This window comes from Pogoniulus pusillus, chromosome 37 (genome assembly GCF_015220805.1).
Source record: "Pogoniulus pusillus isolate bPogPus1 chromosome 37, bPogPus1.pri, whole genome shotgun sequence".
Classification (NCBI taxonomy): Eukaryota; Metazoa; Chordata; class Aves; order Piciformes; family Lybiidae; genus Pogoniulus; species Pogoniulus pusillus.
Genome location: NC_087300.1, coordinates 9,832,260 through 10,057,268, shown reverse-complemented (window position 1 = coordinate 10,057,268; position 225,009 = coordinate 9,832,260). Strand labels below are relative to the sequence as shown.

General features: G+C 47.3%; 3 protein-coding genes and 2 long non-coding RNA genes across 7 annotated transcripts; 3 read left to right on the top strand and 2 right to left on the bottom strand.

Moving 5' to 3' along the window:
• Window positions 1-61,306: 61,306 nt before the first annotated feature.
• On the bottom strand, window positions 61,307-74,164 carry LOC135190823 (uncharacterized). Its single transcript, XR_010308642.1, has 2 exons — window positions 73,951-74,164; window positions 61,307-61,902 (listed from the first exon to the last, which is right to left on the bottom strand). It is a non-coding gene; the product is annotated as an uncharacterized LOC135190823 (long non-coding RNA).
• A 63-nt stretch (window positions 74,165-74,227) lies between these two features.
• On the top strand, window positions 74,228-125,127 carry RLF (RLF zinc finger). Its single transcript, XM_064172486.1, has 8 exons — window positions 74,228-74,441; window positions 79,939-80,093; window positions 90,347-90,428; window positions 109,976-110,108; window positions 114,240-114,442; window positions 115,507-115,643; window positions 117,242-117,383; window positions 119,804-125,127. The coding sequence occupies exons 1-8, from the start codon at window positions 74,229-74,231 to the stop codon at window positions 124,547-124,549; spliced, it is 5,811 nt and encodes a 1,936-aa protein (XP_064028556.1). The 5' UTR covers window position 74,228; the 3' UTR covers window positions 124,550-125,127.
• A 1,918-nt stretch (window positions 125,128-127,045) lies between these two features.
• On the bottom strand, window positions 127,046-138,229 carry LOC135190882 (uncharacterized). Of its 2 annotated transcripts, none has more exons than XR_010308665.1 (3): window positions 137,443-138,229; window positions 135,591-135,685; window positions 127,046-127,135 (listed from the first exon to the last, which is right to left on the bottom strand). It is a non-coding gene; the product is annotated as an uncharacterized LOC135190882 (long non-coding RNA). The 2 variants fall into 2 exon arrangements; XR_010308664.1 differs by lacking the exon at window positions 127,046-127,135 and adding an exon at window positions 131,839-132,131.
• Window positions 138,230-138,374: 145 nt separating this feature from the next.
• ZMPSTE24 (zinc metallopeptidase STE24) lies at window positions 138,375-166,033 on the top strand. Its single transcript, XM_064172495.1, has 10 exons — window positions 138,375-138,531; window positions 140,163-140,309; window positions 146,040-146,126; window positions 146,730-146,846; window positions 148,925-149,077; window positions 151,360-151,501; window positions 160,565-160,725; window positions 162,010-162,114; window positions 163,973-164,116; window positions 164,423-166,033. Exons 1-10 carry the CDS (start codon window positions 138,415-138,417, stop codon window positions 164,645-164,647), a joined length of 1,398 nt encoding a protein of 465 aa, XP_064028565.1. The 5' UTR covers window positions 138,375-138,414; the 3' UTR covers window positions 164,648-166,033.
• A 3,401-nt stretch (window positions 166,034-169,434) lies between these two features.
• Window positions 169,435-215,365, top strand: KDM1A (lysine demethylase 1A). Of its 2 annotated transcripts, XM_064172527.1 has the most exons (20): window positions 169,435-169,760; window positions 172,224-172,389; window positions 177,783-177,842; window positions 181,312-181,445; window positions 183,352-183,430; window positions 184,253-184,345; window positions 185,442-185,548; window positions 187,422-187,503; window positions 189,998-190,092; window positions 196,768-196,910; window positions 197,381-197,471; window positions 201,083-201,217; window positions 202,242-202,315; window positions 202,933-203,044; window positions 205,740-205,872; window positions 208,879-209,066; window positions 209,468-209,582; window positions 211,877-212,004; window positions 213,016-213,162; window positions 214,217-215,365. In XM_064172527.1, the coding sequence occupies exons 1-20, from the start codon at window positions 169,476-169,478 to the stop codon at window positions 214,400-214,402; spliced, it is 2,553 nt and encodes an 850-aa protein (XP_064028597.1). In that variant the 5' UTR covers window positions 169,435-169,475; the 3' UTR covers window positions 214,403-215,365. The 2 variants fall into 2 exon arrangements, with proteins under 2 accessions (XP_064028597.1, XP_064028598.1); XM_064172528.1 differs by lacking the exon at window positions 177,783-177,842.
• The last annotated feature ends 9,644 nt before the right edge of the window (window positions 215,366-225,009 follow it).

Below are 225,009 nucleotides of genomic sequence, written 5' to 3'. Positions count from 1 at the left end.
TTTGGCTCACTTTGGCCCACTTTGACCCACTTTGGTCCACTTTGGCCCACTTTGACCGTCTTTGGCCCACATCAGCCCACATCGGCCCACTTCGGCCCACTTCGGACCATTCAGTCCAATTTGGCTCACTTTGGCCCACTTCGGCCCACTGTGGCCCACTTCATCCCACTTTGGCGCATTTTGGACCACTTTGGACCACTTTGGCCCACTTCTGCCCATTCGGCCCGGTTTGGCCCACGTCATCCCATTCGGCACTCTTTGGTCCACTTCAGCCCACTTTGGCCCACTTTTCCCCACTTTGGCCCATTCGGCCCACTTTTGCCCACCTCTGCCCTTTCAGCCCACTTTGGCCCACTTCCGCCCACTTCAGCCCACTTTGGCCTACTACGGCCCTCTACGGCAAACTTTGGCCCAGTTTGGCCCACTTTGGCCCATTTGGCCCACTTAGGCCACTTTGGCCCATTTCGGCCCACTATGGCCCACTTCGGCCCAATTTGGCCCACTTAGGCCACTTTGGCCCATTTAGCCAACTTCTGCCCATTCAGCCCACTACAGCCCCCTTTGGTCCACTTTGGCCCATTTGGCCAACTTCGGTCCACTTTGACTCACTTTGGCCCATTTGGCCCAGTTTGGCCAACTGCGGCCCATTCGGCCCACTTTGGACCACCTCGGCCCACATCAGCCCACTTCCACCCACTTCGGCCCACTTCCACTCACTTTGGCCCACTTTGGCCCACTTTGGTCCACTACGGCCCTCTTTGGCAAACATTGGCCCAGTTTGATCCACTTTGGCACACTTTGGCCCACTTCGGCCCATTCGGCCTAGTTTGGCCCACGTTGTCCCATTTGTCACTCTTTGGCTCACTTCAGTCCACTTTGGCCAACTTTTGCCCACTTCGGCCCATTCGACCCACTTTGGCCCACTTTGGTCCACTACGGCCCTCTTCGGCAAACATTGGCCCAGTTTGATCCACTTCGGCACACTTTGGCCCACTTCGGCCCATTCGGCCTAGTTTGGCCCACGTCGTCCCATTTGTCTCTCTTTGGCTCACTTCAGTCCACTTTGGCCAACTTTTGTCCACTTCGGCCCATTCGGCCCACTTTGGCCCACTATGGTCCGCTACGGCCCTCTTCAGCAAACATTGGCCCAGTTTGATCCACTTCGGCCCACTCTGGCCCACTTAGGCCTATTCGGCCCCGTTTGGCCCACTTTGGCCCACTTTGGCCCACTTTGGCCCAATTCGGCCCATTTGGCCCAGTTTAGCCCACGTTGGCCCACTTTGGCACACTTCGGACCATTCAGCCCACTTTGGCCCACTTTGGCGCACCTCAGCCCACTATGGCCCACTTTGGCCCATTCGGCCCAGTTTGGCTCACTTCGGCCGACTTCGTCCCACTTCGGCACACTTTGGCGCACTTTAGCTCACTTCGGCTCATTTTAGCCCACTTTGGCCCACTTAGGCCCATTCGGCCCAGTTTGTCTCACTTCAGCCCACTTTGGCACACTTCTGCCCACTTCGGTGCACTTTGGCATACTTTGGACCACTTTAGCCCACTTCTGCCCATTCGGCCCGGTTTGGCCCACATCATCCCATTCGGCCCTCTTTGGCCATTTCAGCCCATTTTATCTCACTTCAGTCCGTTTTGGCCCACATCGGCCCACTTTGGCCAATTTTGGCCCACTTTGGCCCGCTTTGGCCCACTTTGGCCAATTTTGGCCCACTTTGGCCCGCTTTGGCCCACTTCGGCCCACTTCAGCCCATTTTGGCCTGTTTTGGCCCACTTTTACCCACTTTGGTCCACTTTGGCCCTCTTTGGCCCACATCAGCCCACTTCGGCCCACTTCGGCCTACTTTGGCCCAATTTGGCTCACTTTGGCCCACTTTGGCCCACTTTGGCCCATGGTGGCCCACTTAGGCCTATTCGGCCCATTTTATCTCACTGCAGCCCGCTTTGGCCCGCTTTGGCCCACTTTGGCCCACTTCGGCCCATTTTGGCCCACTTCGACCCATTTGGCCCACTTTGTCCCACTACGGACCTCTTCACCCCACTTTGGCCCACTTTGGCCCAGTTTGGCCCACTTCGACCCATTTGGCCCAGTTTGGCCAGCTTCAGCCCACTTAATCGCATTTTGGCCCACTTAGGCCCATTCGGCCCAGTTTGGCTCACTTCCGCCCACTTTGGCCCACTTCATCCCACTTCGGCGCATTTTGGCCCACTTTGGCCCACTTTGGCACACTTTGGCCCACTTTGGCCCATTTGGCCCACTTTGGATCACTTTGGCGCACTTTGGCCCACCTCGGCCAAGTTTGGCCCACTTTGACCCTCTTTAGCCCACATTAGCCCACATCAGCCCACTTCGGCCCACTTTGGCCCACTTCGGCCCATTCAGCCCAATTTGGCTCCCTTTGGCCCACTTTGGCCCACTTCGGCCCACGTTGGCCCACTTAGGCCCATTCGGCCCATTTTATCTCACTGCAGCCCACTTCCGCCCACTTCCGCCCACTTTGGTCCATTCAGCCCAATTTATCATCATAGTATCATAGTATCATAGTATCATCAGGGTTGGAAGAGACCTCACAGATCATCAAGTCCAAACCTTTACCACAGAGCTCAAGGCTAGACCATGGCACCAAGTGCCACGTCCAACCTTGCCTTAAAGTGCCCCAGGGACAGCTCACTTCGGCCCACTTTGGCCCACTTCAGCCCACTTTGTCGTATTTTGGCCCACTTCGGACCACTTTGGCCCACTTAGGCCCATTCGGCCCAGTTTGGCTCACTTCTGCCCACTTTGGCCCACTTCGACCCACTTTGGCCCATTCGGCCCATTTTATCTCACTTCAGCCCGCTTTGGCCCACTTCGGCCAATTTTGGCCCATTTCGGCCCATTTGGCCCACTTTGGCCCACTTCGGCCCACTTCTGCCCACTTTGGACCACTTCGGCCCACTTCGGCCCAGTTTGGCACACTTCGGATCACTCAGCCTACTTTGGCACACTTTGGCCCATTCGGCCCAGTTTGGCTCACTTCCGCCCACTTTGGCCCACTTCAACCCACTTTGGCCCATTCGGCCCATTTCATCTCACTTCAGCCCGCTTTGGCCCACTTTGGCCAATTTTGGCCCATTTTGGCCCACTTTGGACCACTTTGGACCACTTTGACCCACTTTGGCCCACTTTGGCCCATTCGGTCCACTTTGGCCCACTTTGACCCACATTGGCCCACTTTGACCCTCTTTGGCCCACATCAGCCCACTTCAGCCCACTTCGGACCACTTTGGCCCACTTTGACCCACATTGGCCCACTTTGACCCTCTTTGGCCCACATCAGCCCACTTCGGCCCACTTTGGCCCATTCGGCCCAATTTGGCTCACTTTGGCCCACTTCGGCCCACTTCGGCCCACTGTGGCCCACTTAGGCCCATTCGGCCCAGTTTGGCTCACTTCCACCCACTTTGGCCCACTTCATCCCACTTCGGTGCATTTTGGCCCACTTCGGCACACTTTGGTCCACTTTGGCCCATTCGGCCCACTTTGGATCATTTTGGCGCACTTTGGCCCACCTCGGCCAAATTTGGCCCACTTTGACCCTCTTTGGCCCACATCAGCCCACATCAGCCCACTTTGGCCCACTTCGGCCCATTCAGCCCAATTTGGCTCCCTTTGGCTCACTTCAGCCGACTTCGGCCCACTTTGGCACACTTTGCACACTTCGGCCCACTTTGGCCCATTCAGTCCAGTTTGGCTCACTTCAGCCGACTTCGGCCCACTTTGGCACACTTTGCACACTTCGGCCCACTTTGGCCCATTCAGTCCAGTTTGGCTCACTTCAGCCCACTTTGGCCCACTTCAGTCCACTTTGGCCCACTTTGCCCCATTCAACCTACTTCGGCCCATTCAGACCAATTCAGCCCACTTTGGCCCACTTTGGCCCATTCGGCCCACTTCGGCCCAGTTTGGCCCACTTTGGCCCACTTCGGCCAATTCAGCCCAGTTTGGCCCACTTCAGCCCACTTTGGCCCACTTCTGCCCATTCGGCCTGCTTTGGCCCACTTCGGCCCACTTTGGCCCACTACAGCCCACTTTGGCCCACTTTGGCCCACTTCGGCCCATTTGGCCCAGTTTGGCACACTTCGGACCATTCGGCCCACTCTGGCCCACTTTGGCCATTTTAGCCAACTTCAGCCCTTTCAGCCCACTTCGGTCCACTTTGGCCCACTTTGGCTCACTTTGACCCACGTCAGCTGTGGGCAGCTAGGATCTGGCGTCCAGAAGATAACGGGATTTACGGAAAGACAGGGGCCCCTCTCCTTATCGCCATAACCCATAATATTGAGTGGTGATGTAAGCAGACGGAAATGATGTTTATCTTCTCACTATATAACCCAGCACTGTACACCAATAAACGCCATTTGTCTCCACCCTAGCGGTGTGTGTGAGCTGTGGTCACGAGTGGCCAGGAACAGGTCACCCTCTCGTTCCTGAACCAGGTTGCTGCTTGCCCCCACAAGGGCAACAAGTGGTGCTGAAACCCGAGAGAACACCTGTGCTCCAGGAACAGCTGTCGGAGCTGCAGGATCGGCTCAGCAGGCGGAGTTTGCAAAGAGGTGGGGATGCCCCCCAGGGACCCCGAGGACCGTGGAGGTTCTTGTGAAGGTCGTATCGAATTACGTAATCAGTGGCATATAAATTGTAAGGTTAGGGATTTTACTCTTGCTATTGCAAGACTTTTACAAATTGGGGTCATTGAGCAGCCAGTGGAGATTCTCCACCCAGAGGTGCGAGATAAATGCACCCGAGCACTAGCAGAGGAAACGAAGTCTGCTGGGTGTGCAAAACTTCTAAAGGCTTGGGGCAGAGTCAAGCAGGCTCTGAAAACAGCCATGCAGGAGAAAGAAACTTGGAAGGTGGCTAAGGAGTATCTGTTAGTCACTCCAAAAGCGGGAGTCGGGGGGGTCAAGCAGACTCCGGACCCCCCGGGGGAGAGCGGTCCCACCGAGGTAATAGATCAGGAGGGAAATGTCCCTCCAGAAACACCCCCAAAACCTCCGGACCCCCCGATTGAGGAGCAGGTACCAGTAAAATCCCCCTGGGGCGAGCTGATTCGAGAGGCGAGGAATGTGGCGGCGGGTTGGGGGGTTCGGAAGAGACCTGGACAAAGCCTCCACCTCCGTACTCGCATAAAGATGGCGCCGAGCGGCAAGATGAAGGGCGTGGCGAAGGTGCGCACGGCAGGGACAAAGGGGAGGCAGATGAGTCAGAATCAGACAATCAGAGAAGAGAAGCAGTGAGGAAAGAAGCCAAGAAACCAATCAAAGCACGTACGAATTGGCCCCTTCACCCCCGCGCTGGTGGAGCGAGCCGAGCAGGGGGGCGGCTCCCACTGGTAAGAAGGGGCGGAAACATATCCCGAGCAAGGGGCGGGGTGGGCGCAGGAGGAGGGAGCCGGCAGACAAAGAAAGGGGGCTGGGGCGGAGTTCAGCAAAATGCTGACGATGCTCGGAAGCAAGCAGTCAGTCAGCTTCCGGCTCGGAGTCAGCACCGAGGGAGAGGCGGTCCGGCTCGAGCTCAGAGGAGGAGATAGAAGCAAACAAACAGCAAGAGACTTTTAATAAAAATAAAAAGGGGTTGGTAGGGAAACAACTCTCTCTCACAAACTGGAGAGAAGTGAACGCGGCGTGTGCTGAGTGGGTCCCACCATCTAAATTAGCATACCCAGTACGAACAACGTGAGAGGTGACATCCATGCCGATCAACCCTAGGATAATGCAAGATACAGTGAAAGCAATTGTAGAGAAAGGACAATTTTGCCTATGGTGTCCACTCTCTTAGATAGTCTCTTTGGAAATGATAATTTGATACCATTTGACATCAGACAAATTTGTAAAATGATGCTTGATGGATCAGAGATGATTGTTTTTAAACAAGATTGGGAGGAAAACTGTGCCAATAAAATAGCTGAAATAACAGGGGCAGACCACCCACTACATGGCTCCAGTGTACTAAGGCTGATGAGCAAGGAGCCAGCAATGCCCTCTCCTGTACTACAAGCAGAAGGCATGGAGGCTCATGAAATCCTGTGGGTGCATTTGTAGGGGCTGTTGCTTTGCAATCAATATGTAAGCGACTTGAGCACAGCGGGTAAAACAACGGTCATCCCAAGGACGCTGTGTCCTCTTTGTGCTTTCTATGAAAAAAAGCAGAGTTAGCCTGAGGATGTTGTGTCCTTGTCGTGCAGCTGTGCGAAGTAAAATAAAGTAATAAATCAGTCATGAATATACCTTAGAATAAAGGAACTGCACATCTGGAAATGTAGGGTTTGATATATGAGGACACGTACTGCTTATTAAAATACTTTTGTATCTACTAATGATTATGCTTTAAACCACAAAAATGTGTAGCATGGACCAATTAGAAATCGACATGTAATCCTGTAACAGTATAAAAAGCCTTCTGATTTGTGTATTAAACGGCTGACATTTACCCTTCGTATTGGAGCCCGTAAGTCCATTTTTCCTCAATTTCGTCAGGCAGTATGCAAACAGCGACATCTAGCGACAAAATCCTAACAACAACTCGTGCAGCCAGGGTGGCGCTCCGCACAACCTTTGCAGCTGTCACAAAGCCACCACCATGGACCACCATAAAGCAAAGTGAAAATGAAAGCTTCAAAAAAATTTGTGGATCACCAGCAAACTGCAATCGATTCCTCAGCCCTAGATGAAGAAGCAAAAAATCAAACAATGACAGAATGCGCATGGCAACAATGTAATTCAGCAACTAGAGACATACTGCGAACCCTGCAAAGAGAAGCAAGCATTGCAGACATGATTAAGCATGTCATGAGAGAAGAACAAGAACTTCCAATCCAAGAGGTTGTCAGCACTGCAATGGCCAAAACACAAGAAACAGTGAATGCTATACACACTGCAGTAGCCAATACAATGGTGTGTATTGAATGTGGCCTGATGGGTCATCTAAAAGCAAACTGCCCTCAAAAAGGGGAAACACCAATAGCACCCCCCCCACTTAGTAGCTATTTTAGAGGGACATGCTGGGTCTGTGGAAAGAAAGGACACTTTGCAAAAGACTGTAGATCAAGGAACCCAGGAAACAAGGGAGGGAGAGGGCACCCAAGCCGCATCCAGACTTCTCCCAGTTGGAGTATGAGGTGGCCCAACTACACCTACCCAGCATGGGGCGAGACATATCCTAGCCCACCTATCACATACCCACTCCCTCAAGAAGCAACCAGTTTCACAGCTCAGCCAACAACCCAGCAGGTCTGCCCTCACACCAGAGGCAGCCAGAACCACAAACGGAGGGGAAGGATCCCAGGGTGGCATTGGTAATAAAATGTAATAATCGACCAGTGGTCTGGGGAATGTGTTCTCTTCACAATAGTCCGAACAGTATTACCATCAATGTCCCTTTCCTAATCGATACAGGAGCAGATGTCACAGTCATCTCAGAAGCAAATTGGCCACCAGATTGGAAATTAGTAGAGGCCCCCATGGTGGGAGGTGTATCAAAAGCTAGAAAGAGTGCGGGACTAATAGCAATAACACTTTACACTGAGGCAGGGCCAGAGAAAACTATCACCCTCTTTCCATATGTCATAGTTGGAACCCCACCTTTGCTGGGAAGAGATGCCCTAGTTCTGCTAAAAGCCAGGGTGAAAAATTTACCGTAAGGGCCACTGCCGCGTTATCACTCTCACCAATCAGGCTGACATGGAAATCTTCAGACCCAGTGTGGATCGAGCAGTGGCCCCTATCAAAGCCTCAAATGGATGCTCTTTTTGAACTAGTAGATCGAGAACTGCAAAGAGGCCATATAGCACCCTCTACCAGCCCATGGAACACGCCAGTTTTTGTAATACCAAAAAGGAGTGGTGAAGGATTTTGCCTTCTGCATGACTTGCGTGAGGTAAATAAAAGAATTCAGCCCATGGGACCTGTCCAAACAATGCTGCCTATGAACTCGATTATCCCAAAAGAACAACCCTATGCCATCCTTGACATCAAAGACTGGTTTTTCTCAGTACCTCTGCATGAAGAAGATAAAGAGCGATTTGCCTTTTCGGTCGTGTTTCCAAACAGCCAGTGTCCCAATATGCGCTTCCAATGGAAAGTACTGCCTCAAGGAATGATCAATTCGCCTACTATCTGCCAAATCACAGTGGATTGGGCACTGGCACCAGTTCAGCAAGACAACCCATGCCCTCATTGTCAAAAAACACCACTGTGGTCCAGTGGAGTCAACCCCAGAGGTCTTAAAGCCTCAGAAATATGGCAAACAGAGTACACTTTGCCAACTATTGAAGCCACGAGGGTGGCTGGCAGTAACTGTAGACACCTACAGCGGAATGATAATGGCCACACAACATCTCAAAGGTGACTCCAAAGCAACCATTCAACACTGGTTAACAGCCATGGCATGGCTCGGTATCCCCAATCAGATCAAAACAGACGATGGTCCAAATTTTGTCTCTAAGACAGTTCAAGCATTTGTTTCAAAATGGGATATCAGTTTAGTTCATGGGATTCCATACAATAGCACAGGACAGGCCATAGACGAGTGAGCAAATCAGACTCTAAAAACAAAATTAGAGGTATTAGCAAAATCAGAAGGGTTCAATGGTACCATTCCTTCAGGGGATCAAGCACGTCTGCTGACAACTGCTCTATTAGCATTAAATCAGTTCCCGAGAGGGGAGGAGATGAACAGCCCCTCCCAAAAACATTGGGCCACTCAGGCATTAGAAGAGGGCTCATCAGTGGTAGTTAGAAATGAGTTAGGAGAATGGAAATCAGGATGGAAATTAGCTTTAACAGGGCATGGATACGCTGCAGTCAGAAAAGATGGCAAGGTCAAGTGGTGTCCACTTAAATCTATTAAACCAGACCTCCAGAATAAAAGCTAAAGAAAACTGTGAGTTTTCATCCACAGGACCTCTTGATTGGACGCCCTCGTAACGCTTAATTCCTGGTGGCAGAGGAGGATGACAGCCCGAAAAGCACTTCACCACCACCCACGTCAGAATGTGTCACACCAGCAAGAGCCAAACAACAGCAAAGAGGCCCTCGAAAGGGAGGGTGGCGATGTCTCTGTGTGATTCTGATTTTGGGTATGGTAAGACCGTCCAATGCCTCGTATAGACACCAACCGGGGCAATGGATGCCGAATTCCTTGGTATCCCAACAAAAGGGCCTAACCCACCTACAGGCCTTCATCGATGAGGACCTGCAAAGACTAGAAAAGTCCATGACCTCCCTAGAAGAATCTCTCTCATCACTTTCAGAAGTGGTTTTACAGAACAGGCGAGGGTTAGACCTTCTGTTCATGCAGTCAGGAGGCCTTTGTGCAGCTTTGAAGGAGGAGTGTTGCTTTTACGCAGACCACACCGGAGTAGTTAGAGATTCGATGGCTAAATTAAGAGAGAGATTGGCCCAAAGAAAAAGGGTTAGGGAAGCCCAACAAGGATGGTTCGAATTATGGTATAACCGATCACCATGGATAACCACCCTGATATCCTCCCTGATGGGACCGATCGCGATGATCATGCTGACTTAAAGTTTTGGACCTTGTGTACTGAACACGTTTGTATCCTTTGTTAGACGTAGGTTGCACACTATAGATATCATGCTTGTAGAGCAGTAAGATTTACTCTAAGGTACCTTCAGTATTATTACTATTATCTTACACAAAGTAGCTTATATTTGCACCAGAGAATGTTATACTGTGAAGAAAATAGTTAAAGAAGATAGGGATAGTACAATATATGGCAACTGACTTAGAAACATATTAAGGGGAATTTTCACGTGTGATGGGTACGAGCACTTTGGGTGTTTACTAATGATAATGTGAAGAATGTTATCATCTCATACACTTTGGCCCAATTTGGCCCATTTGGCCCACTTTGGCCCACTTCGACCTACTTTGGCCCACTTAGGACCATTCAACCCTTTGGCCCACTTCGTCCCATTTTGGCCTACTTTGAACCACTTCAGCCAACTTTGTCCCACTCTGTCCCACTTTGGCCCATTAGGCCCACTTTGGCTCACTTTGGCCCATTCAGCCCAGTTTGGCCCACATCAGCCACCTCTGGCCCACTTCGGCCCACTTTGACCCACTTTGGCCCATTTGGCCCAGTTTGGCCCACTTCGGCCACCTCTGGCCCACTTCGGCCCACTTTGACCCACTTTGGCCCATTTGGCCCAGTTTGGCCCACTTCGGCCAATTCGGCCCACTTTGACCCATTTCAGCCAATTTTGCCCCACTTTGGCCCACAGGGGCGCACTTCGGCCCATTTTGACCCAATTCAGCCCATTCGGCCCAGTTTGGCCCACTTCAACCTACTTTGGCCCACTTGGGACCATACGACCCTTTGGCCCACTTCGGCCCATTTCGGCCTACTTTGAACCACTTCAGCCAAGTTTATCCCACTTTGGTCCACTTTATCCCATTAGGCCCACATTGGCCCAGTTTGGCCCACTTCAGCCACCTCTGGCCCACTTCGGCCCATTCGGCCCACTTTGTCCCACTACGGCTCTCTTCCACCCACTTTGACCAATTCGGCCCATTTTATCTCACTTCAGCCTGCTTTGGCCAAATTCGGCCCACTTCAACCCATTTTAGCCCACTTTGGCCCATTTTGGCCCAGTTTGGTCCACTTCAGCCCACTTTGGTCACCTTCTGCCCATTCGGCCCACTTTGGTCCATTCGGCACTCTTCAGCCTAATTTGGCCCACTTCGGCCCAGTTTGGCCCACTTTGAACCACGTTGGCCCACTTCGGCCAATACAGCCCACATCGGCCCACTTTGGCCCACTTCGGCCCACCTTGGCCTAATTAGGCCCATTCAGCCTACTATGGCCCAGTTTGGCCCACTTTGGCCCACTTCGGCCCATTCATCCTTGTTTGGCCCACTTTGGCCCACTTCACCCCACTTTGGCCCACTTAGGCCCACTCGGCCCACTTTGTCCCACTTTGTCCCACTTTGGCCCTTTTGGCCCACTTTGGCTCACTTTGGCTCACTTTGGCCCACTTAGGCCCACTTCGGCCCACTTTAACCCACTTTGACCCACTTTGGCCCAGTTTGGCCCACTTTGGCCCACTTTGACCTACTTTGGCCCACTTAGGACCATTTTGGCCTACTTTGAACCACTTCAGCCAACTTTGTCCCACTCTGTCCCACTTTGGCCCATTAGGCCCACTTTGGCTCACTTTTGCCCATTCAGCCCAGTTTGGCCCACTTCAGCCACCTCTGGCCCACTTCGGCCCACTTTGGCTCACTTTGGCCCATTCGGCCCAGTTTGGCCCACATCAGCCACCTCTGGCCCACTTCGGCCCACTTTGGCCCATTCGGCCCAGTTTGGCCCACATTGGCCACCTCTGGCCCGCTTCAGCCCACTTTGACCCACTTTGGCCCATTTGGCCCAGTTTGGCCCACTTCAGCCAATTTGGCCCACTTTGACCCATTTCGGCCAATTTTGCTCTGCTTTGGCCCACTTGGGCGCACTTCGGCCCATTTTGACCCAATTCAGCCCATTCGGCCCAGTTTGGCCCACTTTGGCCCACTTCAACCTACTATGGCCCACTTAGGACCATTCGACCCTTTGGCCCACTTCAGCCAAATTTATCCCACTTTGGCCAACTTTGGCCCACTTTGGCCCACTTTGACCCACTTGTCGTGGAACGCAGTTTCGCGGCAGAATTTATAGGGGAAACACGCGAGGCGTTGACTATTTTATCAGTGATTTATTGCAAAGAATGCGAATTCCCTCTTCCCGAAACTACACCACCACTGTGAATTCTTTTGATTGAGGTCAAAGTAACATTTCCGAAAGTGGCAAATTAAAGAGTCTACGATGTTTAAAGAGAGCTCTTTGAGTCTCTGGTTCGAGTTAATAGTTCGTCAGCTACTCACAGTCCGTAGCTTGGTAGGGAGTCCCTTTCTCCCGATGAGGGTCCAGGCATGCAGGCTTTAGCCTCTGCGTCTCGGAGTGTCTGCCCGAGGCGAGGCTATATCGGCGAGCAGTTTGTTGTTGTTAGAAGTCCGGGAAAAACCCAGAAGGGCAAGGCAAGGCAAGGGAAGAGCGCAAGGGCAAGGGCCTCGATCCTGGCCTGTCCACCATTTTTATAATGTTCCAAAATAGGACTAGCCCACAATTCAGACCACTTTTACGTTGTTCACATACATTGGCAAAAGACAGTAAGCAACTTATATAATTGGATAACATTACTCAAACAATATAAAGACCACTCCTCAGGCCAGCCCACCTGCAGGTGCTGGGCAGGCCTAAGAAAGTCGTTTCTACTTAACCAAAACAATACCCTGTTGTCTGGAAAGCAAGGCCAAGTGAAAAGGAAACATGGCCAGTGTTTACCTTTCACTTACCCTAGGGAGAAATCTTCCCATGGGACTGAAAGATTGTTTTGGTTTTTCGATGCTTCTGGCTTGAATGTGAGGCACTAAAAACTACACAATATAGCAAAAGCTTAGGGAGCCTTTGCTACTCTCCATGACACACTTTGGCCCACTTCAGTACTTTTCGGGCCATTCGGCCCAGTTTGGCCCACCTTGGCCCACTTCAGCGCATTCGGCCCACTTTGAAACAGTTTGGCCCATTCGGCCCAGTTTGGCTCTCTTCAGCCCGCTTTGGCCCACTTGGGCCCAGTCGGCCCACTTTGGCCCACTTCAGCCCACTTTGGCCCACTTTGGACCACTGCAGCCCCATTCTTCATACTTTGACCCACTTTGGCATACTTTGGCACACTTCTGCCCACTTTTGCCCACTTTGGTCCACTTTGGCCCAGTTTGGTGCACTTCGGCCCACTTCAGCCCACTTTGGCCCACTTTGGCCCATTTTGGCCCACTTCGGCCCATTTCGGCCCATTTAGCCCATTATAGCCCTCTTTGGCCCATTCGGCCCACTTCGGAACACTTTGGCCCACTTTGGCCCATTGAGGCCCACTTCGGCCCACTTTGGCCCACTTCAGCCCAGTTTGGCTCACTTTGGCACAGTTTGGTACACTTCGGCCCACTTCGGCCCACTTTGAACCACTTCTGAAATTTGGCCCACTTTGCCCCACTTTGGCCCACCTTGGCCCACTTAGGCCCATTTGGCCCAGTTTGGCTCTCTTCAGCCCGCTTTGGCCCGCTTTGGCCCACTTCACCCCACTTTGGCCCACTTCAGCCCACTTTGGCCCACTTTGGACCATTGCGGCCCGCTTCTTCATACTTTGACCCACTTTGGCATACTTTGGCACACTTCTGCCCACTTTTGCCCACTTTGGTCCACTTCAGACCACTTTGGCCCTGTTTGACACACTTTGACACACATTGGCCCACTTCGGCCCATTCGGCCTAGTTTGGCCCACATTGGCCCTCTGTGGAACAGTTTGGCCCACTTTGGTCCACTTTGGCCCACTTTGGCCCATTTCGGCTTACTTTGAACCACTTCAGCCAACTTTGTCCCACTCTGTCCCACTTTGGCCCATTAGGCCCACTTTGGCTCACTTTGGCCCATTCGGTCCAGTTTGGCCCACTTCAGCCACCTCTGGCCCACTTCGGCCCACTTTGGCCCACTTTGGCCCACTGAGCCAACGTCAGTCCATTCAGCCCACTTCAGCCCACTTTGGCCTATTAGGCCAACTTTGGCCCCGATTGGACCACTTCGACCCACTTTGGCCCAATTCAGCCCATTCAGCCCAGTTTGGCCCACATTGGCCCACTTTGATGTACTCTGGCCCACTTTGACGTACTTTGGCCCACTTAGGACCATTCGACCCTTTGGCCCACTTTGGCCCATTTCGGCCTACTTTGACCCACTTCAGCCGAATTTATCCCACTTTGTCCCATTCGGCCCACTTTGACACACTTCTGCCTACCTTGGCCCACTTCGGCCCACTTTGGCCCACTTTGGCCCACTTTGATGCACTTTGGTCCACTTCGGCCCACTTCAGCACTCTTCGGGCCATTCAGCCCAGTTTGGCCCACCTTGGCCCACTTCAGCCCATTCGGCCCACTTTGACCCAGTTTCGCCCATTCGGCCCAGTTTTGCACACTCTGGCCCACTTTGGCACACTTTGGCCCACTTTGGCACACTTTGGAACATTCAGCCCATTTCGCCCACTTTGGCCTATTCGGCCAACTTCAGCCCAGTTTGGCCCACTTCGGCCCACTTTGGCCTACTTTGGCCCATTCAGCCCAGTTTGGCCCACTTCAGCTACCTCTCGCACACTTCGGCCCACTTTGGCCCACTTTGGCCCACTTCAGTCCATTCGGCCCAGTTTGGCCCACTTTGGCCCATTTAGCGCACTTTGGCCCACTTTGGCCTACTTTGGACCATTCAACCCTTTGGCCCACTTTGGCTGACTTCAGCCCACTTTGGCCCTCTTTCGCCCAGTTTGGCCCACTTTGGCCCATTTGGCCCACTTTGGCCCACTTTGGCCAATTCGGCCCACTTTGGGCCTCTGTGGAACAGTTTGGCCCACTTCGGACCACTTCGTCCCAATTTGGCCCACTTTGACCCACTTTGGCCCACTTTGGCCCATTTTGGCCCACTTTAGCCCACTTCGGCCCACTTCAGCTCACTTTGGCCCACTTCAGCCCATTCGGCCCTCTTTGGCCCACTTCGGCCTATTGCAGCCTACTTCGGCCCACTTTGGCCCACTTCAGCCCATTGCAGCCAACTTTGGCCCACTTTGCCCACTTCAGGCCACTTTGGCCCACTTCAGCCCATTTTGGACCATTGCGGCCCCATTCTTCATACTTTGACCTACTTCGGCATACTTTGGCACACTTCTGCCCACTTTTGCCCACTTTGGCCCACTTCGGCCCATTCAGCCCAGTCCGGCTCCCTTCGGCCCACTTTGGCCCCGTTTGGCCCACTTCAGTCCGCTTTGGCCTACTTTGGCACACTTTGGCCCACTCGGCTCAGTTTGGCTCACTTCGGCCCACTTGGCTCACTTTGGCCCACTTTGACCCACTTCAGCCAACTTTGGCCTACTTCAGCCAACTTTGTCCCACTTTGGCCCAGTTTCACCAACTTTGGCCCTCTTTGGCCCAGTTTGGCCCAATTTGGCCCACTTTAGCCAATTCAGGCAACTTTGGCCCATTCGGCCAACTTTGGCCCACTTTGGCCCACTTCAGTACGCTTTGGCCCACTTTGGCCAACTTTGTCCCACTTTGACAAATTCGGCCAACTTTGGCCCACTTCGGTCCACTTCGGCCCCGTTTGGCCCACTTCAGTATGCTTTGGCCCACTTTGGCCCATTCAGGCTAACTTCAGCCCACTTTGGCTCACTTCGGCCCACTTCGGCCCACATTGGCCAATTCGGCCCTTTTTGCTCCGTTTTGGCCCATTCGGCCCAGTTTCGCCAACTTTGGCCCACTTCAGCCCACTTCGGCCCACTTTTGCCCACTTTGGCTCTCTTCAGCCCACTTTGGCCCGATTTGGCCCATTCAGCCCAGTTTGGCCCTCTTTGGCCCACTTCGCCCCACTTTGGCCTACTTTGGCCAGTTCGGCCACTTTGGGCAAATTAGGCCCATTCGGCCCACTTTGGCCCACTTTGGCCCATTATGCCATCTTTGGCCCACTTTGACTCACTTCAGCCAACTTTGTCCCACTTTGACCCTCTTTGGCCCACTTCGGCCCTCTTTGGCCCATTCAGCCCAGTTTGGCCCTCCTTGGACCATAAAGCTTTTCGGCCCATTCAGCCCACTTTGACCCATTCAGCCCACTTCGGCCCACTTTGGCCCGCTTTGGCCCACTTTGGCCCACTTTGGCCCATTAGGCCCAGTTTCACCAACTTTGGCCCTCTTTGGCCAAGTTTGGCCCAATTTGGCCCACTTTAGCCAATTCGGCCAACTTTGGCCCATTTGGCCAACTTTGCCTCACTTTGGCAAAGCCCATTCAGGCTAACTTCGGCCCACTCCGGTCCACATCGGCCCAGTTTGGCTCACTTCAGCCCACTTCAGTGCACTTTGGCCAATTCAGCCCTTTTTGCTCCGTTTCGGCCCATTCGGCCCAGTTTCGCCAACTTTGGCCCACTTCGGACCACTACGGCCCAGTTTGGCTCACTTCAGCTCACTTTGGCCAACTTAGGCCCAGTTTGGCTGACTTCGGCCCACTTTGTCCCATTCGGCCCACTTCGGCCAACTTTGGCCCAGTTTGGACCACATTGGCCCACTTTGGCCCATTTTGCCAACTTTGGCCCACTGTGGCCCATTCGGCCCACTTTGGCCCATTTCGGCCCGCTTTGGCCCACTTTGGCCCACTTCCGCTCATTATGCTCACTTCGGACTACTTTGGCCCACTTTGGCCCATTCGGCCCTGTTTGGTCCGCTCTGGCCCATTCGGCCCACTTTGGCCAACTTCGGTCCATTTTGGCTCCCATCGGCCCACTTCGGTCCATTTTGGCCCACTTTGGCCCATTCAGCCCAGTTTCGTCAACTTTGGCCCTCTTTGGCCCAATTTGGCCCAATTTGGCCCACTTTGGCCAATTCATCCCACTTTGGCCCATTTTGGCCACTTCAGCCCACTTCGCCACACTTTGGCCCACTTCGGCCCGCTTTGGCCCTGTTTGGCCCACTTCAGCCAACTTCGGTCCAGTTTGGCTCACTGCGGCCCACTTTGGCCCATTCAGCTCAGTTTGGCTCACTTCGGCTCACTAAGGCCCCCTTCGGCCCACTTTGGCCTATTTTGGCCCTTTCGGCCCAGTTTGGCTCACTTCAGCTCACTTCAGCCAACTTCGGCCCAAATTGGCCCACTTCAGCACAGTTTGGCCCATCAAGACCAGTTTTGGCAAATTAGGCCCACTTTGGCCCATTCGGCTCACTACGGCCCACTTTGGCCCACTTTGGCCAATTCAGCTCAGTTTGGCCCACTTCGGCCCACTACGGCCCACTTTGGCCCATTCAGCCCAGTTTGGCTCACTTTGGCCCACTTCTACCTACTTTGGCCTTCTTTGGCCAATTCGGCCCAGTTTGGGCAAATTAGGCCCAATCGGCCCGCTTTGGCCCACTTTGGCCCATTATGGCAACTTTGGCCAACTTTTGCCCACTTTGGCCGACTTTGGCCCATTCGGCCCATTTTGGCCCATTCGGCATACTTTGGACCACTTCGGCCCATTCGGCCCACTTTGGACCACTTCTGACCCAGTTTCGCCAACTTTGGCCCTCTTTGCCCAATTTGGACCACTTTGGCCCATTTTGGCCCTCTTTGGCCAATTCAGCCAACTTTGGCTCACTTCGGCCCACTCTGGCCAACTTTGGCCCATCCGGCCCAGTCTGGCTCACTTTGGCCCACTTCGGCCCATTATGCCAACATTGCCACACTTTGGCACACTTTGACACACTTTGGCCTATTCGGCTCAGTTTAGCCCACTTCAGCTCATTTTGGCCCACGTCGGCCCACTTTGCCCCATTCAGCCCTGTTTGGGCAAATTAGGCCCACTTTGGCCCACATCAGCCCACTCTGGCCTAATTTGGCCCTTTCGGCCCAGTTTGGCTCACTTTCGCTCACTTCAGCCAACTTCGACCCACTTTGGCCCACATCGGCCCACATGGGCCCACTTTGGCCCATTATGCCAACTTTGGCCCACTTTGGCCCATTCAGCCCAGTTTTGCCAACTTTGGCCCTCTTTGGCCCAGTTTGGCCCACTTTGGCCACTTCGGCCCACTTCGCCACACTTTGGCCCCCTTCAGCCCACTCTGGCCCACTTTGGCCAATTCAGCCCAGTCTGGCTCACTTCGGCCCACTTCAGTCCACTTTGGCCCCGTTTGGCCCACTTCAGTCCGCTTTGGCCCACTTTGGCCCATGCAGCCCAGTTAGGCTCACTTCGGCCCACTTTGGCCCACTTTGGCCCATTATGCCAACACTGGCCACCTTTGGACCACTTTGGCACACTTTGGCCCACTTTGGCCCATTCAGCTCAGTTTGACTCACTTCGGCCACTACGGCCAACTTCGGCCCAGTTTGGCCCACTTTGGCCTAATTTGGCCCTTTCGGCCCGGTTTGGCTCACTTCAGCTCACTTCGGCCAACTTCGCCCCAAATTGGCCCACTTCAGCACAGTTTGGCCCATCAAGACCAGTTTGGGCAAATTAGGCCCACTTTGGCCCATGTCGGCCCACTTTGGACCACTTCGGCCCATTTGGCCCACTTTGGACCACTTCTGACCACTTTGGACCACTTCAGCCCATTATGCCAACATTGGCACACTTTGGCCCTCTTTGGCACACTTTGGGACTCTTTGGCCCATTCGGCTCAGTTTAGCCCACTTCAGCCCTCATCGGCCCACTGTGGCCTAATTTGGCCCTTTCGGCCCAGTTTGGCTCACTTTGGCTCACTTCAGCCAACCTCGGCCCACTTTGGCCCACATCGGCCCACTTTGGCCCATTATGCCAACTTTGGCCCACTTTGGCCCACTTCGGCACGTTTTCACCCACATTGGCCCATTCGGCCCAGTTTCACCAACTTTGGCCCTCTTTATCCCAGTTTGGCCCAATTTGGCCCACTTCGGCCAATTCAGCCAACTTTGGCCCATTTGGCCCACTTCAGCCCACTTCGCGCCACTTTGGCCCACTTTGGCCCATTCGGCCCAGTCTGGCTCACTTCGGCCCACATCGGTCTACTTCACCCCACTTTGGCCCATTCAGCCCAGTTTGGCCCACTTCGGCCCATTATGCCATCATTGGCCAGCTTTGGCTCACTTTGGCCCATTCGACTCAGTTTAGCTCACTTTCGCCCACTACGGCCAACTTCGGCCCAGTTTGGCCCACTTTGGCCCATTCGGCCCAGTTTCACCAACTTTGGCCCGCTTTGGCCCAGTTTGGCCCAATTTGGCCCACTTGGGCCAATTCGGCCAACATTGGCCCATTTTGGCCAACTTCGGCCCACTTTGACCCACTTTGGCCCATTTGGCCCACTTTGGCCCACTTTGGCCCACTTTGGCCCATGTGGCCCAGTTTGGCTCATTTCATCCCACTTTGGCACATTATGCCATCATTGGCCACCTTTGGCCCACTTCGGCCCACTTTGGCCTACGTCAGCCCACTGTGGCCTAATTTGGCCCTTTCGGCCCAGTTTGGCCCACTTTGGCTCACTTCAGCCAACTTCAGCCCAGTTTGGCCCACGTCGGCCCACTTTGGCCTACTTTGGCCAGTTCGGCCCAGTTTGGTCCACTTTGGCCCATTCGCCCTGCTTTGACCCACGTTGGCCCATTATGCCAACTGTGGCCTACTTTTGCCCACTTTGGCCCACTTTGGCCCATTTGGCCAACTTTGGCCCTCTTTGGCCCAGTTTGTCCCACTTCGGCCAACATTGGCCCATTCGGCCCACTTTGATCCACTTCAGTCCACTTTGGCCCATTCCGCTCAGTTTGGCTCACTTCGTCCCACTGCGGCCCACTACGGCTCAGTTTGGCCCACGTCGGCCCATTGTGGCCTAATTTGGCCCATTCGGCCCAGTTTTGCTCACTTCGGCCAACTTCGGCCCAGTTTGGGCAACTCTAGGCCCACTTTGGCCTATTACGCCAACTTAGACCCATTTTGGCCCACTCAGCCCACTTTGGCCCACTTTGGCCCTCTTCAGCCCACTTCGGCCCATTATGCCAACTTTGGCCCACTTCGCCCCATTTTGGCCCATTCAGCCCAGTTTGGCTCACTTCGGCCATCTTTGGTCCACTTCGGCCCAATTTGGCCCACTTTGGCCAACTTTGGCCCATTCGACCAGTTTGGCTCACTTCTGCCACTTTGGCCCTCTTTGGCACACTTTGGCCCACTTTGGCCCACTGCAGCAAGGTTTGGTCCACTTTGGCTCATTCGGACCAGTTGAGCTCACTTCGGCACACTCAGCGCCCCAGCCAGGTTTGCCTTGGACACCTCCATGGCTGGCCACCTCACCACCTCCCTGGGCAACCCATTCCAATGCCAATCACTCTCTCTGACAACAACTTCCTCCTCACATCCAGCCTCAATCTGCCCTGGCACAGCTTCAGCCTGGGTCCCCTTCTTCTGGCCCTGGCTGCCTGGCAGCAGAGCCCAACCCCACCTGTCTACAGCCTCCCTTCAGGGAGCTGCAGACAGCAAGGAGCTCTGCCTCGAACCTCCACTTCTGCAGGTTGCACACCCCCAGCTCCCTCAGCCTCTCCTCATAGGCTTTATGTTCCAGGCCCCTCACCAGCTTCATCACCCTTTCTTTGGTGTTGTGGAGGGCCTGTAGCCCCAAAAGCAGACTCATTTATGCCTATTCTGCCTGGACATGTCTCTCTATCTGCACCAGGAGTAAACGAGCACAAAGGGGCACAACAGATCTGGGCCATGAAGTCAGTTGCCAAGGACACCTGATTGTGTAAGTCCCCATATGCCCAGCTCGTGTCTCCCTGGTGAGATCCATGTGATCCCCATATTTGGGATAGTCAGGCAAGTGCCTTTTGCCTAGTATGGTAAGGTTTGGTGACTGCCAACCTGATTGGTCATTGTAGTGACCAATGAGATCATTAAATCTCAGCCCACATTTAATAAATAGGGGTACACAGGCTCGTGTGCAGCCTTTCCCCACATTACTAGCGGCTCTGCCACACTGCTTGCTTGCCTGACTGTGTACTTCCTTGCAGATTTATGCCTGCCTTTATATGATTGCCTGGTGTGCGCCATTGCAACAAGTTGCCAGGAGAAGACCCTTGTCTGCATTCAATCTGCCTGAGTAGTCAGTGTTAGACCCGTGCTCAAACTGCACGGAATCCTGCCTCTGTACCTCATCCAGTCTTTTCCTGAACACCTCCAGGGATGGTGACTCAACCACCTCCCTGGGCAACCCATTCCAATGGAAAATCACTCTCTCTGGGAGGAACTTCTTCCTAACATCCAGACTAGACTTCCTCGAGCACAACTTGAGACTGTGTCCCCTTGTTCTATTGCTGGTTGCCTGGGAGAAGAGGCCACCCCCCACCTGGCTACAATATCCCTTCAGGTAGTTGTAGACAGCAATGAGGTCACCCCTGAGCCTTCCCTTCTCTAGGCTAAACAACCCCAGCTCCCTCAGTCTCTCCTCATAGGCTCTGTGTTCCAGGCCTCTCACCAGCTTTGTCGCCCTTCTCTGGACACCTTCCAGCATCTCAACATCTCTCTTGAATTGAGGAGCCCAGAACTGGACACAAGACTCAAGGTGTGGCCTGACCAGTGTTGAGTACAGGGCAAGAATAACCTCCCTCAGCCTACTGGCCACACTCTTCCTGATGCAGGCCAGGATGCCATTGGCTCTCTTGGCCACCTGGGCACACTGTTGGCTCAGCTTCAGCCTACTATCTATCAGTACCCCCAGGTCCCTTTCTTCCTGGCTGCTTTCCAGCCACTCTGTCCCCAGCCTGTATCTCTGCCTGGGGTTGTTGCGGCCAAAGTGCAGAACCCTGCACTTGGCCTTGTTCAGTCTCATCCCAGTGGCCTCTGCCCACCCATCCAGCCTGTCCACGTCCCTCAGTAGGGCTCTCCTGCCTTCCAACAGACCAACACCTGCTCCTAACTTGGTGGCATCTGCAAACGTACTGATGCTGGACTCAATCACCTCATCCAGATCATCAATAAAGATATCAAACAGGACTGGGCCTGGCACACATCCTCGAGGAACACCACCAGTGACAGCTGCCAACTGGATATGGCACCAATCACCACCACTCTCTGGACTCTGCCATCCAGCCAGTTCCTGACCCAGCACACAGTGAATCTCTCCAAGCCATGAGCTGCCAGCTTGGCCAGGAGCTTCCTGTGGCAGACAGTGTCAAAGGCTTTGCTCAAGTCCAGGTAGACTCCATCCACAGCCTACCCCACATTCACCAGGCGGGAACCTGATCATAAAAGAAGATCAGGTTGGTGAGGCAGGACCTGCCCTTCCTAAACCCATGCTGGCTGGGCCTGATCCCTTGGCCATCCTGTAGGTGCTTTGTGATGGCACTCAAGATGACCTGTCCCATCACCTTACCTGGCACTGAGGTAAGACTGACAGGCCTGTAGTTTTCTGCTTCCTCCTTTCAACCCTTCTTGGGGATGGGCATCACCTTGGCCAGCTTCCAGTCTTCGAGGACCTCTGCAGTGAGCCAGGACTGTTGATAAATGATGGAGAGTGGCTTGGCCAGCTCATCTACCAGCTGTCTCAGCACCCTAGGATGGATTCCTGTTGAAGAATGGCTTCAAGAAAGAGGACATGCTTCTAAGGAAGCATTGGACAACCCAGGCTTTGGGGGCAATCATGGTTCTATTGCTTTGCAGTAGGCTTTTGACAACAGAGAAGGCCTCAGTTGGCAAGGCTTCAGCGGGCATGGGTGCCCTGCACGTACACTGCATGCTGTAGCACAGTGTTTTGTGCAGGAGAAGGAACGAAGTGGACACAGCATCCAGTATGGATTATAAGCAGGTGACAACTTTATTGAGCTGTACACGTTCTTTTATAACAAGCAGTTAATGTATTCCATTGGCAGCAGCTCTAACAGTCACACTTGCATAGCACTCCTACTTGCGGTCGACTTGGGGTTAGCACAGGCAGCTAGCTTCCTTCTTGAACAGGCTATACATCCTCTTCCCTTGTTTACCACTTCGCTCAAGGACAGAGTGTCGTTGGGCAACTTGTCACATCAGCATGTTGCAATCTCTGGAGGCCTTACATCTACATAGCTCCCTTGATTTGAGTAGGCCCCATTCTGCTGTCCCACCAGCTCCATATAATCCCCATGTCCATTATCCCTTAGCCATTCCTCAACAGTTTTGCAAGCTCTCAAGGACACTTGCCCTTAAGAACTTGGGAAACAACTTTTGCAGAACTGAGATCTGGGTAGAATGAGGGAAGAACTGCTTGCTGAAACTGCAAGTAGATGGACCATGGAATCGTAACCTCTAGAGCCAATCATATTCTGACTAGTAGGCATAATTTACTGAGAGGGTATAAGAACCCTGAGCTGTTGGAATAAACTTGTACTTGCTTAACCACTCCTATTGAGTTGATCGTGTTTGTACTGATATGGGGATAGGAAGAACACAGGGGATAGCATAAAACCAAAAGTATATCTATACTAGGAACAAAGAAATAAAGAGAACTAACAAGAGGAAAAGATGGCTTTAACCATTAACAGAGGATGTATTCTCAAGTAGCAATATGAAAACATTCCAAGGCCAAAAAGCAAATACATCATAACGGTATTTTCTGAGTTGTGCTAAATTCCTGTGTAGTTCTTGTATGAATATTGTCTGAATGTGAAAAGTGTGATTGTAACTAAAGTATAGAGTGAGTAAGGAGTGATTGGGAGTGTAAAATGGGAAATGAAAAGAGTAAGCTTATTGAGAAATCGCCTTTAGGCTGTACATTGAAACACTGGAAGGATATTGTGGGACAGGGTGGTACTGAGGATAGAGAAAGGTTAATTAAGTATTGTAATCAGTGGTGGCCTTTATACAAATTAGATTATGGAACTAAATGGCCCCAGGAAGGAGGGACATTAGATTATAACACCCTCCTGCAACTGATGTTGTTTTTAAGGAGAGAAGGAAAGTATCGTATGCGGATATGTTTTTTGTCCTCTGGGACAAACCTGAATGGCAAAGGGAATGTGGACTAGTACCCCCACGAGATCCTATGGTATTAGCACTAGAAAAGGAAGAAAGGAGGGAACTTAAAGGAAAGTTAAAGAGGTGCTGCTCAGCCTGTAGCATCAGGCAAAGGTGTATAAAACTGAATGAGGACCAGGAGCCTGAACTTGATGATCTATTTAACCTACGTTACGAAGCAGCAAAACCAAGTTCAGTAGAAACTCCTACCTCATCCTCAGATAACCTGGAAACCCCCACCATGAACCCGAATAGCCCAGTGGCTTCACGCACTAAGCAGAAAGTTACCTTACAGGCACCCCTCCAGGAAGCTGGGACAGAGGGACAATGAAAGTAAAGATGCCATTACAGGATGGAAAGAAATTGCCCGGGGGTACCATAATGACCCAATAAACACGGTGAAACAGTTTAAATCTGTAATTAAGTAGCATAACCCTGACTGGAGTGACATACAATTGTTATTAGATTGCCTAACTGAAACTGAAAAACAACTAGTTATAAAAACCGCAGGGGACCTTGCTAAGGACCATTATGATATAAAAGGAGATAACCATAGAGAATGGTTTTCCCTGCTGGATCCTGAATGAGACCCAAATCATGCTGCTGAAATGGAGAGATTACAGGCATATCAAGAGTGGATATTCAGAGCGATGGAAAAGTCAATCCCTAGGACAATAAATTGGGCAGGGTCCCTCTGAAACCCCATCTGAATTACTAGATAGAATAAAAGATGTGATGTGCCGACATACCTCTTTAGATCCAAATTCTGAGGTAGGTGCACAGCAACAAATATCTCTCTTTTTAGGACAGTCACAAGGGACTATTAGGTGTAAGTTACAAAGATTAAGGCCCCCTGAAAACAGAGACCTAAAGAAATTACTAGAGGAGGCATGGAGAACATTCAGCGATCGAGAGGAAAGTTACAGGGGTGCCCAGAAAAAGATATTAGCAGTAACTAAGGAAAGTGAAGATAGGAGACCAAGAACTTGACCAAAAGGAGGATCAACACTCCTAGGCAGGAACCAGTGTGCAAAATGCAAAAAGATTGGAGATTGGAGGACTGAATGCCCTGAGCATCAATGGTGCAATAGTCGAGGGAAAACAGTAGCTCATGTAGAAGGGGAGGCATGACTAACCAACCCGATAGTGCTGATGGAACTGGGGGAAGGCCAAGAAAAAATGGAATTTTTAATTGATACAGGGGCAAGTTATTCAGTTTTAAACCAAGCTTTAATACCTTGGGGAAATGATTACATTATGGTAAGAGAGGCAGGCTCTGCCCCTCTGCCCAGGCTGAAAAGGCTTACTTTTGTAGACCCTTACAATACAAATTGGGAAAACAGGCAGGGATCCACAGGTTCCTATATATGCCATACTCCTCAAAAGCTCTCCTTGGGAGAGATTTATTAGAACAGTTGGAGGCTACAATTAAATTCAAACAAGGGGAAGCTACTCTGGAGGTAAACGATCAGTAGTATGTGCAGATTATGAGTCTGTCTCTGGTAAATGTCCCCACAGAAAGGGAAATTGATACAAAACTCATTGACCAAGTATACCCTGGAGTTTAGACAACTAACATACCAGGATGTGCTAAAAATGCAGCACCAGTGGAGGTGAGATTAAAAGAAGGACAGAGTGCAGTGAGGGTCAAACAATATCCACTGAAGAAGGAAGATATGAAAGGAATTTGCCCAATTATAGAACAATTTATAGAATTAGGATTACTAAAGGAATGTGATTAAGGGTTCAATACACCTATCCTTCCAGTTAGGAAATCAGATGGATCCTACAGAATAGTCCAGAATTTGAGAGCTATCAATAAGATAACAGAAGATTTATAGCCTGTGGTGGCTAACCCTTACACTTCACTAACCACATTGACCCCGGATTTGGCCTAGTTTACACTCTCAGATTTAAAAGATGCCTTCTTTTGCCTCCCTCTCCACAAGGCCAGCCAGAAAATCTTTGCTTTCAAATGGGAAAACCCAAAAAGCGGTTGAAAGACCCAGCTCACATGGATGGTGTTGCCGCAAGGATTTAAGAATAGCCCGACAATCTTTGGAAACCAGTTAGCACGGGACCTGGAATCATGGGAATCACCACCAGGAGAAGGGAAGGTACTACAATACGTAGATGATATCCTTATAGCAACCAAGACTGAGGAATCCTGCATTACCTGGACTGTAAGTCTGTTAAACTTCTTGGGACTGCAAGGGTACCAAGTATCTAAGAAAAAGGCACAGGTGGCACTACAACAGGTCACATACCTAGGGTACGAGATCAGCGCTGGACAACGGGTTCTGGGGCAGGCCCAAAAGGAAGCTTTGATGGTTTAGATGTACCCCATCCCCCCACACTTTTAGAAATACCCAGCTAGACTCAGTCGGGCTCTGGGAATATAAATGAAGCTATTTATTTACAGCTAGCGCAATATACAAGCAGCTATTTACAATATATACAGAAATATACAGAAATATACAAGGTAAAAGTAATACAGAAGCACAACTCCCCTTCCAGAAACCTGAGTCCCCAGGAGGGGCTCTCAACCACCCCTGTACCTTCCCCCTGCCCCTCTCAACCTTACCCCAGTCCTAAGGAAGAATAGAGGTTCAGCCAAGAGGTTAAGAAGCAAGGTTAGTGGCAGATGAGGTTAGGGAGATGCAGCTCAGCCAGAGCCCAGCCAGAGAGTGAAGAGAAAAAATGGCGAAAGTGTTATCTAATGTTTACATTCTTCTTCAGCAAGGCTCTAAGGGGAGGAGGTATCACAATTGTTTTCCTTTTCACAGCCTATGGTCTAGTTTTTCTTATCAAAACATTCTAGCTTGCTTCAAACTAGCACAGAAGCCATGTGCCAGACCCCCAGACCACAGACTGTAAAAGAACTTTGAACATTCTTGGGAATGACTGGGTGGTGCCAATTGTGGATATGTGATTATGGTTTGCTTGTTAAACCATTATACTTCCTGTGATATCAGCCAATCAAAAGGACACCGAATCAGACAGAGCTTTCCATCAGCTAAAGAGAGCTTTGATGTCAGCACCAGCACTGGGACTCCCTGACATAATCCGTTTTTCCTATTTTCCCATGAAAAACAGTGAATGGCACTGGGAGTATTGGCACAGGATTTAGGACCATATAGGCGGGTCATTGCATGCTTCTCCAAACAACTGGATGCTGCTGCAAAAGGGTGGCCTGGCTGCCTGAGGGCAGTGACAACTGTCATCCTAATTACCCAGGAGGCCTGAAAATTTACTCTAGGCCAGAAAATGACTGGGTTTGTATCTCACACTGTACGGACATTAAGGATGTTCCTATCGATGGAGCCGAACACTGGTTCACAGATGGAAGCAGCTATGTGCTGAACGGAAAAAGACATTCTGGGTTTGCCGTTACAACCTCTGAAAAGGTACTAGAATCTGGGCCACTACCTGCCGAAACCTCAGCACAAAAGGCTGAAATCATAGCCTTTATCTGAGCTTTGGAGAAAGATCAGGGCAAGGCTGTGAATATTTGAACGGATTCTAAGTATGCATTTGGAGTAGTGCATGGTCATGAAGCAATATGGAAGGAAAGAGGACTATCAAACATGCAGGAAAGACTATCAAACATGCAGAAGAAACTTTAAGACTCGTAAACACAGTCCAACTTCCTGGAAAGGTAGCAATCATGCATATCAAGGCACACCAAAAAGTGAGCACAGAGTTGGAAAGAGGAAATGAGCTGGTGGACAGAGAGGCAAAACAGGCAGCCAAAGAAACAATTAGGATAGAAGGTGCACTAACCCCTGATGGACAGATGTCTCTAGAAGGTAAGCCAGAATATACAAAAGAAGATTGTAAACTTGTTACTGACTTAGAGAGGTCATATAACAAGGAGAGGTGGGTTATAACTGAGAGTAGACAAATCATCATTCCCTCCTGTATGGTATGGTCACTAGTTTGAGAGGAGCATAGGAAAAGACATTGGGTGGCAGAAGTCCTATACAAAGATCTTATCAGAAATATAGTAGCCTGAAATTTGTATACCACAGTAAGACAAGTAACCCAACAATGTGATCTTTGTCTCCAGACTAACCCCATAATTACTAAAGGACCACAGTTAGGAAAAACTGGGAGAGGAAATAGTCCAGGGCAACATTGGCAAATTGACTTCTCAGAACTCCTTAGAAAAGGGGGGAATTTATATTTATTGGTGCTAACAGACACCTTTTCGGGCTGGCCAGAAGCTTACCCATGTAAGACAGCTAAGGCCCAGAAGGTAACTAAGATGTTGCTCCAAGAAATAATACCTAGATTTGGGGTCCCGGCGGTAATATCCTCAGATAGAAGATCACATTTTATATCTAAAGTAGTGCAACAGATCAGCCACCACCTAGGAATAGACTGGCAATTAAACACCCCATATTGACCTCAATCAAGTGGTCAGGTGGAAAAGATGAACCACCTGACCAAACAGCAAATTGTTAAATTAGGCCAGGAAACTAATCTGACTTGGCCTCAGGCCTTACCATTAGCCCTTCTACAAATTTGAACCAGGCCAAGAGCAAAAGAAGGGCTCAGTCCATCCGAAATCTTATATGGATGACCCTATGGAACACAGAAGGAGACATCTTCACAAACTGGTGAAGAATTAATGACTTCCTATTTGGGGGCACTGAACAAGCAGTTGAAAAAAATTGAGAAAAATGTAACTGGGACAGTCAGTAGGGGTCTAGATGGGCCTGTTCATGACATACAACCAGGAGACTATGTGTATGTTGAGTCTCCTACAGAAAAGACTCTGAAGCCACAGTGGACTGGACCCTTCCAAGTGCTTCTCACCACTTACACTGCAGTCAAGGTCAAAGAACAGAATCCCTGGATCCATCACACCTGAATTAAGAAAGCCCCTGCAGCCCTGTGGAAAACAACTCCAGGCGATGAGGGACTGAAGTTCAAATTCACGCGAGCCAAATAAGTATATTCCACTTGAGAATGCTTGATATGGTCTGCAAGGGACTGATTCTTTTAATAGCAATAGTGAGGATCCAGAGCCTAGACAATGTCTCTGGCCAGGAGAACTGTATTCTTGATGATAAAGGTAGTATACTTCATTTTAATTGTAAAACTTTACAGGCAGATTGTGGTTTACCTCAAGAGTACCGAAGTCACCTTGGTAGTAATATTTCACAGAGAACAAATTATTTTGAAAAGTTCAGGAAAATGTTGAATTGCAGAATATTAAACAAAACCAACACAAATTTGCCAGTAACAACCACAGAACCCCAGGCAACTACTATCTTCCCTGCCACTTCCATCCCTAACATACGAACTGAGACACTAAAAACTAGTAGTGGAGGAAGACGAGAAGCCAATCTTTACATACAAAATAAGGAACAGAGGGCAGCAACAGGTGCTGTTTAACCCAGAATGGTCCCTTAAGAGAGCAGAATTACAGATGCAAATTAATTTTTCGGACATACAACCATCCTGTTCCCCCTTCTTATGTACTTCATATGAAGGAAAAGAGGAAACATTTATCAGAACTGTGTAACAAGGGATATAACTGGAGTACTAGGGACAGGCCTCGGAGTATTAAATTCCATAGACTCTGAGGTAATAATGAACAAACTAGCAGCCACTACTGAGATTAATCAAAACTACAAACTAGCAGCCACTACTGAGATTAATCAAAACTACAGCAGCCGTTAAGGTCCTCCCTATTAGCATTAGGGGCACACCAATGGCTGATATTGAAGGTACTTCCAGAATGGGAACAAACAAATATGGAAGACCACCAACTCATTGCTGAAGCACTTGGGGGACTTCAGGATGATGTTGACTTAGCTTTAAGCTGTATCCAAGCTCCATTATGGGTACAATCCATAGCCGCATCTATAATAAGGGAAGGAGAGGAAGGCATTTTTCCCATGGAAATTTGAAAAATGGTATGGGATAGTGCCACCGAGGTAGAAAGGAAACTACAATCATGGTGGAATATGGTGAACTTCACCTACAACCCTGCTACACCAAACTAGGAGCAGGTGTTGATCTGTTGGAAGGTAGGAGAGCCCTGCAGAGGGATCTGGACAGGCTGGATGGGTGGGCAGAGGCAAACGGGATGACATTTAACAAGGCCAAGTGCAGGGTTCTGCACTTTGGCCACAACAAGGCTAAGCAGCACTACAGGCTGGGGACAGAGTGGCTGGAAAGCAGCCAGGAAGAAAGGGAGCTGGGGGTACTGCTAGATAGTAGGCTGAAGCTGAGCCAGCAGTGTGCTCTAGCTCTCTTGCCCCTCTCTTCCTCTGCACCCCCTACTTTGCGCTTCGATACCCTCTCAACCCTGCTGAAGGACACCCTGTCTGCACAGGCATCGCTCGCAGCATTAAGAGTTGCGGCCTGCTGGGCAGCGAACTGGCAATGCCCGATCCTCAGAGGCCAGGGCCTACCATGGCCTGATCCTGCGGAAGGCTCGGACAACACCCTGAACTTTATAAACACTTCGAAACTCTGCTGAACTGCTTTGAACAGTGAGTAACCAACGAACTTTTACTTAAAGACTGAGCAACTTATCAAGACTCAAAAGAACTCTCTTAAAACCACAGACTCTCTTTATTTTAGTCATTTCTGCATTTTAATCTGCGACCACGGACCAAAGAACTTACGTGGGATAGTTATAGATAAGTTTGGGGAAGGGGATTTTCCATATTTTAGCAATAAATCATTTAATCTTTTACAAATCAGCCTCACATGTTTTTCCCCATAAATTCCCCTAAACTGCATTCCGTAACAAAATGGCCAAGAGAGCCAATGGCATCCTGGCCTGCATCAGGAAGAGTGTGGCCAGTAGGACAAGGGAGGTTATTCTTCCCCTGTACTCAGCACTGGTCAGGCCACATCTTGAGTCTTGTGTCCAGTTCTGGGCCCCTCAATTCAAGAGAGATGTTGAGGTGCTGGAAGGTGTCCAGAGAAGGGTGACAAAGCTGGTGAGGGGCCTGGAACACAAAACCTATCAGGAGAGGCTGAGGGAGCTGGGGTTGTTTAGCCTAGAGAAGAGGAGGCTCAGGGGTGACCTCATTGCTGTCTACAACTACCTGAAGGGAGGCTGTAGCCAGGTGGGGGGTGGCCTCTTCTCCCAGGCAACCAGCAACAGAACAAGGGGACACAGTCTCAAGTTGTGCCAGGGGAAGTATAGGCTGGATGTTAGGAGGAAGTTCTTCACAGAGAGAGTGATTTTCCATTGGAATGGGCTGCCCAGGGAGGTGGTGGAGGCACCGTGCCTGGAGGTGTGCAAGAAAATACTGGGTGAGGCACTTAGTGCCATGGTCTGGTTGACTGGGTAGGGCTGGGAGATAGGTTGGACTGGATGATCTTGGAGGTCTCTTCCAACCTGGTTGATTCTATGATACACAAACAATCACAACTTTCATATTGACTATACATAATGCTCAAATAATTCCTATACATCCTATTGTAGCCCTTGGAATCAACCATAATGAAGCCCTAATATATCCCTTTGAACACAAGACATGGGCCAGGAAAGTGAATGGTAAATGGCAGACAGTAGATTTAGAATCATGTATTATAAAAGAACAACAAATATTTCTTTGTGAAATTAATACCCTAGTAGCTCAGGACACCTGCCGAGACACTGACCAGAAGGTGTGTCATTTTGAAGCCCGTCCAAATGCAGACTTAAAAACAGTAGTTATATACACAGGGAAGGGATGTGCAGGCTTGAGGACAAAATGCAGTATTATAACTGTGGATGAAAAAGTAAAGAGAACTGCACTATAGTCTAATTATTGTGTTTGTAACTTTACAGCCATCACAGGATGTGACTTTAATTATTCAGCTCAGATAGTCTCTCATCAACTCTTGAGGTCAGGCTTTACCCTATCGCAGATGGTGACCCCCACTCCCATAAGGCTAAACATAAGTAGTGTGAAGGAATTGCTAAGACACAAAGATTTACAACACATTCTGAAGGAAATCAAAGAAAAGGGGAAGGAAACTCTTCTCATGGTCCACCAGGATACAGAAGGGATTAAGAAAGTTCTAAAGAGAGTAGAACAGGAAGGGAATTACAATTGGTGGGATACGTTTTTTGGATGGTCACCTTCTGCTACAGGAATTTTTAATTTTATGATACATCCTCTTAAAGTTTTACTGATAAGTATGGGCATCTTAATAATAATGACCATACTGTTATATTTATTGGCCTTACGGATGTTCTAAAAATTAACCATTATCGATGATGCTCTGTATCACTCGGGAAACTTAGTTGTTGGGAATCACGTTCGGTGGAGCGCTATGGGAAGATGACTCTTTGTTCACCAATATGGTTAGATGGTCAAATCCACTTTATTTCCGTGATACAGTGACTTATATGCATTCTAACAAGAGGCGTGCTCAGCTTAAGATTGGTTACAGGTGATAATTGAAAGGTTACATGTAATGTGCACATAGGTTAACTTATCACAACATTCCAAGGGTCAACCTCCCAGACCACCCACTCCAGCCCCCTTGGTTATCTAGTCTCTGCCCACTGCAGCTGTGTGTGGGGTGCTCAGTTGTTTACATCTCGATTTCCTAGCCTCGCTGGGAACCAAGGACGTTCTCAGCGCCAGTTACCCATGTTTATGACTTTATGTCCTCGACTGGCGAGAAATTCTTCCACAATTCCCTCTTTTTCTTTTTGAGCAACCCACACCTGGCTAACTACCTTAGTTAAGCTCTTCTTAATGCAAGCAAAGACAATACAAGCGCATAGCAGAATTATTATGAAAATGACAAATAGCCGTAAGCCTTCTCCTAATAAGCTGCTTAACCACCCCGGGATTGTCCCAAACAGGTTCTGCCACCAGTCATCAAAAATCGATGTTTCCTTCTTGATCTTATCAATACGGCCTTTCTACCAGGTTATACTCTTGTGAATGGACTCACCATGATCTGATAAATTCAAACAACACATCCCTTCGAAGTCCTGGCAGCCATGTCCTTGGGCTAGCAAAAGAAAATCAACGGTTGCTCGATTTTGCAATAGGGCATGACGAAGGCTATTTTGATCAACCAATAGTTGTCCCAAAACCTTTGTGGTGACGTTGGCTTGTTTTGCTGACCACACGCGAGTCTCTCTAGCTGTACTAATGCTTTTCCAGCTGCTCCTCCTGGTAGAAATACAGCTAAGGCAACACGAGCAGCTGTGGATAACAGTTGAACGTTGTCATTGCAATTAGGACTCAATTTTAAAGATCACATAGATTGGTGTCGGGCTAGGTCCCTGAGCTGACTAAGATGAGGGGCAAACATTGTCAGTTTACCCAGATAACATGGACCTCCATAAACATTCTTTGGTATGCCTTGCCAGGCTCTATCACCACAAATAAGGAACACACCAGTGGGAAGTGCCTTGGTGGTTCTGTTGTTCCACAACAGATGACCTCGGCCCCTTCTTGATGCTTTAACACCATAACACCAATTGTTTACTCCAGAAGCACCTAAAGGTCTAACATGGGCCTTGTCACTGTCGTTTGAACCGCAGTGTCCACCCTCATTGCTAAGGAAGTTATCATAGGCTGTTTAACACAGGGGTGAATGGTGCAGCTACAAATCAACAGTGCTACAATCAAAAGGAATAAACCTGTTAGAGCTTTCATCAGTAGCATTAGTCTGGCAAGCTAACAACCCAAGCTTAGCTAACAATCCCAAAAGCTATTTCTGCAAGCGACAGTAAGTCATTCGTTCAGAAACCCAAAAGTGCAGACGAACATCACAGTCACAGGAGAGTGCAGGTGTGCCACGTCTGCGCTGGCTCTGTGTGGCAGTCGACGCTGCAGACTCGCAGATCACTCAGCTGTCGAGTATTCTTCTCAGACTCCCATAGTTCTGGATTCACTTGATGTTCTCATTACACTCCTTAGCTATGAGCTGTGTCTGACTATTGTGCTTAAGAACTACTAACCTCTAAATACAATACAAAGATATGCCCTAGATGTTACTATCAGTCTATTCTACTTAGGCCTTTTCCCACAGTTCTTCATCTGCTTTCAGAATTTAGGGCAGTGTCTTTTTATCTCTTGCAGGGCCCTTGCAAGAGAAAAAAGTCACATTGCCATCTTATGCCAATTTGAGTGGGCCTTGGCCTTTACAAAGCTGTTAAACTGAACCTATTCCATTAAACCACAATCACTGAAAACTCGTAAAAATACCCAAATTCATTAGCCATGGTCCAAACCTTAAAGATCCATACAAATACAATCATCATGTCAGTGCTTCTTTCAAGTCCTTTCACAGTTCTGCCATCTGAGCAAGACTTCTGCTCACTTTAGGGAAAAAACAGGTTGGTCATAATCAGGTTGGTCTTCATCAAGGCCTGTGAAAATAAATGGTCAAACACAAGCAGATACAAGAACAAATGCAGACACATCCATTGCCTAGGCTAGCAGATCCACTGGCCTAGTCTGTATGCTGTGATTAGAAAAATCTCGAGAAGGAAAAGATTTCTTCTGCTAACCTACTGTCCTCTAACCCATTTTCCCCTTTTCAATAATGCCTAAATATACCCAAGAAAAACATCCCATAACATCCTTATGTCCTAAATTCCCAAAACTACAAACCCTTAGTCTTAACTTATCTTACCCTAAGAATCTATCAGCTATAGGAACTTCAAGAAAAGCAAAGAAAATCCAAGAAGATAACAATACCATGGTATTCTCAGAAAAGGGAAAAGTCAGAATTGTCACAAGGCTCATTTCATTGCAATTAGCAGCTGTTCCAGTAAACTTCTATACTAGTCCTGTCTTTATCTGTTATTGGGGGAAGGAGCTGACTGGCATTAGCCTACAAGCTCTATCATTCCCTGTTCCTAGTCCAGAATCTGGTTAGTGACTTGCAATGTGGATCTCAGTGCCTACACCCTCGCTGTGAGAGGCAATGCATCTGAGTTCTAGTCTGTCCTGCTTGGTGCTTTCCTGTGTCTGTATAAGTTTCCACCCATGGTCAGTGGCACTGGCATCTCTGCTATGTCCTAGCAATCTCCCTCTTCTTCTTTTTGCCACTGAGCAGGGGGTGCAAAAGTCATTGCTGCGTAGTCTGTAGAAAGAATTAACCAGTAAGGCGATGGTAAATACCCCAGCCAGGAACTATCAGCTATCATTTCGAATGCAAACTGTTATCATCAGGTGACTAAAAAAATACACCTGTGCGTGTCCATGCCTGTAACAGGGGCAAAAATGGTCCTAAGTCATCCTCGTCATTCTTGCTATCATTTCCATAAACCTTCTGACATCTGTCTTCAGTAGCATAGTATCACAGTACCATCAGGGTTGGAAGAGACCTCATAGGTCATCAAGTCCAACCCTTCACCACGGGGCTCAAGGTCAGACCATGGCACCAAGCGCCACGTCCAACCTTGCCTTGAACAGCTCCAGGGCACCAGGGACGGCGACTCTACCACCTCCCCGGGGAGCCCATTCCAGTATCCAATCAGTCCCTCAGTGAAGAGCTCTCTCCTCGCATCTGGTGTTGTCTAAACAGCTTCGAGGCTTCGCTGCCTCCTAGCAAGGAAAAAAAAAAATCCGTAAAAGAAACAACGGGCGGGGGGGGGGGGAACGGGGCCCCGCGGGCCCTCCACAGGTGGCTAGAGGGGGGGGGAGGAGGAGGGGGAGGAGGAGGGGGAGGAGGCCAGCAGCCGCAGCGCCGCTTTTGTCCTCGGCCCTCCAGCTTGCCCAACCCCCAGCTGTTGGTCAGCCACCACTTGCTGTTTCCGTCCTTCTTTCCCCCTATTACCTATCCTTAGTACATAATACGAAATCTACTCTGAAAACTTCCAAACTGCCGTCCTCCCTCTCAGGCTCTTCAAGACAGACAGAGAAAAAAGGCAGAGGTGAAGCTGTGAGCTATCGAACTGCTAATCTCCCTGTAGCCATACAAACGCAAATTGACTAAACTCCGAAACGACCCAAGGAAACCCACAAATCCTTCCCACCCCACCGACCCCTCAGCATCCCCCTCAGTCCCCCAGCTGTTGAAGACTCGCGGGAGACCCCTCGGCTTTGGGATGCGGTCCGTCGGAGATGGGCGGGCGTGCGGCGGTGAAGGGGGCGGATCTGAAGACTGTTCCGCCGAGCCGCGGGAAAGGGAGGGTCCCGAGCCGTCCGGTGCGGTCGCGTCTGCCGTCGGTCCATTCTCTTTACCGTCCGTTCCTCTGTACCTTCAGTAACGTCTTTTACCGGCTGAAAACTAAAAGTCTGTGTCCCGTATCGCATGCAGTCATCCGCGGGGACGCGCGGGCTACAGCGGCAGATTCGACACAGTACACACAGCGGCAGGCAGCCGCCCTCCGCGCGGCAGGTCCAAAAACTTTTCCAAGCTGAGAAGCGATTGTAACTGGCTGCCGGCGGGTCGCTGCGGGCAGCCGCCATTATGGGTGTGTCAGTGAGTCGCTACGGGCAGCCGCCATCATGGGTGTGTCAGTGAGTCGCTACGGGCAGCCGCCATCATGGGTGCGTCAGCCGCAACTCAGTCCCAAGCGCATCTCTCCCAGCGCTCCAGTTAGACCGATCAAAAAGTCCTTAGCTTTCTACGTGCAGCCCACAGAGCTGAAGCAAGACGAGATGTCTCTCGGAGACTAAGACTCGTCAGCGGGGACAGAAAACAAAGTCATTCACATAGTGATAAACAATTGCACACGCCCAGTTCTTCTCGGGGGCTTGCAAATGCTTTGCAACGAACAATCAGCAGAGAGTTGGTGTGGTCTGCATGCCTCGCGGCAAAGTTGTGTACTCAGAGCGGCTCGCAGGCTCTGCTTCAGTCACAGATGGTACTATAAAGGCAAATCGCCGGCAACCTTGTTGCGAACCGCGTATCGCTCCCTGCCGTGGATACGTTCTAACATGTCTCTTGCCGATGTCCCTGTGGTCAACGTGACTACAATCGGGTTACCGGACACGGCTCCAGTAGGGAAGGAGGGCGGAGGCGGGCGCGCGGGGCGGGCGACATGGGTGCCCGCCGGGATCGTACGGCACGCTCATTTTCAACTCCGCCACAGAGCTGGCAACCTTCCCAGCCACGCCTTTAACAGAAGCAGCTCTGCCGAGACCGAAAAACCGAACCACGGAGCCTTCTATCGGGACGCTCGGGGCGGGAGTGGAGGAGAAACCTGGCGCCGCGCACGCGTCAGAGCTGTTCGTAGCGGCCGGCAGGAGAAGTAACAGGAAAGCCACCGCCGCCGTGTTTCTTTCGGCTGTCATCTTTAGTAACGCGCGGAGCACCTCCCGCCGGGCGGGACTTAGCTGGCGGGGCGACTCAAAGTCTGTGCCGTTGCTAAGAACCGCATCCCACAGTGCGTCTCCGACCTCCCGCTGCACTTTCGATCTTAAAATCATGGGAGGCTCTTTACTCGCATGACCCTGCGCACACGCCCGGGCCAGCAGCTCTCAGAGCTCAATGTCCGTCGAACTTCTCTCACGAGATAAATACGCCAGCAAACGCAGTGCCCCAGCAAATCCACTGTGGGCCTTACCTGCCTTACACACGGGCTGTTCACTCCGGAAATGAACGTCCAGACTACTGCCACCTCGGGGCAGCGCTACCCGGCCCAGCGGCACCGAATGACGCTTACTCTCTCCGATACGGAGAACGTCCCACAAGTTGATCGGACCCCTCTGTCTTCGGGCCAACCCTCCGGCCCCCAACGCAGTCTCACCTGCGGCCGGCTTGTGTCCTGACTCCTCTGTTCGAGCGCCAGATGTTGGGAATCACGTTCGGTGGAGCGCTATGGGAAGATGACTCTTTGTTCACCAATATGGTTAGATGGTCAAATCCACTTTATTTCCGTGATACAGTGACTTATATGCATTCTAACAAGAGGCGTGCTCAGCTTAAGATTGGTTACAGGTGATAATTGAAAGGTTACATGTAATGTGCACATAGGTTAACTTATCACAACATTCCAAGGGTCAACCTCCCAGACCACCCACTCCAGCCCCCTTGGTTATCTAGTCTCTGCCCACTGCAGCTGTGTGTGGGGTGCTCAGTTGTTTACATCTCGATTTCCTAGCCTCGCTGGGAACCAAGGACGTTCTCAGCGCCAGTTACCCATGTTTATGACTTTATGTCCTCGACTGGCGAGAAATTCTTCCACACTTAGTTAAGTAAAAGAATTTATGTAGTATGATAGAAAAGGGGGGATTGATATAGGGATAGGAAGAAAATAGGGGATAGCATAAAACCAAAAGTGTATTTATACTAGGAACAAAGAAACAAAGAGAACTAACAAGGGGGAAAGATAGCCTTAATCATTAACAGAGGATGTATTCTCAAGTAGCAATATGAAAACATTCCAAGGCTGTGCTAGTTTGAAGCAGGCGAGAATGTTTTGGTAAGAAAAAGTAGATAATTGGCTGTGAAAGGAAAACATTGGTGATGTCTCCTTCCCTCAGAGTCTCACTGAAGAAGAATGTAAACATTAGATAACTTTCTCGCCATTTTGTCTTCATCTCTCGGGCTGGGCTTCGACTGAGCTGCATCTCCCTAACATCTCCTGCCACTCACCTTTGCTTCTTAACCTCTTGGCTGAACCTCTATTCTTTCTTAGGACTGGGGTAAGGTTGAGAGGGGCAGGGGGAAGGTGCAGGGGGGGTTGAGAGCCCCCCCTGGGGACTCAGGTTTCTGGGAGGGGAGTTGTGCTTCTGTATTACTTTTCCTTTGTATATTTCTGTATATACTGTAAATAGCTGCTTGTATATTGTGCTAGCTGTAAATAAATAGCTTCATTTATATTCCCAGAGTCCGACTGAGTTAGCTGGGGTACCTTCTAAAGTGTAGGGGGGCGGATAACAGCCAAACCACCACAATGGCCAAAAAGCAAATACATCATAATGGTATCCGGGAGGAAGGAGCAGGACTCACCAGCACTCGCCATAAACCTGTCAGCCAGTATGCAGAAGGAGAAAGAGCAGAAGACACAGGCTGATAAGGACACTAGAGAGACTACACACCTGCATGATCATCACATTCCAGGCGAGGGGTGAAAAGTACATTGTGATGAAGACTCACAGCCTTCCTCCAACCGACCACTGCCCACATTTGAAAGACCCCTGCCCACAGTTTCTGAGAGGAGCTACGCAAGCGCAGAGGACTGAGAAGATAACACACGCAGCAGGAGCTGTCGGGTTTCAGTGAGAAGAATGGACAGGCATTTCAGGACTATGCATGGATTCAGTGTAGAAATGTGGGGGGGCTTGCTCCTTCGGGCTAGGCACAATTTTGGAGGAGATCTCCCCCGTGCATCTTGCACAATAAACATACCTACTTTCGAACTTTCCAGTTCTAGAGTCTCTTTCCATACGTCAGTACCAGATCCTTTCTCCGCAGACTCCATCCGGTCCAATGGACTTGTGAGGATCCAAGTAGCTCAGCAGGTCCATTACATCTTCCCCATGGATCACTCTGGTCTCTCCTCTTTTCAGGACTCTACTGGTCCCTGAAAGAGTCCAATGGGGGGGCGGGAGCAAGGTGCATGCCCGGCGTGCTTCGAGTACCCGATGGGAGGGGGGAGCGAGTCAAAGGGTGTCTGTGCAGTGGGAAAGTGACGGAAAGACCCGAAGAGGAGACAGAGAACTGAGACGAGCAGAAGGGCAGGTGAGTGATGGAAGGAGCCAAGGGGGGAGGGGGAAATCGACAGAAAAAGCCAAAGGGTGGGGGGCACAGAGACGAAGGGGTCTTAGGAGAGAGAGAGCCGAGGAGGACCAAATTCGGGGGCGGGGGGAAGGAGCCAAATGGGGGATGCAGAGAGCCGAAGGGAGAGGGGGAAGGGAAGGGACAGAAAGAGCCAAAGAGGAGGGGAAGGAGTCCAATGGCAGGGAGGAGGGCAAAGCGCATGCGCGGCACACTTTGAGTACCTTAAACCCTAATGGGTGACTAACCCTAAGTCCTTAACCCTAAACCTAACCCTAAACCCAACGGGTGACTAACCCTAAACTCAGCTTCTCCCAAGCACCCCTAAGGCCTTCTCAGGGCTGCTTTTTATCACCTCCACCCCCAGTCCACTTCAGACCAAGAGATTCCTGCAGATACTTCAGAGATGCCTGACAGAGCTCTAGAAACCACTTCAACCTTTCCAAGATGCCTGCAGACACCTGCAGGCCCACACAAAAACCTACAGACACCTACTGAATGCTACAGACACTTGCAGACCCCTCCAGTCTCTTAGAGACCTCTAGGGACCCCTCCAGGCCCCTACATGGCCCTCCACACCTTTAAAAGCTGCTTAGAGACCTCTGCAAACATCTAGAGACCTCTCCACGCATCTACACATCTCTAGCAGATGCCTACAGGTGCCTGAAGACCCCAACAGACCCCAACAGATCTTTAAGAGGCCCCTAGAGACCCACAAAGACCTTGCCAGACTTTTAGAGAACCCTGCAGAGCCCTAAAAACCTCTCCAGACCTCTATAGGCACCTCAAGACCTTTACAGACTTTTGAGACACCTGCAGCACCACAGACACCTCTAAAGACCCCTACAGAACTCCACATACTTCCAGAGAGCACTCCAAACCCCTAAGCATACCTACAGATGCCTCCAGACCCCTGCACACCTCTGCAGACTCAGAAAACCCTCCAGAGCTTTTAGAAGACCCCTGCAGACATCTGCAGACCTGGGCAGACTTCTACACATGCCTGCACACTCCTGCAGACACTGACAGACCTCTGGCAAACTCCTGGCCTGCAAGTTCACACCACATGCTCACACTCAGCTTCTCCCATGCACCCCCAGGGCTGCTCTTTATCACCTCTGCCCCCAGTGACAGGCAGGCTTGATCTCACCCAGCTGCATCACTCTCCACTTGCTCTTCTTGAGCCTCAGCATCTTCACCTGGGCCCAGCTCTCCTGCCTGCCCAGGTGTTTTCTGCATGCCGTCCTGTCCCTCTGCTTTCTCCACAGCACCACTGAGCTTGGGGCCATCCGCAAATCTAACCCAGACCTAAAACCTTACCCTAACCCAAAACCTAATCCCTAACCCTACCCTGACTCAGACTCTACCCTGACTCAGACCCTACCCCCAGACCTATCCCTAACCTGGACTCTAACCCTAACCCAGAACCTAAACTGAGAATCATGTAAGCACAAACTCAAGCAGGTTGGCAGAGAGCTCCAAGCTCCTGCAGCCCAACCTCTCTGCCAGCCCTGTCCAATCACCCAGACCCTGGCACTCAGTGCCCCATCCAGGCTTGCCTTGGACACCTCCAGGGCCGGCCACTGCACCTGCTCCCTGGGCAGCCCATTCCAGTGCCAATCTGGGCACAACTCCCTCCTGCCTCCCCAGGTGTTTTCTGCTGTTGTGGAGGGGTTTGAGTCTGAGTTTTGGGTGAGATATGAGGCTGATTTGAAGGTTATTAAATAATTTATTAACATGTACAAAGAGAATTTCCCCCAAACTTATGTACAGCTTACCAACACAAATTCTTTGCACATGGTTGGTGAAACTATTTTACAGAATGTCTATTTACAGCCGAATTATGCAACTTAGTAGAGGTTTTAGAAATGTCCTGGTCAGAGAGTGTTGTGGCATAAAGTGTCGCTGCAAGTTAGTAAAATTCCTTAGCAACTTGAATCAAGGGAGTTCAGATACTCACTAATTGGAAGTCTCAGTATCTGTGGTCCCAAAAAATATATAGCGAAAGCCACGCGGTTGATTTCACGTGGAGCTAGTAGTTCCATTCGAATTGGGGCACACTGTCTGAGAAGATTCCACGGACATGATCAGGCTGATGCGGTGGGCTGGAGCGGCGGCCAGCCAGGAACACCTTGTTCAATCATCCACTGGATCAGTGCAGTGTGCCATGGAACAAAGGGTCGTGTAAAGCGAACAAAGGTCATGGCCCCAGGCAGGCAGGGAGAGGTGAGCGGAGAGAGAGGCAAGAGCACCTTGTTTGCCTGAATTGCCCTATTTATCAGATGTGGGCCAAGACTGATGGTCCTTTGGCGACAATATTGTCCTATAGGCTTCTGGCAGTCAGCCAAAACACTCCAAATTAGGAAGGGTCCGCACGTCTAGTACCCCAAATATGGGAAGAGCATGGGGCCTACACCCGGTGGGCCATGAGCTAAGTGTGTGGGCTTATGCAACCGTGTTATACAACCTGAGCCTTGGGCAGGCCAGACTTCATGGCACCGAGCCTATTGTGCCCCTTTTGTCCGTTTAATGTGTTTACCTCTGATTTGGGCAGGAAAACATGTTTGGACAGGAAAACATTTCCAGGCAAGGCAAGGCATATGTAAGCCTATTTGGGCCTATGTGGACCTCCACTACATTACCACCCCCTGGCCAATGGGCCATTAATTGAGGGCAATTAATTATCCTCAGGGGACAAAGTGCCTAGAGTGGATTACATATACCCACCATGCAAGCAGCATACAACCGTATTACCTTAGGTAGATTGTTTCATGCTATACCAATACAATAACTATGCATGTAACCATCATGAACATTAGGTTATACAAACTGTACATGAAATATATATATATATATATATATATATATATATATATATAAAACACCATATTCTAAACAAAGGTGAGGTAGATCGGCTTCTGTGGCCACCCCCTGACAATAAAATGGCTTTATTGTACATTTCAAACATCTGCAGGGAAACAAATTTACTTTAATATGTGGAAGCAGTTTTAAACAGTCAGAAATCTGGAATTATCCATAGTGCACTTATGTGGTGTGTTTTCCCATTTACATCTGTGGCTTCCCATGCATATAACCCTCTCAGTTTAGCTAGGGTCGTAGGCACGACTCCAATTGAAGGTAAATTCACTAGTACTGGTTGACCCACCTGTAACTTGGTTAGTGAGTGCTGAGATTTCTGTTTGGGCCCACCTGGCATGCGGTTAGTATCCCCCACTGGTTCAGCAGCACAGAATGCCTTAATTTTTGGACTGCCATAGTTCCCCCACCTGTTGTTCACAGTGAAAACTGCATGAGGTAGACGTTTGTCCCAGTTGCCTTTTGAGATATTGGCATGTTTTTTGATCAGGCCATTTGTCCTCTCTACAATGCCATTAGCCTGGGGTAGCAGGGGGTATGAAATACCCATCTAACTCCCTCACCTGTAGTCCAGCCTTGCACTGATGATGCAGTGAAGCGTGATCCGTTGTCACTCTGGATACACTCAGGCATTGGCAAAATGCTGAACCACTGTCTCAGAGCCTCAATGGATTGAGCTCCTGTGGCAGTACTGGTGGCTGTAACCGTTACCAAACCTGAAACAACTTCTACCCCCACCAGTATGCACCTTTTTCCATGTCAGGGCCTAAGCAGACTGACATAATTAATTTGCCATGTGTTCCACAGTGTTTTATCTTCCCTGATATGTTGGGCTGGAGCTAGGTTAGGGTGATTTGCTTTAAGTCTAATTCGGCACTGCAGACAGGCTGAGATAATTGCCTCGCAAGCTGCTATAGACACTGGCCATCCTCTAGACCTGCATTCGTAATAGAGGTCTGACTTTCCTGAGTTGTGGGAAGCTTTCTCCTGCAACGAGGTATGGAATGTAAACATCAGGCCCTGTGATGGGAAGTGTCCTTGGGTCTTACTGATTTCCAGAGGCCTAGGCTGAGGACTGTGAGCAACCCACACACAGCTGTCAGGGGGTGGAATCTGCCAGCCCCTGGGGCGGACCCTGGCCAGCCCCCCTAGGTGGTACACTCATAGGTTGTTTACCACACGTAACCTATCTCTGCCTTACACATAACTTGGGGCCAATCTGTACTGTCCACTTGTGCCAGCCCCAGGCTGGCTGGAAACACCTCCTCTGAGCACTATATAAGACACTGCACTACCCTAATAAAATCGTACTGATGCACAGATGCCTAGAAGCTGCTGTCTCGAGTCATCAGTACCCCGATCTCACCTCTTGCCAGCCTCCGAACCCCAACAAATGGTGCTCGAACAGGCTAATTGGACCACCGTATCGCTGTGGCCAGGCACTGAGGCCAGCATTGTGACCACCGGCAGGCCTCCAGGCCACAAACGACAGAACTCTAAGCCGGCCCTTGAGCCACGGGGGCCCCGAGGAGGGGCCAAGACATCGCTTCACCTCCGTGCGTAAGGAGCTGGCAGAACCGTAAGAGATCGGACACTACTATACCCCCTGCTGGGGAAACGCGCTGTTTTTTGCCTCTTCTTTTTCCTCCTCCCTTTCGCTTAACCCGTCCCTACCCACGGGGGACAGTGTCTGCTGATATGGGCGCGCTATAGAGATAGGCGCTTATTGAAGAGTAAAACCGCTCATAGATATGGGGGTGCTTTAATACAGCAGCTGTCGTGACGACGCATGCGACCATACAGATGGGCATGTCCTGGGGGCGGTAATCATGCATAGTCAGGTCCCCTCCCCCGGAGCAGCTGCCGCCGGAAAGCAGAACACCCCCCACCCCCACCCCCCGCTTACGGAATCTTGCCGCTTAACGGAGCACCCTTCACCCCCCCTTACTTTCGGTGGAATAGCGACCGCGCGGCTGCCGGTAGCCGCTCCCACCACCCCGTGATGGCGATTGCCGATGGCCGTCCGGCGGCGGCAAACTGCGAAAGTTTCTCAGCCTGTAAAAGTTTTTCGGGACTGCCGTCCAAAGCGGCTGCTTCCAGCCGCCACTGCCGTGTCCAATCTGCCAGCCGCTACGGCACTTTCCATCTGCGTTCCATCATCAGGATGGCAGCTCCCCCACCACCGCGTCCCCGACACAGAAGGGACGAAAAGCAGAAAGAAAAAGTAGAAACGGCAGCAGCACCCACGCTAGAGAACTCAGAAACACACCCCCCCCCCCCCAGCCGCGGAGCTCAGCGGAGCCACGCCACGTCCCCCCCCGACAAACTGCGGAGCCCGGTGGAACCCAACCCCCCCCCCCGTTCCCCCCACTGATCGTGTGTACAGGACAAGAAAATGCCAAAGAGACAGACGGACGAACAGAAAGACTCTGGGGGACCGGGCTTGAAGACCAGCCTGCGGGGATCAGTGAGGAGTCGTCTCGAAGTCCGAGCTGCCCTCCCCTTCCCCCCCACCCCCCCCGCGCCCGGCGGCAGAATTCAGCAGGGTCCCTGTCCCGTTACCGGCTTGGAAAGTTTGAAATAGGCGACCACTCAGCTAATCGCCACCAGTCATCCTTTTCATCACTAACCAGATTTTTTTTCGCCAGGTAATTCACCTGTTCATTCCAGGTTGCTGCCAGGGTTTGCTTTTTGGAATGCCCTTTTACCCATCCCACTTTGGTTGCTTATTTCCAACAGCCTTTGCCAGTCAGTATCCCTCCACACTTCAGCATTTCAAACCCTCCACTGATTCATTTCCCACTGGCAAATCCACTTAGTGGCACCTTTGAACGTGCAGTAGGAATAATTGTATATGGTTTCTACTCCATTCTCTGCTGCCAGCATGACAGCACGTAGTTCTCTCACCTGCACACTACCATCACCCTCCTTAGTGACAGTTTTGCCTGTGCCAATCTCCAGGGCTGCGGCTTTATAATGCCATTTGGATCCTACCCTCTGGGAGGACGCATCGGTGAACCACACTCCTGTTTTGTCAGAGTCTGTGGTCATTTCAGGAGCTACCTGAATAGGAGATGGCTTCTAAGGCTGGCCTAGCAGTGACTTGTCAGGGTTTATGGGCTGCTGTAATTCGGATACTTTTGTAGGCCCTTCTCTCAATGGCATGAGCTGTACAATTCCCTCTAGATAGGCGTACCATTTTCTTATGGTGGCCTTCTGGGCAATTCCTTCTCAGGGAGGAGATCCTTTAAGGATCACTCTCAGCAGGGGGAAAGGACCTTGCACTACAGTATCTTGGGTAGTGCAAATTTCTTCTGCCTCTTTGACAGCTTGGGTTAGGTAAAGGAGTCCCTTTTCCCACTCAGAGTACCTCGCCTCAGTCTCTTTGAATGCCATGGAAGAAAATAGGAGGGCTCAACTAGGGCCGTTGGGTCCCCTTTGGAATACCCCACAGTATGAGGCATGTTCTGAAAAGCCCCATTCGGCCCTTAAGGCATCTTGTGGGTGCAAAGGCCCCAGTTTATGATAAGCCTTCAATTCATCTTTGAGGACTTTCAGGCTTTCAGTGTGTCATGGGGTCCAGTCCCAGACTTTGTGCTTTTTAAGCAGATCATAGAGGGGATGGGCAATTACAGAGAAGCCTGGAATATGATTCCTCCAGTAACCTAGGGTGCCCAGTAGCTGTTGTAGCTCCTTCTTGTTACTGGGTGTTTGGCCCTTTTCAATCTTTTCTAGAGCATCCCCCAGCACTGACACCGCACCTGCTATGCACCAGGATCCAAGGAATCTGACTTCCTGGCTTGGGCCCTGACATTTATCTTGTGGGATGGTTAGCCCCTGGTTGGTTAACAATTCCCAGATGGCCTTGGCTACTGAGCCTACCTGTTCCTTGTTATTTCCTCCCACCAAGATGTCATCAATGTAATGATAGATGCTGACATCTTCTGGTATCTGGATGGTGTTTAGCAGTGCCGCTAGTGTGTTGTGTGCTATGGTGGCACTATGTTTATATCCCTGTGGAAGGCTATTAAAGGTGTATTGAATACCTTGCCAGGTGAAGGTGAACTGTGCCTTGTCCTCCTCCCTCAGCAGTACCATGAAGAACATTTCTTTAACATCCATGGTGGCCATCCAGGTGTGAGATACTGCTTGAATTGCTGTCACTGTGGAGGTTAAACTTGGAACTGCAGCAGTGAGAGGAAGGGTATTACTCTTAAGTTTCCTGAAATCTATGATGAGCCTCCACCGTCCATCTGGCTTGTAGACTGGCCAGACAGGTGAATTGTATGGGGAGTGAGTTCTTGTGATAATTTGCCTTTTCTCCAGATCAGCAATCACCTCTGTAATGCCTTGCCTGGCTGCCGCTGGTAATGGGCATTGTGCAACACAGGTTATATTTGATTTTGGCAATGGGGGAGCAGTTTGCAAAGTGCAAATCTGAGCTAGTTTTACTCCCTTTGCCCTCACCCCATAAGAGCCAAAGCTCCATAGTGTGCCATCAGGAAGATGCCATCTCTTACCAGCCAAGACATCAAATCCCAGGATATTCTCTGGATAAGAGCTTAAGGCAACTTCTACTATGGTGCTCGGTTTGTCACCTGGTAGCCACAGCCTTGTTTTGGCCAGGTGGCAGGTGGCAGGCAGTCCTGTGACACCCATTGTCTTTACCTTTTTTCTTGATGGCAGGATTCTTAGGCACTTTGCTACTTGCACATTCAGCACAGTAATTTGTGCACCCATGTCTATGAGGAACTTTATGGCAGTCCTATCTGGTCCTGTGGGAATCATGATAAAAGGTTCTGGGTTATCAGACCATTGGCAGGCATAAACAAAGTGATGAATGAGGCCTGGAGCGCTCACCACTGTTTCTAGTTTTTTTACTTGCTCCCAGTACCCTGCTGGCCAGGAACAAAAGGATTGTCTGCTTTATTCGGGGAGGCAGCTCTAGGGCTCTTACTGCGGTCCCCTTTTGCCTCATTTCTATCATGGCTATTATTATCTTTGTTCATTAAGGCTTGTAACATGTATTTAAAGTCTTCCATTTGTTTTTCAAAGAGGTCTAATCTAGATGCCTCTTCATATCCTCCCCTTTTGGGCAGATCATAGGGTTTAATCCCATATTGTGTATTTTGCCTGCGGAAGAAATCCCTGGGTTTCCCCATGTGATGGTGGTTCAGCTCTGGGCTACCTTTCAGGCTACCTTTTGGGCTTGCAGAGGATGCGGTTGGGGACACTCTGGCATGGCGCACTTCCGGTTTCTTACCATCTAGGTCATTCCTGGCAAGAGTTATCAGCAGAATACCGGCTGCTTTATCTAATTATTTTTTTTCTGCTCCGAGAAGCAGCCGAAGGCAGCACGATGGTGTTTATAAGAAAATGAATATGACCTAGAAGCAAATGCCTTTTGCTTCTACTCCTACAGAGGAGTAGAATGGTGCATGCTATTCAGGCCTAGGCCATTCCTGGCAAGAGTTATCGGTGGAATGACCAGCTGCTTTACCTAACCCGTCTTTATGGTGCTCCGATCAGCAGCTGAAGGGAAGATGATGGTGTTTAAAGGAAACGAATATGACCTAGAAGCAAATGTCTTTTGCCAGTGTGTGAGGCTCCTAGAAAGAAGCAGTAGCAACCCACAGTTTTTCCCAGTAGATTCCTTTCACAGAGTACAGGAACTCCATCTCCCTCAACTGTGGGCAATAGGGCACACTGAGCAGGACCAGCTCTGTTGACTGATTCCCTGCTGCTCACCAGCCAGGTGGCTTCTGCTAGGTGTTTCTCCTAGTTTTTGAGAGTTCCACCTCCCATAGCTTTCAGGGTGGATTTCAGCAGGCCATTGTGACTCTCAATCTTTCCTGCAGCTTGTGGGTAGTATGGGATGTGGCAAACCCATTCTGTCCCATGCTCTTTTGCCCAGTTGCTTACGAGGTTGTTCTTGAAATGAGTCCCATTGTCTGAATCTATTCTCTCTGGGGTACCGTGTCTCCACAGGATGTGACTCTACAGACCCAGAATGGTGTTACAGGCAGTAGCATGAGGTACTGGGTAGGTTTCCAGCCACCCAGTGCTTCCCTCCACCATGGTTAACACATACTGTTTGCCACTGTGAGACTGAGGCAGAGTGATGTAATCGATCTGCCAGGCCTCCCCATACTTGTATTTTGACCACCATCCCCCGTACCACAAAGGCTTCATGTGCTTAGCTTGCTTTATGGCAGCACAGATGTCACAATCATGGATAACCTGAGCTATGGCATCCATGGGTATGTACACGGACCTGTCTCAGGCCCATTGGTATGGGCATCTCTTCCTTGGTGGCCAGAAGAGTCATGAGCCCACCGAGCTAGGAACAGTTCCCCTTTGTGTTTCCAGTCCAGGTCTATCTGGGAGATGTGGGCAGTCAAGTCAGCTTGGTGGTTGTGCTGTTGCTCTTCAGTGGCTCTGCTCTTGGGGATGTGAGCACTGATGGGTCTGATTTTAACTGGTAGTTTGTCCAGGTGCGCAGAAACGTCTTGCCAGAGGTCAGCAGCCCAAATAGGCTTCCCTTTTCTCTGCCAGTCATTTCGCATCCATTCCTTCAGCAACCCCCATAAGGCATTTGCTACCATCCATGAGTCAGTGTAGATGTATAGCATTGGCCACTGTTCTTGCTCTGCAGTGTCCAGGGCCAGCTGGATGGCTTTCACCTCAGCATACTGGCTGGATTCGCCTTCTCCGTCTTTTGCCTCTGCAACCCTGTGTGTAGGGTTCCAGACAGCAGCTTCCATCTCCGCTTGCTGCCTACCAGGTGGCAGGATCCATCTGTGAACAGAGCATGTGCCTTTTCCTCCTCAGGAAGGTCACTGTATGGGGGGGCTTCCTTGGCACGGGTCACTGCCTTCTCTTCTGCTGGCTTTCCAAAGTCAGTGCCCTCTGACCAGTTGGTGATGACCTCCACAATGCCTGGGCACTCAAGAGTCCCCATTCAAGCTCTCTGAGTTATCAGAGCCATCCACTTACTCCAAGTGGCATCTGTGGCATGGTGTGGAGTTGAACCCTTCCCTTTAAACATCCAAGTCAGGACTGGAAGCCTTGGAGCTAAAAGGAGTGGTGATTCCATCCCATTCACCTCAGAGGCAGCTCTAACTCACTCATAGGCAGCTGGGATTTCCTTCTCTGTGGGGGTATAATTGGCCTCTGAGCCTTTGTACGCCTTGCTCCAGAACCCGAGTGGGTGGCCTCGTGTCTCATCAGGAGTTTTCTGCCATAAGCTCCAGCTAGGACCATTCTCACTGGCTGCTGTGTAGAGAATGTTCTTAATCTCTGGGCCCATTCGAACTGGTCCCAAGGCCATGGCATGGACCACCTCTCGTTTGATCTGGTCAAATGCCACCTGCTGCTCAAGTCCCCACTCAAAGTTATTTCTCTTTCTTGTAACGTCAAAGAGGAGCTTCACAATTTGACTGTACCCCGGAATATGCATCTTCCAAAAGCCCACAAACCCCAGGAAGGATTGTGTCTGCTTCTGGTTTGTGGTTCCACCATAGTGGCCACTTTATTCACCACATCCATGGGGATGTGGCATCGGCCATCCTGCCAGCAAACTCCCAGGAACTGAATTTCTCTGGCAGGCCCTTTCACTTTGCTTCTCTTAATGGCAAAACCAGCATCTAACAGGATATTAATGATCTTCTCACCCTTCTCGAAAACCTCCTCTGCTGTCTCACCCCATACAATGATGTCATCGATGAATTGCAGGTGTTCAGGAGCTCCACCCTTCTCCAGTGCAGTCTGGATGATGCTGTGGCAGATTGTAGGGCTGTGCTTCCACCCTTGAGGCAGTCTGTTCCAGTGGTACTGGACTCCTCTCCAGGTGAAAGCAAACTGTGGCCTCCATTTCTCTGCAATGTGGATGGAGAAGAAAGCATTAGCAATGTCAATTGTGGCATACCACTTGGCCTACTTTGTTTCCAGTTCATACTGGAGCTCCAACATATCAGGCACGGCTGCACTGATTGGAGGAGTCACTTTGTTCAGGCCTCTGAAGTCCACAGTCAGTCTCCATTCCCTATTCTCCTTCCACACTGGCCATGCTGGGCTGTTGAAGGGTGAGTGGCTCTTGCTGGTGACAAGCTGCTGCTCCAGGCGGCAAATCAGCTGCTGGATGGGCAGCAGGGAGTCTCTGTTGGTGCGGTATTGCCTGTGGTGAACTACACGAGAAGCAATGGGTAACTTGACATCTTCCACCTTGCGGGTACCAACCACGGAAGGATCATCTGACAGGCCAGGCATGACAGACAGCTGCTCCTTGTCTGCAGTCTCTACAGCTGCTGTGCCAAATGCACACTTGTTCCCTTTGGGGTCTTTAAAATACCCTTCCCGGAGAAAGTGGATCCCCAGGGTGCAAGGTGCATCAGGGCCAGGCACTATGGTGTGCTTCTCCCACATATTCCCGGTGAGACTTATCTCAGCCTGCAGCACAGCCAACTCCTGAGACCCTCCTGTGACTCCTGAAATTGTAATAGTTTCTGTCCCCCTATGGCTGGAGGGTACCAGAGTGCACTGGGCACCGGTGTCTACTAAAGCTCAATACTTCTCGGCTTCAGAAGTGCCAGGCCATTTCACAAACACATCCCAATGTACTCTGTTATCCCTGGCTTCCGCCTGGCTGGAGACAGGGCACCTCTAATGCTGAGCAGTGTGACCGCATGAGGCACATGGACCCGAGTTACTGGCCTCACCACCCCTTGGACAAGAGGGATGCCTGCGGGACACTGGGGCAACCCCTCTTCTGGAGGAGTTATTCCCTGTGTTTGTCCCCTGCAGTTCCCTTACTCTGGCCCATAGAGCTGAGGTGGGCTGGCCATGCCATCTGTCCATGTTTTCCCCATGTTCACACAGTGTTCTCCAAAGTGAACCCCTGGGTGTCCCCTGTCTGCTCTGGGCTAGTCTCCTACGGGGAGGAGGAGGAGTACGGCGGTGTGTATTCCTGACAGCTGAGACCTGCACCCATTCAAGAGGTGAAGAGCAGTCATCCTCTGCCTTCTGCAGTTCAGAGACAGAGGCCTTCATCTCATTCATCTCCTGGGTGAGGGTTTCCACAGCTGCTATTAAGGTCCTCCTGGACAAACTATCTTCGTACTGTCTCAGGTCATTCATAAACTCTCTGATCGTGGGAAGGTTGTTGGGGTCTCTGCCCAGCAGCAGTGCTCCCAGTGTGGGGGCATATGTGGAAGGGGCACACTGGGTCAGTTTCTTTACTGGGGGCTGGCTTCATGCGGACATCATCGGGGCCCGAGGGCATCTAGCCATCTCCATAGATTATCTCCTGTATGGCCATTTGCCTCAGGTATGTGATCCCCTGTTCCATATTTGTCCACTTAAGGGGATGGAAAATCATGTCATTCTTGGAGAGGTATCTGTATCTCACAGCTATGAGAAGCCTGGCCCAAAGTGAGTGAGTGCCATCCAGCTTCCTCAACTCTTTATCTGCCCATCCCTCAACAAGGATCCCAACAGTTTAGCCTCCCTCTGATCTAGGTCCACAGTTTCTGCTCCTGCATCCCAACATCTCAAAAGCCAGGCTAAAAGGGACTGTCCATTTTCCCTTGCATATTCCTGCCTTGTGTGCCTGATTTCCTTTCTGGGCATGGAGCTGATAAAAATAACTCCATTATCAGATCCATTTCCAGCTGGTTGCTCTTGCTGGAGGGTACTGCTTGCCAACGAGGTTCCTTGCCCCAGGTCAGTGTTTGTAGAAGGGCTCGGGTCTAGCCTAACTTGCCGCATGGTTATGGGAGTGAGATGGACAGGACTGGGCTGTGGGGGCAGGGTCCAGGGGGCTGCTCTGGGTGGGACCAGGGGTGGAGTTTGGGGCGGAGCCTGGGGCAGAGCTGCACTAGGAGAGGTGGCTGCCTGGCCCGCCAGGCCGCTCTGACCAGTCGCCTGCCCCCCCTCCACCCCCCAACAGCTGCAGCCACAGCACCGTGGGCCATCCCTCCCCCTAAGCGTCTTAATGGCCATGGCCACACGAGGTACCCATGTGTTGTAGCTCAGAACTGCAATATATACTCCCCAAACCACATTTAAACACAGTGAAATAACTGCTATCCAGTACCATTTTTTCCCCAAAATTATCTGGAGCCTCTGTGTCCCAGCACACATACTCAGAGTGATTCCATGTTCCAGAAACATCTCTAAACACAGTTAGATTCCTAACAGAATTCAGCAAATAGGCACAGACCCGGACAGGCAAATGCTTAGAATATTCCCAGACCCTATCAGTGACTCTCCAGAAGACCTGGAAACTTACAAACTTCAGCATCCAAGACCAAAACAGCCATCCAAAAGCCTGAATTATTAACACTCTTAGAATATCCATTTTTTAACTTCCAAATCTTGTCTGAAATAATTCTTTCTACCAAGCTCCATGTTGAGATGCCAAATAAATTGTCTTGGGTTCTAATTCTAATTCCCAGAGACTCCCACAAATTTGATAGACCCAGTAACAATTTGTAAAGTGCCCTCCCCTCTTCCCCCCCCCCCCCCATTCCCAAAGGAAGGGATTAGATATAGGGAGAGAGAGAGATAAACACACCCAAATAAATCAATCTCACTCGATTTGGAAGTTAAAAGGAAAAGTTTAACAATAACTTAGAAAGGTACTGGAGGTAGGGAAGTTTACAAAGGATAGGGAAAGGGAAAATTGAAAAATACAACCCGAATTGTGTGCCTCGTGTCTGCCACGTGGTATGCAGGCAGAGATGTGTAGGGTGAAGTGTGTGGGGAGAGAGAGGAACACGAAGCACCCCCCCTCCTTTATAGGACAGGAAGTGGGGGGGAGTGGGCTAAACATCACCTGGTGGTGTGACCCACCCCTGGGGAGGGGTCAAGACCCCTAGGGTCAGGTTCAGGGTTACTCCCCCTGGAGTGTTAACCCTATACAACGACAGGTAAAACACCTTGAAAAAGAGACGTAAATGTTGTTTTTAAAGCCTCTTAGCTTTTTGCCTTAAAGTCAGACTGGGGAGAGTAGTGGAAGCTGCAGAGGTATCTCAGGAATTTCTTTGCCGCTGTCCAGAGACTGCTGTTTGTAACCGTTTGCTGATAAACCTAATCCCTGCTAAGTGATTCACTGTCAGCTCAAGTGTCTCAAAAGTCCGTTCCAGCTAACTTTTCTGAAGCTCGAGAGGAAAAGCGGAGACCAAGAAGTAGCGACCGAATTCCACTTCAGCGGACGCTTCATCCTCCTCTGGAGACCCACTCTTGCAATCTCCCACACTTCATAAATTCGCCCCAAGAAAGACGAAGCCCCGCAGGTGAAAGCGTCTGAAGGATCCTCCTGAGACGGCTGAGTATAAATCCACCTTTTGCTGACTGTGGTATCTGTGAAATGCTTCCGTCCAGCATTTCCTGTGGGGCGATGGGTTTGTTTTGGGGAGGTGCTGAGTCTCTGTCTGGGCTTCAGGGGGCTGGGCTGTTTGCATTCAAAAGGTTGATGGCTGATCGAGTTTTTTTTTCTTCTGCACCTTGGAACTTCTCGCTGCAGAGACGGAGCATGGGCGGCATCTCTTCGTCGGATTCGCCATCTGCACCCACACACACACCTTGGTCTCGGGCTCCGTCGTGGGGTTTGGGACTCGAGGGCTTTGGTGTGGCGGGAGATCGGGGCTGGTTCTCAGTTGTTTGTTTCATGTCCACATGCCCCCCTCCTCCCCCCGCACCTGGTGAAGCAACGCGCTCACCCCGCACCTTCCCCACCTGCAGGCTCACGGGCTGGCACTGGGTGTGCCACACCCCGCCGCCCCCGGCGCCGGCTCCGCGGGACTGGAGGCCCCCCCCGCCTCCCTCCCCTGGTGCGAGCGGTGAGCACGGCTCACCTACACCCCCCTCTCCCCGCACTTTCTCAGCGGGAGTCGGGCGGCTTGATTCTTAAAGTGACAGATTCGCATTTTTGTATCTTGCTACCTGTACGTTACTGATGTAACTCTTGATGATGTTTATGTCCTTCTGATTGTTCTGGATCTTAGAGGTTACTGGATAAGATGTTAAGTGCTTGTTAATTGTAATGGTATATTGGAGTAAGAATGTTAAGTTTACTAGGTAAAACTGATAGATTAACTTTTTTTTCCCTTTTGGGTTTGATTGACCTCAAGATTTCTTTTTTTTTTTTCCTACATGCCAGGGCTTCATAATTTTTTTTTTTTTTTTCTTTTAAAAGCCTCACTGTGCAGTGTAATATTCCTTTTTAAAATTTTTACTTTGGGTTTCTTAATTTTTTCTGTGTTTCCTTTATCAATTTTTAGCATTAATATAGTTTAGGATTATATAGTTATTATAGGTATATTTTAGAATAATTTTTCTTCTTAGGATTTTTCTTTTAAGGGTAAGAATCATGTGCAAACAGAACACAACAAAACAACACAGAGAGGTAACATGGTTATGATTTTGGCAAAGTTCCTATGGCAAAGAGTTTTGGATCCTGTTTCATGCCAGCTTAGGCACTGGCTTTCTGTGGCACTGGCTTGTGACAGGTCACTGCGATTGTACCATCACAGTTATGCAAGTTATATGCTCAGATATTGCACTTCACACCTGCTTATGCTGATTGCACACCGTGGTGCTCACAAAACATACACCAAAAAAAAGAAGGGGAAAAAGAGGGCAAATGCACCTGGATTTTTGGTTTGATGGATGTCAGCTTGTATGTTCAGTCTGTTTTCTTGGTGCTGAGCAAAGACTTTTGCTCAGATGACTGTGTATTGGAATGTATACTAAGATATGGTTATGATTTTGATCACGCTTAATGATTTAGGCTCCTGCTTCACAAGCTTCCAGCAAAGCTATTCTAATGAGTAGGCAATTGCACAAGTAGAGTTGTCAGCTCAACCCTCTGTTATTAGAGTGCAGAAGAACCTACGCATTGGACGAGATAAGGAGCAGCTACCTTTGTTAGCAGTGTTTTAGAGGTGCTGTGTTTTTTCATTTCTTTTGCACAGGGCCCTGCAAACTGGATGAGAAACGCTACTTCCATTTTTAAGAAGAAACAGAAAGGGGAGATGTGGGAATGCAGAATGCACAAGAGTTGTGGGGTGCAGGTGCAGGACTGCTGTGGGAACAGAGCGAAGAGAAGAGACAACAGGCAGGTCTTTGTAATAATAGACCTTGGTTCTCACATGCAGCTGGACACCTTATCTCAGAGGGGGTAGATAACAGACCTTTGTAAATGAGAATAACAAGGCATGTACTTATGCATATGTGGTGGGTCATCCCTGACTAATTATGCTAACATGTGCTCTACTGACTGAGTGTATAAATTTGGGCTGTCATGATCAATAAACAGCTTCAGCATAATTCATATTTGGATCTTTCTGAAGCTCAGGTGGCTCGCCCGAACCATATTGGTTTATGGGCATGTTTACTGATGGTGCCCGCAGGCAAGCAGTGTTAGCAGGCAACGCAGCCTGCAACAATGTGCTAGTCCGAAACAAAATCAAACCAGTCTACTTTTATACATACAGCATCACTCAGTATCTGCTCAAATGGATGTGACAGGATCTAATATCTCTCACTACAAACCTTTGTTTGTTTGTTTTTTAAAGTGACCAACAAAGGCAGAAAACAGGACTATTAAAACAGTTCTAGTTCCAAATGAATTTTTCAAGCATTTTATATAGGAAATGAATGAGTATTGCACAAACAGTGACAGCAAAATGCTCACCAAATAGCTCCAGTTCCAGGCGTCTGGGCAATACAGCTCCAGGTAGCTACACAAAGATGTACATTTAAAAGGGTGTGGTGGTCTCTGCAAATGGTAAGGTTGTGCAAACACTACATAGCAAAATCTGGCACAGGAATAACTAGAAGGGATAAAAGAAAATAAAATATAAAACTTAAGATTTGAAGAAAACCCGAGTACACAAGAAAAAAAACAACCTGGGAGCTGTGGCACAACACAAATGTTCTTGAGTAACTGTCTTCTGTGAGAGCTGAAAGCTTTTGTTGGTGCCAAAGCTACTGCAGGGAAAGTGCTAGGCAGGAATAGGGTGCAGCAACCTCATCCTTGCTAGGGTCCTCACACACTGGCAAAAGAATTGGTGTCTATGTGGTTTCCTTCCAAAACACCCTATTCTCAGTTTTCTTGCTTATTCATCCAAGCAAAAGAAGCCTGTTTCAGAAATGCACACAGGTCCGTGCAAGCTGCTGGAGGGAAAGTGCTAGGCAGGAATAGGGTGCAGCATCCTCACCCTTGCTAGGATCCTCACTCACAAAAGAAACTGTGCCTAGGTGGTATCCTTCAAAATGCCCCCTTCTGACTTTTCTAGCTTGTCTGAGCAAAAGAAGCCTGTTTCAGAAATGCACACATGTGCCTGCAACCTGCTGGAGGGAAAGTGCTAGGCAGGAATAGGGTACAACAACCTCACCCTTGCTAGGGTTCTCATATATTGGCAAAAGAAATTTGTGCCTAGGTACTTTCCTGGCATTTGGTCTTGTTGAAGCTTATGCCATTGACATTGGCCCAGTGATCTAATCTGTCTTTGTCTCTCTGTAAAGCCTCCCTACTCTCATGCAGATCAACACTGCCACCCCACCTGGTGGCATCTATAAACTTACTGCTCACACACTGTGTAATGGTTTGAGGGGTTCCAGGTTATTCCAGGTTTCCTGAGAAAACTATAGAGGCCAAGAACCATCTCGAGGGGATGGACCAGGCATCCCTTGTGTATCATAATTTTGTTGCAGAAACCCTAGTTCCTTTAATGCTTTTTTTGCTTCAATCTTTACATCTAAGGCTGAACTCTCCTATGTACTCCAGACCCTGGATGAAGGAGAGGAAGCCTGGAGGAGGGAACACTCCTCTGGTCAGTGCAGACTGGGTTAGGGATCAGTTACACACATTGAACATTCACAAGCCCATGGGCCCTGATGAGATGCACCCAAGGGTGCTGAGAGAACTGGCTGAGGTTATTACTCTGCCACTCTCCATCATCTTTGCCCAATCATGGCAGACAGAAGTGCCTGAGGGCTGGAACAGAGCCAATGTCACTCCAGTCTTCAAAAAGGGCAAGAAAGAGGTTCCAGGGAGCTCTCAACCAGTCAGCCTCACCTTCATCCCTGGACAAATGATGGAGCAGCTCCTTCTGGAGGGCATCTCAAGGCACTTGGAAGAGAAGAAGTTATCAGAAGTTGTCCACGTGGATTTACCAAGGGGCAGTCCTGCTTGGCTAACCTGATAGCATTCTGTGATGCCATAACTGAATGGGTAGATCCTGGGAAACCAGTGGATGTAGTCTACCTTGACCTTAGCAAGGCCTTTGGCACCATCTCCCATAACATCCTGGTTAGCCAGCTCAGGAAGTGTGAGATGGAAGAGCAGGCAGTGGAGGTGGATTAAGAACTGGTTACAAGACAGAGTTCAAAGAGTGGTGATCAGTGGTGCCAGGGCCAGCTGGAGAGCTGTGACCAGTGCAGTCCCCCAGGGATCAGTGCTGGGGCCAGGCCTGTTCAGCATCTTCATCAATGCCACTGCTGAGGGCACAGACAGACAGAGTCTGCTCAGCAAGTTTGCTGCTGACACCAAGCTGGGAGGCTTGGCTGAGACAGCTGCAGGCTGTGCTGCCATCCAGGGAGCCCTGGGCACAGAGCTGGACACAGAGGTTCCTGATGAGGTTCAAAAAGGACAAGTGCAGAGTCCTGCACCTGGGGAGGAATAATAAACTACACCAGGACAGGCTGGGAGGTGACTGCTGGAGAGTAGCCCTGGGGAGGGGGACCTGGGAGTGCTGGTGGAGAACAACCATGGCACAGCAGTGTGCTCTTGTGGCCAAGAAGGCCAATGGGATCCTAGGGTGTATTAGGAAGAGTGTGTCCAGCTGATCAAGGGAGGTTCTCCTCTCCCTCTGCTCTGCCCTGGTGAGACCTCATATTGAATACTGCCTTCAGTTTTGGGCTCCCCAGTTGAAGAGGGACAGGGATCTGCTGGAGAGAGTCCAGTGGAGGGCTACAAGCATGATGAGGGGACTGGAGCACTGCCTCATGAGGAGAGGTTGAGGGACCTGGAGATGCTTAGTCTGCAGAAGAGCGAGAGGGGATTTAATCAATGTTTATAAATGTCTAAGGGCTGGGGGTCAGGAGCAGCGGTACAGGTTCTGCTCACTGCTTCCTGGGATAGCACAAGGAGCAATGGATGGAAGCTGCAGCACAGGAGGTTCTACCTCAACACAGGGGAGAACTTCTTTACTGTAAGGGTCCCAGCGCACTGGCACAGGCTGCCCAGAGAGGTTGTGGAGTCTCCTTCTCTGGAGACTTTCAAGGCCTGTCTGGATGTGTTCCTGTGTGACCTGACCTAGATTGTGTGGTCCTGCTCTGGCAGGGGAGTTGGACTCAATGTTCCAACCCCTGACATCCTGTGAGCCTGTGATCCTTGTTATTCAATCCCATAATCCTGCCAACAGCTGATAAGTGGGCAGCAAAATCAGTTCGTTCTCTTCTCCCTTTTCAGCTCTCTGGAGGGATTGTTATCTAGGTAACTATGTAAGAGTACCCTGTGGCTGCAGCCTTCAAGGTTGCAACACACAGTGAATTTTAACCTGCTTGAGGCCTGATGGGAGACAATGGGGGTAGGGAGAAAACGAGCACTGGGGTTTTGGTGCTTTGGGGGAGCTTTGATGCTTGGGGAAGGTTTTTTTGGGAATTATTATGCATCCTGTATCTGTATTAGGTATTAAGGATTCATGCATGCTGAACATTTTAACCCACAACTTTTCTGTATTTCCAATTCAGCAAGAGCATTATTATTTTACTGCCCCTTTTCCTTAAAAAGTGTAAAGTAAAATAATCTAGTCTGTTGTGCTCTTAAACAAAAAACTACAACAAAAGTGGTCCCAGCACTGAGCCCTGGGGCACACCACTTGTGACCAGCTGCCAGCTGGATTTGAATCCATTGACCACTACTCTGGGCCCTTTTGTCAAGCAGTGCTTTACCCAGCAGAGTGTGCCCTTCATAAACCCCTGCTGATTGGGCCTGCTGCCCTGGTTGTTCTCTATATGCTGTGTAATGGGACTCGAGATGCCCTGCTCCATGGCCTTCCCTGGCACTGAGGGCACACTGATAGGTCTACAGTCTTCCAGATCCCCCTTTCTTTCTTTCTCATAGGCAGGTGTCACATTTGCTACCCTCCAGTCCATTGGCACCTCCCCTTAGCCAGGACTTCAGGTAAATCAGAGAGCAGCTTGACAAGAACATCTGCCAGCTCCTTCAGTATCCCTGGGTGCAGCTCATACCGCCCCATAGACTTAAGGGGTCTTATTGGTTTAGCAGATCCCTGACCACTGCCTCATTTATTGTGATGACCTCATTCTATTTCTCCTGACTCCTAGTTCCTAAGGCTGGTGTCCAGGGAGATGCTGGATGCAGTGCTAAAGACTGAGGCACAATAGGCACTGAGTAGCTCAGTCTCTCCTTCATCCTTAGTCACTGTTTCCCTCTGCATCCAATAAAGGACGGAGATTTCCCCAGTCCTCCTTTTGTTGTTGTTTTTCTTATCCTTAATGGCTGTAGGTAGTTTGAGCTCTGGCTGCGCTTTGGCTCTCCTAGTGTTCTCCCTGCATAGCTTCACTACAGTTTTATAGTCCTCATGAGAGGTCTGTCCCCTCTTCAAAAGACCACAGGCTCTCCTTTTGTTCTTGAGGTCCGGCCACAGGTCTCTACTCAGCCAGGTCAGACATCTGACGACTCGTTTTTCAGCACACAGGGACAGTCTGCTTCTCTACTTTTAAGACTTCTCTCTTGAAATATGTACAGCCTTCCTGGACCCCTATATCCTCCAGAGTGGCCTTTCAAGGGACTTTGTCTATTAGTTTCCTGAGCAGACCAAAGTTTGCCCTCCAGAAGTTCAAGCTGACAGTTTTACTAACCCCTCTCCTTGTTTCCCCAAGGATAGAGAACTTACTCATCTCAGAATCACTGAGCCCTAGATGGTCTCCAACCTCTACTTCCCTCAAGAGTTCTTCCTGTTCACAAGCAGGTCCAGGGGGGCCCCTTCCCTGGTTGGGTCCCTCACCAGTTGTGTGAGGAAGTTATCCTCCACACACTCCAGGAACCTCCATGACTGTTCTCTCCCTGCTGTGTTGTATCTCCAATCTCCAGCAGATATCCAGGAAGGTGAATTCTCCCACCGGAACAAAGGGGCACAATTGTGAGACCTCTCTCATCAGCTTACAAAAACTTTGATCAACTTCTACATCCTTGTTGGGTGGTATAGAACAGATTCTCACCACCATATCACTCTTGCTGGCCTTACTCCTGATTTTTACCCATAGGGACTCAACCGTATCATCATCTTCATTAATTTGTATAGTTTCATATGTGTCCTTAACATAGAGGGCCACTCCACCACCTCTTCTTCCTTGCTTATTCCTTCTGAAAAGTTGGTACCCCTTGATTGCAGCACTCCAGCTGTGGAAGCCATCCCACCAGGTTTCCATGATGGCTATAGCTCAACAGCCTCCAATGACTCCTGTTTATTACCCATGCTGCATGCATTGGTGTATAAACATTTTAGGGATGGGGTTGAGTGAATAGATTTCAGCCTTGAAGAGGGTTTATGTAAGATGCCAACACACTGCTCCACAAATGTTGGGCTACTACACGCAGGGTTCTCAGTGGCAAGGCCATCTACGTCTCTGTCCCCCATCAAGAGTAGTTTAAAGCCCAGCAAACTCATATGCAAGAATTGTTTTTCCCTTATGGGACAGATGAACTCCATTTGTCACCACTAGACCCAGTGCTGAGAAAACTTCCCTATGGTCAAAAAAATCAAAAGTTCTGTTGGTGACATCAACCTCTAAGCCATGTGTTAATCACATGGATTTTTCCCCCCTTCCTTCAAGATCTCTTCCTGTCACTAGAGGGATTGAGAACACCACTTGTGCTCCCAAGCCCTCAAGTAACCTCTCCAAAGCCCTGAAGTCTTTTTTAATTGTTTTTGTACTCCTGTCCATTGCCTCATCACTCCCAGTTGATATAACCAGTAGTAATACTGATGTTTGCACCAGACTGCGAAGTCTCTTACAAATGTCCCTAATCTGTGCCCCAGGCAAGCAGCAGACCTTCCTGTGGGATGGTGTTGTGGAGGGGGTTTCTCTATTCCTCCCTTATTAGGGGGAGGTGAGAAATTAATTTGAGGCGGTATTTTTATAAAAATTATTTATTAAAATTAATATTTACAAACTTTTGCCACCCCCAACCACTGAATAGTTCTTTTGTGCAAATTTATGAAAACAATTAGGATATATGTACAGGGATTTGATTATTAACTATCAAATTACCAACTATAGACAGAGAGAGATTTCCCTCAGGCTTAATGCCTCTTAACAACTATGCTGTTTGCCCAGCAGGGGCTGAAAGCAGTCTGCTCTAAGGCAGAGGTCACTTATATTACAAAGGAATTAAAGCTTGCTTAGATGTGTTGCCCTTAATTATTAATCACCCTCCCGAGATTGTGTCACAGCATATGCCCAGTGTTCGGATCTCTGTGAGGCTGGAATCTTCCCGGCTTGCGAGGGGAATGATAAGTGTTCCCAGTCTCTGGGTAAACAGGTTTTCTCTAACCTTTTCTCCTGGTGTGAGGTGGTCTCTGCCTCGAGGCTGCTGGATTTCTAGATGCTGCGTGTCCAGGGATGGTCAGCTGGCAGGATTCCAGGAACAGGAGAAGGATGTTGTGATGGTTTGGGGGTTACCCCGCCCCCCCACACTTTTGAAATTGCCCCAGCTAACTCAGACGGACCCTGGGAATATAGATGAAGCAATTTATTTACAGCTAGCAGAATTTACAAGCAGCTATTTACAATATATACAGTTATCACAGTATCACAGTATCACCAAGGTTGGAAGAGACCTCACAGATCATCAAGTCCAACCCTTTACCACAGTGCCCAAGGCTAGACCATGGCACCAAGCGCCACATCCAACCCTGCCTTGAACTGCCCCAGGGACGACGACTCCACCACCTCCCCAGGCAGCCCATTCCAGTGCCCAATGACTCTCTCAGTGAAGAACTTTCTCCTCACCTCGAGCCGAAATTTCCCCTGGCGCAGCCTGAGGCTGTGTCCTCTTGTTCTGGAGCTGGCCACCTGAGAGAAGAGAGCAACCTCCTCCTGGCCACAACCACCCCTCAGGTAGTTGTAGACAGTAATAAGGTCACCCCTGAGCCTCCTCTTCTCCAGGCTAAACAACCCCAGCTCCCTCAGCCTCACCTCGTAGGGCTTGTGCTCGAGGCCTCTCACCAGCCTCATCGCCCTTCTCTGGACACGCTCAAGCATCTCAGTGTCCTTCCTAAACTGGGGGGCCGTTATATACAATTATATACAGAAATATACAAAGGATAAACAATACAAAAGCACAACTCCCCTCCCAGAAACCTGAGTCCCCAGGAGGGGCTCTCAAACCACCCCAACACCTCCCCCGGCCCCTCTCAACCTTACCCCAGTTCTCAGGAAGAAGAGAGGTGCAGCCAAGAGGTTAGGGAGCAGGGTTAGTGGGAGCAGGGTTAATGAGATGTGACCAGGTCTAAGGCAAAAGCAAGAGTGAAAAACAAAATGGAGAAAAAGTCTTTCTTCTTCCCAGAGTTCTCAGCGAGACTGTGAGAGAAGTTGACATCAATTGTTTTCATTTCACTGCCCATTATCTAGTTCTGTTACCAAAACATTCTAGCTTGCTTCAAACTAGCACAGATGTTTGTCCATGCAGCTTCTAGCACATTCCTTTCACAGCTAGCAGGCTGTTTGTGGATTTGCAGACAATCTAGAAGGTCTGCCGTCCTAGTCCTGGCTCTCCAGGCTAAAGCAGGAGTCTGAGCTCCATAGATAAATGCAAAATAGCAGGCCAGTATGCATTGCTGGCTCTAGGCTTAGGGGACTATCAGCTCCCCATATGTATCAGGTGCAGGCTAGAATGTGCTCTGCTTCTAAAGGTACGCAGACAGGTTAACTGCGCCTTGAGATCAAAGAGGTCTAAAGCCTCTGTGCGCATCGGAGCAGTGCTTTGGCTTCCGAGCATATGGGTGTGAGCGACTGAGCACTTCAGGTGCAGGTCAGAGCTGCAATGAGGATCAGAGAGCTGAGCTGAGCTGCAGGCAGGGTCAGAGAGCTGAGTCTGAACAGATCTGACCGCTCTGAACCTCTGAACATGTGGTGCACCTTTGCACCCCTCTTTATAGACTGTGGGCTGAGATTCGTGGCCCTTTTGGCCATCTAAAGCGACCAATCAGGTTGGCAGTAAGCCAAACCTTACCCTAATAGGTAGGAGCTGTTTGCCTGGACCCTCCCAAATATGGGGATCACCTGGGCGGACCCCAGGGATACATGGACTGGGCGTGTGTGTGTTACACAACCTGTTTACTACCATGGGTCCTGGCAGAAAAACATGTCCAGGCATGCAGAGGCATAGGGAAGCCTCAGTTTTGGGGCTGCAGCCTCTCCACCACAGATGGATCTGGCCAGTAGATCAGGCCCTCAGTTCCCCTGAGAAGGTGTTGTGGAAGGTCAAAATAGGCCTAAACATGTCATGGCTTGTCCAGATATGTTCCCTGTTCCTCCCCACTTCTGCTGTTGGGGGAAGCAACCGCAGGAAATGAAGACAAAGGCCTGGCACCACGATGTCTCTTCTCTCTTGTAAGCAGTGTACCCCCATGTGTTTATATACTTGTTTGTGTTCTGTCCTAAAAGGGTAAAAGTAAGATGTGACTTCACCTAATATGGTTAAATTTGGCAAACTGCCATTCTGATGGGCTACTCTGTGGCTAAGGAGCCATTAGTCTCAGGCTGAACTACTAAAAGATGAGCAGGCAAACACAACATACTTCTGCTATTGCTTCTGCCTTATGCTTCTGCCTTATTGCTCTCTGATGTTGCACCCCACCATGCTCCACCTGCTACATAATAATAAGCCCTGATACTTTCGGTTTGTCTACCTGGAAACTTGCCCTACCTCAAGTTTCCCAGGGAATAGGCATCAAGTGTTTTCAAGCAATGGACTCACGTAGCCAGTGTCACATCATGCCACGACTGCACCTCTTCAAACTTCTGTGCCACGTCTGGAGCCAAAGAGACTCCAGGGATCAGGCCAAAGATCGTCTGCCTCTCTCCCAGCACCCTGTTAGAGCCTGGGAAGATCCAACAGTCTTAACAGCTACTGAGACACTGACAGAACTCCCTTCAAATGTTTGGGTACTGTCTGGAAACTGTAGTTAGCCACGGGAATCTGGAGATAATATTTTGTGAGTAAATATCTAAAGCCTCTCTCTAACTGAATCCAAGTGCCTTCTGCCTTAAGCAAAAAGGAGCCTCTCAAGTCTCTCTAGTGGATGAGCAGTATAGTTAACCGCAAGAACCTATTTTCCAGTTCAATTAAGTTTAATGTTAGTATTGTGCTAGTGATTTCTTAAGTGTTCTAGATTGCCCATGTGTTTTTCCACTGTGTAATGTTTTTGACAATTGTGCTAAGAACCTGATTAAAAATAATATGGCAGATTAAATATATTAATATAGAAAATAATAAACAATAGTATTTTTAAAAATAAATCCTGCCCACACAATCACAAAAGGGAATCACCTACTACTACCACCTTTCTTTTTTTCCTGCTTCCTAAGTTGTGGGACTGGCCGACAAGTCCTGGGTAGTCAAAGCAGAGAGAAACAGGAAGTTTCTCTGCTTTTATAGGGGTCCAAACAGGATGTGGGAGGGGGCTAACCACTGCATCTGGGATCAAGTTCAAGACCACCCCCAGGAGGAGTCAGGAGGACCTGGGGTCAAGCTCCTGACCACTCCCAGGAGGGGTTAACCTGTAACAGTCACCTATCCAGGGCACATCTACACCACCTACCTTGTCACGCCTACTGCTTTCCTGCCCCCTTCTAGGATTCCCCACACAGGACAGCTCATAAGAAGAAAATCTCAATAAAGTGTTGGTCCACCGGAGCTGGCCACAGTACTGCTCTCTTCCCAAATCTGAAGTCATTCCTCCGTATTGCAAGTAATGCTTGCTGTAAGTGATTCCAGCAGGTGTAAGAGATGCCCAAGTGATGTTGCATCAAATATTTTCTTCAGGAATTAGAGACAAGATATTGGAGAAAGATGGAGAATTGGCAAATTCTGATGGAAATAGACAGCCTTGGCCAGGCGCAGACCTGAACTGGGGTTATAATGCTGCTTGTGAAATAGCTGGCCATAACCTGGTCCTGGCAATGAAGCATGCTTATATGATGTCAGGCTGGAGACAGAAAAGAAAGAAGACAAAAGAATAAAGACAGAGGAAGTGATTATGTTGGCAGTAGCACTGATAGGAACTCTGGTGGCAAAAGGAATCAATATAATAAAATGGAGACAAGGAGGAGGGGATGTAGGAACAGCAGAAGTGGGAAGAGGGGAGCTAGGCACAAATAGTGCATACTGTAAGAAAAGGAAGTGGAAGACAGAATGGCTAGTTTGGCCACAAATGACCAGAAGATTTGGAAATCCCCTGTTCAGAAACTGTGCTAGTTTGAAGCAGGCTAGAATGTTTTGGTGAGAAAAAGTAGATAATTGGCTATGAAAGGAAAATATTGGTTGTGTCTCCTTCCCTCACAGTCTCGCTGAGAGGTATGGGAACAAGAAAGTAAACATTAGATAGCACATTCGCCATTTTTCTCACTCTGCTTCTGGGCTTTGACTGAACTGCATCTCCTTAACCTCACTGCCACTAACCTTGCTCCTTAACCTCTTGGCTGCACCTCTTTTCTTCCTGAGAACTGGGGTAAGGTTGAGAGGGGCAGGGGGAAGGTGATAGGGGTGGTTGAGAGCCCCTCCTGGGGACTCAGGTTTCTAGGGAGGGGAGTTGTGTTTCTGTATTACTTTTAAACTTGTATATTTCTGTATATAACTGTACATACTGTAAATATCTGCTTGTATATTGTGCTAGTTGTAAATAAATAGCTTCATTTATATTCCCAGGGCCCGTCTGAGTTAGCTGAGGCATTTCTAAAGTGTGGGGGAGCAGGTAACAGCCAAACCACCACAGAAACGAAAAATGCTGAGGAACTGACAGAATTCCCTCAGTCTGGTACTCAACAGTGACAAGGCATCACAATCCCTATCACTCACAAGCCTCTGGAAAGACTGATAAATACAATGGACTATTAAAGACTATGTTGAGACTATTGGGCAATGAGGCATGGAAGTACTGGGCCAGAAATTTAGCAGGTGCCACTTGGCTGCTGGTCAGAGGACCTGCTAAGCATTCTGGTCCCGCCCAGACTGGAGTGGACTGACCCATTGCCCCACTCCCTCTGCAGTGCACAATCACCCCAGACCTGTTACAGCTTCTGTGGCAAACTTACAGAAAAGGTAGCCAGTGAAGCTACATTTTACTTTCGTGTGTGTAATTTTCTTTCAACGAATGTTTAAAATTTACAGTTAATTCTATTAGCTCTCATTCTCAGAAAAATCCAACCAATGAAATCTCTTACACCTTTTAATGCATACATGTGTATGTAGCTGTATTACAAAAAGTGCATTTAAACAAAGTTTGGATTTCAGCTGGCAACCAGTGACAAGCTGTTAAATCCCAGGGACATAACATGGACTAAGGACAATGTCTTGGCCCAAAGAGTCTTTACAAGGGTGTGATGGGTTAGGAACTCTCCTTCCTCCCACTACTGGGATTTACCAGACTAGCTCAGATGGCTTGGAAGCAAGATGATTTACAGCATATTTACAACAGCATATTTACAAGCATAGATATACAATATATTTTCAAGTATTTACAAAGTAGAAATAATACAGAAATTCAAACTCCCTCATGTACAAAGAAACTGCCCAGAAGGGGTTCAAAGCTACCCCCTCTTTCTCCTTCTACTTTCCCAGACAAACAAAACAACCAGAAAAGGTTATGTTGTTTTTTGTTAGCCAAAAGCTGCTAGAGCAAAGTTAAGAGGAAGCAAATAGATCCAAGGACACAGACCAGAGCAAGTGAGATTAATTTTGCCTTTTTATACCTCTCAGCAAGCCACTGAATGATAGAGACTTCATCATTATTTTCTTTTCACAACCAATGATCTAATTTCTCCCATTAAAAATATTCCAATTAGCTTCAACCCAGCACACAGAGGCAAACAAAGGTTTATCTTCCAACTACTTCAATGGCTTTCATACATATTTGTAAGTATAAAAACGCTTTTTATCTATCCATATATATGTGTTTAGAATCATGGAATAGTTTAGGTTAGAAAAGGCCTTTGAGATCATTGAGGCAAACCATTTTTTTTATCTCTGCCAAGGCTGATCCCATGTCCCTCAGCACTCACTCAGGTCCCTCTGCCTCTCTGAAACAGCTCCAGGGAGGGGGATTCAGCCACCTTCCTGCACAGTCTATTCCTGTGTCTGAACCCTTCAGCAAAACAGGTTTTTACTAATATTCAACCTGAAACTCCCTGGTACAAGTTGAGGCCATTTCCTCTTGTCCTGTCACTTGTTACTAGGGAGAAAGGAATGACACCTACCTTGCTAAAACGTCCTTTCAGAGAGCTGTAGAAAGCAATGAGCTACAACCCCCCCTTAACCTTCTCTTCTTCAGACTAAACAACTCCACTTCCTTCAGCCACTCTTCACCAGCCCCATTTGCAAGACTCTTCATCAGCTTCATCACCCTTCTATGGTCTCACTCTGGGAATCAATGTCTTTATTGTAATGACAGGACCAAAACTGAACCCAGTAGCCAAGGCTTGGCCGCGACAGTGCCCAGTACAGGGGCACAATCAATTCCTTACTCCTGCTGGCCCTATTGCTGACTCAGGCTGGGATGCTCGTGGCCTTCATGACCACCAAAGCACACTGCTGGCTCATCTTCAGCAGCTGTCACCCAGTGTCATGGAGGGTAGCAGAAGCCCTTAGCAAGCCTCCCTGTTGTGAAAGTTATAGTGTCTCACATTAATGCCAGGAGCATCGCAAAACCAAAACAGCCTTTCAGTGCCATGAGAAAGTCTCTCCCTAGTTGAGATAAAAGGTAAACAATGGCCACTGTTTGGGCTAGGGGGAATGGCAGTTCTCATGCCCGCTCCACACCTGATGTGGGCCGAGCTTGGGGTGGTCTTAGAAATTGTTTTGGTAAAAGTTCTCCAATTGTATGGATTCATTATAACTTTGTGCCAATCTGTAAGAATAACGTAGAATAGCCTGGGCTGGAGGGTTACACCTCTTTTGAACATTATAAATGGTGTGCCTGCCTGGATCGGGAGCTTGCTGGTACCTGCTCCTACCTGCTCGCTCGCTAGCCTGCCTGTCTGCCTCGCTCCTGCCCCGGTGACCTCTCGTTCCTGATCGGCCCTGCCCGACGAGGGGCCCGCAGAGGCCTGAAGCTGCTTGGGCCCGATCCTGATGAACAAAGGGACACCGCCCAAACTTCGAATCCTGCTAATCTGAACCACTGAATCGTGAGTAAACCAAAGAAAGAACTCCTCACCTAAAGACTGAGTAACTTTAAAGACTCAAAAGAACTCTAAAGAAATCACAGACTCTCCTTTATCTGCTATTTTCTGCAATGTTATTCTACAACTTCAAACCTAAAAGAATTCACGTGGGGAATTTAGTTCGGGAGGGGATCTCCGTGTTTGAGCAGTAAATCACTTGAACTATACAAGTGAGCCATCGCGTATTTTCCCCACAACCTCCCAAACTACCTTCCGTGACAAATTGGCGACGAGGATGGGATTTGTAACCGTAGAATAACTACAGATTCATGGCAGAGGATTTCGTAATGGAGCAGCAACAGCAACAGCAACAGCCGCCGCTGCAGGCTACGGCAGCTGAAACAGAGTCTGTCATGGCGGAAGCCGCGCAGGCATGGGCGTTACAGACAGAGGCGTTACAGACACCAGTGGCAGCAGAAGCCCTGGAAGCAGTGGCTGCACAAGTGAATGATTTATTTTCCAAGCTGGCATCTGTGTTTGAGCCTGCCCACATACGGACAGTTATGAACACGCTTGCTAATGATACTATGGAACAAGTTGTTGAAAGGTCGTCAAATATGATTATCATGTTGTACATAGCTTTTAAAGATAGAGAGGGAATGGACATTGAAATTTTTGTTTTCTTGGCGGCATGTTTACTTAAGACTCAAGGCGAGTTTGATGATCTTGTTAATGAGAAAAGAAACTTGGAACAGCAAGGGGAGGTGTTGAAAAGGCAAAATGAGGCATTGCTAGCCGGTAAAAGGAGCTTATGTAGTAGAGTTGCTTGGCAGGGCATAGAATTAAATGCTGCAGATCAAGAAATAAAGCGGCTTCAGAACGAGAGAGATTAAGCTATTAGAGAGGTTGATATAGTGAAACGAAATGTACCCGCAGTAAGTGAGGAACTGATAAAGGCTCTAGAGGAGAGACTGGAGCAGGCAGTCCTGCGGGCGTTACAGCCGGGCCGAACCCAATCGCAGCGAACGCAGTCCCCACAGCAGCGCGCGAGCTTGGGGTCGGGGTCGTCACCGTCACCGTCACCGTCGCGAGCGGCGCTTCGCCGCGGGGAAGAGGCAGCCCCCCCCGGTGTGCCGGCGTTCTCTCCGATTCGAGAGTCAACCGCTTATCAGAGTTCGCCTGCCCCTTCGCCTTCGATCCACATACCGCATACGGTACCAATGCAGTCGCCGCCATTGTCCCGAGCGGGAACGCCGGCTTTCGGGCCATACGATTTGAGAATGTTTCAGGACACATCGCAGTCCGGTTCGTCCCAGTCGTCGCGCCCACCGAGCCAGCCGCGCCAGCTGCCGGCGCAATCCACGCCCGCTCCTTTGCCGCTTACTCCGGAGGTGATCGTTCTCGGCTCCGCTGCGAGCCAAGCTAAAGCTAACCGTCGGGACAAGCCGCCCCCGCGACCAGCCCCACCTCCGCAGCCGGCATTCTCCGACCCAGCGCCGTTTTCCCAGCAGCCGCGCCCCAAGCCGCTATCACGGAGCGGGGGCAGCCGCGGGCCTGCGCCGCCACGCCCCAAGTCTCCGCCCAAGGGTCCGGTGTCCGCGCGATCTCTCCGGAAAGAGGAAGGTCCCGCACCCGCGCAGCACCACCCCGAGGAGTCGCCCGGAAACGCCTCCACGAGCAGCGACACGGAAATAGAGGAGATACACGGGAGTTCAAAGAGAGTCCCCGCAAATCCTGCTTACAAGACAGAAACCTTGCAAGGAAAATGGGGAAAAAGCACCACAACTGAGAAAACTCGACCATACTCTGCACAGTAGAAGCGTGAGTTGAGAAGGAAATATTCCCGATTGCCTAAAGAGACTATAACTGATTACGTTTATAGAGTTATAGTGAATGGGGCAGATTCAGTAATTGTGTCCCTCGACGAGGTAAAGGGACATTGCTGGGGACCTAAAGTGTTTCTTGGGGATGGTCCTCCGGGTGAGCTCGCTTTAAGTTCTAGAATCCTTTGTTGGGATGGTTCTTATCATTTTTCAGATAGAGGTGAATTAACTGAATTTTGTGTTTCAGATGGTGATGATTTAATTGAGGTAATCACAAAGATGGCATGTATGCAGGCCATGGATCAGCGTGGAAAGTACCCGAATCCCATGGATGCCCCAATAAAACCAGACAGGCTTCATCCTTTAGTGAAAGGTTTACCTTAGGGAATATATGTGAGGTTAAGAGAGGATGTATTGAGAAAGAACTGCAAGAGAGTATAGGGACAGGAGATAGCTCATTAAGCCACATTATGTGGGGGGAACTCCTAGAGGAATTAGTTGCAAAGGGGCAAACTATAAGCTATGCTGACGATATGCCTTTGCAGCCTTCCTTCCCTACGAAGAAGATATTTGACAGCAAGAGCAAACCTCCAATTGCCTCACGTGGAAAGAAGCAAGAAGAGAGGCATGTTAAGGTATCAGGTAGCCCTGAAAGCCCGAAGGGGAGCCCACGGACAAGTCCACGGTCAAGCCCCAGGGGAAGCCCTGAGACTAGCCGTCGCTCTAGTTCGGGAATACTTTGGGGGCAGAGTCCCTACTATGGGCAAAACTTCTACCTAAAGGAGCACAAATATGGAGTGAAGGCTCGTGATTTATTCAAAGGAAATCCCAGTCATGAAGAACCTATGAAGGCTGAACTCAGTGCTGTGAGTAAGTCCATTGGTGAGTTGCGAGATGATATACATCAAGTGGTGAAAAAACTATTAGGCCACGATGGAGGTAAGGCAGGAAAGGACCGCAGAAGGGGTTCCAGAGCCGCCTCTCCTGATGAGTCAGACTAGTTTGATCAATAAGGGCTAAGGCAGGTTGCTGCAGTAGCTGAAGATTTTGAAATTGTTGACAGATCAAGGATTAGTTATTGCAAAGGAGAAGTGCTAAGACCTAAGCTTTGGTAACAGGTGCAATGTCTGTACCAAGGTGCCCTATTAGAAATTGAGAAGGGTTGAATACCGTAAAATAAAACTATGTTGTTTTTCCTCAACAGCATTCAAAGAGACTGAGACACGGTACTCAGAATGGGAAAAGGAACTCCTTTCCCTAACTCGGGTTGTCAAAGAAGCAGAGAAGCTTCACACTACACAAGGTATTGTAGGGCAAGGCCCATTTCACTGACGAAATCGATCCTCAAAAGGATCTCCTCCACCAGTTGGTGGAAAGTAACTGAATGGCTATGTATATTTAGAAGGAGTCATTCAGGAAAGGTAGATCTCTCCTACGAATGTAGATTCAGTGGAGACAAGAAATTATGGAACACGTGGCAAATTGACTGTGTGGGACCCTTTAAACCCTCACACGGGAAGAAATACATACTGGTGGGGGTGGAAGTGGTTTCAGGATTAGTCATGGCTACAGCAACTAGTGCTGCCACAGGAGCTCAGACTACTGAGGCTTTGAAGCAGTGGTTTAGTTTCTTGCCAATGCCAGAGTACATCCAAAGTGATAATGGATCTCACTTTACAGCGTCATCCGTACAAGACTGGGCTAAGGGTGAGGGAATTACATGGGTATTCCACACTCCCTATTATCCTCAAGCTAATGGAATTGTAGAGAGAACAAATGCTCTGATTAAGAAACATGCCATTGTATCCAAAGGTAACTGGGATAAACGTTTGCCATATGCAGTTTTCATTGTGAATAACCGATGGGGTAATTATGGTAGTCCTAAAATAAGAGCATTTTGTCCTAACAAGCCAGTGGAGAATGTCAACCATCCACCAGATAAGTCTCAACACCCTCAACAATCACTACACAGGTTACAGGTGGGACAACCAGTAATGGTAAACTTACCTTCAATTGGAGTTGTGCCTATGACCCTGTTAAAACCAAATGGGTTGTATGCATGGGAAGCAACTGACGTAAGTGGGAAAACTCATCGCATTAGTGTACGATGGATTCTCCCAGACTTCTGAACTGCTTTCGCATGTAACAGGTTTTCTTGCTTTGTAAATATTCAATAAAACTGTATGTTATTCGGGGGGTGGGCATGTAGGATTAATCTGTCTTAAGTTGATTTAGGTTATAGTTATGTTTATGGATTAGTATACTATTCATGTATGTATAATGGTTAAGAATACTTGTATTTTGTTTTGTTTTTCGATTTTTGGCTTAATGTGAGCCAGGGGGTGGAGTATGTCATGGAGGGTAGCAGAAGCCCTTAGCAAGCCTCCCTGTTGTGAAAGTTATAGTGTCTCACATTAATGCCAGGAGCATCGCAAAACCAAAACAGCCTTTCAGTGCCATGAGAAAGTCTCTCCCTAGTTGAGATAAAAGGTAAACAATGGCCACTGTTTGGGCTAGGGGGAATGGCAGTTCTCATGCCCGCTCCACACCTGATGTGGGCCGAGCTTGGGGTGGTCTTAGAAATTGTTTTGGTAAAAGTTCTCCAATTGTATGGATTCATTATAACTTTGTGCCAATCTGTAAGAATAACGTAGAATAGCCTGGGCTGGAGGGTTACACCTCTTTTGAACATTATAAATGGTGTGCCTGCCTGGATCGGGAGCTTGCTGGTACCTGCTCCTACCTGCTCGCTCGCTAGCCTGCCTGTCTGCCTCGCTCCTGCCCCGGTGACCTCTCGTTCCTGATCGGCCCTGCCCGACGAGGGGCCCGCAGAGGCCTGAAGCTGCTTGGGCCCGATCCTGACCAACAAAGGGACACCGCCCAAACTTCGAATCCTGCTAATCTGAACCACTGAATCGTGAGTAAACCAAAGAAAGAACTCCTCACCTAAAGACTGAGTAACTTTAAAGACTCAAAAGAACTCTAAAGAAATCACAGACTCTCCTTTATCTGCTATTTTCTGCAATGTTATTCTACAACTTCAAACCTAAAAGAACTCACGTGGGGAATTTAGTTCGGGAGGGGATCTCTGTGTTTGAGCAATAAATCACTTGAAATCCACAAGTGAGCCATCGCATATTTTCCCCACAACCTCCCAAACTACCTTCCGTGACACCCAGCACCCCCAGGTCTTTTTGTGACAGCAGCTTTCCAGCTACTGTACCCCAAGCCTTGCAGCATTCATAAGGTTGCTGTGACCCAAGTGCAGGACTCAGCACTTGGCCTGGTTGAACCTCATACAACTGACCATGGCCCTGGCCTGGCCAGGTCCCTCTGCAGAGCCTACCTACCTTCAGCAGATGCATGCTCCAACCCAATTCAATTTCGTCTGCAAACTCACTGAAGATGTGTGCTGGAAGGGCAAAAACAAGTCAAACCTGTTTTGCAACTATCCCCTCTTCTGCGTTAAAACAGAAGATTAAAACAAAGATTAAAACAAAGTCAAAGCACGTTAAAAACCTGACTCTGCTTTCAGGCATTTCCGCTCTGGGGTTACCTCTGCAGTACATACCAGTGCGATTTCTTGGACCAGCAGCGGGCTGAACATTCCCTGCCCTATTTGGCGACTTTGCTCCACAGAGCCGAAGGAGGGCCGCAACCAGCACGCATCGGCTCCTGCTCCGCGCTCTCCTGGCAGGCCCCCGCTGGCCGGGCCGGGCCTAAGGCGCACACAGCTCGCAGAGGCCACCGCAGCCTGCTCGCGCCGCGCACGTGATGTGCCCGAGCCTCGGTGCCCGCTGGCCGCGCGCACGCGACGCGCGACGCCTCACGTGATGCCGTCCCTGGACGATGAGGTCAGCGGCGGCGCGTCACGTGACCGTTGCCTACGCGCAGTGGGGCCGGGTGCAGATGGCGGACGCTGAGGCCAAGGCGGCTCCGCGGCCTGAGATGCAGCGGCTGGTGGCGGCGCTCCGAGCCCGCCTCTGGCAGCTACAGACGGAGCTGCGCGAGCAGGAGGTGTCAGAGGCTTCGTCCCGGGCTTACTGTCGGGGCTTCTGCCAGGTAGGGGCTGGGCAGAGGTGAGCCGCGGCCCGGGCCGCAGGCGGGTGCTAGGCGGCAGGGATGGGCCCAGGCAGGCGCGGGGCCTCCCCCGTGGCGGTGCGCGCCCAGCGCTGGTAGCGGCCAGGGGCTTCCGTTCCGGGGACTTCCCCACCTTTGACGATGCCACGGCGCGGGAATCGAGAGGACGTGCGCCGCTGCCGAGTGGGGTACGTTCGCGTCCTGCTGGAGCGGTGCTCTTGCGGGCGCTCCGCTGCCGGCCTGTGCCCGAGCTCTGTGTGCTAAGGGAGCCGCTCGCCTTTGGGAACTGGCAAGGGCCTCGGGCTCGGACAGCGGTTAAGGCATGGGGCCCACATCACGTTTTCTCTGAGATTTTGGTTCGTGTTTTAGGCCTCTGCTTTTCTGTTCTTTCTGGATCGGAGCTATGCATTCCACCTTTATTGGCATCTGCTGTGGAATAAGCAGAGCCTAGTTGTTCGTGGAGGCCTGCAGCTCACTTAAGTCACTGATTGAGTTTTGGCAGCCCAGTAATCTTGTCTGAATACTTGCTTAATGCAATTCAAGATAAGGATCATCAGTTTCTGAATTGAGCCACTAGCTTAAGAGCTGAAGTTGCTTGAAATTGCAGCGATGGACATAACTTATTCTTAAGTAAATTATTTCAGAGGTTAGTTAGTTTTTGCTTCCTCCACAGCATCATTTACTGTGAGCTATAAGATTGAGTAATGGATATTGGGTTGCTGAGTTGGACAGATGTCCTCACTGGATCTAACAATATTGTGGTTTCTAAAATAAAAAGTTTTTACAAGATAACTTAACCATATCTCAGCTGATACAGCCACTGTATTTGAATGGCAAACTGGATGCTAGATGAGGAAAAAAAATGCCTTCTAGATAAATGATACTGCTCCTCAGTCTTTCAGTTTACATACATAAATTTTGTATTTTGTTGCATCATTCTGGGAGGATGTTTAGCTAATGACTTACTGAAACAACACAAGGGCTTGCTGGGTTTCAGAACTCTTTCTCAAACTGCAGGATGCTGCTACTTCTGTATGTCCAAGTTAATCATGCTGTTAAGATCTGTGATGTTGTGTCCGGTGGCATTCATTGCATCAGGACATTGAAACAAATATTCAGCTAACACTTGATAGAGATTATCAAGATGACCAATATATGTAGACTTCTAGTTGCCCAGGTTAGTTTGGTATAAACTACTTTAGAGGTACTTAATCTATGGAGTTTGATGGAAGACACTTCTGTTAAGTAAAACAAACAAGAAAACTCAAATCCTATTCCACAGAAATGTAGACTTCTTTAGGTCTGTCTGCTGTTACTGAGTGGTGGTCTTGGTTTAGAACACTGATACATAGTCCGTTAAAAAATAGTCATCTGTCTTAGGCTGCTTTCAGTTGGGAACATTTCTGATTGTTATGACTGTACATCAAGAAATACAGTGGAAAACATGAAGTTGCTAGTCTATCATGCAGCATCTTCAGTGGATGCTGTGCAGACAAAGCACTGTGGTTATAATGTCATTTTACATCTTGGTTTCTTCTTCTGACTTGGGGGTGATAGTGAATGCAGCACAAAACTTGAGTGATAAAACTTGAAATTTACTTAAGGTCTGTCTGTCTCTAAGTGGAATTTAAGGGGCTCTGCTCAGTTTTATACTAATGACTTGAAATGTGCCACAGGTAAGTTGTCAAAAGCTTATTAAAATATAGCAGAACATGCCTAAGGAGAAGCTGAATTTAACTGAGCTTGAATATGATCTTGGGAAGTAGCTGCAGTGAAGGTAGCTGAAATGTTTTAGGGCAGACATAGATTTGCCATCCTCTGAATGCATCTGTGTTGCGTCTCTGAAAGGTGCTCTGTTGTGCTGTGGAGGTTACCAAATCTGTTGGGAGACAAGCAAACCAATAACCAAATCAGTAGTTTTTCTGTACTTTGAGCTGTCTGGATGCTGTGTTTTACCACATGTAAACTTGTGCAGCCATGTACAGCTTTCCAGTAGCTCTTCCTGGCAGTGATGCTGGATGGCATCATTTCCTTGAAGCGCAACATGAGCTGACAGCGTGCACATGTAGCCCAGACAGCCAACAGTGCCCTAGGTTGCATCAAGAGAAGTGTGGCCATCCGGGCAAGGGAGGTGATTCTCCCCCTTTCCTCTTGTCAGACCCCACCTGGAGTACTGTGTGCAGTTCTGGAGCCCCCCAACACAAGAAGGACACTGAACTGTTGGAGTGAGTCCAGAGAAGGGCCACGAAGACGATCAGAGGGACAGACCAGCTCTGCTATGAGGACAGGCTACAAGAGCTGGGGCACTTCAGCCTGGAGAAGGGTTTGAGGAGACCTGGGAGTGGCCTTGCACTATCTGAAGGGGGCTGCAGGAAGGCAGGGAGAGAGTGTTTGCAAGGCCTTATAATCATAGGATGAGGAGTAATGGGTTTAAACTAGCAGAGGGGAGATTCAAACTAGGTGTTAGGAAAGGGTTCTTTTACAGTGAGGGAGATGAGACACTGGAACAGGTTGCCCAGGGAGGTTGTGCATGCTCCCTCCCTGGAGGCGTTCAAGGACAGGTTGGATGAGGCCTTGAGCTACCTGTTCTAGTGGGAGATGTCCCTGCCTATGGCAAGGATTGGAACCAGATGGTCTTTGAGATCCCTTCCAACCTGAACCATTCTGTGATTCTATGATCCCTGGTTTTGAGCAAGGGAGAAAAATTCGTGTCCAGGATCACACAGCAAAGAAAAGTCAGGAAGCCTAAATGGTATTAACTCTGCAACTTACATTGTACAAGTCTTAATGCTTTGCACAACAACCTTAGGAGAAACATGTTTGTGGAAGAGTTAATGAGGTACCCAAACAGACAAGTGGATTGAACTGTGTGCGTGTCTGATGTGGTGCTATCATGAATATGAAGAATAGTTATCAGCGATGCCGAAGTTGCAGGACATCAGAGCGTCCCATCTACCAACACTCAGCATCTGTTTGCTTTCTGGAGTTATTAAAGGTGCCATAGTTGAGCACCGTCAATTGCAATCAGGTATGTTTCAGAACAGGCTGAGGTTTTTTAGACAGACTTCAAGCTATAAAAACATGTCACACAGCTTGAATATGTTTAAATTAGTTTTGAGAAGGAAATTGGTACTTAGAAAATGCAGCCAAGCAGGTATTCAGCATTGCAGCACATGAGGAGCCATGCAGCATTGAGGACCTAGGTTGGTCTGTAGATGACACAGGAGGTGAATGTGTGTGGCCTCTGCTTTTCTCACAGAACTCACCTATTGGATGTGTTACTGTAGTCAAAGGAAGAAGGGTAGGATAAAGTGGATGTGTGCTAACTTAAAATGTTTGAAAACTCTCTTGAATTAGGCTGGAAGGCAGTGCTTGTTTATAGCCTTGATACATTAAGTGTGGAGATTATATTTTACTGGCAAGTTAAAATTTGCCTAATCTTTTGTGTAGATTGCCGGGAAATGTCTATAGTGGACTGCTAGAACTTCTGCTTAGATTGCTTGTTAAGTAGCAGAAAAGCCTCTGTAATACAGTTAGTGCGTTTTGTATGTCAGAACAGGTTGGTTTGAATGGTTGTGTTCTTAGAGAAGCATAGAGATTTATGTTTGTTCTATTATTGTGTTCACTATAATGGTAGAGTTACTGCTGGATTTATTATTAAACAGATGACTTTATGATCATCAACTGAATGTCTCAAGGGATTACAGCTTGAGAGCCTTAGAATGTAATTCAATGCTTCTAATGCCACATATGATTTGAGTTACATTATCAAATCCTTTATTAATCTGTTAGGGAAACACTCAGACTGGTTAGTTACTAGCTGTGCATTGCTTCTGCTAATGACCTTTGTGCTATACTCAAGGATGATTGCTGTAAACTTTAGATCGTCGTATGGCTGTTTAACCACTGTGTGCTTTTTGAGAGTTTGTAACCTTCTTTCATCTACCAGTTACATTACTGAGTTCTAGTAGAGTAATCTGCCAAACAGACTTCATTTTTACTGATTTTAGGTGTTTTTTAAATAGATTTTTGTTTTCTTAAATATTGTATGAGTTTGCAGTCTAGTAGATGTTAATGGGTTTTGTTTGTTTGTTTGTTTTTACCCTAGGACTAGTATTGCATAGGTAGATTACTGACACAAGACCAGCCAGTCCACATGATAGTGTGCAGCTTGTCACTTCTTGCAGTGTTGGAATTAGGTTTTGTCATAGAAGTTTCTGATTGTTAAAATGACTGCACTTTGTTTTAGTAAGGTAATTGTAGGGTCCATTTTAGTAAGGAGGACTCCTTAGAAATCATCTGTTACGATCAGGTGTTTCAGGTGCTAAAATAAATTGGTCATGTCAGAATCCCAACCTGAAGTGAAGCATTTTGAAGCCCATATGGCCTGATCGTCCTTTTAAGCCTACTTGACTTGTATTGAATTATAGAGTGGGGAACTCTCATCTTTATTTCCCTGTGATCTCCACCTTAAGGACTCCACTAAGCACAACACTTTTCATTGTTTTTTGTTTTCTTCCCATCTGGCCTTAATCAAGATTGATACCATGTTTGGTCTAGAGAGGGTGCAACAGGTGCAACGTGAGAGGGGGCTTGTAACTGGTAAGAACACAAGTCTGGAGTTGTAGGAGAGCATGCAGATGGAGAAGGGATGTTACTTGTGAAACAAGCTGTCAGTAGAGCTGAGATGTCCTTAGCTCAGTGCCTTGCTTGTTCTCGATATTACTTTATAACTTGAAGGAAAAGAACGTGGTAGCATAGGAAACTTTCAAAATGATTGGGAGATGCTGCTATAGTTAGTCCCTGTGCTGAGTTTTGGAACTTGCTCTGATTTCTCGTAAATCTGGCTAGATTTTGCATTGCTTCTTCAGTACTGTCTCTGGATAATGTAGGATTTCTGTGGTCAAGTAGTGGAATCTAGGGTAATTTTGTATTTGAAAAATGAATACATCATGATCTGATCTGGGGTTTGTATCCCCTTCTAATGGCTTCAGGTTTACTGTGTGGATAATGCGTGTGTCTTTAATGTACTAGAGCTGGGATAATGTTCTTAATCTGAAGCATCTTGCCTGGTCTTCTGCATTCTCACGAGTAATAAAAACTCCAGTGGTATGTGTGTAGTTCTGTCTCTGGCAGTTGTACAAAAGCTGAGCAGAATTTCTCCCTGAACTTTCAAATTAACAGCTCACATTTCTGCTGATTGCATCTAGCTTGCTCCCCAGTAGAAATTCCAGTAGCTTTATCAAAGTAACAAAATAAATGAAAGTATGGAACTAGATGATCTTTGAGGTCACTTGCAATCTAAGCCATTCTATGATTCTAACTTTCGCTGAGCAGAGAAGCTACCACTTTAAGTCTCCTTGAGGGTGAAAAACTTCTCATTTCCAGAATTGTTCCACTGTGTATGCTTGATAATGATATTTGGTTTTAGACAAAACTGTGTTATGAGAGCTTCTAATGATAACTCACTTTCTTTCAGACACTGCTGCAGTATGCTGGCAGTCGGGGAGCATCGGAACATATTTTACCTTTTTTGGAAGTATATCGAATCTCCATCCAGAGCTTTGCGAATGCACGACCTTACCTGACTACAGAATGTGAAGATGTCCTTTTGGTACTTGGCAGGCTAGTGCTGTAAGTTTTAAGTTGGTACATTAATGTTTCAGAAAAACAACAAAACTATGTTTTATTTCTATAGGACAAGTTGTTGAAATAGTGTAATGCCTAATTTGACAACTGTATTTGTTATCTATTAAATGTTTTCAGTACTACTTTACTCATGCCACAAAATGTACTCAAGCACATTGTTAATTGAATATGAACCAGAGATAGTTTTGTTCTTGTTTATTTGGATAATCATGCAGGTATTAGGAGGGCTCTGTTCTTTCTTAAACATTCTGAAAATTATTATTTTCTGTAGAAAAAGCTTATTGTGGTGCTTCTTAAACAGTAGCTTTCAAATTAGACCTTCATGTATGGGTTAATATAACTGTCACTCGCACTGCAGTTGCTGCTTTCAGGTGTCTGGACACGGTAATGCAAGGTAGTTCTGGCAAGGATGCACTGAGAGTGTGGGTAGTGTCTACAGGGTAACAAACCAAGGTAGATAAGTGTCAGCTGACACGGCAGTTCTTAGAATAAAATCAAGAACTCTTTTAGTCCATCATCTAAGTTGCAGTAGGTAGTTCTTCAAGTCTGTTTTAAGTGCAAAGCAGCTATTCAAGAGTGGTAGCCTTAAGACCCTTGCACTGTAATCAGTTATTACCCCTAGATTGAGAAAGGTAACTTGATGCACTGCTCATCCCTTGCTAGTAAGCTTTCATTCAGGAGAGGAGGGTGAGGGTCTAGAACCTAGAGTATAAAGATCATCATAGAGTAAATGAATTCTATACGTTTTTCAATGTTTGTTTCTTTGTTATCAGTAGCTTGCTTGCTTTGGGGTCTGAACTCAAGTGTTCTTTTTGAGAAGTTTGCAGTGAACTCCTTGGTCAAATACTCCATTTTAAATGTACTAACTAGCAGTATAAGTCAACAGCTCAGAATGAGGTATCTCCATATGATGCCTTGAGTTTTAGGGGAATTGGGTTATAAGAAATGTGTGATCTAGAAGTGATTTTTTTTTTTTAGAGCCTGTCATGAAAGGAAACTAAGTGGAGCCAGGAGAAGTCTGTCCTAACTTCCTGATATGGAAACTCAGGTCTTAAACTCTAAATTGTTGACCTGGTACACAATACGTGTGTTTTGGACACAATATCTTACTTGCTATTGCAAGGTGTCCCTTTATGGATACGTTTTCATCTTCCCAGTATTATCATTAATAAGCTTTTGTATTCTGCTGTTTCTGGAGTACTTTATATATATTTTGCCACAGTTACATACTTTGGGGCAGAAATTCCCATTCTGTGTCAAAATTACATTTCTCCTGAGGAAAAAAAAATTCTACTTCTGCTAATATGATTTCTTCCCATCTTTTATTGCAAGGAGTTTGTTTGCTGTTATTTCTAGTGGAGAAGGACAGTAAAGAGGCTACCTTGCTGGAATCTCCCCATTGTTCTTCTGGTTACGTTAGAAAGGAATCTAAAGAATGAGACAGCAGTGAAGTGGGAGATAGGATCATAGAATGTCAGGGGCTGGAGGGGACCTCGAAGGATCATCTGGTCCAGCTGCCCTGCCAGAGCAGATCACACTGGAATGCACCCAGATGGGTCTTGAATATCTCCAGAGACGGAGACTTCACAACCCCCTGGGCAGCCTGTTCCAGTGCTCTGTCACCCTCACAGGGAAAAAAATACTCCTCAGGTTCACATGTTCCTATGCCTCAACTTCCACCCATTGCCCTTTGTCCTGTCACTGGGCATCAATGAAAAGAGGCTGGCTTCATTGTCCTGGCACTCACTCCTTATTTATAAACATGAATGAGATCACCCCTTGGCCATCTCCTTTCCAAGCTTCAGCTCCCTCAGGCTCTCCTCACAAGGAAGGTGTTCAACTTCCTTAATCATTTTTTGGCTCTCTGCTGGACTCTTTCAAGCGGCTCCCTGTCCTTCTTGAGCTGGGGGTCCAGAACTGGACACAGTACTCCAGATGAGGCCTTACCAGGTCAGAGTACAGGGGAAGGAAAACCTCCCTCGACCTATGAACCACACCCCTTCTAATACATCCCAGAATGGTGTTGGCCCTCCTGGCCACAAGAGCACACTGCTGGCTCATGACCATCCTTCCATCCACCAGAACTCCCAAGTCCTTCTCCCCTTCACTGCTCTCCAGCAGGTCAATTCCCAACCTATACTGATCCGTGGGATTGTTCTTTCCCAGGTGTGTGGCTCTGCACTTGTCTCTGTTGAACTTCATTAAATTTCTCCCTGCCCAATTCTCAGCCTAAGTCTCTTTGAATGGCAGCACAACTCTGGTGTCAGTCACTGCACTCAGCTTGGTGTCATCAGCACACTTGATGACGGTGCACTCTGTGCCCTGATCCAGGTCATTAATGAATACAACTAGTTACAGGCCTTCAGCTAGACTCTGGCCCATTGACCACAACTCTCTGACTTCTTTCAGTTCCCAATCTGCCTCACTACTCCGTCACTCAGATCACACCTCCTCAGTTTAGCTATGGGGATGCTGTGGGAGACACTCAGATGCTTTACTGAAATCAAGGTAAAGCACATCCATCATCTATCCACCTGGTTACATCCTCATAGAAGGTTATCAGGCTGGTCAAACATTATTTCCTCTTTGTAAAACCATGCTGAATACTCCCAGTGACCTTTTCTTTGATATGGCTAAGCACAACACTGAGGATAAGCTGTTCCATTATCTTTCCAGGGACGGAGGTGAGGCCGAGTTGTCTATAGTTACCTGGCTCCTCCTTACCCTTTTTGAAGATTGGAGTGATGTTTGCCCCCCTCCAATCCCTAGGCATCTCTCCCATCCACCATGACTTACCACAGGTGATGGAGAACGATCTGGTAATGACCTCTACCAGCTCCTTCAGCACTCGCGAGTGCATGCCATCAGGACTCATGGACTTATGGATGTTCGGTTTACTTAACTGTTCCCTAACTCAGTCCCCATCAACCAAGAAAGCCTCCTCCTTAACCTTGTCTTCCTCTGTGGCCTCAGGGGTGTGGGACTCCTGAGTATAGATGGAGAGAAAGGCAGGATTCAGCAACTCTGCCTTATCCGCAGCCTCCGTCACCAAGGAGTAGCCTATACTGCCTCTAGTGTGGGTTCTGCCTGCAGTATATTTGAAGAAGCCCTTTCTGTTGTCTTTGGCCTGCCTTGCAAGATTGAATTCCAAGGAGGCCTTAGCCTTCCTAGTAGCCCCCCTACATCCTCTGGCAGCCATCTTATACTCCTCTCAGGTGGCCAGTTCCTCCTTCCATGATCTGTGGACTTTGTTCTTCCACTTTATTTTTTTCAGCAGCTCCCAACTTAACCATGCAGGTCTCCTGACTCCCCTTCTTGATTTCCTGCTCACTGGAATACTCTGATCCTGAGCTTGGAAGAAGTATTTCTTGAATATCAATCAACTATCATGGGCCCCTTTGGCTTATAGTACTCTGTCCCATGCTATTTCCCCTAGTAATTGCTTGAAGAGGCCAAAGTTGGCCCTGCTGAAATCCAGAGTTGTGATCCTGATAGATGTTCTGTTCCTACCACTCAAGATCCTGAATTCCACCATCTCGTGATTACTGCAGCCAAGACTGCCCTCAACCTTCACTGCTTCAGCTACACCTTCCTCGTTGGTGAGTATCAGGTCCAGCAGTGCTCATCTCCTAGTTGGCTCCTCCACCATTTGCATCATGAAGTTATCATTGATGCACTGGAGGAACCTCCTGGACTGTAGCTGCCTTGCTGAGTGGGTCTTCCAGCAAATGTCTGGGTAATTAAAATCTCCCATGACGACCTGGGCCTGTGATTGAGAGGCAGCTGCCACCTGTCTGCAGAAGGTCTCATCAACTTGCTAATCCTTACCAGATGGCCTGTAATAAACACCCATAACTGTATCAGTTCTGCTAGCCTGCCCCTTGATTCATACCAACAAACTCTCTACCTTCTCCTTATCCTCCCTTAGGCAGACCTCAATACATTCTAGTTGCTCCTTCACATAGGGAGCAACTCCACCACCTCGCTTTGTTGACCTGTCTGTCCTAAACAGGACATAGCCATCCGTGATCACATTCCAGTCATGTGAGCTACCCCACCAGGTCTCTGTAATTGCCATTGTTCATAACTCAGATCTTATCCCGTAATTTATGGGATAAATGCATATCTAACTCAGCTCCCTCTCCTTTTTCTAAGGGAGGTAAATAGAAGTTAGAGCAGGGAATTAAAGATAGAAGTTCCACAATCCCAGTTAGGGATATGAAAGCATACTGTTCCCATGTATCTGTGATTGTGGAGGAGACAGCAGGGATATCCACAGCTTTTGAACACACTATGTTTTCAAACTTGAATCCTGATGAGAAATTAAATAAGCAGTCTTCCTGTTTTAAAGCAACAGTGCTTTCCTTGCTGTTGAAATCCTTCCCTTTCAACATCCCTCCTGGGGAAGAGCACAAGAATTACTTCTTCCTGACATCCTTCTCAGCAGCAAAACTTGGTACACTGTGGCTTTATTTTCCACCTGATCAAGTCAGTTGTGTGTTCACAGGACATCTGACAAGACGTGGAGACTGTGCTCCCAGAATAAACATAAAGCTGATGCAGTGTGACACCTTGTTGGTCCACTGTCTAACCTTAGGATATAATAGAAAAGCTTGGACTGGTTGCTCTTGTAGCTTATGAAATTGGTAAATGATTGTGGGGGGCCAGGAATGTGTTTCTTGGCTGTGGCTGTGAAGGGGCAACCTTTGGTGAAGTAGAACTCAGACTGCTTATTCACACAGCCCCGAAGGACAACGTACTCCTCCTACACTCCAATATTACTATACCAAGGATATTGTCTCTGTAGAAGAACTCGTAAAGAATTAGTGATATCAAAAGTGTCTTTAAGAGAGATTTGGTTATCTGTTCACTCAAGCTTCTGAGAGTGCTTTTCTTCTCAGGATACTGTGTGAGGAGGAAGACAAGGGTTATGGTACTATCAGCATGAAAATTTTGTTTCCATCTGAAAATAGTTTATATGGTCCTAAGATTAATAGATTAGTTTAAAAAGTAGGAAGAACTGTTTCTAGTTTGCACTGTGTTTGCTGGTAACTAATGTTTAACTGCTTTCTTTTTTTACCCCTGCTGGGATGTCAGAGGTTTGAAAGGCAGTTTAATATTTCTCCAACTTCTAGAAAAGTGTTTGTATATGTCTTCAGCTATTAGAAGAGAGAGGAAATCCAAACGTTATCTGGTCTGAGTAGCAAAACTGAATTGAACTGATGAGAGCAGCTGACCTCAAACTACCTGACCTGTATCTCACCTGCTGGCTGTACCTGTACAGTCTAACACATAGCTTCCAGGAAGAGTGTGCTTGATTTTTGCACCAACTCAGGGAGGAGGCACATGTGAAATGGGAGTGGTTTGCTGCTTTGTCTAATAAAGCGTTTCTTTGCCTAGTAGAATGATGTAATTTGATTCACTAACTTGCACTTAATAGTCTGCTGTTGGTCATCAAGGGCTAACTCAGCTCTAAAAATACAGGGTAACTTCTAGCTATTCCTGCTGATCTTCTGATAGATAATTAGTTACCTTTTTCATTCTAAGAAGCCTAGGATAGGAAAAGTCTCTAATGCAATCTAAGATTAAGACAATACTGAAAGCTCTTAAAATTGATGTCTGAAAAATTCTGTCTTAATAATGAGTGAGGTACTTACAGAACAATTGTATACAAACATGTTTATTTTTGCCTGAATTTCTTCTAAAAAAACCCACCTAATCTTCTCCCAGATCTCACCTAAAAAGTATTTTCAAGTGAAGTGTCTGAGATAAATGTTTTTAATGATGATGGAAGCATTCAAGGACCTGTTACAGTTCGTTTGCAAAAACTGTGATTAAGGTTTGGAACTGAGTTTTGTGTGGATAGGTATTGGTAGAGTAGTGTAGAAAGGTATGACTTTGTGAGCTGATCCTGGTATTTTGATTTGTAGTCTTGGCCATGATACCTAAATGCTGTTTAGTTCCATTACAGTAAAGGAGGAAATGGGCTTTCAGGAATGCAGTTGTGGTTTGAACTATTATATAATAAAGACAAAAAGGAAGAATTAAGCTAAACAGCTGTTTTTCCATCTTATCAGTGGGGAAGGCTGACTGGTGCTCATATGGCTGTGTTTGATGCAGTCCTTACAGCAAAAGCCTAGGTGATTGCTCCAAAGTTCCAGTTATTTTTCTGCCAAGGGAACTGTAATTAGACCATCCTGAATACTTGCAGTTGTGCTGTAAGTTGTTCTGTGTGGTGGATACAGACCCAGAGCTCCAGATTTCTCATGAAGTGGTTAATAAACTGGAGTGCTTGGTCTTGTGGTCCTGAGTAGGATGGTTTGGGAGTCACCTGCCCCTCCCCCCCAACATAATGAATTCACCCAGACTCGACTCAGCTGGCTAGGAGTTAAGGAATGAAGCTTTATATTCACAGCTTAGCACAATATACAAGCAGATATTTACAATATATTGCAGATATTTACAATATATTACAATTATTTACAGTTATATAAAGAACTATACAAGTTAAAAGCAATACAGAAACACGATACCCCTCCCAGAAATGAGTGCCCAGGAGACGCTCCCAACCACCCTTTCACCTTCTTTCCACCCCTGTCTCTTATCCCAGAATCTGCCTTACGTGCAAGAAGAGTTGGAAGAATCAGCGGGGGGGAGGTTGTCAGGGTTAGAAGCAGAATAATTAGTTGGGTCACACAGATCCAAGCAGAAGCAGTTAATATGGCAGAAGGCCAGGGAGAAACACAGACTCTAACTCCCTTATCTATGTTTGTGTCCTTGTTTTCAAGTGTCTTGGCAAATATATTCCTCAGTGATCAGTATTAGATAGTGTTGTCCTGCTCTGGCAGGGGGGTTGGGCTTGATGATCTCCTTGGGTCCCTTCCAACCCCTAATATCCTGTGATCCTGTGAAGCTGACATCACCACTGTCTTATTTTCATAGCCTGTAATCTAATTTTTCTCATTAAAATATTCCAGTTAGCTTCAAACTGGTACACTGAGGAAGACTTACAGACTTGCAACAAAAGAATTGCCAGTTCTTGGTTCAGCTGAGTCCTGTGCCACAACAGACAATAATCTCTTGAGGCATAAATTCAGCCCTCTTGTCTGCATTGATGTCTCACTCGTGTACACATAATGCGTTGAATATCTAATTTCAGATTATTGTTTTCACTGTCCAAGCAGCATGGCAAAGGTTAAACACAGAGAAATTATTTGCAAAATCTTGCCTTGCCATTTTGTTTAGACCTGATATTTTATATAAACTATACCACGTATGTGGAAAAAGGAATGTTCTAGAGAAAGTATTTCCAGGTATTGGAAGAGGATTGATTAAAGTTGGATTGGCTGAGATAGTGGGGCGTGCACTGGCAGACATTTCAAAAGCATCCTGACAGTGAAGTTTGCCAATGTTTTATTTGGCAGAAAAAGTTTTTGTATGGCACACAGAGAAATTTGGCACATTTTCAGTGTGTTCTGGGGTGTTTTCATGGTTTTTGATTTGGTTGCGTTGCTTTGTGGAGGTTTTGGGTGGGGGGGTGTTTTATATTTGGTTGTTTTTGGGTTTGTTTTGATTATATTAAAATATAGTTCAGCAGCTGTGAGACTTTGAAGTTGTTTTTGATAGTCTCGTATCAGTCGCCTTGGTCTAGACATCTGGACTGATGAATTAACTGTATTGCCAAGCTTTAGTACTAGGGAAGAGCAAGTGTCGATTGTTTTGTGAGCACCAAGACCTCAGCAGCTGGAGTATCTGGCAGTGCTGTTGCCCACTTTTTGTAGGCGTAGTGACATTTGATGCCTAGTACCCGATGCTGTGAATAATTACTGAGTGACAGTGATGAAGGCTGTCGTATTTTTTTTGCCTAATTTATCAAAAATCAGGAGGACAGGGGAAAAGAAAATGATCAGGTGGCTGGAGTACCTCTGCTACAAAGACAGGTTGAGGGAGCTGGAGAGAAGGAGACTCCAGTGAGACCTAATAGTGACCTAGTACTTGAAGGGGCTGTGAGAGTGAAGAGATGAGGTTTACAAAGGCTTGCATGGACAGGACAAGAGCAATGGCTTCAAACTAGAGCAAAGCAGATTTAGATCGGATGTGAGAAACAAGTTCTGCACCATGAAGGTGCTGGAACACTGCAAGGAATTGCCCAGGGAAGACGTTGAGGCCCTATCCCTGGAGATCATAGAATCAACCATGTTGGAAGAGACCTCTAAGATACCCAGTCCAACCTATCACCCAGAGATATTCAGGGTGAGGCTTGACAGGACTCCAGGCAACCTGATCTAGTTAAGAATGCCCCTGCTTACTGCAGGGGCAAGAGTTGGACTGGATGTCCTTTGGAGGTCCCTTCCAACTCAGACCATTCTGTGATTCTGTGAAATTACTCTTTTTGGATACTAAGCACTTTTGAAACCCAGGTTTGCTTTAAAAACACCATAAACCAAACCTAATGTTCAGAAGTGCTTAGTTCTCCTTCCTTGATGTCAGCTCTTCTGTCAGTGGCAAGACTGAATATGTTGTCCTGGAATATATTGTGCTGTCATTCTTCAATTTAATAATTGGGAGTGAAGAATTTGAAGGGAAAATACGAACTAACTAACAATGTAGGGACAACTTATAGCAATTATTCAGAGTGTTTGTGTGTGGAGTCCTAAGCCAGTTTTCTTGCCTTATGCTGTTGTGATTTCATGAGAACATTTTTGCTGTGTGTGAATGTTGGGAATCTCTAGACAGTGCACAGTTTAACACATTTAGTTTGATTTAATCAAATACTTCTGTACAGCAGTTAGGGTTTAGGTAACTCCTAAACTCCAAAGCTTTGATATGCTTTATTTGAGCACAGGCAATAGACTGGCTCTTGCTTTTGTCTTTCAGAAAATAGTGATTCTTGTTCTGGAAGGCTTTTCTCTCTGAGATAAATGTACTGAATACATGCAGTTGTTTCCTTTTTGTTCCTGAACAGCATTGACTGATGGTCCAAATGAAGGAATACCAAATGAGTCTTGATTTCCCCCTCCTTCTGGTTTTGGAATCTGATGTATGCAATATAGAGATACTAAGACTTTCTGAGCTTTCCTGAATTTTCATTTGGAAAGCCTGATACACAGACAGAGCTTTACATGCCACTGTGATGAGGCTGACTCATGAGCTCCTGAGCTTGTTGCAGTTCCAACCATAGATATTTGAATGCTCTTCTTCACAGAATCATAGACTGCATTGGATTGGAAGGGACCCTCAAAGGTCATTTTGTCCAACCCCCCCTGCACTCAGCAGGGACATCTCCAACTAGATCAGGCTGCTCAGAGTCATGTCAAGTCTGATCTTGAATCTCTCCAGGGTTGGGGTCTCAGTCACCTCTGTAGGAAGCCTGTATCACTGTGCAGAACTTCCACCCTTTTGTCCAACCTAAATCATTGCTGCTCGAATTTCAAACCATTACCCCTCCTCTTATCACCACAGACTCTTCTAAATAGTCCTTCTCCAGCCTTCCTGTAGTTCCCCTTCAGATACTGAAATGCAACTTTAAGGTCTCCATGGATCCTTCTCTCCAGGCTGAACAGCCCTGATTCTTTCAGCCTGTCTTCATAGGAGAGGTACTCCAGCCCTCTTGTCATCTTTTTCCTCCCCTATCCCTGCCATGATAACAAAGACTGGAGCTTTTAGGAATCTACTCTGTGGGTCCATATCTGTGCTGATGCAGCTCTTGGCATAGCTTATCAGTCTGTTGCTTTTAGAGTACAGTTAAGAATCTGTTTTCTAGGTCATTTTCTGTGCTGTTGCATGGGTCATCTTCTACCAAGCTCTCCTTTAGTTTTATTTTCTTACATATGTCAGCACTGAAACTTTAACTCTTTGATTCTCACTCCAGGCAAAGGGACTATGCTAGGGTCCAATGTTTTTTGTTCAGAATGAGTGTTAGGATTCCTTTATGAGAGGAAAGAGCAGAAATTCTGTAGTGCAGCATTCCTGAGCCATGTTGAACATTCTGTCTTAGGTTATGAGAGTAATTGTAGCCTTATCCTAGCAAGATGATTCATAGTGGAAGTGAACACCCTTTCCATTGGGTGTTGCCTGATTCTGGGTCCGTTTGTGGCCTTTAACTGGTTCATGAAAATGTGTTTCAATGTTACTGTTGTTTCTTACCTGAATGCTAAATAAAATGTTCCACAAATGCTATTTTGTGAAGGAACAGAATTTGTTCAGGTACCTTGCTTACTTACCTCTTACTTTTCCAGGAGTTGTTTTGAGCTACTGCTTTCAATTCCTGAAAGTGAATTGCCACCTGAGGTGTGGTTAGGATTCCATCAGTCCATACAGGTAAGTGTTCTGAATTTGTTTTCAAGATTTTCTTTTTTTCACTCACTTTGGTTGGTTGGCTTTTGGATTTTTGGTGGGTTTTCTTGCTAGTGTTCTCTGAGTTCCACCTGTCCTGCAGCAAGAGACTAACTGCAGTGAGAGTATCAATAGCCTTAGTCCCAACAGGAGATTCATAAGTGCACAATCAATGGCTGGCAACTGCAGCAAGAAACCCCACATGCAGTCTTGATCTAATGGTTTGTGTGAGAGACTGAATGTAACATCTCTGAAGTGTTGCTTTGAAGATGAGTAAAAAAACTTTTCTGAGAGGATTGAAAATAGTAGGATAGGTGGTTCCTGTAAGTGTTTTTTTCTAAGGTGGTGCTGAAACAGGCTTACAACTCCTACTGCTCCTATGCTCAAAGAAAGGTGGCTGGAGCAGACTGCATAGCAGGAAGTGATGGTTTCAAGGCTTTAGTCAGGAGGGTAGTCCCTGGCTCCCTGCAATGAATTGTGTTCCTCATGGAGCTGGAAGGCAAAGAGGGGTAGTCTTGTTGTGTTTCAAGGAACAGAGGCTGACCTCTTGCTGCTGTTTCCTGTCCTGGGTTTGTGGGGCTGATTCAGTTGGAAAGCACTCTCAGTTATGAGTTACTGAAGTGAAGACTTTGGTAGGAAGTAATTGGAAGGGAGTGAACTTAAACCCTCCTGCTGTACTCAGCAGACCTTATCACAAGGCCTTATATAAGCCCCTGTGACTGGGGATTTTCCTAATCCCTGGGATGCTACCACAAGTCTGAAGATGAAGGTGTAGAGGTTCTGCAGGAGCTTCTACTTCTGTTTACACCTGCAGTTTCCCTTACTTCAGGTGAGAAACTCTTCATTATATAAACCTGGCACTTTGAAATAGGAGAAACAGGCCAGTAGAGATTAGTAGTAGAAGAGACAGTGGTGGTCTGTGATCCACACTTTGGGTGTGGATTTGAAAGCTGTGTAGTGCTTTAGTGTTGTTAGGTTAATAGTTGGTGTTAGGTTAATAGTTCCAAACAAAACAATCCCATGATTCTATACTATTATCACATGCCTCAAGTTGATGTGAATATGCTTATTCTCTTCCTCACGAAAGTGGCAGGTGTGACAGATGAGGAATGCATCTCCAGATGCAACTGGTGGTTGCAGCAGATGTGGGACAGGAATTTCTTTCAGATTTGCCCGCAGTGATTGTTGCTCTGTAACAATCCACAGTGAAAGTCAGTAAAACTTCAAATCAATTTTCATCCCCAAAGTGAAAAGACACAGCTTTGCAGTTCAAAGGAGCAAGTTGTAGGGACTTCTCTAAAGTTGAAATTTGGGGCCGCAGGAAGCCAATGGAGGTGGGATCAGGTACTGACGAGTCGACTTAGTATCAGCTAGCTGCACGTAATACAGTACACCTGATTGAGGCAATACAGTGGCTTATATCCTACTTGGAAGAGGCGTGCACAATTAACTTAGTTCAAGATTGGTACATGTGGAAAGTACAGATTGGCTGAAGTTATGTGTGAGGTACAGATAGGTCACAGTTCTGCAGGATCAGCCCCTTATGGCTGGCCGACCCTGCCCCCTCACAGCTGGCACTCTACCTCCTGCAACTGCATGTGGGGGGTGCCACCCACTGCCTGGTATCTTAAGTCCAAGATGGACTCAAGGACACTTTGCAGCATGGGTTCTCTTGTTTATCAGCTCACGTCCTGTTAGCAAGAAAATCATCCCACAGAAATTGAAGTGTCATTGATATCCAGCCTATATACAAAATGCTGTCAAAAGCTTTACTTGATGTCCAAACCTGATTTTAGGCCCTGCAGGCCCCTGTGAGTCAAATTTTCCTTGTCTCTAAGCAGGGTGAGAGACACTTTATGTGAAATGAAAACGAAATGTGAGGTTGCATGGCAGGAGCCTCAGCACAGATTTTGTGTGTGAGGTGGCAAAAGGCTATAAAAGATGAATGTAAGGATTGAGGCAGAATTACAACAGTGCCCTTAAAATAGGTAAATTCCTATAATTTGGGCAAGAAACTTGGAGAAGAGTTCTGTGAGCATGGCTGTGATCCAATTGAGGAAGACAGAACACTGCATTCAGAGGTGATTTTAGTGGGCGCATAGGTGTGTCAATATGGGAGTTGAATGTGGGTTGTGGAAGAGAGTTGTATTCAAGCCTGAGAAAGAGCATGAGTTCTTTCTTTAGAAAAGCTGTGTATGCAGGCTGAGCGTAAGCCAAAAGCTTTTGAGACTCTGTAGTAGTTGCTGATTGCTTTAAATAACCAGGAGTGAAAATCGTAAAAAAAAAAAAAAAATCATCAAAATCAAGAAGGTTGGAAAAGACCTTGAAGGTCATCGAGTCCAACCATCACCTGGCTACCAGGAAGACTAAACTATATCCTGAAGTGCAATATCCACACGCTTCTTCAACTCCCCCAGGGATGGTGACTCCACCACCGCCTTGGACAATCTATTTCAAAACTTCACCACTCTCTTGCCCTTCTTCTACCCAAGCACACCCTTGTGTGCTCTCCAAACCCTCCATGGCCTCCCCAACCTCATCATGTTTACCTCAAAGCGGGGAAAGGAAAAAAAGAAGGGTACACATTCAGAAACCTTGCAAGAACTGTATTTTCTCTGACTTTAGCCACTTCCTATATTATGCTTTTCTGACTTTATCTGGAATGAAATGCTTCATGTCCCTCTCTTTAGGACTTGTTTATGGTGTTAGCCTAACTTAATGAGATCTACATAAATTTTGCATTAGAGTACTTCCAAGACTTTCAAAGTATTCATAGTAGATTTTCATAAATATTTACATGAATATTTGCTTTATATTCTTCAGTAGCTCCACTATGGAAAGGTACAGCTAATCATCTAGAATAGCAGTGGGAAATATCTTGGGGAACTTTATATTTGGCATGTCAGTGTTGATACCCTGGATCTCAAATACAGTGCTGATTCAGCAGATCAGTTGACTTGCTGAGTTAGTAGACTCACCTGAGGTTCTTTCAGCCATTAATGCAAATGTGCTGAGATGTGAGTGATTCTCATGACTGAACTGGCATTTGCTAGCTCTGTACTGCATGCTGCCCTCATATTGGGGAAGAGTTGCTGTTGGAAAGCAATGGATGCTATAATCTGAGGGACAACAGTCTTCAGTAGCAGTACCTCACCCTTATCCAAGTTGTATGATTTTTTTTTTTTTGTCGGCTGTGTCATTCCATCAGAGGCAGCAGAGAAATGGTCTGTTCTTTCTCTGAGGCAGTGGCTTCTGGCTCCTTAGAATATGCAGCTCAATAGCAGAGGCACTTGAGATAAATATCACTAAGAAACAAGGAATCTCAGCTAGCCTGAGGTGTCATTGTTAGCTCTGCTTGTGTGGTCTTTGGCACTTGATTTGCAAGTGCTTGCTGGTGCTGAGGTGAGTATAACCCTGTCCTGTCAACTGAGAGCCTGAGTTCCTATAACCAGGAAGTGGTTTTTCTCTCTCTTTGCCATTCAAAACTCTGTAAAGCTGAAAATCTTGTTCGAAGTTCACTCTCTGCTTATAAATATACTGGAATTGCTGGAACTGCTGCCTGGGTGACACTCTTGTGTTTGATATGTACTGAGAGTTCTTGGTGGCTTCCTAATGCTGTCTCTTACAGTGCTGATCATCTAAGCAAAGCACTGATGATTTGAGATGATGGGTGTTTTGTCTCATGTTTGTTAAACTGTTCTTCAGCAGTTAAGAGCTGGGTGTGTCTGAGCAATACACTTTTATTCAAATGATGCCAAGAAATGGTATAAATTCTCAAGATTTGCAGTAAAGCTGTAAAGTTTGTATTAATGTTTTGTTGAAGCTCGTTCTGAAGGATCTGAACATTTAAACAATGCTCCCAAAGGGTATTGTTTCCCTGAACAAGAACTCTTCTGATTCAGCAATTGTTTTTCTTGTTTGTCCTTTCTCCTCTTGCAAGTTGTGGCAGTGAGAGCTTTATTTGACATGGACTGACTGGAAAGTGCTGGCCAGTTCCACCTCTTCCCAAGGTACAGCAAGTGTTGAATGCCTTCACAGTACTGTAGATCAATAAAATTTGCTAAGTTCAGGCTTCCAGGTGAAATTCAAAATCATGGGTGTCATGGAGGGGTATTAATTAATGTGAGATGGGATTTTTTTCAAAATAAGTATTGTTTATTAATTTTGATATTCAGGACTTTCTTGCCACCTGCTCAGTAATTTTTAATAATAATTGATTCTGTGCAACAGTCATGAAAACATTATACAAAGGAATAACTGCATCTAGACCAAATAACTAGCAATAATGCAACATTAAACTCAATTGAACTGGAAGAGATGTTCTTGTGGTCAATATACTGTGTGACCACTAGATGGACTCAAGAGACTCCTTTCTATTCAGGACTGTGATTTAGTTGGGGCAATTAACAAGGCAGGAATTATAAAATGTATAGTTAATCTTACTTCCAGGAAGCCCTGCCTGCAACTCTATACTAATTAGTTAAATTTGGGGTCTAAATCGGTCAGGAAAATCTTCACAAGGATGCTTCTGGGCAATTCATTCATCTAGGGGAATGAGAAAATTTGGAAAAACTTAGCTACAAAATGGCTTTGCCTCACAAATAGGTAGCCTGGAGCCCTATAGCAAATCTCCTTTGTGGCAGTGTTGGAACTGCTCGGCCCTTGAGGGGCTTCTAGATCTTCCCAGGGTGCTGGAAAAGAGGCAGATATCTCTGACCTGATCCTGGTTCCTCTTGGCACGGAGGTTTGCAGAGGTGCAGGCAGTATCTCTTGCAGATGTGCAGAGAGCCCCATGGCAGTGGCACTTCTTGCCACGTCGTGAGGCAATTAAATGCCTTCTCCTGGGAAACTTGAGGCACTTCAGTTTCCAGGCAGTTCAAGCCCAAAATATCAGGACTAAGTTGGTCTGAAGCATGAGGCAGAGCAGAACATGTCCGAGAGCAGTGAGGCAGTGGCAGCACAACTGCTCGCAACTTAGGTCAATTAATATTTGCCCAAGTGTGATGGCTCCTTTGGCCACGGGCATTCACCAATCTAGATAGCATTTGCAAAACTGATCATATTAGGTCAAATCAGGGCTTGCTCACCCATGTTTGGATAAGACACCAACAAGTACCTAAACACCTGTGGGTACCTATTTATCACTTTGAGAAGGGACATAATGGCCCAAGCCTTTGTTTTCCTCCCTCCCTTTCTTCCCCCATCAGCAGAAGGGTGGGGCAAGACAGAACATCTAATAGGTCTATTAGCCTTCCAGGACAGATTGAAACATGATGGCTCTGCACTGTTCAGGAAGGATAGACCAGCGAGACAAGTTGGGGGAGTCGCTCTTTATTACGAGAGCAACTGAGGTGTGCTGAGTTCTATCCAAGGGGGGAGACAGAGCAGATTGAAAGCTTGTGGGTAGGAATTAAGGGATGTGGAAAAGGAGGTGAAATTACTGCAGGTGTCTAATATAGACCACCAAACCAAGAGGAAGATGCTGATGAGGCCTTCTACAAGCAATTGGAGGTAGCCTCTAGAGCTTACTCCTTGGTACTCGTGGGTGACTTCCATCACCCTGATGTTTGCTGGGAAGCTTGCCCAGACAGGCCAGGAGATTCTTGCAGTGTATCAATGATAACTTCTTGATGCAGATAGTGAAGGAAACAACAAGGACAGGTGCACTGCTGGACCTTGTATTAACTAATAAAGAGAGACTGGTGAGGACATTAAGGTTGGAAACAGCCTTGGAGACAGTGATCATAACATAATGGAGTTTAGTGTTATGAAGGGTAGAAGCAGACCAACAAGTAGAATTACAGCCCTGGACTTCTGCAGAGCTAACTTTGTGCTCTTCAGATACATGGTTGCAGAAGTTTCATGGGCTAAGGGTCCAGAAGGTAAAGAAGCCGAAGAAAGTTGGTTAGCTTTTAAAAACCACTTCCTCCAAGCCCAACCTAGGTGTGTTCCCCTGAGTAAAAACTCAGGTAGACATGTGTGCTAGTTTGAAGCAAGCTAGAATGTTTTGGTACAAGAACTAGATAATGGGCAGTGAAATGAAAACAATTGATGTCAACTTCTCTCACAGTCTCGCTGAGAGCTCTGGGAAGAAGAAGTAAACATTCTCCATTTTGTCTCTCACTCTTGCTTTTGCCTTAGACCTGGTCACATCTCATTAACCCTGCTCCTACTAACCTTGCTCCCTAACCTCTTGGCTGCACCTCTCTTCTTCCTGAGAACTGGGGTAAGGTTGAGAGGGCCGGGGGGAGGTGTTGGGGTGGTTTGAGAGCCCCTCCTGGGGACTCAGGTTTCTGGGAGGGGAATTGTGCTTTTGTATTGTTTATCCTTTGTATATTTTTGTATATAACTGTATATAACTGTATATATTGTAAATAGCTGCTTGTAAATTCTGCTAGCTGTAAATAAATTGCTTCATCTATATTCCCAGGGTCCGTCTGAGTTAGCTGGGGCAAATTCAAAAGTGTGGGGGGGCGGGGTAACCCCCAAACCATCACATTTTTTATTGGCGCCCAACAATACAAAAGCACAATTCCCCTCCCAGAAACCTGAGTCCCCAGGAGGGGCTCTCAAACCACCCCAACACCTCCCCCCGGCCCTCTCAACCTTACCCCAGTTCTCAGGAAGAAGAGAGGTGCAGCCAAGAGGTTAGGGAGCAAGGTTAGTAGGAGCAGGGTTAATGAGATGTGACCAGGTCTAAGGCAAAAGCAAGAGTGAGAGACAAAATGGAGAATGTTTTCTTCTTCTTCCCAGAGTTCTCAGCGTGACTGTGAGAGAAGTAGACACAATTGTTTTTCATTTCACTGCCCGTTATCTAGTTCTGTTACCAAAACATTCTAGTTTGCTTCAAACTAGCACAACATGCTAGGAGACCTGTATTGCTGAGCAAGGAACTCCTGAAGGAAAGCTCAGGAAAGAAGGAACCTTACAGTACATGGAAGAAGGGATTTGTCATTAGGGAGAACTATAGAGAAGTTGTCAGGGCTTGCAGGAATGCAACAAGGAAGGCCAAAGCCCTCCTGGAACTGAAACTGGCAAAGGAAGTAAAAGAGAACAAGAAAGACTTCTTCAAATCTCTTAGTAGGAAGAGGAAGCACAGTGAAGGTGTGGGGCAGTGCTGAATGAGGAGGCATAGTGAGAACTGAGGGTGCAGAGAAGTTGGAGCTGGTGAATGCCTTCTTTGCTTCAGTCTTTACACCTAAGACTGAAGTCCTCTATGTACTCCAGATCCTGGATGAAGGAGAGAAAGACTGAAGGAGGGAATGCTTCCCACTGGTCTATGCAGACTGGGTTAGGGATCAGTTACACAAATTGAGCATTCACAAGTCCATGGGCCCGGATGGGATGCACCCAAGGGTGCTGAGAGAACTGCCTGATCTTCCCAAGCCCTTAGCAGGGATGCTGGGAGAAAGCAGACAACCTCTGACCTGGTCCAAGTTCCTCTCAGCTCCAGACTCAGCAGGGAGGCTTGCAGAGGGGCATGCAGGATGTTTTGCTGATGTGCAGTCTTATCAGAAGACTTGCAGGTGTCAGGCAGGCTAAGCAAGCCTATCATGTGCAGGCATTTGGTGTCTGTGCCTAGTAAACTCAAGGCAGTTTCCAGACACACAAGCCCAAAGTATCAGGGTTGGTTTGTTTGTTTGTGTGCTACTTTGTGGCAGAGCTACCTTATAGTAAAGCATGGCAGGATGTAATGAGGCAGTGAGGCAGAACACTGCCAGAAGCAGAGAGCACTTTAGGCAGCCAACAATGGTGGCAGCAGCAAGCACACTGTCTCTACCTGCTCATCTCTTTTTATAGATGTAGCCTGAGTTTAATGGCCCTTTGGGCACAGATTAGCCAATCAGAATGCCATTTTGCCAAGCTTAACCACATTAGGTGAAGTCAGGGCTTACTTTTACCTTTTAGGGCAGAACACAAACAAGTGTATGAACATGTGTGGGTACCCTGTAAACAAGTTTGGACAGACATGGTGGCATCAGGCCATTTTGTCTTCCTTTCCTGCTGTTGCTTCCCTTAACAACAGAAGGAGTGACTGCAGAAAAATATGTCTGAACAATGCAGGACATGTTCAGGCCTATTTTGACCCTTTTTGGCCTTCCATGACAATGGGTTGTTAAATGCTGGTAAGTTTTTGAACTTAGTCTTTGAGCTGATCTACACTTGAAGCTTATCCAGGCTGAAGCTGTAATGCCAGTGTGTGGGAGGGGAATACACAAAGGATTCTCAGCCAAACTATTGTTTTGAACAGACTTAATGCATGGTGCCTTGTGGTTCAGAAATGTCAACAGCAGAGGCTGTCAAAATGGGCTTGTATTTATTCCATGAGTAAGACACAGTATCCCTTTTGCCTGTACACCTGTAATTGCTTTCTTAATCACCAAAGTTTGAGGGCAAAATAATGCAAAAAGAGTTCCTGTATGATCATAACTGTCACTTACAGAAACTCTGGCCTGTGCTTGCATAATTCACAGGTGAAGATTTCGATTATCTTGTTGTTTTCCCGTGGCAAGGGCTGTAACTTCAGCATCTTTATTAGCCACTCTGCCTTAAGTCTGTCATTCATTTCCCTCATTACAGACATCCTTTAGCTGCGTGTGAAGTAGGGAACTGATCATGCTTTAGTTTTTAAAACCAACCAAAAAAAAAAAGCCTATTCCTTCCCTGGAGCTCTTTCTGCTGAGTTTGGTTTCCTTATCCATCTGGCACAGGAAGGAAAATCTTGAGAGGAGAAATAGATGTGTGAGCATAAGAATTGTTTTAAGTAATATTTTCAAATGCTTAAATGCGACCTGAAACCTTTGTGTTTTGTAGCTCATGTATTAGTCTCTGTCAGTTAAGAGCAGTCTGAGCTCTGGTTTAAGTGCCTTGAGTCTTCAGGGTGCAGCTGTGACATAGCAAATTTATTTCATTTTCCTCTGACCTTGTGGGTCATGTTTCAAACTGAAGGCCAGAGTTCAGTCTTTGTAAGCATCACCTTGGTTGTCATCTGCAATTTAGTAACAGCTGATATCAAAACCTGATTTTGAGGTGATCTTACTAATAGCTTACTTGATGGTTCTACTGTTTTTATAGTAGTTTTTAAAAGTTGCTTAGTCTTTGATAATTAATTTTAGTTAACAAATGTGCTAAGGACCAAGAGCTGGAACACAGTTGCAATGGTTAACTGAAAATAAAATTATCACTGGGGCAATATTTACAGAAAATCTTGGGTGCTGCTAAGAATTGGTACTTAAAGTTATTGTAACTGCTCCATGTTTGCTTCCAGCTATGAGGCTTTTAACTTTGGTATTCCTTAGCTGGTGGAATTCCAGGCAATAGTTCTTCATTTGGACAGAACTCCTAATGTGTGCTTTTTTGCACACTCCTGTTGTTTGACTTCACTCTTGTAATCAGAAAAGAACTAAGGAGAGGAGAAGCACAGGCTCCCACTCACTGTGCTCTGTATAGTAAATGCATCGAGTATGCAGCCCTCTGAAGGTTTGTGTTGCCAAGAGTTCTGAGGCAGCTGGAGCTGCAGTGTAGATCGAATGATCTGATCTGCCTCTTCACTCAGAGTCAGGGCTACCTTGAATCAGGTTGCATAGTCTTGCTCCGCCAAGTTTTAAATGTCTCTGAGGATTGAGATTGTGCAAGCTTTGAGTAGCCCTTTCAAAGTGAAAGGATTTGAACGCTCATACACTTCACATACACGCTTCAAAGAATTTCCCTTTATCTGTCTCGTCTGTTGACTCACTCACTTAGGCAGACAAGAGTCCAGCTCCAGATACTTCCTGGGAAGTATAGCAAAGACAAAGACAGCTGTAAAATTTCACTATCTCTTCCTAAGCTAGTACAGACCTTTGCTGGAGAGAAGAGGTCTACAGGACTGGGTGTTTGTACCCCAGTGAAGGCTCAGAAGTACCAAAGAGAGGAGATAAAGCATGTCAGCAATCTCTTGCTATGTGTTTGAAACTATACAGCATAGTTTGCTTTGTTTGCAGTACAGACTCACAACTGACCTGCACTTAAATTACACACCCTAGGCCTGTTGGGCCAGGCTGGAATCTAGGCAGCTGGTGACTGGCCTTTGCTGATACTTGAGCTTTGGCTAGGAGCAGCACTTTGCATTTGCCTGTGTCGGACCTCAGTGGGTCCCTGTCAGCAGCATTCTGTGGCCTCTAGAATGTCTTCCTGTATGGCAACCCTGCCCTCCAGTATCAGCTGCGCTGAAGGTTTTGTGTGAGCTGTACTTTGTCCCAGCATTCAGACAGTGAAGATTTTAAGTGTCAGCTCAGTGTTGACCCCTGAGAAGTGCTTCTAGAAGACAGCCACCAATTTTGTCCAGTTGGTCACGGGCCTTCCAAGTCTGGGAGTTGAGATGATTTTTCCACCTGCATTATGGTGCACTTCTCTGTATTTTAATGATTTGGTTTTAAAGATGTCATGGAAGACTGTCAGAAGCTTTGCTATATCTGACTGCTTGGATGTTGCCTGTAGCCTGTTGCACAGAAACAAATCAGGTTGTTGCATGTGACCTTTACTTGGCCAATCTTAGCTGTTCCCAGTCACATTTTTGTTCTTCAGGTGCACAGATGTCATTGTCAGCAGAATGTGCACCACAGTCTTTCTGGGGACAGGTTATAGAGTCGTAGAGGCACAGAACTGTTTTATTTGGAAAAGATCTCTAAGACCGAGTCCAACACCACCTTGGCTGTTAAACCATATCCCACAGTGCCATGTCCACGCATTTCTTGAACACCTCCAGGGATGGGGACTCCCACCTCCCTGGGCAGCTTGTTTCAATCCCTGGCCACTCTTGCAGCAAAGAATTCTTTCCTCATCTCTAACCTAAACCTTTCCTGGCACAATTTGAGGCCATTTCCTCTCCTGTAAGTTGTTACTAGGAAGAAGAGACCAACCTCCCACCTCACTACCACCTCCTTTCAGGGAGCTGTAGAGAGCAATGAAGTCTCCTCTCAGCCTCCTCTTCTCCACACTAAACACCCCCAGGTCCCTCAGTTGCTCTTCCCCAGCCCTGTTCTCCAGACCCTTCCCCAGCTTTGTTGCCCTTCTCTGGACCTGCTCCAGCCCCTCAGTGTCCTTGGAGGAAGGGCCCAAAACTGACCTCAGTATTCAAGGTGTGGCCTCACCAGTGCCCAGTACAGTGGCACAAATTAATTCCCTATTCCTGCTGGCCACACCATTGCTGACCCAGGCCAGGATGCTGGTGGCTGCCTTGGCCACCTGGGCACACTGATGGTTCATCTTACCTGCTGTCACCCAGCATTCCTGCATCCCTCTTTTCTGACAGCAGCTTTCCAGCCACTCTGCCCGAGTGCAGAGCATTCATGGGGTGGTTGTGACTCAAGTGCAGCACTTGGCGTGGTTGAACCTCATACAACTGGCCTTGGCCCATGGATCCAGCCCAGCCAGGTCCCTCTGCAGAGTCTTCCTACCTTCAGCAGATCACGCAATTTGATGTCACTTGCAAACTTACTGAAGCTGCCTTAATCCCCTCACCCAGATTGTTGATAAAGGCATAAAAGAGAGCTGGCCCCAAAACTGAGCCCTGGGAAACACCACCTTTGCCTGGCTGCCAGCTGGAGTTAGTTCCATTCCCCAGCACTCTTTGTGCCCAAGCTATCAGACAGTTTTAAGCCAGTGAAAAGTCCACCCATTCAAATTTCTGCAGGAGGACGCTGTGGGAGACTATCAAAGGCTTTACTAAAGTCCAGGTAAACAGCACACACAACCTTTCCCTCATCCTCTTCAGTCTTCTGTTACTTATTGCCCCATTCTGTAGTGCTGTTCGCACTTTCCTTGACCTTCATTTTGTCTTCAGCCTTAGGTTTTCCTCAGTAAATTGAAGAAAAGCAGATAGATGCTCATACCCCTTTGGCTCCCACTGCCTTGTATTTACTCTGGCGTGCAAGTGTGATTGGTGTTGAGGTGTGTGAGCAGGAAGTGGTGATAGATTGACGGCAAACCTTGACAGTTTCTCTGCAATACCCTGGATCCACATCTCTGTCAAGCAGCAAGCCTTGCGGGCCATGAGGTCTGATGAGCAGCTGAAGGTGATGGATGCTTACCCAGGATTTAACAATGACAATTTGCTTTGTTTCATTTCTCATTTCCCATCTTTTATTTAAGGTGTGATAGCTGGAAGTGCTGTTAGGACATGATGTTACTTTGTTACAACTGGTATAGGAAGATTAGCTAGCTTGGAGTACAGCAATCCCAGTTTCTGGAATCAGGAAGACATTTTATGCTGTTTCTCAGCTTACATGGAGACCTACAAAATGCACCTTCTTTTTCCATAGCTTCCCTGGTAGTTCTTGTGGCCCACAGATACTGACCCTCTGCACTGCAAACACCACCTTATCTTGCTTGTCCTCTAAAATTTGATTTTGTGTGCTGTATGAGCAAGGCAGAAGGTGGTTGCTGTAAGGAGCATTCTAGGACTATCTGCAGCTTTCTTTTGGTCTCCCATGTGATTGCTGGAATCTTCACTTGGTCCTTGCTGGGAAGGGTGTTCTGAATTCTGAGTTCTCAAGTTTAGTGAAAGAATACCCTAAAGGCACCCAGATGCATGGAGTCCTTGAGGAGCCCCATAGGCTTAGGTTGATACCTGGAGACTGACCAAATACCCAGGGGATGGCTAGGTCCATGTAAACTTGACACTGGACTTAAGTGATAGCCTACAAGGATGCTGTGGTGTACTTGGAGCAGATACACATAACTGGGGAGCAAGCAGAACCCTGTATTAGCTACCCTTCAATTTGGGATTTACTCAGTAGCATGTCTGATAATGTGGTGTCATGGTTAATTTGGGAGGAGTCCTTTAAGAAACTGAGACTATTTTGACATCCATCAGTGTACATGAAACTTTGACTGCAAGAATGTAATTTTCTCCTGGGAAATCTTCTGCTGGGAATAAAGCTCCACTACTTAGTGAGTAGATGATTCACCCAAGAGTTAAATCCAAGTTCTCCTGTGCAGAGACTTCTGGAGTGCTGATTGCTGCAGTATTAGAAAGGAAATGGATAATTGTGTCAAAACATTGAAGTTAATCTGAAATTAGCATCTGATACCTGATCTTGAACATCAGCATCTAGTTAACTAAAGGGCATCTAATCATTAAATACCAAGATACCTTTTAATGGTTAATGGGAAAGTCTTGGGTATTTTCATTGCAGATTCACTTGGTTGTACAGGGTAACTCAGGAACTTGGAAAAACATATCTTGTGTGTTGCAGTGTAGAATGCTGTGTATTTTCCTTTTAACAGACCATGATACAAGGCTCTTTGCTTGTCTGGTGTCTTCAGTGATCATAGCATCAGCCCCATGCAGTTCTGCTAATTTAGAACATGGAGTGATTCTGGTAAATACCTTTGTACAGCAGAGGCTATCAAAATGAAAAGTGAGGTTAATGCTACTGTTTAAAAGTACTGCCCACTTAAGCCACAGCTCACTAGAACCAGGGAACATTGTTATGTATCAGACTAATTCTTAGACTTCAGCTGTGCTGTGGGTGTGAGAAGTGTTTCTACTGCACATGCAGCCACACATTGCCTGCAGGTGGCTTCAAATTTTCAGTGATAGGAAATTCTGCAGGGTGCGAGGCACCCTAGATCAAGTTTCCTGCTAGGATCATTAAGTGCTGGAATCAGTTTCCAGTTGCTTTCTTTTCCGCATTAAACTCCAGACTTCTTTCCATGTGTAAGTCTTTTGCTTCTCTCCTTTACTCCTCAGACTTTCATAATTAAAAGCCACAGGGCTTTGGTAATTCTGAGTTTTGTGTTGTGTATGCAGGTTTGGAGGGTGCCTGGGTCAGCTTCAACAGACTGTCAGGATAGAAAATCCCTGGATCTTCAAGTAAACTCACTACACATGCAATAGATGATAAGGAAATGGTGTGTCCAGTGGAAGGATGTTTCGAACTTGCTAAAGGAAATTATTCACAATCCAGCTTGGTCAGGATCATGTTTCTCAGCAGTCTCTATTGTGTATATTGTACTCTGCTTTCTCTTTTCTATGTCCACTGAGACTTCTTACATCTCTAACCACCAGGAAACCTGCGTCTGTGACCTGAGCCTCACTCTTTTGGTAAAGAAGAGTTTATTCTGAGCCTCTCCCATTGCTCTGTTTCTTGTGTAGGAAGGATGTCCTTGCCACAACCCGTTCCTCAGGCCAGTGAGTGACAGCTTCAGGAATTCTCAGACTGACTCATCATGGTGACACTCAGTGTGCCAGTTTGCACTCTCAGCATTTTGTTATTTGTTTTGAAAACTTTTTAGTCTATTTCCTGCCATTTAAGAAAGCAGAACAAAGTTTGACACCAAATAATCATTTCTCTTTTATAAACTTGTTTCTGTGGGTGTGTTTGTACACACCTGTGTACACTGAGAGAGGAAAAATGGCCCCAGGTTTACAACTGCAGAACAGGGGGTTTGAGTTCATCCATTTCTGTGGATTTTCCAGTACACTGAAATTGGAAAGGTCTGCTGTAGGACTAGAGAAGTGCAAAGAACTATACTGTTAAATCTCAGTGCAAAAATCCCAGGCCAAAACAGGAATGACTTCAAAGAGTGATGTAAAACTGTCAGAGTCAACTATGAATCATAGAATCAACCACGTTGGAAGAGACCTCCAAGATCATCCACTCCAACCTATCCCCCAGCCCTATCCAGTCAACCAGACCATGGCACTAAGTGCCTCATCCAGGCTTTTCTTGCACACTTCCAGGCACGGTGCCTCATCCACCTCCCTGGGCAGCCCATTCCAATGCCAATCACTCTCTCTGGCAAGAACTTTCTCCTGACATCCAGCCTAGACTTCCCCTGGCACAACTTGAGACTGTGTCCCCTTGTTCTATTGGTGGTTGCCTGGGAGAAGAGGCCACCCCCCACCTGGCTACAGCCTCCCTTCAGGTAGTTGTAGACAGCAATGAGGTCCTCCCTGAGCCTCCTCTTCTCCAGGCTAAACACCCCCAGCTCCCTCAGCCTCTCCTCATAGGGTTTGTGTTCCAGGCTCCTGACCAGCTTTGTCACCCTTCTCTGGACACTTTCCAGCACCTCAACATCTCTCTTGAATTGAGGTGCCCAGAAATGGACACAGGACTCAAGGTGTGGCCTGACCAGTGCTGAGCACAGGGGAAGAGTAACCTCCCTTGGCCTTCTGGCCACACTCTTCCTGATGCAGGCCAGGATGCCATTGGCTGTCTTGGCCACCTGGGCACACTGTTGGCTCAGCTTCAGCCTACTATCTATCAGTACCCCCAAGTCCCTCTCTGCCTGGCTGCTCTCAAGCTGCTCTGTCCCCAGCCTGTAGCGCTGCTTGGAGATGTTGTGGCCAAAGTGCAGAACCCTGCACTTGGGCTTCTGAAATCCCATCCTGTTGGCCTCTGCCCACCCATCCATCCTGGCTACGTCCCCCTGCAGGGCTCTCCTGCCTTCCAACAGACCAACACCTGCTCCTAGCTTGGTGTCATCTGCAAACTTACTGATGCTGGACTCAATCACCTCGTCCAGATCATCAATAAAGATATTGAACAGGACTGGGCCCAGCACTGATCCCTGGGGAACACCACCAGTGACAGCTGCCAACTGGATATGGCACCATTCACCACCACTCTCTGGGCTCTGCCATCCAGCCAGTTCCTGACCCAGCACACAGTGAATCTCTCCAAGCCATGAGCTGCCAGCTTGGCCAGGAGCTTCCTGTAGCAGACAGTGTCAAAGGCTTTGCTCAAGTCCAGGTAGACTCCATCCACAGCCTGCCCCACATTCACCAGGCGGGAACCTGATCATAAAAGGAGATCAGGTTGGTGAGACAGGACCTGCCCTTCCTAAACCCATGCTGGCTGGGCCTGATCCCTTGGCCACCCTGTAGGTGCTTTGTGATGGCACTCAAGATGACCTGTTCCATCACCTTGCCTGGCACTGAGGTCAGGCTGACAGGCCTGTAGTTTTCTGGCTCCTCCTTACAACCCTTCTTGGGGATGGGTATCACATTGGCCAGCTTCCAGTCTTCAGGGACCTCTGCAGTGAGCCAGGACTGCTGATAAATGATGGAGAGTGGCTTGGCCAGCTCAGCTGCCAGCTCTCTCAGCACCCTAGGGTGGATCCCATCCGGTCCCATGGAATTGTGCGGATCCAAGTGTCTCAGCAGGTCCCTTACTGCTTCCTCATGGATTAGAGGAGGACTATACTGGTCCCTGACTCCATCTGCCACTTCAGGAGTCCAGCTGTGCTGGAGACAACCTGTCCCACTAGTGAAGATTGAGGCAAAGAAGGTGTTAAGCACCTCTGCCTTTTCCTCATCCTTTGTCACTCTGTTCCCCTCTCTATCTAACAAGGACTGGAGCTTGTCCTTGGCCCTTCTCTGCCATTCAGATATTTATAGAAACATTTTTTATTCCCCTTACCAGCAGTGGCAGCCTAAGCTCCAGATGGCTTTTGCCTCTCTCATTTTTTCGTCTACAAGACCTAGCAACATCCTTGAACTCTTCTGGGACACCTCCCCTCTTTTCCAAAGGTGATACACTCTCTGTTTTGTCTTTAATTCCCTCAGCAGCTCCCTGCCCATCCAGTCTGGCTGCCTCCCTCCTTGGCTCGTCTGCCGGCTCAATGGCACAGCTGCTCCTGTGCCTTCAGGAGTTCTTTCTTGAAGCAGCTCCAACCTTCCTGGACCCCTTTGTTTTTAAGGGCTCTTTGCCACAGAACTGTCTGAGTTAGTTCCTTAAATAGGCTGAAGTCTGCCCTTGGGCAGTCCAGTGTGGAGGTTCTGTTGATGCCCCTCCTGGTTTCACTCTATCATTTCATGGTCACTGGACCCCAGGCAGCCTCCAACCACCACATCCCCTACCAGCCCCTTTCTATTTGTGAGCAGCAAGTCAAGCAGGGCTACCCCCCTGGTAGGCTCATGTAACAGCTGGGATAAGAAGTTGTCTTCCACACACTCTAGAAACCTTCTAGACTGCCTCTTCTCTGCAGTGTTTAAGTCCCAGCAGGTGTCTGGTAGGTTAAAGTCGCTCACCAGAACAAGGGCAGGTGATCTTGAGGCAGCCTCCAGTTGTTGAAAGAGTAATAAATCAACCTCTTCTTCCTGGTTGGGTGATCTATAACAGACTCCAACCAGGATATCAGCCTTGTTGGCCTTCCCCTTAATTCTCCCCCATAAAGACTCAACTTGATCATCCTTAATTTCTACCCCCATGACATCCAGAGCATCCCTAATATACAGAGCCACTCCTCCACCTCTTCCCCCTTGCCTGTCTCTCCTGAAGAGTCTGTAGCCATTGATCACAGCACTCCAATCATGTGAGCCATCCCACCACGTGTCTGTGGTGGCGACAACACCATCGTTTGCCTCCAGCACCATGGCTTCCAGCTCCTCTTGTTTGTGTCCCATACTGCGTGCATGCACTTCAGCTGGGCTGCTGCTTTTACCCCTAGCTCTGGCCTGCCAACCCTCAGTTTCCTTTGGTTTGTCTCTAGTGCTGTCATGTTTAACCCCCTCCCCCTTCCACTCTAAAGCCCTCTCAACAAGCCCAGCCAGCTCATGGGCCAGGGTCCTTCTCCCCCTCTGCGTCAGGTGTGCCTCATCTGTTGCTTACAGACCCGAGGCCATATAAAGTTCCCGAAGATCAAAGAATCTGAAGCGTTGTTGGAGGCAGCAGCCTCTGAGCCACTTGTTCATCAAATAGACTTTGCTATTCCTCTGCATTCCAACCTGTGACTAAGGGTACAGATGACAAGACTACCTGTGCCCCTGCTCTCTCGACTGCTTTTCCCAGTGCCTTGAAGTCCTTTTTGATAGCTTTTAGCCCTCTTAGCAACCTCCTCATCCCCTGCCTGTGTAACTAACAAGGGATAGTAATCAGAGGGCTGCACTACAGTAGGCAGCCTCCTGGTACCGTCCCTGACCCGGGCCCCAGGGAGGCAGCAGAGCTCCTGTGGAAGGGGTCTGGCCGGCATATGGGGCCCTCTGTTCCCTTCAGAAGGGAGTCACCAATAACAATTATCCTCCTCTTTTTCTTCTGGGTACTTGTTCTGATGCAAGGGGGCAACTGATTTGCTTCAGTTGCCCTCCCAGCCAGTGATGCTTCTGCCTGCTCCAAAACCACCTCACCCTCTACCTCTCGTGCCCTATATCTGTTGTGTAAGGGCAGCTGAGTATGGGAGGATGGCTGGAAGGGTTTTCCCTTGCCCCTTCTGGCAGGTACCTGCATCCATTCTCTCTTGTTACTTGGTTCATCTCCCTCTCTTAAGGGGGACTGCAGAGCATGGTGCTGTAGGTCCAGCTCTCTTTGACATTCCCTTTCAGCCTTAAGCCTTTCCACTTCGCCTTTGGTTAAGCAGACTATTCGCCACTAGGTCAAGCAGACTATTAATCTGCTCACACCTAATGCAGCCATTGCCTCTGTCTCCCTCGACTTCGAGTGCCAGGCTCCAGCTGTCCTCACAGCCTGAACACCTGCATGCCTCCGTGTAGGGTTCTGTTTGGGTGCCCACAGTTTTACAGTATTGTAATCCTTTGGCCGAGTTTGCACCATGTCTCGCTTTCTTCGAAGTCCGATGGAAGTTCGTTAGTAGTTAGTTTGGGTGTGAGGGGTTTGGGGGTTTCTGTCTTTCTGTCGTCTTTCTGTCGTCTTTCTGTCGTCTTTCTGTCGTCTTTCTGTCGTCTTTCTGTCGTCTTTCTGTCGTCTTTCTGTCGTCTTTCTGTCGTCTTTCTGTCGTCTTTCTGTCGTCTTTCTGTCGTCTTTCTGTCGTCTTTCTGTCGTCTTTCTGTCGTCTTTCTGTCGTCTTTCTGTCGTCTTTCTGTCGTCTTTCTGTCGTCTTTCTGTCGTCTTTCTGTCGTCTTTCTGTCGTCTTTCTGTCGTCTTTCTGTCGTCTTTCTGTCGTCTTTCTGTCGTCTTTCTGTCGTCTTTCTGTCGTCTTTCTGTCGTCTTTCTGTCGTCTTCCTGTCGTCTTCCTGTCGTCTTCCTGTCGTCTTCCTGTCGTCTTCCTGTCGTCTTCCTGTCGTCTTCCTGTCGTCTTCCTGTCGTCTTCCTGTCGTCTTCCTGTCGTCTTCCTGTCGTCTTCCTGTCGTCTTCCTGTCGTCTTTCTGTCGTCTTTCTGTCGTCTTCCTGTCGTCTTCCTGTCGTCTTCCTGTCGTCTTCCTGTCGTCTTCCTGTCGTCTTCCTGTCGTCTTCCTGTCGTCTTCCTGTCGTCTTCCTGTCGTCTTCCTGTCGTCTTCCTGTCGTCTTCCTGTCGTCTTCCTGTCGTCTTCCTGTCGTCTTCCTGTCGTCTTCCTGTCGTCTTCCTGTCTTTCCCCGGCGCGCTGCGGGCTGGGCTCAGCGGAGCGAGCCTCGGTGCTGCTCTCTTTCCGAGCCAGGCTGCGGCGTCGCCGCTGCCGCTCCTGTTTCAGTCGCCCGCTCGCCAGGCGCCGCCCCTGCCTCACCCTCGGGTGAGCACTTAGCGCCACGCAGCTGAGGACAGATGATGTAAATGACATTGGTTTGATTTTTAGGAAGTACTTCTAATGACATTTTTTGAACATTTTGTAGGACTCACATGATGCTTTGCTGGAATTTGGGAATAACAACCTCCAGGTATTGGTGGATATCACAAGGGAAGGAGTGTGGAAAAACCCAGTTCTTCTTAAAATTCTGTCCCAGCAACCAGTAGAGACTGAGGAAGGTAAGAATGCTGCTGGAGATGATGTGTGGTTATTAAGTTACTTGGTGCAATTTTGATGGGGAACCAATGACATGAAGTCAGAAGAGAGCTATATTTTAAATGGCATTGTGCAATAGTATTTATATGTTGCTGAACAATGCTTATGATGAAACAGTCTCACTGGTCCTCTGAATAATGTATCTTCCCACTGCATCTCTGCTTGAGTGATGCTATCCATTAATTTGAATATTTTGAAACTTCATTTTTAAAAATAACTTTTTTTTTAATTGAAAAAATACAGACATTTTACTCCTTGAGGTGGTTTGCCCTTCAGAACTGTGCTTTTAAATATTTTTTCTGGATACTTCCCAGGGAGGAGTTGTGTAAGTCCACACCATAAAAAATGAATGTGGAGGTTTCCTTTTATTAAGCTCTGGGCTGGGAAGCTTACTGTGTTTAGACTGTAGAAGTTAGATCTTGGATCAGAAAATGTGGAGGGTTTAGTGTCACTTCATATAATTTTTAATGTCATCTTTTGCTCACTGAAATCTTTTCACATCTATTAGTGGTACCATTAAGTACCTTCAGGTATTTCTTTTCCTGTTTTATTAAGAGTTTACCTCAGTGGTAATTTAAAGTTAAAAGAAGGGATTTTTAAAACAAGCTTTCTGTCCTTCGTTCTGGCTGTAAACAGCCTCTCTTTGGGTTAAGAGCAGGCCAAACTGCGTACACACTCACTGGAAGCCTACTGCAGGCTTCCACACGCCTTGTGGTGATGCTGGAAATTCACTGCCAGCCAAGGCAGAGAGAAAACCATCTCCCTCACAAACCCAAGTACAGCACATGCTCCTCCCAGGGCAGGGGAAGGAGAGAGAGAATTAGCTGTGCACTCTCTTCAGTAGAGATCTACAGGAAATTGGAGTAGAATAACAAATTATACTATCCTGAGCCAAGCTGCCCACCCCCCTTGAGATTTTCTTTAGTCTCTGGAAGACTTCCTTTATGGTTATACGAGTTAAGCCTTAATTGTGCTTAACCTACAACACTACAATAATGTTTGTCTTGCAGAAATCCTGCCTAGGTGGCTGAAATTGCTCTTTTGACCTTGTGAAGGACATGGCTGGAGCTAGAATTAAGCAGCTACCTCTAGAAGGTCTGCTGGATTAACTTAATCCTTTTGTACCTTCAGAATCATATCAAGTAATTGCTTATAGCTTTAATAGATCATAAGACACTGATTAAGTACAAGGTTTGTCTCCCCCCCTTCTTGTGTCACTTTGATCCATGGGATACTCTCTTGTGACTACCAGGCCCCATTTCATGGAAACAGCAAGAATCTAAGTGCACTTCCCGCAGGTCAGAGCAGAGATGGCAGTTCTGCTGCTAGACACATTGAGTAAGGGGCTGCAGAAAGAGCTCTAGCACCATGGGGTTTCAGCTGTTGTTTCACACCCTTCAGTACAACAGTTCACATAGCTGCTGAAGTGTTGATGTAAATGGATGGTATTTCAGTCATCTAAAACTTAGTCTCTTTGAACAGATTGGATTTCATGCATCTGGCTTTCTGTGGTGTGTGTCTGAAACACATCCTTAGTCTTTGCTATTGTAGGCCACTGGTAAGCCAGATCTGAGAGCAGTTCCATGTGCCCACTGGAGTTCTGTTTTGTGAACTGCTAGTACACGTTAAAGATCATCAGATGCTTACTGTAAATGTGACCTGTTCTTGTCTCTCTTGATTAGAGGTCTTTAATGTTAAAGTTACATTCTCTTTTTTATTACACTGCCCCTGAAGAGGAACAGGTATCAACTGTAAATGTGGCTCCCCAAATTTGTTCAGCAGAGGTTTCAAATCAGTGCAGGCTCTATCTGATGCTTCTGTGGCTGCTCATGAATTCAGCTGCCATGAGCTTGGGGTGGTTGTTGCAATTTTCTACTGACAGCTGGATCAAGATTTTTTGGGGGGCATGATTATTTGCTCAAGGAAAAGGCCTCAAAGTTATCACTGCAGCTTATGCCTTCTAGATGACTAAATAAGAGCATCCCCAAGTGAACATAATCAGTGCTGTTCATCAGTCTCCACCTCATATATTCTATGCCTAAGGGTCTTCAAGCTGCAGCTTCCATACTTCAGGATTTTTGATTGGTTGTTTTTTGTTGTTTATTTTCCTTCTGACTTCAACTTCAGTAGTATCATTCAGAAAGAGCCAACAGGTTACAGTGAGCTCGTTGCTGTGCCCAGCAGATGAATACCAATATCTTGGTGTGTCTGTATTGACATGAGTTGATTTGTAGGAAAACTGGGAAAACTCTCTACCACATTGCTGTTGTAAAACAGACCTTGATGTTGTTTGTACATGCTTAACATAGAATGGAGTAAAAAATGCACTGGGTTGGAAGGGACATCTAGAGGTCATCTAGACCAACCCTCCTGCAGTCAGCAGGGACATCCCCAACTAGATCAGGTTGCCCAAGGCCCCATTCTGCCAGCAGGACAACAGGAACTCCACACGATTCAATGTGAATCCCACCAGAGACCTTTACTGTTGGTTATGCCCCTGCTTATATAGTCTAGATCATAGTGTACACACCTGCACATTAACATAATCTAGGCGAGTACAGCCCAGTCTTTTACATACCCCTTGTTTTTCCCCTTAGCCAGATGTCCCACTGTCTTTCCTCCCCGTGGCAGGCATCCTGAAGCTGTGAGAACTAAGGTCAAATGCTTGTACACTGCTTGCTATTATTCCCTCTTACACTGCATTCCCACAATTCCTCCTTTTTGTTTTACATCGAAGGCAGCATTCATCATCTATTGCAGGGCCCTTGCAAAAAGATAACAAACATGGCACTTTAAACATTACAGTACAGAGGACCTGCAAAACAGCTGTTTCCTTCTTTGCCAATGAGTGCATCTAGTCCTTGAATTAATAACAAAGGTCAGTGGCTGGAGGGACTTTTGACAAGGGCAGGGAGCAACAGGACAAAAGACAATGGCTTTGAGCTGGAAGAGGGGAGATTGAGACTGGAGATGAGGAAGAAATTCTTGAGAGTGAGGATGGGGAGACACTGGCACAGGTTGCTCAGGGAGGTTGTGGCTGTCTCCTCCCTGGAGGTGCTGAAGGCCAGGTTGAATGGTGCTGGAAAGCCTCAAGGGCAAGACTGAAAAGGATCAGTCACTCAGCTTGTTCCGCTTGGAGAAGAGAAGGCTAAGGGATTACCTCATCGAAGTCTACAGCTTCCTCAAGGGGAGCAGCAGAGGGATGAACTCTCTGGTGACCTGTGGTAGGACATGAGGAATGGAATGAAGCTGTACTAGGGGAAGTTTAGAATTGGACGTTAGGTAAATGTTCTTCATTGAGAGTGTGGTCCCTGTCACAGGCTCCCCAGGAAAGTGGTCACAGCATCAGGGCTATCATCAAGCGCTCAAGATGTATCTGAACAATGTTCTTAGCCATTTGGCTCTTCCAACTTGAGATATTCTGGGAATGGAATCAAAATAAATCTGTGAGGTTTTTAACCAGATTATGCCAACTACTTACAAAAATCATCTGAAGTTGCATTTTCACTGTTGAATTAGTTTGTCTAGTCTTGTAATCATCGCTCGTGTTTGGTTGATGTAGAGCGTGAGCCTAGCAGGTCTTAAACGCAACTCTTCTGAAATACCGAAACACAACATTTTCACCCACAGCTTCATTTTGTCTATTTTAACATTCTGTGGGCTTTTAAAACCTTGGGTGGTAAATTCCCTTGTCACAAAGTGTGTAATGCTTTGGCTGAAATGTTTGTGCTCTGTGGAATATGAAGATACAATTAAAAGCTGAAGATTTTGAATTTCAGCTAAACTGCTGGGATTTTGTTCAGAACACTGTAACCAATAGCTAAGGTGGAGTCTGATCAGCATGGTTCAGCCACTGCTGTAGCAGATTTCCTTATGGAATCACCGGGTCCTGTATCTGCTTTCTGTATCCCAGCATTCTTTCCCTACATGCTGTTTGGGGAAAAATGTTTCATCTATTGCTGTAACTACTTCTTGTACCTGAAGTTTCTTGGGAAAGCTGACCATAATTACACTGCCTTGTGATAAAGTATTTATGAACTGAGACAGTTTCAGGTGTGTCAGCTCTAAATTCCGTGTTCTTTTTATTTTTCTAGCGAATAAACTGATCACACGAGAAGGACCTTCCTTTCTGCAGATGCGAATCAAGCATCTGATGAAGTCAAACTGCATCCCACAAGCTACTTTCTTGTCAAAGTTGTGTGTGGATTCTCCAGAAATTGCCAATGTTTCATCTTTTCGACAAGCCTACCTCACGTGCGTGTGCTCCATGCTGCCTAATGAAGACTCCATTAAGGAGGTTAGCAGCCATTGTTTCTTTTGCTGTATGCTTACCAAGCAATTGAAAATTTGTTTCTGCAATAAGAACTGAAGCTGAAGAGTGAAACTTGCAGCAGATTTCCAAAGCAGAAATGATGCATTGCAGACTGAAACAACCTTTGTTTTAGCTACTGATGTAGAGAAGTATGTCATTATGTGCTTGCATTTGAGGTTAGATGGGTTTGAAAGCTTACACTTTAACGTAGAAGCCAAATGCCATTGGAAAGCAGCCTTGTCCTTGGTCTTCTAGTCCCTCTGACCTAGTAAAGACAAAAAAGAAAAAAAAAGAATGCCCCTAAAGCAAAAAAAAAAACCCACACAAGAAACAAGCCCCAGCAACCAGCCCTCTTCAGAGTTGCTCCAGAGCCCTCAGCTTGTTTTCAGCAGTCTTCCTTTCCCAGTAGCTGTGGTAGGAATGGTTTGTGTCAGCCCGTTGCAGGCGTTGTACAGCCCTTGCCTCTTGATCTTGCAGGTGTTATTTTACTAATTTCACTGCTCTTGTTTGGTGTAATTTGAGACTTGAACATTTTGAGTAAGCCTCTGTGAAACTGGGGAAAGCTTCACCTGAGAAAAGAGTGTAACTCTGATGTCTGTATTGATTTATCTCTTCCCTAAACACTTGGTGCTGCAGAGTGTACTTATTCAGAATCAGCACTTGGCAGTCAAAGATGACAAAAGTCTGGCTGTGTCACATCCCTTAACATTTTTTGACCTGAGTTGTCATCTTCAAAAGGAAAACAGGGATGCCTGCAAGTGCAGAGAAGTAATGGGAAGCTTTTAGTTTAGACTGCTGCCTGTATGTAATCATTTTGCTAAGCTGCCCAAAATGAAAGATTGTCCCAAAGAAAACTAATCCCAAAGGAGATCAGAACTAATATTTGTGACCTTCTTAAGCCATTTCATAGCTGAAAGCCAGAGTATGAACTTTGAGTTCAGGAAACAGGGTTTTGTTCATGTGTGTGTGAGGCCATTTCCGTTGATGTAGTAAAGGTGCATTGCTTCTGTAAACGTGCTGAGAATAAAATGCCTTTTAACTCCTTTAAGATTGCAAAAGTGGATTGCAAAGAAGTACTGGACATCATATGTAACTTGGAATCTGAGGGACAAGAAAACACTGCATTTATCCTTTGTACAACATACCTTACTCATCAGCTTCAAACAGCAAATGTGTATTGCTCTTGGTAAGTATTAAGGATTACTGCTGTTCCTAACCGCTCCACACTGGGTATCAAGCCTCTAAGCTTTGTGAGTCCACTATACTGTGATTTGATTCTTCCTTCCCATGACAGTTTGCTGCCTTTTTTCATTCCTTCCACAGAGATGTAAGAAGTAGGAGAGTGCAGAGGCAGAATCCCTTAATTCCCCATGTGCTATTCACCTCCCTGCCCCTGGTAGAGCCAACACAGGGATGCAGTTTTCTGCAACTCACAGTGGGTTTGTAGGTTGGGCTTTCAGGGTGTGCCTAAAGAAGTGGTTTTCTCCTGGATGGAACATCACATCATCAGACACAGAACGGTTTAGGTCGGAAGGAACCTCAAAGCTCACCCAGTTTCAACCCTCAGCCATAGGCAGGGACACCTCCCACTAGAACAGGTCACTCCAGGCCTCATCCAACCTGGCCTTGGACACCTCCAGGGAGGGAGCATCAGCCTCCCTGGGCAACCTGTTCCAGTGTCTCACCTCCCTCACTGTAAAGAACCCTTTCCTAACATCTAGTTTGAATCTGCCCTCTGCCAGTTTAAACCAATTACCACTTGCCCTATCATTACAAGACCTTATCAGTAGTCTCTCTCCCTGGCTTCCTGTAGGCCCCCTTCAGGTAGTGGAAGGCCACTCCAAGGTCTCCTCGAAGCCTTCTCTAGGCTGAAGAGCCCTAGCTCTTGTAGCATGTCGTCATAGCAGAGGTGCTTCAGCCCTCTGATCAACTTCATGGCCCTCCTCTGGATCTCTGCTGGGTGGAGACTTAGCACCATGCCATCAGACAGATGCTGGAAGTTTGCTCCACTGAAGAAACAGAAGAAAAACATTGTTGAAGCTGTATAAAAGCTAAAGATCCTACCAGTCTGCTGCTTTTCAGCTTCTGTGGCACTCGTGGTGGTGTCAGAGCATCAGGACATGACCGATTGCGGCAGTCAGTGGCTGTGTTGCTTTGGTTCTAATTAATTGCTCTGCACTGAAATGATACAAGTGCATAACAGCTCCAAGACAGTAAACAAAGCACTCAGCTTACACTTCCCTTATGTAACATTTTACAAAGTGTGTTCCGCATCAGATTTTAAGATTGCTTGGGTTGGAAAGGATCCTCAAAGGTCATCTTGTCCAAACCACCCCTAGAGTTATCTTACAGCACTGTGACAGTTACATTATTTGCATGCAGGTCTCAACATCTAACTTGCTTGCCTACTGGAGAGAAATGGCTGCTTCACATTAGGGTTTAATTTCAATGTGTGAAGTTCAGGCTCTACAAGTGTGGTGGGAGGTTTTCCTGTCTGGAAAGGAAGTGTGCAGCTGCAGATGCCTTTATCAGGAGACAGAAATCCCATTGCCAGTGCCTTTCCCCATTAAATGGCAGGATCTACACTGGGTTCTGATCTGCTGCTCATTCAGGAGTAGGGCAGGATGCCAGTTTTCTTCAGCATCTTTTGGGGACGGAGACTTGAAGTATGTGCTGTGTTTCCTAAGAAATATTTGTGGCATCAGCTCTGCACTGGAACGTGCAGACTGTAGCCAATTGTGTGTATCTGCAACATCCTCACCGTTTGCTTTCGAATCTTTGCAGGGAGCTGACGCTTTTCTGGAGCAAGCTGCAGAGAAGAATAGATCCATCTTTAGATTCGTTTTTGGAAAGATGTCGTCAGTTTGGCATCATTGCCAAGACCCTACAGCATTTATTTTTCTTGATAAGAGTCATACAATCTGAAGTAAGTAAGCTGCAGTCCGGAGTCTTTGGATACAGCCAAAACTGTTTATATTACTTTATTGTTTTCTTAATGCTGATGAAATATAGCTTCTTTTGTTACCCATGCTTTCAGATCAAGTGCCTAATATCTTACTAATAAAATTCTCTGAAATATGGCTGCCATTGTAGTTTTGTGTCAGCTTGACACATGGAAGTCACCTTCAGTCAGTGTGGAATGATCCATTTGTTAGTCTGAAAATACAGTCTGGCAGGATTTTGTAAACAAAGTATAGTTATGTTTTGATCAGATGCCTTTTTAGAAGTGAGACAGCAACAATTTTCTGCAGCATCTCAAAGACACAGAGGCTTGGCTGAAATGTTTCCTGGTTTTGTATTCTGAGAACACCTCTTTATCTCAGAATGTGAGATACAGGCACATCTTGACTTCTGCCTTTGATGCCTATCATTATAAAATGTCCATCTTTACAAAATTGCAGAAAGGTTCAGGAGTGCTTAACAGCAACACTTAAAATCTGTTTGAGGAGTAATGGAAAGACTTTACTTGATCCACCTACCAAGGAGGCAAATCCAGCATGGTGTTCATAAGCAGAGCAGAAGGAGAAATAGCTGTTGTTAACCTGGGCAGTTGCTTGAGTATATTTCTGTCTTCTTTGGTGGCTACTCTGACTTTCAGAATTGATGAGACTGCAATTCCTTCTGTCTGGTCACAGTGTGAGAGCAGGACTTGTCAAGGCCAGTCATGAATGCAAATGAACCAGGCACACATTAACAGAGGAAAACCAAATGCTGGTAACAGGTATCTCAGCTGTTTCAGTGACAGTGTTACACAGATCATGGACCTTAGACATGGGGTTTTCTGTTGGGAATGGCAAAATTTCCAAAATATTTCAGATATTTCTTCCTGAAAATGAGCACAGTTTTGCACATGTAGCAGTATAATTTGCCTCATGAGCTTTATGAATGTTTCAATTCAACAGTATTCTCCTCAATTTGCTCATCCCTTTGCATTCTTATGTGGACATGAGTTAACTCAAATAGCATCATATGAATTATGAATAACACAGACAAGATGCCTTTAGTTTTCAATTACGTTTCTCTCTACCTTCAGATTTATTTGGGAGTATCTTTCACTGACTAGAGTTAATTCTGCAAATGAAATGACTCACCAAGCGTGATTTGGTAAAGAAAGCAAATGCCAAAGCTCTCATTTAGAGTCAAAGTAGCAATCAGAAAGGTGCCATGATTGTCCCTCTGGCAGACGATAGAGCTGGAACTCTAATCTGTCAAAGATGAATTTGGTAGTGCACACAGAAATGTATGTTCCTAGCTTCTTCAAAGTTGCCTTCTTCCTGCTTTTAAAACACATCTGTGTATGCACTTTGATAGATAAAGCCATCGCATTCTTAACTACACACTACTTTCTGTGTTTCCTGCTAAACAATATTTGCATTTCTCCTGGGGAAATAGCTGCTTTTATTTTTTTTTACTGCTGTCCAGCAAATTAATTCTGTTACTGAATTAAAGGAAAATTGCATGACTTCCAATGGGCCATGCACAGTAAGTACCAGAGTTTGCTAATTCTTTTAACTCCTCCTTAATCCTTTGGGATCTTTACCATGTGGATGTGGTGGTGTTAGCCACATCTTATCCCTCTACACTGTTCATAAATATCTCACCTGTTAGTTGGCTTTTATGAGAATGACTTAGGTAGTTACATCATGTGTCCAGAATCTTTTTGCTGAAAAGTATGCTTTTGAAATAAGGGAACTGTCAGTTTTGTCCACGCGCAGAGTGTGAGATAGATTGTTTTTTAAAATCAGCATTTGTAGATGTCTTCCTGATGCCACTGAGCAGCACCACAGAGTTACACAGATCACTCAGAACATGTTTGGAAGTAAAACACCAGTTACCTTCATCAGGAATCATTTCCATTACTGTTCTGATTGGTATTGAAGATTATTTTGTTTCAGGATGTGAATTTACACTAATTTCCTTATTGCACTGAGTAATACCCTCTGTGGATGCTGCGGAGGGATGCTCCTTTAAACATCTGAACTAGTTATGATTGGAAGTCAATCAGTGAAAAGAGGGAGAGGAGTTAGAAAGTTGTTTTGAACATCAAATGCCTAAACTAATTCATGTGACTCCTCCACAGAGTGCACTCAGTGAGAAGTGGCTCCCCTCACCTGAAAAGTGAAAGAGGTTCCTCACAAAACAGTTGGCAGCTCTTTAAAGTATGCTCAGTGACCTGGGCAGTTAACACTTGGAAGTTACATAATGAATACATTCTGGATGGGTTGTAGTCTCTTGGATGCTCTCATTGTTCATCTTCACTGAAAGTTATAGAGAGAATGTACTTACAAAGAGAAGTAACATTTGTTTTGTGGCTGTCTTCTGTGTTGTGTTGTTTTCCTTAAACAGGCAGAAGAAGCAGGACTTGCTGTGTCTGTTTTGTTGTGTGTGAGAGCCCTTCAGATCCGATCAAACGGAAGTGATGAAATGAAAACGTCAGTGTGCAAAACGATTGCTTGCCTGTTACCAGAAGACCTTGAAGTTAGGAGAGCTTGTCAGCTCACAGAATTTTTACTTGAGCCAACTCTGAGTGGATTTAGTGTGTTAGAAGAGCTCTATATGCAACCAGATCAAAAATTTGATGAAGAAAGTGCTCCTGTTCCAAATTCGCTCCGTTGTGAGCTGCTGTTAGCTTTAAAAGCATATTGGCCATTTGACCCTGAGTTTTGGGACTGGAAGACTTTAAAGCGACATTGCCTGAAACTTTTAGGGAAAGTAGCTTCTGATTCTGAGGATGATGCAAGCTGTAATATGTCCATCAATGAAACGGACATGCTAGAAAGTTTCTTTAGTGACTACGATGAGACAAAAGAACATAAATATTATGATGGCAAAGACACACTGAGTCACCCTAAAGAAAAAGCAAGAGTGAAAAAACCAATTGGTTCTTCAGAAAGGTACCAGAGATGGCTTCAGTACAAATTTTTCTGTGTGCTCTGCAAAAGGGAGTGCATAGAAGCTAGAATACTGCATCACTCCAAGATGCATATGGAAGATGGTGTTTATACATGCCCAGTGTGCACAAAAAAGTTCAAGAGAAAGGAGTTTTTTGTACCACATGTAATGGAACATGTTAAAATGCCACCTAGTAGAACACACAGACCTAAAAAGAAAATAATACTGAAAAAAGAGAGGTCCCCACAAAATACAGTAGCCTCTAGCAGCCCACCCTCTGCATTTCAGGAGAAATCACATCAACCACAGATGCCTGAAAACTTTGAAAATGACACAGAGGAGTATGTCACCTTCAGCCAGCTGGAGAACTGCCAGCTACAGGACAGAGACATCTATCCATGCCCTGGAACAGATTGCTCTAGAGTTTTCAAACAGTTTAAATACTTAAGTGTACATCTGAAAGCCGAACATCAAAACAACGATGAGAATGCGAAACACTACTTGGACATGAAGAACAGGAGGGAGAAGTGTGCCTTCTGTCGCCGGCACTTCATGACGTCCTTCCACCTGCGGGAGCATGAGCGTGTGCACTGCGGGCCTCAGCCATATATGTGTGTGTCCATGGATTGCTATGCCAGGTTTGGGTCTGTTAATGAGCTGCTCAACCACAAACAAACACATGATGACCTTCGCTACAAGTGTGAGCTAAATGGCTGTAACATTGTGTTCAGTGATTTGGGGCAACTTTACCACCATGAAGCACAGCACTTCAGAGATGCATCCTACACCTGCAATTTCTTTGGGTGTAAAAAGTTTTATTATTCAAAAACTGAATTTCAGAATCACCTTGCAGTGCATAACATTGAAGTGTCAAATGGTGAAGTGCAGCAGACACTGAAACTTGAAGAGTTGGTTTCAAAAGACAAATGCCGTTATCTTCCAGAGTCTCAGCTGCTTGAACAATCTGAAAACTCTAGTCTGAATGATAACTTGGATCCCTCTGGCTCTCAGGGAATTCCACAGATTAAGGAAGAATCTCTCTCTGACAGTGAAGATCTAGACAGTGAAAGTAATTGCAGCCTTCATTGTGGGGACCACAGCACAGATGCTGCAGTAGACCAAGGGCAGGTGTCTCCCCTGCTTGTTGGAACAATGGCTCACAATCAATCGATTTCAGGTTTTCTCATGTCCCAGGAAGGAGTTTTCCATCCAGCAGATGTGAAACAACAGTGTTCCAGTGTGGCAGTTTGCTTTGATGAAAAAAACCTTCCTTGTGGTTTTGAAGGCTACTGTTCTACACACAAAACTTCTAGAAGCATGCAAAAATATCTTCGCAGAGCTCATCCATATAACTTCAAAGGTAAAAAAGATACAGAGATTAAAACTAAAGACTTTCTTGATCTGTTGAGTGACATTCAGCACAGTAAATCCCTTACAGACAATAATACAGAGTTAGGTCATAATTCAGATACAAATGCTGACTCTCCAGAAAGCTTGTGTTGTGCTATAGATGCTAAAGGAAGCAATGGCCTGAAGGATGAAACTTGTCCTTCTTCCCCAGAAACATCTTTTTATGACAGCTCTAAAGAATCAAATATTGAAGATAATATGTTGGAACTAATGTTAGGCTTGAAACATCTAAGCTTAAAAAATTCTACCATTCAGAATTCTTCAAGACACAAGCCTTTTTTGGGCTCTTTGCAATCCTATTCATCTAGGGATGCAAAGTGCGCTGAATCAGTAAATAAAACTACCTCAAAATTTCAGCTTCAAGAGCAACAAGATGATTTGCCCAGCCAGTACCTTACCCAGCTGGCAGCTAAACCATTCTTCTGCGAACATCATGGGTGTACATGTGAGTTTGTGACCAGAGAGGCTCTCTTAATGCACTATGTTAAAAAGCATAACTACTCAAAGGAGATGGTTCTTCAGTTAAACATGTTCCAGCACCGGTACTCACCCTTTAAGTGTCACATTTGCCAAAGGTCATTTACAAGAAGAACACACCTTAGAATCCACTACAGAAACAAGCATCAGATTGGCTGCGTGAGGGCAGCTCACAAGGTGTGTTCAAACGAGAAACTTGATCATGCCGGTTTGTGTACAGATGACCTTCATCAAAACAGTGCTGTTCCAACACCTGTTTGTGCAACCAGCATTGAATTAGTTGAACATTCAGACCACTCTGAGCAGCTATGTCACCCTAAAAAGGAGGACTGTAGTTCTGAGACAGATTTGGAGTCCAGTGAGGAGCCAGACAACAATGTCACCAGAAAAGCACCTAACATAGCATCTCTGGACAGTCATAGGGAAGAACTGGAAGTGAGACAGGGAAGGGGAAGCAAAAGAACAGTTGCTAAAGGAAACTTATGTTATATATTGCATAAGTACCACAAACCATTTCATTGCATACATAAAAGTTGCAACTCAGCATTTACCAATCAGAAGGGTTTGATTCGCCATTACAGGACTGTTCACCAGTATAACAAGGAACATCTCTGCTTAGAGAAAGACAAAGCAAGAACAAAAAGGGAACTTGTCAAATGTAAAAAAATATTTGCATGCAAATACAAAGAGTGTGGTAAGAGGTTCTTTTGTTCTAAAGCTCTTGCAAAGCATTGCAGTGATTTCCACAATGAACTCTTAGAGGATCAAAAACTGATTTCTGAAGCTGAATCTGTGAGATTTGCTTGCAACCAAGCCCATTGCCCTGCTGTGTTTTATACCTTTGATAAGCTTAAGCAGCACCTGATAGATGAACATGCCAGTGAAGAGAAACTAAACAAAGATTTTGAAATCCATTGTGACCTTAACGGCTGTAATCGGATCTTCACAAACTACAGCCACTACTCTCAGCATGTCTACTTCAAGCACAGTGAGTACTATGACAGTCTCTTTAGGAACCGGAGAGAGGAAGAGGATGATCAAGAGAACAAACAGAGTTATTTGAAAGACACTTTCGACCTAAGTAGGCAGAATGGGAAGCAGCTAAAAGAAAAGCCGAAAAGAATAAGCAGACATAGAGAAAAGCATTTGCTGAATTTCAAAACAAAAGAGGAAGCCCTGCAGATGTGCAAGGAGAAGTCTAACCTGACACAGTACCCGTGCATGGTGCAGGGCTGCTCATCTGTAGTGAAGCTGGAGAGCAGCATCCTGCGGCACTACAAGCGAACACATCAAATGACCAACCTGTACATTGAGCAGCGGCTTCAGAAGCTCATTGTCTGTGTCAGGTGTGGTGTGATGGTTGAGAAACAGTCCTGCTCTGATGCAGATTTAGACTCAGATAAAATAGGTGTAGAAATTCAAGAGGATAAATCAGCTAATCCTGACACTGTGCAGGAAAGTGAAAAAGCTCCTGTTCCAATTTCTGACTGTGAGTCTCAAGATGTAAGCAGTGAAGACCAAACCAAACATCCATCAGGTAGCACGAGTTTGGATGCTGATGCCTTTGTGTATTCAGGCACTTTAAAATGTAACCACAGTTTGAAGAATGCCTGTTTCGAAGAGCATAACATCAGGGAGACAGGTGTGAGTAAAAATGAAGATGTTTCTGAAAACAACGAGAGAAAGAATAGCTCTTACTGCTCAGGGTTACAGTTAGAGCTACCGAGGGCTAAAGACCCAGAAGGATGTCAGCACAGTGTGGTTAATCAGAGTACAAAAAGAAAGGCGCTTTGTGTTATGAAAGACAAATTCCAGAAGCCTCCTGTGTCCAAACCATTTGATTTAAAGACATATAAACCAATGGGATTTGAGTCTTCATTTTTAAAATTTATTCAGGAAAGTGAGGGAAAAGAGGATGATGATGATGATGATGATGATGATTTTGATGAGATTTTAGAATGGGAGTCTTCTGAGCAGTTGACAGTAGATAAAGCCCTGCAAAAAGAGGAAGACAGTCAAGGGGATACACCAGCAACCAACCCTGTAGATGACAAAACTGTAATCATAGCCCCAAATAACCATGAGCAGCTAAGAGAAATACAGCCCTTGTTATCAGAATCTTCATCTGCCCCTTCTTTAGAAAATTTGAGGGCAATTTTGGACAAGGCACTAACGGACTGTGGAGACCTTGCCTTAAAACAGCTTCACTACTTAAGACCAGTAGTTGTTCTTGAAAGATCCAAGTTTTCCACACCCCTCATAGACCTATTTCCAACAAAAAAGGCAGATGAGCTTTGTGTAGGAAGTACGTAAGTAGTTTTGCTTAGAGCAGATCATCTCCACTACTTCTTTATGGGGAGAACTTCAAACTAGAACAGTAATTTTTGCAGTACACACTGTTTAGGTTAGTTTAGGTTGTTTAATTCCATGAATGTATAATATCTGTCAAAAGTATTGGCCAAGTTAATTTAGCTCCCCATTTTTTCAATGAACTATGCTGATTTTGGTGCTATTTAACACATCAGAATACTGGGGGCTTCCTCTTGAAGAGTAAATGTGCATGATTGTATATGGAACAAGTACTAGGGTACCAGGGTTTGGGGGGCAATGGAGTTACTTGACTTGAATGTGCACCCTAGGGTGCTTTGTGTAACATATTGTACACTACAGCATCTTATATTTTCTGAGTTATGAGTTTCAATAAATTACAGTTTTTCACCCATCTGTTTACTGTACAGTAAGTCTTTAATGTGGTTTACTTGTAACTGAATTTGGGACCATTCTGAGTGCATTGGATAATGTTGCTTCACTTTTTGCATTTGTAGATAATTTGTCTGACTGCTGAACCAGTGTAGATACAGAAAAGTAAAGTATTGCTTTTTATTTTATAATCCTCTCTGTGCTTTATTCAGATCTGAAAGCATTCTCATTAGTGCAGGCCGAAGACAGTTGCCACTTAAAGCTGAGACAGTTCTGGCCTCTTTTCCCTTATAAGGAAGGAGATTCCCTGGGCATGTATGGTACGGGTTAAGTGTGTGAAGAACATTGTCAGCCTTCTGAGGACATTGCACCACCTGAAAGTATATCTGCACATCTGGGGTTCCCTGGTTAGCTTTGTGCTGGAAGCTTCACCTGAAGAGGAATACAGTATTTTAAGATGTTTTTTCTTGTTCTGCAGTTCACCTCTTGCCATCCTTCTGGATACATCATGAGGCCTTGAGCCCTGGGAGTGGCATTTCCTCTGTGAGGATACTAATGAACAGACCTTTAAACACAGTCTTTTTGCTTTCCATTCCCCTTGAGTTAGCTGGCAATAGCTTGGCTAGCAGGTAGAAATTTAACTGGGTAATAGCTAGGTACAATAAAATGTATCAGAGAAAATTGCCTTTATTTTAGACTTCATAGATCATGCAGTAGGTCTGATGATGATGAACAGTTGAGGTTCTTGGAGAACAGAGACATGACTGGATTTAGAAATGTCATAGCACAGCTCCACTTGCTCCTCTGAGCTTCCCCTATTGCCTGTGCTGTATTTTGCACACATTGTAACCAGAAGCTGGCTGAGATTTCACTTCCTAATCACAGTTTCCTTTGCTTTCTTTTTACACTTGACTGATACCCACATTTGATTGTACTTAAGATTTTTTCAAGTTGTTTCTTTTTCCATTGTTGTCTCTGGGAGTCAGCACTGATATTTTTCTGCCCACTAGGAAGGTGTAATCACAGATTTCCTTTGAACAACCTTATAGAGCTTGTGAGTGAATTCTGTGGTCCCAGAATCTTTTTAATTACAAAAAATTGTTCAGAAAAGGAACAGAAGAGTTCCTGCCTGCCATGGCTGAAGCTTTTTCTGTGCAAAAGATCAAAACCTGACAGAAGTTTGCCTAAGATGGCTGGGTCAAATGCCACATGCAATGGAAGGGTTGAGTGAGGCTTTTGATACTGTCTACCCTACAGCCTCATAGGTAAACTCAGGAAAAGTGGGTTAGATGATGGGACCAAGAGGTGGAGTGGAAAGAGGCTCAACAACAGAGTTCAGAGCATTGTGATTAGTGGTGCGGAGTCCAGTTAGAAGCCTGTGGACAGTGATGGTTCCCAGTCATCAGCACTGCATCTGACTTTCTTCAATATCTTCATCAACAACCGGGATGAGGGGATTGAGTGGACCCTCAGCAAGTTTGCTGATGGTACAAAACTGCAGAGGTGTTAACATCCCCATCGAGTTCCTGTGTCACCTGCCCTCAATGATCCTGCTCTGCCAGGGGGGTTGGACTGGATGATCTCCAGAAGTCCCTTCCAACCCCCAGCATTCTGTCATCTTCAGAGTAACAACACAGCTGCTCTGACTGTAATGCTGGAATAGGCTCACTTAGGACTAGTGTCAAAAGCAGCAATTCAAAGTGCAGGTTCTTTGGAGGTACCGTAATGACCAGAACAGACTGGTGCAGCCTTGTCTCTCCCTTGACAGCAGTTCCCTCCTTCTTTCTTTCAGGCTATCAAATTTTGGATCACTTTAAAACTGTGAGTTGGAATGAGTTTTTATTTCTTGTATACTGTTCGTATAAAGTCTGCTGCAAACTTGCCACCAGAGAGAACTACAAAATAATTTTAAAAATACCTTTGTCCAATCCTGCTGTTTGAATAAACAGCTTTAAGTTCTCCAGTGTTCCTAGCTTTCCTGTTAAAACAATTCATCCTGCTACTTGGATAAATGAATTGGCACACTGAGCATGAGTTTTGTAGCAATTTAGTTCTGTAATCCCACAGGGCTCTCAAACTACCCCAACACCTTCCCTGTCCCCTCTCAACCTTACCCAAGTTCCCAGGAAGAATTGAGGTGCAGCCAAGAGGTTAAGAAGGAAGGTTAGTGGCAGTGGGGTTAAGGAGATGTGACTAGGTCTGAAGGCAAAGGCAGAATGAAAGACAAAATGGAGAATGTTATCAAATGTTTACTTGTTCTTCCCAGAGTTCTCAGCGAGACTATGAGAGAAGCTGACATCACAATTGTTCTCCTTTTCACAGCCTGTTATCTAGTTCTTTTACCAAAACATTCCAGCTTGCTTCAAACTAGCACAATCCACCCCTTGTCTTCTTCGCTCAGAGTATCGCTGAGAATTATCCGATCTAATCTAAACCAATATTTACAATAAAACAATATATACAAGTTCAGTTCACACTTCAATCAGATATAGGTGATTCAAAAGCTCAGAACAGGGACTCCCAGGTGACGTTGGGTTCATGCTCACGTACTATAGATTCTCTTGGAGTTTCTTCCTGTGTTGGGCGCCAATGGTACCCAGAACAGAAAACTCCTAACAGCTTATATTAGACACTCTGAATTTAAACTCTCTCAGCTAAGGTTAGATTTCTCTGTGGCACACACTGAATTTCACCATTCTCCTGCATTACCCAATATGTATGACCAGGACCTTCAGCAGAAACCACCCCTCGGACAGGTTTCCCTTCGCCCGAAGGAGAAAATACCCAAACGGTTTTCCCTAACAGATTCTTTTCACATACAACAGGAACTTTACCACCATCTACTGTTTGGACCAAATCTGATTGTGCAGGTCCTGCTCTGTTTACTGAACCTGTACTATTTACTAACCAGGTAGCTTGTGCTAAATGTTTGTCCCAGTTTTTCAGAGTTCCACCCCCCATGGCTTTTAGGGTGGTTTTCAGCAAACCGTTGTAGCGCTCAATCTTCCCTGAAGCTGGAGCACAGTAGGGTATGTGGTAGATCCACTCAACACCATGCTCTTTGGCCCAGTTGGTCACAAGATTGTTCTTGAAATGAGTGCCATTGTCTGACTCGATTCTCTCTGGAGTTCCATGTATCCACAAGATCTGTCTCTCCAAGCCAAGAATGGTGTTAGGTGCAGTAGCATGTGGAACTGGATAGGTTTCCAGCCATCCAGTGCTGGCCTCTACCATCGTCAGCATGTACTGCTTGCCAGAACAAGATCGAGGTAAAGTGATGTAGTCAATCTGCCAGGCTTCACCATACTTGTACTTTGACCATCTCTCACCATACCATAAGGGCTTGATTCGCTTAGCCTGCTTAATAGCAGCACAAATGTCACAGTCATAGATGACTTGGGTGAACGAGAGGACACAGCCTCAGGCTGCGCCAGGGGAAATTTCGGCTCGAGGTGAGGAGAAAGTTCTTCACTGAGAGAGTCATTGGGCACTGGAATGGGCTGCCTGGGGAGGTGGTGGAGTCGTCGTCCCTGGGGCAGTTCAAGGCAAGGTTGGATGTGGCACTTGGTGCCATGGTCTAGCCTTGGGCACTGTGGTAAAGGGTTGGACTTGATGATCTGTGAGGTCTCTTCCAACCTTGGTGATACTGTGATATTGTGATACTGTGATAGCGTCCATGGACAAGTCAATTGACCTATCACGAGCCCATCGGTATGTTCCATCTCTGCCTTGATGTCCAGATGAGTCATGGGCCCACCGAGCTAAAAACAGTTCACCTCAGTGTTTCCAATCAAGGTCGATGTCAAGATCAGAGTTGGTATCAACTTGAGCAATCTTAGCAGCTTGGTCTGCCTTCTGGTTATGTTGATGTTCCTCAGTAGCTCTGCTTTTAGGCATGTGTGCGTCTACGTGCCGCCATAGATCAGCACACCAAATAGGCTTTCCTTTCCTCTGCCAACCATTCTTCTTCCAGTCCTTCAGCCAACCCCATAGAGCATTGGCTACCATCCACGAGTCGGTGTAGAGGTAAAGGATAGGCCAATTTTCACGTTCAGCCACATCAAGAGCAAGTTGAACAGCTTTTACCTCAGCGAACTGACTGGATTCTCCTTCGCCATCTTTCTTTTCGGTAACTCTCCTGGTAGGACTCCAGATTGCTGACTTCCATCTTCGCTTGTTCCCAACAAGACGACAGGAACCATCTGTGAACAAAGCATAGTTCTTTTCCTGATCAGAGAGATCACCATAGGGAGGAGCTTCTTCAGCACGAGTTATTTTCTCCTCTGGAGGTTTGCTACAGTTTGAGCCTTCCGGCCAGTTGGTAATCACGTCCACCAGACCAGGTCGTCCAAGATTACCTATTTGTGCCCGTTGGGTTATCAAAGCCATCCATTTAGACCAGGTTGCATCTGTGGCATGATGCGGTGATGAACCTTTGCCTTTGAACATCCAGTTTAGAACTGGCAGTCTAGGAGCTAAGAGCAACTGTGACTCAGTTCCAATCACTTCAGAAGCTGCTTTCACTCCTTCATAGGCTGCTAGTATCTCTTTCTCTGTTGCGGTGTAATTTGTCTCTGAACCTTTGTAACAACGTCCCCAGAAACCAAGTGGACGTCCACGTGTCTCGTTTGGAGCTCTCTGCCAAAGGCTCCAAGTTGGACCATTGTCACTGGCAGCCGTGTACAGAATGTTCTTAATGTCCGGACCAGATCTCACAGGTCCCAAGCCCACTGCATGGACTACTTCTCGTTTAATTTGATCAAAGGCTGCTTGTTGTTCAAGTCCCCACTCGAAATTGTTTCTCTTACAAGTCACATCATGCAGAGGTTTGACAATCTGACTGAAACCAGGAATGTGTAGTCTCCAAAATCCCACTGCACCAAGAAAAGAAAGTGTGTCCTTCTTATTTGTGGGAACTGCCATGCTGGAGACTTTGTTGATCACATCCTGAGGAATGTAACGGCGACCATCCTGCCACCGCACTCCCAAAAACTGAATTTCTCTGGCAGGTCCTTTGACCTTGTCTCTCTTAATGGCAAAACCTGCTTGCAACAGAATGTCAATGATTTTGTTACCTTTCTCAAAGAGTTCCTCAGCAGTTTGGCCCCACACAATGATGTTGTCGATGAACTGTACGTGCTCTGGAGCTTTACCTTTCTCCAGTGCATTGTGGATGACTGAATGACAAATGGTTGAGCTGTGTTTCCACCCCTGAGGCAAACGGTTGAACAGGTACTGGATTCCTCTCCAGGTGAATGCAAACTGAGGCCTACACTTCTTTGCTATGGGAATAAAGAAGAAAGAATTAGCAATGTCTGTGGTTCCATACCATTTAGCCTCCTTCGATTCCAGCTCGTACTGGAGCTCCAGCATGTCTGGCACAGCTGCGCTCATGGGTGGAGACACCTCATTGAGGGCACGAAAATCAACTGTGAGTCTCCGGTTGCTGTTAGGCTTACGCACAGGCCAGATGGGACTGTTGAAAGGTGAATGAGCTTTCTCGATGACAGCCTGACTCTCCAGTTGACGAATCAGCTGATGAATGGGCAACAAAGAGTCACGGTTAGTTCTGTACTGCCTGTGGTGAACAGTTTGAGTTGCAATTGGCACTTCCAAATCCTCTATGTCATGATGTCCCACAACTGCAGATTCATCTGAAAGTTCAGGTCTAGTAGACAATTTCAATTTACCATCCTCAATCTCTACAGATGCTATTCCAAAAGCCCATTTGTGACCCTTAGGATCTTTGAAACAACCTTGTCTCAAAAATTCAATTCCCAACATGCAAGGCGCATCAGGACCAGTTACAGTAGTATGTGTCTTCCACTCTTTACCAGTTAAACTGATCTCAGCCTGTATCTTAGTTAACTCTTGAGATCCACCAGTGATTCCAAAAACAGTGATAGACTCTGTGCCTTTGCAATTTGATGGCAACAAAGTACACTGAGCACCTGTGTCAACTAAAGCCCTGTATTTCCTAACTTTTGAACTGCCAGGCCACCTAATGAATACATTCCAATAGATTCGGTTCTCTCCACTATCCCTTTCCTCTTCCTGGCTGGAGGCAGGGCACCCCTAATGTTGAACATGGCATGTGGGGTGTACACAGTGATTGGTGTTGTTGTGAGAGGAATTGCAACTGTTGGAACAATTGCAGTTGCTCTCGGGAGCTGAAGAAGTGACAGCTACTTTTCTGGCATTGCTGCCTCTGTTTCTGCCACTCTGCAGTTCCCTGACCCTCTTTGAAAGAGCTGAAGTAGGTTGACCATCCCACTTGTTCATGTTCTCCCCGTATGTGTCACGCAGAAGTATCCACAGTGATGCGCGTGATTGCTGATGTCTGGGTGGAATTTGTCTCCTCCTGGACTGGAATTGCCTTGCAGGAGGTGGGCGTCTGTTCCTGACTGCAGAAACATGCACCCATTCAGATGATGCAGGAATGGTATCCTTTACCAGATTGGAAATGGAGGTTTTAAGATCCTCCTTCAGTTCTCTCATGCTATCTTTAACGTCATTCCTTATCTCTTTCATCTCTGTAGTCATAGTCTTTATAGCAGAGACTATGGCAGAATGTGCCAAGCTGTCCTCTACCTGCCTGAGCTGGTCAGTGAACTCACCAACTGTAACAGACCTTCCATTATCACTCCTTCATAGAAACTTGCTGGCCAAGATGTTAGCATAGGATGAAGGAGCAAGCTTAATAAGCTTCTTCATGAGACCTGTTCCCAAAGGAATATCATCAGGCTCATGTGTGCCATGATCTCCATAAAGCACTTCTTTCACAGCAAACTCCTCCAGAAGCTTAATTTCCTGCTCAATAGTGCCCCACGTTGGGCGCCAATTAAAAATGTGATGGTTTGGGCTCTTACCCGCCCCCCCACACTTTTGTAATTGCCCCAGCTAACTCAGAAAGGATTCCAGGAGTATAAATGAAGCTATTTATTTTACAGCAGCAAATATACAAGCAGCTATTTACAATAGATACAGTTATATACAGAAATATACAAAGGATAAACAATACAGAAGCACAACTCCCCTCCCAGAAACCTGAGTCCCCAGGAGGGGCTCTCAAACTACCCCAACACCTTCCCTGTTCCCTGTCAACCTTACCCAAGTTCCCAGGAAGAATTGAGGTGCAGCCAAGAGGTTAAGAAGGAAGGTTAGTGGTAGTGGGGTTAAGGAGATGTGACTAGGTCTGAAGGCAAAGGCAGAATGAAAGACAAAATGGAGAATGTTATCAAATGTTTACTTGTTCTTCCCAGAGTTCTCAGCGAGACTATGAGAGAAGCTGACATCACAATTGTTTTCCTTTTCACAGCCCGTTATCTAGTTCTTTTACCGAAACATTCCAGCTTGCTTCAAACTAGCACAAGCAGTTGTGTGTGAAATTCCTCAAATTCCTCCAAGATGTTCTACTCTTACCAGGTCAGAGTGGGTTTTCCTCAGTGGGTGTACAGGAGCACCCTGGTGGCAGTTTTTTCCCTCTGGTGCTGTCCCCTCAAGTTGTGTTCTGTTGAAAGGCAGCAGTGCTGTGCTGCACTGTCAGCTGCTCTCTAGTTACAGCAGTAATGTCTAACACACTTCAGATGCTGACAGTGTTTTTCGGTCTTCAAACTCCTCTCACCTACACAATATGCAACCATCTCAGTGATGGCATGGATGAAAATTTCCACATTTATGACATAGATCTAAAAAGCTATAAATTATGAAATCTAGACACCATCAAAACTATCCAGGTTGAGTCCTGATTTCTTGGCAGGCAGTCCTCATTACTGCTTAGGACTGGTTTTGGGGAAGGAGGCCACAACAGGGTGAAGACCTGAAGCCAAGACATTCCCTGTTGATTTCCGTTTGTATGTAATCGAGTAGTCAGTGTTTTTCCTTCCAAGTGCTAATGGGAGTTGTGCCTCAGTGAAGATGTGGCATTCCCAGATGCTGGCTTTCCAACAGATGGGAGAAATCCTTAGTTCTGTAGTAAAGGAATACCATGACACTGACTTCCTAAAAAGGATTCTTGCTGTGAAGAGCAGATACCTGAAGAAATGTGGATGTGGTTCCACAGTCATTTTGGTTTGCTCTTGTTTTTAAAATTACTCGAGTCAGCTGTGTGGACTTTATAGGAAAACAACACATTTATCTGTGGTGCATGCCCAAATTCACCAAGGCTCCAGGATGCCCTGCCTGCTTATAAATACCACTACAGACACTGTCAAGACTGACTGCTGGCAGGGCTCTCAGCAGAGCTGCAGGGAATTATTTGAGGGAAATTCATTTTCCAAGTAAATCCTAGCACATTAGGTCTGGAACAACCCTCACTCGATACAGGCAGAGGGAAGTGACAGAAAGCAGCCCTGAGGAGAAAGACTTCAGAGTGTGGATGGACAAGAAGCTGGACATAAGCAGAGTGTGAGCTTGCAGCACAGAATGCCAATGGCAGCCTGGGCTGCATCCAAAGCAGCATGGACAGAGATGCAGAGAGAGGATCCTGCCTCTCTGCTCTGGGGAAACCTCACCTGCAGGGCTGTGTCCATCTGTGAGGCCCTCAGTACAGGAAGGACATGGACCTGATGGAGCAAGTTCAGAGGAGGCCACAAAAATGGTCAGGGGGCTGAAGCATCTCTGTTATGAGAACAGGCTGAGGAAGATGGAGGTGTTCAGCCTGGAGAAGTGAAGGCTCCAGGGAGACCTCAGAGCTGCCTTCCGGTACCTTCCACAAGAAGGTTGCAGAGGGACTGTTCCCAAATGCCTTCAGGGACAGGATGAGGGCAATGGTTTGAAATGAGAGCAGAGCAGATGGAGATTGGATGTGAGGAACAAATTCTGCACCGGGAGGCTGCTGGAACACTGCAGCTGTTTGCCCAGGTTGGTGGTTGAGGCCTATTCCTGGAGGTAGCCAAGGTAAGGCTGGACAGAGCTCTGGGCAATCTGATCTAGTGGAGGATGTCCCTGCTGAGTGCAGGGGGTTGGAATGGATGATTTTTAGAGGTCTCTTCCAACCTACGTGATTCTATGCCAAGAACCTGAGCATGGCAGGGAGCAAGGGAAGCTGAAAACCTTGCCTTTGGCCCTGTCAGGTGCTGAACCTGTTTTCTCCATTCTCATGAAGTTTACAGTTGGTGCCCTCAAGTCCTCTTCTCCTGACTCCCTACAGAAGTGTTGTCCCAGGGTTTTTTGCCTACAACATTTTAGAAGGGGTGAGACTGGGATAGGACTGGTGCTCTTCCTTGAACATGTCCTAAGCTTTTACCATTATAGGGAAGGAAGTAGGTAGAGGATTAGTCAGGGTGCAGTGCCATACCAGGGAGGCATCTGGCTTGGCCAGCCGGGATGAACTGCCAGAGATTTCTCTAGGGAAGCAGAGAAGTGCCAGCCAGTAACAGCTCAGCAAGAGGTGCACCACCCTGTCTGTGGTGGCAGTTGGCAGCCACAGTCTCTTGTGGTGAATATAACAGCTCACAGAAAAGGGAAAGCTGGGTTTTAATGTGTTTGACAGGTCACTCTGCTGAGTTCTTACCAATGGGAACCAGGAGAAATGAGAAAATTAAGTTGGCATCATTTTATTAGAAGCCCACTTAGAATGCAGAGAAGTTTTGGGTTGCATTAGAGTGAAGGAAAGAAGATGAGTGACTGGTACTAAAATACTGTCTCAGGAACTGGCTACAAAGGCCCATTCATTAACACCTCCCTTGCAGCATCTCTACCGAATGACACATTTGCTGCTCTGAGTGCTCTGTGAGCTCCTGCTGTGACAAGCTCCGTGGGTTTCAGCAGCACCCAGGCTGTCCTCAACTTTACAGACACTGGGTATGAGGGGATTGCCTTGACTCTACATGAATATTTGGTTCCTTGCAGTGCTCTAGAACTTTCTTTTCCAAAACATTTTCAGTTTATTCTGGCTCAGAAAGGAGTGGACATGCTTGCCTTAGCATTGAGTTAGGCAAAAGCCAAGGAAATAACAGCATGAAGAATTTAAACAGAGATTAATTCTTCTATCCTTATTCCAAAAGCAGGTGAATGTGTGAACACAAGAAATGAGAGGAGGGGGAGCACTGCTCTCCTTTTCATGGGAGGGGGAGGCCAAATATGCATGATTTGGGGTGTTCTGCTGCCTCCTGGAGCCCAGGCTGGTGATGTGAAGAGAAAGCTTTCCCTAGTGCCACCCTTAAAACACTTTCCACTGATGGTCTTTCAGGTAGGTAGTGATGAAATAAGGACAAGAAGTCTTAAGGGCAATTAAGGACCACCTGAGATCTGTCAGGCAGTAATTAGGACTTCTCCCTGCAGAAAGGTGGCAAGCCAGCTAGGGAAGATACCTGCTGGTTGTGAATAGAGAGCTGGTGGAGGATGTGATGGCTGGGGACCACCTTGGGGACAGCCATCACCAAATGCAGAGTTCTCAGGTGTGGGAGAGATGAAGATGGAGGCTCAGCAGAACTGCACCTGGCACCGCCAGCAGGCAGACTTTGGCCCATTTCAAATGCTGGTGGACAGAGACCATTGGGAGACAGCCCAAAGGAGTTCAGGAAGGCTGAGTGTTCTTTAGGAGGGCAGTCTGAAAAGCACAGCAACAGGTTAGCTACTTGTGCCCAAAGCCGAATCATCAGGGAAGAAGGGGCCTGGCTGAGCAGGTTCATGAAAATAGTATCAGACTTACAGCTTGTCCATTTGCTTCATAGAGCGGGCATTTTTGTTTGATCTTGGCCAGTTCCATGTTCACTTGTTTGCTGACCACAGCCATGGGATTTCCTCCTGGAAAACATTGTACATACTTAAAGCACCCAGCAAGCTCATCAGCAAATAAAGAAAACTTCCACAGGTAGACTAAATACAGCAACTCCAGTGCAAAATGCTTTCCAGTCAAGTAGCAGAACACTGCCAAAAAACTTCCCAGCAATTATTGCAATGAGGTCATGAAGAAGCCCCTACCCACCGACCCTGGAAGGACAGTACATAAAAAGTGCAGATTCCAAGGGTGGCTGCAACCTTACAGGGTTGAGACTTCACAGCTGTAAACATGTTCTAAATGCTTATGTGCATCTTATGTTCAGTGAGTCAAGGAGAACACCCACAGCTGCACCATGACTTCAGGGACTGTTAGAAGTGTTGTGCCACAGAGAAGGAACCTGAAGACTTCAGCCCAAACAAGCAACACCAGTGAATGCACTGTGTGAAGGTGAGCTGTGCCCGCCAGCTGCTCCTGGAAATGTGTGAGCAGGTCAGAAAACCATCTGGGAGACTTCACATAGAAACACGAGGAAGGCAGAAAGCATTGACCTGAAGCACCCAGAACCACCAAGGGTGGAAGCTTCTCTGAGCAGTTTTCACTCTCAAACCCAGAGCCCTAGTTCAAAGCAGAGGAGGAAGTTCAGACACACCAGGACCCTCTTGTCTTTAGAGAGGTGACTGAACAGTCAGAACAGTTCTGAAGCAGATCTAAATAAAGTCATGTTCCATGTTCAACCTACTAGAAGTGTTAGTTCTTCCAGAATTTACTGACAGCGTCAGAGAAGATCACATTAACTTCAGCCTTTGACCTTCCCAAAACCGCAAGCCCAGTTCCTTCAGTTCTCTTCCCTCCTCACATCTATCCCAGATTCTGTTACATGAAGAATGTGCTTCATCTCCTAACTCCAAAAATAATTCTCAGCCTGTGCTGCCTCAGTCTGCAAAGTGCAGCTTCACTGCTGAAGAGGGCAGTCTGAAAAGCACAGCAACAGGTTGGCTACTTGTGCCCAAAGCCAAATCGTCAGGGAGGAAGGGGCCTGGCTGAGCAGAGAGGTTTGCCTGCTGCCTGGGCAGAAAAGGAGCCTGCGGGCATCGAAAGAAGGGGCAGGATACTGCAAAGCTCTGTCATGGGCTGTGCAGGGAGAAAATGAGGAGGTCAAAAGCCCAAGCAGAAATTAATCTGGGTTCAGCTGTTCCAGAGAACAGGAAAAGCTTCTATGAAGAAATGAGCAACAGAAGGGAGGACTGAGGAGAATCTCTGTCCTCTGTCCAATGCAGGGAGAACAAAGCAGTGAGGAAAAGGCTGAGAGACTCAACACCTTTGCCCCAGTCTCTAGCAGTCACACCAGCTGTTCACTGGATACCCAGCCCCTGAGATGGAAGATAGAGCTGGGATCAGAGTGAGGCCTCCATAGACCAAGAGGAGAGGAGAGGGTCGGTGACCTGCTGCACCACTTTGACACACACAAGTCTATGGGGCCACCCAAGGCTGCTGAGGGAGCTGGAGGAAGGGCTCACCAAGCCACTTTCCATCATTTCCCAGCTGACAAGACTGGCAAACATCGACAGGAAGGGCCACCAGGAGGAGGACCCAGGGAACTACAGGCTTGTCAGTCTGGCCTTGGTGCCAGAGAAGGTCACAGAACAGGTCATCCTGGGTGCCACAAGGGGATCATGCCCAGTCAGCACTGGGTTCAGGAAGGGCAGGTCCTGCTTGACCAACCTGATCCCCTTCCACAACAAGGTGACTGCTGAGTGGGACAGACTGGGGTGTTGTTCACCTGGACTTTAGTAAAGCCTTCAACACAGCATCCTCCTGGAGAAACTGGCTGCTCATGGCTTGGATGGCTGGAAAGGTCAGAAGTGTACTGACCTAGCTGGTCAGATTTATGCAGGAACATGCTTGCCCTTGCCCAGTCAGTTCTGCTGTACTGCGGTCAGTCAAGTCCTCTGCCACTTCTGGAAGGCGAGGATGGGGTTGGTGCTCTGGGCGGGGCCTTTTGGCACACACTGTGTGTGTTTGCTCTGTGATTCGGGATACAGCAGACCCAAGGCATGCGCAGGTGCACCAAAAAATGTCTTCTCAGTGTCCTTTTCCACACTGGTCAGTCTCACGGTTGGAATCAGGCGGAATCAAACAAATTTAGCACTGTTAGGATGCAAGAGTTAGGGGAGGGAATTTCCCTAGGGATCAGTCCCTGTGTTTCTGCACCGCAGCAGCAGAAGAGGCCTCTGTGCAGGGTGGGCGCAGGTGGGCAGCTCCTTTCCTGCTGCCGATGACTGCCACCGCCACAAGCAGGTCCCGACAGCGATTCTCCACCTTGGCGGAGTGCTCGCCTGCGCCGCACGTCCAGGGGCTGTCCTGGGAGCCGCCTCGTCAGGCCGCCTCTCGCCCGCCGCCTTTCAGGAGCAGACTTGGCCCAGTTCTGCGAGCTCCTCATCCCCTCCCGCTGCCCTGCGGCGGAGGCCGCCCCAGCCGCCCTGCGCTGCTCTCTCTGCAGCAGGGCTCGGTGCGCCAGCGCCGCCCGAAGCGGCGGTACACCCCCGTGCCAGCCGGGGCCGCAGAACACAGCATTCCGGCAGCAAGTCGCCCCGGCCCCTCCCCCGGACTGCAGCCGCGGCTCCCCCATCGGCCCCGCCTCAGCCCTCACCGCCTTCCTCCGGGCCCAGGCTCGGCCCCGCCCGCTCCGCGGCTCCTCCGGGCGCCAGGCGGCGCCGCAGCGCGGGGCGGCAGGAAGCGCGGGAGCGGCGCCATGGTGCTGCCCGGTGCGGTGTGGGCAGAGCTGCCGGCCGAGAAGCGCATCTTCTGCTCCGTGCTGCTCTTCTCATGGGCCGTTTACCTCTGGGAGGCCTTCCTGGCACACCGGCAGGTCGGCGGGGGCAGGCGCCAGCGGGCTGGGGGCTGTGCTCGGCCCGGCCCGACTTCACATGGGGGCGGCGGGCGGCGTTCCGGGCGCGGAGCGGAGACCGGCTTAGTCCGGCCCCTGTCAGGGAAGAACTTGGGCCTGTCCCGGCTGAGGCAGCAGGGTTGAGGCGAGGTGTCAGCCCTGCGCGTCCGCGATCCGTCGGTGGAACCGGTTTGCCGCGGGCAGATTGCGAGAGCCATCGGGGAAAGGACCTCCGAGAAGGGGGAGGGACTCGCCGTGTCCGTCTGTGCTCCTCGTGTTCGGAGCCGAGTGGTGAAGCTCTCGGCAGCTCTGTCGAGCCGGGCTCCTGCCCCACTCTGCCTGTCCTGCTCACCCTGGCCCATCCCTGGGGCATGGCTGCGCTGCGGGCCGGCCATGGCTGCGCCTTGCTTTAGCGGGAGGTGGGGATACTTAGCGTCACCCCAGTGGGTTAGGTGAGTGCATGGAACCGTCTGACAAATGCAGGTGTGGTGGGGTAGCCAGCAGCCCAGCACTCACCCAACAGCTCAAGCCTCCTCCTAGCCAGGTGAGAGCAAGAGCAAAAACTCACGGGTCTAAGCAAAAAACGGTCGATAGGTGAAGGAAAGAGGGGAACGAAAGCCCCACGAGGTTTGTAAAGGCGGTTGATCACCATCTCCCACAAGCAGGCAGATGCCTGATCTGTCTCCAAGTAACAGCCACCTCGGAAAGTCAAACTCCCTCTCCCACTTTCTTCCTCTGCATCAGTTTTGGTTGCTGAATATAACATCACCCAGTGTGGAACACCCCTGTGGGCAGCTCAGGTCAGCTGTCCTGGCTGTGTTAGCTTGCAACCTCTTGCCCACTCTAATCCTTGATGTGGAAGAGAGAGAAATGGAAAGCCTTGGTCTTGCATCTGTTTAGCAGTGGCCAGAACAGGAGTGTCAGCAGCACTGCTCTGGTCGCAGATGGAAAGCAAACTTCTGTGCATGCCCCTCTGTGGGCTAAATCCTGTCACAGTCAGACTGGCACAACTGGGAGAGTGCTGCCAGGACTCAGTGGGCACACTTAGCCTTTTGAGGAGCTGCAGCCTGGAGGCTCAGAGGAAGAATGTGTTTTGAAATGACACAGGATAGGAGCTTTTGTCTTTGAAAAGGGATAAATATTGAAACCAGGAAGTGGATGGAATAAAGGCTTTTAGTCTCTAGAATATTGAGTGGTGAGTTCTCTACTGAAAATGGAATTGCACCTCATGTAGGTACAGCACAGGTACCTTTTCTGATGAAGTCGTGTGATTCGCATGGGAGGATCTGGTGTTTAGACTCTGCTTAGTCATTATTGTAATGCAGTAGACCAGATCCTGTGAAAAATGGTTTCATGTGATCTTTATGTAGTAACTGTTAGGAATACATTAAGTGGGTAACTCACTTTCTGGTTATAACGGAGTTATGCCTTAGCTTTGTATTTGGGCCTTGGCAGAAAACAGAAATCTATTTATAAACATTTTGTTATTTTGTTTTGGTTTCTTTTTTAATCTTTGAAGTGGTGGCCCATGTGATCATGTTATATGTTGCTTTTAAACTGTATTTCTTTAAAACCTTGAGTGTAGACTTTATGTTTCTTTTTCAATGTTTCAGAGGCGGGTGTACAGGACAACAACATGTGTGCCACAGGAGTTAGGGCAGATCATGGATCCAGAAACCTTTGAAAAGTCTCGTCTGTACCAGCTGGACAAAAGCACTTTCAGTTTTTGGTCAGGCCTGTACTCGGAGGTGGAGGGCACTGTAAGTACCTGAGCTTCCTGAGCATTCACAGGATACTAATTAACTGCAGTGCTTGGATTCCTGGTGCAGCTTCACTGTTGGCATCCTGGTATCTTAAGTCAAATGCTGACATTCAGTGGGTCTTGGGTTCTGTGTTCCTTGTCTGGTCCTGTGTTTGCCGTGTTAAAAGAGGGAATTCCTCAGCTAGTGCATCTTTTCTCCATGCAGTGCTGAGTCACACTGCGCAGCTACTAGCTGTAGTGCTCTGCTGGTTTAGTGACATAGCTGGGCTCTTACAATTTCCTCTGCCAAATAATGAAGCAGCATTAGAATTACTTAAAATTATTGCAAATACCTTTTCCTGTGGTTGAGGTAATGCAAGTTCTTTACCATGAAAATGGAGGAACAGTGGAACAGGTTGCCCAGGGAGATGGTTGAGGCCTCATCCCTGGAGATATTCAGGGTTGGGCTCAACAGGGCTCTGGGCAACCTGCTATAGTGGAAAATGTCCCTGCTGAGTGCAGGGCAGGTTGGACTGGATGAGCTTTGGAGGTTCCTTCCAGCCCAAACCATTCAGTGTTCTATGATTCTATGAACTGCTTTAATCTTTAGATAAAATTTAAGTAGAAGGTAAAAAGAAAAATCTGTGAGAAAAGGAGGAGTATTAGTGGATGCTTCTCAAGTGTAAGAGCAACTGCCCAGGGCAAGTGACATTTGTATATGTGAAAAAGTAGAGCCATTGAGGTAGAAGAAACTGTTACAGCTGTGGTACACAGGCTTAAGGGAAACTTCTGACTGCTGAAGTGCAGCACTGCTCATCAGCACAAATGGGTCAAAAAGGAATCCTGAAGTGCTTGGCATTGCAAAATAGAGCTGGAGTATGATCTACAACAGGATGAAATTAAGGAAGCAACTAGGTTAATTCTAAAACGTAATGGCAGCAGTATTGTGAAATAGTGCAAGTGATGGAATTGTGGTGGGAAACCAGTCTTGTAGAGCAGTGACTCCTCTTGATTTTAGCATATCCTTATCTCTTCCGTGTAGCCTGACCTGGACATTGTTTCATTTTCTGTGAACTTGTGAAAATATAGTTAGAGATCTGTCAGCACTTCTGGAACATTCCTCCCGTTGGGCTTTTTGGCTCACTGGAGAATTTCAGGCAATTTTTGTGTGAATGTGAAAGGTTTCCATGGTTCTGACCACCTTAAGAGGCAGCATTTGATTTGAAAATTGAAGTGAAATTGAAGTGGACACGGTGAGATGGTACGACCTGGCAAGTGCAACAAGTCAGAAGGTTCTGAAGTGTTCTTTTGGTTTAAGAGCTTTAGCCAAAGCAGCATCCCTTGCTGTTTCTGAGGAAAATGCACAACTGGAGTGAGCCTTTCTTGCCACTGGCTGTAATGCCCTGCTAAACAAAGAGCTGCATCAGCAGTCTGTGCTTACCTTCACCTGGGACTACCATTATTACAGTCCACCACAAATTTCTAGCTGCTAAATTGGAGAGGTACAGGTTTGACAGGTGGACTGTTTGGTGGATGAAGAGCTGGCTGGCTGGCAGTGTCCAAAGAGTTACAGCCAATGGCTCTAGAAACCAGTGGTGCCTTTCCAACAGTCCATACTTGGACAGTACCATTTCATACCTTAATCAACAACATCAGCTAGGCATTAGGAAGAAATTCTTTACAGTGAGGGTACTGAGATGCTGGAACAGGTTGCCTAAGAAGGTTGTGGATGCCTCTTCTCCGGCTGTGTTCAAGGCCAGATTGAATGAGGCCTTGAGCGACCTCGACTATTAGGAAGTATCCCTGCCCATGGCACAAGGGTGGAACTGGATCTTGCACCTGGCCTTATTGAACTTCATGAGGTTTGCACAGACCCACTCCTGGAGCCTGTCAGGGCTGCTGTGGGTAGCATCCCCTCCCCTTCCCCACTCTGTACCAAGTGCATCGCTGAGCTCAGTGTTGTCTGCAGCTTGCTAAGGGTGCAGTCAGCCCCACTCACTATGTTCACAGATTTACAGAATGGTTTGGGTTGGAAGCGACTTCAAATATTATTCTTCAAATATTATTCAGTTCCAACCCCCTGCCATGGGCAGAGACACCTCCCAGTAGCCCAGGTTGCTCAAGGCCTCATCCTGCCTGGCCTTAAACACCTTCAGGGAGGGACCATCCACAGATTCCATGGGCAACCTGTGCCAGTGTCTCCCCATTGTCGCTGTCAGGAATTTCTTCCTAATCTTCAGCCTCAATCTTCCCTCTTCCAGTTCTTCCATTGCCCCGCATCCTATCACTGCAAGCCCTTGTAGAACATCCCTCCCCAACTCTCCTATATCCCCTTCAGGTACTGGAAAGCTGCTTTGAGGTCTCCCTGGAGCCTTCTCCAGGCTGAACGTCTCCAGCTCTCTGTCCCCATAGGGGAGGTGCTTCAGCCCTCTGATCATTTTCATGGTCTCCTCTGGACCCTCCATCAGTTCCATATCCTTCTTGTGCTGCTGACACCCCCACTGGATGCAGTACTCCAGGTGGGGTCTCACCTTCTGAAAGATTTCTCAAGCACTGGAACAGGCTGTCCAGGGAGGTGATCACTGCTGGAGGTGCTGAAAAGGTGTATAGGCACAACACTTGGGGACATGGTTTAGTGGTGGACTTGCTGTTTTGTTGGACTCAATCTTAATGGTCATTTCCAACCTTAATGATCCTGTGATCCTGTTCTACCCTGACATCCCTTGTGTAGGGAGCCTGCAACTTCTTCTCTGCATGTGTGTGATGAGGAGTTACTGCTCCTTCGTGTGATGTTGATCTCTGGCCTCTACTCTCTGGGTTTGCCTCTCCCTTGGAGTGTAAACTGCATCCTTTATTGTCTTTGGGAAGTGCCTGAACTTGAAGGAAGTTGTCATGGCCAAAGCTGATGAAATTGGATGACAGCTTTGCAACATTTTCCTTTTAGTAGGCAGAAGGATGATTCACTTACCTGGCAACTGAATTGCAGGGAGATGCTGTGTTAGGGTTACTAGCACGCTGTCATTTATTTCAGCTGCTGGTTTCTTTAATAAGTAGTGCCAACGTGCTAACAGCTGCATTTGTTCAGGGATTGGTACTTCTTGGATTTCTGTCTACGAAACCTACTTTCAGCCTACAAAGGAGAAAACTTTGCTTTGGTCACGTGCATCTCCTGATGACAGTCAAAATGCACCCTGATAGTTAGGTTTTAAGAGTACACCTTTTAAAAATGTGAATAAAATCTGGTTCTTCCTACCCTGGGAGGCTGCCTGCTTCAAACTTGATTTTTGTGTATATAGGGACGGGTCACTTGCTGAGAAAGTAAATGTGGAACATTTGGAGTCAAGCTGTTGGATCCAGCAGTACCCTGGGCACCCACGCTTGTGAAGTAGGAGTCAGGGAGGGACATCAGAATGAGGACATCACAGTGAATGAGGAAGTGGTCACTGACCTGCTGCACCACTTAGACATACACAAGTCTGTGGGGCTGCATGGGCTGCACTCAAGGGTGCTGAGGGAGTTGGCAGACTGCTGGGCATTATTTACCAAAACTCCTGACTAGCTGGAGAGGTGCCAGTGGATTGGAGGGTAGCAAATATAACACCCATCTACAAGAAGGGCAGCAAGAAAGAACCATGAAACTACATACCTGTCAGTCTGACCTCAGTGGCAAGGAAGGTCATGGAGCAGGTAATCTCAAGTGCCATCCTGCATCATATAGTCAACAACCAGGGGATCAGGCCCAGTCAGCATGGGTTTATGAGGGGCAGGTCCTACCTGACCAACCTGATCTCCTATGCCAAGATAACCTGGCTGCTGGGTGAGGGGAAGACTGTGGATGCTGTGCTCCTAGACTGTGGAAAAGCTTTTGATACTGTTCCCTGCACAGTTCTTGTAGACAAACTGGCTACTTGTGGCTTGGCTGAGCGCAGTCTGCTGGATGGGAGGGCCCAGACAGTGGTGCTCAGTGGAATTTAATCCAATTGGCAGCTGGGAACTGGTGTTCCTCGGGGATCTGTGTTGGGACCACTTCTATTTAATGTCTTTATTGATGCCCTTGATTCAGGCACAGACAGTGTCAGCAGTGAGTCTGCAGATGACACCAAGTGAGGTGGCAGTGTTGATTTGAATGAGGGTAGAGAGGCTCTGCAGAGGAACTGGGATAGGCTTAGATCAATGGACCAGCATGAATGGGATGAGTTTCAGCAAGGCCAAATGCAGGTCCTGCACTTGGGCCACAACAACCCCAAGCAATGCTCCAGGCCTGGGGCTGTGTGGCTGGAGAGCTGCTGGTAGAAAGGGATCTGGAGGCTGTAATAGACAGGAGCTGAGTGTGAGCCAGCAGAGTGCCCAGGCAGCTGAGAGTGAGGCAGCAGTGCCCAGGCAGCTGAGTGTGAGCCAGCAGAGTGCCCAGGCAGCTGAGAGTGAGGCAGCAGTGCCCAGGCAGCTGAATGTGAGCCAGCAGAGTGCCCAGGCAGCTGAGTGTGGGCCAGCAGAGGCCTGCCAAGAGGAGGCCAAGAAGGCCAATGGCATCCTGGCTTGAATTAAAAATGCTGTGTGCAGCAGCAGCAGGGAGGGGATTGTCCCCTTGGGCTCAGCTCTGGTGAGGCCTCAGCTTGAGTGTTGTGTGCAGTTTTGGGCAGTGCAATACAGAAGAGCTGTGGAGGTGCTGGAGCAGGACCAGAGGAGGGCAAGGAAGCTGTGAAGGGCCTGGAGAATAAGTCTGATGAGGAGAGACTGAGGGAGCTGGGGATGGTTGGTATGAAACAGAGGAGGCTGAGGGCAGATCTCACTGCTGTCTGCAGCTACCTGAAGGGACATTGTGCAGAAACTGCTGCTGGGCTCTGCTCACAAGTAACTGCAGACAGAACAAGGGAGAATGGCCTCAGGTTGAGGCTGGGGAGGTTTAGATTGGACATCAGGAAAAAGTTTTTCATGGTCAGGGTGTTTAGGGACTGGAATGAGCTGCCCAGGGAGGTGGTGGAGTCACCCACCCTGGATGTGTTTAAAGGTCATTTGGATGTGGTGTTTGGGGAGATGGTTTAAGATGAATCTTGTAGAGTAGGGTTCTAGGTTGGAGTTGATGATCCTGAGGGGCTTTGCCAGCCTGCATGTTTCTGTGAAACACTCCTACCCCAGCCTTGAACCACAGGCAGTGCTTGCTGCAGTAGCTCTGGCTAAAGCATGTCTTTGATGATGGTGTGTCCTGAGTAGTCCATTCTCTGTTCCTTGGCAACCTGGGTGCAGGCAGCCAGAAGGAGGAGAGCATGAAGATTCCTTAAGATGTTTGAAGCAGCACTCCTACTGTAAGTGAAATCACAGCCTTCTTCTGAAGACCTTCCTTGGGGCATGGATGCAGGCAGGTCCCAGTGCAACCAAGTTGCTGAGTCTTGCACAGCCCTCCTAGGGAAGGTGTTTTACAGCCATAGACAAGTGAGTTTAAGGTCTTGTGAAGAGTTACCTTATGCCTGAGCCAGAGCAGCAGAGTGCACAGTAAGAGTGCAGCAGAGTGCATGGGCTTGGGAAAGTACCACAAAAAGACAAGCAAAAGCTTGACCTGATCTCTACTTCTCTAAACTACAGATGAACCATTGCCAAATAGTCCACGTTTTCTTTATGCGCTGCTGAGATCAGAGGGGAAAAATGCCTAATTCTAAAGCTTTTCTCATTCACCTTCAAAAGGTGCTGCAATGCCAGTAGAAGGTGATGGCAGTCTTGTCTCTTACGGCCTCTATGTGTTTTTATTCTCCAGATGATTCTTCTCTGTGGAGGAATTCCTCTTCTCTGGAATCTGTCTGGTCAGGTCTCTGGCCATGCTGGTTTTGGACCAGAATATGAGGTAAGTCATTTTATGCTTGTGTTGACTGAAAGCAGGACTCAGACAAAAACCAGCAGCTATGTTCTGGTGAGTGCAGGGATGGGCTGAGGCTGGGAGCTGATCACCAGGTGGGACTTTCATATTAGCTTACAAATTAAATAGCTTCACATGTTGGAAACGTGCAAATCTTAAAGCTACCTGATTCAAATGGGGGTAATGTGGGGGGCTGGAGGCTTTCCCTTTGGGTGTTGTCTTTTTACTAATCCTAGAAGTGATTTGGCACAGTAAAAGGGTCAGAAATTTGAGGCTGCTGCTGTCCTTGTGCTGTGGGTGAGGCAGACAGACAAAGTCTTGTCACAAATCCTCAGTTTTAATTTCAGTTTGTTTCAGCAGTGTACTACTTCATTTAACACAGTAAGATACTCCAGTGGTCAGCAATCTAATCGTCACAAACATGTTGTTTCTGTGACTTTATCTAGCTCCACTTTCTAACTGATTTCAGTAAACAGTGACATGAAATCCATTTTTAACACCTGGAGTAGCAGTGTAAGTGCAGCTCAGTCAATACCAGATGTTTTTTGTTGTTTTGGGTTTTTTTAGTAGTGTGTGTTTGTTTGGTTTTAGATTGCTCAGTCTTTGGTTTTTCTGCTGCTCGCAACACTCTTCAGTGCAGTGACAGGTCTGCCGTGGAGTCTGTACAACACATTTGTCATAGAAGAGAAACATGGCTTCAATCAGCAGGTACTGACCTGACACCTGGGATATACCCTTCCTAGACAAAGAGCAGTGTTACCACTTCTGGGGCGCAGAGACCACAGCCAATCCCCAGCCCGATCCCAGCGCGGGCACTGCATGGGCACCCCTCGTGCCGGAAGGGCTCCTTGCTCCCCCCCTGCATGCCTGCCAGGCCGGGGGGGGGAACAGATCTTTTTGTGCCTTTTCCTCTCCCATTCAAACCACAGAGGGAGAGGAATTTAGGGGTATACAGGACTCCAGGACACAGCTCCACTAGGAAACTTATAGTAGAGTGAAATTTGGATGGATAGCAGAAGTGGGATAAAGCTGTTTGGCACGTGGCCTTTTCTCTCTGTGTTTAACCCACATCTGTGGCTAACCTGCAGCAGTTGCTTTATCACTTGATGAGCCCTCCCCAGCAGAAAAGAGGACTTGGGAAAAGGAGAGAAGATCCCACACTTAAATGGAAGCAGGTTTAATGAAACCACAAAGCTAATGCCAATGCCAACATAAAGTGCACAAAGCTATGCTCAGCTCAGCCAAGGCACAGCAGTGCCAGGTGGTCCTTGGGAAGGCAGTGACAGGCTGTCCTTTGGAGCAGAAGGAGGAGCCTCAGCAAGTACAAAACCCAGGCAGGAAGCTCTTCTGTCCTCATCAAACTTCTCCCTTTATATGATGCTGATGGTCTGGGATACTCCTGCAGGGAGCTCTGGGCAGCTTCCCTGGCAGCCTCCACGCTGCTTGTGTCCTGCAGCCCATTGGTGCCCTGTGTTTCTGTCCCAGTGAAACCAGGACAGCTTTGTAAGGCTAAATTGTTGGGAATGATCTTATGCAACGAGCCACTCACTCCTGTGCCTTGCAGAACAGCTGTAAGCACTGTATTAACAGTTCCTAGAGCTAGTTAGCAGCCTAATCATGGTGCAGTCACTAGATCACATTCATTCAGGTAGACATTTCTATTCCTTCTATTACATTTAACCTAGTTTTAAAATGTGGGACAGCTACATGAGCAGTAACTGCATGGCAGTGGAAGTTTGGAGTAAAACAGCTTCTCTATAGCTAAAAGTCTTTCATTTATATATTTCCAGTTAGGACAATCAGTAGTACTTGAAGGTTAAGATGAGTGGAGGCAGTTGTTCAGAGACCATGTATTTTGCAGCAGCTGTGTTTTTTGAAGGTTCCTATTCTCTAAAAATCTTATCATGGCTAGGATATTGATTGATAAAGGAATTAGGAGAAATATAAACTGATTTTTTAAATTTGCTCCTTTAATGGTGTATACAGTAAGATTTTGGGTCTGCCCTTACTAAGAGCGAGTTCACCTCAGGGGAGAGAGATGAAAATCTTCTTCCATCTTTTCTTTACCAACTTTGATTTCACACAACGTTAGAGGTTGGAAGGGACCTCCAGAGATCATCCAGTCCAACCCCCACTGCCACAACAGGGTCACCCAGGGCAGGGCACACAGGAACACATCCAGGGGAGTCTGGAATCTCTGCAGAGAAGGAGAGTCCACAACCTCTCTGGGCAGCCTGCTCCAGGCTTCCAGCACCCTCACACAAAGTTTTCCCTCCTGTTCCCGTGGCACCTCCTCTGCTGCAGCTGGCACCCAGTGCCCCTTGTGCTGACTTTGACCATCCCTGTGCAGAGCCTGGCTGTGTCCTTCTGATACTGCCCTGCACATCTTTAGCACAGCACTGAGAGCAGTCCTCAGGCTGCTCTGCTGCCAGCTGCCAGCCCCAGCTCCCTCAGCCTAGCCTCACAGGAGCTGTTCACTGTCTGCAGCAGCCTGGGGGCTCTGGGCTGGACTCTCTCAAGCAGTTCTTTTGCAGTCCTTCTTGACCGGAGCAGGCCAGAGCAGGACACAATAATCTGGATGTGGTTTCACTAGGCAGAGAAGAGGGGAGGAGAACCTCTCTTAACCTACTAACCACAGCCCTTCTAATCTACCCCAGGATGCCCTTGGCCACAAGAGCACCTTGCTGGCTCAGTGCTGGTTGATGACTGTTTCTTTGCATCCACTGCAGGGGTCAGTTCCGTCAGCACCGTGGCACTGACCACATCTCTGGGTTCTTCCTTTGCAGACTCTGGGATTTTTTTTTAAGGATGCCCTCAAGAAGTTTGTGGTGACTCAGTGCATCCTGCTGCCAGTGACTGCCCTTCTGCTCTACATCATCAAAATAGGGGGAGACTACTTCTTCATCTACGCTTGGCTCTTCACATTAATTGTTTCCTTGGTGAGTACATGGCTGGGATTCTTCCAGAGGTTAGCTTCTTGTAGCTCAGTGTGCCAAGGTTGAAGTCTTAACAGTTGGTTTTATTTTCTTGCTCCATACTGCTCTGGAAGTGTTCTCCCTTGCTCTGACTGTGGGAAGGTCACTTTCTCTAGCTTTAGATTTTATTGGACTTTTTTCAACAGTGCTTGAAGGTCAAAAGACTTGTTTCAGCAGATAAAAACCTGTCAAAACAATTTTGAAGCTCATGTTGCTGACCGTTTGTCTCTTTTGTCCTATTCCTTTTTCACTAACCAGAATTTAAAGTTTTCTCCAGTCCATTTTTTTAAATTAATAAATAACTTTGTGAAGATACAGGGTGTAAAGGAAGGGAGTTCAGCTTTTCTTTCCATCACAGTGGTATTCCAGTCCTGCCTTTCTCACCTGGGCTGCATCTGCTGTCAGTTTCAGGAGATGCAGGTGCAATGCAATGAGTTTTGGAACATGGCTGTGGACCAGAGGCATCAAGCAGCTCCGCAGCCTTGCATACAACTAGGAGAAGGGCAAGAACAAAAGGGACTGATGAGCTGTTATTAATTATGATAAGGCAAATATTCATACAATTATTAACATTATTAATATAAAAACTTCCCCAGAACTTCTTTACAGTCACTCTATGCACAGATTTGGATATTAGGCTGGAACGCACTGGCTCTGCGGACCGTCTGCAGGCGTCACTGGAACGGTTTAAACAAATCAGAAAATTCAGAACCAGCAATCAGTTTGGAGCGAGGCCGCGGTGCAGTGAGCCCCTGCCCCCCGGGGGAGGGCGCTTGAACTGAAGCGGCAGGCACAGAACTCTTAAATACTTCACGGGAAAGAGTCAGTTCACTGACACAGTGTTTCGGAGGTGCAGTATTTATAATCCCAAGAACAGTTTGCGGCTGCGCAAAGTAAACAGAGATCGTTCCGGCCGCGTGGAGGCTGGTCCCCGCTGCGGGGTTCGGCTGCCTGTGGGCGGGAAACTCGCCGCGGTGCCTGGCGCTTTAACCTGGATGCCTTGTCCCCTGCGGCCGCGCGGGGGCGACTCTTTCCGTGGCTCGCAAGGTGGTCCCGGCCCGGCTTAGCCCCGGGGCGAGGCAGGACCCGGGCTCACGGCGCTGGAGCGGCCCGCAGGGTGCGCGCGGGGCTGGGCTCTGTTCTTCAGCAGTGGCCTCGAGTGCGACACAATGAGCCCAGGCTGCGGCTGGCCTCGACTGCAGGTTCGCTTGTAACCAGGCAGCGGTTACTGACCGCGTGGCACTTGGGCGGGCAGCTGCTTCCCGGAGCAGGGCAAGCAATCCCGGACCCTGGCTCGGTTCTTGAGGTGGACAGTGCCTCGTGTCTTCCATTCACGATCCATGGGCAAAAGCAGGCTTTCCAGCTCCACGGAGCATGGAGGTAAACCAGACAGAAGCAGCAGCTTGTTTACCAAAAATCATAATTTAAACATTTGTCAAAATAGCGTTGGTCCAGTAGTAATAGAGGAAAACACAACAATTATCCAGTAGTAGGTTATTTATACCAAAAATAGAAGATGCATGCTCTCAGCATTAGGCTGTCCACAGGTGAGTGGCCTGAGTCCTGCTTACCAGCACAAAGCAGGCTCCAAAACAAGTCTGAACATGGCATTGTTGTTCAGACCTGTGTCTGACAAGGTCTTTGCATTCTTTCCCACCTTGCCCAACCTGGGAAAGAGGGAAGCAGGGGGAAGGTGAGTTTGTTTGTGACACGTAGGGACATGTCCTGGATATGTATTTTGAACATGTTTTTGGACCGTCCACCACAGGGACATGAAGTTTCTTGCCTGCTTTAAACCATGCCTTTGCAAGCTAACAGGAATTTGAAGAACAAGACAATCTCTTGGTCCAGGCAGCTCAGCCTGAGGCACCTCAGAGCTTTCCAGTATTGGTGAAGTGGGTGAGAATGACAGCCTGTGACCAATCAGACTCCTGGCCCCTAGTCATAGTGGATTTGCAGTTTGATTTGTCCTCAGAACAAACCCACAGTTCACACTAGCTCTGCTGAGGACTGCAGATTGTAGCTGAACCTGCCCCCAGCCCATCTTGCCTTGTTAGCAGGCTAAGGAGCTGTGCCTGCAGGTGGGATGAGCCACAGAAGCCTTGCTGTGGTTCACACTTCATGCAGGATTCTGCTTTATCATGTGTGTTTTCTGACATTGTGCCTCCTCCTTGTACTTCTGCTCCATCTTTCATACTGACCACACATTTCTGTGCCTTGTTTTTAATTTCTGCCTGTGTTTGCAGGTGCTTGTCACAATCTATGCAGACTACATTGCACCTTTGTTTGACAAATTTATTCCGCTGCCCGAGGGGGAGCTCAAGCAACAAATTGAAATGATGGCAAAGGGCATTGACTTCCCCTTGACTAAAGTCTACGTTGTTGAAGGTGAGATTCTTTTGGTAAAAAAACGTTGTCATTTTGAACTCGTGGATTTTAGACTCAGTTGTGGGTGCTCTAGTAGGGTATTTGCTTATGGTCCTCAGCTGTTGGAATGCTGGTCAGTGTCTGTACCATTTTCCTTTTCCTTGCTTTAAGGTCAAAAAAGTGAAGGCAAATGTACAGCCTGAACTCAGCATCTCATTGGGATCATTATCCTGTCTCTGTGGAATGGAAATACACATCACAGTCCGAAATGGAAGCAGCAATCAAAAGTCCAATTCTAGAACTTTAACCGGAGGGGAAAGGCATTTTGGTCTTTTCTGGTCTCAGTTCAGTATTGACTGCCTGAATCCTCAGTGGAACAGTTGAAAAAGTTATAGAAGTTAAACCCACCTATTCCTTCTTAGGGTGTTCACATGAGTGGTTTCTCAGAGGGATAGGATGTCCTCCAGAGGGAGGTGGAGAAGCTGGAGATGTGGGCCCAGGTGAACTTCAAGTAGTTCAACAAGGTGAAGTGCTGCATCTGGACCTGGAAGCTAACAGGATCCTGCACCTGGATCAGGAAAATTGCCAATAATATCAGTTCAGACTGGGGGATTATGAGATTGAGAGCAGCCCTGTGGAATAGGCCTTGGGGGTGCTGGTGGATGAGAAGCTGGACATGAGCCAGCAATGGGCACTTGCAGCCCAGAAGTCCAATGGCAGCCTGGGCTGAATCCAAACAACTGAGAGGTGATACTGCCCTGTGCTCTGCTCTGGTGAATCACGGGATGTCTCAGGTTGGAAAGAACCTCAGAGGTTATCTCCTAACTGACAAAGATGTGGGACCAGTCTTGTTCAATATCTTTGTTGGTGCCATGGACAGTGGCACTGAGTGCACCCTCAGCAAGTTTGCTGACAACACCAAGCTGTGTGGTGCAGCAGACAGGCTGGAGGGTAGAGATCCATCCAGAGGGACCTGGACAGGCTGGAGAGGTGGGCACAAGCCAACCTCATGAGGTTCAACAAGACCAAGTGCAGTGTCCTGCATCTGGGCCAAGGCAATGCCAAGCACAAATCCAGGCTGGGCAGGGAGTGGCTGGAGAGCAGCCCTGAGAAGAGGGACCTGGGGGTGCTGCTGGACGAGAAGCTCAGCAGGAGCCAGCAGTGTGCACTTGCAGCCCAGAAGGCAAACCAGAGCCTGGGCTGCATCAGGAGAAGTGTGGCCAGCAGGGCAAGGGAGGTGATTCTCTCCCTCTACTCTGCTCTGGTGAGACTCCACCTGCAGTGCTGCATCCAGTTCTGGATCCCATACCTGAAAAGGACATACAGAAAAGCTGGGGAGGGACTGACAGAGCCTATTACAGATGGGTAATGGTTTGAAACTGGACCAGGACAGGTTTAGACATTAGGAAGATTATTTTACTATGAGTGTGGTGAAACACTGGAGGCATTCAAGGTTGTTTGGGACTCTGAGCAACCTGATCTAGTTAGGATATCCCTGCTGACTGCAGGACAGTTGGATTAGATGATAGGTCCTGTGATGGTTTGGGTGTTCCCCACCCCGCCACACTTTAGAAATCACCCAGACTAGACTCAGCCAGCTCTGGGAATATGAATGGAGCTATTTATTTACAGCTAGCACAATGCACAAGCAGATATTTACAGTGTATACAGTTATATACAAGGTAAAAGGTAATACAGAAACACAACTCCCCTCCCAGAAACCTGAGTCCCTGGGAGGGGCTCTTAAACACCCCTTCACCTTCCCCCTGCCCCTCTCAACCTTACCCCACTCCCAAGGAAGAATTGAGGTTCGGCCAGAGGTTAGGAAGCAAAGTGGGTTAGCCCCAAATGGAGGGTGAGGTTAGAGAGATGCAGTTCAGCTGACAGCCCGAGCGAGAGTGGTGCTGAGAGTGTTATCTCCTGGTTCTATTTCTTGTTCCTATACTTCTCAGCAAGACTGTGAGGGAAGTAGACATCACCATTGTTTTCTTTTTACAGCCTGTAATCTAGTTCTTCTCACCAAAACATTCTAGCCTGCTTCAAACTAGCACAATCCACCCCTGTCTCCTACACTCAGAGTATTTCTGAGAATTATCTGATCTAATCTAAACCAATATTTACACTAATGAATATCACAAGTTCAGTTCACACTTCACTCCAGCTGTCTCAAATGTAGGTGATTCAAAAGCTCAGAACAGTTTGTCTCCTCACAAGTGAGACGAGAACAGGGACTCCCAAGTGACGTTGGGTTCATGCTCATGTACTGTAGATTCTCTTGTAGATTCTTTCAGTGTTGGATGCCAATAGTACCTAGAACAGAAAACTCCTAACAGCTCGTATGATACACTCTGAATTTGAACTCTGTCAGCTAAGGTTAGATTTCTCTGTGGAATACACTGGATTTCACCATTCTCCTGCATTACCCAGTAGGTATGACCAGGACCTTCTGCAGACACCACCCCTTGGACAGGTTTCCCTTCCCCCGAAGGAGAAAATACCCAAACAGCTTTCCCTAACAGATTCTTTTCACCTACAACAGGAACTTTACCACCATCTATTGTTTGGACCAAGTCTGATTGTGCAGGTCCTGCTCTGTTTACTGAACCTCTACTATTTACCAAGCAGGTAGCTTGTGCTAAATGTTTGTCCCAGTTTTTCAGAGTTCCACCCCCCATGGCTTTTAGGGTGGTTTTCAGCAAACCGTTGTAGCGCTCAATCTTCCCTGAAGCTGGTGCATAGTAGGGTATGTGATAGATCCATTCAATACCGTACTCTTTGGCCCAGTTTTTCACAAGCTTGTTCTTGAAAGGAGTGCCATTGTCTGACTCGATTCTCTCTGGAGTTCCATGTCTCCACATGATCTGTCTCTCCAAGCCAAGAATGGTGTTAGGTGCAGTAGCATGTGGAACTGGATAGGTTTCCAGCCATCCGGTGCTGGCCTCTACCATCGTTAGCACATACTGCTTGCCAGAACAAGATCGAGGTAAAGTGATGTAGTCAATCTGCCAGGCTTCACCATACTTGTACTTTGACCATCTCTCACCATACCATAAGGGCTTGATGCACTTAGCCTGCTTAATAGCAGCACAAATGTCACAGTCATGGATGACTTGGGTGATAGTGTCCATGGACAAGTCAATTGACCTATCGTGAGCCCATCGGTATGCTGCATCTCTGCCTTGATGTCCAGATGAGTCATGGGCCCCCCGAGCTAAGAACAGTTCACCTCGGTGTTTCCAATCAAGGTCAAGATCAGAGTTGGTATCAACTTGAGCAATCTTAGCAGCTTGGTCTGCCTTCTGGTTATGTTGATGTTCCTCAGTGGCTCTGCCCTTAGGCATGTGTGCGTCTACGTGCCGCACCTTTACTGGAATTCTCTCCAGTCGTGCATCAATGTCCTGCCATAGATCAGCACACCAAATAGGCTTTCCTTTCCACTGCCAACCATTCTTCTTCCAGTCCTTCAGCCAACCCCATAGAGCATTGGCTACCATCCACGAGTCGGTGTAGAGGTAAAGGATAGGCCAATTTTCACGTTCAGCCACATCAAGAGCAAGTTGAACAGCTTTTACCTCAGCGAACTGACTGGATTCTCCTTCGCCATCTTTCTTTTCGGTAACTCTCCTGGTAGGACTCCAGACTGCTGACTTCCATCTTCGCTTGTTCCCAACAAGACGACAGGAACCATCTGTGAACAAAGCATAGTTCTTTTCCTGATCAGAGAGATCACCATAGGGAGGAGCTTCTTCAGCACGAGTTATTTTCTCCTCTGGAGGTTTGGTACAGTTTGAGCCTTCCGGCCAGTTGGTAATCACGTCCACCAGACCAGGTCGTCCAAGATTACCTATTTGTGCCCGTTGGGTTATCAAAGCCATCCATTTAGACCAGGTTGCATCTGTGGCATGATGCAGTGATGAACCTTTGCCTTTGAACATCCAGTTTAGAACTGGCAGTCTAGGAGCTAAGAGCAACTGTGACTCAGTTCCAATCACTTCAGAAGCTGCTTTCACTCCTTCATAGGCTGCTAGTATCTCTTTCTCTGTTGCGGTGTAATTTGTCTCTGAACCTCTGTAACAACATCCCCAGAAACCAAGTGGACGACCACGTGTCTCGTTTGGAGCTCTCTGCCAAAGGCTCCAAGTTGGACCATTGTCACTGGCAGCCGTGTACAGAATGTTCTTAATGTCCGGATCAGATCTCACAGGTCCCAAGCCCACTGCATGGACTATTTCTCGTTTAATTTGATCAAAGGCTGCTTGTTGTTCAAGTCCCCACTCGAAATTGTTTCTCTTACGAGTCACATCATGCAGAGGTTTGACAATCTGACTGAAACCAGGAATGTGCAGTCTCCAAAATCCCACTGCACCAAGAAAAGAAAGTGTGTCCTTCTTATTTGTGGGAACTGCCATGCTGGAGACTTTGTTGATCACATCCTGAGGAATGTAACGGCGACCATCCTGCCACCGCACTCCCAGAAACTGAATTTTTCTGGCAGGTCCTTTGACCTTGTCCCTCTTAATGGCAAAACCTGCTTGCAACAGAATGTCAATGATTTTGTTACCTTTCTCGAAGAGTTCCTCAGCAGTTTGGCCCCACACAATGATGACGTGGATGAATTGGATGTGCTCTGGAGCTTTACCTTTCTCCAGTGCATTGTGGATGACTGAGTGACAGATGGTTGAGCTGTGTTTCCACCCCTGAGGCAAACGGTTGAACTGGTACTGGATTCCTCTCCAGGTGAATGCAAACTGAGGCCTACACTTCTTTGCTATGGGAATAGAGAAGAAAGCATTAGCAATGTCTACGGTTCCATACCATTTAGCCTCCTTCGATTCCAGCTCGTACTGGAGCTCCAGCATGTCTGGCACAGCTGCGCTCATGGGTGGAGACACCTCATTGAGGGCACGAAAATCAACTGTGAGTCTCCGGTTGCTGTTAGGCTTACGCACAGGCCAGATGGGACTGTTGAAAGGTGAATGAGCTTTCTCGATGACCGCCTGACTCTCCAGTTGACGAATCAGCTGATGAATGGGCAACAAAGAGTCACGGTTAGTTCTGTACTGCCTGTGGTGAACAGTTTGAGTTGCAATTGGCACTTCCAAATCCTCTATGTCATGTTGTCCCACAACTGCAGATTCATCTGAAAGTTCAGGTCTAGTAGACAATTTCAATTTACCATCCTCAATCTCTACAGATGCTATTCCAAAAGCCCATTTGTGACCCTTAGGATCTTTGAAACAACCTTGTCTCAAAAATTCAATTCCCAACATGCAAGGCGCATCAGGACCAGTTACAGTAGTATGTGTCTTCCACTCTTTACCAGTTAAACTGATCTCAGCCTGTATCTTAGTTAACTCTTGAGATCCACCAGTGATTCCAAAAACAGTGATAGACTCTGTGCCTTTGCAATTTGATGGCAACAAAGTACACTGAGCACCTGTGTCAACTAAAGCCCTGTATTTCCTAACTTTTGAACTGCCAGGCCACCTAATGAATACATTCCAATAGATTCGGTTCTCTCCACTATCCCTTTCCTCTTCCTGGCTGGAGGCAGGGCACCCCTAATGTTGAACATGGCATGTGGGGTGTACACAGTGATTGGTGTTGTTGTGAGAGGAATTGCAACTGTTGGAACAATTGCAGTTGCTCTCGGGAGCTGAAGAAGTGACAGCTACTTTTCTGGCATTGCTGCCTCTGTTTCTGCCACTCTGCAGTTCCCTGACCCTCTTTGAAAGAGCTGAAGTAGGTTGACCATCCCACTTGTTCATGTTCTCCCCGTATGTGTCACGCAGAAGTATCCACAGTGATGCGCGTGATTGCTGATGTCTGGGTGGAATTTGTCTCCTCCTGGACTGGAATTGCCTTGCAGGAGGTGGGCGTCTGTTCCTGACTGCAGAAACATGCACCCATTCAGATGATGCAGGAATGGTATCCTTTACCAGATTGGAAATGGAGGTTTTAAGATCCTCCTTCAGTTCTCTCATGCTATCTTTAACGTCATTCCTTATCTCTTTCATCTCTGTAGTCATAGTCTTTATAGCAGAGACTATGGCAGAATGTGCCAAGCTGTCCTCTACCTGCCTGAGCTGGTCAGTGAACTCACCAACTGTAACAGACCTTCCATTATCACTCCTTCATAGAAACTTGCTGGCCAAGATGTTAGCATAGGATGAAGGAGCAAGCTTAATAAGCTTCTTCATGAGACCTGTTCCCAAAGGAATATCATCAGGCTCATGTGTGCCATGATCTCCATAAAGCACTTCCTTCACAGCAAACTCCTCCAGAAGCTTAATTCCCTGCTCAATGGTGATCCACTTCTTGGCTGTCCATGGCAGATCATCTCGGGAAGGATATCTCATAGCCACAGCCAACAGGAGGCGTGTCCACAAGCTAACCTTACCAAGAGGAATTGCTAGGTATTTGTCCACTCCACTCTCCTTGGTGAGTGGTCCCAGCTGCTTGGCAGATTTGTCTCCTACCTGCAGGGCATTAGCACCAATGCTACGGCATCTCACTAGCCAGCTTAGGATTGGTTCACCTGATTCCCTTGAGTATTCCTTTCTAACTTTCCTGACCTCTCTGAGGGGATTGATTGAATCCTGGATGTCATCCTTCTCCTCTTCCTCTTGTTGATCTGGTTGTCCCTGGCCTAGAAACAGAGCTTTCCTAAGAGCACTCTTAAACTCATTGGAACCATCCACTTTCTTGGCAGCCAATCTCATAGCACTCCTCTCATCAGAGTATTGAGATCTAAGCATGTTTGCTAAATCTCAAATACTCTATGTCTCCTCTTCCTCCTCTTGCTCACCAGAGGTCCCCTCTCCTAAATCCTCTTTTGAATCACTCTGTTAAATGTCATGTCTTAGCTTTCGCCTTGGCAGGTGCCAAGATGGCCTGCGCTGTGACAGACTTTGATGAGTCTTCTGGCAGGTTTGAATCACAGCCTGAGGACTGTGAGTTCAGATCTGCCTTAGAGCTAGGAGGGTTCTTGTCTGCTGCCTGGGGATTCAAACTGGCTGAGTTAGTGTCATTAGTTGAGGGAACATCTTGAGTTTGATTATTTCCCTGTACTCCTGGGAATCCTGCCATGTTATCATTCCTGGTTAGAACATTGGCAGCTTTCCCAGAATCTGGAGGGGGAAGTGTAGTGGTAGCTCCTTGCTGTGCCCCCGAGTTATCTTTGTTTTGTGTTGGATTGCCGGGCTGTTTATGCGACACTGTCCCTTTCTCTTTCTTTTTAGATCTTACAGGCATCACGCTTGAGTTTTTTCACACAGAATGTTAAAATTATTATAAAATTAAAAATTAAAACACCTAGGAACACACACACCAGAAGTGCCGCAGTCTGATGTGAATAAAATTCTGAACAAGGATCTGCCTGACTTTTAGGTAGGGTAACTCTTAGGAGGTCTGTAGATAAAGCAGAAGTACTACTTCCACTGCCTGTGATGTTACTGGTGAATACTCCTGTAATGTTACTGGTAAAAGTCTCAGTGACATTGAAACCAACATAACCAAGGATGAAATCCCCCCAACTCCAAAAAATGGATGTAAGCTTAGCTTTGATCTTCGTAAAAATTATATTAAACAAAAAATAACCAATGTGGGCTTTGATCCAATTATAAATAAGAAAACAGAAAGTAGGCCACACAGTAGCCCCCACTAAGTAAAATAGCTTCTTCATTAGCTTCATTCTGATTCCCAGAGTTAATTAACAATCACTCAAAATGAATTTGCCCCACGCTGGGCACCAAATAAAAAGATGTAATGGTTTGGGTGTTCCCTGCCCTCCCCCACTTTAGAAATCACCCAGACTAGACTCAGACAGCTCTGTAAATAGGAATGAAGCTATTTATTTACAGCTAGCACAATACACAAGCAGATATTTACAGTGTATACAGTTATATACAAGGTAAAAGGTAATACAGAAACACAACTCCCCTCCCAGAAACCTGAGTCCCTGGGAGGGGCTCTTAAACACCCCTTCACCTTCCCCCTGCCCCTCTCAACCTTACCCCACTCCCAAGGAAGAATTGAGGTTCGGCCAGAGGTTAGGAAGCAAAGTGGGTTAGCCCCAAATGGAGAGTGAGGTTAGAGAGATGCAGTTCAGCTGGCAGCCCAAGCAAGAGTGGTGCCGAGAGTGTTATCTCCTGGTTCTATTTCTTGTTCCTATACTTCTCAGCAAGACTGTGAGGGAAGTAGACATCACCATTGTTTTCTTTTTTACAGCCTGTAATCTAGTTCTTCTCACCAAAACATTCTAGCCTGCTTCAAACTAGCACAGGTCTCTTCCATACCGAGTGTATTCTGTGATTCTGTTCTATGATGTAGACAGCTTTTTAATGCATCGAAACAGTCCTGTGCTATGGAGAGGGTGGAGTTTGTGACCCCAAGTCCATTGATTGCAGAAACAGTCCATGAGTTGCCTGATCTAGATAAAAGCAGCCATGAGAGATTGCTTCTTTGAAACAAAAGTAACTGAGGGGCTGCCTGGTACCTGCACTTTATCTCTTCACCCTCTCCCCTCTGTCTCTAACACCTTCATCCTCATCTGGTTTGAATCTTCTTTGCTAGCACACTGCAAAGATTCCAAGAATACTGGAAGCTGTTGCAGTTCCGTGGCCAGAAGGGCAGCTCATGCTTTGTGAAGAATGCTCCTCCTGCTCTCACCTTGAGACTGCAATTAGAAATTGCTTTTTCTCTGGCTCTTGGATCTTCCTATGGCTGCTGTCACATTTGTAGCAATTTTAGTGATCATCTTACAGGCAAAAATGCTTCCTTCCCTGCTGTCAGTGAACGCAGTCAGCATTACTTAGGTCATTTTAAAATTTGCTTCAACAAGGAATCTCAGTTCATAGGATCATAGAATCAACCAGGTTGGAAGAGACCTCCAAGATCATCCAGTCCAACCTATCACCCAGCCCTGTCCAATCAACCGGACCATGGCACTAAGTGCCTCATCCCATCTTTTTTTGCTTGAGTTTGTCCATTGTTCATTTGGATACCTCTGGAATTCCTTTGGAAGAACCTGGTTAACAGAATACCTGGCAGTGTCCAGCCTTTAACGTACATTTTCCATCTCAGGTTCTAAGCGTTCTTCTCACAGCAATGCCTATTTCTATGGATTCTTCAAGAATAAGCGGATTGTGCTGTTTGACACCCTCCTGGAGGACTATTCTGCACTGAACAAAGAGCCAGCAGAAGGAGAAGATGGTGAGAATGAAGACACAAAGTCTAAAACCAAAGTAAGTTCATCTTTACGTTTCTTCATTCTTGTTGAGATATTTCTGTGTGTTTTATGAGTGTATTTTAACTCTAAGTGAGATGCTAAAACCCAAGCCCTCACGATTTCAACAAAAGTATTCCTCAGCTGCCCTCAGCCTCAATTTCTGGGGCTGTGTGACTGATGCTGGTAGTACCAGACACCACAGAGGGTTTAGGAAAACATTGGTTCCCTGCATGTGAAAAAACAGGACTTCCTTGTGATTGTTTGAACCAGGGACCTGTTCAGCATTTCAGCTGATGTTCCTTCTCTTGGGACTGCCATGCCTGTGCATGTGCCATTTGTCTGCCTTTTTCTATGGGCAAGAATTTGGTGCAAGAGGCACGCATGTGTGCACACAGAGGTTCCACTCCTGCATCCTCCCCTGCCCTGCTCAAGAACAGGATGATGGTTTTTCATTGTCATTTGCATTGCAGCTGCCATTGGGAGTCTGCTGGAACAGCAATTGGGATTTCAGGAGAGTGTAGGGAAGGTTAAAAATTATGGAATCATTTCTAAAGAGCTTGAAGAAGTAACTGAGAAGAAAAAAATGTCTCCTGCTGCCTAGCATTGGGCCAATGTATGGGTTGTTCAGTCTAGCTTCTGTTTCTTGTAACTGTGTTGGTAGTGACATTCTCTTTGTCCATGATGTGGGATGTTGAGCACACCTGCCCTGATCATAATGGGAATCATTTGTTCCATCTCAACAGATTCTTCAGCTGTGTTCTCAGTACACAAGCCCACCTGCTTCCTTCTGGTTTGCTGGTGTACCCCTGAAGGCACAGATGTCCCTCTGAGTTAATATTTTTTTGTAGAGGGCAAGGATGTTGTCATTAACTTCTAAGGGGACCACAGTGTCTTTGAAGGGAAACTACGGGTTGAGGGCTTTGTTTTATTTCTCTGTTGAAAATATGAGACTCTTCCATTGTAATGAATCTTGAGTGGAAAAACAAAAGAGGATGAGATGAAGAGATGGTAAGAGAGAGTATGGAAAGCAAATCTTCTAGCATTCTTCCAGGTTTGCATGAGCACATCTACATACATGGGAATAAGAATGCCACCTCAACAGAGAAATCCTGGGAACTTAAAAATCAGGGGGGAAGGGCTGTAAGTATCTTCTTGAAAAAGGCTCAAAAAATAGTGAGTCTCTCTGATGGTAGATGGGAGCAGCCTAATGTAGGGACACTTAAGTGACCTTGGGAAAAAACAGTGTGTAAGAAACATGTTCACTTGTGTTCAGTTACATCTGATTTACTTTTGCTTTCAGAATAAGAAACAAGGATGTAAAAACGAAGAAGTTCTGGCTGTACTTGGTCATGAATTAGGTCACTGGAAACTAGGCCACACCATCAAAAATATTATCATCAGCCAGGTGAGTACTGCCAAAGTGGTGATTTGGTGGTTTTCCTTCAGCAATCTGTAATTAGTGCTGTTTCCAAACACTTGATCCCAGATTTGCAAGTGCACGTTCCCACGATATCCTTACACCCTGCCCCAGGAAGCTGCTTTGTGTATTTTTCCTTTGTTGTATCTATAATGAACCTGCACTAACTGGGCTTTCTGTCCCCTCCTTGGTCCCTCTGGTTGGTAAAAAGCATCTAAGAAGCATGCCTGCTGACATTTTAGTTCATCTCAGGACCTGTCTTCTGAAGTGTGGACACATTTATCTTGTTTTGCAGCAGTTCTTCTTTGTCTGTTTGAATTCAGGGCTTTCTCTGAAGGTCTATTTCCATCCCTGTGCTGGAGATAGGACTGCATGTATCCTGCCTCCCATCCTGCATTTTTTTCAGGTGTTTGTCATTATCTCTGAGAGAGCCACATGTCACTTTCTGTCAGTCTTGTTCCTTGGAGAGGTGAGAAGGAATGGAATTGAGGATTCTGAAGTGTGACTCAGGAGGGCATTCTGATTCCTGTAGTATTCTCATGCCTTGTGCATTGAATAGTGGTAAAGAGCTTTATTGTGCCCTTCCTGGTGGTACCCAAATGGGGTGAACATTGAAGTGATCTCTAGAGACTGCCCCACTTCAGCTTTGTAGAAAAGGAGCCTAATGGTCTGTTGAGTCATCACACACCTCTGAGCAGTGGACAATACAGGAGACTCCTGCCCCAGACCTCTTAACATTCTTTTATTTTCAAGGCCTGCAGTTCGATTCCTGGCAGCAGTCTATGCTGTGGCGTGCATCTGGCATGTTCCAGGTGTCACTCATCCTGTTTTTAGAGTTCCCAGCCTTTTCTTTCCTTTAGCATGCCTCCTATGCACCTTCTGTAATCCCGTCCTGTCTTTCTTGAGATGTCTGCACCATCCCAGGGGTGCTGTGCTGTTCTATCTTAAAGACTATTCACAAGCTTTTCAGGCTGTAAACACAAGCTCCTGCTTAAGGCAATCTGTCTATCCATTTCCACACTGAACTTTTCTTACACGTGCAGCTGAACACTCATATGAGGTTCTTCTTGCTTTCTGCTTTAAAGAAATTAACTTTCAACTTCTGACATCAGTGTTGATCCCTCCTACCAACAACTATTATAATCTTTTTGCCACTCTACTAACTTCTATAACTTTGGTCTTTGGATCCATTTTCTAGATACTATTGTTTTGTCATAATAGGTAGATTTTTTTTCTTCACTAGCAGAAATTTGTTGATAATCTTCTTTTGCTGTAGTTTGCTGTCACCATCATCCCTGTTCTGCGTGTTTCTACAACAATATTCTGGCACCTTCCTCATTATGAAGACTGTTTGGTCTTGAATAGATGCTAATGGCTTGCAAAGGTGCTAATCACCTCTAGCAAATGTGGTAGGGTATGGCCCTGCCTCTTGGCTCTGCAAAGCCAGGCGAGTAGTGTGACACAGGTGTTGCATGGCTTAGAGAGGCTTGGATTGTTCCCAGGAACAGAAGTGTCACATAGCACAGGCAGATTTGGGTTGCTTTTAAGCTTTCATTGGAACCTGTGCTTCATTCTAAGGAGATGGATTCTACTCTGTGCTTCCTGCTCACCTTCTCTTCTTGCCTCTTCATCTTCCTCTGCTATTGACATTTTTAGGTCACTGAGAGCAAGCAGCATTTCCTTACTGCACACTAACAGAACAAGGCCAGCTGCTCTGTGTATTGGTTCTGAAGTGATCTGTCCGGGTTTTTTCAGTAGTGTTTCTGTGCCAGGCTGTAATACTAGGCTACATGTTAGACATGCATAAAAACCCTTCCTAATCAAGAATGTTGTGTCCTTTCTGCAGATGAATTCCTTCCTCTGCTTCTTCCTGTTTGCCGTGTTAATTGGTAGAAAAGAACTCTTTGCCGCATTTGGTTTCTATGACACCCAGCCTACCCTGATAGGCTTGATGATTATTTTCCAGTTCATCTTTTCACCTTACAACGAGGTAAACTGTTTTCAAGAAATAGCTGCTGAAGTATCATCCTCTTTAAGTAATGACTTTTATTTTGACTAAAAGGGGAAGCTTGGAGTTTCCAGAGGCTCCATGTGGTATCTTCCTTTAATCAGGAGCTTAGTGGTCTGTTTGGTGTAAGGCTCCCAGTTCCAGGTGTGGCCTGGATAAACCTTAGAGAGCTCATTCTGCAGCCATAGTGAGGTGTGGGCTGTGGGCAGGCACATGCAGCAGTAGTTACTGATGCTCTCAGGAGCTTGCAGAAAGCTAAATGTTAAAGTTTGATCTCTCTCTCCACAGGTTCTCTCGTTTTGTTTGACTGTATTAAGCCGACGATTTGAGTTTCAAGCAGATGCATTTGCCAAGGAACTTGGGAAGGCTCAAGACCTATATTCTGCTTTGATCAAGTTAAACAGAGATAATTTAGGATTCCCCGTTTCTGACTGGATCTTTTCAATGTGGCATTACTCCCATCCACCGCTTTTAGAAAGACTGCAGGCCTTGAAAGATGCAAAGCAAGAGTGACAGGAGCTGGGTCAGGCATCCTGCTCCCATCTCAGAAGCAAAGTTCAGAGCTGCTTTTTAATTTCTTTTTAAAAATAATGCTAATGAAGTACAGTGTTAACAGCATCACACCCTGAGTCGGGTATTAAATTATAATTTTTTTAAAAACAAAAAAATCCTGTGGACCTGAATTTAGAAGTACTGGGTGAGGTCCTGCTCCCCACATACCCAGGCTTTCATCTCCATACCATAGCATAAACTTGGAAAAGGAGGAAAACAAATTTATACACTCCAGAGCACCTATTTCTTCAGTTTGTGTATGCCTTGAACATTGCTTTAGATCCTTTTCCCATTCTCACCACTCTGAACCTTCCCAGTCTCAAGTGTCTCATGGTGAAGAGTGACTTGATTTCTAGTATATGATCCTTGTTCTTGCCAGGCACTGTCTGTGGGTTTGAAAGCTGACTGCAGGGGCTGGCCTTTCTCCTGGATTCATGTATGTCACCACTGAAAATGCTGCTTAATAAACCTCCTTTGTCTGAAGCACAGGAGGAGAGATGAATTCCAGCTGAGGCAGTGCACCATGGCTTCCTTGAAAATGAGCACCAGTTGGTATTTGGTAGCATTACAGTAGGATCGGGCTCCTCCCCTTCTCGGCTGTGCTGCTGCGAATATGGGCGGCTGTACTGAGAGCCAGAACAGGAGCCAGATGTTAGAGAAAGTTGCTAATTCTCTGTTCTCCCTTCTTCTTATGAGCAGAAGGATTAACAACTTTTTCACACCTCAGTTCCTCCCTTGCTGCTGTACTTTGTCCATACACATGTTTTGTGTGTGGAGTTGTCTAGTTGCTCAGACAATGCAGCAGAGCTGAACTTTCACTCCAAGGGGGTTTGTCCTCCATACCATGGAAAGTTCTCCGTTAATACAAATCAAGCTGAAATAGCATTGGAATACTTAGGAACACTCCTTGGCATTGTTCTAGCCCAAGTCACAATTTGTTCACATAAGTTAGTAAAGGACAGAGAAGATGTGCTGATTTGGCTTCTGCATTGATTGATTGCCTTGGATTTTTCTGACAAAAGGTGGAATTAAATGTACTTCTGTTGAAACAAAGCTAAAGGTTAATGTAAGGAAGTTTGTACGTGCTATGCAAATGTTTTGGAGCCATCTGAATGTACACACTTAGTGTAAAAATCCAGTTTTCAGTCTGTGGTAGATGAAAAGGGTCTGCACAGCTCTGTACAAAGAAGAAGCTGGAGCAAATTCTTTTTTTTTAGATGTCAAATAATTTTCAGGAGACTTTACTGTTGGCTTCAATTTGTTCTCCTGGGCCTCAGGGGAAATGCCTTGTAAGATGATGGGCACAGTGGTGTCTCAGGTGCAACAAGATAAAAGCTGTTGCTGGAAGTCCTTTGTACACCTTACTCTAATTTTGTTTATACCCCAGTGACTATGAAGCTAAACTATAGATAGGGCCTTAGGAGACAGTTTTACAGGTATGGGGAGCCTGTTTGTCCTGTCAGCTGCATTTAATAAACAGACTGTGATGGTTTGGGGGTTACCCCGCCCCCCCACACTTTTGTATTTGCCCCAGCTAACTCAGACGGACCCTGGGAATATAGATGAAGCAATTTATTTACAGCTAGCAGAATTTACAAGCAGCTATTTACAATATATACAGTTATATACAATTATATACAGAAATATACAAAGGATAAACAATACAAAAGCACAACTCCCCTCCCAGAAACCTGAGTCCCCAGGAGGGGCTCTCAAACCACCCCAACACCTCCCCCCGGCCCTCTCAACCTTACCCCAGTTCTCAGGAAGAAAGGAGGTGCAGCCAAGAGGTTAGGGAGCAAGGTTAGTAGGAGCAGGGTTAATGAGATGTGACCAGGTCTAAGGCAAAAGCAAGAGTGAAATAAAATGGAGAAAAAGTCTTTCTTCTTCCCAGAGTTCTCAGCGAGACTATGAGAGAAGTTGACATCAATTGTTTTCATTTCACTGCCCATTATCTAGTTCTGTTACCAAAACATTCTAGCTTGCTTCAAACTAGCACACAGACCTTCAAAATAAAAGGATTCACTTAATTCTCTCAGTTCAGAAGGGTAAATAAAGCAGACCTTCTGTAATCTTTAGTTGCTTCCTCCACTTCTGACAATGGTCAAAGTCACACCTAAATCTTTCTGTGCAGATGCTGCCTTCCTAGCTCTCTGAATGCTACAGGGTCTCGTGGCCAGCTAGTAGAGACTAGACTGAGGACAAGGTGCACCTCCTGGGATCACCCTCACATCCCTTCAGAGCAATCACCAGTTTGGAGGAGAGGGACAAGAAATTAGCAAGAATGGGGTTTTGTTTTCTGTTACCCTCAGCTAATAATGTTGAAGTACTCAGGAGAACCCAGAGCAGAACACCTCTGGCTGTGCATTCCATGAAGGCATCTGTGGGGCTAGTGAGCACTGATCAGCAGTGTCCTGCCCAAAAACTGATAGCTCCCAGCTTTCCATCATCAGCTTTTCCTGGTGGCATATGCAGAAGCTTGGGGAGGACATGCACTGAGGAAAAGTTCAGCCTTGTGAGAAAGACTAAAAGTGGAATGCTTTATGGAGATAGACACAAATGTTTTCCTTTCCATATGTCAAGGGACTCCATGAATCATGCTCTGGACATAATTGTGTCCACAAAGGACTGCAGTGATCACGGGGCTTCTCACTGTTCTTGGTTGCCAGCAGGTCCCAATGCTTCCTATGTAGATTAGATGTGCAGGTAGGGGAACTGTGGAACAGAATGTGTAGGTTAATTTGTCTGATGCCATGAAAGTGAACTGAGGTGTGTTGATTCACCTTGGTGCTTGGGAAGCTTGCAGGACAGACTTAATAAGGAACACTCCGAGGCCAGGTGAGTAACTGAGATAAAAGACTAAAAAATAATAATTCTAAAGGCACCAATTCCGTGTAGAAATAGCAAGGACTACAGCATGTGACACTGCCAGCAATGAGACTGAGACTTCATTCCGGCCTCCATCTTTGAACCTCATGAGGTTCAACAACAGGAAATGCAGCTGGGTGGGAGCAATCTTCTACTCTCAGTCCAGGCTGGGGGATGATGAGATCTAGAGCATCCCTGCAGAAAAGGACTTGGGGCAGCAGGTGGGTAACAAGCTGGAGAGGAACCAGCAATGGGCACTTGCAGCCCAGAAGGCCAAGGGCAGCCCAGGCTGCATCCAAAGCAACGTGGCCAGAGATGGAGAGAGGATCCTGCCCCTTTGCTCTATTCTGGGGAGACCTCCCCTGCAGTGCTGTGTCCAGATATGGGGGCCCCCAACACAAGAGAGACCTGGACCTAATGGAAACGGTCCAAAGCAGCATCATAAAAGTCATCAGAGGGCTGGAGAACCTCTACTATGGGGACAGACTGGGAGAGTTGGGGCTGTGTAGCCTGGAGAAGGCTCCAGGGTGACTTGTGGAAAGAACCCCACAACACACAAAGTACTGTGAAGAAGGTATGTTTATTCTATGGTGCTGGGTGACAGGGAGGATCACTCCACCAAACCCTGCACACCTGCACCTTGTTCAGATAAGGTAAGTAAGCTACAAAATCATATATATTCATACATGGGTAGGGTTAGTACAATTAGTTCTAGGACAAGGTGGAATTATTACAATCAGTTCTGTAACATCTGCCTCTTCTCATGTGCTCATTGCCACCTGGTGGGCGTTTTTTGGGGTCTTTCTGGTTAAGGCTCCATGTCTTCCTCGGTTTATCCTTTTTACCTTTTGTCCATCTGGCACCAGTTATGTATCACATTCTTGGCCAAAGTTTCTGATGTTCTCATCTTTGAATACAGTATTCGTCTTCTCCATGGGAGTGCTTCTGGCCATTCTCATGCCTAAACCATCTTTCTTTTTGCATATACCTGATTGATGATGCTTTGTACAGTGAATGGTTACCTAGGCTGTCACATTCTATATTTTCCATCCTCCATTTCCTCTATCAAGGGAGACCTTAGAGCTGCATTTCAGTAGGCTTTTCAGGAGGCTGTAGCCAGGTGAGGTTGGTCTCTTCTGCCAGGCAACCTGCAACAGAACAAGGGGACACAGTCTGAAGCTGTGCCAAGGCAAGTCTAGGCTGGATGTCAGGAGGAAGTTCTTGCCGGAGAGAGTGATTGGCATTGGAATGGGCTGCCCAGGGAGGTGGTGGAGTGCCCATCCCTGGAGGTGTTCAAGCTGTGCCATGGTCTGGTTGGTTGGACAGGGCTGGGACATAGGTTGGGCTGGATGAGCTTGGAGGTCTCTTCCAACCTGGCTGATTCTATGATCTGAATGGGATGTGCAGGCAGGCTGGTGAGGGACTGTTCAGAAGGGCCTGAGAGCATAGCACAAAGGGCAACGTTTGGAAGTGGAGCAGGGCAGCTTTAGGTTGGACATTAGGAGTGCTGCACAATGAGAGCGGCCAGGCACTGGCACGGGTTGCCCGCGGCTGTGGAGGCCTCATCCCTGGGGCCTTTCAAGGCCAGACCTGATGGCTCCCTGAGCAACTTGACCTAGCTGAAGATGCCCCTGCCCACTGCAGGGTAGCTGGCAAAATGGCCCGGGACGGTCCCTGCCCCCGAAACCACTCCGCACCTCCCGCACCCCCAGCGGCTCCCTGCGCCCGCGGCCGGAGGCTCTCTGGCGGCTCCCGCGCGCCCCCTGCTGCCGCGGAGGCTCGCGGGCGGCGCCGCTCTCTGCGCACGCGCGGCTGGGGGCGGTGCGGAGGGCTAGCGCGCGCGCTGTGAGGCGGCGGTGACGTCATAGGCGCTGCTGCCGGCGGCGTGCTCGGGGGTCCTTTGTGCGGCGCGGCTGGGGCGATGCTGGCGGGGGGCAAGAAGGCGGTAGAGGCGGCGGCGGGCGGCGAGGGTGGGCCCGAGGTGCCGCCGCCTCCGCCCGTCGCCGCGGGAGCTCTGGGGTCATCTGCTGAGAGCGGCGGGGTCGCGGAACGCACTCCCCGCAAGAAGGAGCCGCCGAGGGCCTCGCCCCCGGGTGGTCTGTCCGAGCCGCCGGCCGCCGGTGCGGCCTCTACGCCCGGCGCCGAAACCACTGGCATCGCCGAGACCCCCGAAGGCCGCAGGACCAGCCGCCGCAAGCGGGCCAAAGTAGGTGTAGGTGGGCTGGGGCTGCGGGCTGGAGCGAGGGTCTGGTGGTCGCCGCGGCCTTGGGCGGGATCTGCTGCGGCCGTTAGGCTTCGAGCCCCGCCCCTCCTTGGAGCTGCGACCGGGACTCGTCCCGGAGAGGAGGGAGCAGACTTCATCTTGTCTGGTCAGGCTCTGTCGGGCGGCACTAGCGTGCGGAGTGAGGGCATTGCCCGGGGGAAGGCGCCTTCGGCAGGAGCGTGAAGGCGTGCGGGCAGCAAATGCACAGGTCTCGTTCTGTGCTAAGCCTCAGGGGAACTAGGCAGAATTCGGGCGCTGTCACAAAGGGCAGCGTCTGCAGCAGCCCTCGGAACTTTGTAGAGCTTCCTGGTCAGGTACTCGGACGAAAAAAGTAGAACCCCAAGCCAAAACGATCCTGGCACTCTATCATAATTCCTCTCAGCTAATCGTGAACGAATGTCTTGCTGGGAGTGTATGGATGCAGCCTCTGTTGAGGCTCATGTGCCTGGAATGGGGCTGCTTTTCCACTTTATAGAGGCTGTTCTTCAGCCTCTCTCAGTTGGTGCTGTAGAGTTGAGCCGATGCTGTGTTACAGCTGTTACCCTTGCCCGTTTAACAATGCTGTGTTAAAGCTAAAGGCCATAAGAAGTTTTCGATAATTTTGGCCTGTGATTCTGAGCTCCTGTTTGGTGGGAAAAGTTTTGGTGCAGACCTTGTTGCAGAAGACTTTGGAGGTCATGGCTGTTGTGAGAGCTGGGTGCGTTTGATACAGAGGCTGAAACTACTGTTACGAAGTCTGTTATACTGTAGCCGTAGCGTTGACCGTCTTGCTCTCCAGGGTTCTTCCGTGACGTGATAGCTGGAACGGTTCTTTGCGCATAGGAGCTGTTGGAGAGACCAGTCTGAGTTAGGATTGATGTCAATTTGACCTAAGGTAGGATTTCAGAGAAAGTAGTGCAAGACGAGCAAGTTGTTCAGGGAAGTTGTGTACGTCCTGTCGTTGGAAGCGTTAAAGGTCAGGTTGAGTGGGGCTTCGAGCAGCCTGATCCTAGTGAAAGATATCTCTGCCCAGGGAAAGGGGGACGGTTGGACCAGATGATCTTAAAGGTGACCTCTGACCCAATCCTTTCTGTGATCTTCAGAAGGGTTTTGCTTGGTTTTTTTATATGCAGTACAGTGGTGTGTATCAAGCAGCAATTAGCGTGCTGCCTCTGGGTCGTATTTCAGTGACTTTTCTCTGCACTGACCGTACTCATCTGCATTCATCTCTATCATATTATATCCCTGTGATCACTTCAGGCCAGCCTTACCGCAAGGTTTGCGGTGTGAACTCATTTGGAGAGAGTATCTAGGTTAAAAATAAACTTAGGGGAAAGCTTAGGTTTTTATTGGACTTGATTATTCTCTGACAGTTGTGTGTGGTCAAGGAGGATGGGTCTTTGGGCAGAACCGGTTTGTGTTTCAAATGCCTTCAGAGTGGGAGTTTGCAAAATGGCCTTTGCTCAACAGTGTGCAAAACTGGGCAGGACGGAATGTACGTGCTTGAAAGATGGCAAATCATGGAATATGTTTTACTGCCTGGGAATGAAGATTTGCTATTCCTTTGATGACGACTGTGCATTTGTAGAAGCTGATCTGTAGGATATTGAAACTTCTTTCTTTTTAATGTGCCAGTGGCTACACATCGTGAGAAGAACTTTTTTCCTTTCCTTTAGCTGGGAGAATTCAACAGCAACATGCAGAACTTTCTAACTTTAGACCAAATCTTGGTTTATTAAACAGTGTGAAACACTTTCGTTCTAGGTTTCCTCTTGGGGTTTCCATGTTTCTTTCAGGAGGAGCAAGTCTTTTTAGCTTATAATATTATTTGTTCTTCCTGGAGAACAAAACAAGATAATGAATTTTATATTACAAATAACGAATTTTATATTACTTTTTGGTCTTGTGTCAAATGTAACCATCTTGGAGGAGAGACAAACGTGATCTGTAGCAGGGTAAGAATTTCCAGAGAACAGAAGACTCTGCAAGCTGTGGCTTTGTGTAGGACATGGGTGGGATTTCTTTGGCAAACTTGTGTACAGTTCTGAACAGTCTCGTCTGAGAGATAAAGGGACTGGACACAGAGGCAATTTGTTATCCCTGAGATTGACAGGGAGATGAAGACAGGGAAGAAAAGTAGAGAGCTTAAGTGATGATATAACAAATACATATAGGCTAAGCTCAGCATGAGCAGAAAGTTCCTGCTATTCAGACTGGTTACTGGAGACACATTTGTAGTGGAGGTAACAAAAAGTAATAAGCCATTGGAGATTTCATAGTGTGGCACCTGTGTTAAGGCTCTGCACAAGGTAACTCAGGGCTCTGCTTTCAGCCACAAGCAATGTTGCTGCTTGCGATGTTTTTCATTTTAATGGCAAGACTTAGAGATGTCTTCTATGTGTTTATCCTCTGTTGTGCCTTTTACAGGTGGAGTACAGAGAGATGGATGAGAGTCTTGCGAACCTGTCAGAAGATGAGTATTACTCTGAAGAAGAGAGAAATGCTAAAGCTGAGAAAGAGAAAAAGCTACCACCACCACCTCCACCAGCTCCTGCAGAAGAAGAAAATGAAAGTGAGCCAGAGGAGCCATCTGGTAAGTAGAGACCTTGTCATCAGCTGACAATACTTACCTGGTTTATTGCTAGAAATTAATTGGGGTCACGTGCAGCATCATGAATCCTGTATCTGGTTTTGATCCGATTTATCCAGTGTTTTCTTTTCTGGCCCTGTATGTGGAAGGAGGGGAAACACAGAGGAGCAGCCTGATAAAGATGGCAATATGTACAATGTAATTCCAGACCAAGCCAAACCTCTTGCACTAGATTCTCATGATCCTTATTGACTTGTCTTTGGAAGCTTATTGGACAGAATAACCTCTTTGACACTTTACTGCCACGTCTGCTCATGCACCAATGTTCGCTTACTCCTCTGAGAGACCAGAGGTTAGCTTTACTGGGAGGGTTGCTGTGCAGGAGAAGAGTTAATCTACAGTAATTCTTGTGGCTTTGAACTGTGACTCTAATCTTTAAGTTCAGGTTGGATACTGTTTGCTTGAAATTTAGTGCTTTCTTCATTGCTTTTGACAGAATTGTAAAGATTCACTTTACCTTGGAAAGTTTTTTCAATTTATCTTGTTAAGGAAGCAGCTTTTGAAAGTCGTGGTATCCATTCTTTGTCTGTGCTGTGTGTACAGCTCCCACCGTTAGTTAGGTCTCTGCTGGTCTACCCCTTCAGTGTTTACAAAATCCTGGTTTTGCAGAATTGAGCTGCTGGAGAAATTCCCTGAGATGTTTGCTAGTTGGTTTTAACAGTAGCTGAACTTGTTGTGCTTCATCACTGATGTGAATAACTGTTAGTCTTCATTTCTGCTGCTCTTAGTTGGCCTCTTTTTTCGGCTGTCAGGTTCGAGAATGTGGAGTGATGTCAGCCTGGGGATACTGACCATTTCAGAAAGCACACAAAAGGCCACACTTGTGGTTTATGTCTTAGGATTTGTCACTGCAATCTCTCAGTTGCAGCTGTTGGCTACATATCCTAACTCGGCATGGGAGCAGCTCATATGCTTGGCTGAATATTTGCAGTGATAAAAGCCCTCCCTGCTCTTAGCTGATCTATCAAAAATAGAATTTTAATATGTGTAATTGAGCAAGTATCTTAAGTTTACTGTTTAGTTTAGCTTAAACTTTTGAGCTTGTCATTGAGACCTAGTATTAATATACTCTGGAACAGGCTGATCATGGCAGGGGTGTGGTGCCTCTCTCTCTAGAGGTATTCAAAACTCACCTGGACATGTTCCTCTGTGGTCTGGTATAGGGGATCCTGCTCTGGCAGGGGAGTTGGGCTGAATGAGCTTTAGAGGTTCCTTCCAGCCCCTCACATTCTGCAGTTCTGTGATCTGGTGTTTCTCATGTGTCCTTTTGTGCCTCCAAGAGTAGTTCTGGAAATCAAGTCAAGGCAAAGGCAGTTTGTACAGTGTTTTATCCCACGAGGGAAGAAGTGTGGAAGATAGGCAGTGGTAGACTCATGTCATTCTTACACACAACACAGTATCACAGTATCATCAGGGTTGGAACAGTATGTTCATCAATCACTCTGCAAGCACACTGTTGCCTAAATACAGTAACTTTTAGAACAAGCTATATCTAGCTGCTTAGAAGGAAGTAGGAACAGGTCACTGTCTCTGTTCTCCTTTCCTAGAAATCCTGTCATATGCATCAGAGGTGTAGGAAGAGGACACATTTTCACTTGTCATTTCACAGCTAATGGCTTCTGAAACTGTCTCTATACATTGGTGTATCTCTCTGTTAATGCAGATGTCAAGAGCATCATGTCATTGTATGCTGACAAGTGCATTGAAACCTCTAATTTAAACAGCTATTAGCCGAAAGAGGCTTGGAGGCTGCTGTATATAAGGAGCAATGTTTATATTTGAGGCTTTCTCTGTTCATTTCCTGGAAGCACCAATAGGAGTTTTCAATAAGAAATATTAACTAGAGCAGGACTGCATATTGAAAATTTAACAAAACACCAGAAGTTAGCTCAAGTATTACTGGTGTTTCATTGCCTCTGCGTGTTTACAGTCAGGCAGTGAAGGTGTAAAGCTGTCCTATAGTGGTTGTGACCTTCCCTGTGGAAATGTAACAATTTCGTAGTGACAGTAGCTGGTGTTTTGTTAGTGGTCCTCACAGACAGTCTGCAGTAGAAGGAAGTTATTGTTTAGTGACAGGGACATGCTGGTGTTATGTGGGGTGGGTTCCACTGATGTGTTCAGCTGTGGAGGAGCCCCAGTGTTCTGGCTATGCAGACTGTTAGGGTCTGGATTTTCAGGATTTACTGCATCTTACTGGAGAGCAGCTTTAAAAGGTGTGACACTATTTCATGATTAAGGTATTAATGTCCCTAATCTACCTCTCCTCTTTTTCACTTGATGAATACTCTCTGATAGCAAAAAGGTTAAAAAGGTTTCTGTGCTCAATGACACTTCTGTTCTTTTCAGTCAGTAGTCAGTATCCTTTTTGAAATTAAGAAGCCTGCTGCTTTTGTTTTTCTCTTAAGGACTTTTTTCATTTGCCTTCATCAAAAATAGATTTTTTTTTTTTTTTTTTTTTTAGCTTCCAGAAGGTTATCTTTAACTTCCCCAGCTCCTCTCTATTTAGTTTCTTCGTGGTACTACAGTCTCTCAGTATTCTAGTTGTGATTTTCCAAGGACATGTGAGACAGATCAGTATCAAGTGAAGAGTCATACGTAGTGGTTCTGTCTCTGCCTTCCATCTGACATCCTTGTTTTCTTAATTCAGTACTCAGTGGTTGTTTGCTGAGTCAGTGGATAATTGTATGCAGTGGACTTCTTTGTAGGCCATCTTTCTGATTTGCTGTTAAGCCTCTCTCTGTTGCGTTGAGACTTCCAGCAGATTCTGCTCTGCACATGCTGTGTCTGTGTGCAGTCACTGGCTGTTAGCACAGGTCTGCAGTTGGCTCTGCAGGTTGGATGTGACTTAGGGGGAGCAAGAAACATCTTGCACTGGCAGATCATGTGTCCACACTCCTGTACTCGGGCTGGGTGGTGTTTACAATTGTCTGAGCAAGCAATAACCTGGCTGACAATTTTTTAGCTGCTATTAATGGAAGAGGAAAATAATTGTTTTTTTTTTTTTTAAGTAAAATGAAAGCAGTTTTGTTCTCTTTCCTCAGTGCTTATCTGGGGATAATGAATTGCCCAGACTGATGCCAACACCTTTTTGGTTTAAGGTACAGAAGGCGGAGGTGTAACTTACTGCAGAAAAATGGCCTGTACTGTAGTGGAGACAGTGTTTGAGTTATGTTAGTCTTTCCCAGGATGGAAATGCTCCCAGCAAAACTTTAGAATGTAGGTGAATGGAGGAATTTTCTCTTGCTATTGCAGATGTATTTGCTTTATTGAATTCTGACTTTGGAATTTCCAAGGCCTGCCAAAACACAGCTGTTTGTCATGGCCTCTCTTGTAAGTTTCTGAACTTCCCTATTGGTTACCAAACCTGATTATAGAAGGTACTGACTGTTTCTTCTCTACTGTAGCTCAGTGAAAATGGCTTTCTTGTTTCATTTCCTGCTTTATTTTGTCTGTAGATGTGGAACGTTGTAACATTCCAGATGTCAGTCCAGGTTATCAAAATTTGGTTTGCTTTCTGTGTCTTGCTTTCGGGGTTAAATGTGTAGTTCAGATGAAATTCTTTTAAGTTAGAACATCCCCTAGGAGCCTCAAGTTACACTCCAGCAAAATCATGGACTTAGTCCCAAACTCGACAGAGTAATTTTAACATTTGTGTGTTCAGCCTAAGTTTAAACTCTGCTCTTACCTGTTTGGAGATGCCACTGTGAACAGTTGTGCTCTAGGAAGTGACTGTTCCACCTGCTACCTCGACCACGGCAGTCTGTTTCAGTGAGGGATTCTTTGAACTTTAGAAAGCGCTGTTAAGGCACTTGGTTTGAAAGAGCCTGGGGGCAGGAGCAGCTAGCTGAACAGCACTTGACCACATCTATAGTATCACAGTATCAATAAGGTTGGAAGAGACTTCATAGATCATCAAGTCCAACCCTTTACCACAATTCTCAAGGCCAGACCATGGCACCAAGTGCCACATCCAATCTTGCCTTGAACAGCTCCAGGGACGGCGACTCCACCACCTCCCTGGACAGCCCATTCCAGTGTCCAATGACTCTCTCAGGGAAGAACTTTCTCCTCACCTCCAGCCTAAATTTCCCCTGACGTAGCTTGAGGCTGTGTCCTCTCATTCTGGTGCTGGCCACCTGAGAGAAGAGAGCAACCTCCTCCTGGCCACAACCACCCCTCAGGTAGTTGTAGACAGCAATAAGGTCTCCCCTGAGCCTCCTCTTCTCCAGGCTAACCAATCCCAGCTCCCTCAGCCTCTCCTCGTAGGGCTGTGCTCAAGGCCTCTCCCCAGCCTTGTTGCCCTTCTCTGGACACACTCAAGCATCTCAATGTCCCTCCTAAACTGGGGGGCCCAGAACTGAACACAGTACTCAAGGTGAGGTCTAACCAGTGCAGAGCTTCCTGCTCTCTGGAGGTGGCAAGACCAGGCAAACTTCTGATTGTGGAAAAACATTGATTACAAGCTAAACTTTGAGCTGATAGGAGGATTAGGAGTGTAGAGGATGACTTATGTTAGCTTTGTTCCTGCAAACATCACAGCTGTACTTATCCCTGTTCTAGACATGCTCTGTTCCTGGTTGTGTCAGGGCTGCTGTTTAGGACTTACTTGCAGGCTAAGGTGATTTTTGAGGCTTCTTCAGATCTTTTAGATGAATGCTATGCCTTTCCTCATGGTTCCAGTCCTGACCACATGGAAAGACTGATGTCTTTCAGTGCTGGATATTAATCAGCCATGTGGCTGATATTTACATGTACTTGGATTCAGAGGTGGTGCTAGTGTGCTAGAGCATTGTCACTGTATCAAGGGTGCTGAAGCCCACCTGAGTGCTCTGGGCTTTTCAAGGCCCATTTCTGTCATCAAGATTCCATGAAGGATTTATGGCAAAAAATCTCCACCAGGCTGTCTTGAATGTAAGAGGCTTGTCAGGAGGATGGTTCATACTGTCCCTTGCAGATGGGGAGACTTGGAAGTACAGAGAACAAGATTATCCAATTCTTCAGAGTCCACCAGATCTTGGCAGTAAGAAAAGTAATCTTGCTGTTAACGCCTAGCTATTAATGAGATTGATTGTGTTTGGTTAGCAGGAATGCTGCATATTGTGTGCTTCTTTGTTTCCCTTAAAGTCCGATGTGGAGTGTTCCAGTAACATGGATAAACTTTAGAAGACCACAGAATTTGGTGCCCTGAACCTAGGTTCCAGAAGATGGGATTCTCAGAAAACGGGTTTAGTTAGTTGGTGGAATTTAATACCTGAAACGCCAACTGCCGGGCCTTTTGTCCAGTATGGTTTCATATGTGGAGTAAGGTCCCTGAGTTCTCCTCTTTCCTTCCACAGGGCAAGCAGGAGGACTTCAAGACGACAGTTCTGGAGGGTATGGAGACGGCCAAGCATCAGGTGAGGGTGGCGTTTGATGCTTGCCACTTAGTAGCAGAGCCGCCAGGTTAGGGATTGATGCTTGCGAGTGCGCATGGGTGTGGCTGTCCAGGCCGTAGCAAGAGATGCAGGAGTTGGTTACCCACCTGTTAAAAAAGCAAGGACTGTTCTCCCATTTCACTTGGGGTCTGTACCCACTGCAGAGAAGGATGCTAACACGTGTGGAAATGCCTCAGGCCGATCTCTCATCCCTCCATTCCTCTCCATGTTCAGAGGAGTCCAAATGTGCAAGCAGAGATTTCTTACCTAGCCAATTTTTAACAGCTAGAGTGACATGGAAGGACCTGGACTTCAGCATCTTTTGTCAGACTTGCCGAAGAAACAGCCTGGGATACCTTCTTGCTCCTTTGTTGTTTTTTGCCGTTTGCAAGGGCTTGTGTTTGAGCTGTGTGCAGGGCTTATCCCTAGATCTGTCTGCTGGGCACATTCAGAGTCTGCTTTTCCATGGGCTGGATGGGGACCTGCGTTTGGGTCAAAATACCAATGCTAGCAGTGTGCACATATTGCTTAACTGACAGCAGTGGTGTCTTTACTCTGAGCTAGTGAAGATCTTTTTCCAGCTCTGCCACTTTCACTCACTTTAAAATTCAGGATTAGAATTTTAAGCAAAAGAGTTGAAGGTTACAGAACCTATTCTGTGCCTCCAAGGTGCTCTTTTTGAAGCAAATATAAATTGATGATAACTTCTGCCAGTCTATGCTTGCTGTTCCAGGTAAAGGAGCAGTTATGTTTTGGATCTTGCCGCTTGCACAGCATTTCTGACTATTCTAGATTGTGTCCCTAAGGATGCTTTGCCTATTTCGTTTTCAGACCAGCATTGTCTTTTTGGAATTTCTGCATCTTTTGCATTTTGTGTCTCTGGAGTGTGTGCTTTAGCCAGTGTCTGATCCAATAGCCAGGTTAACTTCCTTTAGAGCATTTTTCATCTTTAAATGTTTTAGTAAGTCTTTACATGAGCAGCATCCCTTAAAATTTCTTCTGTAGGGAAGGAAATGATCAGAAATTTTTAGCACAGTAGTTGATGATTCTGAATGCCAGAAGTGGCAAATGTGTGCATGAATGTGTGTGAAGTGGAGATGAGAGTTCAGACCAGGCAGAGCCATTCCTTCAGTCACTGAAGAGTTCCTGCCCCAAGCAGAGTGTGTGTAGTTCTGAATTTGTGGCTTTCATGAAACATAAGCAGTAAAGGTGTGGCATGGGGGGAGGATTTAATCAACCTAAAATGGATTTTAACTTTGAGCTGTGTAGTTGCAGAAGTAAATTCGAGGACATTTAGTTCTGATCTCGTGGTGGTTGGGCCAGACAAAATGGTGCTTTAGCTAATAATAGCTGGGCTTTTCCTAAATTCTGCTGTCAAACCCTGTTGTCTTGGTTGCTTTTTTCTGAACACCAGCATTCATCCAGAGCTATTCTCATATTTTGAAGTTTGAGTGTGGCCATAAAAGACAGTGGCCTTGAAAAACCAACAGCAGCACTTACTCCCCTGTGGAGTTCTTCCTAAGGCCCTTAGATGCACTAGTTTCTCTGGGTTCTCAATTTGAAGAAATAAATCATGATTTTCCAAGAAGTGGGCAAGTTGCCTTAAACTCACATGTTTGAGAGCTTCCTTGTGGTTCATCTGCTGCATGACAGTCAACCCTTTTTAGTCAGTATCTGGAGGAGGCACACTGTTTAGCAAAAGTCATCAGGGTTCAGCACTTCAGACCTTTGTTTAGCTGGCTGTGCTCTGAAAGTTCTGCTGCTGAGCTTTTGCTAATGCTTGATGATCTAGAACCTGAATTAAGATTGGTTAATGTTAGCAAAGAATTGGTGGTTTGGGTTTGGTTTGTGTGCACACTTGTACTGACTTCCTCATTAAGCCTCTGCATTCATACAGAAACATTTGCACCAGTGGTCTGGGCCAGTGGTAGACTGAGGAGCGCTCTCTGTTCCTGGAGAATCTGACATTCCAGCAGAGCTAGGGTTTCTATTCAGTAACAATATTCCTGTCAAGAAGTGGTGTGGGTGTGTCGACTTTTCCTGTTGTTAATTTAATTTACTTCCTTGCAGTGGTCTGTTACTAATGTCCTCTTGTAAAATAGCTGTATATGTTTTCTGTACCTTGAGTCATCACACAGGTCTCATAGTCTGTGCTTGTGAATGATTTTTCCTTAGGTTTATGATAATTTCCTTGCTTAGTTTTTTTCTTCACATTTGGGATGTAAAAGTGCTTGGAAGTGAAGAAGTGAAAGGTGTGTGTGGTTGCACCGGAAGTGAAAGAGCAGAATTCCTTTCCCCAGTGCAGTGACAGAAGTACCTCTGCACTTGAGCTTCAGACTTTCAAACAGCTGTCTTGGGTAGTGTAACACTCCAAGGTTCTGTTTCCTTTGATGCCGATTTAGAATCTTTCAAACAATTGCAGTTTCAGCAGAAGATCTTACTAGGTTATTTGTGGGTTTTACTCCACCTTGGGATATGTTGGCTTGTATCTTTCCAGACTGAATATCCTCTCCTCTGTCCTGGTCTTAAGTCACTTCTGAGGACATACAAGATTTTTATTGTTCTTGCTGGGTCTCACTTCTCAGTACTTCGCTCTGCTTGCTGTGCCTGCAAGATTCACGTTTTACCTTCTATTTGTGCTGTAGCACTTTATGCAACTATGTCTTTGTTTGTTACTTGATCTTTTGTAGTGTGGAATTCAGATGAGATTGAAGAGCATAAGATACATGAATTCACTGGCAGCATTTGGATTTATACAAATGCCTTTGTGAATGTGTCTCCTGTATGTGTTCAACGTTAGTCTTTTCCATGTGGAGCATTTAGAAGGATAAATCAGAAATTTGTAGTTGTTTGCTGTGGGTAGCGCTTGGGGAAGGGGGCACAAGAAAAGCATAAGCAAGGTGGTATTTCATTGCCCTGCCAGATGTCAATATAGGGTTCCTCTAGCTTAAGGATCTGGGTGCCAATGAAAGCTTGAAAAATAGGTGAGAGGTCTCTGTAGGCATTGTTTAGAACTTGCAGACCTTTTGGCTTCAAGAGGTTCCAAAATGTTTTTCATATTCTGGTAGAAACAGGAAGCCACACAGTGCAGGGGAGCATCTAAAGCCGATGTGGTTTGTGCCTGATGTGTTCTGCACATGTTCTGCTGACTCTTCTGTGTTCTACTAATACTTGCCCATGCCCTGCCTATTTTTCAGGTTGGGTGTGCGAGTCTCTGCTCCCATAATATCTCTTTCATTGACTCTAGATGATAGCTGTAATTCACAGAACTGCTGCCCTAGGGACCTACATGTCTTGCAGAAGCAAAACCGAGGAGTAGATGAAAGCATAACATGAAGTTGGCCACCATATCACCTCCTGACTAGATATACTAGCTAGAAAGAGTAGTGTGAAGATGCTTCTTCAGCAGTTCCCTTTGCCTGCCTGTAGACAACTTGTCTTTTTATTGTAGGTGTGGAGGGTGCAGCTTTCCAGAGTAGACTTCCACATGACCGTATGACATCTCAAGAAGCTGCCTGCTTCCCTGATATAATCAGTGGGCCCCAGCAGACTCAGAAGGTGTTTTTGTACATCAGGAACCGCACTGTAAGTTTATTGTTAAAGTATTGATGAACAAAGGGTAGGATGTTCATATGCCGTGCAGTTGTCCTGTCAAACAGTGGGTAGATTTTGTTTGGGGGGTTGACATGGTGGGGTTTAATTATTGACATCCTGTCCTGAGCTAAATTGCTATGGAAGGTGTTACCCAGTCCTTGCTTGAAACAGTACTGTGAGGCAGCATAAAGAATCTGCAGGAAATTTACAGTGTCATGACAACCATCAAGCCTGCAGGATTCAGCTCATACAGCTTCTGAAAACAAGAGAAACGGAAAGCTGGTGCAAATACTGTTACTTGATCTCAGCTTAGAGAAGTCTCTAGAATACTTAAAAGTAATATTGAGTCAAAGACATTGTTGCTTAAAATAAGACAAACCTCTCATCTTTTTACTTTGCTTAGCATTCAGTTGCTGTAATGCTGAGACATCCAGCCAGTCACATGGCTTATTCTCAGAACAGGATAGTTACTTTGCCAGCTTTGACTTCATAAAAGAAAAACTTAAACTGCTCCTGAGTGTCTGTAGCATTTCTGCCCAATTCAACACTTCCATGCAACTTAAAATGCAGAAAGAAGGGTCAACATAATAACTCACTGGGGAATCCCTTCAGCTGAGTCCGGGCAAGTGTGCCTGAAGTTTAAACACCAATGAACCTTTAATAGCAGTGTTGTGTTTTGCAGATGATGCTTTACAATTATGGCAGTGTTTTTTGGTTCCTCAGCACTCAGAGTTCAGGGTTTTCTCCTGTCCTTTAGGCAACTCAAATCATGTTAGAAAACTTCATAGTAGGAAAGCAAGAAATATTTTTTAAATGGCTTTGTTACGATAGTGGAGAGAGAAAATACCTTAGCTACCATTCAGGTGTTTTCAGAGACTTCAGCTGAGCAAAGGACATCACTGTGTTAACCTTGGCAGCACTCAGTGCTTAGTAACCTCAGTTAGTTGAAATTTATATATGGGGACACTTTTGTGCTAAGTGTCTGACTTTGGCCCTTGGGAAACCTCCCTTTGGTTAACCTAAGTTGTAACTTTTGGGGACTTATGAGATGTGTAAAACCAGAGCAAAGCAAGCACAGACACTGGAAAAACAGTTTGCTCAAAATGTGCAGTGAGTAATCCTTTTACGGACACACTGAGAAGAAGAAGCCTTCTACTGAAACTCAGCCATGATGTTTTTTAAAGGAATACTTGAAAGGAGGATTTGCAGGGCTGTGCTGGGAGGGCTGCTGGCCTGGTGTCTGGTGTGTATTTGATGTGGAGGATCTTAAAGGAGTTCCTAAGCAGGAATCCCTTTCCAAGGAAGCACTGTGAGAGTCAGGATAACAGAGGTTGTAGAGCAGCAGGTGAGTAAGTGCACAGCAGAGCTCTGGAAGAGCTGTAAACTGCAGCCTCTTTATTATAACTGGCACAGTACCAAGAGATTTGGTTTAGGCAAAGCTCCCAGAGGTTGGAGGGGTAAAACTGGTATGTCTGATATTTCCAATTTGCCTGGTAATAACTGGAATCAAGAACTGAATGAATGGCCTGGTAGGTAAAAAGATGCTAGCTGGTGCTGTGTGCCTGCTTAAAATCGCACCCATCGTTCCTTGCCACACTGCTGGAAGGGAGGCTGTACAGACAGGCATTCTGGTGGCTTTTGTTGCTTCAGTGTATGTTTCATCATATGTGCGATTAGTAGATTTGCTAATTCAGTGCATTTAAACCTACTCAGAAGGGTGTAGAATGGACTATACTGCACTTTAAAGACACTGGAGTGCCAGGTTCACTGTGGCTTCGGTAGCACTGCCAAAGTTTAGCTTGTTGGGGAGTTTCATCTCGTTGTGTTTGCTAACAAACAGGCAAGTTGGAAACAACTCTGCATTGTTTAATAAAATCTGTCATTTATTTAAATACAGCTGCAGCTCTGGCTGGATAACCCAAAGATTCAGCTGACATTTGAGGCAACTATCCAGCAATTAGAAGCACCTTATAACAGTAAGTCAAATATTTTACTTTTTAGTGGAGCTCCATTAGTGTCTGTGTATGAATGGGGTGTTGGAGTGTGCTGCTTCAGGTCTGTTAGACTTTGTCTGGTACAAAAAAGATGCTCCTAGCAGAATTCCAAACAGCTACCAAAAAAATGGGTTCTTACTGAAGTTTCCCAGGAGTGGACTCCCAGACAGCTTTTAAGATTTGCTGCAGCTTCATGGTGGTTTGCAGCTGTGAGATTTTCTTAACCACAGAGTTTTTCAGTGGCGTTAAAAAGTTGTGTTAGACTTGAGCACACTGGCAGTGATGAGAGAGCACAGTAAAGAGCCAGGAGTAACTTCTTGCCAAAATAGGGCAGCCAACCTTCCTTAAAAAGGATCTCAATAAGCTGAGAAAGGGTGGGGAGAAGCCATAAAGAAGTAATTAAGAAAATAACACTGAAAGGTACACAGAACCAGGGTCAGATATTGCAGAATCACGGATTCAGTGCTCCAATAGTGGCTTGGCTTGAAACTGGTAAATCTTACACTTTTGTGTGAAAACCTGGATTTCTGTAGTCAGTTTCAGAAAATGTTATTCTGTGCTAGAGAAATGGAAGCGTTAGTGGCCTGGAGAGCTTTCCAGGCAGTGTTCACAAGTGCAAGATGCATGGAAAACAGCTTGTAGTTTCCAGAAAATTAACCTCAGGTTTCCTCAAGAAAATGTATTTTTCAGTAGGGGGTGCAGATAAGGAGATGTTTGGTGTGACCTTACTGGATTGATGCTGGTTTACATTTGCGTGTGAATAGAGAAGGTGCAGAATAACTTTAAACCATTACCATTTTGTAGGTGACACTGTGCTGGTTCACAGAGTACACAGCTATCTGGAGCGGCATGGGCTGATCAACTTTGGCATCTACAAAAGAGTGAAGCCCCTCCCGAGTAAGAACTGTTTCTAATTAGACTTGTTTTGTTGTTCTGTGATTTCTTAAGACAAATTTTTGAGTGTATTTTGTAGGATTTCAATAGTGAGAAAATAAGAAAAGGCTGGGAGGGCACCTGGTAGATGTCCAGGCCTTCCATTTTGAGAGGGGAAATGTTTGCAGATCATCGTAGATCACAGAATCATGATTTTGGTTGGAAAAGACCTTGGAGATCAAGTCCAGACGTTATCTAACTAAACCATGATGCTACCCCAAGTCTGTTAGCACCACATCTCTGCCTCTTGGAAGCACCTTTAAGGATGGGGTTTAACCACCTCCCTGAGCAACCCGTTCCAGTTGACAACCTTTTAAATAGAGAAATGTCTTCCAACCTAAACTTCCCCTGCACAACTTCAGGCCACTTCCTCTTGACCAATCATGTATTTCTAATTGGTTGAAAGACTCCTGGTCAGGGGTTTCAGTTTCTAGCCAATCTATATTTCCATCTCCTTATCAAATTTTCAAACAAATTAAAAAAAAAAAAAAAGCTTTTAAAATTGGAAATGTCCTCACTCAATGCCAGGGGGTTGGATCAAACAACTCCCGGAGGTGCCCTCCTACCCAAACTGCTCCAATAACTCTCACAGTTTAATTAGTTCTTTTTGTTCCTCATTTGGATACCAAAAGACAAGTACAGCACCATGCTTACCTTTGTTGGGTGATTTATCCTGCTTGAATGTTACAAGTGTTGAATTTGTCCTTTCTAGGCTTTATTCTGGGGCAGAAAGAAAAAAAAAACTATATACTATGTCCCTCAGTAATTAGTAAGAATCAGTTTCTTCCAAGAGTTATCTTTCAGAAGTGTTTTTCTGCAAGTTTTCTTTCCTGGCACAGAAGCACTGCTGGTGTGGTTTTCCTTGTAAGCAGTGACCACCTTCTGTACAGCGTTTCATTTCTGTGGCTGTTTGTTTTGCTAAAGAGTTTGTTCTGTCAGTTACTGATGAGAAAGAAGCAGCTTTCTGTTCTTGATAGCTGTTACACGCAGCTTTAATATGAGCACTTAGAATGCAGCAGTGCACAGACAGAGTAGGCAGCTTCTTTTCCCCTTTCTTTAGCCAAGAAGACTGGGAAGGTGATCATCATCGGTTCTGGAGTCTCTGGGTTGGCAGCAGCTCGCCAGTTGCAGAGTTTTGGAATGGATGTCACAGTTCTGGAAGCCAGGGTATGAATTTCTGTGCTATGTCACCTCTCTACGGAAACTTAACCGCTTTCAGTCCTGGCATAAGGCTGGGTATCCCAGCAGTGTGCCCACAGGTTGTGTGTCGCTGGAGGCAGTCAGAGTGTGCTGCTGAGTGCTGAGCCTGTCTGACAGGGAACTGAGTCTGTCTGTGTTTTTAGGACTGGGCTGGTGCTTTTTCAGGGGTAGACTGGGAGTGTGGCAGGTGCTAGTGTCATATACCAGTAACAGGATGGAATCTACTTGCTCTCATGACTGAAAAAAAAAAAAGGTTTTTCACTGATAGGCAGCATGCAAGTCTTGTTTGTGAAAAGCTTGCCCATTGCTCATCTGGAGCTGCCATGCAGTGTCAGCCAGGATATTCTTCTTGCACCTTTGAAATCTGCATTAATGATTTTCACATTTGTTACTGTCTTTTAACAGAAGCTTTAGTTCCACAGAGCTGAGTTCTGTGGTGCCTGAACTAGTGATTGTTCTTACAGAATCTGAGGTATTGTAACCAGCCCTAAGTAGAATCTCCTTTGATTTAAAGTTGATGGCTTTTTGATATAATGAATCAATGAAGAGCAGCTTGATAAGTCCTTTAAAATAAATCCATTGACCCATTACATTGAATTTATATTATGTTTCAATTCCTGCCTTTGTTTTGTTTGGATATTTACTTCTGACACTTTCCTGACACAGATCAGAATGATCTGCTTAAGCTTTCTATTAACGTTTCAGGTTATCAATGTTGCTAGCTACTGCCCTTACTAGGGACCTGGGGCTGCTGGCTCTGCTTCACAGGCTCATGCCACTAGAGCAATGGAAAGCACAACAATAGTTATTTAGGAGTATCTTGCTCCCCCAGATATATTCTTGTGGCTTTGCGTTCAATTTGTACCGGTTTTGTGGGTTGGGGTTTCCTGGAGCTGTAAGAGCGCAAGCCATGCCGCGACGTGAGCTTTGCTCTCCACACCTGTGGAGTCTCTCACCCCATCCCATACTGAGTGATTGGAAGTAATGCTCTTTTCTCCAGGCTGCTGCACGCCTTGAGCACTCTCTAGTGTTTTGTTTTTCATTTCTAAGGCTGTGTGGTGTGTTTTTGCAGTATGATTTTAGTGATTCAGGTAATAGTTTCTGTGTCCCTGCTTACTTTCTGTAACTTGCTGCTATTGAATTGCTGATTTAATTGTTAAAACAAAAACTTGTACATTTTGGTATATATTAATAGCTGGTTGGGATCTGTGCCCCATTGTAATGGATGTTTCTCTCTGACACCATCCTGCTAGCTGAACCTGAGACTAAGGGAGGACAGCCAGTTATTTCCAAAAGGAAATGTGAAGTGGGAGTTAAAGGGTCATCCTCTAGGCAGTCATATGTGTCACCCAGCAAAAACAGGTTTTCTTGCTTCTGAAATGGGCTGCTGGCTGATGGTTAGCTTCTGTGGAGAACAGATGGGATTAACTGTCTCATGGCTTTTTCTTTAACCCTAAAATTGAGCTTTCTTAAACACAGCTGAATTCCTGTAGCTATTGGATTTTGTGGTAGGAAGTACATAACAACCTATCCGTGGACAGTGAAGTACTGTGATAAAGATAGCAGTAGAAGCTGCTGTAGATGTAGCTTAAATCTGTACAGATCAGTTTAGACTTTTCTAATTTCTGATCCTTTCTTTTAATTCTTCAAATTCAGCTTGAAAGATTTTATTCCTTAACTTCAGCAGCTTAGTTGAGATACAAGTGCTTCTTCACAGGAAAGTGTACATTCTATTGACTGGAACTTTGGATGAGACAGTACTTAGAGTAGGTTGTGTTGGAGTTTCAGTGAGAAGTGTTGCTGAGTGTTACCAGAGGTTTCCTGTGTTCTGCTTTTACAGGACCGGGTTGGAGGAAGAGTTGCAACCTTCCGCAAAGGGAACTATGTTGCTGACCTAGGAGCAATGGTGGTGACAGGACTGGGTGAGTTTGCAAAGTGAAAAGGAGTGGGCAGAAAAAATGTGGGACAGGATGTTACAGATCTGAAACCATCTGCAGTTACCCAATGATTTTGGTCATGAGAGCAATTTTTAATTATTAAAAAGCAGGTGCTGTAGATGAGCCTCTTCGGCAGTGCGCACTTACCAGCAGTAGCTCTTCAGAACAGGTGGTAGCCTGCACTGGGCATTCTCCAGCCCCTCAATGTCCTTCTTGCAGTGAGGGATCAAAACTGAAACCAACATTCAAGTGTGGCCTTGCCAGTGCCCCGTACAGGGGCTTGATCACTGCCCTACTCCTGCTGGCCACCCCATTGCTAACCCAGGCTAGGCTGCTGGTAGCCTTCTTGGCTGCCTGGGCACACTGCTGGCTAATCTTCAGCTGCTGTCACCCAGCATCCCAGGTTCTTTTCTGCCATCAGATTTTGAGCCACTGTGTCCCAAGCCTGCAGCCTTCATGGGGCTGTTATGACCCAAGTACAGGATCCTGCACTTAGCCTTGGTGAACCTCATGCAATTGATCTTGCCCCATGGATCCAGCCTGGCCAGGTTGCTCTTGCAGAGCCTTCCTACCTTCAGCAAATCCACACTCCATTCCCCACCACACTTTGGGCCCATCCAGCCAGTTCTTAACTTGGCAAATTGTCCACCCATCCAAGCCATGAGCAGCCAGTTTCTCCAGGAGGATGCTGTGTTGAAGGCTTTACTAAAGTCCAGGTGAACAACACCCCAGTCTGTCCCTCACCCACTCAGCAGTCACCTTGTTGTGGAAGGGGATCAGGTTGGTCAAGCAGGACCTGCCCCTCCTGAACCCAGTGCTGACTGGGCATGATCCCCTTGTGGCACCCAGGATGACCTGTTCTGTGACCTTCTCTGGCACCAAGGCCAGACTGACAAGCCTGTAGTTCCCTGGGTCCTCCTCCTGGTGGCCCTTCCTGTCGATGTTTGCCAGTCTTGTCAGCTGGGAAATGATGGAAAGTGGCTTGGTGAGCCCTTCCTCCAGCTCCCTCAGCAGCCTTGGGTGGCCCCATAGACTTGTGTGTGTCAAAGTGGTGCAGCAGGTCACCGACCCTCTCCTCTCCTCTTGGTCTATGGAGGCCTCACTCTGATCCCAGCTCTATCTTCCATCTCAGGGGCTGGGTATCCAGTGAACAGCTGGTGTGACTGCTAGAGACTGGGGCAAAGGTGTTGAGTCTCTCAGCCTTTTCCTCACTGCTTTGTTCTCCCTGCATTGGACAGAGGACAGAGATTCTCCTCAGTCCTCCCTTCTGTTGCTCATTTCTTCATAGAAGCTTTTCCTGTTCTCTGGAACAGCTGAACCCAGATTAATTTCTGCTTGGGCTTTTGACCTCCTCATTTTCTCCCTGCACAGCCCATGACAGAGCTTTGCAGTATCCTGCCCCTTCTTTCGATGCCCGCAGGCTCCTTTTCTGCCCAGGCAGCAGGCAAACCTCTCTGCTCAGCCAGGCCCCTTCCTCCCTGACGATTTGGCTTTGGGCACAAGTAGCCAACCTGTTGCTGTGCTTTTCAGACTGCCCTCTTCAGCAGTGAAGCTGCACTTTGCAGACTGAGGCAGCACAGGCTGAGAATTATTTTTGGAGTTAGGAGATGAAGCACATTCTTCATGTAACAGAATCTGGGATAGATGTGAGGAGGGAAGAGAACTGAAGGAACTGGGCTTGCGGTTTTGGGAAGGTCAAAGGCTGAAGTTAATGTGATCTTCTCTGACGCTGTCAGTAAATTCTGGAAGAACTAACACTTCTAGTAGGTTGAACATGGAACATGACTTTATTTAGATCTGCTTCAGAACTGTTCTGACTGTTCAGTCACCTCTCTAAAGACAAGAGGGTCCTGGTGTGTCTGAACTTCCTCCTCTGCTTTGAACTAGGGCTCTGGGTTTGAGAGTGAAAACTGCTCAGAGAAGCTTCCACCCTTGGTGGTTCTGGGTGCTTCAGGTCAATGCTTTCTGCCTTCCTCGTGTTTCTATGTGAAGTCTCCCAGATGGTTTTCTGACCTGCTCACACATTTCCAGGAGCAGCTGGCGGGCACAGCTCACCTTCACACAGTGCATTCACTGGTGTTGCTTGTTTGGGCTGAAGTCTTCAGGTTCCTTCTCTGTGGCACAACACTTCTAACAGTCCCTGAAGTCATGGTGCAGCTGTGGGTGTTCTCCTTGACTCACTGAACATAAGATGCACATAAGCATTTAGAACATGTTTACAGCTGTGAAGTCTCAACCCTGTAAGGTTGCAGCCACCCTTGGAATCTGCACTTTTTATGTACTGTCCTTCCAGGGTCGGTGGGTAGGGGCTTCTTCATGACCTCATTGCAATAATTGCTGGGAAGTTTTTTGGCAGTGTTCTGCTACTTGACTGGAAAGCATTTTGCACTGGAGTTGCTGTATTTAGTCTACCTGTGGAAGTTTTCTTTATTTGCTGATGAGCTTGCTGGGTGCTTTAAGTATGTACAATGTTTTCCAGGAGGAAATCCCATGGCTGTGGTCAGCAAACAAGTGAACATGGAACTGGCCAAGATCAAACAAAAATGCCCGCTCTATGAAGCAAATGGACAAGCTGTAAGTCTGATACTATTTTCGTGAACCTTTTATAGAGAGGCAATTTCTGAAGTACATTTTTTTTCCCCAGGCCACTGTTCTAGCAGGAGAGAGCCTTCGAGAAGAGAGGAGAGCACTGACAAAAGTGCATCCATTTGTAAGCAGTGACTAATCAATACAATCATGGACTGCTCTGAGTTGGAAGGGACCTTTTCAAGGTCATCTGCTTCAACTCCCTGCAGTGAGCAGGTAGAACAGATTGCTTGGAGCCCCCAACAACCTGATTTGGAATATTCCCAGGGATGAGGCATCTACCACCTCTAGACAACCTGTGTCAGTGTCCCACCACTGTCACAGCAAAGAATTTCTTCCTAATATCTCATAGAATCAACAGGTTGGAAGAGACCTCTAAGATCATCCACACCAACCCATCCCCCAGCCCTATCCAATCAACTAAACCATGGCACTAAGTGCCTCATCCAGGCTTTTCTTGCACACCTCCAGGCACGGTGCCTCATCCACCTCCCTGGGCAGCCCATTCCAATGCCAATCACTCTCTCTGCCAACAACTTCCTCCTAACACCCAGCCTAGACTTCCCCCGGCACAACTTGAGACTGTGTCCCCTTGTTCTATTGGTGGTTGCCTGGGAGAAGAGGCCAACCCCACCTGGCTACAGCCTCCCTTCAGGTAGTTGTAGACAGCAATGAGGTCCCCCCTGAGCCTCCTCTTCTCCAGGCTGCACACCCCCCAGCTCCCTCAGCCTCTCCTCATAGGCTTTGTGTTCCAGGCCCCTCACCAGCTTTGTCGCCCTTCTCTGGACACCTTCCAGCACCTCAACATCTCTCTTGAATTGAGGGGCCCAGAAATGGACACAGCACTCAAGGTGTGGCCTGACCAGTGCTGAGCGCAGGGGAAGAGTAACCTCCCTTGTCCTACTGGCCACACTGTTCCTGATGCAGGCCAGGATGCCATTGGCTCTCTTGGCCACCTGGGCACACTGCTGGCTCAGCTTCAGCCTTACCATCTATCAGTACCCTCAGGTCCCTTTCTTCCTGGCTGCTCTCCAGCCACTCTGTCCCCAGCCTGTAGTGCTGCTTGGGGTTGTTGTGGCCAAAGTGCAGAACCCTGCACTTGGCCTTGTAAAATGTCATCCCATTGGCCTCTGCCTACCCATCCAGCCTGGCTACGTTCCCCTGCAGGGCTCTCCTGCCTTCCAACAGATCCACACCTGCTCCCAGCTTGGTGTCATCTGCAAACTTACTGATAGTGGACTCAATGCCCTCGTCCAGGTCATCAATAAAGATATCAAGCAGGACTGGGCCCAGCACTGATCCTTGGGGAACACCACCAGTGACAGCTGCCAACTGGATATGGCACCATTCACCACCACTCTCTGGGCTCTGCCATCCAGCCAGTTCCTGACCCAGCACACAGTGAATCTCTCCAAGCCACGAGCTGCCAGCTTGGCCAGGAGCTTCCTGTAGCAGAGTGTCAAAGGCTTTGCTCAAGTCCAGGTAGTCTCCATCCACAGCCTGCCCCACATTCACCAGGCGGGAACCTGATCATAAAAGGAGATCAGGTTGGTGAGACAGGACCTGTCCTTCCTAAACCCATGCTGGCTGGGCCTGATCCCTTGGCCATCCTGTAAGTGCTTTGTGATGGCACTCAAGATGACCTGTTCCATCACCTTGCCTGGCACTGAGGGCAGGCTGACAGGTCTGTAGTCTTCTGGCTCCTCCTTATGACCCTTCTTGTGGATGGGAATCACATTGGCCAGCTTCCAGTCTTCAGGGACCTCTGCAGTGAGCCAGGACTGTTGATAAATGATGGAGAGTGGCTTGGCCAGCTCATCTGCCAGCTCTCTCAGCACCCTAGGGTGGATCCCATCTGGTCCCATGGACTTGTGAGGATCCAAGTGTCTCAGCAGGTCCCTTACTGCTTCCTCATGGATTAGAGGAGGACTATACTGGTCCCTGACTCCATCTGCCACTTCAGGAGTCCAGCTGTGCTGGAGACAACCTGTCCCACTAGTGAAGATTGAGGCAAAGAAGGTGTTAAGCACCTCTGCCTTTTCCTCATCCTTTGTCACTCTGTTCCCCTCTCTATCTAACAAGGACTGGAGCTTGTCCTTGGCCCTTCTCTGCCATTCAGATATTTATAGAAACATTTTTTATTCCCCTTACCAGCAGTGGCAGCCTAAGCTCCAGATGGGCTTTTGCCTCTCTCATTTTTTCGTCTACAAGACCTAGCAACATCCTTGAACTCTTCTGGGACACCTCCCCTCTTTTCCAAAGGTGATACACTCTCTGTTTTGTCTTTAATTCCTTCAGCAGCTCCCTGCCCATCCAGTCTGGCTGCCTCCCTCCTTGGCTCGTCTGCCGGCTCAATGGCACAGCTGCTCCTGTGCCTTCAGGAGTTCTTTCTTGAAGCAGCTCCAACCTTCCTGGACCCCTTTGTTTTTAAGGGCTCTTTGCCACAGAACTGTCTGAGTTAGTTCCTTAAATAGGCTGAAGTCTGCCCTTGGGCAGTCCAGTGTGGAGGTTCTGTTGATGCCCCTCCTGGTTTCACTCTATCATTTCATGGTCATTGGACCCCAGGCAGCCTCCAACCACCACATCCCCTACCAGCCCCTTTCTATTTGTGAGCAGCAGGTCAAGCAGGGCTGCCCCCCTGGTAGGCTCATGTAACAGCTGGGATAAGAAGTTGTCTTCCACACACTCTAGAAACCTTCTAGACTGCTTCTTCTCTGCAGTGTTTAAGTCCCAGCAGATGTCTGGTAGGTTAAAGTTGCCCACCAGAACAAGGGCAGGTGATCCTGAGGCAGCCTCCAGTTGCTTAAAGAGTAATAAATCAACCTCTTCTTCCTGGTTGGGTGATCTATAACAGACTCCAACCAGGATATCAGCCTTGTTGGCCTTCCCCTTAATTCTCCCCCATAAAGACTCAACTTGATCATCCTTAATTTCTACCCCTATGACATCCAGAGCATCCCTAATATACAGAGCCACTCCTCCACCTCTTCCCCCTTGCCTGTCTCTCCTGAAGAGTCTGTAGCCGTCTGCTCTTTTTAAGTTTCAAACCATCACCTCGTGTCTTGTTGAAACAGGCACTGCTAAAAAGACTGTTCCCATTTCTGTTATAGGCTCTCTTCATGCAGTGAAAGGCTGCAGTCAGGTCTCCCCAGAGCCTTTTCTTCTCCAGGCTGAACAACTCCTTCCTTTCTACTTTGTGGAGGTGGTGATGACACAAGGGGCAGGCTTTGCTACCCTTGGTGACCCCTGTGTTGTGGTTGGATGGTTATCCACATCCTGAAGGCCTTCCACATCCAGAGCCTCCAGCTTCTTGTACAGATTAGCCTGAGAGAGTGAGGTGGGCAGGGATTTTGCCTGCCCACCCAATCAGGGCCTTGCCTCCGTTCACTTCTTTAGGCTGCCACCTCGAGCCTGGCAGGGGGAGAATGCAGAGCCCCCTTGACCCTGGGTGTTTTCTAATGAGTGCTGCTGTTTCTGATTTGACAAGGGCTTGGCTTCACTGGTCTATCTCTCGCTCAGCCTCTCTGATGTTCCTTAACCTTTTTACTTCCTCTCAGGGACTCTGGGCAGGCTGAGGAGCTATCTGATTGTTCATCTGGTCACAGTGCATGTGGCTGTCCTCACTGCTGCCAGCCCTTGCCATCGAAAGGCTCTGGCACTTCTGCAGCCTGTGACTGCACTTCTTCATGGGAGTTTTGTCTGGGTTGTCACATCCATTCTGACAGGCACAGAGGACGGTTTTCTGCCTAGTGGATACCATAGCTAAACTCTTTCTGGAGGAGTAATGACCACCAACTGAATTCACCTCTTGAGCTGGCAGAGCTTCAGTGCCCTTCCAGGCAAACTGCTGTGCCAAGCTGTGGCTGATGTGCCACACTGTTAGCCAGCTCTGTTCACTCTGTTCTAGCTTATCTGCAGCAATTCTACTAGAAGCTCTTTTTTCCAGATGAGTTTTTAACTTCAAATTTCAGAGGGTTTTGTAGAAGCTAAGTTCCTATTCTTCCCAAATCAATTACTGTTTTCCCTTAGTGGCCTATCTCACTGCTCTTTGGAACAACTGCCTGCTGTGCTGGCACTCCAGCTGTTGTTGTGGTTGCTGCTACTCCTTTTTTCTCCGAGATGAGTTCATCCTGGCTGTTGTACTTACCTGTTGCTTTTTAAAGAGTTGGCTGTCCAGTGCCAGCTGTTTCCATGCATGCAACAGTTTATCAGTAACATTCTGTAGTTGAGATTCACAAACAAAATTTGCTTTATTTCCTTCTGCACCAGTGTCAGCACCTGCCGTTAGAGGCAGAGTTTAGAGACGCTAGGTCAGACTCAGCCATGCAGTGACTGGCAGTCAGTCTGCTCTCATGAAACCAGTCCTGCATGCTTGCCTCTGCTGCTGTCTTATCCACTCTCCCAGCAGTTTTCAGCATCTGCTCAAATAATGCTTCAGCAACTTGCAAAATTGGACGGATGCATCTCTGTGCAATTTGAAGACTCCCTCTGTTTACACCACCCAATAAGACACAACCCAGCTGCTTTGAGCTTTAGCCCCTGCCTTTGTTGTCTCAGTAAGCACTGTGATAGCTCTGCCACAGGTCTCCTTTCTGTAGCCCTGCCATCTCCACAGTATGCAGCAACTAGATCACTTTTGTGTAGCTGAGCCCTTCAGGCACATGCAGTTCCTGCGGTCAGATAAGAGTCTTGGAGAAGCAGCAGTGGGAGCGGAGTGCCTGTCTGAAAAGGAATATTCCTTCTGATTCCTCTCTAGTGTTGCCTGTACCACGTTCAAATGCTGTTTATCCTGGGAGACCCAGTCAGGATGGAAACTGGCAAGCCCTGGAGTAGAGAGGAATCCTTCTGCACAGGAAAGATTCTTCCTGCTCCTTTGGCTAAGCTGGTGGGCCCAGTATCACCACCTCCTTACACCAAGGTGGTTGCTGCAGTTTAGATGTGTGCATGATTAGTTAATGGCACAAAGTGGAATGTTTTACAAAGACATGTCACCAGATTTGCCTGTTTACCTGTTACAAAGCTTGATATGTATCAGTTGGGGTATTTTCCAGGCTGAATTTTATCTCTTCCTTGGGTTAAACATTGTCTTGGTGACTACAAATTGAACCCAAGTGCCCTTACTTGGTTTAAAACTAAACAAGATTGCCTCTGCATGCTACTTGTTTCCAAGTGTGCCTGTCCTGTATAGCTTCTGGAACATTTGTCTGAAGTACTTAATTTAAAGCCTTTTTAAGCATGATAATTAACAAGACAAGTTGTGAGTAGTGGTCATCATTAGGTGATCACTGGTTTAATCTTCTCCCACCCAGGCAGCACACACACCAGTACAATCTTGGTTATGTGACATGCAGCCTTTGGGATCCTCTTTCTGTATTGCCTGTAGGTCATGGCATCTAAGCTGTTAAATGCTGTTTCTTCATACGATAAAGAGCAAGTGAAGAGAAATGGAAGCTGGGGAAAGAAAATTTGATTTGGCTTGCTGAGATGTGCAGTTATACCTCAGAGGTGTTTGACATGTGCTTTTTGTTGTGTCTTTCTCTTCCTTTTTCCTTACTCCACTCCTTGAAGCCAAGGCAGTTCTTTTACTAATCATTTCTTTTCTATGCCACAATTTTTCCTTTGTTTGTTAGCACTGCTAAAAAATGAAATGCTGATTATCTATTTCTGCAGCTTTTTCACATCCTGATACTTTCATTTTCACCCTTTTCACCCCACTGTGTAAAACTTATCCTGATACAGCTGCCAGGCTACTTCTGCTTTATTTCTTTCTGCTGCAATTGTTGAAAAGCCACTGTCCAAGTAGTCCTTTCTAAACAGTGAGCACTAAGTGTAGTTTGAACTGTAGTCACTTTCTGCAGATGTGCTCCTTCAAAAGGTGCATTCATGTTTGGTTACTAATGAGTATTGGGCAAGTAACTTCTAAGTGTTTTTTGGGAGCAAAAGTTTTTCTCATCTGGCTCATGGTCTACTGAGCTGATAGTATCCTTTTACATTTCCTTTAAGCCTTATCCCATTAGTCCATTTGCTGGCCCTGCTCTCCTCAAAACCACCTCAATTTGTGTCCACCAGTATTAGGCAAGAGCACAGCCTTTCTTGGGTCGAATAACAGCACTAATGTCCTTCCTCTGGCATTTTAGCAGGCTCCATGGTGCTTCACAGGAGGCAAGTTGTGCCTTCAAAATCAGCTAATTCTCCAGCCTTACTAGAAAGTGTCAAAGATGTCCTTGGAAAACAGTGTGCATCAGAGAGTGATTCAGACTAAAGCAGGATTTGCATCTAGCTCTTTGGCCACACTTCCTGGCAGAGCAATTTTGTCAGACCTTTGTGTGATCTTGAGCTGCCTGAGAGAGCTCAGGATATTAAACTGATGAGGCCTGTTCTTCCTTACTGTCATATCAGTTGAAGGCCTGACAGTGTGAGCACTGCTCTAAGAATTCTTCTGCACACTGCCTTATTCCTGATTTGAGGAATGGCAGCATTTTGAGTTTGTTACAAGATGTTGTGAACTTAGAGACTGCACCAGAGAAGTCCCTGTCATTACTCTGGTTCCTTTTCAGTTTTACTCTGTACTCCTCCAGAGGCTTTGGGCTGTAGTGGCCTTTGCTTTCTTCTCTTTATGAGCAGGGTTTTAAGAAGCCAGTTTGTTGGTTTTTTTTGTTCTAGGTTCCAAAAGAGAAAGATGAAATGGTGGAGCAAGAATTTAATCGTCTTCTGGAAGCCACATCCTACCTCAGTCATCAGCTGGATTTTAATGTTCTCAATAACAAGCCTGTGTCCCTGGGTCAGGCTCTGGAGGTTGTCATACAGTAAGTCACCCCTCTGTGCCTGCTAAGCTTTCCTGATTTGTGGAGGACTTCCCTCACATACCTGAAACAATTGTCACTGCCCACTTAATGTAACTGGGTGACCTCTTGTTGTGGTTTTCTTGTGTATTGAAGCAAAATATGCCCAGGATAGTTAAAGGAACAAACCTCTGTTCTTGAGAGAGTTCTGAAGTGTCACTGCAGTGGCTGATGTTAGGTAGCTGACTCAGCGTGAGCTGGTGTACATAGAGCCCACTTCTGCTTGAAGGGCAGTGACATTTGTTTTAATAACAGTAGGTAACTGTAGATTCATTTTGGCTAGTCAGGTGCCCCCTGTTTAACTGAAACTTCAGTTAACTTTTGGTTTGCCATACAAGGATTTACCAGAACCCCCCGGGCTGTGCACTGTTCCACTAGATGGTGCTAAGGAGCTTTCTCTATGCTAAACTGACTCCAAATTTTGTCTTTCCAAGATTGCAGGAGAAGCATGTCAAGGATGAGCAGATTGAACATTGGAAAAAAATTGTGAAAACACAGGAGGAGTTGAAAGATCTGCTTAACAAGGTCAGGTGATGGCATTTAGCACAAGAGGTTGCACTGTGTGCCTGAAGGCAGCAAAAAGTACAAAACTTGAAGAATTGTCAGACAGCTGCTATTGATGCTGATTTCTTTAAATGTATTTGTTAGCTTAAGGCCTGCCTAGAGGCTCTGTCATGACAAAAGATTCTCCGTTTTGGAGGAGAAGTGCATAGGAGCTTGGATATCAGACTGTAAAACGTAAGTACAGGAAAAGGAAGGGAGGGGAATGTTGTAATTTAGGTTACATCAGCAACTAAGCACCGTGCAGCTGCTTGCTCACAGTCACAGAAAGGTGAGTGACCTCTGGGGATCATCCTGCCCACCCCCCCTGCTACAGCTGGGGCACCCACAGCAGCTTGCCCAGGATCACAACATCTGGGTGGATTTGGAATGTGCAGAGAAGGAGACTCCACAGACTCTGGGCAGCTTGCTCCAGGATGCCAGCATCCTCACAGTAAAGATGTTTCTCCTGTTATTTATATGGAACTTCCTGGTGCTTCTTGCCCTTTGTCTTGTCACTGGCAGCCTTTGGAAAGAGTCACCCCATCTTCTTGCTCCCTACCTTTTATCTGTTGATCAGGATTAAGAAGATCCCCTCTCAGCTGCTCTCCTCTGGGCTAAACAGCCTCAGGTCTCTCAGCCTTTCCTTCTCGGAGAGATGCTTCAGTGCCTTCCTCATCCTCATGCCCCTCCATTGGACTCTCTCCAGTAGTTCCCTGTCTCTTGAACTGAGGAGATTAGAACTGGCCACAGTACTCCAGAGGCAGCCTCAGGGCAATGGCTTAATCCTGTGTTTGAATATACCTTATGCCTGTAGGATGGGAAGGAGGAAATACAAGAGGCATGCATATGAGCCAAGACAGGAGAGGGAGGGGTCATTCACAGTGGTGGGCAAACTAAACTCGGCTTAGGTGTGACACTGAAGTGATTTTATTCCTCACCCCCCCTTCTCTGACCCTGGTACCTACATGGGTGTTGTTCTCTCATCCCACTCCCCCATAGGGTTTTTTCCCTTCTCAGTAATTGGAGAGGCTCTAGCACTGTTGCTAATTGAGTTGGCCTTCATTAGAGGCAAGTCCAACTTGCTGGGGAATCTTCCATCAGCTTTTCTTAGGAAGCTTCCCTGTGGCTCCTCCACCAGCAGCAGCAGCCCTTACAAGTGTTCACACTAACTCTGTTCAAAGAAGACATAATAAACATTGTGGTGTCACAGCTTCCTTTAGAGATGGAGGAGGCTGTTTCACAGTGTTGGCTTTCTTGACTGTGAATCTCATCTGTGGTGCCGAAACAGTGCTTTAGGCCTTTGGAAGAGGGGACAGATCTCTCATGAGGACCATAAAGATGTAGTAAAGCTATGCAGGGAGAAAATTAGGAGAGCCAAAGCACAGCCAGAGCTCAACCTAGCTACAGCTAGGATAATACAAAATGCTTCTTAAAATTCATTAACAACAAAAGGAGGACTTCGGAATCTCCATCCTTTATTGGATGCAGAGGGGAACAGTGACTAAGGATGAGGGAAAGGCTGAGCTGCTCAGTGCCTACTGTGCTTCAGTCTTTAGCACTGCATCCAGCAGCTTCCTGGACATTAACCTCAGGAACTGAGAGTCAGGGAGGAGAACCAGAATGAGGTTATCACAATAAATGAGGCAGTGGTCAGGGATCTGCTAAGCCCATAAGATCCATAAAAGCCTATGGGGTCATATGAGCTGCACCCGAGGGTGCGGAAGGAGCTGGCAGATGTTCTTGTCAAGCTGCTCTCTATGATTTACCTGAAGTCCTGGCTAATGGGGAGGTGCCAATGGACTGGAGGGTAGCAAATGGGACACCTGCCTACAAGAAAGAAAGAAAGGGGGGGTCCAGGGTCCAGGAAACTGTAGACCTGTCAGTGTGCCCTTGGTGCCAGGGAAGGCTGTGGGGCAGGGCATCTCAAGGGCTGTTACATGCCATGTGGAGAACAACCAGGGCAGCAGGCCCAGTCAACAGAGGTTTATGAAGGGCAGGTCCTGCCTGGCAAAGCTGATGTCCTCATGTGGTAAGATAACCTGACTTGGATGAGGGAAAAGCTGTGGATATTGTCTTCCTAGACTATGGAAAATCCTTTGGCACTGCTCCCCACAGCATTCTCATGGCCGAACTGGCTGCTGATGGCTTGGACAGGCACAGCTCTGCTGGGTGAAATGCTGCTGGATGAACAGACAGAGAGTGGTGGTCAGTGGAGCTAAATCCAGCTGGTGGCTGGTCACAAGTGGTGTCCCCCAAGGCTCAGTGCTGGGACCACTTCTGTTTAACGTCTTTATTGATGATCTTGATGATGACATGTCATCAGTAAGTTCACAGATAACATCAAGTTGGGTGGCAGTGTTGATCTTCAAGAGGGTAGGGAGCCTACAGAGGGACTTGGATAGATTGAATCCATGGCCAATGTTAACAGAATGACCTTCAACAAGGTCAAGTGCCAGGCCCTGCACTTGGGTAGCAACAACCTCAAGCAAAGGCTTGGGACAGGGCAGCTGGAGAGCTACCTGCTGAAAGGGACCTGGAGGTTCTAAGGGACAAGCAGCTGAATGTGAGCCAGCAGTACCCAGGTGGCCAAGAAAGCCAATGGCATCTTGGCTGGAATTAGCAATGCTGTGTCCAGCAGGAGCAGGGAGGGGATTGTCCCCTTATATTCAGCTGTGGTGAGGCCACACCTTTACTATTGTGTTCAGTTTTGGGCACCTCAGTACACAAGGGATGTGGATGTGATGGAGCCAGTGCAGAGAAAGTCTCCCTGAGGGAGCTGGGGCTGTTAGTTTGAAACAGAGGAGGCTTAGAGGAGACTTCCTCGCTACCTACAGCTACCTGGAAGGAGGTTGTGGAGAGGTTGGTGCTGGTCTCCTCTCACAGGTCATTAGTAACCGAACAAGAGGGAACAGTCTCAAGCTGTGACTTGGGTAGGTTTAGTCTGCACATTAGGAAAAAAAATTCCCAGCAGGAGTGGTCAGACATTGGAATGAGCTGCCCAAGGAGGTGGTGGAGTCACCAATCCTGGCTGTGTGCAAAGGTCATTTGGATGCAGTGCTTTGGGATGTGATTTGGGGCTGAACCTTGTAGAGTAGAGTTGTGGGTTGGACTTGGTGATCCTGAGGGGCTTTTCCAACCTAAACGTTTCTGTAATTCTGTTGGGGTTGTGGCAGAGGACATCTTCATGGAAGTTCTGAAATGTCTGACAACAGCTCCCATGTCCTGAGTTACTTGCCACACACTTTTCTCAGAAGTCAATGATGTACATTTAGAACAGGTTGTTTTGGGGCTGGGGTTTAGTCTGGTTTCTTGGAGACAGAATTACATACCGAATTCATAGAACACCAGGTTGGAAGGGACCTCAAGGATCATCCAGTCCAACCTTTCAGGGTAAGAATATAGTTCAAATGAGATGTCCCAGCACCCTGTCAAGCTGGGCCTTGAAACTGTCTAATGTAACATCTGCCAAAGCTAGGAGATCTCTTCGGTGTAGCAACATAGTCTGAGGTGAATACCCATGTTACACAATGACCTATGTGAGATCTACCTTCCCTCATTTTTTTCCCTTTCTCTTTATTTCTCCACCTAAAAAGATGGTGAATTTGAAAGAGAAAATTAAAGAACTCCATCAGCAGTACAAGGAAGCATCAGAAGTGAAGCCACCTCGTGATATTACAGCAGAGTTCCTTGTGAAAAGCAAACACAGAGATCTGACTGCACTTTGCAAGGTAAAAGTTGGCACACAGGCATTGCCTTGGTCAGTTGTTTGCGAGGACTTCAGCAGCCAGATCAAAATAGCCAGCATAAAAGTTTCCACCTCTTTCACTCTGATCCAGCACTCGTAAGAGAATGTGACTGGTGGTAACTGGGTTGCAGTAGTGATGACAAGGCTGTGTTGTCTTTAGGTCACCTGTCTTTCATGACTTGTGGTGGATGTTAACATGCTGAAAGTTCAGTTTTCGGTATCAGTCTCTGCTGGCTCATGTCAGATGCTCTGTGATGTTCTGTTGGGTCTCACAACAGTCTGGAAATTCTGCATTTGCTTTGGTACAGAAATACCCCTTCAAAAGGAAACCGAAAGAGCTGTTCTTTCTGTGACAGGTGAAGGACACTTGCTAACCCAGGGCACACAGAACCAAGGGGCATTGGCCAGCATCTTGCTTAACAGACATAGACCTTTATTTCCAAGCTTGATGTCTCTGGATGTTCATTGGCAGATTTTCTGTCCTGTCACCAGTGAACAGCTCTGTGCTCTGGTTGCTGTTATTACACTGCCAGCAGGACACCACTTCATGAAGGGAAGTGGTTGTTGCCTTTGTTCCTAGTTGTACTAATGGTTTTTAAACTGAGGGAAAAACAAACCCCAACCTCTGAAAAAGGCTTGAGGTAGATCATGGTTTTGTGTTTTGGATGACTGCTTCGGCTTTGTAAATCTCTCTGTTGAATATTGTTGTCTTTGAAGAGAGAAGGAGTATAACTAACATGTTGTGTAGTACTCGATACCATAGGGGCCCTAAAAACATCAGAATGTCATGGACCTTGATGTTCTTGTGATACAAGAGTTCAACTCCTGAAATGCCACCAAAATAACCTTTGCTCTTGGTGACACAGGCTTCTGTACTGACTTTGGTTTCACTAAAAGTGACTCTTGCACTGATTTCTCTCGTGATTAGGTCTAGTCTGATGCTGCATGGCGTCTTTAAGTCCTTTTACATGCAAACTGATTTTAATGTTAGCTTTTAATCCTATCAGGAGTATGATGAATTGGCAGAAACACAAGGAAAACTGGAAGAGAAGTTACAAGAACTTGAAGCCAATCCACCCAGGTAAAGATACAAACCAGAAAAAGAAGCAGGTTTTGTGCTGCTTTTCACTGAGTTTCAGAAATGCCATGCTGTGCTTTCTGTGAAGGTTTTGAACTCAAGGTGTTAGGAAGGCACAAACATGGACTTCCCTTCTGTGTTTTTAGAAGTCACTTGCATAGAACAGGTGGTTATTAGCAAGGCTACATTTCTTCCTGTCAGCAGTGCCTGATCCCAGGAAGCCCTTGAGGTTTGACATCTCTATCAGCAGTGACAGAGCACACACACTCTGCTGCTTTTGGCACAATAGGACCAGTTTGTGCTCTGTTTTTACATCATCTTTCTGCATACTACTTAAGCTGTGATTTATCTAATATGGGGGAGTTTATTTCTCAAGTTAACTTTCTGGCATCCCTTCAAATATTTTCCATGAAGTCTGCTTTGAAAGTGTGAACTTGCTGGGTTTTGCTGCTCAGCTTTCATGCAAGAGGGTTCCATGTTTGAAGCAGACTCCGCTTACTCTTTGAAATTTTTAGGGGATTCGAACAAAAAACTTGTGAATAAATTGTCAAAAGCAGTGCATTTGTGCCTTTCTGCTCTAGCAATGTGAACACCTTTAATTTCCATTTGTTTTTCCCTAGTGATGTTTACCTTTCATCAAGAGACAGGCAAATACTTGACTGGCATTTTGCAAACCTGGAATTTGCCAACGCTACGCCACTGTCCACGCTCTCCCTGAAGCACTGGGACCAGGTAGCTCCTTCCTGCCTTCATTCAGCAGGGCACTGAAAGCTGAAGCTCTGTTTATTTCCTTCTCATAGAAGCATCTCTGTTGACAGTTTCTAAATACTTACAGAATCATAGAATGGTTTGGGAAGGACTGTGAAGATTATCTAGTTCCAACCCTCTGCCACAGGCAGGGGCATCTACTAGACCAGATTGCTCAGGGGTCTCATCCTACCTGGCCTTGCTGTTTTTCACCTGGTTTAGGCATGGGTGCAATGTTTCCCTTCTCCCAGTCTCCAGGGGCTTCACCTGACTCCAGGACTTTTGAAATATCATGGAGTAGCCTTGCAACTACGTCAGACAACTCCTTCAGAACTCTGGCATGCATCTCATTAAAATCTCAGAGATTTATGGATGTTGAGGTTCCTCAGGTAGTCCTGAACTACAGTGGGAGGGACTTAACCCCCCTGGTCCTCGCCTCACCTTGAGTCCATTGACTCAGGCGAGAGACAGATAAAGATTGTCAGTGAGGACTGAGGCAAAACAGTTGCAGAGTACCTCAGCTTTCCAGTACTGCCACCAGCTCTCCACCCTTGCTCCTTGGGTAAGGAAAGTGCACCCTCTCCATCCTTCACCAGTTGCTGGATCTGTAGCAGCCTGTTTTGTTGCTCTTTACATTCCCTACCAGGCTCGGCCCCAGTTGTGCCTTGGACTTCCTGATCTCATCCTCACATAAGCCAGTGGTGTTCCTGTGCTCCTCCCAGGATCCCTATCCCTGCTTCCACTGCCTGTTCAGTTCTCTTATACTCTGTTTTCACCAGCAGGTGGAAACACTCATTCAGCCACGCTGGGCTCCTCCTTGCCTGATGTCTTGCCCAGGGGGATCAGGAGTTCCTGCACTCTAAGGAGAATGTCCTTAAAGATCTGTCATCTCTGCTCTGCTGCCCTGTTCCTGAGGATTCTTTCCCATGTCCTGCTGACTAACTCCCTGAGGAGCTGGAAGTTTGCCTTCCTAAAATCTAGTGTCGCCACTCCTCTCCTTGCCTGTCCTATGTCCCTTGGTTTGCAAACTCCAATGGTGCATGATCACTGTGGCCCAGGCTGTCCCCAGTATTGACATCAGTGATGAGTTTGCATTTGTGACCATCAGGTCCAGTATTCTTCCTGAGGTTGGCTTGGCCCCACCTGAAAGTGTTCAAGTCCATGGGACCCGATGTGATACACCCAGGGGTGCTGAGGGAACTGGCAGATGAGGCTGCTAAACCCCTCTCTGTTATATTCCAAAAGTGATGGCAGTCTGGGGCAGTCCCCACTGACTGGAAAAGGGGAAACAGAAGTGCCACTGTCAAACAGGGTAGGAAGGAGGAGCTGGGGAGCTCCAGGCCAGTCACTCTCACCTCTGTCCCCAGGGATATCATGGAGCAGATCCTGCTGGAGGCACTGCTGAGACAGGACAACAGTGAAGAGGTGATTGGGTGCAATCAGCATGGCTGCACCAAGGGCACATCCTGCCTGACAGACCTGGTGGCCTTCTATGAACAGGTCACAGCATCCACAGATGAGGGTTGAGCAACTGATGGCATTGAGCTGGCCCTGAGCAAGGCCTTTGGCACTGTCCCACACCACATCCTGGTCTCCCAGCTGGTGCCACATGGGTTTGAGGGGTGGAGCACTGGATGGATGCAGAACTGGCTTGATGGCCACACCCAAAGAGTGGCTGTCAATGGCTCCATGGCCAAGTGCAGCAGTGACAAGCAGAGTCCCTCAGGGACCAGTCCTGGCACCAGGCTTGTCCAACATCTCTGTGGGTGCCATGGACAGAGGCACTGAGTGCAGCCTCAGCAAGTTTGCTGCCCACACCAAGCTGTGTGGTGCAGCAGCCAGGCTGGAGGGCAGGGATCCACTCAGAGGGACCTGGGCAGGCTGCAGAGGTGGGCACAAGCCAAGCTCATGAGGTTCAACAAGCCCAAGTGCAGTGTCCTGCAGCTGGGTCAGGGCAATCCCAAGCACCAATCCAGGCTGGGCAGGGAGTGGCTGGAGAGCAGCCCTGAGGAGGGACTTGGGGGTGCTGATGGGTAGGTTCAGGCTGGATGGGAGGAGGAAGTTCTTCAGCAGGAGAGTGGTGAGAGCCTGGAATGGGTTGCCCAGGAAGGTGGTTAAGGCCTCGTCCCTGGAAGTGTTTAAGGCCAGGCTGGATGGGGTCTGGCCAGCCTGATCTAGGGTAGGGTGTCCCTGCCCAACAGGTGGGTTGGAACTAGATGATCCTTGTGGTCCCTTCCAACCCTGACTGATTCTATGATTCTTCAGCCTGTCCAGGTCCCTCTGGTTGTCACCCCTGCCCTCCAGTGTGTTAGCAGCTCCACAGAGCTTGGTGGAGACTTGCTGAAGGTGCCTGGATCCCACTGCTTGTGCCACCAACAGAGATGTTAAACAGCACAAATCCCAGTGTCAACCCCTAGGGAACACCCTCATCACTTCTCTCTCCACTCAGACATCCCTTCTTGTTTTATGCAGATACTGAGCTCTTGCACTATTATTTGCTGATACAATTCCAGGCAGCGTTTTACCAGTACCAAACCAGTCTCTGATTCCTGCAGAAAGTTCTTGTCCTTCCTTGACCTGAGATTTGGCTCTTGATTTGCTGTGATGTCGATTTGCTGGTTGTTTTCTACTGCATTGTTTGCTTTCTTTTACAAATGCTTTTTATGCATCTTCCTTTCAGGATGATGACTTTGAATTCACAGGCAGCCACCTGACTGTGAGGAATGGCTATTCCTGTGTCCCTGTGGCTCTGGCAGAGGGGTTGGACATCAAACTGAACACAGCAGTTCGGCAGGTTCGCTACACAGCATCAGGTGAGTACTACCACCCCCTTCTGGAGAACTGCTCTGAGCAAGGCTGGCCATGGAAATTAGACGTCAGTGCTTCTGCAAACAGCTCCAAAGAGCTTGTAAAAGGTCTCCCCTTTCAGGTTTGGGGTTAAGTATTTGGCCACATCTTTTACCAAGATTAATTGTGTAGGAGAATTTTGGAAATTTTCCAATCCTCATTTTTTTTTGCTTATTTTCATGGCTGGTTTGAGGCCATCTTTTCATGCTGTGTTTACTGGCTGATGAGTTCCCATTCTTTCTCCCATTTCTTTACTTCACTGCCAGGCATTTTGAGTAAGAGGTGTTTGGATTACCTAAGGCTTGAAGCCTCAGGGTCTGGTACTGAAGGTGTTAGTGTGTGTGATGTGGGCTCTTCGCAAATGAAGGAACTGATCTCCTTGTGGTGCTTCAAAATACTTGGCTTGGGAAATTTTCAGCTGGGAGAGCAACTCAGTGAGAGGCTCCCTGTCTAGTTCTCATTTACTTCTGCATATAATTGAATATTAGCTGGCCTAGACAAACAGTATCACAGTATTACCAAGGTTGGAAGAGACCTCACAGACCATCAAGTCCAACCCTTTACCACAGAGCTCAAGGCTAGACCATGGCACCAAGTGCCACGTCCAATCCTGCCTTGAACAGCTCCAGGGACTTCACCACCTCCCCGGGCAGCCCATTCCAGTGTCCAATTACTCTCTCAGGGAAGAACTTTCTCCTCGCCTCCAGCCTAAATTTCCCCTGGTGTAGCTTGAGGCTGTGTCCTCTCATTCTGGTGCTGGCCACCTGAGAGAAGAGAGCAACCTCCTCCTGGCCACAACCACCCCTCAGGTAGTTGTAGACAGCAATAAGGTCTCCCCTGAGCCTCCTCTTCTCCAGGCTAACCAATCCCAGCTCCCTCAGCCTCTCCTCGTAGGGCTGTGCTCAAGGCCTCTCCCCAGCCTCGTCGCCCTTCTCTGGACACGCTCAGGCATCTCAACGTCCCTCCTAAACTGGGGGGCCCAGAACTGAACACAGTACTCAAGGTATGGTCTAAGCAGTGCAGAGTACAGGGGCAGAATGACCTCCCTGCTCCTGCTGGCCACACCATTCCTGATGCAGGCCAGGATGCCACTGGCTCTCTTGGCCACCTGGGCACACTGCTGGCTCATGTTCAGGTGGGTATCAGTCAGCACCCCCAGATCCCTCTCTGTTTGGCTGCTCTCAGCCACTCTGACCCCAGCCTGTATCTCTGCATGGGATTGCTGTGGCCAAAGTGCAGCACCCTGCACTTGGAGCTATTGAATGCCATCCCCTTGGGCTCTGCCCATCTGTCCAGGCGGTCAAGGTCCTGCTGCAGAGCCCTTCTGCCCTCCAACCCAGCCACATCTGCCCCCAGCTTGGTGTCATCTGCACACTTGCTGATGACTGACTCCATGCCCTCACCCAGATCATCTATGAAGATGTTAAAGAGGATGGGGCCCAGCACTGATCCCTGAGGGACACCACTAGTGACAGCTGCCAGCTGGATATGGCACCATTCACCACCACTCTCTGGGTCCATCCCTCCAGCCAGTTCCTAACCCAGCACAGAGTGTTGCCATCCAAGCCATGGGCTGACAGCTTAGCCAGCAGTTTGCTGTGGGGGACAGTGTCAAAGGCCTTGCTGAAGTCCAGACAGACCACATCCACAGGCCTCCCCACATCCACCAAGCAGTCACCTGATCATAGAAGGAGATCAGGTTGGAGAGGCAGGATCTGTCCTTCCTAAACCCATGCTGGCTGGACCTGAGCCCTTTGCCATCCCTCAGGTGCGCTCTTATCACCCCCAAGCTAACCTGCTCCATCAGTTTCCCTGGCACTGAGGTCAGGCTGACAGGTCTGTAGTTCCCAGGTTCCTCCATCCGACCCTTCTTGTGGATGGGGACCACGTTGGCCATTTTCCAGTCTCCTGGGACCTCTGGTGAGCCAGGACTGCTGGAAAATGATGGAGAGCAGCTTGGCCAGCTCAGCTGCCAGCTCGCTCAGCGCCCTGGGATGGATCCCATCTGGTCCCATGGACTTATGGGTGTCCAGGTGGCTCAGCAGGTCCTGAACTAATTCCTCAGGAATTTCCAGGGCAACACACTGCTCCCTGACCCCATCCCCCAGTTCAAGAGGCCACTTGCCCTGAACTCCTCCCTCCTTGCTGTTGAAAACTGAAGCAAAGAAGGCATTCAGGACCTCAGCCTTTTCTTTGTCATCAGTTATAGTGTTCCCCTCCTGGTCCAGTAGGCAGTGGAGGCTCTTCTTGCCCTTCTTTTTAGCATTGATACATTTGTAAAAGTGCTTTTTATCCTTCACAGAGGTGGCAGCCTAAGTTCTAGCTGGGCCTTAGCCTCTCTAATTTTTCTCCTGCATAGTCTGGCTACCTCCTTAAACACGTCAGGAGAAGCCTTCCCCTCCTTCCAGAGGTGATACACCCTCTTTTTTCCCCCCAATTCCTTCAGGAGCTGTTTGCTCATCCAGGCTGGTCGCCTTCCCTGCCGGCTCATCTTTCGGCACATGGGAACTGCCAGCTCCTGTGCCTTCAAGAGCTCCTGTTTAAAGTAGGTCCAACCATCCTGGACCCCTTTGTTCCCAAGGACTGCTGCCCAGGGGACTTTGCAAATAAGTTTCTTGAGCAAATTGAAGTTTGCCCTCCGGAAGTCCAAGATGTGGGTTCTGTTATAGTGCCTCCCTATCTCCCTGCATAGTGAAAACTCCACTAGCTCATGATCACTACACCCCAGGCAGCCTAGGCTTACCCCATTATGGCCATTTCAGGGTGCTATGTGACTTGCACATTCTGGAGTTGAGCTGTGTGGCCAGTAACACTCACTTGCCTACAAGTTAAGTAATTATTGGAGTAATGCTGTCTCCATAAACAAAACATTTGCTGCTGTGGAGATGTTTTTATGGTAGTTGGTTTGAAGTTTAATCCAAGGCTTTTGCCTCTGGGCCTGTTAAGTGACTGGTTTTTTCTCCTCTTCCTAGGCTGTGAGGTGATAGCTGTAAACACCCGATCTACCAGCCAAACTTTCATCTACAAGTGCGATGCTGTGCTGTGTACCCTTCCTTTGGGAGTGCTGAAACAGCAGCCTCCAGCAGTACAGTTTGTGCCACCTCTTCCTGAGTGGAAGACTTCTGCAGTGCAACGTATGGGATTTGGCAACCTTAACAAGGTGACTTGGTCATTGAGGGGGCTGCAGCAGGCATAATCTGAAATGTGTGAAGAGTATGTGTGGTGGGTGAGAGGAAGAACACTTTTGTCTGCCATTTTGCTAGACTTTGATCCATAACATTACCGGGAAAACTGTAAGCACCTCTTCTCTCTTTCCTGCATAAGTTTAAACTGGTTACATGTCAGAAGTAGGGTGAGCCACTGTAGTTTAAACAGCAAATCTGTAGTCTCTGAGAGCATGCTAACATTGAAGGACAGCACAGATGCACTGCATGTGCACAAGGCTATAGACATTAACCAGTTTTATCTCTCTTCACCTTTCCAGTGTGAACATCAGTGAGCGTAACGGGTGTTTTTTTTCACTGTGTGCTCCTCCTAACTCTTGGTTCGGCTTGTTCCTAGGTTGTGTTGTGTTTCGATCGTGTCTTCTGGGATCCAAGCGTCAATTTGTTTGGTCATGTTGGCAGCACTACTGCAAGCAGAGGAGAACTCTTCCTGTTTTGGAACCTGTACAAAGGTAACTGTGGTGCATGTCTACTTCTGCAAGTGTTTTGTGTAGCTCTGATCTAGAAAAGAGCACATCTGGATCTAACAGATGTAAGAATGATGCCGTTAGTATTCATGTGTAGGTGTGATTGGACTACAGTGCTTGTAGGAAGCAGAGCTCCACTGGCTTGCAAACAGCTCTGTACTGAGTTAGAGCAGACACAGTTTTCTTATACTGAGTTCCAGGCTATGTCTGTTGAATGCCATCACTGCCCATCTGCTGTACCTCTGCATTTCTGTGGGCTGCTTTATTGTCTTGCACACTGGTGAAGCTGTCCTGTGACTTACTCAGTGCTATCTTGGTTGCTCTGATTAAGCATCTCTTTAGCTGGCACTGGTATTCTGAAAAACTTCCCTTTTTTATTTGTATTGTGCTGTGTTTAAAAGAACCCAAACCCCTGTCTAACATGTTTTTTTATACTCCAGCAGAAACAGAGCAAATGCTGTGTGTCTGCTGAAGAGCAGTGCTTTCTTAATTACCTGCTCTGGCAGGAGGATGTGTTAAGTTCTCCAGGAAAAGGGTGATTTGTCTCTGCAGTGTTTCTAGATGAAAAGTTGATTCTAAGGCTCATTGAAATTCAGCTTTTTTATGGCCACTTGAAACATCCTCCAGGCTCTTCCCTCTTTCACTAAGCTCCTCATGCAACTGGCATGCAGTTCAGCCTTAGTTTTGAAAACCTTGGGTTTCTGGATGTTTTTCAAGATGAACTGGCAGTTTGAAGGTAGACCTCTTTCATGGGACTCCACCTGATCTGGGATGATTTGGTAGCTGTTTCTGCCACAAGAGGTTGCAGAGGATGATTTCAGCAAGTGTAGCTTTTGTCATTGCCTTATATGGTGCTGAAAGTCAAGGTGTGCTTGCAGGGAGCAAGAAGCCAGAGATATGCTGTGTCAGCTCTGTGCAGGTGCTTTGAAGGTTTTGTAGTGGCAGAGTCTGGTCTGTGAGAAGTGGGTGAATGGAGTGAAACTCACTAAAAGACTGCTTGTGTCTTCAGTGCTGTTGGCTGACCAGTTGTAGCTCAAACAGGAATCCTCCCAGTGGTTTAAGCCTAGTTCAGGTAATGGCTGACAAGGAGTCACAGAGTCGTCTGAGTTGGAAGGGGCCTCCAATGGTCATCTAGTCCAACCTTAAACCTGTCTCGGGAACCCTGTGCATGTCCCGGAGCAGCTGGTCTGTACTGTTGGTGTCTCTTGCTCTGCCATGCTGTTGGATTGTTGTAGCTGCATAGGCATGCTTTAAGATGAAGGGCAGAGGAAGTCCTGGCGGAAGCTCTCGGTGTCTCCTGGAAGTCCAATTGCATTTCAGGCTGTGTTTTCTCTCTCATAGTTGATCACTGACCACATTCTTTGCTTGCTGTTTGGTAAACATCTCTGCCTCTAAAAGAGAACTTTTTGTGGAGCATTGACACTTGCTCACCATAGAAGAAGCTTTTCTGAGGAGCTGCAGCAAGGTCACTGTTGTGCCACAGCTTCCTGGCCTTCTGTTACAGTTGTAAGTTAATGCAGGTGACTGAATAGCAGCATTTCCAGATCTGGATAAATACAAAGCAGTCTCTTGATTGCAGAGAGGGGATTTTCATGGACATCTTTAGGGTTGTCTGAACACAAGTTTTTGTGAACAGATTCATTTTCAATGCTGGTTTTCTATCAAGAGACAATGCATGGCCTGGATAATTGCTTGGAAATTCAGGGAATCTCATTGTGTCAAGGATGGGAAACTAGGAAAAACTTTGCTGCTGAAATTACAAGGAAACCCTCCCAGTGCCTGTGGATTATAGAAATTAGGTTTTTGTTCTTCCATTCAACTGTTTGAAAGGCTCTCAGAAAATTGAGCTCAGCTGGAGAATCAATCATGTATCTGTTTTTGCCCTGATAAATTACTTTCAGTCACAGAGGTCCTGCATATTCAAGTGTCTTGATTGTACCTTGGGTAGTGCAATTATCCTTCTAGTAACAATCTTACTAGTCTGTCTTCTTCAGAATTTGGGAGTTTTATAAAGAAGGTATTCTTGGGGCTTCCAGCCACTCTATTTCAACCTAACTCCAGCCAGAGTTCTTTGTAGGCAGTAATTTGGTGGAAATTTCTGCAAGGAGATGTCCATTTACTCCAGGACATAAGGAATTCACCAAGAATTTTGGACACTTGTACAAAAGTTGAAGTCAAACGCGCAGCAGGGAACATTATTTCCCACTTCAAACATATGACATCTGTAGCTGTAGCTTTAATAATTCAGTTGTTTTTTCTCTCTTCTTCCCCATCCCCAGCACCCATATTGTTGGCTTTGGTGGCAGGAGAAGCAGCAGGGATCATGGAGAACATTAGTGACGACGTCATCGTTGGGCGCTGCCTTGCCATCCTCAAAGGCATCTTTGGCAGCAGTGCCGTGCCGCAGGTTGGTACAGCAGCACGTCTGGGCAGCCTGGCTGTGTTACAGAGCAGGCTGCACTTCTCAACACCATGGCTGCAGCATACAGCTGTCTGGAATGTGGACCTCCTCTTGGTTGGTCAGGGGTCTTGGGAGGAGGGTGTTTAGAATCACAGAATAATTTAGGCTGGAAAAGACCTTTAAGGTCATCACATCTTAAGAGTTAACCTGGCACTGCCAAGTCTGCTGCTAAATCAGGTCCCTCGGCACCATGTCTCTGCGCCTTTTTAAATGGCTCCAGGGACTATGATTCAACCACTTCCCTGGGCAGCCTGTTCCAAGCCTCAACAACCCTTCTGGGGATTAAGCCTTTCCTAAGGTCCAACCTAAACCTGCCCTGGGGCAACTTGAAGCACTTTCTGCTTCTCCTATCCGTTTTAGCTTGGGAAAAGAGACCAATCCCTACCTGGCTTCAGCCTCTTTTCAGGGAGTTTAGAGGGCAATGAGGTCTCCCCTCAGCCTCCTTTGCTCCAGGCTGAACAACCCGAGGTCTCCTCATAAGAGTTTTGCCCTTGACACTTCCCTAGCTTTGTTACCTTTCTCTGGGCACCCTCCAGCTTCAAAGTCCTTGTAGTGTGGGGCAACAAAACTGAACCCAGTATCCAAGCTGTGGCCTCGCCAGTACAGGGGCACAATCACTGTCCTGCTCCTGCTGGCTATACCAGTGCTGATCCATTGCCTTAACAATAGAAAAAGAAATGGAGCAAACGATGAGTGCATGTGCAGCTGACTGCAGAGTGTCAGTGCCAGACCAGGAGCTGTGTGCAGGGTGCTCTGGTGACATCTTGTAAAGAAACAAAGTATTGCCACAGACAGATCCTTCACCTTAGAGTGCATTAGCAAAGAACATGCACCTGCAGTTCCACCATGAACCTTGACCTAAGGACATTTTTGTTCTTGCAGTGTGGATCTGTTTTATTTTGCACTAACTGTAGAGCTTGCCCTGTCCCAGCCACTGAAGTGTCTGTCTTTTCTCAGCCTAAAGAGACTGTAGTATCTCGCTGGCGTGCTGACCCGTGGGCCCGAGGGTCCTACTCCTATGTAGCAGCTGGATCTTCTGGGAATGACTACGATTTGATGGCCCAGCCGATTACTCCAGGGCCAGCCATTCCAGGTGCCCCTCAGGTGAGAGATGCTTCCATTCTTTTTTAGAAAAACCTCAAAGCAGGGTGTTTTTGCAGAGTGGTTTGCATGTTTGTCTGCACGCAAGTGCCAACAACTTGCAGCTTCCGATGAATGCTTGGAACCTGTACAATAACTTGTTTCTCCACCCATGTCTTCCTGCATTTGGTGTCATTTGTTTACTAGAAAAAGAGACTATTCAGAAAGTCAATTTGGTGACATTTAAACATTATCATATTGTACATTTGTTGTGTTTCATACTGTGTTTGCACTGTCTATCATCATACTTCAGTGAGTGGCAGTGAATTGAAAGAGTGAAAGTGGGAGTGGAAGGAGTAGCACTCAAAAGGTCTCAGATTGTTTGTGAACATGATGAAGGCCTAAGTTCACTCTGAGAGGTTGAAGTTTTGAAGTCCATAGCCATTCTGAAAGCACCCAGCAGAGAGTAGTGTGTTTAGGTCCTTTTTCTAGTGATTCAGGTCATTAATAAACACAACTATGGATAAAGTGGTTCTCTTCAGAGTAGAATGTATGGAAGTTTGGAGTTTCCTACTTTCATGACACTATCAATAGTTGGTTTAGGTCTCAACTTTAAGAAACTGGTAATTAGAGTGAATTGCTGAAGTTTTTATATGCTTGCTGTGCTAGAGGCCATGTCTGACCATCCTTGTTCCTCTGCACATGTGGTGACTTGGCTGCAGGGAGGACACAGCTCGATGCCACATTCAGCCAGCACTTATATCTGGTGATGTGCTTGCCTGTCTGGTTCTGAAAAGATTTGTGTTCAAGTAGATCTTTGTCTTTGTACCCAAGCAAGAACTGACAAGTATTTGCTGGTGCTGCATTCCTTATTAGACACATGGAGCCAGCCTGTGACATGACCAGTGTAGGTGCAGATTTGCTGGGTAATTCATAGGACAGATAAGGAGAGATGATTGCCTTTGCATCACCTTTGTGTTCATGGAGCCTGGGCTGTGATTTAGAGGGCTCTGAGACGTTCTGCTTATAAATCCTTGTTTGCTGCAGTACAAACCTTAACAGTGATCCTGTCCCCCAGCCCATCCCTCGGCTTTTCTTCGCGGGAGAGCACACGATCCGCAACTACCCTGCGACGGTGCACGGCGCGCTGCTGAGTGGCCTGCGGGAAGCAGGGCGCATCGCCGACCAGTTCCTTGGGGCCATGTACACTCTGCCTCGGCAGCCTACACCTGGGGTACCCCCACAACAAGCTGCCAGCATGTGAGAAGAGCAAAAGGTATCAGAAGAGAAATGAGAAGACCACAGTGCTGCTGTTGTGGACTCTTTGGAGTGAAGATACCCCCCACCAGTATCTGCTGAAGGGACCCAGCCGTTAGTTGCTGTCTAATGTGTAGAATGACTCTACACAAACCTCCCTCACCTTTTGGGTTTGGCATCCTACAAAATACCTCCTAGCTCTCTGGAGTGTCAGTGTACACAAAGTCCTTCACTGACAAGCTGGTCGGGGGCTTTTGGGACTCTGCAGGTACTGTTTGAAAGTCAAGCTTATAGGTGGGGTTTTTAGGTTGGGTTGGTTTGGGTTTTCCTACGTGTGTATTTATGGTTTGGTAAGTGCACAGAGCCTTCTAGAAGCTTGTTGCTGCAAATAATAGCTTAGGGTAGAATTTATGTGAAGCTCTTTGGGTCTTTCTGGGTTTGTTTTGAAGAATATTATTTATGGACCAATTCTGTTCTTATCTGACATTTGAAATTTGGTGTGACTCTTTCCCTACCAGTACCAGCAAATCACCCCACTCCAGCACAGCCCATTGTCTGCTGCACCACGTGCACCCAGGTCTAGAAAGAAAGCCAAAGATGTGCTGAGCATACTGGATCATTAAATACTGCTGAAGAAAGACATTGTCAGAATTAGGTATTTGTAGGTTAAAAACTGGGAAAAATGTTTGTATTTGTTCCTATAGAAACAGAGTTGCCAAGCCAGGACGTTAGCAGAAGGCCTTCATCTCTGAGTGCTGCTGCTGGGCACTCTGCTGTGCCTTTGAGCTGATGATGCAGCTGCTGTTCTGCTTCCAAAGATCTCTCTGGACTGGCTGCTTTTCCAGGTATTTTCCTTATTATGAACTCAGCACATGAAGCCCTCTTTTCATGCACAGAGCAGGCCTGTTTAAACATTTAGGTCCTTTTCCTCTCCTCCTTCCCCCATTTAGCATTAAATTTTTTCTTCCAACGTTTCTCATCCTCCCTTTTCTACAGTTAGAATCATAGAATCAGTCAGGGTTGGAAGGGACCACAAGGATCATCTAGTTCCAACCTCCCTGCTATAGCCAGGGACACCCTACCCTAGATCAGGCTGGCCAGAGCCCCATCCAGCCTGGCCTTAAACATTTCCAGAGATGGGGCCTCAACCACCTCCCTGGGCAGCCCATTCCAAGCTCTCACCACTCTGCTGCTGAAGAACTTCCTCCTCCTCCTGTCTGGCCTGAACCTACCCATCTCCAGCTTTGCTCCATTCCCCCCGGACCTGTCACTCTCCAATACCCTCAAAAGTCCTTCCCCAGCTTTTTTGTAGGCCCCCTTCAGATACTGGAAAGCCCCAAGAAGGTCACCTGGGAGCCTCCTGTTCTCCAGACTGAACATCCCCAACTCTTTCAGTCTGTCCTCATAGGAGAGGTGCTACAGCCCTCTGATAAACCCAGTGGCCCTGCTCTGGACACACTCCAGCATCTCCACAGCCCTCTTGCCATAGGTGATCCAGAACTGGATGCAGTACTCCAGGTGGGGTCCCACCAGAGGGGAGCAGAGGGGGAGAATCACCTCCCTGGCCCTGCTGGCCACACTTCTGCTGCTGCAGCCCAGGCTCTGCTTGGCTTTCTGGGCTGCAGGTGCACACTGCTGGCTTTTGCTGAGCTTCTCCTCCAGCAGCACCCCCAAGTCCCTCTCCTCAGGGCTGCTCTCCAGCCACTCCCTGCCCAGCCTGGATTGGTGCTTGGGATTGCCCTGACCCAGCTGCAGGACACTGCACTTGGGCTTGTTGAACCTCATGAGCTTGGCTTGTGCCCACCTCTGCAGCCTGCCCAGGTCCCTCTGAGTGGATCCCTGCCCTCCAGCCTGGCTGCTGCACCACACAGCTTGGTGTGGGCAGCAAACTTGCTGAGGCTGCACTCAGTGCCTCTGTCCATGGCACCCACAGAGATGTTGGACAAGCCTGGTGCCAGGACTGGTCCCTGAGGGACTCTGCTTGTCACTGCTGCACTTGGCCATGGAGCCATTGACAGCCACTCTTTGGGTGTGGCCATCAAGCCAGTTCTGCATCCATCCAGTGCTCCACCCCTCAAACCCATGTGGCACCAGCTGGGAGACCAGGATGTGGTGTGGGACAGTGCCAAAGGCCTTGCTCAGGGCCAGCTCAATGCCATCAGTTGCTCAACCCTCATCTGTGGATGCTGTGACCTGTTCATAGAAGGCCACCAGGTCTGTCAGGCAGGATGTGCCCTTGGTGCAGCCATGCTGATTGCACCCAATCACCTCCTCACTGCTCTCCTGTCTCAGCAGTGCCTCCAGCAGGGTCTGCTCCATGATCTCCCTGGGCACAGAGGTGAGAGTGACTGGCCTGGAGCTCCCCAGCTCCTCCTTCCTACCCTGTTTGACAGTGGCACTTCTGTTTCCCCTTTTCCTGTCAGTGGGGACTGCCCCAGACTGCCATCACTTTGGGATAGAACAGAGAGGGGTTTACCAGCCTAATCCACCAGCTCCCTCAGCACCCCTGGGTGTATCACATCAGGTCCCATGGACTTGAACACTTTCAGGTTCTTCAGGTGATCACAAACCTGATCTTCACTTCTGATGGGCAGCTCTTCCTGCCAGCCCCTGCCATTATCTTCCAGGGTCACAGAGCACCGGCTCAAGCTGCCCAGAGAGGTTGTGGAGTCTCCTCTAGCGACTTTCAAGCCCTGTCTCGATGTGTTCCTGTGTGACTCGTGCTAATTTATGGTCCTGCCCTGGTTGGGAGGTTGGACTCAAAGATCTCTGGAGGTCCCTTCCAGCCTCTAGCATCCTGTGATCACAGTAATTGGTCAAAGTTATTCAAACTTCTTTTGCACATTCCCCTTGATTTGGTGGAGTGGGGCTGATATTTCGTCTGATGACCGCGCTGTTCTATTTTCCCTTCCAAAAAGACATCTGAAAACCATGGTGACCACTGGAATAAGGTGGGGATTTCATGCTTCTTGAAGATGTTGTGCAAAGGAGTTGTTGAGTGTTAGCTGATGGTGGTGATGGGAGGGAGCAACAGAATGGGAATGCCAAGAGGATAGGTTGGGGCCCTGTGAGTTCATGTAGTTTGTTCATCACTTTCACAGTCTCCGCTGAAAGATGAAGACCAAGTTCTGTGGCCTCCTGCATCCTGTCCCCTTCATTATCTCTGGGGGCTCTGGGATCTATTCCCCAGCTAGTCCCTGCTAACAAGCCCTAATTACAGACTTGTGTCAGAGTGGTGGTCAGTGGGATGGGATGGAGTCTAATGGGAGGCCTGTAACTAGTGGAGTCCCACAGAGGTCAGTACGGGGACCAGTTCTGTTCAGTATATTCATGAATGATCTGGATGCAGTCACAGAGTGCACTGTCAGCAAGTTTACTGATGGCACCAAACTGGGTGCAGTGGCTGCCACACCAGGAGGCTGTGCTGCCATTCAGCCAGACTGGGACAGGCTGGGAGGGTGGGCAGGGGGAAATTTAATGAAATTCAACAAAGGCAAGTGTAGAGTCTGGCATCTGAGAAAGAACCCCAGGGGTCAGGATAGGTTTGGGACTGACCTGCTGGAAGGCAACAAAAGGGAAAAGGATCTGAAGGTCCTAGTGGAATGGAGGTTGACCATGAGCCAGCAGTGTGCTCTGGTGGCCAGGAGGGGCAATGCCATTCTGAGGAGGAGTAGAAGGGCTGTGATTAGTAGATCGAGAGAGATTCTTTTGCCCCTTTGTTCCACCCTGGTGAAGCCACACCTGGAGTACTGTGTCCAGTTCTGGGCCCCCCTGGTTCAAGAGTGACATAGAACTGCTTGAAAGAGTCCAGCACAGAGCCACAAAAATGCTGAAGGGAATGGAAATCTCTGTTATGAGGAGAGCCTGAGGGAGCTGGGGCTGGGCTGCTTGGAGAGGAGGAGCTGAGAGGTGACCTCATCTATGGTTATAAATATGTAAAGGACAGGCCAGGAGGCTGGAGCCAGGCTCTGCTGGGTGATGCCCAGCAACAGGCCAAGGAGCAGTGGTGGAAGCTGAGGCATAGGAAGTTTCATGTAAACATGAGGAGGAATTTTTAACCTGTGAGAGTGACAGAACTCTGGAACAGGCTGCCCAGGGGGGGTTGTGGAGTCTCGCTCTCTAGAGATACTCAAAACCTGCCTGGATGTGTTCTATGTGATCTGCTCTGGGTGATCCTGCTCTGGCAGGGGTTGGGCCGGATGAGCTTTCGAGGTCCCTTCCAGCCCCTGACATTCTGAGATTCTATGATCAGATGGGGGCACAGCTTAGAGTACTTTAGGCTCTTAAGGGTGTTTGAGGCTCAACAAAGACACAGATCAGGCTGTGCAGCCAGTTGCTGGACAGCTCAAGAGCTGCTGCGTTGAAGCTTCTGCTCTGCATGGCCCAGTTTCTCGTGGTCTGTAGCAAAGGGGAGCAGTGACTGGATTAAGGTAAAACACTGCTGCTTTTGCTCTGTTTGTATCCTGTGGAGCTGGGAGGGAAGCACCATCAGCCCAAAGCCAGCTGGAGCTTACAGACCTGGAGGAGATGGCCTAAGCAGGTAGTGATGAGTTAGCTTAGTGTTGGGGTTCAGCACTGGCCACATGGTGCAACCTCCATTGTTTGCTGAGAAACAGGGACTTCTCAGTCTGTCATACCTCTTGAGCAGGCACTCTCCAGTGCTAGGCAGCTCTTGCCTCATTACTTCTGTTATCCCAGGAGTGACTTCTGCTGTGCCTCAAATGTTAGCCCTGAGTCCAGGCTACCAGTGTAGATGCTGAGAAGCATGTTACTCTCTGCTCCTCTGTCAGGCTTTGTTGGATGGACCTCTGGTCTGACCTGTAATGGCTGGTCCTACTTAAGTATTACCTGTAGAGTCTTCCTACCCCTGTGACCTATGGAGGAGGAGATGGCATTGTAACAATGTCTCCAGGCCCTCTTCATCTCAGCAGCCTCTCAAACACTATGGGCATGTTTACCCTTGCTTGCCCTGACTTCTCTGCAGTGACCACATCATCTGGGTCAGCAGTGCATGGGTGACCTTTGGAGGCTGCCGGCCATGGAACACTCAGTTCTGCTTGCACCAGACTGTTCTGTACCTTGCCACCTATTTCTCAGGGATTTGCTGCTTCTTCCTCTGCTCCTTGCTTCCAAACCTTGTGCTTAGGGTGTTACCAGCACCAGGAGGATAAATGACAAGAAGTCACCTTGATAAAGTCAATGGAGTGTTTGAAAGCATCCCTGTAATTCCCTGTGTGTCTCAGATGTGGAATGTATCTTGTCCAAAGAACTGTCTTCACTTTGGTTTTTTCCCAGCTTTGTGGAGCTGCTTGCTAGAAGCTGTTGCTTCTCCACAGGCTCTGTGCTACAAAGCTCCTGCAGGGTTCCTGGAGTCCATTATTTCCAAGCACCAACAGGCATCAGGTCAGTGTGGTGTTCAGAAATTCCCCAAAAACATAGAAAACAGAATTGTCTGGGATGGAAGTAACCTCCAGAGCTCATCCAGTCCAACCCCCTGTACTCAGGGACATCCTCCACTAGATCAGGTTGCCCAGAGCCCTGCCCTGTCCAGTCTCACCTTGAATATCTCCAGGGATTGGGCCTCAGCTACCTCTCTGGGCAACCTGTTGCAGTGCTCCAGCACCCTCATGGTGCAGAACTTGTTCCTCACATCCAATCTCAATCTGCTCTGCTCTTGTTTGCAGCCCTTGTCCCTGGTCCTTTCACTGCAGAGCTTTGCAAACATTCCCTCTGCAGTCTTCTTGTATCCCCTTCAGGTACTGGAAGGCTGCTGTAAATTCTTCCTGGAGCTTTCTCTTCTCCAGGCTGAACCACCCCAGTTCCCTCATCCTGTCCTTGTAGCAGAGATGTTCCAGACCCCCTGATCATTTTTATGGTCTCCTGTGGACCCTGTCCATCAGGTCCATGTCCTTCCTATACTGAGGGTACCAAGGCTGCACACATCAGTGCTGGTGAGGTCTCCCCAGTGCAGAGCAGAGGTGCAGGATCCCTTCCATCTCTGGCCACACTGCTTTGGCTGCCATTGGCCTTCTGGACCACAAGTGCCTATTGCTGGTTCTTGTCCAGCTTCTCACTCACCAGCACCTCCAAGCCCTCTTCCCCAGCCTGTATTTATACTGAGGATTGTTCTGACCCAAGTTCAAGACCTTGCACTTGCTCTTGTTGAACCTCATGAGGTTCACCTGGGCTCACCCCTGCAGCTTGTCCAAGTCCCTCTGGATGCCATCCCATCCCTCTGGCACATTGACAGCATCATCCAGCTTTGTGTCATCTGCACGCTGCTGATGGTGCCTGGATCCCACTGTCTATAGCATGGATAAGAACATTAAATAGAACAGGTCCCAGTATGGACCCCTGAGGGCCACCACTTCTCACTGCTCTCCATCTGGGTTTTGAGCCTTTGACCACTGCTCTCTGCACATGACCATCCATCCAATTCCTTATCCACTGAACAGTCTCATCACATCAATCAGAGAGGCTGAGGAATGCAGTAAATCATCCAATGCAAATACTGACAGCAGGACTGCAACCCAGGCTTCTGCATTTCTGTATGCGCTGCAGCTTCTTCCTCTTCTCCTACGGGACAGAGGAGCTGACTGAACTCTCTCATCAACACAGGATTCTTCCTCTTTTTCTGTCAACCAGAGATGGTGATGATGTGATCCTGGGAACCTTTCAGTCACACCAAGTGTGGCCATGCCCCAAAGAAGCCCAGAGCAGACCTTCCTGTGATTCACCTGTGACTTGGTGAGGCTGACACCTAGCCTGGCTGAGGTGTCACCTCAGTACTGTTTGTGATGGGCTTGGTCCTGCACTGCTGTGCTTAAAATCTTTTTTTTTTTTTTTTTTTGTAGTTTCTCAACCAAATGTTGTCTGCTTTGGGACATGCTTTGTAAAATAAAAATTAACAAAACAGCAGCAGGGTTGTTCCAAATCATCCAGAGTGCTTGTTAAGCTGAAGATGTCACTTGTAACGTTCATGCTGTGTATTGGACAGAGCTAGGGCTGATTTGAGACCAGTGCTGAAGAGATGTGCAAGGACATCTTGTGGAAGGCTCTGCAGGAAGAACAATGATAATGTTTGAAATACCAGTTTTGGGTGTGATTTATCTTGCTTAACTTTGCACCTGGAGATATTTAAAATGAAGCTCAACAGGGCTGTAGGCAACCTGATCTAGTTGAGGATGTCCCTGCTGACTGCAGTAGGGGTTGGACTGGATGACCTTTGGAGGTGCCTTCCTACCCAGACCATTCTGTGACTCTGCCTTAGTTTTCTGGACTCACTCCAGCCACACTTGTCTAGAGAAATTCATTATGGCCCCGTGGGCATAATGAATTTCTCTAGAGTTTTGGAAGCTTTAGGGCTTTAAGTTCTAGTAAGGCAGGACCTGCAGCTAAACCTTTCTTGTTAGTATGTGGTCAACTGTGCTACACTCGTAGCCCTCAGGTATTGTTAATGCAGTTACATACCAGCAACCCAGGGACCTTTGGGAAGTGGCGTCTCTGCCCTGGTGAGGCCTCACCTGGAGTTTGTGTTCGGTTCTGGACTCCTCAGTTCAAGAGATTCAGGGGAGAGTCCAGTGGAGGCTATAAGAATGATTTCTCATCTCTTTGATAAGGAAAGGCTGAGAGACCTGGGGCTGTTCAGTCTGCAGAGGAGCAGGCTGAGCGGGGATCTGATCCATTTACCAGTTCCATGTTCCAGACCCAGCTCACAACTCCCCACTCACAGAAACTGCTTTGGATGCATCCTGTGTCTTGTCTGCTGCCTCATGGGAGCCAGATGTTTGTGTCTGTTTTATTAAATGGTTTGTTGGTCAGTGTGGTGTTGACTGCATCTCTCCATGAAGGGACTTTGTTCACTCTTACTCTCTTCCAGACACTGTATCAAATCACTGCACTCCAAGAACTTTAAGACTTTCACTTCAGCAAGGGTAGATTACCTGGGTTTTAGGTTTCACACTTAAAATACTTCAGATGCCTGTGCTTGCCAAACCAGCTTGCATGAGGAAGTGTCTTTGTCATGTACAGCTTTGTGCCTTTCTGGAGCTCTTGAATGTGTTTATGCTGTCTGCGGGAGAGGTCCTTAGATCCTGTGTCTCTGCAGAGACAAATTGTACAAATAATCACTTGGTTTAGATTGCAGTCATTTGAGTGTAGCCCCTGGCTGCAGGCACCTCTGGCAGCCTGCTGTACTCTCTAGCGCTGTACTCTGTGTGTCCATCTGTCCACACAGCTCCTGCCACTTCATCGCAAACGCTACTCCTCTGCTCGAGCACCCAAAATCCAGCACGTTACCAGAAATGGTGATGGTGCCATTTGCTTTGTTTTCAAGACACCCTTGGATGGTCGCAGCAATGTAGAATTGTGTTGCAAGTTACCCGAAGTTAGAAGAGATGTGTAGAACACAACCATCTGCAAATGGGTATCACTTAGCTGGGTGCTGAACCTTTTGGTTTTGCTTTCTCCATATGCTGTTAATCCTTTTGTGCTCATGGCTCAACATGAGGAGGTTCAAGTCTCAGCCATGATTCACTGGTACAAGACAGAAATGTTTCCAAACTCAAGTTCTTGGGCAGGTAGAACTGCTGTTTGGGCAACATTCTCCTGCCTGTAACTTTTCCTTGCTCACAGAACCATGTCCTTCACTTCTGAGTACCACATCAAGCCTGTCAAAGTGCTCATTTGAATGCTTTTTTCCTGATGCACTGAGGATACCTCAGCTGCAGGTCTCAGAAGAGCATGAAAACACATTCCTGTAACTTGCAGCGTGTTTGTCAGACTCCTCAGCTCCTGCTGAGAAGAAGCAAACTTCTGTAGCTGTTGAGGGTGGAGGATATGGTTTAGATCCAAGCATTGCCTGGAGTACTCCAGCTAATTCATTTGCCTTCATTGGGCTGTGTGCCCTACCTGATGCTTTTGTGTGCCTCATAGTCCAGAGAGTTTGGAAATCTCTCCACATTCTCAGTATGCTCCTGATGTGCCCCGGTGTGCAGTTTGGTTTGGGCCAGCACAGGAGGGGATGTGCTTTCTGAGTGGCTAAAGATTTAGGACATTTTTTACCCAGGTCTCCAGGCATTCTGATACGTGTGAGCCACCCAGCATTTCCTCATAGTGAAGGGTCTGGGCACTGCATCTGCTTCCAGAAACAGCTGAGGTACTGCAGCCTTTGAAGAAAAGAAGATTGCCATTTATTGGCAACTTGTCATAGTTCTGGAGGTAGCCAGTCCATTTGAGGAGGCAGGATAAACCAAACTGCCCCTGATGGGAGGTTCTGGAATCCAGCCTGCAATGAGCTCTGGCCCTGGGCTGCAGCTGGTAAGATCTTGGGCCTGGAAGCACCTGGAAAAACTTCATCTGAGGACACTAAGCTAGTGCAGATGCTTCAGTAAGGGGCATCTTGTTCTAGCCTTCACCTCCCTCCAGTTGTCATGTTAGTCTGCTTCAGTTTAAGTCATTGTTCAGCCTGTATAATCCTGGCTTTGTTGGATGCATCACAGGAGGATCAGAGTGGATAGGGAGCTTGAATTTAATGGCCTGACAGGAAGATGTTGGTTTGTTCTCCACAGCACCATAAAGGGGATGACTGACCTCAAGTGCCAGAGGCATCAATCACGGTGTGCCAGCACATGGGCCAGGCTGGGGCAGTGACAATTGGTGTCAGATTTGTTCAGTGGCAGGCAGTGCTGGGGTTTCCTGTGCAGAAGGAAGCAGCTTGTGCTCCAAACATGGTGGTCTCCAGAGGTCAGGGTAGTTCTGCCTGGGTGAGGCAGAATTGCTCAGGATGAAGGAAGGTATTTGGCCAGTCCCAGGCTGTCTATGGCCACCCCACTAGAGGGCTGAAGGGCAACAATTATGTTTGCAGTGTGGGGAGGTGGAGTCATGATCTGTGAACAGGAGCCATATCTTGGCTTTGAAGTTCTGAAGTGAGCTACAGCAGATGAGTCCATGGAAGCCTTAGATCAAGTTAGGAGATGCTCGTCCTAGCTAAACTGCAATGGCAACACTTCAGCTGCTGACTTGTTAATTTCTTCCTGACCTAGCTGAATTCTTTTGTGCCATGGCTGCTTCAGCAGCAAGGTGCCTTATGCCCTTCCCATTCATCAGTTTACCCATGATTTTCTGAGGCCCGAGAGATGCTGGCTTAAATCCACAGCAAGCTGAGGAGACTGAAAGACTTTCCTGTAGTGTGTAGGGCACCAAGTGATTAAAAAAAATGCTGCTGCTTTACCTGGTGGTGGTTTGGAAGGGAAATGGCTATGGCTGCTGTGCCTGACTTCATGCCAGCAGCATGCTTGGACATTGTCCCTGGAGACTGAAGGGTCTCTGTACCATTAAACCTCACCTGAACTCAATGAAAGCTACACAGAATTGCAGCTCAAGCTGAATGCAGAGAGCTGCACAGCAGTGGAAAGGAAATACATCTGAGGTTGAGGTCCTTTGGTTTAAGAAGCATATTAATGAAACTCTTGACAAGCACACCAAAGAGCTCGTGGAAGGCAGGCTGTTGGTGGGAACATGAGCATGGATCGCAGGCAGTGTCCCTCCTCTGCCAGTCAAAGGTGATGCTGTGTGCTAAAGGCATCCAGAGGTCACTGGGACTGGCTTCAGTCA

What these genes read in the sequence shown, in the direction of transcription:
- RLF (XM_064172486.1), top strand. Translation starts at nt 74,229, where the DNA reads ATGAGGTCAGCGGCGGCGCGTCACGTGACCGTTGCCTACGCGCAGTGG. An exon ending in GTACTTGGCAGGCTAGTGCT is followed by an intron (nt 80,094 to 90,346) that starts GTAAGTTTTAAG and finishes TTACTTTTCCAG; the next exon opens with GAGTTGTTTTGAGCTACTGC. An exon ending in TAAGAGTCATACAATCTGAA is followed by an intron (nt 117,384 to 119,803) that starts GTAAGTAAGCTG and finishes TTCCTTAAACAG; the next exon opens with GCAGAAGAAGCAGGACTTGC.
- ZMPSTE24 (XM_064172495.1), top strand. Translation starts at nt 138,415, where the DNA reads ATGGTGCTGCCCGGTGCGGTGTGGGCAGAGCTGCCGGCCGAGAAGCGC. An exon ending in TAAAGTCTACGTTGTTGAAG is followed by an intron (nt 151,502 to 160,564) that starts GTGAGATTCTTT and finishes TTTCCATCTCAG; the next exon opens with GTTCTAAGCGTTCTTCTCAC. An exon ending in AAAATATTATCATCAGCCAG is followed by an intron (nt 162,115 to 163,972) that starts GTGAGTACTGCC and finishes TCCTTTCTGCAG; the next exon opens with ATGAATTCCTTCCTCTGCTT.
- KDM1A (XM_064172527.1), top strand. Translation starts at nt 169,476, where the DNA reads ATGCTGGCGGGGGGCAAGAAGGCGGTAGAGGCGGCGGCGGGCGGCGAG. An exon ending in TCACAGTTCTGGAAGCCAGG is followed by an intron (nt 185,549 to 187,421) that starts GTATGAATTTCT and finishes CTGCTTTTACAG; the next exon opens with GACCGGGTTGGAGGAAGAGT. An exon ending in GTTTTGGAACCTGTACAAAG is followed by an intron (nt 209,583 to 211,876) that starts GTAACTGTGGTG and finishes CCCCATCCCCAG; the next exon opens with CACCCATATTGTTGGCTTTG.